This window comes from Pseudorasbora parva, chromosome 1, assembly GCF_024679245.1.
Source record: "Pseudorasbora parva isolate DD20220531a chromosome 1, ASM2467924v1, whole genome shotgun sequence".
NCBI classification, from domain to species: domain Eukaryota; kingdom Metazoa; phylum Chordata; class Actinopteri; order Cypriniformes; family Gobionidae; genus Pseudorasbora; species Pseudorasbora parva.
Window position 1 is genome coordinate 6,637,540 of NC_090172.1, and position 288,358 is coordinate 6,925,897.

At 39.7% G+C, this 288,358-nt stretch overlaps 3 protein-coding genes and 1 non-coding gene across 4 annotated transcripts in view; 2 read left to right on the forward strand and 2 right to left on the reverse strand.

The window, feature by feature from the left end:
• Positions 1-2,907: 2,907 nt before the first annotated feature.
• Positions 2,908-173,029, reverse strand: galnt18b (UDP-N-acetyl-alpha-D-galactosamine:polypeptide N-acetylgalactosaminyltransferase 18b). The gene is made up of 11 exons (XM_067412995.1): positions 172,563-173,029; positions 94,493-94,688; positions 89,718-89,884; positions 77,222-77,405; positions 75,155-75,352; positions 74,794-74,908; positions 43,940-44,125; positions 34,850-34,987; positions 33,460-33,555; positions 14,734-14,898; positions 2,908-3,560 (listed from the first exon to the last, which is right to left on the reverse strand). The coding sequence occupies exons 1-11, from the start codon at positions 172,798-172,800 to the stop codon at positions 3,414-3,416; spliced, it is 1,830 nt and encodes a 609-aa protein (XP_067269096.1). The 5' UTR covers positions 172,801-173,029; the 3' UTR covers positions 2,908-3,413.
• trnat-agu (transfer RNA threonine (anticodon AGU)) lies at positions 105,322-105,396 on the reverse strand. The gene has a single exon. It is a non-coding gene; the product is annotated as a tRNA-Thr (tRNA).
• On the forward strand, positions 127,435-134,056 carry LOC137081922 (uncharacterized). Its single transcript, XM_067447684.1, has 3 exons — positions 127,435-133,410; positions 133,800-133,899; positions 133,983-134,056. Exons 1-3 carry the CDS (start codon positions 127,435-127,437, stop codon positions 134,054-134,056), a joined length of 6,150 nt encoding a protein of 2,049 aa, XP_067303785.1.
• Positions 173,030-286,257: 113,228 nt separating the features above from the next.
• LOC137082931 (membrane-spanning 4-domains subfamily A member 4D-like) overlaps positions 286,258-288,358 on the forward strand; it is a 9,647-nt gene continuing 7,546 nt past the window's right edge. The window contains exons 1-2 of the mRNA XM_067448519.1: positions 286,258-286,384; positions 286,776-286,958. Of these exons, the coding sequence (XP_067304620.1) occupies positions 286,785-286,958 (174 nt within the window). The 5' untranslated portion in view covers positions 286,258-286,384; positions 286,776-286,784. The remainder of the gene's footprint in view (positions 286,385-286,775; positions 286,959-288,358) is intronic.

Below are 288,358 nucleotides of genomic sequence, written 5' to 3' on the forward strand. Positions count from 1 at the left end.
AAAGCAGTTTGGAAAATGGATGGATGATTCAGCTGGACGCACCATCTTCTGGGGAGACGCAGGAATTCACAGTGCATTGTGGGTATTCTTTAGCTGTTAAGCGTACATCAGTTGTGCACTCATTATTGTGGTGTATTATGGCATTAAATGAGTGCACTCAATATCGTCCACTATGGTTTTGGCCACCACTACAAATGGCTTTCCCCTTTAAATAGTGCCTTTTTAAGGGTATTGGGTGGGACGATTCCAGACACGGCCTTGGTTGCTGCAGGAAGATGTGTTAGTGAGGCCAGCAGGAGGTTCTCTCCCTGTGGTCTGTGTGGGTCCTAATGCCCCAGTATAGTGGCAGGAGGATTATACTTTACCAAGCACTGCCCTTCAGATAAGATATTAAACCGAGGTCCTTACCCCATGGCCTGACCTAAAGAGTAGGGGTGTAACCCCGGTGTCCTGTCCAGATTTCCTTCATTGGCTTCCAAATAATCCCCATCCATTGAAGTGTCTCTATCCCTTTCTCTTCTCTTCATCTGTATCTGGTGTGGGATAAGCGCTCTGGTGCCGCTGTTCTGAGGCTGTAGTCGAATCAGCGAAGTGGTACGGAGAGACCCCTGATATGACTGTAAAGTGCTTAAGGTGTACAGTAGTACAGCGCTATATAAATGCTTCAATCATTCATTCAAGTTAGAAAAATTTGCACCCAAATATCATCGAATTTGATTGGGTGCACTATTCTGACATCAACTGTAAAAACTGAGAGAACCATTTATTTAGCCATTGTTACTATGCAGAACTATATGTTTATTATTATAATTATTGCATTCACTAGTTCCTCAAGTTAAAGGGTTAGTTCACCCAAATTTAAATTCTGTCATCAATTATTCACCCTTGAGTTGTTCCAAACCCATAAGACCTTTGTTTATATTCGGAACACAAATTAAGATATTTTTGATGTAATCTATGAGCTCTCTGTAATCCCCCCCTCCCCCCCAAGACAGCAACGTTATTACCACTTTCAAGTCCCAGAAAGATAGTAAAGACATTGTTAAAAGAGTCCATTGTGACTCCAGCGGTTCAACCTTAATGTTATGAAGTGACGAGAATACTTTGTGTGCTTTAAACATGTAGTAAACTGTGCAGCACTTCCAGGTTTTAAGTCAGAATACCAGCTCAGTATTGGCCACTGATTGGCCGGCTCATGCATCAGCATCACATGCATGCGTCGTTGTGCTCATGTAAACATCGTCAGCCAAAGGTGAGCCGGATGGTCTGTATTTACTACGGAAACAGCATAGGAGACATGGTAGAGAAGAAATATGAATAAAGTCGCCCCCCCCCCCCCCCCCCCACAAAAAGTATTGACATTGCTTCATAACATTAATTTCATTTCCCCCAAAAATGAAAAATCTGTCATTAATTCCTCACCCTCATGTCGTTCCGAGCCCTTCATTCATCTTCGAAACACAAATGAAGATATTTCTGATGTAATCTGAGAGCTCTGACCCCCCTATAAACAGCAATTTGATTAACACCTTCAAGGTCCATGTGACTACAGTGGTTCAACCTTGTGAAAAAAACAAACAAAAATAAGGATTTTTTCATTCTGTCCTGTTCCAGTCTCCTACTCTGTTGACGCTGCAGCTCCCGCACATTGATCGTGGTGCTCACGTAGCTCTCGAGAGCACTATATTATAAACAACATAAACTGCGTAAGAGAATGGCACAGACTAGAGCGGATTTGTTGAATAAAGTCCTTATTTTTATTTGTTTTTGCGCACAAAAAGTATTCTCATTGCTTCATTAAAGCCACACTGTGTAGCTTTTTTTAGTTTATTCTTAGCTAAAAACACTTAGTTCTTTCACAGATATATGTGCTAATTAATGTATATTGACTTCTTTCACGTAATAAAGTATTCTCGTACGTTTATAATATGCCATTGAAAATACATACGGGTGAGGGGTTCGAATGCCGTTCGCTATGTTGGCCCTCCATCTTGAAAGTACATTAGCCAAAGAGGGACATACCCGTAAATTCAAGCTTCGCCTTTCACGTTTTAACACTCGATGGCACTGTATCGAATGTGAAGAGGGGGATTGCCATGTTAATCTTGGACTAAATCGGCCACCGTAGGAGTTAAAACGAAATCAGAATTGAGAGGAACAGAAACTATTATTCACTGGATGGTCATATACCTTTACACCGCTAGAAGGGGGAAAATATCACACAGTGTAGCTTTAAATTAAGGTTGAACCGATGGAGTCACATGGACTATTTTAATGAGGTTTTTACCTTTCTGGGCCTTGAAAATGTTAAATAAATAATAAATATCTTAATTTGTGTTCCGAAGATGAGGTTTGGAACGACATGAGGGTGAGTAATTAATGACAGGATTATCATTTTTGGGTGAACTAACCCTTTAAGGTTGAACCACTGTACTCACATGGACTATTTGAACAATGTCTTTACTACCTTTCTGGGCCTTGGAAGTTATAATAACATTAAAGGTAGTAAAGACATTGTTAAAATAGTAAGATTTAGTAAGAAGAGAGCCAAGAGAGCTCTCTTCATAAAAAAATTATAACTTAATTGGTGTTCCGAAGATGAACGAAGGTCATGCGGATTTGGAACGACAATGATAACTAATGACAGAATTTTCATTTTTTTGGTGAACGAACCAATGCAATAAAATACTGTGTGATCTCGAAGGAATGTACCGGTGAACGCAACAAGCGTATGCCATATAGCTGAAGGAACAAACAGTGAGAACTCTAGAGAGAGCACATCTGCTGAACCAAACACTGACACTGCGAGGAATTACCTAACCTGTCATGACAACTACAGCTGTGTCTCCGCTTGCAGGAAGGATGGTACAAGGTCTTGTGTAGATAAACTTAGAGCAACACAACTCGCAATTTGTCATAGCATTTGTTCTTTTTACTGCCATTCTTTATAAATACTGAGGATATTTACTGTACATGTAGATATAAAACAGTTGATTGAATCTAAATATGTTCCAACATATTGGCATGTCCCAAAAATGTACAGAGTTATTTCAAAATAATCTCAACCTACAAACCTGAGACACTAGAAAGAAATACAGCAAGAACGTTGCCAAAGCTTTGCTACATAGTAGCAATTATGGCTTCAATGTTTGCATTGGAGCCAATACAACCTTCAAGTCAAGACAAAACCAAGTATACCTTGCACAAAATAAATCCCAGTACAGTGTAGAACCTCATTATGCACAATGCAATATCGGCCAAATGTGGCTTATCAATATGCACAAGTACAGTAGCTAAGAAAAATGTTTAACATTTATCATATGATGTCAAAGTCACATAGAGACATCAGGTGCTTAAGCTTTTTCATAATTTCTTGATGCAGTTCCACATATTCTTCAGTCTCGACAGTACCATCATAAAGTGCTACCAGGCAACATATTGGTGATGGTCCAGTTCTGGCCAGTGCATTTTTGGAGGGTCAGCTGATATCCAAACTCATTGTCATTGTTCTCCACGAGTTCAAGACATCGCTTTGACTTTGTATTCTGGATGGAGCCTCCCTGAAGAAAGGAGAAAGAAAACAGATAAATTTCATTACAGACTCCCTCGGCTGTGCCCAGGCATGTTCCTGTATAAATGGAGCTGTCAGGGCTTCATCTGTCTTCCCTCAAAATTCCCCTTCACACTTCATGATCAGAAAAAATCTCATCTGCTATTACAGTGTGATCTCATAATAAAATGTAGTCATTCATACATAACATGTACACAACATACATCTTTGCATGTTTGGGGAGATGCTGAAACGTAACATTTGGACAGTGATATCATTTACAGACCTACCTTTAGCATAAATGTATTTCTATAGGCAAGTTTTACAATTATGTCGATATTTTTGAGCCCTTAATCTACGGCCTAAACCAAACCAATTCTCAGATGTACAAAAACAGATACATTTACAACTTGCAGAACAGATTTTTAAGAGAAATTAAAGTTGAATATCGTCCCTTGAGCTTGCATCATCGTAGTCACATCTCAATTATAGGCCCATAGCTCCTGGTATTCAGATGTGTTTGATCAGATCATAAGTAGATGAGGGAGACACATTCCCATTCCATGTTCTACCACTTCTTTCCTGATTTCTTCAGGGAGGGTCTATGGGCGGGTAAATGCATGGGCTCTTTCACATATTTCAATCTAATGAACAAACTAATGCTCACGCATTTTACATATGAATGTGACAGAGACCACAGAAAATAAAAAAAACATACAGTGAGAATCAGCTTTTAGTTCTGTTCTGGCAGCTGCAAGACCGCAGCGAACACTGTGAGTGTGTGCTAGAAATCAGGAATGGTCAGAGAACATTGTGCTTGGTACGTTTTTCAACTTCAAACCAAACTTGGGTCTCCAGCAAACAAAGTTTAAATCCCGTCTGGCTAGGGCGCTTCACTTGATGTTTATGCATTAGGTCAGTAGATGGAGAGAAGACGGTCTATTGTGGCTGTTCGAACACATTCGACCACATGAGCGACTACACCATGAAAGCAATCCAGTTGAATGTGTTCTCTACTTTCGCCTGAAGTAATGAACCTCTGTCTGAAAAAGTGAACAAGCTCAACAGTTTTAGACCCATTTACAACTGTATTTAGCGCTGTCTACCTGTGATCAGATCAACCAAAATGCATCTTAATACTAGGTGTAAACAGCAGCAAAATTATTTGAATGTCACTTTGTCAAAAGTTGGATCCTTGCATTTGGTCACACAAGACACGCATGAGCCAATGCATGTGATATCATTTATATCAAGCCTGTGGTGTAATGACTGAGGCTGGCTTTTGACAATTTAAATGAATGTCCAGTGGATATTGATGATTCAATTACAGGCTTTGGTCACACTTTATTTTACAGTATAATTATTAATTTAAAGGTGCACTATGCAACTTTTCGTCCACTGGAGGGCGCCTATTCTTAACGGCTCGCGAGTACTGGGACTTTTATTGTGACGGGACTGAACACAGTCGCTGGGTGCCCGCACTTCCGCTTTTTCCGGTCAGGTAAAAACAGCTATTTTTATCATATCAGATACATTTAAGGGGCCAAGGGCTTCGGCCATCCGTCCACTCTCTTCCCTGAACTGAAATGAAGTAGTGGGCTGTACTTTCCACACGATTGACATCAGGTTCAGGTACGCCAGGTTGGCTGGTGGTTATGTTGCCCGCATACCGCCTCCCATGGCCGAGACTGGTATTACGACACCTGACGGGCCGGGGCTAGTAATGCTACTGCTAATTAAGTTTGATATCTCTGCAGCACTATAACTTGACTTTTTTTTATGACATCATCGCCTTTATTTCTTCTCATTCTTTTGATGTGTGGTCATTTTTTGGACCTCAATTTTTACACATGGCACCTTTAAGTACCAAGTAATATTAAGTAACATGCACTTACTATGGGGTTATGGTGGGATTAGGGTTTGGGGTTGAACTCTTTTACACTACCTAAGAAAGTACTGGTTAATATAAGGCAAATATAGGTTAAGGTTAGGTTTAGGTGTAGGTTCAGCATCAGTTCCAAGTTAATATCTAGTAACTGTAATTACTATAATGTAATGGACAGTGTGAAAGAAAGTGTTACCCAGGATATTTAGGTAAATGCATTAAATACATTTGATGACATTGAACATATTTGCCAATGATTAGATACAAAAAAATCAACCTATTAATTCAATGACTTACATTTTTTAGGTTCCCAAAGGATTCATAACATTTGCACATCTCTTAACTTCCAGTTGATCTTTAAAATTCCATTTTAGATTCTGCTGATATTATACATTATTAATACATAATGTAAGTATAGTAGTTAGTAGTTACTATAACTACCCTATAGTAAGTACACGTAGCTAATTATTATTAGCCAGTACTTAAATATATAAGTACACTGTAACACTGACACCTTAAAATAACGTGTAACCCTAATAATAACTTTGATTTTGTGATGAAATTCAGCATGTCACAATCTTGACAGGTTTTGTGAAATTGGCTCATGAAGAGAACAACACGAGTAGGTTGAAAGTTTGGGTCAAACTTCAGAAATACCAGGCACATCAAATTCATATTCATCTTTCATCTTCTCTTCTGAAAAGGGCTAGATAGTGTCACAGCTGGTGTATCTGTGAGGGAACAGCAGCGCTGCAGGCTTAGACATGAGAGAGCAGGCTAAGAGCTAAAGGGAAGCGTCCGCACTGATCTCAAGCCGGGGAGGATTGGACTGCAGGACTGAGATAGGGTGGCTGATTTTTTTTCCTCGGCCAGCCTTCATTTTAACCCGCTTTTCACAGAAAAGAACGCCTGTGGCCTTCAGACCCGGGTTTATGCGGTCTCAGTACCACAGACTCCCTCTAGCTCTTTGAGAAGGGCTCAAGGAGTTTGACACGACTGTGGTCAGGAGGTCTTCAGGTAGAGGCTTACATTCACTAACACTTTCTTTAAGAAGGGTTATCTGAAGCATATCATGTGCTGTCTCTTTATGAGAACAACAAGACATAAAGCTACAAGTATTACAGTTTAATAGGTCAATAGTGTCTGCTATTTTATCCCTGTGAAACACTCCCAAAAAACTTGTGGTGGTGTAGGTGCAGTTTGATGGGTTTTGTTTTAGACTTTCTGACCCCAAGATTTAACAATTTTCTGCAATTCTCAAGCTGTGATCCTTGGAGAGCTGTTGACCACTCAAACAAGCTCCTCGCCATGCATTAAAGGATTAGTTCACTTCAAAATGAAAATGTTCTGTTCAATTACTCACCTCCATCTCATCCAAGATGTTCATGTGTTTCTTTCTACAGTTGAAGAAATAATAACTTCCACCTAAAGTGTATCCAGAAAGTATTCACAGCACTTCACTTTTTCCACATTTTGATATGTTACTGCCTTATTCAATTTTTTTCCTCCTAAATTTTACAAACAATAGCCCATAATGACAACATGAAAGAAATTTGTTTGAAATCTTTGCAAATGTATAAAAAAACACATGTACATAAGTATTCACAGCCTTTGTGCGATACTTTGTTGAAGCATCTTTGGCCCCAGTTACAGCCTTGAGTCTTTTTGAGAATGACACTAGACCTTATTTTGTATGGCACACCTATTTAAGGGAAGTTTTTCCCATTCTTCTTTGCAGGAACTCTCAAGCTCCATCAGGTTGGATGGGGAGCATCGTGCCCGGCCATTTTCTGATTTCTTCAGAGATATTCAATCGGTTCAAGTCTGGGCTCTAGCTGGGCCTCAAGGACTTTCTTTCGTTGTCCTGTTGGATGATAAATCTTTACCCCAGTCTGAGGTCCAGAGTGCTCTGGAGCAGATTTTTATCAATGATGTATCTGTACATTGCTGCACAAATCCCTTTATCCTGACTAGTTTCCCAGTTCCTGCAGCTGAAAAACATCCCCACACCATGATGCTGCCACCATCATGCTTTAATGTAGGGATGGTCTAGGAAGGTGGTTTCAAACTTCGTCCATGTACAGATCACGGAGGCCACACTGGGTGCTCATTGGGACCTTCAATGCTGCAGAAATGTTTCTGTACCCTTTCCCAGATCTGTGCCTCGAAACAATCCTGTCTGGAAGTACATCTTGGTTTGTGCTCTGACAAGCACTAGTAACTGTGGGACCTTATTAAGAAAGGTGTGTGACTTTCCAACTCATGTCCAATCAACTGAATTTACCTCAGATTGACTCCAATCAAGATGTAGAAACATCTCAAGGATGATTAGTTGAAGCAGAATGAATCGGAGCTCCATTTTGAGGGACATGGCAAAGGATACTAATGTACATGTGGTTTTTACCTTTTTTATTTTTTTTTAATACATTTGCAAAGATTTTAAACAAACTTCCTTCACATTGTCATTATGGGGCACTGTTTGCATTTTATCAATTTTGGAATAAGGCTGTAACATAACAAAATGTGCAAAAAGTGAAGTGCTGTCAATACTTTCCGGATGCACTGTTTTGTCACTTTCCAGTGGTATATACAGTATATATATATATATATATATATATATATATATATATATATATATATATATATATATATATATATATATATATATATATATATTGCTGCTCACCAACTGTCATCAGAATCAATAAACTGACAACGAGTGACGCTACTTATTATGTCCGAGGCGTCTTGATAAGTTTTATTAATTATTCTGAGTCTTGCAATGTTTTAATCAAACTTTAAAGACTGCAATGTAAGAAGACAGCTTCATGAGTTACACTGAAGTGTTGAGCTTCACAAAATAGAAAGTGGCTGTAATAATCTTCGGCGCAATAATTCCGATCTTTCATGTATTCATACTCTTGTGTAATTGACGCCCCATCCTAAATAAATCTGTCTCTTCCGTGATACCCTGAAAATTTTGAATAATCCGATCTAATATGATTTCCGACCTGTAAGGTTGCCAGAATAATAATCTTACACGGTGTGTTAATAGGCCAGAGGAGAACTGGCACCCCGACTGAGTCTGGTTTCTCCCAAGGTTTATTTTTCTCCATCATGCCCCGATGGAGTTTTGGTTCCTTGCCACTGTCGCCTTTGGCTTGGCTTGCTCAGTTGGGGACACTAAAAATATGATTAAAGTTATTCAACTTATTATACAAATAAAATATATGAATTAGGTCTTATTTAATTCTATAAACTATAATACTGATCTGCCAACATTGTCGCTATATGATAAATTAAAATAAGCTGATAACATCACTGTTTTCTCCAGTACGACTGTACAGCCAAATCTAATTTTGTCGCAATATTATCCTGTTTGACACTGTGAAGCTGCTTTGACACAATCGTGATTGTAAAAGCGCTATATAAATAAAGTTTATTGATTGAGTTGATTGATTGTAAGAAAATTCCACCATAAGGGCAATACTTTAAAAAGTTCCAATCAATGTTAGTAAAACTGTATTACACACTTCAAATAGAAAATTTCCTGTTAATTTACGAATTATAGGGTGTTATCTAGCTAAATCATATGATTTAGCTAGATAACACCCTATTCCTCGTCTAGGATCGTGCCGAGCCTCTGAAGCCCTTCGAAGCCTTTTGAAACTGCATTGATATGGATCTTCAACCTGTTGGTTGACATTGTCCATTATTTTTCCTCCAAAAACTTAATTTCTTTTCGACTGAAAAAAGAAACAGATTAACATCGTGGATGAGATGGAGGTGAGTAAATTAACAGGAAATTTTCTATTTGAAGTGTGTAATACAGCTTCGTAACATTGATTGGAACTTTTTAAAGTATTGCCCTTATGGTAGAATTTTCTTACAGCCACTTTCTATTTTGTGAAGCTCAACACTTCAGTGTAACTCATGAGGCTGTCTTCTTACATTGCAGTCTTTAAAGTTTGATTAAAACATTGAAAGACTCAGAATAATTCATAAAACTTATCAAGAAGCCTCGGACATAATAAGTAGCGTCACTCGTTGTCAGTTTATTGATTCTGATGACAGTTGTTGAGCAGCTGAAAGTTTCGAAAGTCATTGATTTCAAAGAACCATCCTCAACTTTAAGCTTGAATCATCAAACTTTTTGAGGAAATGAGGGTTATTTCATCATTAAGGATTATTTCTGACGGTTATTTCACCATCTAAGGGTTACATCATTGTTTTTAAAAAGTAAACGTTCACATTTTTTGACAAATGCAATGAGCCTAAATAACAGTCTTAGCCAAAGTGTTCTTTGAAACTGATGAAATAAGAACAAAGCAAGTTAATTTATGTATTGTTTTTGCTCATTGAAAATACTCCCTTGTTTGTTCTCTAGAAAGAGTTCATAATTTCATCTCAATTTCACACAAATTTGTCACAGGCATGTGGCGAGTGTCTTTGTACATCTGCTAAAGCTGCCTGAGGCACAAATGGCTCACTCATAATGGTGCATTAGAAGTGTGTTAAAGGTTACAGGTTTCCAAAGTCTTTAAAGCGATTCATCCAAGCATGGGAAATCTAACGTGGCGCTGTGCATCCAGCTGTGGGCACAGGGTAAATATGAAGGGCAATGCTAAATCAAACCATCGCTTGAACTGTTGCGCATCACTGGCTGATGTCGACATGAATGATCTCTCACAATCCCAGAACCTGGCCTGTTTCCAGACCTACTAATCAATTCACTATAAAGAATTGGTCAGTTGGCTGTAATGCGAATGGCCTTGTACTTTACATCTGGAATAATAAGTCAACCAACTTTGGAATTTTATACTGATCTCGTCTATATCAGTGATAATGTGTGCACGAGCGTGAGGCTGAGATTAGACTGGAGCGTTGCCTTCAGCCATAGCTAATGTGAGATACATACATAAGCACAAAAGGCAGCTGAGATATTTCATAATTGGAGAAAGAAGTCACATACGGCAAGCGATAAGACTAAAAACTAATTAACGAGAGTAACTGACACACATTTCAATGAGTAATATCATCATCTGTCCTATAAAGAACAAACACAATTCCAATAAAAAGACACTCATGCACTTATGCATCTCATATACAAGCTAGTAAAATCAGTATTATTAAAAGTAATCCATCTCATGTTTAATTTCTAGTCCCCCCCCCTTTGTTATTAAAGAAAATGGCTTTTTAAAAGTTATATTAAAACTGTAAAACACAGAGACTTTTTGTAAAAAGTGTAAATGGCACTAGCCACAACATACATTACTGTGGACCCAGACAGTTGAGCCACTAATATTGAAAGCTTCAGTTTAACTGCTTAAACTTACAATGCATTGCTGCATCTCTGTGTTGTCAGACTGAATAAACAGACAGCATCCGTATGAAAGTACCTCTTAAGTAAACAGCACTCAGACAGGCTTCCAATGCACCATAACAACACGTCTAATGATCTAGAACAAACTCAGATGAGCTTTAGAGATAACGGAGCAAATATTTATCGACTAGAACACTTTTTTTTTTCTTGTTGATTTTTATCTTTTGGTAGCTTCAGATTCAGATGTGCCTTGTTGCCTTCTTAGCAGCGTTATTTTAGTCTTATTTATGTACTATTACAGCTTGTATTAATAAGTTGGTTTAATTTGTTATCATTCTTTTAGCTTAATTTTTAATCATGTCATGTGCATCATTTTAATGTGTACTATTTACGTTTTTTCCCCCCAATTTTTTCCACAGGTTTTTATATCCAGATTTCAGTTAGTTCCCTTTCAGTCGGTCACGTTCGACGTACGTCTCAGTTCTCTTCGTCAGGGAACGAGGTTTACATACGTAACTGAGACGTTTTCTAACTTTTTCAAAAAAATTCAATTTTATTGCAGTTAGTTTTCTAGGCAACATTTCAAATTTTCATTTAATATTTATCTTTGATTTTATTTCAGATTTATTTCAAATAACAAAATAATAACCCTGCTTCTATCTCTGTATAATGCATGCAAATGTAGCATTTTTCAGTTTTTACAAAGAATGGAGATGTCAATAAAATATAATAAAAATAATAGAATATACTGTATTATTATCTTAAGTCCGCATCACTGGATTATAGTCAGTTACTAGTCTATTTACACATGCAGATCTTTGACAATTGCAACACAACTCATAGTTTTTTTTAGCATCTCATGCCATAAGTGTTGTGTTTTTGAATATTTACATACAGGACAGGGGGTGATTAATTAGCAATTCTTTTTTATAATTAATCACAAAATTGACACATTAAAGTGCCATAGTTCTTAGAGAATTCCTAGAGAATTACATTTAGTTGTGAAACTAGCATCTGCCATATTATAAAATATGAAAGCATTTTGTCTCTGGATCTCAGAAGAGCCCTTTAGCTTGATGTGCAGTTTGTATGGGAGAGTTTGAAAACACAACTATGTCCTCATCCAGCAACCAAAGAGCAAATCAGATGCAATAGCAAATGTCTACTATTACCGTCACGGCTTATTTACATCATATGAACGTGAACTGCCATGAAATCATAGGATTTAGGAAAATAATAGAGTTGATATTGCACTCGAGCTTTACACTTGAAAGGAGTTGAGGAATGTACAGGTTGTGATGCAAAGGACATCAAAATATTATTTTAAAAGTTGAATTCAGCAATATTAATTTGTTTCCAGTGGTTAATATTTTAATCCGCTGTCTTCCAAAGAGGCTCTGCTCGACTGAAGTGTTGTTTTGTTAGCATTTTCTTTTTTTGGCTGGATGACTAAAACATGAACCATATCAACATCAGCTTTCATCATGGCAGTCACTTTCCACTTCACAAACAAGCACTGCAATGTCCCTGACAAAACATGACATATCAGTGGAGCAGAAGTACAGAAACAACAGCCTCAAACAGCAACATTAAAACTGGAATGTTGGACAGTTAAAAAGAAAATATCTTCGATGAACCCATAGTGTATTTAGTTCAGATGTTCATTGTAAATTAAAATGTATTGAGGAAATCAGCCAAATTTATTGCTCAGTTTTTCTGTCTTTAAAGCACGCAGCCATAAAAACTCCATTCAATCACCTAAATTGCATCTAGTGTTAATGAAAATGGTCCAAACGCACAAGCTTATTTTTTTAACAGTCTTTTTATGTATTTATTTTTTATGGAGAAAACATTTAGCCTAGAAATCTAGTCGCACCCTTGCGGCAGCAAATGTAATCTAGCAACCTGTAATCGTATGTGTGCGAGCTGGTAAAACCAAACTCTGGTCAGGCCAATCACACCGTGTATAGAGTCGGTGGGCGGGCATAATATAATGACGGCAGAGTGGCAACAGTTCCCCGTAAATTTCCTGCTACTTCCCTGCTAACAAAGAACGACACTTCTTAAAAAAGGTTTGAAGATGTGTTTGGACCGTAACAAATCTATAAGAGTAAAAGAAAAACATGCTTAGACAACATGCACAAAAACCCTGCTGCTCGTGACGACACATTGATGTCTTAAGACACGAACCGATCAGTTTCTGTGAGAAACCCAACAGAAGATAGATATATATTATTTAGATTCCTCATTAGGCCGATCCGCGCAGGCACTAATGAGGAATATATATATATATATATATATATATATATATATATATATATATATATATATATATATATATATATATATATATATATATATATATATATATATATATATATATATATATATATATATGTGTGTGTGTGATCACACCAGTTTGACCTTCTCCAGCGGAAGTCTAGACGAATACTAGATAAGATTTGTCTGGATATGAGGTAATTTTTTTTTTACATAAATACGGTTGGGTTTCTCACAGAAACCGATCGGTTCGTGTCATAAGACATCAATGTGTTGTCAGGAGCAGCAGGGTTTTAGTGCATGTTGTTTTCTTTTACTCTCATAGATTTGTTACCCATTCACATGCATTATGACTGGCAGACAGCAACGGTTGAAGTTACAAATCTTCATTTGTGTCCTACTGAAGAAACAGACACACCTACATGTTGGATGCACTGGGGGTAAGCAGATAAACATAACCTTTTCATTTTTGGGTGAACTATCCCTTTAACAGAACACCTGACTCATTAACGACAGAAGCACTAATTTAACTCCGTATCTGAATTACTCTTTGAAAACAGCTGCCTATCAGCGTATACTGAATTGAGTGAAAAAAGTTTGGGCTATTGGACCAACAGTCCACCCGCACCTATTGATTCTCGACCCGTGCCGCAAACAACTAGCCTGAATGCCAGCCGAACTTAGCCCCGCCCACAACATTTTTAGGTCGGTCAGTTCAGTCTGGCCTCGATCCATAGATGAGCAATTATCTCCGAACAGAAACTGTTCGGACCAATGAAATCATCAGGGCGGGCTTTAGACGATGACGGACAGATGATCAACAGTAACGTAATCATGCACGCCATCAAAGGGGCTTGGATTATATTTACTCGAATCCTAAACGGAGAGCTTGTTCATATATGCATTCACCTTCACTATTTCTCTCAGAAATGATGATCATGTTGGGTAAGTACTCTGTGTATCATTAAATTTTTAATTTTTTTTTACAACACCGGCAAACATTGTTTATTCCAGTGTGTGTGCAGACAGGGTTTCTAAGTTTTTACAACAAAACCCGCCAACTATTAGCCCTAAACAATAGCTTCTCTGGGAAAAAATGGTGTTTGTGGGGTAAAATGTGTGTTATTTTGGCATGGTTACCTGCTAAAATTCGTACTCATGGGTCTATATATCACATATTAAACCCGCAGACAGAAAACAACCCGCAGAAAAAAACACGGACTTGGCAACACAGTGTAGTTGAGCTCTGTTGACATTTGACAATACGTCGCTCCGTTGCTCTGATTGGTTGTAGGTCTATCCAATTGATGTCTTTCCTGGTTTAGTTTAAACACGCCCCATAATCACAGCCCAATGGAGCAGTTTCAGACTCATATTCTGACTAGAATTGAGTATGACCACGTCAGGCTAGCAAATGACAACATAAATATCATTCCAGCCGCTACATCAAATATTAGCGGTGGGTACCCACCCATGTGCAGGATTCTGGCTTGACAGACAAAATACTGAATGGAAACTTTTCTCCACACAGCGATATAATTGACTATTTGGCGTGTCACTCATTCATCTTTCGTAAGGTCAATTATAAGCAGGTGGTTGTTTCCTGATATCAAAATTGAATACAGTTTTGAAGTTTTTATCCCAGGAGTGAGAACCTGTTGTGAGAACACAGATGGTGCAGCAGGTTTGTATTACCTGAGTAAAATGCCAGTGGAGCTTCATGCGTTTAGCCACAGCGTAGCTGCACTCAATGAGCCGTGGCCGGCCGTTCACATCCACCAGGCACTTGTTGTCATCATCGTCAATGGTGGGGCTCAAGGTGCCCACGGATAACTGCTGAGTGCTGGTGTAGTATACATTCTGCAAAGACAGACCGCACTTATGAATAAAACCATCCTACAGATTTAGCTTGTGAGAGCAGCAAATACTCACTTTACATTTGTAATCTACTGTGGAAGGTTACAAGGACAGGCAATTGAAACTTTCAGTAAGATAAACGTCTATATCTCATGTCACGAGACACTATCTCCATGCAGCAGACCATGAAAATACACTTTGTTTCAAAACAAGAGAAGACAGAGGGCACAGTTTAATGCTTCTAAACTTATTTATAAAGCAATAGGGTGTTGTGCACTTTGAAAATAAAGGGAAAAAGACACATAAATAATAGAGCACATAAAGAATGACTCAGCCGTGCAACTCGTGTATATATAAAGTGTAATATTTATAATAATAATAATCAGATGTTTTCTGAATAAATGTGATTGGTCCTTGCCGAGGCAAAACATGCCACTATGTGGTTGTAAGACAGTTGCTAGGGTGTTGCTAGGCAATTGTTAGAGTTTTCTGGGTAGTTGCTAAGATGTTAACAGTGGATGCAAGAGTATTCTGAGGGGTTGCTAGGGCTGTGCTATGAGGCTGCTAATAATAATAATAATGGTAACACTTTACTATAGGGTATAATTCTTGCTATTAACTAGTTGCTTATTAGCATGAATATTACTAGGACATTTGCTGTTTATTAGTACTTATAAAGCACATATTAATGCCTTATTCTGCGTAAGCATATTCTACATTTCTTAATCCTACCCAATACCTAAACTTTACAACTACCGCAATAACCATTAATAAGTAGAAATTAGGAGTTTATTGAGGCAAAACTCATAGTTAATAGTGAATGCGTAGGACACTCTTTTAAATAACTGTATGCTGCATTTTACACATTTAGATTTCCTCACTTCACACACACAGACACAAAACATTTATTTGAAACATTAAAGTTTTGATATGAATCACATCTGGAAGCTCTACATACTGCTCATTAATCATTGAATAAGGTTTGAGGATATGCTAACAAACTTCTTCCACAGTTTGAGTGCCAGGGCGCCTTTGAGGTTGTTTTTTTTAAAAATATATTTTCTTCTGATTTTTGCCATGCTAGTATAGTTCTGTTTGTTGAATAAACAATGCATTATTCATGGTATACAAGTGAGAGCTAGCATTACGCATTAGACACACTCGAACAGAACCTTGGTGCATTAACACTTTAGAACAGATGGTCACATTTACCCTCTGCTAAGTGCCTAAACTTTTGCAGAGTATAACGCACCTTTATTAGTGTGGTATTGAGAGGGTCATGTCATATAAATATTCATCAGTGCATTTTTTTCCCATGTGGTCCACTTGCAAGTTTTAAATCCAGTTCCATGTGGAAAAAAAACTTCCACCATCTCTCTGGCCATTTGTATTGAACAGTGTGTTTTCTGTAACCCAGGATCACTGGAAATATGTGAATGCAAAAAACTACACAATTTTCTTTTCACACAGCTCATGATTTCAGGGGAATATTATCAATAAACACTTTTGAGTGATTAGTAAGCTTTGCACAATATAATGTTATGACTTTAAAACACGTTTACCCTAGTGCATAGTGATGCTATTAGTGAAACTAATACCTTATGTTTTCTTCACATAACCAGCTTTGTATAGCTTTTCTGACGTAGTAAACTTGCTCTATAGCTCACCTGAGTGCTCCAACACGTGTAACGTCACTCCACAAAATAGCTCAAAGCCTCATAGAAGAAGGCTAAAACGACATGATTGCTTCAGCAAATGTGTTTTATCTCACCTTTTGTTAACGCTAGTGTTTTGTTTAGTGTAGGGGTATGCTCATTTAAATGCAATTGAGCAGGGATAGTTCACCCAAAAATGAAAATTATGTCGTTAACTTTAAATGTTTTCACTGTATATACTGTTATGCTAATACACATCTTACGAAAGACTACTGAATCTCCTGACCAAAACACATGAGAAGAAGATGCAGAAACAAGCAATATCAAATGTAATGTAATATCATATGCATGTGTAAAATAACGCAATCATCAACATTAAACATTATGTAAATTAAAACTGCCTAATATTATTGAATGAAATGTTGACCCAGGACGAGCTGCATAACTGTGGAGCTTTGAGGTGTTCACAAAATGTTATGATCAGACTGAAACTATCAAGGAGAGCTAGGATTCTTCAGACGACATCAAGAGGAGTAGAAGCTAATGAACAAACTGACAAATTATTCAACTAATCGGATTTGATTTGACAGGAAAGGACCATTGTATCACGAAGGCCGTGCCAAATCTGTCCAAGATTCAAAAGGAAGCACTGCTAATTGTGTGGTTGATGTAATGTCCTTTGATCGGAGGGGTGTCAATGTGTGAGCCAGAAACACCAGTGGCATCTGTCCGAAGAATCACCCACCGGCAATCACACCAGATGGCCTGCAGGAACTTAACCCTTCAATAACATGTATGATGAAGAGATCTGGAAGCCGTTAGCATGTTGTGCATGTTTCTGTGTGTGACTGAACGTGTGTAGAGAGAAGGTGAGCAGAAGGAGAGCCGCCAAGGGGCTGAGGAACATCTGGCAGACATGTCAGGCTAGTCTCTTCAGAGCCACTCTGGCTGAGGCAAATCTGTTTAAGTCATAAACTTAACATGCCTCATGCATAAAAAAAGAGTTCACCCATGAATGAATTCTTCAAATGCATCATTTTAATGAAAGCTCTGAAGCAAAAATGGAGTAGAAAAATGTGGAGCGCTCCATTTATTGCTCCTTGAGTTTGCAGAGAACAGTGAGCAGCGGATCGTGAGGCAGGTGCGTTTTTCTCCTGAAGGATTTCCACTTGTTTAAAGTTCAAAGAATCCTCTGGCCCACTTTAAAAAGATGATATTACCAATGTGTTGAAATGTAAAACTTTTTTTTTTTGAGGATATTTGGTTTGAGCACAGCAATCGGGGATTTTATATAACAGTCCAAGGCTGGTAAGCATTATTCTTCACATAAAAAGGTAAAAATAGTTGGATATAAAAGAAATAGGTTAATGATATGCTATTTAAAACACACCTAGTTATAAAGGTTTTTTTTTTTACTTTTGGTAAACATTCCTGGAATTATTTTGCACCCTTTTATTGCAATTAATGATTTTCTTGCAAGAGACCCTTTCCTAAAATAGGCTAATGGCTGCTATATTATATCAATATTCAAAGGCCACATATTCAAGGATTCTTAAGAAAAATATATTAATACTTTAAAATAAGGTTCCACTTGGTAACATTAGTTAACTACATTAGTTAACATGAACTAACAGTGAAAAATACTTCTAAAACATGTATTAATCTTTGTTAACATTTACTGAACTAACAATGAACATATGCATTTTGTTAATATTTTGTTCATTTAAATGACAAAGGGATTTTAGTGGCCTAAAAATGCAAGCTTTTGATAATAGGTTTCAAATAAAATAAAAAAAATGAAAACAATACTGTTATTGCCTTCGTGTAAACTACAAAAAAAAGTGAATTTGTGAAACCGATGACATCATGTGCATGCATGTTACATGTTCAGTGACATTGCCACATACTTTCTAAACATGCATAATGCAGGCTTTTAGATATTTTCGCAGATCTGTGTGAACAGGGATAATTTGAGAGCATTGCTATCTGTATGTGGAAAATTTTGTCATGTAAATGTACAGTAAGATTAATAATGTATTTCTCCTTGATAATATTAGTTAATACTTTAACCAATGTTAAAGAGTTAGTTCACCCAAAAATCTAAATTTCTCAAGCCATCCTAGAAAATATGACATTCTTCTTTCAGCCAACCACAATCAAAGTTATATTAAATAACATCCAAGCTCTTCCCAGCTTTGTAATAGTATTGAATAGTGCCTGTGTAACCATTCCTGTTCCAAGTGGGACTCGATCCTGGCTCTGCCGGCATGAGAGTCGGATGCTCTAAGAAGGAGGCTAAAGGCTGCAACCTCCAGCATCAGTCGCAAAAGTGTCTCGAGTTTATTTCAGTGAGGTTTACTTGCGCGCAGCAACTACTAGCTGGCCTCCGTAACACTTTTTGAAGTTCCAAAAATTGCATCCATCCATCAACTCCAGTGGGTTGATAAATGCCTTCTGAAACGAAGTGATGGGTTTTTGTAAGACAAATATCCATATGTGTAACTTAATAAACTATAATCACTGGCTTCCGGCAAAGGTTGTGTGTGTGTTCATGTACAAGAGTCTGAAGTTACACCGCAGGACACAGTCATCTCACTGCTGGTGCATTTTTGGCAGCAAACACTCTCATCTTCTGTTTGCCTCACATTTCCTGCATGAGCACCATCACGTGTCCCGAGTTCCTGGTCGGACTACTCTCAAAAAACTTGAACTCACGCTCTCTTATACTAAAATCCTCCGACATTTATTTCTAAAACTTCTCATTTTAGACTAAATTAATGACCAGAATTTATTTTTGCTCTATCCTCTGTGCTTCCATGTTTGTCAATTCTTACCTTATGTTACATCTACGTCATACGTCGGGTCAGAGGTCACCCTTCCGCCAGAACTCGACTCTCTCCTGAGCACACATACGCTATATCCGGAAGCCAGTGATTATAGTTCATAAAGCTTTAAAAACAAAAATCCATTAGTTTGCTTCAGAAGGCCTTTATTTACCTACTGGAGTCATATGGATTACTTTTAAAATGGATGGATGCACTTTGCTGGAGTTTCAAAAACTGTACTTCTCACTATTTAATGTCATTACAAAGCTGAGAAGAGCCAGAATGTTATTTAATATAACTCCAATTGTGAAGTAAGTCATATACACCATGGTTTTTTTTTAGACTAGAGTAAATTATTTAATTTATAATATGTTTTCATTTTTGGGTAAACTATTTTTTTAATGTAAATGTTTCCATGGAATGAGTGTTAGACTTAAAAAAAAAAAAAAAACGTTTTCCTTTTTATTTATTATAATGATCAATAGAGAAAAAGACCTGTACAGACAGGTAAATCTGAAAGTCAAACAGCAAATATCATTAAGATTAATGAGCCGTTCATGTAAAATCCCTGCCTTGATCTACAACACTGGAAAACAAGGACAGCAAGTCATTGGAATTTCATAGCAATTATCATGTTGGTTGGACCTGCTAATAGAACAGCACCTCAAGGAGAAACCCTGCTGACCACCTCATGTCCTGATGAATCATATTCTCAATCCACCAAGCAGATGTAAGGCCTACATTATTACAGTAAAAATCATAATTGGTAACACTTTCTACAAACCCGATTCCAAAAAAGTTGGGACAAATTGTGAATAAAAAAGGAATGCAATAATTTACAAATCTCATAAATTTATATTTTATTCACAATAGAATACAGATAACATATCAAATGTTGAAAGTGAGACATTTTGAAATGTCATGCCAAATATTGGCTCATTTTGGATTTCATGAGAGCTACACATTCCAAAACAGTTGGGACCGGTAGCAATAAGAGGCCAGAAAAGTTAAATATATAAGGAAGAGCAGGAGGACCAATTTGCAGCTTACTGTATTAGGTCAATTTGCTGTTCATTCCCATTATAATCAGAAAATCTGTCGCAGCAAGTGTCACGCAACAGATCTAGAGTCTTGTGGTCTTTGTCTTAAGACCTCTAATGATGAGACAACAGGCGGAGAACACAGAAGCAGGAATTTAATTGCAGAAATGGATTACAAACGAGGTAAGTATAGCAAGATACGTTTTCAGGTAGCTGAACGGGCAGTCAGAACCATCTTTGAAAATAGGAACATAGACTTCTGATGATTCACCAGGAAAATACACTTTATTTTCCTCCGTGTAACCAGTCCTACTCTACCCGCTCCAAGCTGGATTTAAACCAGGGTCCCCAGCGTGGGAGGCGGGCGTGCTAACAAGGTCGCTAAAGACCGCATCCTCTAGCTTAAGTCATTAGTGCACCTCTTGAGGGCAGGGGAGGGTTTACACGCACAGCTCTAACTGACCTACATCCGTTACACTCAACCTCCTAAACACCTCACGCCCATCCAGGTCAATGGCACCAAATGTGCTCGGAGTGGGATTTAAACTGTGGTCATCGGCATTGGAGGCGGGTGCCTTTTGTGGCCAGGAGCTCTTATAGCTCTTTCTGGCCTATGTTCATTAAATCAGGCAGGTAAAAATTATCAAATCACAGGATGCCTTCTTCAGCAGTCATTTATACAACAAAAAGGATAGCATTCATGCCAAACAAAACCAGGCTTCAGGTGAGCAGTCCAGGTAATAACGAAAAGCCTTTGTCAGTCACTTATCTTGCAGGAAACGTAAAGCATCCAAGAAAATAATGCATCAGTAAGTCCTTTAGGGCGATCAACAACAAGAAGGTGAGTCAGAGAAAATTTAGACAAGAGTCATCAGTGTCCAAATGTGTAGTGAGCCAGAGTCCTTTCTGTCCTTCCCAGAGTCCAAACTCATGTACACGATATACTGAGTCACACGTTTGGGAGCTAGTAGGGTTGGGTATACTTTTAAGGGCACCAACCGAATTATGTCTGTACTACCGATTACCAATTCACATTAAATCAATCTGTGCCAAATTTTGGTACCTGAGAACACATCTGGTAAAATAGACCAGTGTCTGTAAATATTAAACTGCAAAAAGACTATTTAAATATGAATCCTGCATATCTCTGTGTGAATTAATGGCACAGATGCACAGTTTAACTTACCTCACCCCCACACACACTGAATCGACAGTCGTGTGTTTCCATCTCAGCTGTCTCATATGAGGACATAAATGCATGAGGTTCAACTCCAGAGCCGCTCTGAGAGTCACTTCATAAAATATTTCACCATTTTATTTGAGAAAAAGTATCGTCGTATCATAAACACACCTTCACATCAACTCGTCAGAGTAAAAGTTCAGTTTAACTTAACTATGGAGCTGATTGAGACATACCCCTGGAGATTTCCTAAAGTTTAAATACTGTAAGTATGTAAAATGGAAAACTTGTTATGCTTTTTGGCTGTTCATTTACATGACAACAGCATTTTGGTTTCAAAGTGCAACTTTTTTTAAAATAACATGAAATGTTTATACTGTTATCATCTCAGTGTAAATAAAAATGCGAAATTGTGAAATCGGTGACGTCATGTGCATACGTATTACGTGCATAGTTGCAGAATGTGTCTTTACAAAGTGACATCTACTGGCTTGGCAGCAGAAAACAAGGCTTTTAGCCATTTTCACTGAACTGTGTGAACGGGAATAATTATGACAATGTTGTTGTCTGTACGTGAAAAACACAAAGCAATTTATTTCCATTTTAGGTTTTTAGTACACTGCTGTCTTGTAAACGTACCCCACGAGTAAGGGAGAGTCCAGTTTTTAACCATTCATTGCAAATAAAGAAGTATAGTCAATTAGTTACTTATAGACAAAGTTAAATTCCTCTTAAGCGGTAAATAGCGGCTTAATCTCTGAAAAATCAACACAAAATTAAAAATTATATAAATTATTGAGTCAACAGGAGCAGAACAAATGTAATTGTGTACATATATTACATTCAATTAATCGCAGAAGCCATATTCATAATCTAAAATATAACTGCATATCCAGCAGGTTGGGTAATACTTTATTTTACAGTGTCGTTCTTACACGTTGCTACTTAATCGTGTAAATGCATCTTGATTTAAGAATTTTTTGATATTTAGACTAGAAACAAGACAAAAAATATTAAGAAGGTAATTATTTTTCAGTTTACAATTTTTTTTTAAAGGTGCCCTAGAATGATTTGAAACAATATGTTAAATTGTTCTCTGATATCTACATAGAGGGTATGTGACTTATTTAAGGTCAAAAATTGTCCAGATACAGAGTCATGAATATTAATGTTGAGCTATGCTCTGATTGGCTTATTTCAGCAGCTCACAGCAGTTCAGCTGTTCAGCGAAGCAGCTCATGAGTCCTGACCGTCCTGACAGAACACAGACCGACTGAATGACACTTTAAGCAGAACATCTCAAATGGAGATTGATAAAAGAGAGAGCTCTCGGTCATGCGGTGGCCAGATTTCAGTAATTAAACCCCCCAAATAGTGCTTTTCTGTGAAAAAAACCTGTATACACTCCGGTGTTTTACCTAAACATGTCCAATCTGGCAACCATATGCATACGAGCTCTCTCTCTCTCGGCGGTGAACTGAAAACACCCATAAACCATTAAGCTTCATTTTATCAAACTCCATTTGAGATGTTCTGCTTAAAGTGTGTCATTCAGCCTACATTTTAGACTTCGTCAACGATATTGCATGTTTATATAACGTTAGTCACAATGTAGGCTAACGTTACGCAGTGACTGTGATGTAGCTTAATCTGAAATACAAATAGGCAAAAACATCATAGGAAACACCATACTTCAGTTCTCAAAAATATAAATATGTATATAACTTATATTTTTACAAAATAAATAGCCTTGTCAAATGACTATCGTTTTAACTTATATGGTGGAAAAGGTGACGTTTGCTAGAATGATCGAGTGAACGATCTAAGCAAAGTATCTACGGTTGTATTTTGTAATACAAAATAATATTACCCTTTGTCATTCGACACACTATTTAGTTTGATATGGTACTTGGTGTTTCCTATTGTTACTGTACTAGCATCTTGCATTATCTAGACAATGCGGTCTCTCTAAGAAACTTTCAATTTAATCAGAAATTGTTTAAAAAGTCAATAAGTGGATAAATCGCTACTTACTGCTTGCAGGAATACAGTTGTAATTGCCCCTTTCTTCAGTTTAAGACGCTGAGCGAAGCTGGCTTGAAATGGGCCGAACAAACAAACGATCTTGAATTAAATTGTTGTGGTATCAGATTATAAACATCAACCATGACAGTTGACATCTTTTATCTGTGGGAAGGGTAGACAAGTCTCTTGAACAGCCTGGAACATGAAGTGTGTCCATGCGAGCAGCTTGTTTTGATGATTCGGTCATTTCCGCCTGACAATGCACATGTTTGGACAGATGCAAATGTTGGGGGCATCCATATAAATGATCCCCAATGTTTGCGTCACAGTTGGGTTTATGTTGAGAAGCCCTTTTTTTCCGTTGCATTATGGATTCACAAGATTTACATATGAAGTAGGAGGCAATGGTGTTTGAGACTCAAAGTATGTGATGTCCATGTACTGAACTCTTATTATTTCACTATGGCTAGGTTAATAAAAATGTTCATCCCAGGGCACCTTTAATGTGAGATATAAGCATTTAAAGTGGCCGTACATTGTTCGTACATCATGTTGGAATGACATAGGGGGCATGCATACACACAGGGATATATCATATACATTCCAGAATAGTTGAATTAAAGGCTACATAAAGAAAATGTTTTTGTATGTGTATTGGGCAGTCTCAAGCCACTCTCTGTCTGACTGAAAGGGGAGGGTGTGTGGGTTTGTGTCTGTGTGTGTGTGTGTGTGCGTGTGTAGAGGGGGGGAGGGGGGGGGGGGGGGGTTTGAGGCATGGAACAAGATTAGAATCTGATTGAAGTTGTCACAGAACTCTAACGGTGTTGTCTGTGCTACCTCGGCCAAGTCACAAAACTGTCGAGGGTGCCATCTCCCTCAGACTCATCGGCACCGGGACCTTAATTTATATGCGGCTAAAAGCTTTCTGACGTTTATGGTGGAATCGACTCATCTTTAAGCCTGATGAGAGAAAGCCTTTCTGCAAATGCCGGTGTAAGCATGGCATGACAGAATCGTGCCCTCTGTCAGCGCAGATGACAGCCTTAAAGGATTAGTTCACCCAAAAATGAAATTTATGTCAATAATGACTCAACCTAATGTCGTTCCACACCCGTAAGACCTCCGTTCATCTTCACACATTTTTTATATTTAGACCACGAGCTTTCTGTTCCTTCATTGAATGTATGTACGGTATACTGTCCATGTCCAGACAGGGAATAAAAACATCATCAAAGTAGTCCATATGAGACATCAGTTAGTTTATTAGAATCTCTTGAAGCATCGAAAATACATTTTGGTCCAAAAATAACAAAAACTACGACTTTATTCTGCATTGTCTTCTCTTCTGGGTTTGTTTTCAATCCTCAAATAAAGATTTGAACGATTATGAATCAGTGAATCGATTCAGAATTCGGAATGCCAATGTCACGTGATTTCAGCAGTTTGACATGCGATCCGAATCATGAATCGATATGCTTTTAAAGAATTTTTATTTATGGGTGAAGTAACCCTTTAAAGCAGACCTTGGGTTGGCCACGAGGGCATTGTCCCACAGCTAACTCCCCATGAAAGTTAAGGGGGCAAAGGAGCGAGATGCCTCGGTAGTCGTTGCAGTCCTGCCTGTTACCCTTGTTTTTGTAAAGAGTGATAATGTTGGCATTCTTGCGTATGCAAAGGATGCATTTGTTCTGCCAGCAGCGTCGAAACAAGCAGGGACCAGCCTGACCAGCACTGCCCTGCCACACTTTAGCAGCTCCGCTGGAATTCCATCGCTGCCTGGTGATTTGTTATTCTTCATAGCTGTAATTGCATGCTCGATTTACATTGTTGAGCTCTCTGCATCCAGCTTGTTAAGGACAGGCAGTTGTGGTACAGCAACAGAAACTGCATTCAATTTGGCATCCACATGAGTGCCATACGGCAAGCTGTAATGCTCATAAAGCCCATATATATAGTTGCTTGTTATTACTCAGTACTTAAGTGTATAATTGCACTGTAACACCTTAGAGTGTAAGTGCAGTTTGCACTAGCTGTCACCTAGCACTGCTGTTTAAAACAAATCTTTTCTGAACAGTGTGCTATTCTCCGAAAGGAGGGAGCGAAAGGTCTGAACTTATCTCCTTGGGAACAGCTCTGTCTCACCATGTTCTACATGTTCAGTAGTGTGTTCATGTGTGCATAGATTTGAGACCTTTGCCAAGAACCTATTTTTGCATGGACTTTGCAAAAAACCTCCCCGCTGCTCTAAAGAAAAGAACAAAAAAAAGTCTACCTGCACTTACTTATGCTCATATTTCAGATGTTAAGGCAACGCTTTTGATTCTTCAAAGGCGTTGCCTTAACATCTGAAATATGAGCATTTAACCATGCTTTTTTGGAGTGTATACATTCACTAAAACTTGGAAATAAGCTGTTGTTGTTGAAGTTCCACCTGTCATTAGCATCACATTTCTGATTAGCTTTAACTCAAAAGTATGCCAGCCAGCGGCAGCCTTTTTGATCATATTCACAAAACTTTCATAGCTCCAAGAATATTTCGTTGTATGAATATATAAACAGTCAATAGAACAATATCAAAAGAAGGAACATAGCCTCTGCTTTAAAACAAACCAAAAAAAAAAAAAATAATGTTTACAAATTCATGTTCAATTTTTCAACACTTGTGGGTAAATTTCATTAAAAAAAAAAAAAAACATTTCAAACAAAAAGCTGAGAAAATACATAAAAAATAAAATAAAAAATGATGACTCAGAATGATGATCAAAACAAAGATTGAGTAGATTGTGTCCATCAACAGCTTTTAGCTCTTCATGGGGAAGATTTGATTCATATGCTGTTGAATGTTTGATGATCAGGTTAGCTTAGTTGTGCCTAAGCAATCCGCTCCTTCTGGTTTACACAGTTCATGCTGTACTCTTTTAAGAATATGCATAACAGAGGTCCATACTGAAAACACAGATTTCTCTCCGGTTCTACTCGCACCGCTCCAAGTGAGATTTGATCCAGTGTTTCCAGGATGGGAGGCATGCACGCTAACACTCGCTACTACGCCTCTTGCCATAAACTAGAGAATCTTGTCAATTAAATGGAAATGGAAAGAGTTATAAAATGCTGCTGGTTTGGATGTGTACTCAGTTTTTATAAAATCCCCCTCAAAAGCACTCCCACGAGTCCTGATTATAAAATCTAGAGAGACTGTCTAAGACAAAGCCACTCTGTATGTGACAAAAGCAGAACAGAGGGAGAGAAACAAATATGACTATCATTGCCTTTAACAGAACAGAAGAAATGGCTGACTGCACACTGAATCCAAAAAGACCTAAGTCTAGGAAACTATAACATTTATTTTTATCAATTGCAAAGTTCAATAAAGTGCGAAGTGCAAGTGAGTTAAAAACAGAGAAGCATGAGCAGACGTTTCAGCAGATTGCTGTCCTCAGTGCTCAAAAGGCAACAAACAATCACCCCTTTTTTTAGAAAGACAAGCAGTTAAAAGCCATCAGGTTAATCCAGTGATCGCAATCATCAATTAACACCAATCACAATCGGTTATCACAAGTTTCACAGTAAGATAGTCTGAATGAACAACACAAACTACATAAAATAGATTCAAAGACATAAAAACAACAGTACAAGTAGTAGAAGTAGAAGAAACAAGAAAGTTAAAGTTTTTCATTCATGCCACCAGGAAACAGATTTAAGTTCAAAATCCAAAATGCCTCCCTTTGCAGCAATTTCTTGTCTCTATCTCCTCCACTTCTATGAGTTAAATCCTCTCGATGCCCAGGAACTTAATGTCAGACAAAGAATGTTTAGCAAGATTAAAGTGACGAAAGATGGGAGATGTATCATCCGTCTACAAATTGCACTGTATGTTCAATCATCCTAGTGCGTAAAGCACATGTGGTTTTACCAACATATAACAGAGAACATGGACAAATGATAATGTCAATCACATGTACACTTGCATGTTTTATGTGTACACGGATGTACAAATGATTGATATTTTACATATTCTGTGCACGAAGTACACCTGTAGCATGGGAAATTACCCTGGGCATCAACTAGGGTGGTCGGAGAAGAGACATGTGTCTGCATGAACAAGCTTATCCCTCAGACTAGAACTCCCATCATTAAATACATTCAATAACGGAGGATCATTTTGAATGATGTGCCAGTGACTCTTAATAATCCTACTGATATCATCAATTAATGGACTGAATGTGGATTTAAAAACGCATGAATAGCTTTTTCTTGCTTTTTAATTGCGACCAAGTTACCTTCTTCACATTCTCGTAAACTGCGCACCTTCTCAAGTGCACTGTCAATCCACTTATTGGGATATTCACGTAATTTAAAATCTGTATGTAGATTAAGGGCTTAACATCAAAATCTTCCTTCCTAGAACAGATTCGATGAAGTTTTAAAAATATCATTGCCTTTAACAAATCTTCCACCTTAGCACACAGATAAAGGCATATCCCACACATCCGCAATATGCAATACGCAATATTGTATTAGATGAATATCTAATACAATGTCCGGTCAGCAATTAAGGCTTCTAACAACTTTAATTTAAATGTAGAATTGTATTTATTTAATTATTTATTTATTGTTCCTGGTTGGTGGAACGATCTTCCGTCCTCCATACGCACAACAGAATCACTCGCTTCATTCAAAAGACAGGTAAAAACTCATCTCTTCCATGAGCGCTTAATCTTATCATAAAAAAAAACTCTTCCTCCGCAATTTCTCTTTTCTTCTTCCCTTTTTCGGTTTTTTTGCTACTCTGAGTAGTATACAAAACTTGGAATTTGGGGCACTTTTTACGTTTCTTTGCCTCTTCTTGACGGATCGCTCCCTGTTCTCCTGAGTTGTAAGTCTCTTTGGATAAAAGCGTCTGCTAAATGCATAAATGTAAATGTAAATGTATTTATTTTCACAAATCCCTTGAAATCACTATATCATTTTCAAAGCCAATGGATTTTGCTTCTCAAAAATATTTTTTTTTGCTTGGTCAAAAATGTATATAGCTGCTTACACAGTTTGCAGAGTTCTTGTTTTTTCAGTCTAAATAAATAAATAAAATAAATAAATAAATAAATAAATAAATAAATAAATAAATAAATAAATAAATAAATAAATAAATAAATAAATAAATAAATAAATAAATAAATAAATAAATAAATAAATAGTATTAGTAACACCATACTAATATTGTGTTTGACCCCCTTTTGCCTTCAGAACTGCCTTAATTCTACGTGGCATTGATTCAACAAGGTGCTGAAAGCATTCTTTAGAGATGTTGGCCTATATTGATAGGATAGTATCTTGCAGTTAATGGAGATTTGTGGGATGCACATCCCGGGCACGAAGCTCCCGTTCCACCACATCCCAAATATGCTCTATTGGGTTGAGATCTGGTGACTGTGGGGGCCATTTTAGTACAGTCAACTCATAGTCATGTTCAAAAAATGTTTGAAATGATTTGAGCTTTGTGACATGGTGCATTATCCTCCTGGAAGTAGCCATCAGAGGATAGGTACATGGTGGTCATAAAGGGATGGACATGGTCAGAAACAATGCTCAGGTAGGCCGTGGCATTTAAACAATGCCCAATTGGCACTAAGGGGCCAACAGTGTGCCAAGAAAACATCCCCCACACCATTACACCACCACCACCAGCCTGCACAGGTGAACAAGGCATGATGAATCCATGTTCTCATTCTGTTTATGCCAAATTCTGACTCTACCATCTGAATGTCTCAACATAAATCGAGACTCATCTGACCTGGCAACATTTTTCCAGTCTTCAACTGTCCAATTTTGGTGAGCCCATGAAAATTGTATCCTCTTTTTCCTATTTGTAGTGGAGATGAGTGGTTCCCGGTGGGGTCTTCTGCTGCTGTAGCCCATAACATGGTTGTGCATGTTGTGGCTTCACATTTGCTTTGCTGCATACCTCGGTTGTAAGGTTATTTGAGTGGATATTTCAGTCAAAGTTGCTCTTTTATCAGCTTGAATGAGTCGTCCCATTCTCCTCTGACCTCTAGCATCAACAAGGCTTTTTTGCCCACAGGACTGCCACATACTGGATGTTTTTTCCTTTTCACACCATTCTTTGTAAACCCTAGAAATGATTGTGCGTGAAAATCCCAGTAACTGAGCAGTTTGTGAAATACTCAGACCGGTCCGTCTGGCACCAACAACCATACCACGCTCAAAATTGCTTAAATCACCTTTCCCATTCTGACATTCAGGCTGCGCCCGAAACCTGCAAAATGCTGCCTTCGGAGGATACATTTCAAGGCAGGAAGTCATCGAGCCACGTCCGAATATATTGTTTGCTCCACTTCCTGTCTCCTGAGATACCTTCATCTGATCGATTTTTGAAGGCAGCACACATGTATCCTTCGCTGCCTTTTATATGCCACAATCCTGTGCTTTCCATTCAGTGACAGTTGAGCTGGGAAAAAAGAAGGCGTCCAGAAGTTGCATTTGTGGGTCAGTTTGTGTGTAAATGTACGTTTTTTTCCCCCAACATATTCCACTTCTGATATCATTTCTAGCGAGAAATCACTATTGTAGTAATTAAATATGTGTTTAGTTATCACCAGAGCTCTCTCTATTTAGCTGTAGATCATTAAACTGTTACACTGCCTTAGAAGTCTGTCCAAAATTAGTTTCGTTAGGTGCCTTCATGCACAAAACGCTGCCTGCAGAGTCATTGGCTAATGAGGCAGCGAGGCAACGAGTCAGCTGCCTAGGTTTTCGGACGCAGCCTCAGTTTGGAGTTCAGGAGATTGTCTTGACCAGGACCACACCCATAAATGCATTGAAGCAACTGCCATGTGATTGGTTGATTAGATAATGGCAATAATTAAAAATAAACCAGGTGTTCCTAATAATTCTTTAGGTGAGTGCATATTATATATATATATATATATATATATATATATATATATATATATATATATATATATATATATATATATATATATATATATATATATATATATATATATATATATATATATATATATATATATATATATATACACACACACACACATAAGTGCAAAGAGGTCAAAACAAGACCAGGAATGCCTTTGTTACATACAAATTATGATCTGCTGCACAGCATACTATATACAGTTCATCAGTTAACATCACCACCATGCATCAACAAAATATTCTGTATCACACTGTAACTCAGACATTAATAAACACCATTGTTATATGTTCATATTTTGCTGTGATGTTTGGGCAGCCTCCAACTACCTCCAGAGACTCAAAAATATTGGCAGAAAACTCTGGAAAATCAAACAGCCTCCTCTGCACAAAAACACTTATGACTGTCATCCCAGCCCACTCTTTCTGCAATATTGTGCCTGACTGTGTGCTTCTCATATAAAGGCAATGTGCAGATTTACTAGTTTAATACTCATAGTACAGACAACATAAAGCAATAACCACCCAGAGGAACATTTTTATTTCTGAGGTTGGTCCATTATAGCTCAAGAGACATAATGGAGTTCTCAGTTATTTCTCATTTAATCTCAGATATTTCAAAAAACGTACAAAAAGAAACAAACAAATAAACACACACACACACACACACACACACACACACGAACCTGAGAAGCAGGAGATAATTTGCTCTTCATTTAATCTCTAATTTTAACTTCAATCATAACAACTCTCAAAATAGTTTTAGCATGTTAATGAATATGTTAATGTATTTGATCTTGGTGGACAAAGTTGCTAGGAGATATGTTACTGCTGCATGAATAGATATAAATTCACAAGCTCACACTTACATAGAATTAAATAGAGTAAAGGTTATGCGTATTTGCCGTTCTGGCCGTGAGGAGATGGAATGGTGGAGGGTCACTAGAAAACTCTCATGGAACAGAGGTAAGTCTGCTGTATACAGTATATACCTCTTATTAATTGAGTTGATTAACTAAATTTGGTACTCCTATGTTAATTAGGTTAATTATCTGAACGTGCTCCTCCCAAACTGTGTTAATAAAACATCATTAATTCCCATAGCAGATCAGGCAGGTGGAGTTGGGGGACGTGGAGGGTTTCAGAGGAACTCTAATATTGCTGCAGGACTTGCCTTCAGCGAACACTGAACCAGACTAATTAAATGTTGAGCAAGAAATCTCATTGGCTGTAGAAGCTTGTGCCATGTAGTAAATGATGTGATTGGATCTAAAGGACCTATCAGGTTGCACCATCTAGAGTTTTATGACTTATAGGCCATGTTCAAACTGTATTTGAGTTCTTAATACGGTTACATTGGCACACAGTTCAGTTATTTACAGAAGTGACAACTGTATTCTATAACTGAACACACACCAATACATTTCAGAACATCATTCTCAGAAAACTTTTGCTGTATGGACAGAACCGGAATGGACAACTAGTGGCGAAAGATCCTATGGTTACTGGTCTTTCTTAGATAGGTCACCTATATCTTGGATGCCCTGGGAGTAAGAAGATAAACATCAAATTTTCATTTTTGGGTGAAATATCCATTTGATTGCATAATATTTTTTTCTTGGCTCATAATATTTAATCACTCATAGTCTTCAGAGTTATTTGGTCCGAATATTTCCTGAAAGAAACTACAATAAAGGAGATTTGCCAGGGATTGTTTAAACAAGTTGGCCATGTCAAGATAACCCGTACTGAACACATTAAAGAACACAGCCTCCCTCAGCAGGTGGATGAGAGAGAGCATAACCAGTACAACGAGCTATTTTACAAAAGTGAAACAAATCTGTAATCTGTCATGCACTGCCTGACAATGAAGTTTTTTGCATTTTCTTCCGTCAAGGAACTTAAAGTTTTAGCTTTTAACTCTTTTCCCACCAGCGTTTAAAAAAAGTTACCATCAGCATTTTTTTCTAATCATTTTTACAAAAGTTTCATGTCACCCAGAATATTTTTTTACATTTTATAGTACCAGGAAATTAGATTATATCTGAAAATGCAATATGTCAAAAGAAAGAGGATGTTCTTCAGGACAACTCTTGTAAGTGGGTAAGCTTCATTAAAAAAAATCAACATTTTGAGCAAAAAGGGCAGAAATTTCACATTTTTGTCAAAGACTTCATCCAAATCGGATTATTACGGTGATCAAACACAGATGAAGTAGATGGAGTCCATCAGCACCCCTAATACTTCACACGTAGCTCGCTCTGGGTCAACATTTCATTCAGTACGATTAGGTAGTTTTGATTTATATGATGTTTAATGTTGATGATCGCTCACTCGTTTCTGCTTCTTCTTCTCATGTGTTTGGCGATTCTGTACTCTTTCAGACGATGAATAACAGCCCTCCCCCACCGTATAACAGTGAAAACACAGAAAGCATGACATTTCCGTCAACATTTTAAATATATTCATCAGTGCCTGTGTTTATTTTCAATTCTCAACACATTTGCACTTTTATATTTTTGTCCCAAACACAAATGCAGCCATGTCATGATTAAAGTGAGTAAAGGCATGCATGTGAGCGTTTAGCGCAAACACCAGTTAACTGACTACCGCAAACCTTAGTGAATCATGTTCTGTGATGTATTTAAATATTCTCCTCCCATACATTTTGTGTTTGAAAGGGAAACTCCTACAAATGCGTATGCAAAAATAACTATTCATTGCTAACCTTTTTTACGTTAGTAAATCCTGACAGTAGTTATTTAACGGCACTGGTGCGAGCTGTTAAATCTGGCCCTAAATGCATTCAACTGGCAGCCCACAGAGAAGAAAACCAATGTCTAGCCACTCCACTGATGCATGTGAACAGAGCGAGGAAGGCCACTCACCTGAGGTGTCATCCCGTGACAGAGGTAAAGGATGGGAATGTTGTCAGTGTCTGGCCCTTGGTCGAGACACAAGTCAGTCTTCAGAGAGTTTCTCAGCTAAGAGAAAAAATGATACCATCAGGAGAATTAAGTACACAATCTTTCTTTTGTTGTCGTCCCTCTCTCTCTCCATGTCTTTTCTCATAGAGTAGGTAAAACTCAAGGCTGTTGCTCACTTACATCGTAATTCTTCTCCTAATTACAGGTTGTAATTATAAAATTCATTTTCATAAGTGTATGCACACTCATGAATCATCTAAATTATATTCCAGTCGAAGTCCTTGGCAAAGTAAAAGAGGTGTACTGTCACGCCTTCCACAAATAACTTGAACTCGCTGTGCTTCTGTTTACCTGATTTTCCCTCCAGAGTATAAAGAACCTATTAGGAAAATCATTTCATGCAGAGCCTCAAAAACAATTTTTCTCCATAGGCCTCGAAGTGTATTGTAACTGCTAGGTCTAATGAAAATAATGTTTAAACACATGGCTGTATCAGTGACAACGGAATTCCTAGCGGAGGACTTCAGTGGATCGTATCTCTGTTTTGGCATTTTCCGCTGGATTCAGCTGAATACTGCTGTGCCTTTTATCACTGTGTGCTGAATTTCAAGCCAACATGATTGACAGGCTCATCAAATGCAGTCACTCAGAGTAAAGTAATGAGGGCGAGAGCTATTTCGGAGCCCTTTACTCCCAGAATTCATTTCAATAAGGCTGACCTATTTTCCACAGTTTCTTCCTTTTAAATTGCGCCTGTGAAAACACATATGATGAAATCAAGCACAGAAAGAACACCTCACCCAGCCTGCTTCTGCATCAGTACTGACTCAAGTGCATTATTATTTTGTCTAGTATAGGAAATAAAAAAAGTCAATGAATTGTTTGGACTTGACATGCATGGCTAATATAAACAGTATGTGTGTGCCGCGCTCCAGTGTGTTTCGCAGACATCATTTTGTCAAGCAAATTGGAAAATCCTCTTCAGACGCCTCGGACGGAACGGAGAGTGGGTGTCGCACGTGGCAGGCGCTGCTCTCAAATCCAGCCTCAATGGTAAAATATCTGGGCATTCACAATGAGCTGTGGCTTATTCAGCACTCGCAGGAGCCGCGGTTCAAGCTTTAGCCGTGCGGAGAGAAACTGCCTTACGACCGCCACTGCTCTGACTGGACTAATCTTTTCACTTGCAGGGTTTTATTACAACACGATTTGATTCCAGATAACACTGCACTGCTGGGAAATGAATCAATCGGACAGAACATACACTGTATTTGAACTCTCTGTTTGCTCTTTTCATGTGCTGAGCGTTTACTCTTGCTTCCTCTTCACTGGACTTAATACAAATACTCACCACTCCATATGCGATGGTGTCTGTGTACATTCTCATCTCAGGGTAAATGTTCACTAGATACCAGCGGAAGGTCTTGCACTGCAGTTTTTTCCTCAGTGCTTTCCTTTCCTTGATGTCACCGATGTCTATCCCTGAGTCCTGATGACACACGAACACAAACAAATATAAAAAAGTTGATTGTTGGTTCGGTTTCATTAGCTAGTCCTACTATGCAGTCCGTTTTGCATCATCCCCATCATATATACATTTATTTCTAAAAACTGATTGGAACCCTCAGAGCTGATTGGAACTGATTGCGGCACACACGTGGAGTCAATTATAAAATTAATTAATAAATCAAACCCAAACTAAAGAAAACCCATTTGTTCATTTACAACAGATACAATTTAATCAACATCAAAGCTTAAGAACTGAAATGTCATCATTCATATTTGAACAACATACGCAGACCATACCACTGACAAAAACACCTTTAAGATTGTACTGTAAGATTAAGTCTACAAAGTGTGGGAATCAGTGCCGTTTCTAGGCATAGGCAAACTAGGCGGTCGCCTAGGGCGCCAACAGCTGGGGGGCGCCAATGAGCCCCCGCCCCAACAAGATTTTTTAGTTATTTCATATATATTTTATTATTAATATTTCGTACTTTTGCTATTTCAAGGCATTATGATTAGTTGCGATTATTGGAGTGAAGTCGCCATGGTGATAGTGGCGCTGCTGTAATGAAATGAGATCATGTAGAGGGCGGCAGAGAACGTCGTCATCCGTGGCGTTGTAACGCTTGTGTCCGAGTGAAAAATGCGGATCACTTAATGTTACTGGAGTGGATGCAAACACGGAGGCGATTAACATCAAACAGATCGCACTTTATTCCCCGCTGAACTCTCATCACAAACTCCCTTTCTGTCCACAGCATTACTTAATAAAACAAAATAACTGACTGTTAGCAACAGAAAACAAAAAATAATCCCCACACATGGGAGCTCAAGACTCAGTGCGCACATACACAAAATGCAGACTTCGTTTGCAGGGAGCGCGCGCAACTTTTAAAGGGGCCACACTATATTTCTACTCGTTACAGCGTGCTTTAGTTTCATCATCATGTAAAGGTCAAAGCCATCAGGGGCTCAATATCGTAAAAAGAAAAAAGAGGAAATATAAAAAAAAGAAAGCGAAATATACAGGTATGTTAGCCTATTTATTGGTCTCTACTAAGCTGGTCGCTCTATCATAACGTTGAGTGAAACATTACACTGAGTATTAGTACTGGACGGACCACACGCCATGCTCATTTCAGGTGCAGAACATCATAGCAGTTCATTTGAATATTTATTTATTTTACATTAGAGATAGCTGTTTAGTGTAAATTGATCAAGTAGGCTAATACTGTCATAACCATGGGCGTCACTAGGCCCTTTTTTATGAACTTGTGCATCAGCCCCCCCTAAAAAAATATGTGATTAACCTTTAAAACATATGAAACTGGCGCAAGGCTTCAGCTACTGCTTCGTCCCGTCTTTTAGTCTTTGTGTCACTCACTGTGTTCTTCAATCCGCAGCGGCGCCGAGTGACATGGTTTTCAAGCTATTGTTATCAAAGTTTTTGGCCTTCAGAACATCTTAAAATACACATATGTAGATCATAGAAATCAAAATTTTCTCGGGGGAGCATGCCCCGAACCCCACAACATCTGTGATCTCAGTGATAATAAACCTAGCTAAATTATTCGATTAATGCATGTACAATATGCCCATGAAATAAGGAAGTCATATTTACTTAATAAGTTTAAGTTTTAAAAAAAAAGGGGGGGGGGGGGGGGGGTGCAACATATGAATCTCGCCTAGGGTGCCAGAAAGGCTAGAAACAGCCCTGGTGGGAATAACTGTTTTATTATTGAATTCCTGCTACTTCCCATTGTTTTTCAGTGTAAACACACTCTGGACGTACATCTTTAACCATTGCTTTCGCATCTCACTTCCTTTGCAGCACAGTTAACACTTCTGGACCCACTTTATATTAGGTGGCCTTAACTACTAGTACTAACATTGTAATTAATCATTTGATACAATGGACTTATTGTGTACATACATGTTTTAACATTGTACTTACATTTTCAAAATGACCCGCATGTAATTACTTTTGTAATTAATTTCTGTAGTCACATTTGTAATTATACTTTTGGCACTTCGCTTACAGCTAACCCTACCCTTAAACTGACCCACACCACCACACCTGTCCCTAACTTTACCCTTAAACTGACCAACACCACCAAACCTGTCCCTAACTCCACCCTTAAAATGACCCACACCACCACACCTGTCCCTAACTCTACCCTTAAACTGACCAACACCACCACACCTGTCCTAACCCTACCCTTAAACTGACCCACACCACCACACCTGTCCCTAACTCTACCCTTAAACTGACCCACACCACCACACCTGTCTCTAACTCTACCCTTAAACTGACCCACACCACCACACCTGTCTCTAACTCTACCCTTAAACTGACCCACACCACCACACCTGTCCCTAACTCTACCCTTAAACTGACCCACACCACCACACCTGTCTCTAACTCTACCCTTAAACTGACCCATATCACCACACCCGTCCCTAACTCTACCCTTAAACTGACCCACACCACCACACCTGTCCCTAACTCTACCCTTAAACTGACCCACACCACCACACCTGTCCCTAACTCTACCCTTAAACTGACCCACACCACCACACCTGTCCCTAACTCTACCCTTAAACTGACCCACACCACCACACCTGTCCCTAACTCTACCCTTAAACTGACCCACACCACCACACCTGTCCCTAACTCTACCCTTAAACTGACCCACACCACCACACCTGTCCCTAACTCTACCCTTAAACTGACCCACACCACCACACCTGTCCCTAACTCTACCCTTAAACTGACCCATATCACCACACCTGTCCCTAACTCTACCCTTAAACTGACCCACACCACCACACCTGTCCCTAACTCTACCCTTAAACTGACCCACACCACCACACCTGACCCTAACTCTACACTTAAACTGACCCACACCACCACACCTGTCCCTAACTCTACCCTTAAACTGACCCACACCACCACACCTGTCCCTAACTCTACCCTTAAACTGACCCACACCACCACATCTGTCCCTAACTCTTCCCATATTTAACTCAATATCAGCAAAAGTGTTTTGCAATACAATCTGAACACAATAAGTACATTGTACTTACTTTTTGATGTAAGTACATAGTAGTTAAGGCCACCTAATATAATGTGGGACCAAACTTCTTTTTAAAAAGAGTCTCTAGACCTTGCACTTTTTTAACTCGCACTTTTCAACAGCAAAAACATGTTCTGTGTGAACCAGTCCATAATGTGACAGAAAAAATGGGGGTTATGGTTTTTTAATATATTTTTTTTATTGCCAGCTACTGCTAGCGTATTTGATAATTTTCACAAAAATGTCATGGCCCCCATTAATATTTTATTTTTATATTGTTTATCTGAACGGACCGTCTTCTTTTATTCTAGCTTCATGCATTCTTTTTCATCAACACTTGCATGTGGGTATAAAAAGCTAAAATGTGAGCCAAAGGCTGAGAAAATCTAATTTTATCTTATAATTCTAGCCTCTTTTCGCTGGATTCCTGTCTTTTTTAGAACTCGATTCAACATTTTGCAGATTGTTTTTAAAGCTCTTAACGGACAAGCCCCATCCTACATATCTGATCTTATTCATTTAAACTCAGCTCCTAAATCCCTCAGATCTGCCAATAAAGCTCTCTGATATGCCCCACAGTCACGTCTTAAATTGAAAGGTGACAGAGCCTTTTCAGATGCCGTTTCCACCTGACATTAAGAGGGCTCTTTCTGTTTCTGATTTTAAATCTAGACTTAAGACACACCTTCACTCTTGTCTTTAGCATTTCCTGATTATTAAATTGGATTAGTAAATGTTATCTTTGATTTACTCTCTTTTATTTGATATTTTATTGTATTGTATGATTGTTTCATATGGTCCGTGTAAGCTGATTGTTTCTGCTTCTTCTTCTCCTGTGTTTTGATCAGGAGATTCGGTTTTCTTTTTTAGAAGATGCATAATAGCGTTCCCCTGAAAAGACGGAAAGCTGGAAAAAGCTAGGGCTTTTCCAGTGTCCTCAATATTCTTTTGTCATTTAACCTAAGCCATATATTTAAATGGATAGTCCACCCCAAAATGATGTACAACATATATTATTTTGTGTTCAGCTGAAGACAGAAATGCATTGAAGAAATCATGAAGAAATGAGGGTGAGCAAATGATGACAGCATTTTCATTTTTTAGCTGGACTATCACTTTAATGACATTACTCTGCAGGAAGTTACATTAGTTTTGGCTGAAAGAGGCTGAAAGTCATATAGAAATTCTCTCTTAAATTACAACATACACTATTAGAAGAAAAGGTTACAGTCTTAAAAGGTTCTGACAATTGATTTATATATAGAACCTTTTAGGGGTTTCAATAATAAGATAATTTATGGATTTAATAAATAAATGCATAAATCCATCAATAAATTCATTTTCAACTTTGATTCATTTTTATGAATTAAAAGTCTTGTAAACATAATGTATTACTTAAAAATATTATGCAACCATTTCAGACATTTCTCAATATAGAGCCTTCTTGGCATAAAGCGTTCTGTAAAATTGACTCAAGAGCCTTAGGCTACTTTTTACCCCGAGGGTACGCTTACATGACAATGATCTACTAAAAAAAAGGTAAAGAAAACACTATTGTCAAAATGTTTCCATTCACACGGACCCACGGAAACAAATAAAAGCGCTGTGTTCTGCTGCCAGGCCAGTAGATGGCGATGGCACTTTGTAAAGAAACACTACACAGCTATAGACTCGTAACACACATACAGTCTTGTTCAAAATAATTGCAGTACAATGTGACTAACCAGAATAATCAAGGTTTTTCGTATATTTTTTTATTGCTACGTGGCAAACAAGTTACCAGTAGGTTCAGTAGATTCTCAGAAAACAAATGAGACCCAGCATTCATGATATGCACGCTCTTAAGGCTGTGCAATTGGGCAATTAGTTGAATTAGTTGAAAGGGGTGTGTTCAAAAAAATTGCAGTGAGGCATTCAATCACTGAGGTCATCAATTTTGTGAAGAAACAGGTGTGAATCAGGTGGCCCCTATTTAAGGATGAAGCTAACACTTGTTGAACATGCATTTGAAAGCTGATGAAAATGGGTCGTTCAAGACATTGTTCAGAAGAACAGCGTACTTTGATTAAAAAGTTGATTAGAGAGGGGAAAACCTATAAAGAGGTGCAAAAAATGATAGGCTGTTCAGCTAAAATGATCTCCAATGCCTTAAAATGGAGAGCAAAACCAGAGAGACGTGGAAGAAAACGGAAGACAACCATCAAAATGGATAGAAGAATAACCAGAATGGCAAAGGCTCAGCCAATGATCACCTCCAGGATGATCAAAGACAAGTACTGTAAGTACTGTTACAGTTAGAAGACGTCTGTGTAAAGCTAATCTATTTTCAAGAATCCCCCGCAAAGTCCCTCTGTTAAAAAAAAGGCATGTGCAGAAGAGGTTACAATTTGCCAAAGAACACATCAACTGGCCTAAAGAGAAATGGAGGAACATTTTGTGGACTGATGAGAGTAAAATTGTTCTTTTTGGGTCCAAGGGCCACAGGCAGTTTGTGAGACGACCCCCAAACTCTGAATTCAAGCCACAGTACACAGTGAAGACAGTGAAGCATGGAGGTGCAAGCATCATGATATGGGCATGTTTCTCCTACTATGGTGTTGGGCCTATTTATCGCTTACCAGGGATCATGGATCAGTTTGCATATGTTAAAATACTTGAAGAGGTCATGTTGCCCTATGCTGAAGAGGACATGCCCTTGAAATGGTTGTTTCAACAAGACAATGACCCAAAACACACTAGTAAACGGGCAAAGTCTTGGTTCCAAACCAACAAAATTAATGTTATGGAGTGGCCAGCCCAATCTCCAGACCTTAATCCAATTGAGAACTTGTGGGGTGATATCAAAAATGCTGTTTCTGAAGCAAAACCAAGAAATGTGAATGAATTGTGGAATGTTGTTAAAGAATCATGGAGTGGAATAACAGCTGAGAGGTGCCACAAGTTGGTTGACTCCATGCCACACAGATGTCAAGCAGTTTTAAAAAACTGTGGTCATACAACTAAATATTAGTTTAGTGATTCACAGGATTGCTAAATCCCAGAAAGAAAAAAAAAATGTTTGTACAAAATAGTTTTGAGTTTGTACAGTCAAAGGTAGACACTGCTATTTTTTTGAACACACCCCTTTCAACTAATTGCCCAATTGCACAGCCTTAAGAGCGTTCATATCATGAATGCTGGGTCTCATTTGTTTTCTGAGAATCTACTGAACCTACTGGTAACTTGTTTGCCACGTAGCAATAAAAAAAATACTAAAAACCTTGATTATTCTGGTTAGTCACATTGTACTGCTATTATTTTGAACAAGACTGTATGCTTAATGTCACCGCTTTCACAACTTTGCATAGTTTACACAGAGACAATAACAGTATCATTTTCAAGAACTTGCAATTTGAATTTGTAGAAAATAGTGCTTTGTCGTTTAACGTAGAAGGAGATTATTGGACTGCAGATTTGCCACATAGTATTGCAGTGATTTATGAAAATAGAGCATTGAACCTCGTATACCGCTGGAACTGAAATAGAAATGAACATCTCAGTTCATGTTGCTCAGCACACTAGAGTCATGTCTTTGTTCCTACATCAACAGTCACTTCCCTTTCTCCCTTTCCCTCCTCTCAACATTCAGCTTGGGTCTGGGAATCTGCTGCAATCTCACGACGCCTTCCGCTTTCACCAGATCTTAATTGCTGTCTTGCTGATAAATGCACGAGCAGGGCCAAAGCTCCCTAAATAAACAGAGCACTGTAACATATGGCTGGAAGCATAGCTGAGGGCTGGAGAACGATAAATGAGGTAATGGTTGTTTAATAGACAATAACATCCTTATTTCTCTATGCAGTCTATTTACTTTTCTACGGCTTTATAATCAGATCTACATTGTATTTATTCAAGTTATGTATGACTGTACAGTATTGACTAGGGGTATAATATTTATTTCCAACATTGGAAACAAAATGTTCTGTTCTGCAGCACATTTTAAACGCTGTAGCTTAAAAGAAAATGTATCTACTTGTTAATTAATAAAAGTATTTTTATCAGCTCAGTCAAGCTCAGTGTTAAGTTTGAGATCAGTTTTGGCTGTTCATTTACATGACAATGCATTGTATGGGCCTGGAAACACAAACTTTTAGAAACGGGATTCAAATATCATGTTTAATAGGCTCTACAAAGACGTGAAGTTGTGGAAATAGTGCGCATGAGTATTACGTGTTCAATATAACCTATTTTAACGATCCTTTGGGGTATATCCGAACAGTTGTTGTATCAGCCGCAGGGTCTAAAAAGGTTGGCTCTTAATTTTGAGTCATGGGTGTGTTTTAGGCATAACATGCGATAAAACCAAACAGAGTATCATCACCCATTCGCTTTAAAAGCCAGTTGTGCTTGGACCATAGCGGATTCGCTATTTACATGGTGTAATTTGCAAGCGGAAGGACTGAATTCTTCTCCAGAAAGGAGTCCTTTTATTTTCTTATTTAAAAAAAAAAAAAAGTATGTTTGTGTGCTGCTGCAACGTCCGTGTGTGTGTAATACACAGAGTGTAACAGTGTTGTGCCTATAGGCGCATATTACTAAACGTGCCCTTTAAATAACACAACAAATACTGCACTACTGACTCATTTTTATGCAGCAGTTGTTTCCAGTTCCTCAAAATAGCAACGTGCCCAAAATGCACCTGAACACAGCGAGTTTTCAGACCCGCACACTCATGCGCGAGTCCATTTGCTATTTATTTATTTGTTTCTTCATCAGTGCATTGTGACTGGTCGACCACTTTGAGCATGTTTCAGAGTTGCCAAGTCCCTTTTCCAGATGAAAACATAAGACCAAAATCGAGGCATTTCCTGAAAAAAATCCCTTAAGAGTGGATTTTTTTTACTTTGCAGACCTTTTTTCATGCTCAAACAGCAAAATTACATACTAAAAAAAGGCATAATCATTACATATCAGTCTCTTATTGATCAAACGTCTTCACGTGATACAAATTCACAGTTTACCAAATTTGAACTTTGGAACACAGTGAATAATTATAGATAATATTGAATTAATTAATTAAAAACCTGTTGAATTACAAATTGTGGCAGATACTATTTTCACATCAGTGTTGTTGTTTAAACATTATGCAATAATAACAGAGTGTAAATTATTATATATTTTTTAAATTATTAAATAAATGGCGCCTTATTGGGCTTATATAAAGCCCTCCCTAAACCTACCCTTAACCGATAAACTCACGTTAGACACTTTTTTTTCCACTTTTCGAATATTTTCTTAATTTTTATTGAAAATAAATGCCTTTCTGATCTAGTATGTGATGGGACAAGGGATTAGAGCAAGTTCGGCAAAAGGCGGATTCAATCCTTGAGTTGATTTGTGTCAACTGTCTGCCATGCACTCTAAGAAATGAGTTGGGTTGAAAATGGACAAACCCATAAATTGGGTTGTTTGAACCCTAGTAAATTGACCCATTCAAATAACCTAATTTCTGGGTTTGTTTATTTTCAACCCAGCTTGGGTTGTTTTTAACCCAGCATTTTTTAAAATGTGTGCTTTACTCCTATATCACTGCTGCTGTGTCTTCTAAACCAATGTGTTCCGTCCTTTTGTCTGGCCCAAGCGGACATCAGTGGGATGAGATCATGCAAATAGCATTTGCCAACAAGGCAATCTATTTGCACTTAGTGTAAATAGACACTTTACATATAAACACCTTAAATCTTTTGTAAGTTTTGGAACTTGTATTGCTTTTCTTGTGTTACTGTCTCATTTGGGTGAGTTTTATCATTATTCATTTATAAGACGTGTTGGATACAAGCAGAATATCTAACGGTGTGTATAGCTGACATAGTGCTCACCTCTTGTGGAATGTTCCAGGCCATGTAGACGTGGCTTTTAAACTCATCCATCCACACTTCAGCCACTCTCAGAGCATTTCTGCGCACGTGGGCAGTAAGATCCTCTGTGTAGGGTTTGTGGGCGCGCTCGATATGGGCGATACGAGCACAGGGCAACACCTCCACACTTCCTCCACACTGCCACACCTACACAGACACAAAGAGTCTAAATAAAAATACATTTTCACGCTGAGAAATAGAACAGGCACAATTCTTGGAAAGATACATCTACTCTCTAGCTCAGACTGAAGAGCTGATAATATGCAGACGCTTTCTTGCGTAACACTATGTCATTAAGAATAAAGCTCATGTGGCCATCTTAAGGACATCCAGACCCCCATGAGACCCTGAAAGGGCATTTCATTTATGGCATGCGAGGTAAATTGGATACATTTAAAATACTGATTTGTCTCAAGGGGAAAAGATAATGCATGCGTCCTTGCAGGTAAACACTTGCTTGGTTCTTCTATGGCTGTCTCCTAACAGAGATGTAACCTCATAAGTGATTTGACACACTATACAGAGACAGCAACTCTGTGCAGAATTCAAATAGATCTCCACGTGAAGCACATAGTGAGATGTGAACCAGAGTTACCACAGAGTTTTGAGTTAGCATGTTGCTAAACTAACCATCAGCCTGGCAAATACCAGAGCATAAAAACAAATGCTGCTTAAATGGTCAATTTGTATTACAATTGAACACATTTTTCAATATTTCTTAGTACTGAATATAGATGTGTGTACACTTTGGCATAGTTTTAAAAAGGGTACTAAACTTGATTTTCATCACGGGGGGGACTTTACATTCGGTTTGTACTTGGGTACATTTCAGTAATGGCCTAACCATTACTGAAATATACCCAAGAAAATCAAGTTTTTCCATGTAGTTTATATGTCTAACCCTAACCCTAATATCTTAAGTCAACTTTGCTGAGTATTTTCTCTTTAAAAATGCAGTGAACCAAAGACAGTCTCAAAAAATGTGATGTCACAAGCTACCTTCCAATCACGTCAACGTGAGGGCGGGCTTTAGCATTTCATCAACTATTTTCTGAAGCAGTGTTCTGTTGATATGAAAATGGTATGGGTTAGGGTATATTATGAGGGTATATTATTTAGTCAGCCACCAATCGTGCCAGTTCTCCCACTTAAAAATATGAGTGAGGCCTGTAATTTTCATCATAGGTACACTTCAACTATGAGAGACAAAATGAGAAAAAAATTGCTAAAGCTGCGTTGGGCAAAAAGCGCTTTCAGCGACAATAGAATATGCCCCCTAACTATTAACAATGTGTAGAATAAAAAAATCCATTATTCTTTCAAGATTTGAACTGCATTTTAAAGTCATTGTTATGGTCAGACAATTTAAAAGAAAATATAACCTGAGGACAAATATGACAATCTGAGAGGTCAGGACTTCACTTTGAAGCAAGAGGAAATGTATCGAGATTGTGTGGAGTGTATTATGAGGCTGAGCAGAAGAAGCTATCAAGGACACTTGATATACGCTTCGCTCCAGCAGGTACACTCTGCTCTCACTATGGGGAGGAAGATGAAGCTGCCATTATATCTCAGACAGAACTCCCTATAAATGTATTGCCCACTTTTAAAGGGGTGTTCACACTGGCATCGAATCAAAGCAACAACGCCACAAGAAGTCACTCATTTTCAAAGAGAGTTGGCAATTCCCAGAAACAGTGAATGTTGGAGATTTCATTAAGGTTGACCAATGTACCCATCAAAAGTTTAGAATGATCACAATAATCACATATGATCATTTTTTCACAATGCTTTTGAAAGAAGTTTCTTATGCTCACCAATGTTGTATTTATTTAATGAAATACAATAAAAAACGTTATATTGTGAAATAAACTGACTGGCCAAAAAAGTCACTGTTTGGATTTAAGTAGGTAACCTAAGAGTCTATGACTGGATCATCATCACAGTGATTATTATTATATTTCTAGCATGTTGTATGTTAAGCAACAGTCCTTCTAACCCTAATTGGTGGAGTGTGTAGCTTGTATATTGGTATTTAACTACTATGTACTTGCATTGAAAAATAAGTACAATTGTACTTACTGTGTTCATGTTATATTGCAAAATCCTTTTGCTGCTATTGAAGTGGGATATGTGTAAAGTTAGGGACACGTTTAGTGTTATGGATAGGTTTAACGGTGGGTTAAGGTGTAAGGGAAGGGACAATAGTGTGATTATACCATAGACTGAAAAAAGATGGATGATGCAACCACTGTCTTCTGTTGACGTAAAAAAAAAAAAAACGGTTCCTGTAAAAAAAAAGTTCGCTGGAAATGGGGCTGTAGTCTCGTTACATTTCATGGTTTGTGAACTATACTGCATCCAGCCACCTGAGGGCAATCGAAACGTGTCGGCTTCAGTTTTCATGACTCGTGTGGCACACTTGGCTTATACGTGTAATTACATAAATTAATTACATGCAGGTATTTATACAATGTAAAAACAGGTACGATAGGTACAATTTAATAGCACATACACAATAATTGCATTGCATCAAATGATTCATTTAAATGTTAGCACATACCAGTAGTATTTAAGGACACCCTATAACAAGCTAGTAACATAATCACTGCAGTAATGATTTAATCATAGACTCTTAAGCATTTGTCTATTTCAAGCCAAACTTTTTCAATCAAAAAGCATTTTTTTGGGAGGTGGGGTGTGGGGGGTCAGTTTATTAGTATAATGCAAAAAAGATTTGAATATAAACTTAAAAAATAAAAATCATAATTACTCCTAACTTTTGACCAGTAGTGTACACAAATGAGCAGATGGGATATCAGGAGTTGCTGGTACAATATCAGTCGGATACAGCGATCGAGAGCGAACGCCTACTAGCCGCCAGCAGCACAAAAACTCTGTGACCTCCAGCGATGTAATCACTGTCAGTGTGAACACACAGCTAAGAGAACAGGAGAGCACAGTCAAGCACACATGCCAATCACTCTTGTCTGTGAGAGGACCTGTGTATAGAGCTTTGGTAAGTGGCTCTATGAGGTGCTTGAATGGGGCGAAAAAAGTCAGTCAGCTCAAATCTAATTTCACACCACGCTACAGTTATAAGCCGGAACACAATTAGACCTTGTTTTGAAGATGGTGAGTCAATTATGGGTAGCAATTCAATAAAATCAGCAGTTTCTATGACAATGGCACACCAATGACATGCAGGCATGGAAACAGCACACGGCACATAAAATCCACTGCCTTGGAGATGTCTGAAAGCAAAAGGTCCAAGGACAACTGGCTTGGATGGTTTCCCAGAGCAGAATGGTGCAATTAAAAGCACTTACTAGTATATACTTAAGCGGCAGTTGTTAAATTGAAAGAAAAGATTCTCTGCGTGGGAGGAATTGCTGTTGTCATGGTTTATTGTCGATGTTGACCATAGCGTGCATTAGCAGTCGCACGGCCCTGATATTTACTCCTGTATAATTTACCCTTGTCAGACTCTATGTTTGACAAGTGTGTAACATGCACACAGAACTGAATAGTGGGTGGTTTAAAAATGTCTGTGCGTGTATATGTGTGAATGTGCGACCGCCTGTTTTTATCCCTCTTTTCTGCCTGCCAATCCTCCTACGGACACTCACAGTTCCCCGAAACTAGAGCAGCCTTGCCGCTTGTCAGTGTTAACTTTTGTCTCGCTATTTTTTTGTGGGGATTTTTTTTTTGGCCTCCAATGTTCAAACATTTACTCCCAAATGATCATCCAAATGTTTGAATCGGTTCTACTGTGATGATTGTAGAGTACACAGGCTCATATGAACCCAAATGTCATTCATTTCCTGGTGCAAACATTTGTTCAAGAGTGTTACATTTCCATGGAGAGATGTCTGGGATAGCAAGAGTGGCAGAATGCTAATCAAACAATGACCATGTCTGAAATGTTAGTGTATCCCAGGTTAATCCTCGGAGGTCCAAGAACAAAATGTGTTAAATAATCATCATTGATTCATCTTGGGAAACTGATCTGTGATCTGGTTGTATACCTACTGAACATTTTGGCAAATGTACTAGGTTGTTTGAAAATGAGAAATACAGAAAAATGTGAATAGTAACTCTAAAAAAAAAGATGGTTCTTTTATAGGTTATTTACACATACTAACAAATCTGTTTAAAACCATGCATTCCTTCAAATACGTTATTTGATTTTAGTCTTTTTTATTTCCACTTTTTTTTCATTATACTCAAGAGTTTCATTATTGATTATGCTAGAGTTCAACCGTGTCAACAACACTTTCTACAGGTAGTTGATATCGTTTATCAAATATCTATAAATGTGAAGTGTTTTCTACCAATCATGTAACTGTGAGCTCTGTGGAGTTCGGGAAACATCTCTCCTGTTCTCCATTAAGTAAATAAGAGGGATATTGAATTTATGATCCATATTTTTAGAGAGCGCAATTATCACTCGGGTTGGGTTTAAGCATAAACATGTCCAGTCAAGTGTTCACATACTTTTTCATTAAGGCTTGACATTAACACCCATCAACCCGCCGAATGCGGTGTATTCAGTAGTGCTGTGTAACACAGTCAACTCCTATACTAGCCACTTTGGCGGGTTGAATTTTATATATAACATACATTTTGCAATCTTTTTAAAAAGTATCTAAAATTAGAATAGAAGTGTAATGTAGTGTTGTCAAAAATATCGATTTTCAATACATATCAATATGAAATAACTCTTGCAATACACATTTCCTACAGATTATATATACGATACCAGCTGCTCTCTCTCTCTCTCTCTCTCTCTCTCTCTCTCTCTCTCTCTCTCTCTCTCTCTCTCTCTCTCTCTCTCTCTCTCTCTCTCTCTCTCTCAGCATCACTCACTCCCTTGTTTCATTTGCTCTGGATAAATATTGTTGCTGTTACAGGGTGCACACCCAAAGCGTGTGCACATAAAGCCGCCTCCTCTTAGCACTAAACTGAGATCTTTTTCACTCCTTATTGCACTCCACCAAATAAAATACACACAAAATAACGTCAAATCATCAGCACACGTAACATCAGTTAAGGACAAAACTAGACAATAAACAATCGAAATACTAGGGTATAAATCATAGACTGCAAAAAAATATGGACATGGTGTCTATGACATCACCCGTAGGTTTCTGAAGAGCATTTTTGAATCCTAAAGTCAACCGTTGACATCTAGGCTGCATCAGTCCCAGATAACTGACATTGGTGGAGCAGAGGTACCTGCTTGCTGAAACCACACCCGCTTCGCTCGACCATAGTGGCATTCCACCAGTCACTCAAGTGGCCACACACTTAATTATGCAGAACTTAACATAAGGCTTAATATAATTTAATATTTATAAGTTATAAAAAATAAAAATAAAATCACAGTGCAAAATTAGCTCTATAGACCAAAACCACATTTTGTACCAGGATATAAACATATTTGTTTTCTGCTGTAAAGTTGGGCAGTTTAAGTTTAAATAGCAGGCTAACTTGGAACAGGTGTGGGTAATGAATCGCTATTAAAACTAATAAGCGCAACTGTTTCAGGAAGTGAACAGTTTAATAACATAGTTTGCTTTCAGGTTTTTTTTATGTAAATACAGACTACAAGGTATTACAAGACAGGTTTATATAGCACTTCCAAAGCATGGCTCTTTATGGAACCTTATTAAAAAGGTTTGATTTAGCACCAGAAGGGTTCTGATATTGGTTCAAGCTGATAAACCTAACCTGGTACTGTTCAGGGCCGGGTTTCCCAATAACGATGTATCTTAGCTATAAAGAGCACGTTCTACGAGCGAAGCAATTTCACGTGCGTTTCCCAAAAATGTACTTAACATGAACGCGCGAGAACTACTTCTAAGTGCTACTTAAGAGTCGCTGTCCATTTGTGAAGTGCTGAAATATAACCTTATATGGAATCGATTCCTCTGAACGGTTCACCTAATAATTATAAGCAACTTTTATATATATTACAAGCAAATAAGCAACTACCTACAGGCTGAGGATATGACAAAATGGCTGAACAAAAAAGAAAAGAAAAAAAAAGATACCTTTCAAAAAGACGAAATCAATATCCTTCTAGAGGAGGTGGAGCGGCAAAAGATATTATTTTCAACAGATTTAATGGGCATCGTACAAACAAAGAGAAACAAAACATCTGGGAGGACATTGCTAACAAATTAAAAGTTATAAGTTAAATTATTAGTTAAAAGATCGGGTAAAGCGGTCTGCAAGAAATTGCAGGATTTTGCAAGCCTGACAAAAAGGAAGAGGGCACTGCAGAGGAATGTCCAATAAATGGCTGGTCTTCGTGCACGTCAGCAAGTCATATAAGTTTATCTCTATTTTTCCCAGTTTTTGAAGTATATTTTCTACATTACTTATTTTATTCTTTTTTTCTGTCATTTAATTCAGATGTGTATTTTTTATTGTTTTGTTTGTTACCTGCCCTCATAAAAACAAAAACAAAACAAAAACAACAACAACAAAAAAATTATAGGCCTAGTATTATCACAACGCACTTGAATAAAGTTAAAGGTGTAATCTGCCGGTTGTCCTGTAACTCCCTCTTCTTATGATACACTTCGAGCTTTACGATTACTCCGGAGCACTCGTAGATCTACGATCATTTTCAAGCGCTACTTAAGTTACGATGCTTTTGGGAAACAGACCTTAATATTAAGATCACTCGTACGGTCGTTTTTACGATCAATGTAGGCTTACAATGCTTTTGGGAAACGCAGCCCAGGACCTTTTCTGGTCTGCTTTATATTAAGCGTAATAGAAGGGTCAGCAGTGTAATTATAGAAGCAAATATGAAAAAATTAATAATTACAGCTGTAATTACATGCAGGTTCAATTTAAATGCATTTATGTACCCAGTAAGTGCATTGTATCAAGTTGTTAATTTAAATGTTAGTACATATTATTTAAAGACACTTCATTTAAAGTGTGAGCAGACTGTACATGCCTACTAAAGAAACAGTATGTGTAATCTATTTCCTCTCGTCTGTCTTGCAGAGAAATCTGGCATCAACGCTACACATAATGCCAACATACTGTGATGCACACGCTTTGCAAAAAGTATTTTTGTATCTAATTTGCAACCCTGCAAACCTCTGATGAAAAAGACTTGCATGGATGATATGTCTATAAATACCTCCTCAGAGTTTCTGTCACCTTGTTATGTTCATATTAAACCGCGTAGCAAGTCAACAATCCACATCTGAAAATCGGAGCTATTGTTCACCAACAGGAAATGGGAATGTATGTAAAACAACATTAATTAATAATGCTCTAGCAGCCCCAGACCGTGGATGAAGACCGCAGAGTATGCTGACATGACTCTTTATTGTAGCTAACGGTAGCTATGTTCTATTCCACACTAGAAAAGCCATCTGTTTCAACTTCTGGATACAGAAGGAAAGAAGCAGCCCTCACACAATGCTGCTCAATGCCCTTCAGACCTTGGCCTACTGCAAAAATCCCTGCAACATGCTCTCATTTTCCTTCATCCTTTATCTCAATGCCCTCCCAAAGAACATGTGCTAATTATGCTACGTGTTTGCATAGCAAAGTGCAGAAATGTTCTCTGATATTGTGAACGAATCAATAGAGTTTGATTTACTTTACTGAGCAAACAGTCTGAACAGCCAAATCCAGGAGTAGAACTAAATGGGGAATAAGTATGAAAGTTACATCTATTTTACACCGCTATGAACACTGTCACGGGATGTTTGCTTACTAACAGATTAAGATAGTTCCAAGCGACAAAGTTTAATAGTAGATCCAAACGGCAGGCAGTGCAAACACATCTAAGTACAACGGTGATCTGACAAGGAGTGCAGGAGAAGGAGCAACGTATGTAGTGAATACAAATGAAGAGGATAAAAACACACAGCTGACACATATGAACTAATAAGGACGGTTACCAAGGAGACAGATGAGTGGCGAGAATCTGAACAAAGAAACTTGTGACAAAATGAAAGTCGTGAACTAAACTTAACATATGATGGTGAGGGAAACTATCAGTGAAAAACACATACTTATACTCCTACAGTTGTTTTCTTTTCTGTATGCAAATTATAATGTTCTCAATAATTGTACCAGACATCCCACCTCTCCCAGAAGATCCAGGAATCTCCTGCACATTGATAGTGGCTCCCTAACGCCTGCAATCTATATACAATATCCCAGAAATCAAACGAGCGAGAGAGAAAGCCTGTTTCCACCTGGTATTAAGATGTGCCGTCTCCCGGAAATGAGTTTTTGCAGGGTGGGATGTTATAATAAACATCAGCTGGCCCACAATAAAAGATATCAGATTTTTAAAAAATGTGACTAACCACAAACATTAAAAAATTATAATAAATAATTGAATAAAATAAAATAACAAATCACAGATTTAACCGTTTTCTTCCTGTAGTGTGTGAAGTGCTACGATGTGACTAAGACAGAACCACACACTAACAGATTCCATTCACATACGACCAGACAAACACAGGAAATCTCGCAAAAATTATTGCGAGCACAAGCCTGTTCTTCGTACGTCGCTAACTCAGTTAGCTGGATTTGATTGTTGACGATTTGGCTTGATCTCGGATTGTTTGGTTCTTCGAAGCGCATCCTGGACTTGCTGTCATAGCAACAGGTACATTATCTTAAACCTGCTTATTTCACGTAAACAGGATTAGATCGCATCTTGAGGTGAGAATTAAAATCTGTCCCAGCCACTGCTACTTTATTACAAGACTTCATTACTGAACCAGGGGCAATAATAATTTAAAATAATAATAAATATAAAAGTTTATTTGAAAATAGTATTTTAATGTTGTGTAAAATTTGTGTTTAATACTATAGACACTGTCACTTGATTGAGAAATTTATTTGTGAATCGTGATGGAATGATTACTTTATAGATGTATTGGAGGTTTACACACATTGTGCAGTTAATCTTTTTGTTTTGTTTTTTATTGCCAGAAAAAAATGTAAAATACAGCGAAGAAAATATTATATTATTATATTAATACACATATACAACAATATATATATATATATATATATATATATATATATATATATATATATATATATATATTCTTAATACTGATGATTTTGGCATACAGCTCATGAAAACCCAAAATTCATATCTCAAAAAATTAGCATATCCTGAAAAGGTTCTCTAAACGAGCTATTACCTAATCATCTGAATCAACTAATTAACTCTAAACACCTGCAAAAGATTCCTGAGGCTTTTAAAAACTCCCAGCCTGGTTCATTACTCAAAACCACAATCATGGGTAAGACTGCCGACCTGACTGCTGTCCAGAAGGCCATCATTGACACCCTCAAGCGAGAAGGTAAGACACAGAAAGAAATTTCTGAACGAATAGGCTGTTCCCAGAGTGCTGTATCAAGGCACCTCAGTGGGAAGTCTGTGGGAAGGAAAAGGTGTGGCAAAAAACGCTGCACAACGAGAAGAGGTGACCGGACCCTGAGGAAGATTGTGGAGAAGGACCGATTCCAGACCTTGGGGGACCTGCGGAAGCAGTGGACTGAGTCTGGAGTAGAAACATCCACAGCCACCGTGCACAGGCGTGAGCAGGAAATGGGCTACAGGTGCCGCATTCCCCAGGTCAAGACACTTTTGGGCTACAGAGAAGCAGCGCTGGACTGTTGCTCAGTGGTCCAAAGTACTTTTTTCGGATGAAAGCAAATTTTGCATGTCATTCGGAAATCAAGGTGTAACAGACTCAGGTCTGTTACTATGTTCACACCACCTTAAATACTACTACTACCCACCACTAGAGGCGCTAGGGTGCTTTAGAAGGTGGCATATACCCAGGTGGGTAGTAGAGTTAGGAAGATTTGTTGGACAGAGGAAGCATGGCTTACCTACTGTGTTGCCACAAACTGCTTTGAGTCCTGATTGGGAAACTTAGGTTTTATGCTCATGTAACCAACACTTGAGGTATAAATTTTATGTCGATTTTACAACTGGACCAATATGATCAGAAGACTAGGTTTGTCTGCTGAGAGAGATGGTGCAACAGGAGTGAACAAACTCAGACGATCAAGAGTTTTGGTAAGAGTAAGATTTAACTGTATTGAAAACAACAATTGATTTCATTTGAATGCAATGACATATGAGTATTTACTCTATACTAAATGTGCACATTTCCCTTCTTTCCAGGAATGATATGGATGTTTCACTCTATGGAAACCGCAAATCAACCTTAAGTCAGCATTCAATTAGGTCAATTTAAATTTGCATATGTAGTGAGACTAAATAAAACTTTGCCTCTTTCTTTTCTGAGTCCTTTTCTTGAATTAAACCCTATTTAGTTTTCACTCTCTAAACAAGCATCCAATCAGTTTAACATGAACAAATTAAAATAAAACTTGAAACAATTCAGTTATTGACTGAATACCCAATAACCACAAGGTTCATTCACATTGAATTGGAAAACCTCAAAACGAAATAAAATTAAAAAAAATAAAATAAAATCAGTCCATGAATTCAGTTCAGTTTCTCATAAAAAAATGGAAAAAATCCTTGATGTGGTGTAATTCACAGTCGGTGCAGCTGATCCAGGATTAGGACGAATACAAAAAAAATCAAGTTTGTAGTGCAATTCCTCTCCTACCGTTCAATGAAAACGCGTTCAAGTTCACAAGAAGTTCTAAGGATTCACTCTACAGGTGGCCCGCCAGTCCAACTCTACCAAGATGCATAAAGTGCAGGAAGGAGTTGAGACGATTCACGAATCAGAAGGATTCACACTTGGATCAATCCACAACAGGCAACATTCAGCTGCTGGCTCCACGAACTCAACAAACATCACAGGAAGAAAAAAAAACCCGGCCAAGGAACTCACTCATCACATGTAAATCGACCAACGGGAAATTTCCGGAGCATACGCGTTCCAAAGTGTCACTCTTCACACAATCTGCTTCTCTCTGAACCGTTACTTTTCTCTGACTTCGAGGCACTGAATCTCCCGGGATGCCGAGAAGCGTCCATTTGCATCAGCGGTTATAGAGAAAAGAGACAGATCTCGAACGTGCTGGATATAATAATCCCGCGACGGCGGAGCTTTAGTGACGTCAGACGCGATCTCATTGGATACATCGTAATGTGAAAATATCATTGGAGGATTTTAAACCTTTCAATATTTTATACATATATACTTTTATACAATTTTATGTAATTAATTGAAAATAATTACATCATTTATGGTCTCAGCCTCTTTATACTTAGTGTGTTTAACTCAAGGATTTGTTTATTTCGTTTTATTTTTTTCTCAGCCACTAACCACTAGTAACCTGGGTTACACTCAGTCAAAAAGGACTCTTTGTTGCTTCTGTCATGCCTACCACTTTCCTAGATTGCTGGGATTACCCGTTATTATCTGTACAAGTTCTCCGCTCGGTCGATCTCTTCGATCTTAAGCACAAAGGTCGGTAAGGGATTCCGGCACATCTCCCATCATCTACGAGACAATCTTTTTGGACGTGTGGACTTTGTACGTCAAGTTCATCCTGAACAATGTTGAGCCCATCTTAGGCGGGTTTGTTTCTCAACCAAAACAAAGACTGGTATTTACGTGATTACATTTACAGTTGTTCTTGCTGGTATGGTCAATGTGTATTTTGATTTCAGTAGGTGTTGAGGGTGTATTGTAAATGTAATTTGTGTGGTTTACTTATTTGGTTGTATGGATAATTGGATAAAGTGTCAAGAGCACATGTTTATTCTAATTGTTTTGAGTGATTTATACCTGGTATAAACTGCATTGATAAAAAAATAAGTTGTTGGTTCCTTCCCTAAAAATCAGACTTATAGCAGTCTTAAACTTAAAGTAGTTAAGACAGTTATAAAGGTGCCAGAGTCTGGAGGAAGACTGGGGAGAAGGAAATGCCAACATGCCTGAAGTCCAGTGTCAAGTACCCACAGTCAGTGATGGTCTGGGGTGCCATGTCAGCTGCTGGTGTTGGTCCACTGTGTTTTATCAAGGGCAGGGTCAATGCAGCTAGCTATCAGGAGATTTTGGAGCACTTCATGCTTCCATCTGCTGAAAAGCTTTATGGAGATGAAGATTTGGTTTTTCAGCACGACCTGGCACCTGCTCACAGTGCCAAAACCACTGGTAAATGGTTTACTGACCATTGTATTACTGTGCTCAATTGGCCTGCCAACTCTCCTGACCTGAACCCCATAGAGAATCTGTGGGATATTGTGAAGAGAAAGTTGAGAGACGCAAGACCCAAAACCCTGGATGAGCTTAAGGCCGCTATCAAAGCATCCTGGGCCTCCAGAACACCTCAGCAGTGCCACAGGCTGATCGCCTCCATGCCACGCCGCATTGAAGCAGTCATTTCTGCAAAAGGATTCCCGACCAAGCATTGAGTGCATAACTGAACATAATTATTTGAAGGTTTACTTTTTTTGTATTAAAAACACTTCTTTTATTGGTCGGATTAAATGTGCTAATTTTTTGAGATAGGAATTTTGGGTTCCCTTTCAGTCGGTCACGTTCGACGTACGTCGGACTTAGACCAACGAATTGGGATCTGATCTCAGAGACCTCTCTACTTCGAGTGTATAAAAACCAGCCAATCGGAGATATACCCCGCAGCGCGGGTATAAATAGGAAGTGGGATGGCAGATCAATGCTTTTTTCTGCTGAGGAGCCGACTTAGTGACTGGGCTCCTAGCGGAAGCACAGCACCTGGCGACGGGACGTACGTCTCCGTTCCCTTCTTCAGGGAATGAGGGTTACATACGTAACCGACACGTTTCATGAGCTGTATGCCAAAATCATCAGTATTAAAACAATAAAAGACCTGAAATATTTCAGTTGGTGTGCAATGAATCTAAAATATATGAAAGTTTAATTTGTATCATTACATTATGGAAAATAATGAACTTTATCACAATATGCACTTTTTTTTAGAAGGATCTGTATATATATGATTTCAGTGCAAGTTACTTTCAGTTAAAACAGCTCAAACATGCATTTTAGTCTGGGTTTATGCCTTGTCTGTGAAACTGGGGATAAATGTTACAACACAAAGTTTGTCTTTTGAGACATGTGTATGTGTATGTATGTGTACATAGTAGTGTGTATTTGTATGTGTATATGTAGTATGTGTGTGTGTGTGTGTGTGTGTGTACTCCAGTGTGGATACTGTACTTTAGAATCAGAATGTTTTGGAGTATGATCAAAATAAAATGTTTCACTGGAAAATGTCAGCTGAACAAGTAACAAACATGTCTGCCACTTTTGTTCAGACCAACTGTGAAAAAAAAAGAAAGAAGCATTGCATTAAATCACACAACCAGCGATGATTTAATCTAAACGACCACTTAGCTCCTATCATATCAAACTGTGCACATTATTATTGTTAAACTTTGTTCTAAAATTGTTAATGTTAAGAACATCAGCATTGGATGGCTGTGTGTATTGTGTGTGTTTTAGCGCTACGTGTATATTTCAGTTTCTGTACAGTCTAATCTTTTGTTTTTGACTACGGGGGAATCTCCAGTTGTCATTGATGATGTCGTTTGGATCTTTCTGGATTACAATCCACCATCAAAATGATACGTTTAATTATTCCAGCTGCTGTGAGAAAATGCTATAAATGATCCGACACCTGCAGCATCCACAAATGTCTCACTACTAGCCCGACTCCTTCTTTATGTGTACAGTCGTGATGTAATGGAGCAAAGATGAACGGAAGCTTGAATTTCCTGCAGAAACCTCCAGTACCACTGCACTCATATTATAACACACTATAACAAGTTTACTGTTGTGAATCGTGCTAAGGTAAGATTTTGAACACTGGCTGGTTATGTACGTGCTCAAAAATAGATTTTGGATCATTTTTAACTCCAAAAAAGTTAAGAACTACAGCTTTAAACAAATACTGCAATGTATGAACACTTAAAATAAAATAATATATAATTCGTTTTTTGTTTTTTACGAGTTTGTGTGCCCATATAATCTTAGTGAAAGTGGTAAACAGATCTGGCTTGCTGTCTGCTATAGAGGGGCTCGGAGAGGATATTCTACCCGAGCTCCGATTACCCCCCTTATAACAGGCAAATTGAATGAATAAAAAAATGAATGAATGAGTCATTTATATAGCGCTTTCATATGTACTACTGTACACCCAAAGCGCTTTACACTCGTGTCAGGGATCTCTCCTCAACCACCACCAATGTGGTGTACAAAACTGTACAAAAGGGAGGAGCAGGGGATGAGGAGGGATGCTTCAGGAACTAAAAAGGGGAAGAGGTAAGGTAATACCTTGGTATTAATTGAAAGATTAGATGGGCGTACTCCTCCCGAAATTACGTTTATTAACTTCACTTTTTTTTTTTGAAGAAATAAGAATTTGGGGTGATATGTGGTCAAACCTAAATTTGAAAATAAAATAAATAGGCTTCATTTCTTATTGCAAACTATAAACCTTTTTTTCTTGGAATTTTGGGGTTAAAAACGACCTGAAATATGACATTTCGTCGTACGACACATCCAGTTAATGCTTGAGGGCCACAGTAGTGGTTTTAAATGTTTTATACTGAAGCATCAAATCTCTGCATGGCCTGTTTATTTTATCTCTGGTACACTATAATTCGCTTACATGTTCCACATAACGTCCTTTATGTTTTTTCAAGTGATTCATTGTATGAGAAGACTCCATCTGCATATTGCACAAATGCGTGATGAGCTTTATCACACAGCGCTCTAATCTCCGTTTATCACCTCAGAAGGCTTCAGACATGTGATTCATTTGATTTTCACCCACTTAGAATTTAATGCTGATTGAGGACATGGTACATCTACTTCTATATAGAGCGGCAAACACACTCTCCTATTTATATGTGAAACAGTGATTTTGATTTGTGTAGATTCGAAAATTGCCTTCTCTCTTGAGACTTTAATCTGCAGACATATAACTCACCATCTCATTGTTGTCGTAGTGCTGCTTTAATATACTGCAGACAGATGAAACCTACTGGGAATTGTGGGTAAAGCAAGGTAAGAGGTAGTAGCACCTCTAATCTGACTAAAACGCCTCTGCTTTCTCTCAGCAGCGCATCTTTTCATTGCTTTTACCATAATCTGGTATAAACAGACATGAACAAATCTAGCACACTGTGTCTCGATGTGCCTTCTGGTGCAATCAGATGATTCACTTTCCATTTATCCACAAACCAGCGAGGGACAGTGAAAAAGTATGTCTCTGAGAAAATTGTGCATGCTTTCAGAGAAGAGCAATCAATGGCCCATTATCAAGCATAAAAATCTTAAAAGCATGCCATTCACTGAGGGAAAATTACCAGGGAGGGAAATGCCACCCTACTCTCTACTTTAGTGGGATTGATGATTATATTTCACTGTGTTTGGAGAGAGTGGTCATATCTTTGAAAGGCAAGCCATTTTAAGGCTGTGCTGACTGGACAGCAAGTTTGCCCTCTAGTCTCTGAATTTGATGTATTATACACAGGACGAATGTGTATTTTTATTTTGTCATCAGCAATACTCAATGTCAGTAATACATTTTTAAGTGTGGCTTAAGTGTCCATATACTTTTTGGGGTCACTGTATGCTTGAAGGTTATTATTGGCTTTCTTCAGGGATCATAATGGCTCTCTGCTCAGGTACTGTCCATTTATTAAGCCTCTGCTGGGATGGAGGAACAGATATATGCGAATAAACCGGCAAATAACTGCAGTGTAAAAGGAAAGGAAAGTAAACAGGGTGTGACGTGCGACTGTCATACACGACTGCTCAAAAGATTGGAGTAATTAATATTCTTTAATGCATTTGAAATATGTCTCTTATGTTTACCAAGGCTGCATTTCTCATCAAAAATACAGTCAAATAAAGTGATGTATCATGCATTTTAAAAGAGTGGTTTTTATTTTTAATATATTTTAAAATGTAATTTATTCTAGTGATGGCAAAGCTGAATTTTCAGCATCATTACTCCAGTCTTCAGTGTCACATGATCCTTCAGTCTTGCTGCTTTATATTTTTGTGGATGTAAATACACTACCATTTAAAAGTTTGGGTTACGTTTTTATTTATTTATTGCTTTTATTCAGCAATAAAATTGATAAAAGGTTACAGTAAAGACACATGTCACAAAGTATTTCTATTTCAAATAAAATCTGTTCTTTTAAGTATCACGTTTTGCATAAAAATATGAATCAGTAAATAAAGTAACTAATTGGTAATATCAGAGCACCAAATCAGAATTTTAGAATGATTTTTGGAGGAATATGTGACACTGAAGGATGCTGAAAATTCCGCTTTACAATAACTAAATTACATTTGAAGTATATTAAAATTGTAAACAATTATTTTGAATTGTAATAATAAATCACAATATTACTGTTTTTGCTATATCTTTGATCAAATAATTGCAACCTTGTGATATTAAAATATTTACATACTCTTAAAAATCCAACATTGACATTCCCAGCACAGCAACTGAAATAAAAAGAGATAATAACTCATGCTACAAAATACGCTTTAATAAAAAGAACTGAAATATGTATTCATCCCTACATGTCCTGCAGATTAAAACTAAATTCTCAAACGCTAGCTAGCGAATCAATTAAAAACCATCACATTTTCTAGCTAAAACCCCATAGGAAATTGGGGTTTACAGTTCATAATGAGTCATTATTCAGGCTGTGAGTTTGAAGGGCGTCTCTGAAATGAATACTAAAGAGTTATTCTGTGAAGTAAGACATAAAGTAAAACTAATGCATAAGTAAAGAAAACAATATCAGTGTTTGTTATGTCCCAGCAGGCAATGCTAGTTAAACTATAAAGAAAAGGAAGCTAAATCAAACCACCCAGACACTGCCTAGAAAAGGTTGCCCTACGAAACTCCTTGCACGAACAGCAGGAGACTCGTGGAAACAGCCACATAAAGGACAATGTTCGCTTTGAGAGTTCAGTATCTGAAAACAGAGTAAAGGTGCAGCAGTCGACCATATCAGGAAATCTGTATAACACTGGCCTGTATGAGAGGGTGGCACAGAAAAAAAGAAAATATGTGAAGCAAATGTGCTGTGTAAATCTAACACTGTTCTAATCTAACACCTCAAAAAACACCATACTTCAGTGAAAGGGGTAATTTTCATGCTGTGGGGCTACTTTTGCCTGGCTATCACCAGACCAAGCTCAATCTTTTAAGATTGAACATTAGCCTGAGGAGTCTACTCTGTATTTTTACTGCACAAGAGGTGTGTTCAACGGACATAGTTTAAATGACTCTGTACGCAATTGGATAGTCCTTCAACCAATCAGACCAACGATCCATCGCTTCTCTATCCGTTATTGTGTTAAAGGGGGGGTGAAACACTCAGTTTCAGTCAATCTCATGTCAATCTTGAGTACCTATAGAGTAGTATTGCATCCTTCATATCTCTGAAAAGTCTTTAGTTTTATCATATTTATAAAAAAAAATATGGGCTGTACCGAGTCTTTCCGGAAAAAAACGAGCGGCTGGAGGCGTATCGTGTGGGCGGAGCTAAAGAATGACGATCGCGAACAAAGCGGTGACGTCCTCAAGCGTGGAGAAACCCATTACTATCTCAGCTAATACAGATAATGATCCAGAATCAAATCTGAGGCAGAAATAAATTGAACAGGAGAAACGGCAACAGCAGGACGTCCGTCTCTGTGGTATGTACTGTATTTAGTGGCCTGTCAACATTTCTGTTTACTCGCAGTTTATGAGGACATGATTCGGTTCATGGACTATTGTATGCGACTAGACCTTAGAAGTAGCAAGCAAAACGGTTTTGCACGTCAGACTTGTGTAACAGAACAACAATGGAGTAACCGTTAGCGGATTTGAATGACGAAGCACGCGATGGTGTCGTTTACTGATGTTTACTCATGCCACGGTAGCCAATAGCAGAGACATTTGAAGCAGGTTTTCTCACCGGCTGCTTCCAAAGCAGGACCGAACCTTTATCGCTGGGACCGCTCCGTCAAAAACACACTTCTTTGGTATGATTTGGTGAAGTCCTGTGACAGCAGTGTCGTGTAAAACCACTTTGAAACGTGACTGAAGCGATGCTGTGAAGCTTCCCGTCATTTCTGCGTTCAAATCGGTTCAAATGCAGCGCGGCCTTCCCGGAATGCTGTGCTGAAGCGTTGAAGTCGCTCGACGTCACCCATAGGAATAAAGTGGAGCGCGGCACGCGACATAAGTCTTCACAGAGGACTGGATCTGCACCTGAGAGTGTTTACGGCGTGCATTTCCTCTCTCTCGCTCTAGTCAAGCGCGCGCACCCTACCGGGAGAAGAGTCCGTACGGCCCATACAAGGACCTTCCGTTCTATTAACGTCAAGTCGACCCATACTCGAAAAAAACTCTCTGAAACTTGTGAGAAACCGGAAGGAGTATTTTTGACACAGAAATACTCCATCAAAGGTCCAACATTAGTTTTTGAAACTTTGTCTATGTTTAGGATGGGAATCCAAGTCTTTAACCGTGTAAAAAGCTCAGTATGCATGAAACAGCATTTCACCCCCCCTTTAAACCCTCCAATAGCGCACCAAGTGGATTATTGTAAATATGGTCCCCGCTTGGTTAAAGTATGTACAGGTTTCCAGCCTGAGCTACAGGGTGAAATGAAATTGTTGGCAGATAGGGCTGGGTTTACCATTCTAGGGCAATTTTTCATCACCAGAGGCCCGGTTTCATATTAAAACTAAATTTATGATACAAAATATAGGGCAGTACTGCAAGAGATCCTGTTTTATTCTGCTCAGAAAATGGAAACCAAAAATATCAAGAGAATAACGTTTAAATGTTGGATTTGTATTTCAGTAAACAAAAAAAGAAAAGGTCTCAATAAAGAGATATATTTATATGATAAATATTTATAAAAATGTGGTGTTATAAAATGTGTGGAATGCGTTGATGTGTCCCAGTCTAACTGGTAGTGTTGCAGTCAAGACCACCTAATCTAAGACCAAGACCAATGTGTGTTGAGACCAAGACCAAGGCAGGGCGAGACCAAGTTAAGACCAGCACTCCTTAAATTCATAAAGATCCACATTGCTGCCTGAGAAATTACTTATTTTTAGTAAATAAATATGATTAGAATAAGACACTATATAAAGCTGTTACCAATCAAATTAAATCATTAACAAAATTGTCATCTTTGCACTACAGAGGTGATACAGAAGATGCATCTACATTAGTACATTACAAATGCATAAATAATGTTGAGAATAATGTTACAAAAATGTAATGTTTGTATAAAAGCAATATCATAACAGTTCTCTTGCTCTTTGCTAAATTACATCACATTATAATATAAAAATCCAGAGTACTTTTTTGCATCAATATCTTGAATTTTGAGAGCATTTGTATTCCTGTAACATTTTTGACACAATCCCTCATTCCTTCAAATAATATCTGAGCTGGCACAAAAGTTAAATCAAATTAGAAACAGGTTATAGATGATTGCATCTGAAGCACTAAGTTTTACATCCAATCACATTAATGATGTTCATAAAAAAAGAAGAAGACATTTTTAAATGCAATAGCAATTTAGTAATATCCCAGCAGCTGTGGTCTTGACTGGTCCAGAGTCCTCTAATTCTGAGACCGAGACAAGATCAAGACCGCCAAAAAATGGTCTTAAGACCGATCTCATGATCAAGACCGGCCGTGAGTTCTACGACACTACTGACTGGTATTCATTGCCAAGAGACTTGAGCGAGTCATGTTCAACCAAGGCTCTACCTTTCTCGCACAAAACGACCATCTGGACAAAAACCAGTCTTGCTTAAAAAGCGGCTACTCAACTGAGACTGTCCTGCTCATGGTTATTGAAGCTCTGAGACTGCAAGAGCAGCTTCCAAATCATCAGTACTCATCTTGCTGAATAATCTGGGTCTGGAACCACCAGATCTTCCTGTCAACCCTCAGGACGAAGAGCTTCTCAGGAACTGCACTCCAGTGGTTCAAGTCTTACCTCTTAGGTAGGTCCTTCAAGGTGTCTTGAAGGGGTGAGGTGTCTAAGTTGCAACATCTAACTACTGAGGTGTCTCAGGGCTCAGTGCTTGGACCACTTCTCTTATCCATCTACATGCTATCACTAGGATCTGTCATTCAGAAACACGGGTTTGCTTATCACCACTGTGCTGATGACACACAACTCTACCTCTCATTCCAACCAAATGATTTGATGGTAGCTGCTCACATCTCGGCCTGCCTGACTGACATTTCTGGCTGGATGAAGGACCACCACCTTCAACTTAACCTTGCTAAGACAGAACTGATTGTGGTCTTGGCAAACATTATCACAACTTCTCCTTTCAGACTCATTGATGATGAGTTAACCTACACTGACCACATTGCTAGAACTGCCCGGTCCTGCAGATTTGCCTTGTGTTGTATTTAAGGAAGATCAGGCCCTTCTTAACAGAGCATGCTACACAACTCCCAAGCTCTTGTTCTATCCACACTGGACTATTGTAATGCTCTCTTGGCAGGCCTTCCAGCATGTACTGTCAAACCTACTGTCAAAATGATAGTGGTCTTTAACGAGCTGAAGAGAGTGCAAGTCACACCTCTCTTCATCAATTTGCGTTGGCCGGTCGCATCAAATTTAAGGCACTGATGCTTGAAAATAACCACTGGCTTTGCACCACTGTACCTAAACTCACTACTGCAGACTTATGTGCCTTCCAGAAGCTTGCGGTCTGCAAGTTACTTGTGGTGCCAGCACATAGAGGCACAAAAACACTTTTCACAGACCTTTACCTCGACTGTTCCCTGGTGGTGGAAAGTCCTGTCTCAACCCAATTCTGAGTCTTTAACCATTTTCGAGAAACGGCTAAAGACAGATCGTTTTCGTCAACACTTGAATCGTTAATACTAACGCTTACTAGAGGTGTCCCCAACTAAAGCTTGCAACATACTCTGCAAGAACACAGAAGTTTGTTCGTTTTCTCGAGGTGGCAAGAACAAGAAAAAAGTTTGTTCTTTCCAGTGCATTCCATACTTCACGAGAAAAGCAGGTGCCGACCATCTGCGTTTCTCTGCATTAATCCCGCCCACTTTAAATGTATGACCAATCACACAATAGTTCTCGGACACCCGCAAGAAAAAAGTTCTGCTCAGGCGATGTGTCGAGAACAAACTGCAAGAACTCCCAAACCAGGGCTGCGAGAACAAAATAACGTCATATTGTTCTCGCAGCCCTGGGAGCGAGAACTTTTTTCTCTGTTCTTGCAGATGTTGCAGCCTTAAGGGTTTACACATTCAAATCAGAATTTTCGAACCTTTCTATGGTCAACTGATATTCAAATAATTGATGTGTGTGTAAATGGGTTGGGAGAGGGCATGACACTAGTCAGCAGGAGGGTAAAACTATTTCTATTTTCTTTTACACACTGCACAAAGCAACAGCTTTTAATAAAGCGACCAAAACTGCCTGCCAACTTACAGACAAACTGACAATGGCTTTCTAATTTAGGTTTAAATTAAAGTTAATGTGGTGGATAAACATTTGTAAACCGTTTTCTCATAACATTTTAAAGGCGCGGTCGAAATACAGAACATCACACAAATATATAAAAGAACATTTGGATAAATAAACCTAAAAAGAATACCTGCCTAGAGAGGAAAAGAACACTTTGAGTGCGTTTACATGCCCGTTCTTAAGCCGATTGTGCCTAAAGGGGTCTCACACTGGACTGAAGTTCAGCGCCACGCCGTGTCTCAGGTATCTCACACGGCCACCAGACGCACACATTATATACACGCAAGCTCAATTTTGAATCGACTTCTGACAGAAGAGCTGCACAATAAGTGTATCTTGTAGCACAGGGTGAAATCAGTATGTGCAATGACGATTTGAGGGAAATATAATATCAATTTAATATAAAACCTTGAAATGGAGCTCTGTGGTACGGCAGGATTTTAAACAACTTCCTGAGTCACCACAGACAGGCACCGAATGCCCCAGGCCGGTGTATGTGTAAGGCCGCCCAAATCGTCCCAATGGAGGCTAACGATCGGCGGGTGAAGTTCGCTGCGCGTTCGTCTTTTCAGCGGGGAAAAGGGGATTTTATTCCAATTCCTCTTAATCTGACTCCATTTAATGATAATTTAGAATTTGGGTTAGAATGCCAATTGGTTATTTGGTCATTCATTTTTAATAGTTTAAGTACACATTTAATTATTCCGTTTAACCCTTTGTTGAAATTATACCCAACCTGAATAATTCCAGAGCAAGTCAGAATCAATCAAAAGTGTAACAATTTATTTAACAGTCAGGTAAATGTATAAAGCCAATTACATAGTCAATTCAAAGGTAATCCATATATAACATCAAATACTCTGAAGTAAAGAATGAAATGTATACCTGACTTCTGAAAACTACATAATGCTGGCTATCTTAAGACATCCAGCATTACGGGCTGACCGGTTTAAAGTGTCAAGCCTTGAGCTCTTTGCAACATTTCCTTAAATACCCAGAAACAAATGCACAAACTCTTTCAAATGTAAACACGAGTGCACAATGGGAATTTGCATTGATCAAGACTTGTATTGATCCAAAGGCCAAATGGCTGAAAGCCACACCCACCATACACCAAGGAAAGATATCTTTAAACCCTTAAAACATTGATTATCTTTTGGTTAACTTCTGTGGAGTTGAGATATTTGTACCAGTCGCACTGAGACATTTCAAATGATATCAAACACATATAATACTGCATTGTGAGGATTGACATTGTAACAAAGAGATTTCTGGTGCATTTCAGGTGATCTCAAGTTTGTGGGAGCAGTAGTTTGGGGGAAGTTTCATGTGAAAGGAAAGGCATGTAAATTAGAGTCATTCATAGATGATTCACTCAGTGTGATGTCGTCTCGGACAGAGACTCTAACTCTATGAATAAGCTCAGATGCTAATTTCCTTTATTTTCTCAGAGAGTCCTTGTTCTTCATTCAGACATTTCGGCATATACTAGTTTTTTCAGTCTTACAGTTCCACCTCTTGATCCCAATGGGTCAAACTCTGGTGGTCCTATGGGATCACTGTTAGACGTTGGTTAGACGTTGGTTCAATCCTTGAGATGACGAAATTGTCTTAGCAGCTGCAGAGCCCTTTGGAAGGTTCTTTGTTCACCTGCAGGACACCGTCTTACCAGGTGTGTGTAGCTTGAGTTTAAGCTGGTGGGTGAATGTGTTCAGGTGTTCTACCTGTGGTTCAGCACAGCATGTTCATAGAGTCAGTCTCGGACCTTGGTGAATGTTCAGTTAACGTGTCACTTCTTCATGGGGAAGCTTCTGCTTCTGCACCTTCCCGATAATCTGACTCTCCTTGTGTAATCCTCACACCTCCAATGGTGTGGTTCACTGGGTAGATTTCAATGGGTGGAAGGCTTCTCCGTAGTTGACACCTGAAAAGAGTCTTAATGTCCACTTAACGACTGAACACTGATGAACTTAAAGCCATAGAGAAATGCATAAGAACATACAATGCAAGAAAACAAAAATAAAAAACAATGTGGGTTCACGTCAGCAGTGCGATTGGTACACCTTCTCTCAAGTGTTTTTTTAAGGTCATAATTGGTGGGGTGGTATTTAATCACCTAATTCTTCACTATCACTGTGATAAAGTGACAGCGGAATTTAAGTATTCTTGGTCTGGATTACCTAAGGAAATGTAGCAAAAAGTCAGTGCAGTTTATATATTTAAATAGATGATATGCATATAATAATAACATCATCAATAATATTCAATATTCAATCACAATTATGAAGATATACATATATATATAATAACCACTGTGTGTGTTCAGGAATCTTCCAATGCAATTAAGGCAGATCTAAATATGTTTAGTCATACAATAATGGAGATTGTGTATTCCTTGTCACAGTGTGTGTGCGTGAGTGTGTGCGTGTGAGTGTGAGTGTGAGTGTGTGTGTGTGTGTGTGTGAGAGAGAGAGACTTTGAGAGACTGTGAGAGAGTGAGTGTGTGTGTGTCTGTGTGTGTGTTTGTTTTTGGGAGATGGGTGGAGTCTTATCAATAACAATCTGTGTTGCAAAATTTAGTTCCAGTGCTACACTGGGAGGTCATTTTGTGAAGTGTGAATGGCCCCATCAAGTGTATTCGCACCCATCTCCATCATTCCAGGTTGTTCTGACAATTCCATTGTTTTGGCTCTGATGGGGGTGTTAGCCCCATCTTGGTGTCCATCCTACAAGGAATTGCAGTTGTAAACCTGAGACAAAAATAATGCAGAGAATCACAGTTAATTCTGACATTATCAACAGCTTCAGTCAGGTGTGGACTTATTTGAATGGCACTATTATGCCTGTTGCAATTTTCATCCTAGCTGTCACATGAAACAGAGTTTCATCGGCCAGGTCTGAATTGTTGCTGTTGTTTTAGTAAAGTGTGTGACACCTTAAAACTGTTCTTACAGTCGAGCCTTCACAGTCTGCTGTGAGCATTAGAGACCCCAGTTCTGCTGGAGAATTTTTCTGAATTAATCAGAGCTTTTATCGCTCATATTGTCATGAATTCTGATGGGTTGGTTCCCATGGCTTTATTTCCAGTTGCTCTCCTTACAGTCAGATCTGTGGGCAGAAATTGATTCACCTGTTTTGGTGTTGTCTGCTTTGAATTTTGTTTTACGGTGTCGCACACACATTTGATTATTTGAGGTCTCTGTGACCTGTAAAAAAATTGAGGTACTTCTGTGGTGAAGGGTGAATTGGCTTGCTATTATCAGTGCCACACATATAGCTGTGTTCTTGTAAAGGCAAAAGATAACAGCACAACCCCTCCCTTTTGGCACTGGGAATTGAACCAATGCAACACAAGATTAAAATCGAATACATTTCTTTATGCATTACCTCAATATTTTATCTGACTCAATAATGTAAACGTTTTAATTATTTCTAATACTTTATAAATATGAATAAATGTCTGATTATTCTGCTTAACTCTTTACTTTATTGAAATCATTCATTAGGTTCTTAGAGTCACAGGGTCTTCGCACTTTCCAGTATGCGGGCCCATAATCACAAATTTATCAGTCTTGGTCAAGTAGACAGAGGTTAAATCTTTTACATTGAGTTATAGTCAGTAAACCAAGATTCCGATAACATGAGTATTCACAAACTCGTCAGTCTTGGTCGTCAGTAGAGGCCATACGACTGATATCTTGGACGCCCGTGCTACACGTTGATCATTCCAAGATATTTTTGTTCAGTCCCCTTGGGTTTGAATTCTCGTAATTAATGCAAACTGCTTTCAATCAGAGGCCCATGACCATCACCACAGATTCAAGTGACCAACTTACTATCTCTAATGGTGACTTTCTATAATCATGCCGTGGTTTTCCACGTCTACGTAATTTAGAGCAATATTACAACAATCAGGAATTAGGGTTGCCCTATTTAGATTGGTCTAACAATTTGTTATTGTTCTGAACGGAAGACGTCTTTAGTCTTTCAACCCGCAGTCCAAGTCTACGTATCTGAACGCCAATGTGTTAGTCGGAGCTCTAAAACATCAGCCTGGTGTGCTTTTATGCTCCACCGAAAAACTGTGTTCTAGTCCGTGTTACTAACCTGAGCGTAGTCTTGTGGTGTCATGGATGTACATGATCCACTGAGTCATTAACACAACATACGTTATAGCATTTTCATGGTTAATGCAATTGAATAACACTGTAGCCACATGGCAATCCTATGCTCCACCTGGGAGACAAACAAATTCAACAAAGAACCACATTTATTCAGTTTTTCTCAAGATACATGGTCTAGAATGCATATAGCATCTACAACCTTTATCCTAAGTGTTTCATACACTTACAGTAAAGCAATCTTGTGTTTTAAAGAATAAACTTAAATAGCCTAGGTGTTTTTATTAACACAAACAACTATCGTGTGTTCAATGCGCACGTGTTTAGTACAATTACAAATTTGAAAATGCATACGAACTAATACCAAGCGTTAGGCGGAACTCTAAAATCTCAGTCGGCGTGCCTCAAAGCTCCAACCAAAAACTGAACTCCAGTCCGTTACTAACCTGACAGATTTGCGGTAACAATACATCCTAATGCACTAAAATCAATAATTTCAGAGTAAATCAAAATTAAATCGAACGCAACAACATATTTGTCAAAGTGTCTTAAAGATAATGATTTTGATTCGGCCCTGCAGTCACAACTGGCTGGCATGTACATTGATTGCACGACAACAGTCAGGCTTAAGTTCAATGAGCGACTCTGTTGCTGTGAACATCCAATGAACTAGCAGCACATGCTGAGTGCAGTCAAATTCCTGCTCGAATTCTGTTTTGAGTGAGGTTTCGGATTTTATTTTCATGCCAATACATTTGAATATGAAAGACTGGTTCAAGACTGATGCAAGCACATTCGTTGTATCTCTTTTTAGATTACAAATGCCTATTTGCTTGATTTAGTCTATTTACAGACTAATCTGCTTGGCAGCACAGTGGCAATTTTAACTGAATTTACAAAATGTGATAGATTTAGGTGTTACTTATTTGGCTAAACGCTCCCATTGAACATAGAGAGAAAGTCATTGTTCTCCGAGTGGGCGTGGTACGCCCCGTGGGCTCGCTGAGCCACTCAGAAACATCATGAGGTTTCTTAACAAAAATACAGTAACAACATCACTATCATTCTGTGTATCAATCTTAGATTTGAATCGTACCACCTCTTAATCATTTGTAGCCACGAGTAATTTAGCTGTGTAGCAATAATATTTATAGCCAATTCTGATCAAACAAAAAGTTCTTAACTTTTAAATGTTACATCAGCCTGTTTTCCTACTTTGCTTTTCATAAACAAATATAAACTTTGCTATTTATCAAATCACAAATGTATTCCAGTTGTTTACATACTTAGAGTTCTCATTCTATTGTTTGCTCGTTCTCACCGTGCGTTCCTAGTTTGTTGCAACTAATAAAACAATGGAGAAAGCATTTAGCTAATTTTAAAAACGCTCTAATTTACAAATGTTTATCGAGTCTCAGGAAATAGTTTGGAAGATGTTTTTCCAATTTAGGTTTAGTTGTTGTAGGTCTACGCTGACAAAGAAATATTTTAAAATCCATAACACGAGTTTTAATTCCTCTACTGCGCTGTCACTATCATGTCCCTGGTATGTGATTGTATCTAAATTCTTAAACCCCACCGGATTGCGGTTCCGGTCTAACATTGGGTATTCCGACCCATTCTATTCATGTGTCTATATGGGATGCGTCTGTTTTTCCCTAAACATTTCTAAGAAAAAGGCAAAAAGAATTTTACTTACCAGAACAGCTGAAGAAAGAGAAGTTCAAACCTCTTGTTGATTTTAAAATCGAATACTTCGCTGAAAAGACGTTGCTCGTAAGAGAGTTGCAACATCACGGAGGCTGGTCACCATTTTGTAAGGCCGCCCAAATCGTCCCAATGGAGGCTAACGATCGGCGGGTGAAGTTCGCTGCGCGTTCGTCTTTTCAGCGGGGAAAAGGGGATTTTATTCCAATTCCTCTTAATCTGACTCCATTTAATGATAATTTAGAATTTGGGTTAGAATGCCAATTGGTTATTTGGTCATTCATTTTTAATAGTTTAAGTACACATTTAATTATTCCGTTTAACCCTTTGTTGAAATTATACCCAACCTGAATAATTCCAGAGCAAGTCAGAATCAATCAAAAGTGTAACAATTTATTTAACAGTCAGGTAAATGTATAAAGCCAATTACATAGTCAATTCAAAGGTAATCCATATATAACATCAAATACTCTGAAGTAAAGAATGAAATGTATACCTGACTTCTGAAAACTACATAATGCTGGCTATCTTAAGACATCCAGCATTACGGGCTGACCGGTTTAAAGTGTCAAGCCTTGAGCTCTTTGCAACATTTCCTTAAATACCCAGAAACAAATGCACAAACTCTTTCAAATGTAAACACGAGTGCACAATGGGAATTTGCATTGATCAAGACTTGTATTGATCCAAAGGCCAAATGGCTGAAAGCCACACCCACCATACACCAAGGAAAGATATCTTTAAACCCTTAAAACATTGATTATCTTTTGGTTAACTTCTGTGGAGTTGAGATATTTGTACCAGTCGCACTGAGACATTTCAAATGATATCAAACACATATAATACTGCATTGTGAGGATTGACATTGTAACAAAGAGATTTCTGGTGCATTTCAGGTGATCTCAAGTTTGTGGGAGCAGTAGTTTGGGGGAAGTTTCATGTGAAAGGAAAGGCATGTAAATTAGAGTCATTCATAGATGATTCACTCAGTGTGATGTCGTCTCGGACAGAGACTCTAACTCTATGAATAAGCTCAGATGCTAATTTCCTTTATTTTCTCAGAGAGTCCTTGTTCTTCATTCAGACATTTCGGCATATACTAGTTTTTTCAGTCTTACATATGTGTACACTCACTGAAAATGTGTTCGAATTTTAAAGGCGCGGCGCCCTTAAAGGGGTCGCATACCGGACGTAATCAAAACACCCACAAATATTCGACTGTGAGGTCGGTGGTCGAATCCTGCTCTGCATATCGATGCATCGATTCTTCGACTATTCGGGATCACCCCTAGGCTTACTATTCTATTTCCAGAGGTGGACAAAGTACACAACTCTATTACTTGAGTAAAAGTAAAAGTACTACGGGTCAAATATTACTCCGTTACAAATGAAAGCTGTAAAAACAGATTTTTACTCAAGTAAAACTTAAGTATAAAAGTACATTTCCTTTTTAATGCCAATGCATTATTTTATTATTGTTGTATAAATACACACTGTCATCATGGTTTAAGCCATTCAGTGATGCTCCATCTGACATACTACCATACGACTAACTTAAACTAATTTAAATACTTGTATATAAGTTACAAAGCTCTTTACAAAGCTGCTGTCACTTTAAGGCCGAATGCACGGATCCAATACACTGAACAATACCATTCCCAACTTTACCATCGTCTTTCTCGTAGACATTTATATTTTTAATATTTTATAAGACATGCACCAAGTGTATGCCAACTAAACTAATCTTGATTTTTTTTAAAAACGGAAACATACTTTCAAAGTATGGCTATGGGTCCACACACTTGAGCCTAAGAACCGTCTTCTTCCATTGTGCTATGAACAGGTCAGTGTTCAAAAAAAGTTTTATATTTTTTTATAAAAAATGTATATGACCCTATAAGGGATTCCCGATAGACTGTCTGCAACAACAAGAACAAAAAACCTTTTAAAGAAGGAAAAAATCATCCACTGACTTTCAAAGCTGCAACAGAAACGACTTCCGACCTAGATAGAAATGTAGTGGAGTAAAAAGTACGATATTTGTCTTTCAAATGTAGTGAAGTAAAAGTCACAAGTTTCCAGAAAAAATAATACTCCAGTAAAGTACAGATACTCAAAAAGTGTACTTAAGTACAGTACTCAAGTAAATGTACTTAGTTACTGTCCACCTCTGATGGAAAAAGTTATGTTTATTATTTGTTGGTTAGTTAACGAAAATCAGGGGACATAGCGAATACGCTGTCTGTTAATCTTCTGTCTGTGTGGGAGCGTCTCCATCAGAACCCTAGTTCAGTAGTCAGGGCACATTCCTGTATCCAATATCAGACTGTTTCAAAACCTAGGAAGCTAGGAGCTGATTGAGACGCATCCTTACACACACACACACACACACACACACACACACACACACACACACACACACACACACAGCTCGTCAGTCTCGTGCACACAAAAAGTGCAGAATTGTTCTCTTTTGCGCTTGAACAAACAATAACACACATTTTTGCCAACATGCCAGTTTTGACGAGTATTCTCACAAGAGCATTCTTAAAGAGTTAAATAATAATGTCTTGAACTTTTGAGAATGAAGATCCGCATCATGTTCAGCAGCGGCAGGTCTTAAAAGTCACAGCAGCGCTAATTATGTCCGTCATTAATGTTAATCAAAGAACAAAGGTAACAGGGAAAATTGTATCTTTAATGATGATTCATCTACATTTAATTTATTATTTATGCAGTTAAGAAAGGTGTTTGGTAACTTTATTTATTTTCTGTATGTCTAACAGTTAGGAAGGCCATGGGTAATTACATTTGTTATAATGAGATTGGCATTTATTATAATCAGTTTATGTAAAGATTTTAAGTTCACCTAAATTAAAAGTTGTATTATTTTAAAGCCTAATAAATGTTGAAATTGGTAGCTTTTTAGTTATACTGTAATGTTGAATTATCAATGTTTAAAAAATAAATTTCACAGAGAAAACAGTAGCAGGATTAGTATTAGTGATACTGGCCTCCAATTAAAAAAAAAAAGACTATTACAACAAATATTTAAAATTTGACATTAAACCTGTAAAACAATTACAATATAAACATATTTTAAAAAATGCCAATGTTTTTAATCATGATTAATTACAGAAAAATATTTTTCTTTTAATAAATCGATTGACAACACAAAAAATAAAACAATAAAAAATTAGTTAGTAGCAGCCCTGAAATCATGCTGTATCTTGTCTCGCTAAACTTCATCTAAAACTATTTTAAGCACTTTATGCATAACAATTACAACCCAATCAAAAGAATGTGTTTTGACAAGGGATACAGTAAATGGTGCCAAATTGAACTCTCCTGCCAAAATGAAGGCCCATTAGAGTCATTAATCCTTCAAGAGTGAATCCATTATCCTCATTACCCTGTAGCCTGTAGAGAATGATATAGTTTCTTACCCTCACACCCAGCTCCACATTCTCTCCTCCGTAAATCTCCATGCCTTCATCCAGCAGGCCGATCTCTGCAAAGTACTGCCTGTCCACCACAAAGCAGCCAATCAGGGCAGGACTCCTAGAAATTTGCATGACATAATTACATCCATTGAATATATATTTATATCAGCCAAATTAGAGATTTAAATATACTGACAGAGAACACATGTCCTCAGAGAGATGTATTAAATGGATGGATGAATGGATGGATGGATGGATGGATGGATGGATGGATGGATGGATGGATGGATGGATGGATGGATGGATGGGGTTAAGGAGGGGTAGATGGATGAATGTGCATTCCAAAATGTATTGAACAGAATACCTGATTGGAGCAGTGCTGTTGTTCAAGTTCCACCAGGATTTCGGTGGGTTCAGATATCGGCACCACAGTTCCCAGTCAAAGCCCTGAGCGGAGAGCGGGTACTCCTCAATCTCAAACGTGTCGTATTTGATATTGTCAAAAGATGGGGATATAATTCTGGTTCTATCTTCTTTGATCCTTTGGAGAATAGGCTCTGCCCTGTAGACATAACAATAAAATCATTTACCGCACAGTGAACATGTCTGGTTCCAAAAAAAGAGAGATTTTTTAAAACGTGAGCATGAACAGGCAGTGTGTTCTCAACATGATTAAATAACAAACAAACAGAGCCCATTCAGTCAGTGCATCCGCAGTACTATTTTAGGACGATTTTAGATTCTTCTAGACAGATGCAAATCGAGCAGTACAGTACAGCTTTAAAATCACATCAAAGCTGATTAAAGGAAGAGGAATTCTGGGTGTTATTCAAATTGCACTGACATATCTGGGTCAGATTGTTGTGAGCAAAACCAGGGTGTGCCAACTGTAAGATGAAGAAATTCTTTTGATGATGAAGGGCATCTATATGATCTATTTTCTTAAAGAACCAAGGCTGCATTTCTCAAAAGCATTGTGAGCTAAATTGATCATAGAGACTATTGGTGGCAATGGTTCTTTGATCTACTTAGGCTTACGCTGCTTTTGGGAAACGCAGCTCAAGATAGTTAATAGAATCGTTCATCCAAGGATGAATATGATGTGTCGTTAAGTTTGAAAATGAAGCGTGAATTAAATTCTATGGGCCCTATTTTAACAATCTGAGCACATGGTCTAAAGCGCACGAGTGCCAGTTCAAATCCCCTTTTGCTAGTTTAACAGAAAAATTAGAAAAATGATCGGCGCGCCCGGCGCATGGTCCAAAAGTGTTGTCACCTATTCCCTTAACCTGCGCCCCTATTTTTAAGAATTTTCTGAAAACAACATACCCAAATAAAAATGCCTTTTTAGTTTAGTTTATTTAGTCATAATAACTCACCGGAACGGAGTAAACAAAGGGAAATATACAAATATACAATGTTTGCCAACATTGTCGCTATATGATAAATTAAAATAAGCTGATAACATCACTGTTTTCTCCAGTACGACTGTACAGCCAAATCTAATTTTGTCGCAATATTATCCTGTTTGACACTGTGAAGCTGCTTTGACACAATCGTGATTGTAAAAGCGCTATATAAATAAAGTTGATTGATTGATTGATGTAAGTGACCCATGTTTTTTTTTTTTTTTTTTTTTTTTATTCACTTGGGAAAAAATGGATGTGACTTTAATGTTAAAGTCCTGAAAATAATCCAAATATAAAACCGGATGTCTGATCATGTTTTTAATTCAAATTTGAGGATGATGCACACAGAAATGTAGCTTCTGTAAGCTTATATGTCAAGAGAAGTCTAGGTGTCCTTTCAAAAAGCCCATTTATTTCAGAACATTTGTGATTGTAAGTAGATTTTCATTCAAACATATCTGCAATAAACTGCTAATTATAATGGATATACAGTTACTGACACATTAAAGCAACTATTTACAGAATTTACAAAACTATTTGATGAGAATATTTTAATATAATGCATTACCTACACTAACCGATAGTGTTAAAAAAAGCTAATTTGAGAAAAAAAAAAGTGCATTGGCTGAAGCAATGGCTACAAGTCTTTGTGTTCACATCACAATGTTGTACCAGGTCAGCTTGCTTGATTGATAGATAGATAGATAGATAGATAGATAGATAGATAGATAGATAGATAGATAGATAGATAGATAGATAGATAGATAGATAGATAGATAGATAGATAGATAGATAGATAGATAGATGGATGGATGGATGGATGGATGGATGGATGGATGGATGGATGGATGGATGGATGGATGGATGGATGGATGGATGGATGGATGGATGGATGGATGGATGGATGGATGGATGGATGGATATATAGATTGAAAGAATTGAAATTCTTTCAATTGAAAGAAGCAGTAATTACAGTCTGTCCATGAAGCACTAGGAATAGCCAGAACTCTCATATCACCCACCAGCCAGTGTTGAACTCTACGTGGGCGTCAAACAGGGCCACCACAGGGGCAGAGGCAGCTCTCCAGCCACTCACACGTGAGCGGATCAGCCCCTCCTGCTTACTGTGCCGCACCATTTTAATGAAACCGGGCTGCTTGCCGTTGGTCTCCTTCACAAAGTCCTGTAATTTCTCCTTTAACTCATCTGGGAGAAAGAAAGAGAGAAAGGGAGAGAGGAAGAGCTGTAACATTACAATGCCTCCTGGAGGACTGTCCTCATTATCCCTGGTCACAGGGAAGTGTGTGTGTGTGTGTGTGTGTGTGTGTGTGTGTGTGTGTGTGTGTGTGTGTGTGTGTGTGTGTGTGTGTGTGTGTGTGTGTGTGTGTGTGTGTGTGTGTGTGTGTGTGTGTGTGTGTGTGTGTGTGTGTGTGTGTGTGTGCGTGCGTACGTGTGTGTGTGCGTGTGTCTGTTTGTGTGTGTGTGTGTGTGTGTGTGTGTGTGTGTGTGTGTGTGTGTGTGTGTGTGTGTGTGTGTGTGTGTGTGTGTGTGTGTGTGTTCATATGGACTCTTGGGTCTGCCAATCTTGTTCACTTTAACAGAGAAACAGTTCTGAAGCAGGATGTGGAACTGAATGTGATGCTTGAGTGAAAAGCAGTGCTCTCGCACCAGACAATACAACATACAAAGTTCATGACACCTATACTACATGTACTATATGTTCACTATATGTACATTACAAATTATTTTACTGTGACTTCTAATCAATCTAATGCATTATTGCTGAAAAAAAGTATACATTTCTGGGTAATACTGTAGGCTCAAAATAGACTCACACTAACACAGTAGCATAATGAGGGTCCCAACATGCAAACCGAAGCATTGAGAACTTAGTAAGTGTAAAAACAGTTTAATAAGAAGATACTTTATAAAGACAGTGCATAACGCGTTCACGGACAGGCGCCATCTTGGAAAACAGTCTCGACTCGTCGAGCGACGAGAGCTCTGCTAAGTGATGAACTGTGACTTGGAATCTCATATGGTCCGTTGTTTCCGGAAGAAAACACTGAAAGCGACAGAGAAAATAAAAAAATAAAAATAAAAATGTCCATGTTATTACATTTCACAAACTTAATTCCTATCGACCAGCTCACTTAGAACAGCGCTCGTGAATCGATTAGTCGAGACTGTTTTCCAAGATGGCGCCTGTCCGTGAACGCGTAATGCGCTATGTTTATAAAGTATCTTGTTATTAAACTGTTTGTACTCTTACAAAGTTCTCAATGCTTCAGTTTGCATGTAGGGACCCTCATTATGCTGCAGAGTTAGTGTGAGGATATTTTGAGCCTTGTTAGTGGTATTAACTAGCGATTTAATTTCACTACCCTGTGCCCCATAGTCAAGCATTATAAGCTAATCTATTTTTAGAGATAAAACTCTTTACATTCGATTTTCATGAAAACGCATCCCAGAGAACGATCTACTCGCTAACCATATGTTAATTACCCCTAGGGTCATTTCTCACCGGAGTTGTCCTTTAAGAAATCATACACCTGCAGTACCAGTTTTGGCCACAATCTTACATACACTTCCTTTTAATACACTCCCAAAAAAAATCTTATGTTGGATTTACTTATCTTTTTTTTATATCAACTGGTTCCATGTAATTAGGTTATGTTGAATTTAATTAACATTGTTTATTTTAGTAACTTTTTATTTTATTTTTTATGTAAGGTTATTTCAATGCCATTTAAATGAATCAGGTTAACCTTCTTAATTTTGTACAAAGCTATTAAGTTCAATTATTCTAAAATGAATATCCAACAAAAACCATAACAAGTAATCCAGTGTAATTTCAAATTTACAAATGTTATCTAACAAGAAAACCTTTTACAAAATCTTATTGGCTAGCCAGAAGATGGTTTTGTTAGATCCGTGGCATGCCCAAAGTAGTTGGTTTTTATTATTCAAACAACATTAATTGTTATGAGCAGGTCCTGACCCTGAGCACATGCTCTACACTTCACCACAGTCGTAACCTCCAAACATAACACAAACCTTTAAATACCAACATTAAACATTAAAAAGTCTCTCCATTTTCTCATCTTGTTAAAAAAGCAAAAAATAGCACTGTATTTAAACATTTACTCTCCAAATTCAGCCCCTTTGCAAAGCATGATGGGAAGTGAAAGTCCTGTTTGTTGGGGTTACTTGATTGAATCATGTTATTTGAAAATAAACACATCAAGTTATATCAAAGAGTAACGGTTTTATGTCAATATAACATGAAGCAGTTACATTTGAACCAGAAACCTGATATAATGGTGTTAAATCAAGATGAGTTACTTAAATAAAGTGAACAACATCATGCAATCATTTTTTTTGAGTTTGATTGTCAACGACACTAACATCTACAATATTGATAACATTTTAACAATCTGGCAAAAAGTCAAAATGAAGGTGCCTCACATAAATATATAATGCAAACCAAGACGTAGTGTCATTAAGTTTTCATTTGGGCCCTCTCATGTGTTACGCTTCACTGTTAAATTGAATTCCTATGATTTATTTTTAATTTCACCTTTTTCTCCCTGTCAGAGAAGAAACTGGTGGAAGAGAAGGTGAGATCTTGACGAGAAGCGATGCTGATGTGAAAAGGATAAAGATTCTCAATTCATGAAATGTATTCATTATTGTGTGTCATAAATTGCTGGTGACCAGACTGCAATGAATCTACTTTCAGATGTATTCCTCTACAACAAGGCATTCAGTTCAAGTTCTAACAGGTCAGGTCTCCATATTTCCTTCCCAGCGGAGGTCTGGTTAATACTAGCATCTATTGTTATTATACTTATTTAGAACAGTTGAAACATTCTTGAGAATTTAAACCACGTCAGAAACTTCCAGTGACAATGGATTTCTTTGTTTTATGAAGATGTGTCTTGGCAATACCAAGTATCTGAATAAATCATTTAGTAAAAAAAAACAAAAGCAAACAAACAACAACAAAAAAAAAACAATATGCAATACACCTGAAAGCAACACCGAATCATAGTACCACCAAGTAAGTTTTTGGTAAGGGTTTGTGTAGTTTACTCAGTAGACTGCCTAATCTTCTCATTCCCTGTTTGCTGAGGCTAAATTGACTTTCTATTAAGTTTGCATGACAAACATGTTTGATGATTTTGCAGATGGTATATCCACAGGACAGGGAGAAAATTAATTACACCAACTCAATTATCTGTTGCTGTTTAAACAAATAAATGATCACAAAGACTTCAAAAACTAAAACTCATCCAGACGAGGCCCAGTGGTACACAAAGGTTTTTAAAAACATTTAAACAGCGTAATATAGTGAAATGGCTCATCAACTCTTTGAGTAGAAAATTATTTTCTGCACATAGCAGGATTTAGTGTTTTTTCCCCCCTTGGCACAGTCCTCTGAACCGATGTGTACTGTGAAAAGTGCTATACAAATAAATGTGAATTGAATTGAACCCTTCACTAGTTTGTATAACTATAAACTTGTAATGTCAATCCTGCTATGCCAATTTACCATCTGAGTTTCAAATCAGGTATGACTATAACTAATATTATGTGTCCTTTCCACTTTCAGATCTGTCCCGAAGCCCTAAAAAAAAAAAAAAAAAAAAAAAAGAATATATATATATATATATATATATATATATATATATATATATATATATATATATATATATATATATACTAAATGCTAAATGCTACAGTAAGTAACTGTAAGTGTAAATTTGCTGATACGTCATGGTGTTAAAGGGGTACTTTACTGCTGGAAAGATAAATGTGTATTTAAATTGGGTCATTTATGTAGTAGAAACGTGGAATTATTTTAGAAGTTAGTACTTTCTAGACTGAGAAAAGCCAGAAAATGTGTGATTGGCTCATATGGATGAAAGACAACAACTCCCAGAATGCACTTGCTTCGCTGCCCTACAAGGCCGCCCCCAAGTCACGCCTACCGGTTATAGCACTTGCCCACCGCGGCACCACCCCACAGCGTTTAGATTTTTACAGTAATCAAATAATTTAGTTCAGTTGAACAATACAAAACTGAACATGTCTGCTCAATACAGCATGAGCAGAACGAGAGTCGCAGCACACACCAGCAGCAGGAGTCAGATTTCATACATCACGAGACAGACAAGATGATTGTGGATGATTGAGTTTCAAAACGAAATGTAAAAGTGCCCATTTAAGTGATTTTGTCATTGTAACGTTTTGTTAATTGGCATCAGTGGGTGCGTTTACATGCACGTTCTTAAGCCGATTATGCCTAATAAGCCGACAATGAACATGGTCATGTAAACCGGTAACCCGCTTTCTTTTATCGGAGTAATGTCATAAACGGCGTAAGAATAAACCGGTTGGAACAGGTAGTTTTTTTGCCACTTACCTCGATTTCGTGCTGCATGTAAACGCATTAACCTGCTTTCTGTCGGCTTATTGAAGTGCGCATGTGTGATAGGTGACAAAAACGCAAACTTAGAGCAGATTTAAACGCATCCAGAAAGAGCGAGCTAGCGTTTTGCATGAAATAAGAACATATATCACAAACGCAGACTCTTTTAAGACCCAGAAAATTGTAAAGAGGTGTTCTCTTCTCATGCAGTAGAAGTAGAAGAGGTTCAGTCAAAACACTACATCTGTAACTTCATTAGGGATAATATGAGGCGTAAATCTCGCGCTGACGTGGTGCACGCTTTATTTAACATCACAACTGACGTAACATCTGAAAAACTCAACTCTAGTCAGATATATAGATATTATTATTTTTGACGGCACTACAAGGAAATAACCCGGTTTATAAATAGTCATGACAACGCTGATTACTTGCGTTATCTGTATACTGGTTTGCATGTAAACGGGGAAAACTATGAATTACCCTATAGTTTATGGGGGAAATTATTTCAGATTTTTGTTAGTTCAAGTAGATTAGTATATTAGCTTTAAAATTAATTATACAGGCACCAGCATGCTCTCTCATAATACCTAAAATTATTTTTTTTTAGAATTTCTTCCAACCAGAATATTTCTGGATATGTTTAGGGGCATGTATGTGAAGAATGAAATCCCTGATAGAAAGAGATGGTGGTGTAAATAAGTATGTTCTTCAGAGAGAACGATTCTAGTGTAGGCGATGATTGACTGAACTTGTAATATCAACCAATCCCAGTGATTGTTATCTGACAATGTTGTTTTTCTCTATTTTCTTGCCCTTAATGATCAGGACACTGGCCACAGGTATGACAGAAGCTAAAGGTCACTTACTTTTGCCACAATTCAATTCAATTGAGTGGGATGTTCTGTTCAACCAAGCTCATGCCTATAGAGTTTATCCTTGAGCTAACGGTGTCCCTCATCGATCACCGAGATAGTGGAATTACACAAGTGAACGTGAAGAAAATGTCTCTTTCAACAGCCAGAGAACATTGGATATGAACAGCTTGTGGCTCGACAAATTGCTCTAATGCTTTACCCCCGCCTGCAAATATGAGTTTTATGATTGAACCGGGAGACACTAAACGAAATCTGTCTTCTGATTTTATTTGACAGCAAAAATTCTCCCTTTATCTTCAACCTCACCAAAAACTTTCCTCAAAGCTTATTAGAACAGAACTTCCATCTCTGTCAAAAATGACTGATTAACAAACTGAACAAATAGCAATTGATTGGGGAAAAAATGGTGAAGACTTGTAATGGTTTATGGAGATACTATCATAATAAAACAAAGCATAACAGGTCCATTATCTGAGAGCTGTTCATGACTGAAAGCATCAATCTTTCATCACCATTATCTCAAGTGCACTTCTTGTTTCAATCGATACAAAATGCTGCGCTTGTCTGAATCCACAACTAGCTATTGTAATATGAAGGAAGACTGACAAGTTGAAGGTCTGTAAGCAGTCTTATTGGGTATCAGAGCTTTTGAGGAGACATTTTAATTAAGCCCCTGGTGTTAAAACGACTTAAACTAATCTCTGTCTTTCTCTCTGATGAGATAAGCAAATTGTTTTTGTAGGGTTGGGTGAAACCTAAGAATTAACTCTCTTTCAATTGATAAGTCGGAATTTGAATTGTATCGGCCAATTTGAATTGTTCATCCATTCGTTCATCCGTCCATCCGTCCATCCATCCATCCATCCATCCATCCATCCATCCATCCATCCATCCATCCATCCATCCATCCATCCATTTAATACATCTCTCGGAGGTCTTCTCTGTCAATCTTACAGAGACCCATTGGTAAATAAACGTTTGCTCTGCTTCTCTGAGGAAACCTAGGTTGCCTCCTGGATGATGTCCTCATTTTCCCTGCTTTTAGAAACAGAATAATCCAATCTTTCTACACATCAATATGGGCTCCAGGAGCTGGGACAGCTAAGCTGTATTGAACTGAATGTGAAGCTCTCAACCAATATAATACAACATTCATGAAATCAATCCATCACTCCTTCTAACAGCTCAAAACCTGCAATGCCCAGACAGGACGGCCTTACAAAAGTACCATGGCAGTTCCTTTGGCTGCATGTACAAATGGTTAACAACCATCTCAGGGACAGCAATAAACTACGCATATAAGGTCTGTATTTTCTTTGATATGATTGCTCAAATGCTATTTTGATATCATTAAAACTTTTTGCCTTTTTTCGCACTTTTGAAACATACAGTGATGAAATCTGTGACTATCATGCTACATAAACTAACTACATCAAACGGCTCTGGGGAATACTTGATTCTGATTGGTCAACCACGCTATCAAACGGTATGTAATTCCCTAATAACAACCGGTAAACACCGATGACACAGGCTCATCTGGGTAACTGAAGTCAGCACTATTGCTATGAATGGTTTTTCCTTTTTAAAAGCCAAGATGTTAAAACTCAAATCATTTTTTTTTTTTTTTTTTGTACAATTATTTGATTATGCCATATGGGTATTGTGGACTCTTTTTCCATGCAAACACAGCTGCAGCCATTTTGCGATGACTTTTACACTGTAATGCTAGCCTGACAAGCCAGACCCACATCAAGATGTTTGGTCTGGGAACACACCATTGACAGGACTCAATCTGAGGGGCGGGATAAACGGTTGTCTTTCAAACTCCCTCTGCACGCGATAGGATAGCGCTACAACCAACCAGAGCAATGTCAAGCAGAGCTCGTTGATAGATTAAACTTTTACCATATCCGGTCAGCAAATCTCAAAACACATCTTCCTTTTTAAAGAATGATTTCAGTGCCATTCTTTGTTCTTTACTCAAAGAAAAGCTTAACTCCAAGTTTTCCAGAGTCACAGATTTGAAAGGACGCTGTTCGTCAGCTTCTTTGTTTTCAAGTAGCACGTGGAACTGTCACAATCCTGCTGTCATTATGTTAAGCCCGCCTACCAACTCTATACACGATGTGATTGGCCTGACCAGAGTTCAGTTTTTCCAGCTCGCAAGCCAATGGATAGTTGGTAGATGTCCTGGCTGCAAATTATATTTGCTGCTGCTAAGGTTAGTCTAGATTTCTAGGCTACTGTAATGGATTTTAAAACAGTTATCTCAAATCAATATCTCTTATCCCCATAATTATGTGGCGAAATGCCATTAATAAGTGGTATTTGCCGCTTGCTAGCAACTGTTTTCTTCGCTGAAGCTTTACATTTAAAGAGCTAATAAAATATTTAAACTCAAGTCAATATATATATATATATATATATATTTTGATATATATATTCAGTAACAACCGGCTGGACGTGCATTATTCCTTATTTAATTCAATATACAGTATTTTTCTTCTGAATCATCTTTGTAAGCAGCTCTATTTATCTTAAATTTTTGTCTTAATTTTTGAATTCACAGCTATCTACAATAATAAATATACTTAATTAAAGACATTTTTACTAAACATAAAATGTCTTAAAGGGCCAGATTTACTAAACATGGCACATTAGCGTGAGAGCACAATTCCAAAAAAGTGCCATCATTAATGAACACAGACACAGCCGGATCATTTCCATAATAATCAACACAATCTACCAAGAGCAGCAAATTAGCGTCTGGTTTAAGATGTACTTTATTTGGGGCTGTAAATAATGCCACAAATACCAGTAAATTGACGAGCACAAACCTCAGCAAATCAGCTCACGTGATTCATTTAAATACTCTCCTCACATAAATTTTACGTCTGAAAGGGAAACTCCTATAAATGCATATGCAATAAGGTCAGCCGCAAAAATAACCCTGTCCTTGCCTTTTTCCCTGTGTGTCTTTAGTACATCCTGACAGTAGTTTTTAACAGCAAAATAGGGTTTGCGTTAGTGCAAGCTGTTAGTAAATCTGGTCTGAGATGTCTGAAAATACATCTAAATGAATTATGCAATTTTGCTTTAAGAAAAAAAGAAATATTTGTATGCAGTCATCTCTCTCTCTCTCTCTCTCTCTCTCTCTCTCTCTCTCTCTCTCTCTCTCTCTCTCTCTCTCTCTCTCTCTCTGATAAGGTGGTTATTCATCATCAGTTGTCTGCTGAAGAGGCAAAGACATTTTGTCAGCTCATTCTCAGGTTTTGAAGACAGCGAGATTACATTTTCTTTGTCCTTTGTCTTTGGTTGACAGATTCTCTGTTGGTCCCTCTGTTGACATAAAGTATCATGCTGAGTGGCCGCTTTCACGACCCTCATCTATGAATGTAAAGATAAAGCTGTCAGAATTCACAAGATTATTTCAGCTGAAAGAGTGGGCCACTGGCTCTCAAAATGGTACAATTAGTGAGGCGTCACCTGGGTCACTTTACCCTCTTTCTCTTCATGTCGGTCATTGTGTCTGCAGGACTGTAATATAGTGTAAGCTGAACACAGAAGTGGCTCTCACATTAGGAAGTGATTTCGAGAGATACTCACAACTGAAAAGACCTGGCAGCTTCTGCAGAGCCGTGGGGCTGACGACAGTTAGAGGCGATAAGACTACCAATTCTAGCCGTAATGACAAAAGTAAATCAGTTTCAGCTAACACACAGGATGGAATGACACCAACAAAATATCCAAGACAGCATTTATTTATTTTATTTTTGTTGGAAGAAGATGTTCAAGGATATACTGGGTAAACCGGCGATTTGATTTTGCCCAGCAACTGGTTCTGTTACACTTTTGCAGGAACCAATCACAGACTGGCTTATCCACCTGGCGTGCCATTGCCGTGTTTAACACGATGACAAATAGAGAAGCAATGGGTCGTTGCCTGTTGATCACGCCTCTTGTGGTCGGATTGGTTGAAGGACTATCCAATTGCGTACATTGTCATTTGAATAATGCTCGCTGATCACGCCTCTTGTGCAGGGATAATGTTCTTGCCGATAATATAATATTAATGAAATAAATTAAATAAATAAAAGTATTGACTATACTGGAGCAGTTTTATGATGGATATAGATGCACTTTTATGGACTTCACTGCCATTATAAAGCTTGGAACATTTCATTTGTCTGAAAGAAGAATGTTATATACTCCTAGGATGGCTTAAGGGTGAGTAAATCATGGGCTAATGTTCATTTTTGGGTGAACTAACCCTTTAACTGTACTTAAAGAGACTTTCATGATCATGTTTCTTAACACACTTAAACTTTTAATAAGTGCACTTTGTAACAGTCAAATTCTGAGATTTACTTTAAAGTACATTTTAAATCATTGTTTTAATAATCTTTTGTTGTTCTTTAAAGTAGTACACCAATTTTGATGTGTTAACTAATACTAAAGCACATAAAGTACTTGATTTTAACTGTAGTGTTATTTGAAATTAAAGTTAAAGTATATTTTAGTTAACCTTAAAGGCTATATGGTAACACATTACAATACGGGTGCACTAATATGCTAGCCTAGAAATCTAGACGCACCCTAGTGGCAGCACATTTAATCTGCCCGCAAGTGTCGTCTAGGAACTCTCAATACCCTTCTGAGCTGTATTCCTCACAATCTGGACGGGCCAATCACGTCGTGTATAGAGTCGGTGGGCGGGGCCATAATGACGACGGCCGAGTTGCGTTTGCGTGCTGCTAGTAAACACAGAAACTGGCGAACGGCGGTCTTTCGAATCAGTTTTGACCGCGACTCTGGAAGACTTGGAGTTAAGCATTTCTCTGAGAAAAGAACAAAGAACGGCACTGAAGTCATTCTTAAAAAGGGAAGATGTGTTCAGAGTTTAGCCGACCGGATACGGTGAATGTTTAATCAGTCAGCGAGCTCTGCTTCACCTTCGTTGCTCTGGTTGGTGTAGCGCTATCCTATCGCGTGCAGAGTGAGTTTGAAAGACAACCGTTTATCCCGCCCCTCGGATTGAGCCCTGTCTATGGTGAGTTTCCAGACCAAACATCTTGATGTGGGTCTGGCTTGTCAGGCTACTAATATGCATTAATTCATGCTTAACTAATGCACAGATAATCATGACTTAATGTATTACTATAGGTGAACTAACCCATTAATTAAAGGGTCATGAAACCCCCCTGCTGCAGCGGTGTTTTTTCACACCTTCGATTTGAAAAAGCTTGTTAAAAGGGGAGTGGTCGAGTGTGAAAAGGTGGGATGGTATTGTGTGGAAAGAGGGAATGGTTTGCATAAATAGGGGAGTGTCAGTAGGTGCATTAAGATTAGCGATACCAACAGCAGTAGTTACAGCGGTTCTGAGACATGTTCTTGGTTCCCGTTGGCATTGTTTACCACAGAGAGATTAAATGAGGGATGAGTACAGCGAATGAGAGAGCTATGAGTGGCGTGCAGCAGAGATCGCAAATCATTCAGCTCTTCAAAGTTCAAACCAGCATAATTCAGTGAGAAATGAAAATAAATGTTATTCTGCATGACGAAATATTTTGCAAACGTGATAAAACTATATTTGTCCAAATATGCACGCTGTTTGGCAAGATGAACAACGCGCCGACGTGATAAGAGAACGTGAACCACCCAACATGCGATGTGACAGAGATGTGTAATTCTAGATCTCAAAAAAAGTGTTTTGGGGTTTCATGACCCTTTAATGACTACTGTAAATATAAAATAATTTTCTTATGTAGAGTTTGTATAATGTGTAAAGGAGTCAGAACAGTGTCAGGAATCCCTCCGTCACACACAAACAAAGATCTGCTGTGAGGAGACGCGGTTCTGACGCCTGTACCGAACTGTGACGGGCAACATCATGACTATGACGAGAAGGAACAGGTTTTCTTGAGGATTCAGTCCTTTTAAGAGTCGCATCTTGTGACATTACGTCCTGTCTTCAGTCCGTGTTGCGTTCATATTTCATTCGAACTGCACCAGAGTTGGTTTAAAAGCGGACCGAGACTCATCTTTTCAGCGGTCTCGGTCCTCTTGTTTGGTGTGCACCAGGGTTCAGATGGCAGCGTTCACACTTATTCAAATGAACCACACTAACAGAGCAATCGCAGCAGGGCAACATGCCAAGTGTGAACAAACCATTAGTTACTTTTTTCAGGGAGTAATGCAATATTGTAACACATCACTTTTAAAAGTAACTTTCCCTAACACTGCTTCTTTTTTCAGGAGGCATAATATCTGAAGGTAGTCAAAGCTTGTTACGGTCCTGCCAAACAAGAATAAAGCATCCAGGGAGCAACAGTTTGGGGCGTATGGATAAACGTCACCTGTGTATGTATAAGGTCTTTTGAGTAGTTGTCAACCAAATTTTTCACCACCGAAAGTGGAAGACGGCCGATTTAAATTAAATATATTACACATTTTATATAATTGAATGTAATAATAAATTACCATTTATTTAAAATAAATATATATATATATATATATATATATATATATATATATATATATATATATATATATATATATATATATATATATATATATATATATATATATATATATATATATATATATATATATTATTATTATTATTATTATTATTAAATATATTATTATATATATATATATATATTAATTACCATTTATTTTCCACAATATACACATATATAAACATAAAAAGATTGCTGGAAAAAAAGCAATAATGAGCAAGTAGCCTATGTTTGCTAGTCTCTAATAGGAAGCATTCCTATTAAAGACTAGCAGACGAATCCACTAAATGCGTCATTAGTCCAGAGCATGAGGCACATGGTGTCGGGGAAATCACGTTTCTTAGGTTTAATCTTTCTGGGGTAAATATTTCTCAGTTTTCATCTGATTAGTATTCTTTCACCAATCACTTTAATCCAATGAGCAGAGCAGCTAATTAAGCAGACGGAAGGCTTAGCTTAAAGACAGAACATTGAGAAGCCAAACAGCGGTAATTATTAAGACTATAAGCCCCACATTGAGAACTAGCTAGTCCAACATAAGAGAAAACTAAAAGGAAATGCATGTGGTTGCTGCAGCTTTGTTCCAGTCTCGCAGGAAGTATAGTTACACCGATGTTTCTCATTAAGGGCAAGCATAATACAATCAACGGACATGCTAAGTGATCTGTGCTGTGTGTAAACCTACCGTTATTGCTGTTGTCATCTACCAGAATGATCTCTTTGAGCAGGTGGTGGGGGGTTCGGTTCATGGCCGAATGGATGGAGCGCAGAAGGACTGAAAGCGCCTCATTCACAAAGATGAAGACTATACTGACCTGTGGAAGGTTGGATGGGTAAGACATGTTTTTGCACCTGCAGGAACAAATAAAACACAAACGTTAATATGTGGAGGTGTTCTGTTCACAAATCCCATGAACAAGTTATTAAATAAAGTATTAATAAAATTAGCCAACCTACATCAAATGTATTTATACTATGGCTGGAAACTTTCCATGGGAATTAACATGAAATGTAAATTGACAGGAATTAATGGGAATAGGGTTTTGCTGGTTACATTGCAGGTTAGCCTATAAAAGGGAACTTCAATGTACTTAGAAAGAAATGTATTTCAATTAATCATAAAATGACCCTGATATGTCACTAGACATTAAGAAATCATGTTAATTTCAAATATTTGTATCACTGACAACAGTAGTCCGGCCAGGATATTGTCATTTTAAAGTTGTTCTTCAGCCCTCAAATGATATTGATATTGACATGTTGTGTTTTGGCCTGAAGCTCCGCCCTCCACCTATCTACCAATCACAAAGTCAGCATCTGGGTTGCCAGCTCTGCTCTAGTCACCACAGCTGTAGCTACAAACGTTCCTCCTGGATCCTGCAGCCAATCTGGCAACCTTAAGTCAGGGGGAGGCGGAGAGCTCTACAGTAATATGAAAGTGACTGCAGTACCAGTTTTGGCCACAACCTTACATGCACTTCCTTTAAATTGATAAAAAGTGATAGTAAATACATATTGTTATTTAGAAAAGATTTCTATTTTAAATAAATGCATTTAATCCTGAAGAAGGCTGTGTTTGGTTTGTGTTTTAAATTTTCTACTATGAAAAAGCCAGTTAAATAAAGGCTTTTTAATAATTTGAAGAAGAGTGCCTTGGGTTGGCATCGTTGTTAAATATGTATTTAGACATGTTCCAAATTTTAGTAACAGAGTTGCAAAACTGCAATCCTCATAATCCTCATAAATATAATATTTAGTCTGACCTCCTGAGAACATTTTCTGAAGGTTAGGAAACTTTGCTGACTATTTTTTTGTTTTAGACTTTCGTTTACGTGGAAAACACCAGGAGTTACAAACAAAAGGCAAAAGGCAATTCGAAAAACAAGATCTTTTTAATAAATATGGAGGTATTTTACAACGACAGGTAATGTTTTGATGTTCTCTGCAGACTGGAGTTTATAACAAGTGGGTTTTCAACGTTTTCAGACCCAGGTACTCAATAGCAATCTGGCTCCACGGAGAGAAAAGAACAGATGCGATCAGATGTGAAGGAGTTCTTTATGTTGCTGCCAGCAAGACACATCCAGTAATTACAGGGTATGGAGTAATTATGTTTTTCCACACACACCTCTTTCAAAGCCTGTCAAAACAGAGTCGATTGGCGTAAACTGTATGCTGCCATGCTTTCAACCCATAACAGACTGAACATTTTTTGATGAATATGTATTTTATACATACATACATTTTATATATATATATATATATATATATATATATATATATATATATATATATATATATATATATATATATATATATATATATATATATATATATATATATATATATATATAAACTTTTGTGAAAAAAAGAAATGTCTCAGTTCAAACAGGTTAGTTTATTAGTGAAGCAGCAGGAACACAGTCTGAAAACAGGTAAGATGATCGATATAGAGAGAAGTGCAGTACCGGCAGTCTTGATAGTAATGTAAATTGTGCCTTACAGGTTTATTGATCAAACACACACACTAGCGAGGAGACAAGGAATGACTGGATGGTGACCTGGACAGGATTGAGGGAACAACAGTGGTATCAAAGGAAGCAGGTAAGTGGCAAGGTAAGTAAGTGTCAGACTACAACCTTGTGTTCTCGTCATCCTCAACCGTCAAGGTTCAATTTCAATATTCAAGAACGCAATGAAAGTCCCCGGATGTTCTTGATATTGAGCAACAAGATCGCAGCACATCTCAATTCTACATTCAAGGATGTGTTCTGTGTCCTTGTGTTCCGCGTTCGTTCTTTCAAATTCTCCATGAGAACGCATGTCCATTCTTTGCATTTTTGTAACTGAGAAACAGCCAAAGACTGAGGTTGTGTGTGTGCGACTATTGATTTGTGACATTTGGGCAGTTGTGGCTGCTCATTGATCTGAGTGTGTGTTCAGGTTGGTTGTGTGTTCAGTACTCACTGTTGTGTGTGTGCACTTAGATGCATGAAATGCAGAGCACCAATTCTGAGTATGGGACACCATACTTGGCGTCATGTCTCTTTTACTTTCACATTGGTTAGCACAAACAGAATCAGGCCAAAATTAAGTTTGTTTGCTTCAGGAGTTTGAAACAGCTTGCTAAAGTGTGCTTTATAGCAATAAAGTACACTTTACTACTATAAAGCACACTTTAGAAAGCCGAAGCAACTCCTGAAGCAAACAAACTTAATTTTGGCCTGATTCTGTTTGTGCTAACAGGGTCCAGAATGACATCGTCATATATATATACTTTAAATTTTAAATGTCTGCGGAGGAGCTATGACGTCATATGTGGTACCATTTGAAAGCTTAGAGTCTCTACTGTCTGGAGATATGCATCACTTTGGCATTTGTTTTAGACGAAGTAATGTATTTACACTAAATTGCTCTGGTACCATTTCCGCCTGGATTTGGGGGGTCCTCCCTTCAGATCCATTTGAGTAGATCTTGCATACAACATGACACAGACAAACTTCTTTTTTCCACTATTTTCTAGAATTTAGTGGAAACTGCCCAAACTGTCTGCAGGGTCCTACATCACACAGGGCCTGAGTTAAACACTTTCAAAAATGAATGTATGCACAAAAAATAATCAAAAAGCGCCTATTTTTTGGGAGGTTATTATAGCTTAGAAAACATATATTTACATTTGTATCACTTTTAACAGTGTCTTATGTAACTTCAAAGGGTTTCCTGGAAAATGACACCAAAATTTTGTATTTAGCCCACTGTATGCATGTATGGGAAGCTTTTCAATTTGTGTAGGCCAAATCCAGGTGGAAAGGTACCAGATGTTAAGTTGTTAAAGTAGTAAAGTGAGCTTTATAGTAGTAAAGTGTACTTTATAGTAGAAATTGAAGTGTAATTCTAGACACTGAGGCAATACCATAAAGCTGTTTGATTTAAACCAATCTATAGTATAAAGTGCTATATAAATAAACGTGACATGACTTAACCCTTAAATGCATATTCACTACCCTCCTCCTCATTCATTTAAAAAAAGTTTGAATTTCTTAGTATCCTCAATCAATCAATTTTAAACAATATAACAAGAACAAAATTATAATTGAATGCCTTTTTTTTCCACTAGTTTTTTGTCAAAATTGTGTACGGTTGCTCAAGACCAGAGGTGTGCAAGACTACATTTTTTTTTCTGCACAATAATAAATTAATCTATAATAAGGAAATAAGTGCAATTCATCTTTATTCCACAAGATGGCAATGTCTGATATGCAATGATGAAGTGATGTTTCACTCATAGTTACCTCAGACAGAAAACCAAACATTAATAATTATAATCTGCAAAACTTGAAATGGCTCAGTGATTTACAGCAGAGCAAGTACTGAACACAATCAAATATTAGTGTCACTGTCACCTGATGCTGGATCTGGTGAAGTAGCTGTCAGCGATCAAAATATGGATTTTGAAGAAGTTAAAAAATGATCTCGGTTGATGGTTTTGAGAATATGCGTGAGATCGCGAGTGTGAGCCAGATGCTGAATGTACAGGGAAATGAGCTCTGATGAGGACATATGATGATGGTATAAAACATCTGCTCAATCTGAACCCTTCCAGGCTCCAAAAGATAACAGAATATGCTTTATTTTATTCTACTGTTATTGTTACTCTAATACCAGGAGATTTATATATTATCGTGACAGGTAGAGATCTATCCATGTCAGATATAGATCCGGGTCACTAAAGACCCAAAGATGTAAGATTGCTTGGCAAATCCCTCATGCATTTAAAGCGTTAAACATATTTATATATCAAATGCTTTCTTAACTGCTGTTTTCTCACTGTTGTTATTTTTTAATTTTTTAATTTTATAATAGGACATATTTGGGATGTTTGCTAACAGAATATCACTGCAAAGGTATTTCAAACTTCGCTGTGAGTTTCTCTAGCAGCCATATCACCTGGTATCCCACTGAAGCTAAGCAGGGCTGAGCCTGGTCAGTACCTGGACTGCAGACCAACTGGGAAAAAACAGGATGCTGCTGGTTGTTAGTGAGGCCAGCAGGGGGTGCTCACCCTGTGGTCTGTGTGGGTCCTAACACCCCAGTACAGTGATGGGGACATTATACTGTCAAAGAGCACTGTCCTTTGGATGAGACATTAAACCGAGGTCCTGACTCTCTGTGGTCATAAAAAAATCCCTGGCCAAATTAGCCCACTGGTCTCCTCTCCACCAATCAGCTGGTGTGTGTTGAGCATTCTGGCACAAAATGGCTGCCATCGCATCATCTGGGTGTTGATGCACATTGGTGGTGGTTGAGGAGATTCCCCCTTCTATATCGAAGCACTTTGAGTACCCAGAAAAGCATGTTATAAATGTAACTAATTATTATTATATCATCTGTCAGTAATATTATAGTGTCTGCGTTAAAGGACAGACAGGCAGTCTTTAGGCTTGACTGCTAGACACTCACCCATTAGGTCTGTAGTCTGGGATGGGTCTGTCCATGGAGAGGCGGTCGCTGAGGTAACCATTGTAGCCGTAATACTGAAACATCTTGAGGGCCACTCGGCGGCTCTCTGGCCCCAGATCCTGGCCCCAGTGGTTGAACAAGGACGAGTCAGCAAAAGATCGATCTACTTGATTGTCATCTCCTTTCAGCGGGGACTCTGTGAGGGTCAGACAGACACATGGTTGGCATTCCCCTGATAATGAAACGTGTCAGAGCCTATAAAAGAAAAATAACACTGATGCCATTTACAAGCACAATCTTGCACCGATTGTGCTTTCGTCTGCTGAAAACAAAAGAATATATTTAGAAGAATTTGGGTAACTAAACAGTTGATCGGCCCTATTGACTTCTATAGAAAGGGGGACAAATACTATGGAAGTCAATGGGGTCCATGTTTGCTAACAGGGTATTTCAAACTTCGCTGTGAGTTTCTCCAGCAGCCATATCACCTGGTATCCCACTGAATCTAAGCAGGGCTGAGCCTGGTCAGTACCTGGATGGGAGACCAACTGGGAAAAACAGGATGCTGCTGGGTGTTAGTGAGGCCAGCAGGGGGCGCTCACCCTGTGGTCTGTGTGGGTCCTAACGGCCCAGTACAGTGATGGGGACACTATACTGTCAAAGAGCACCGTCCTTCGGATGAGACATTAAGCCTAGGTCCTGACTCTCTGTGGTCATAAAAAAAAATCCCTGCAAATTAGCCCACTGGTCTCCTCTCCACCAATCAGCTGGTGTGTGGTGAGCGTTCTGGCACAAAATGGCTGCTATCGCATCATCTGGGTGTTGATGCACATTGGTGGTGGTTGAGGAGATCCCCCCTTCTATATGTAAGCACTTTGAGTACCCAGAATTATGCGTTATAAATGTGATTGTGCTTTCTTCTGCTGAAAACAAAAGAAGATATTTAGAAGAATTTGGGTAACTAAACAGTTGATCGGCCCTATTGACTATTATAGTAAGGGGAAATACTATGGAAGTCAATGGGGTCCATTAAAAGTTTGTTACCGACATTCTTCAAAATACCTTCTTTTGTGTTCAGCAGAAGAGAGGCATTCATACGGGTTTGGAACAGCAGAATATGACAGAATTACATGTTTTGGGTGAGCTATGTTAAGTTATATATGCTAATTATATTTATTATAGTTCAAATTATAATACAATTTTCATTTACAGTTTTTTTGGATTGCTTAAGCACAATTTTCAAAACACTACACACAATTAGCACAACCACACACTCAATTAGCAAAACACTACAGATCCTTTGCATAATTAAACACTCGTAAAAACGATACACTTCTGTTTAAAAACCACACTTTGTTACCATATGAAACACACACGTTTCACATTACTATAGTCTCTTTGCACGAGTTACACTCTGCTGTGATAAACCTAAAACACTTTTAGCACTTTTACTTTCCTATAATTAGAGTAGACTATCATCAACAAAGTGCAGATATAATCTAGTTTGGTAAATCCCCCAAACACTACACAAGACCAATGTGGCAACTTATTTATTTCTCAACATGCCCAAAATGCTTTAATGGACATTGATAATACTGTAACAAAATGTCTCTTTATTTATTGTACTGCAAGTTTACTGTTTTGCAAATCACTGTGTGTCGAGTTTTGCAACACGTGTGAGGTTGACAGTGTGCTTATAGTTGTGCAAATATGGGCTGATGTTTTGCTTCTTGTAAGGTTTTGCTAATAGTGTACTACTTTTAATTTTAGTGTAAGCTATCCAAAAAAACTGTAATTGCAAATAAGTACGTTTTGCACTTAAGTATATTCTTTTAAGAATGCTATTTCCATAATATGTCTTTTTTAAAGTCTAAAGTGCACCTCTTTTTCACAAAGGAATGTCATTAACAGTTAAAGCAAACTCCAATCAGCGACCATACATTTTTGCCCATTACTGTTTTCACTGTGATGTAAACACAAGTGCTGGGGGATTCTTTCATTCTGTCTTTCTAACCTGGAGGTTTAAATAGTCTCAAACCAGTGAATTAGTGTTCTAAGTATAGCATATTTTTATTTGACCCAGCATGTTTCTTGTGTCTTTTCCCCCTTATAGCCCTATGCAACTAGGTCATGACATTGTTAGTGGTCATTTCAAGGCAAGATTTGTGTTTCTAAATTGGACTAATCTGGATTTTGCAGTTTTATATACCTGTAAATTCCAAAATAAAAAATAAAAATCTTATACCATCTGTTTTTAAATAAATAAAACAGATTTTCAGTGTCCTCTCAAACTTGTGTATAACACTGTACATTTATAGATTCATTGACACATCGTAGGTAATATTTATAAAGCGTATATTTATAAAATCCCGTGCAGAATAAACCATCCCTAGAGTATAAGAGAATAACTGCTGCACTGGAACAATGATTTGCAAACCTGAAAGACAAAATAATCTACACGATAATGAAAACAAAATCTCATGAGAACATGATATCGAGGGAAAACAGTGTTCCATAGACACAATATGCTTACATAACGCTCCCATTGTGAATGACACACCGTTTTGTTTGCGTTTCAATGTCAGTTTGATTGACCTTTGTGTTTGACTGTCATTTGTGACCTTTTCATATCTAGCAGCAATAACCACATGCTAACATTTATCAGCCTGTAGATATAAAATGGAAATCAGACCTGCATTACCAATATCTCATTAACATTAACTTTAATCAAAGCCAATGATAACACATTAAATGTGCCATTATAATTCTATTTTAAAGGTTCTTAATTTGTTTCGGAGGTCTCCTACAATAGATTTGTACGCATCCACGGTCAAAAAACACCAATTACTATATCTCAATTTCGGCTCCAGATCTTCCTCAGCACCTCTACAGTGATATAAAGAGTAAAGGTGCCATTGGTTTTTCCATATCAATTCCAGTGTGCTTTGGAAGTATAATCAAAGTGGATTCACATTGCAGAAAACAATGTATTCTTGACATGTCAACAACACAAACCAAACTCTTCCAGGCCCAAACTATAACTACAGTGTTTGAGGGTGGGTCAAATCAATTGTTCACGGGCAGCCAATGAAGACCACAGGCTGCCATTATGCAAATTCGATATTTTTTTTAAGTAGGTTTTTTTATTTTAGAGGACAATAGAGATCGCTAATGTGTCGTCATCATGACGTATTCTCAGTGGTAAACGCAAAGCATTTTGGGAATCCGCAGCACAAACGGGTGCCAGACTTCTGTTTGCATGGAGGGAAGAATGCAGTGTTCAAGATGTCATCTACCTGCTGTGTTATAAACTGCAATAGTCATTTTCACGATAGAAGTGGCATAAAGCTTAAGAACGGGATATCGTTTTATCGTTTTCCAGCGTGGAAATCGTAAAACTGAGCCGTGTTTCAGAGGTGACAAAAAGGCGGCGAATGGCATGGATAGCAGCAGTAAGGAGGCCCAAGATTACCTCCGTAATAAAGTAATACAAACAAATGATTTTCTTTTTTTCATCTAAGTGAAACTTAAAAATAAACAGATTAGAGCGTTTGAGGACAAGAAAAGAAAACCAATGCAATATGATGTCCAAAAGATGGCATTGACAGTACATTGTACATTAAATGGAGTTGGATACATTTTATTGATATAGATGTTTAATTCTTGCATCTAAACACAATATAGCATTAGTGCCAAGATTTTTCACGTGAATAAAGGCATAGATTCGCAAACAAATTTGGTCCTTTGTTAAGCTTGTCAGAAGTTCTGATCTGCCCTTGTATTTTTTTCCTCATCAAAACTGAATATCATCACGTTGTTCATCGAGCAGGGACAGTTTTTGTGCATTTTGTTTCCTGATTTCACCAGAACAAATAGAAAATCTCAGCAACGGCGATAAGCGATAGATTAAAGCACGAGAAATCCATGTCACTGATAACAGCGGCAACGAGCGCCAGATCGCCTCATATTTAACAAACAAATTAAATCATGGTCTTCTAGTAAACTAGAGATGTTTTGTAGCTGCATTTTGTATTATTATATTCAGTTTTTCTCTCTAGTTTTTAATTATTGTCATGCCAGAACACTAGCCTACTATGCCAGGCCATGTAAATGGGCCAAACATACCCATAATTCTTTGCATTTTGATGACGTTGCCGCCCAGTTGGTCACATGCCTTGGCGATCTCTATAAGGTTATTATTTGTGGTGTAGCATTCACAACAAGAACGGTAACTATATTAAGGTCTCCATCAATGCACTATAAGGTTCTGTTTATGATGAGCGTACTGCAGGTTTGTCACCTGCCGCTTTAAATGCTCAAGCTCTCGAAGCAGGATGGATTTTAATTGGCTGTCAATGTTTTTATTGTTTATCAGCTCGAAAAAGAAACACAATCTGAAAGTAATTCCAGCAATATTGTTTCTCTGTGCCAGTATAATTATACTTGTGGTGTGGAATCTGCTATTCTTTTACATTTAGAATGTTTTTTAAAACTATATCTTTATCGGTATCATTATAGTTATCTTCCGTCTTATGAATGCCATTTATTCTCACGCATGCTCGAATTACAACTCAAGTCCCTATCTCAAATTATTTTCTTACTCCTCCTTAAAAACAGCTCTTCTATTTCAGGCTGTGGGAACTGATGGCAAGATACGGGATAGGGAAGTGGCGTTGTTGGAAGCAACAGCACTGCAACCTGGACCTGTGTGAAAACATGACTACAGAGTCCCCAGTCAGAAAACTGATACTGAGGGGGTCAGTCTGGATCACTGACGGAATCAAATACGGCTCTGTTGGATACTGGCTACCAAGAGGGAGAACACCCACCCAAACGGCAGCTCTGAATAAACACTGGAGCCGTGCTGCTAACACCGCTCCAGACTGCAGCGCGCTGTAAGCACTGGTGCAGGAATGGGATTTATTGGACCCTGTGCACAAACACAATATCTGACTGCTGAGATGAAATATCAATATGCTGTATTTCTACTTGCTGTTAGAAAATTAATTCTGTTTTATGTATTTCACTTTTACCAATTTTCCATATTAAGTCCTTTTGATAAAACTCTCTTAAGACATTAAGGGATCTCAAAATCATATGACCTGAGGCTGCTATGGAGTGCGTGTTTGCAACAAATATAAAAGTGGTTTTACAGTTATGATTTTAACTATATAGACTATTGGTGGAGTTAGTTTTTGATGCTTGGACAGGCCTTAGTCAAAACAAAACAAATGCAGAAAAAGAAAAAACTAAATTGGTGGCTGGCTAGAAGCAGAAACACAACTGTTCCACGATTGGCCGGATTCATCACATGTTCATGTGTGTTTCGTGTTTATTCAAAAACCTTCAGTTCCACTAATGCTAACAAATTTGTTTTTTATTTTTTATAGTCACAATGTTATATTGTGTCATGTTTATCAAAATAAAACTAATAAAAAAACTAATTTAAATAGTATAGGCTTATGTAACTTTAATCTTGTACAAATAGACACTGTATTAAAGCAGCACTTGGCAACTTTTGCTCTCGGGGTCCCCCTACAGTTGGGAAAAAATAATGTCCTCAACTACTGTCGTAAGCTCTGTCATCCTACAACAGGGGATGCCATCGCGTGTGCATTTGTTGACATGACAACCCTGATAGCCCTGAACTAGTGATGCGCGGGTCGTCTCATAACCCGCGGACCCCGTATGTCTATTTAATGGTCGCGGGTGCGGGGCGGGTTGTTAAAATATATACAGTGGTGCGCGGCGGGCCAAATAACTTCATAAAAGCGGCCCCGCGGGTTGGTGCAGCACTAACAGTTCCCTTGAACACTGCAGGAGGAGTTCACATGCAGGTGTTCTTCTGGCGGCGCGTGTGAAATGTCTTCATCCCAGGTACAGTCAGTGGCATATGTTTCAGCATGTCATATGAATATAATTTCATGGGTTTTATTTTTTTCAAACGCCAAATAATCGCGATGCTCACGTTTACAAGCCAGCGTCATTATAGTAGTCTATTGGTTACCGTTTTACAGAATCTATATGATACTTCAATTCAATGTTTGCGTGGTAGCTCACCATAACAAGCAGGACAGCATCGGTCGGGCACGCCTCCTTCAGCTCACGCCAACGAGCAAACGCTGGTCCAATGCTGATCCTCGTCCTGCCTTTAATCCCATCACTTTTTCGTTTCCTCTTATTGCTTTCCTCCAACAAAACCTTTTCTTTCTTATTTGTCTCTGCTGCTTCGGACATGACTATATTATCTGACGAACAAAGTTGGGCTCGCACGTCCGAATTTAAGGAAATGTGGGTGTTGGTGGAAGTGACGTATATGCCGTAAAGCAGTCGAATTTTGTAGTTCTTTTTGTTCTCGGGTTACTACCCGAAACCCGAAGTTTAAAAATACGATTAAAAACGATACAGACCCCATCAAGCTATGACAGATGCGTCATTCAACCTATTGTAAGTCAATTTATCATCACAAGAGTCTTAAAAAATATATTATGAAGGTTGAAAAGGTACCTAGTGCTGCATTAAGCAGTACATAAAGTACACCGGTAAATGAAAACGCCTCTGAAACATCTGTGTATTTGACAAATATTGCCAATTTAATTTCAGCTGTGATAAAGTATGCAAACACCACATGAGCATCACTACAGGAAGCAGAAAGTTCATGTATTTCTTCATGTGACTTCATGTACTCGTTCGCAGCTCCTCCACACCTGCACATGGCACTGCTCGCCAATCTAGCCACAGCCGATGTAGAACACACCTACTCTCTCCACACCCATCATGAGTGGACACGCCCCCTACCGCTGATTGGCTTACTCTCTCTCCACACCCATCATGAGTGGACACTCCCCCTACTGCTGATTGGCTAAAGCTTGGGGCATACTCTGCAAGAGCATATAAATGTGTTCATTTTCTCGAGGTGGAAAGAACAAGAATAAAGTTCATTCTTGCCAGTACATCCAATACTTCACGAGAAAAGCAGTTGCCGATCACCTGCGTTTCTCTGCATTAGCCAGACCTACTTTAAATGTACGACCAATCACACAATAGCTCTCGGACACACGCAAGAAAAAAGTTCTGCTCAGATGATGTCCCAAACCAGGGCTGCGAGAACAAAATGACACCATTATGTTCTTGCAGCCCTGGGAGCGAGAACTTTTTTCTCTGTTCTTGCGGAGTAAGTTGCAGCGTTCACTTCATGAGTGGACACGCCCCCCACTGCTGATTAGCTCACTCTCTCTCTTCACCAATCATGAGTGGACACGCCCACAACTGGTGATTGGCTCACTCTCTCTCCTCACCCATCATGAGTGGACACGCCCCCTACTGCTGATTAGCTCACTCTCTCTCTCTTCACCCATCATGAGTGGACACGCCCCCAACTGGTGATTGGCTCACTCTCTCTCCTCACCCATCATGAGTGGACACGCCCCCAACTGGTGATTGGCTCACTCTCTCTCCTCACCCATCATGAGTGGACACGCCCCCAACTGGTGATTGGCTCACTCTCTCTCCTCACCCATCATGAATGGACACGCCCCCTACTGTACTCAATATACAGTCACTGCCCTTGCTGTCCAGAATAAAAGAGAACATCCCAATCGAATGAAGGGATTTGTGGAAACTGTGGTTCCTAATTATTGTTATCCAACACTTACCTTATATTTCAGGATGGGAAAAAAAAAACATTTCAGGTGAAGGATAATCCATTTTTGAGAGTGTTATAATCTATATGACCTTGTCATTATTTACTGATTACTGTTTGATATTGTAATATTTGCCATTATATAATCAGAGGAGTATACAAACGTTTGTGAAAGTGTCACTCCACAATACAATAGCAAAATATATAAGTAAGTATAGTATTTTTGTTACATTAACCAGTGCCTAGCACACCTTCCTAAGGAAAGGATATGGGCCAGAAGACATTGCAATTACTAAATGATATTTAAACAGACTAAAAAAACTATAAACTATAAAATTCTAACGGCAATCATGTCTTCTAATATCTTCAATTGTTGCATAAACCGAGTGGTAGCGGACACATTTATACTTGTGCAGCTGTCTCTTTAACACTACGTGGTTTATTTACATGTTGCTGCTGATTGGGCTGACATATTTGACACACCCACTAATCGAGAGAAAACACATCTCAAACCCGTTTCACACTTTTTCCAAGAAACATCACTTTCAACTGGAAACGGTAGCAAAACGTTACTTCACATTTAGTATTATGCTTTAGTATATTAGTCAACATAAGTGCAAAGTGTATACATCTTCAAAGCATGACAAGATCATTGAAATTTAATATTTAAAATGTACTTCATTTAAAAAAAAAAAAAAAAACTCTAAGAAACGATCTAGAAACTGTATTCCTTTAAATGAATTAAGTGGCCAGTTCTTTTATTAATATTATATTATCAGCAAGTTGTCCAAGTGTGGTTGTAGAAAATGATAAAAAAGCAGAATCTATGCACAGCAGACATGTTGTAAATAATCTTTCAAGATCTGAAGTACACAGTGTTCATTCAATACAATTAAGCTCAATCTTTTTCACAAAAAATAACTACTTTGTAAGTCATGGTGTGCATACAGTTCATGGCTGTGCTTCCCAAAAGCATTGTAAGCCTAAATAGTCTCTATGATCATCTTGGTTCACAATGCTTTTGGGAAATGCAGCCCAGTTTGGCAAATCAATTAAGGAATAATAAAGAAGTAAAATATACTCCTCAATAAATGGCTTGTATTTAGGTGACACATAGCTAATTTATCTGAGCTCTCAAACTGGATGGTAACCTCTGTCGCTATAATGTGCTGGCTAATAAAACGGGCAACTGTCATTTGGCAAATGTATGATTTTATGGCTATTGCATTATTCTCTCAGCAGAGTAATTGCTTTGACAACCAAAATAATAGATGACTGGGCTTGTTCTGAGAGATTTGCTACGTGCCATGAAACCAGAAGCAGCTTCATACCTGGATTGTAAAAAAATTTTTGGCAGGGATTGTTGTACAAAATGGACTAAATGGAGCAATGCTACTTTTAAAAGCAGTGACTAAAGAAGTCATTCTTAAATTGACATGGTCCTTGTGTGGGAGTGTGAAACAAAAAGCATTTTAATTAGGCAGCTTTAATGATACAAACACATTTAATTCCCTCTACAGGTCATTTGCATAAATAATTTTGCATTCAAATTTTTTAGAGCATGTTTAGCCAATGCCTCATTCTTTCTGAAAGCTCCTAAAAAGCACAACATGAACTATTTATCTCTGCCTTTCATGTTTTCAAATTTCCGGCTTTCTGTGTTTTCACTACAGTAGGGGTGCTATTACACACCTTCTGAAGGAATACTGAATCTCCTGATCAAACACATGCACTGAAGAAGCAGAAACAAGCTAAAGCAAGCAGTAAATAATGTGACCATAAACATAAAACAGCATATCAATTATAATGTTACTGAATGAAATGTTGACCCAGGACAAGCTACAGGACCGTGAAGCTTTGGAGGTGCTGATGAACTCGATCCACTCCATCTGCTTTGATCATTGTTCTGAATCCGATCTTGATGTAGTCTATGACAAAAACGTGATTTTCTTTTTGCCACATCTTTATTTGCGTTCCAAAGATCATAACGTATTATGGGTTGATGGTAGCCTGACGTGGTCATACTCAATTCTAGTCAGAATATGAGTCTGAAACTGCTACATGGGCTGTGATTATGAGGCGTGTTTCAACCGAACCAGGAAAGACATCAATTGGATAGACCTACAACCAATCAGAGCAATGAAGCGACTGCACTGTGTTGCCAAGTCCGCGTTTTTTTTCCCGCGGTTTGTTTTCAATGTCCGCAGGTTAAAGCGACTATTATGTGGTATATAGGTGCATGAATGTGAATTTTAGAAGGAAACCTTGCCAAAATAACACACATTTTACCCCCCAAACCTGGCAACCCTGTCTGCACGCACGCTGAAATAAACGATCTTTGCCGGTGTTGTAAAAATAGAAAAGAATTTAAGAAAACAGTTACTTACCAACATGATCATCATTTCAGAGAGAAATAGTGAAGGTGAATGCATATACAAACAAGCTCTCCGTTTAGGATTAAAAAAGCCCGCCCTGATGATTTCATTGGTCTGGACGGTTTCAGGCATAATCACTCCTCTATGGATCGAGTCCAGACCGAACTGCCCAGCCTCAAATGTTGTGTACGGGGCTGAGTTTGGCTGGCATCCAGGCTAGGTTGATGGCAAATGACAGAATTTTCATTTTTGAGTGAAAAAAAAACTTTAATGGGGTCCAGTAATGTATGTGAAGTTGTAGCTCAAAATACTCCACAGATAATTCTTTATAGCATGTTAAAATTGGCACTTTTTGAGGGTAAGCAAAAACACACTGTTTTTGTGTGTGTCCCTTTATATGCAAATGAGCAGCTGCTCCCGGACCCATTTCAGGAAGAGGGCAGAGCGTCAATAGCTGGTGTTAGCATCTCCGATTACATCATGCAGACACGCACTGAAAATGTCAGAAACTGTTCAGAATTTTATGTTCAAAACGGAGTTGGACAATGATGGAGAGACTAAAGAAGAAGAGACAACATGTAGAATGAGACAGGATGTTTCTGATGGGTAAGTTGATGAATTTATGTAGCTGATGTGGAGTTAATATCTTCATTGATGTGCATATTCTGGTATGATTATCTGTAAATCGCTTGTGTGAGAACTGTTGTAAGATAGGTTGTCATCTTGCTGAAATTTATGCATTTGGCAGACGTTTTTATCCAAAGCGACTTGCATTGCATTCAAGGTACACATTTTACATTATTGTCAGTTCTTGCTTTCCCTGGGAATCGAACCCATGACCATGGCGTTACTAGCGCCACGCTCTACTGGTTGAGCTATAGGAAAGCCGAAATGCTATTGCATTTGCATAGCGTACTGTAAATGTGAAAAGATGGATGCGACGGATGCAACGGATGTTGAGCACACTCACAAATGTCCTCGACTACAACAACTCTTCCTCTTCCTAACATGGCCTCAGCCCCTTTGTTGTGTGTTCCTGGGTGCAGGGTTTATGTACATTTTAGGGTTTGTGATGTCACTAACCTGTGAATAAGCTGGTTGTAGTCCCTACCAGCCATTTATTGTAGTTCTTTAAAAGCAATAAAAAAAAAAAAACCTTCCTATGCTTTCAACTTCGTAACTTTGCAGATGTTGTTTTTGCTCAAACAGCAACAATACACACTAACTAAAGTTTAAAAGGTGAAATCATAATCAAAGACCCATTTTAAAGCCTCACTGAAGTGTCTTGAAATGTGCAGCATTATTCAATGTAGTGACGTATTTTCCACTGAAACAGGAAGACACAGATCAGGACATATCGAACAGCTCCTCCCCTTTAAAAAAATAGGCAATAGCATTTAGTTTTATCTAGAGGTCGACCGATTCATCGGATTTGCCGATTAACCGGCACCGATAGCTGATTGGTGGAACAATCGTTATTGTCAATCGGTATACCGATAGTTTTTCCGGTTTGTGTCCATTGCGGGAGAGGCTGAGAAAGGTGCTGTCATTACACAGTAGCCTACGAGAGCTCTGAGAAGGGTCTGCTGGTATTATATAGCGCGAGAGCGGCCTCTAGAGGCCAAATAAAAACTATCACTGTTTACATTAACACGTGAGCAGAGGTGGGTAGAGTAGCCAAAATCTTTACTCAAGTAAAAGTACAAGTACTTACGGAAATATTTACTCAAGTAAAAGTAAAAGTAACAATCGTAATAGTTACTTGAGTAAGAGTAAAAAAGTATTAGATGAAAAAACTACTCAAGTACTTAGTTACTAGTTACTTTCGATCTGATTGATAAGATCCAAAAACCCTGAATTTCAGACTACTTAGAGAGCTATATATATATATATATAGAGCTATACACACACACACACACATACATATATATATATATATATATATATATATATATATATATATATATATATATATATATATATATATATATATATATATATATATATATATATATATATATATATATATATATATATATATATATATATATATATATATATATATATATATATATATATGTATATATATGTATGTGTGTGTGTGTGTGTGTGTGTGTGTAATGGTTAAACAGTGTAAATTAATGGTGTGCTGGGCTAACCACAGCTCTTTTTAAAACATACTTTGCTCTTATATTTTTATAAGTATATGCTTTCTTAAAAATACAGTCCCATTTTTAAATGTATATATACACTGCAGACTGTTGTCTGTCCGGATATGTGTATAAATGCAAGATGTTACATTAGGCTATTCAATTTGTTTAGTTTTTAGCCTGATCTCATCAGTACCTATGGCAACGTTTTTGCAAACCACAAAATATGAACCAATACGTACATATTGCGACAGTTTCAAAGTGAAATGTCCACTGGGTGGCGCTAAAAGCTCATTTTTTTCCAGAACAGATTTGCGTGAATCTGACATGTTTTGTTACGTTGTGTTTTTAACGTACACCCACACTAAACCTACCCGAAAGTGTTAACAAAAGCAAATGTGACAAAAATAAAATTGTGTCCATGTATTTTTAGCTTGTGTTTAGAACTCGTCTTTGAGCTCTTATCATGACTCGTTCTTCATGGGGTTCGTTCTCAAGCTTTTCGCATTGCAAATACAGATCTGTATCAGCTGAGCTATCGAGCAAATCTGGTGAATCAGAAAAGCAGAACATGGAGCTGTGACGGAAAATTCAAAATGTTTTAGTTTACAAACCATATAGACTAAAAAATGCAGTTTTTCTGATAGTGTTCATTTCTGTTGGAAACTGCAGTGTATTGGTACGTATTTTGTGGTTTGCAAAAACATTGTCACAGGTACATTTTGCCAATGAGGTTGCTCGTTTTATGAGAAAAAAAAGATATGTAAATGTGCAGATGTGAACGTTTGTTTGTGGACGTGTGTTCGGAGGATTCAAATGATTTGTCAATGCTTGCACAAGAGCGCATATGAGGAAAACACTCGGACAGTGTGTGAAATAGTATTACAATAAAGGAAAAGTGCCCATAGTTACCAATTTACCATTAATAGTGTTCAAATATAGGCATCATTGTTACACTTACCGTTGTTTTCTCAGGTTGGAGCTGGAATTATTGTATGCTGAGATGGCAGTTCATATTGGTGCACACAGCATGCATTACATTATGAAACTGTTCTTTTTGACATCTTTGACTGAAAACAGGCTGAGCTTGAAGCCACGTACGGGTGATCTGCCGTAGCTCACACACATCTCCCTCTGCTTCGGCCATCATCTTCTGACTTAAACGCGCGCTAATTTTATGCGGGTGATGCGTATCCCCCTCTCGCGAAGCAGCCTCTCCAACGTTTCGCAAGACTTGCGAACAATTCATAACTTATTTTAAAATATATAATTAACTATCACCATTGACAGTAGCGGAGGAACGCCACCGAATGTAACGAAGTAAAAGTACAGTTTTTTCACAAGAAATGTACTTGAGTAAAAGTAAAAGTACCCATTTTTAAATATACTCTAAAAGTACAAGTTACCCAAAAAATGTACTCAAGTAAATGTAACGAAGTAAATGTAATTCGTTACTACCCACCTCTGCACGTGAGGACACCCGAGGCTCCGCGCTTCACCGAACGCTGCACAGAGCGCGCTGACACGTCTGACGTGCGTTTAAAACACCGAAAGGGAAATGGTATGAATACAGAACACTTCAGTAAATGTTGCCAAACCATTATAAAGTTTTTTTTTTTTTTTTTGGTGACTAGAGGCTTTAGCAGCGAAAGAACAGCAGTATGTAGGTACTTTACTTTGTCGTCGAGGGTGAGAGAACGCTAACATTAGCAGTAACATTTACCTCAAGCAGTTAAAGCGACGTAACAACTAGTGAAGTAAGAAACCAAACTGTATGGTCATGCATCCGACAGAAATATAAACACATCAGAAACGCTTTCAATTTCAATGCATATTTTATTTTGATCAGAAAACCGTTAAGTGTTCTACAAAAGCAAACTGTTTGGATTTATATGAAATAACACTTAACATAATACAATAATCCATTATAATACTTTATATCCAATATTACATTTGTAACATTAAGTAAGGTTAATAAATGCTATAGAAGTATTATTCATTGTTAGTTTTATCTGTTAACCTTTTTTATGCACTATGAACTAACATGAATGATTAAGATACAATTGTATTGCTCAATTATTACATGGTGTAAAATGTATATTGCATATCATTCATGTAAGCTAGCTAAATAAGCTAAAAAATCCTTGTTAACAAATGGGACTGGCAGTCTGTTACCTGACATTCACTTACATGCTTCTAGGTTATAGCTAAATAAATATTTATTTGTAATATTTTAATGTTTTAGTTATTTTCTGTAGATTTTTTTTCTGTTAGAACTTGTCATTTTAATATATTCATATTTACATATGCAATTTAGAACATTTTCATGGTTCAGTACTGTTTTTTTATTTCTTGTAATAAAGTTCAGCACTGTTTTGTGTGTTTTTTTTATTTGTTATTATTATTATTATTATTATTATTATTATTAGTTTTTTCTGAATGCTTAAGCGCTAACAGTGATTCTTGTAGCACAATTTCTAAAACTATTAAAACGTATAGCAAAACCACTCACTGAGTTTGCAAAACTAAAAGCACAAACACTGCTTTGCACTCAGTTTGCAATTTTGTAACACACACTTTGCAAAACTGTAGGCACAATTCACCGCACAACACTCTTTTTGCAGAACTTTAAACACAACTCACTGCTTACACTCAATTACCATATTTCCAACACACTCATAGCAAAATTATACACATGTAGGGCTATTATTAACACTATTTTGCCAACTATCTGGCACACTTTCACATGTGAAAACTGTTTTAGATAATTAGTTCACTTTGCAATCAGCCTAAGCACTATAAATAAGCCACAGGTAAGCTGTCTGTGTGGAGTACAATGAAAGGAGCAGTAAGAGTGAGAAGAGTGAGAATCAGAGGAGGCAGAGGGAGAGGACGTGGAGGTGAAGAAAGAGGAAGAGGAGGAGGAAGAGGACGTGGAGGTGAAGAAAGAAGAGGAAGAGGAGGAGGAAGAGGACGTGGAGGTGAAGAAAGAAGAGGAAGAGAAGGAAGAAAACACAGAGATGAAGAAGTAGGAGGAAGAGGACGTGGAGTTGAAGAAGCGAGAGGGTTAGAGGAAGAGGACAAGGAGGAGCAAGAAGAGGACGAGGAGGCGAAAGAGGAAGGGTAAGAAGAGTAAGAAATAGAATAACTGATGACATCAGAGCTACAATAGTGGACCATGTCATCAACCATGGGATGACCCTGAGGGAAGCTGGCCAACGGTTTCAGCCTAATTTGAGCCGCTACACTGTGGCAAGCATCATTAGGACATTTCGAAATGAGAATCGGTAAGTACTTTGTAGCACTGCCATACTCTAATGAGAAACACAACAGTACCATACATGCAAAAAATACTGAAACTGTTACTTTACAGAATTGCTAGACGTCCAGATGCTGGGGGCAGAGGAAGAATGTTCACTCCAGAGCAAGAGACCCATATAGTGAACATGGTGATTGCCAATAATGCAATAAGACTGCACGAAATACAGCAGCGCATAATTGATAATGACACTATCTTTCAAAATATACACAGTGTAAGCATTTCTGCACTAAGTTGTGTACTTGTGCGCCACAGAATAAGAATGAAGCAAATTTACAGAGTTCCTTTCGAGAGGAACACAGAACGTGTAAAGCAACTGCGATATGACTATGTGCAGGTAAGCTGTAGTGTCATTGGTTCTGAATATGGAAGTGCATACTGTAGTGCTGTGCATGGGCCTGATGTGTTGCATTTGTTTCGTCTTGTCCAGAGAGTGATGGAACTAGAAGCAGATGCCATGGGACATGAGCGTCTTTTTGTAGATGAGGCCGGTTTTAACCTCTGTAAAACCAGGAGACGTGGCAGGAACATTATTGGACACCTTGCCATCATCAATGTCTGAGGACAACGTGGTGGTAACAACCATCTGTGCAGCTACAAGCCAAAATGGTTTTGTTCACCATCATGCAACCATAGGCCCATAGAACACTGCACACATTATTGCAAACCTGGACACCTTACATGACATGCTCACTGTTCAGAGACCAGAGCATACCCGATATGTCATCATATGGGACAATGTTAGTTTCCATAGGGCTGCTTTGGTCTGCAACTGGTTTACAGACCACACAAATCTTAATGGGACTCAACCTCCGTCCATACTCTCCATTCTTAAATCCCATCGAGGAGATCTTCTCTGCCTGGCGCTGGAAAGTGTTCGACCGTCATCCTCATCAACAGGTAGCGCTTTTACAGGTAATGGAGGCGGCATGTGGAGATACTGACAAGGCATCATGTCAGGCCTGGATACGCCATTTAAGGACATATTTTCCCCGGTGCCTTGGACTGGAGGATATAGAATGCGATGTGGATGAAATTTTGTGGCCGGACCCAGAAAGACGACATGATCTAGGCTGATTGTTGTTGTTGTTGTTTTTTTTGGTGAAATTACTATATTGTGTTCTGACTTTGTCTTGGTTTTGATGAGAGTGAATAAACACCAATACTTGAAGTTTGGATCCTTGTATGTTTACATGACACTATGACAAAAGTATGACCTCAAATTGACATCTGTACACAGAAAAAGCAAAAGCCAGATGTGTTTTGTATTAATACCATCAGTGTGTAGTTGGCAGATTGTGAGCTTAGTAGATGATGGCTTGTGTTTACTGTTTGATACAAAAACACAATTTTTATGAAGGCGTGAAGAGTTTATCTAGCTCTGTTCACTTTTGCAAGAGAACTACAATGTTTAGATAATTGGGTGAAAAGTTTTCTTATTTGTGTGTAGAGTTTTGCAAAAATAGCCAATAGTTACAAAAAATGTGCTTAAGCAATCCGAAAAAACTGCTATTTTAATCTAGTATATTTTCAAAAACTATCGGTTGATTAATCGGTTATCGGCAAGCGTGGTCCAACCAACTATCGGTATCGGTAAAATCCACTATCGGTCGACCTCTAGTTTTATCACAGTTCATCATTGAGCTTGCTAAAGCCACAGTTTCCTCCTAATCTCTTACTAATTCTCCTCCTAATCTCCATCATATAGCTGTAAAATTCTAGCCTGGATGCCAGCCGAACTTAGCCCCGCCCACAACATTTTTAGGTCGGCGGTTCGGTCTGCACTCGATCCATAGAGGAGTAATAATGCCCGAACAAAAACTGTTCGGACTATTGAAATCATCAGGGCGGGCTTTAGACGATGACGGACAGATGATAAACAGTAACGTGATCATGCACGTCATCAAAGGCGCTTGGATTATATTTGTTCAAATCCTAAACGGAGAGCTTGTTTGTATATGCATTCACCGTCACTATTTCTCTCTGAAATGATGATCATGTTGGTAAGTACTCTGTGTATGCTTAAATTCTTTTTTTTTTTTTTACAACACCGGCAAAGATAATTTATTCCAGCGTGCGTGCAGACAGGGTTGCCAAATTTTTACAACAAAACCCGCCAACTACTACCCCCTAAACCAGTGTTTCTCAACCAGTGGGTCGCGACCCACTAGTCACTAGTGGGTCGTGAATCATTTTATAGGGGGTCGTGAGGCTTTCTATGCGTTCTCCTTTTTTATAATTTCGTATGTTGAATCATTATTGCCGTAACTTTCTAACGCTGATTCTAAACTGTCCAATCACAATAATGTATCACTGCCGCTTATTGGACAAGGTCCTACTCTCTTTACGCAAGTGTTTTACCCCGTTGCTTGGTAATGACAGCGCGCTCGAGATGCCAGACCTATACTGTACGCAGTCACGGCCTGTTAGCTTGAGACCTGAATTCCTTCTGGATTCAAACCAGACGCGAATATCCAGAACTTGCAGATCGTGCAACGTAGTTTCTCTTGCCATTCAGCACCACCATGGATCTTTGTGAGTCAGGATTTTCAACAGTGACTGTAATGAAAACAAAAAGCAGGAATAGACTGACAACAGCTAACGTTAGTTTGAGTGCAACACTACGAGTGGCCCTTTCCCCAATTCCACCGCGTCTGGATATCATCGTTTCAGAGCGGCAGTCTCAAATGTCACATTAATGTGAGTAAAAATAAATATATCAGTTTTGGCCTCATAGTCTGTCTAATTATTGAAAAAAATGTGTTTACATGAATTAATGGTAAAACTTTACAATATGGTTCATTGGTTAACATGAACTAATAATGAACTGCACTTTAAATATTTACTAATGCATTATTAAAATCTTGTTAAGATAAGTTTATGCACTCTGAACTAACATGAACAAACCACGAACAGCTGTACTTTTATAAACTAGTCTAGGTCTAAAATTTATGTTATTTATTTCTAGCCATAGTGGGTCGTATGACTGGCATACAAAAAAAAGTAGGTCGCAGTAGGCAAAAGGTTGAGAAACCCTGCCCTAAACAATAGCCTCTCAAAAAATGGTGTTTAATAAAATGTGTGTTATTTTGGCAAGGTTGCCTGCTAAAATTCGCATTCATGGGTCTATATATCACATAATGGTCGATTCAACAAGCGGACATGGAAAACACAGTGCAGTTGAGTCTTTCCTGGTTCAGTTGAAACACGCCCCATAATCACAGCCCAATGGAGCAGTTTCAGACTCATATTCTGACTAGAATTGAGTATGACCACATCAGGCTAGTAAAATACAACATTGTGTACAGAATTCATATGTTCTGATGTGTTTTGTGTTCATATTTACACTGTCAGATTCAGATTATAGAGAGCATTTGATTGGACAGAAATCTGATGAGAAGCTGAAGTGCAGTTGTCTAGCTATGACCAGACCAAGCTCATTTTTAAATTGAACATTGGTCTGGGGAGTCTGCTCTGTATTTTCTACTGCACAAGAGGCGTGATCAGCGAGCATTATTCAAAAGACTCTGTATACAGTGTACAAGACTCTGTATACACAATTGGATATTCCTTCAACCAATCAGACCACAAGAGGCGTGATCAATGGGCAACGACCCATCCTTCTCTATCCGTCATCATGTTAAGCCCGCCAATAGTGCGCCAGGTGGATAAGCCAGTCTGTGATTGGTTCCTGCAAAAGTGTGACAGAAGCAGTAGAAATGAATGTACAGGTTTCCAGACTGAGCTGCCGGGTGAAATCAAACCACCAGCAGATCAGGCTGGGTTTACCCAGTCTAGAAGTCAAGAGTGATATCTTTCAAATCATTGATCCATATTGGTGGAAGTGAGAGACTAAGATTTAAATGCTTATATCTTCTAAATGTGAATTTTGTCATTGTTTTGGAATACAGTAGCTTATAGATAACAGTCAGGCTAACATATTCATACAAATAGAAAAAAAAAAAAAACTTCAGCTTTGTTTTCATGGGGACTTGAGAATGAGAATGTTTTAATTATGACATGATCATAAGCATACACGTCCCCATTATATGTGCCTGTGGGTCAGTGATGTGACAGTATGTCCAGCTATTAATTAGTCTACTCCCTCAGGAGAGATAAGAAACCACGCTGGTGCGGTCAGGGGTGGCTTTTGTAGACTTCGTAACCTAGGCAACATCTAGTGGCTCAGTCTGCTCAGCATGTTGTCCCAAAGGCTCTTTGTTGATAGAGGAATTCAGTCCGCGAGCATGTAGGCCAGCTATCAGAGCCTTTCAACTCAACAAAAGAGACATAGGGCTTCAAGTAATGGAAGTCCTTTCACAGATATTAAACACAGCTTTGAGAAATGGCAGAATTTCATAAGCAGTCTGTGAATGACCCTACATCAGTGTGTGCTGAGCGCATCACAGCGAGTACACATAAAAAGGTCAGGAGTTCTGCCACAGCCAATATGCTGCATGACAGCGATGAATTCTTGAGGATAAAATCAACATTAAATGGCTTTCACAACCAATTTAACTTCATAATATAATGTGTGTCGGACTGAAAATAGATCATGGCTGTGGAAAAAAAAGTGTAGGACAGGCTGTAGGTCAAGTTATATGCTTGTTATTTGCTTTTAATGCTGCTACATTGATTGCATTAATGTTAACTGCCGTTAAATGGCTGCATTCACTACTGGCATCAATTCTAGAGGCAGAAATAAACCTACACTACCAGTCAAAAGTTTGGAATAATTAAGACATGGTAATGTTTTTGAAACAAGATGCTTAGCTTACCAAGGCTGCATTTATTTGTTCCCCAAAAAATCTGAAATATTATTACATTTTCAAATTACTTTTTATATTTTTTAAAATGTATGTGATCAAAGTTGAATTTTCAGGACAGACTTCAGTGTCACATGATCATTCAGAAATCATTGTGCTGATTTGCTGTTAAATTATTATTTTAACCAAATTATTAATAATGGTACTTATTATTATCAATGTTGAAAAAACTTTTGTCAAACCTTTTTCTGTGCACGTTATAAACTTTTCATGAATAGAAAGTCATTATAAATGTCGGTAGACTTTTAAAAGTATTACATTTTTCTGTTTTAAAAGTATCACGTTCAACAAAAATAACACGCTGCAATGTTTTTGTTTTTTGTTTTTTGTATATTTTAAAATAATGATTAATTTAGAAAATAAGAATGATGTGGTTTATGAGAGCAACTCATAAACTGATTCAATGATTTGATTACAGCGGTTCTTAAGTTTATTAAAACATTTATATTTGGTCATCATTAAAGGTGAACTATGTAGTATTTTTGCAGTAAAATATCCAAAAACCACTAGGCCAGTGTTATATATTTTGTTCAGTTGAGTACCTACAATATCCCAGATGTTTCCAACTATTTGTAAATTGTGAGAAAATTGCTATTTTAACTAAGGACAGGGACGTTGCAGCATTGCATTTGAGAGAGTCGCCTGTCAATTGCGTCATATCTGCGTTACCCTCGGTTTCGGCTTTTATTTGGCAGGAGCGCTTTATTCTTAGCAGTGTGAACAACTGAACGCACGGAGTAACGTCATAACATCGTTTTGAACACACTTAAATGTATCTAATATGATAAACAGAGCTCCATTACCTCAAAATCATAACCGGAAGAGCGGATCTGTGCAGGCGCCCGGCAAATGAGTCCCGTCCCGTCATAATAAAAGTCCCGGTATGCGCAAGGCGGGTATTTGTTTAACAATCGCTCCAGCAGCTTTGCTCAGGTCCATAACACTCGGTCCTGCTCTGCTTTAGACTACAGTAACGTTAATAACCGCATGCATGAAAGTGATTTCTGCCCGAGTCCTATTTTTCACCGGCTGTGATGAGAAGACCACATCTCCCAAGATGCTGCGCTCACACTTTGCGTCATCAAACTACGCATTTGTTTTGCATAGGCGCCCTTCAGTGGACAAAAGCTGCATAGTGCACCTTTAACTCACCCTCATGTCCCAAACCCAAAAGAAGGTCCACTCATCATAGAAGCACATATGAAGATATTTTTAAATTAAACCTGCGTCTCTCCCACAATTGAAAGTTCATTCAAACTAAACTGTGATGCTACAACAAGTTCATAAAGAAATTTTAAAACTAATCCATGTCCACATGCATAGAGCACATCAAATATTGTATGGTAACATAAATATGGTAAATAATAGCCGAAATGTTGGTGGAAAAGTAAATTAAATTATAAGCATTCTGTGCATAATTAAAGAGGGTCTGATACATTTTGGCTTCTGCGCCAACTCGTGCATATGTGCGAGTTTCCGCTCTGTGCTATTGTGTCTCTGAACCAGAGCTGTGGTGGTTTATGTGAAACCAAACTTCATTCACCACAATGGAAAGCATAATTAAATAGTCTTAATCGTTCCCTATCCCCTATCTACTGCACTATGTGCCATTCACTATGTAGAGAACAGTAAATATGTGAACAAGTGACCAATTTCAGCCAAAGCTTCAGCATTCTTTTATAATGTAAGAGGCGGGGCTTCAGATTCTAGAAAGCATTTGATTGGACAGAAAATCTGATGAGAAGTGCAGAGTGATGTCATCAAAATCATTGGTCTGAGAGAAAAGGTTCTGAATGCTTTATCTTCTAAATTTAAATGCTGTAATTTTTTTGGAGCACACTAGCTTTTGATTTCATCAGGACTTAAAGTACCTATCATCCTGCACCATCTAGAGTTTCACCCCCGCCCAACCCCAAAAAACCCCAAAACAACAATATCTTGACATAATTAGCACTCTGATGTAAACGGTCCCACAACACACATACTTGCCCTCACATGAACAAAGGCCAGCCCTTCCTGAAGAAGGTGGGCCGGACAGACAAAAGCATTGAAAGAGGCCCAGAGGAAGCCAATGAAACCAATGTAATTTCCTGAATCAGAGTATGGAAACAATAAGAACAGCTACACAGAAAGAAGAAGAAAGTGTGAGACATAAACAAAAGAGCACCAAGAGAAAATTACAAAATAAACTGGATTTATAGAGGCTGTAGATTAAAGATAATTGCTGCAGGATGAAATTACACCACATGGAACGACGAGTGGCTGTGACTCCTCTATGGTGTCAATCAGATTTCCACGCTGATGACTTCTCTTGTTCTAGCGGGTTGTTAAGCCCCGGCGGCTCTAATCACATGCTTTCTGTGAGGTACATTATCAAACACAGTCAGGTGGGCTGAAACAGGATGGACTTCTACAAAAGGCCACCTGCATAAAGAGACATGTCTGATGAATGGGGTGCCACGATTGATTTGGCCACACAAAACTAATGCGCTCACAAAAGAAAAATGTACATCCATTATTTTAAAACAAAATCACTTCCACACCTAAATATGATAAATCATATGAATTATATTGAACAATGGAGGGTGGTTGGTTTTTTTAAGTTTTTTTTTTTTAGGGTTTTTTACTTCACAGAAATTCACTCAGCTTTTATTTTTGTTTAGCTGGCCACATTTATTCTTACATTTTTCATTGCTTTACCTTAAAGCAAATGTTTTTTTGTTTTTTTTTTCAACATCCACAACTTATTTTGTTTGTATTATGACTTCAATGAATCTGTTTTAAAAATAGTATAAATATGTTGGATATGACTTGATATTAACCAGTAGAAGTTTTATACATTCTTATCACTCTGAAATATAGGATTTTGATATTCCATGTTGATAGGATAGCCTCTTGCTGTTGATGGCGATTTGTGGGATGCACATCCAGGGCACATCACAAAAGATGCTCTATTGTGTTGAGATCTGGTGACTGTGGGGGCCATTTTATTACAGTGAACTCATTGTAATGTTCAAGAAACATTTTATATGATTCAAGCTTTGTGACATGGTGCATTATCCTGCTGGAAATAGCCATCAGAGGATGGGTACATGGTGGTCATAAAGGGATGGACATGGTCAGAAACAATAATCAGGTAGGCCGTGGCATTTAAACAATGCCCAATTGGCACTAAGGGGCCAACAGTGTGCAGAGAAAACATCCCCCACACCATTACACCACCACCACCAGGTTCTCATTCTGTTTATGCCAAATTCTGACTCTACCATCTGAATGTCTCAACAGAAATCGAGACTCATAAGACCAGGCAATATATTTCCAGTCTTCAACTGTCCAATTCTGGTGAGCTTGTGCAAATTGTATCCTCTTTTTCCTATTTGTAGTGGAGATGAGTGGTTCCCGGTGAGGTCTTCTGCTGTTGCAGCCCATTCACCTCAAGGTTGTGTGTGTTGTGGCTTCACAAATGCTTGCTGCATACCTTGTTTGTAACGAGTGGTTATATCAGTCAAAGTTGCTCTTCTATCAGCTTAAATCAGTCGGCCCATTCTCCTCTGACCTCTAGCATCGACAAGGCATTTTCGCCCACAGGACTGCCGCATACTGGATATTTTTCCCTTTTTACACCATTCTTTGTAAACCCTAGAAATGCTTATGCGTGAAAATCCCAGTAATTGAGCAGATTGTGAAATACTCAGACCGGCCCGTCTGGCACCAACAACCATGGCATGCTCAAAATTGCGTGTGTGTACTATATTGCTAAAACTTAAATGACATCCCATTCTTAATATAAAGTTGGCCCACCCTTTGCAGATATAACAGCTTCAACTCTTCTGAGAAGGATTCCCACAAGTTTTATCTGTATTTATGGGAATTCTGGACCATTCTTCTAGAAGAACATTTGTGAGGTCAGGCCAGTCAAGTTCCTCCACACCAAACTCACTCATCCATGTCTTTATGGATCTTGTTTTGTGCACTGGTGTGCAGTCATGTTGGAACAGGAAGGGGCCATTCCCAAACTGTTCCCACAAACTTGGGAGCATGAAATTGTCCAAAATGTCTAGGTATGCTGAAGCATTACGAGTTCCTTTCACTGGAACTAAGGGGTAGGGATGGCTTGATACCACAATTTTGGCTTCGGTACAGTACCACAATCTACTACCGAAGTACCAATATTAAATCGATACCACACGATCTGATATTAGCGTGGGTATATTGCACGCGAATGAGTACAATTATGCAAGTTTTGAGTTTATAAAGTAGGAAATTATCAAATATGTTTATTAGTAAATTAATCAGCAAAGCTTATCACATCAAATCAGTCATTTGAAAACTTTCTTGTGAGAAATAATTTCAGTAAAATATCTCTCAAAATGAGCAAATTGCTTCTGGTTTCAAAAGACATTGCACTACACTAAAGCAATCTGCATAATCCGATTCAACATTTCACGTTCGTCTCGGGATGGATAACGGAAATCATTTAAGAGATTTTATAGCATTTCGTTATAACTGTTACAGGAGTTTTGAGCTCATAACGACACACACACACACACATGCCTGTAACTTAGAGCTCGCACATTACACATTAAGTTTCCTTAAACAGTCAAATACACAGAATTATGTACAAATGTCCGTCTTTAGTGAGTATTCACATAAACACAGGCGGTTGTGTCTAACGCGAATGTAAATAGTGCAATAGTACGCATGCAAATATTATGAGATCTAAATGTCATTGGTTGAAACGAAAGCTGGAGATTTTGTGATATTCGATCTTATGTTAGGCTATGTGTGTGCGTTGATCAGTGTTAAAAGAAAATAAATGTCTAAATGAGATGGTTTGAATGATCACTGACCTGTCGATCTCTTCAGAAGTCTTAAAGTCAGAATAGTGACAGATGCTTCTTGGCTAGGTTTGATGGCTCTTCATCAGTTTTATAAGCAAAGTAATTACAAATTTCACTTCTACACCTCTCTTTATTAATTCGTTTTGGGCATCTTGAGTGAGAATCAACTGCTTTATCCATTTTGTTCGTCTGTTGTTGTCACATTTGCCGGTTGTTTCGGGTCAGTTTGGGTAGCGCGCTGCCATCTAGCGGTGAACTTCGGAACAGCATCATATACCGAAATGTGCAGAATCGTGATATCGTACCGTTTTAAATAAAATATATTTTTCCAGTACCGGTATACCGCGCATCCCTACTAAGGGGCCAAGCCTAACCCCTGAAAAACAACCCCACACCCTAATCCCCCTCCACAAAATGTCAAAATTAATATCCACTTTTTACATTCTATATTATAATGTTGTAAGGCCTAAATTCACTTTTAATATTTGCCCTTTTCTGAATGATCAGATTATTTGCTTATCGTATGGCTCAGAATGTTCATATCAGTGCACTCAATTATACTTTTCCCTCTCAAATGCATCCGTGGATAGTGTAAATATATCACTCTGAGGAATTAAATGAACAGTGGGAAAGAATATTATATGCTAGCTAGAGAATAAACATTTGTGCCAGTGCATGGAAAGTACATGGCCTCTTACTGCAAGTGTCTTCCGCTGGAAACACAGAAGCAGACAGCTCTGGACAAGCAGTTTAATAGATGGTATGTTATAGACAGGTGCAGGCCAGTTTACATGCTGAAAGATGTGGCAGGGTGAGCGCAGCATCGTACTGTAGCGTGTGCACTGCAGGAACATGTGACCAGCTTCATGTAGCCTAACCAATAATAAGCACACACAAAACATGCTGCCAGATCACTTCCCACACAGGCATATTAATAACATCTGGTGTGCAGTGAGCATTTTGTACTGCGCTGTAAAAACAAAGGCAATCGTCAGTGTTGCAACAAGTTCCATCACCTGTTCACAAACGAGAATGAGAAGAATGCAAGCCCACCCCTATTCACCTTTCCAAATGTCCTTCCCCCACTCTTCCCCCTCTCATGGCCGATCTGAAATCAAGTACTCTCAACATACACATTGCTGATATTGATACTATATTAACACCTCTATTAAACAGAGCAGTTTTTTTGTGTGTGTGTGTGTGATTTTTGCAGATAAAATGCATAATTACAGCCTTTTAGTATAATTTTGGGGCAATATTTCAAAGAATTGCCATGTTTTAATTGCCCATGTGTGAATAGTTTGTAATGAAACTTAAAGGGGTACTTCAGCGCTGAGAAGATGAATCTGTATTTAAACTGGGTCATCAATGTAGTAGAAATGTGAAATTATTTTTTAATTTGGTGCTTTCTAGACTGAGAAAAGACAGAAATTTTTTATTAGAAGTATTTTTGTCTCATTGCGATAAAAGACTACAATTCCCAGAATGCTTCGCTGCCCTGTGAGGCCACTCCCAAAGCCACCGCTACTGGAGTACTGTGACTGAGTTGGAGAAGACACTACAATTAAAAACTGAAAGTGTCTGTTCAATATAATGAGTGAGTCACCGCGCGAGTATCACAGCGCTGAGCACTAACTGCAGGAGTCAGATAAATGAGCTGATGAGCTCGTGATGAGAGCTGAGGTAATCACGACTACACTCGCAGCATACATTCACAACGCGAGTTCAGTCTGGCGCGTTTCAGTTCATGCCTTTGCAAGCTTAACTTTCATAGAAATTAATTTGAGAAGTTAAAAGACTTACATTGCTCACCATAGCTCAGTTTAAATGAGTGCCTGTTGGAGCTGAGCTGAGTGTAATCTCCCATCCCTCATGCTCGGGTTCAAAACATGCGGAAATAGCTCCCTCTGCTGGCTGTAGTCTTTAGCCTTTGGCCAAACATTCCTCCTATGATGCAAATATCGTCAATATGCATCATAGGAGGAATTTTTCCAGAAATAAAATGCATACATTTCTTGTCTCAGGGGGATATGAGGGGGGAAAGCACAATCATTCGAATATACTCCAGGGTTTCTACTGATACAAAGCCATATGCTAATCGCTGAAGTAACCCTTTAAAGGATTATAGATGAGATTTAAACGAGTTTTATGCATTTTATTTCTGGAAAAATTCCTCCCATCGGAGGAATTTTTGGCCAGAGGCTAAAGACTACAGCCAGCAGAGGGAGCCATTTCCGCATGTTTTCAACTCGCGCAAGGGGGATGGAGATCACACTCACAGCACTCAGTATGTATATATATTGTATGTGTGTGTTTCTTGAGTAAAGAAAATGCTTTAATTATTTAAAGAACCAGATCTTTAATTACCATTACATTGCAAACAAGCAGAGACGGCCCAAACTGTGTGTTTCATTTCATTCACGATAGAGTCAGGGTGGAGTTGTAAGGTTTAACCAACAGTTTAAGGATCCAATGGAGTAACAAGTTCTATTTTTAGTACTTTTCATTGATTAAATATTTGCAAGATTTCTGCCCAACAGTGACTGATATGGCTTATAATAGTGATAATCACAATTAATCTCATGAAATTTTGAAGTTCACACCCTTCAGGACATGAGGGATGCTGGAGAAAAAACAGCTTCATAACTTATAATACATATATTTAGTGTGAAATAACTCCAGATTTTTCTTAATGAGTGCTGTTTGTGAATGCTGTGTTTCGTTTGTGTGCATGTTAAAACAAGCAGAAATAAATATGTTTACTCTATTTATTTATTTATAATATGTTTTTTAATGAACTTATGAGTTTTTTTTTTTACTTTGAAACTTATGATGCATATAATTATAAACTGTTACAATCATCAATGTAATAAGACACTTAGTTTGACTAAATCTGTGATGGCAACAAAAAACAGGTAAAAACAAACTCCTGTGTCAGTTTTGCTATAAATGGATTTATTCCTCTCATTTAATGCCAAATAAATAACTGACTGCACTTGATACACTCTTTAACAAGGCCGCTGTAAGCAAAACCACAAATTCAGGCAAATTGTGAGTTGCAGCATGTAAATAGGGTTTCACAATAACAAGAGCAGTAACAATCCTCAACAGAGCAGCCAGTAGACTAATACAGTAAGACTCCACTCAGGATCATTACTTATCATTTCTAAATAAGGGTTTGCTGCGTGCCTGCACACATATGCATGACAGCACACGCTATGTAACAGTTAAAAGGCAATTAGCATGTTGCAAGGACTGAGGGTGTGCATTAATTTACTCAGAGGCCAAGCACTGAGAGAGAGTGTACTAGGGTAATCTTTAAAGGAACATTTCATCCAAAATGTAATTCTGTTACTTAATCACCCTTGTGTTATTGAAACGTGCAAGCTTTGATAAAACACAAAAGGAGACACGTGTTTCTGCCTCAGAACAAAACTCACAATCTCGCTTCTTATCGCAATAGAATTGTGACACTATATCTTATAATATAACTAAATCAAGTTGAAGACTTAAATTCATAATTGACCGTTTGCAAAGACCCGCCCCCTTCAGTTACTGTTGCTATGTCCGAAAAGCTGCACTCTTACACCACACGTTCTCACATAGAGAAAATACATCACGGACCAAAGAGGACACACAAATTAACGTGAATTAACACTAAAATAAACGTTGTTTCAAACCCGGAAAGACATCAGTACACAACGAAGTACAAAGTTCAAGTCCACCAATGTGGCAAAAATCTACTTACTCTCCTGACTGCTTTGTTGGACAAAATGGCAGATTCTGTGATGTGATTGGTCAAACTGCCTGTCAATCAAACTTGCAGTGAAGGGTGAATTGCAACTTCATAACAAAATTCTCTGTCTTACAGTTGAGAATGTCAAAATTTGTCTTTCCCTCTTATAATGTGTCTTATTTTATTTATTTATTTTAAACTGAAGCAAAGATGAGCTTCCATATTACACAGATATTTTCTATTGAAACACTGTTTACTGTGACCACAAGCTCCAAAAAATAAATAAAAAAGGAACCATAAAAGCAGCATGTGCAAGTCCTCTGAAACCCTATGATAGCTTTGTGTGAGGAACAGAAGGAAAATGAAAAAAACTAATTCAACAAAAAAACTGCTAATTCTAAATGCAATGTGCCAATTAGAAAATGCATAATGAAGAGTGGCATTTCAGATCTGAAACAATCCCATTTTTTCAGAAATAAATTAGCTAATTTTGACTGGGTTCCTCATAAGGCTTTCCAAATATATTCGACTATTTATAATGTTTATTTGTCCTCTTCGGAGCTTGACAAGCCGTGGTCACCATGAACTATGAATGTCATTATACTGAAAAGAGCATGAAGATTTTTCAAAAATGTCCTTTTGTGTTCCACAGACAAAACTACCAGCATTTGGAGAAATGTAAAGGTGAGTAAATAATGACATAAATTTCTAATCTTTTGCAGACGACATCTCTCTCATTAGAAGCGAGAAAAAATGGTTTCCAAACAGGGATGGAAATCTTAAAGGGTTAATTCACCCAAAAATAAAATGTATGTCAATAATGACTTCCCCTAATGTCGTTCCACACCCGTAAGACCTCCGTTCATCTTCAGAACACAGTTTAAGATATTTCATATTTAGTCCGAGAGCGTATCTAAGTGTATGCACACTATACTGTCCATGTCCAGAAAGGGAATAAAAACATCATCACAGTAGTCCATATGAGACATCAGTTAGTTAATTAGAATCTCTTGAAGCATCAAAAATACATTTTGGTCCAAAAATAACAAAAACTATGACTTTATTCAGCATTGTCTTCAATTCCGTGTTTGTTTTCAATCCTAAACTAAAGATTTGAACGGTTATGAATCAGCGTATTGATTCATGTTTCGGAATGCCAATGTCCCGTGATTTCAGCAGTTTGACACGCAATCCAAATCATGAATCAATATGTTACACTTTACACTTGCATGCGCTCTCGGACTAAATATAAAATATCTTAAACTGTGTTCAAAAGATGAACAGAGGTCTTACGGGTGTGGAATGACATTAGGTTGAGTCCATAATGACATAAATTTCATTTTTGGGTGAACTAACCCATTAAGCGTGGTGGTTGGAGATTGTGTCATCTGTATGCATTCCAGAAAAAGAAAATCAGAAAGAATTTAGGTGTAGAGCTGAATTTTTCTAGCCTAGAAATCTAGACACACCTAGATGCTAGACATCTGGCAACGTGTGGTTCGACGCCTTCATCTTCGGAACACAAATAAAGATATTTTTGCTGAAATCTGATGGCTCAGAAAGGCCTTCAATGTTTCCTCTCTCATGTTTCCTCAAATCTATTCTGGTCACTTCATAAAATGATTGTAGAGTCACTGTAGTGAGAAGGGCTTTGCAACGACATCTTTAGTGCCTTTTATGGGTCCTGAGAGAGAAAATGACATTGTTGCCAATGGAGACCTTTCTGATCCATCGGATTTCAACAAAAATATCTAATAAAGAAAAAAATGAATGCCTTTAAAGTAGAGGCTGGAACAATCGGTTATTTGCAAAAATCCATATTGGTTTTTTTTGCATGTTGCATCTGCTGCTGGAGTAGCTGAGAATGGTCAACTGTCATTACACGGAGTGGCCTCTAGAGGTGAAATAAAAGGTGAAATAAAAACTATCACTGATGTCTTGTGAAGTGTGTTTTGACAAGCAAAAACACAAGTGCTCCACAAAGCGGGACACTTCAGATACGGATTTAGAACAGACCATGAAACGGTATACTGTAAACCCAAATAAGATGGAAAAACTCAAAAAGATTTGAGGCAATCAGTTCCATCAAATGTTTTAAGTTAAGAATGTAAAGTTTAAGTAAGCAGAACTTGCGTATTTTTATTTTCTACTCATACATTTATAATTGCTCCTAACTTCAAATATTTGAGTAAGCTAATTCAACAGAAACTCTTCTAAACTAGCATAACAAGTGTAAAAATCTACACTAAATTTCCCACTTAAAATTAATCTTGCACAAAAATCATTATATAACACTTAAAGGTAGGGTAGGTAAGAATGACCTAAAACACTTATGTCCAAATTTATTTAAACTTTCTTTATATGTCAATACATAATTAAAATGTAAGTACCCTGAAAAAGAGAGTATAAGTGTAACCCAGGTGGGTTATTGATATTCCGTATAGGTTTATTAATATCTTATTTCTGAGAATATTACAGAAATAGTTAATTCTAAGTGAGAGGAATTATTATTGATTAAACTATATTCTTATTTATTCAGAGAGTTCAATTGTAGGATTTATAAGTAATATAGTGTGTTGAATGTGAAGAAGAATATAACTGGGTTATGTTGCTTTAAGAATAATGAGGGAGATTAAAGTTTGTCTGTAATGTACTTTGGTGAAAACGTGCTTTTGCCTAGCAAGCTTCTACTTCTTTATTTTCATTGGCTGTTGCTCTGTGTTTATCCCGCCGCCTTAGACAGAGGGGATTCTGATTGGACGAGAGCAGGTTAGAGGGGGAGAGGGAGGTTATTCTGGAGGAGAAAAAGAACGGGAGCTACGCGGATCGCGGCTGACGAGTGTGTTCTGATCGCTGAAGTGGAAAATGTAATATTATATAAGTGCTGCATAAGTGTTTAATCTGTGCATTTATTCATCTCAGACTTTCAAACAAGCGATTGTGAAGTGTTTACCAGTTACTCCGTACAGGAGTTCGTGCAGGTGTTCATTTCGTAGTGATGACCGTAGCGTTATGCAAATGCGTCGGACTCGCTGTCAGTTTTATGTGATGGTACTGCACGTTTAGTTGTATCTGACCAGAGTGAAGAGGACACTGATTTCGCTGGACTGTGTGTGAGCGTTCTAGATCGGCTGAGATCTGGATTTCATCTGCTGCTGTCAAAGGAAAACAATGGTGAGCTGATGCGTCATGTAGGAGCCAGTGTGTTCATGTGTGCTCGCGCGAGGAGGAAGAGCTGCTAATCTGTGGAGTTCGCTGACTGAGGAATTCAGGTGATCTTATTTTATTTTATTTGCTCTGTAATAGAGTGAAGAGGCCATTTGTTGTTTCTAGGCCACAGCGCACTCAAGCAACGGTACAGGCCTGCAACGAGGGGTTGGGTGGTGACTAGAACATTGTGTGTGTGTGTGTGTGTGTGTGTGTGGGTAAGTGCGCGCGCGCGTGTATACAAGTGTTCACTAAAAATGTAGCTTACAGTGTGTTATTTCTACCAAAAAGTTAAAATGAGTATTGAGAAGTGTTATTTCTGATTTAAGTGAGGTAACTAAAAAACGTTATTCTGTTATTTTATCTATTTCATTCTATTTGAATAATAAAGAGTGATTTAATTCACTTAAAGTTACAGAGTAAAAGTGAATGGGATTTTGGTGTTTTGTCTGAAAGAGAAAATAAGTACTAAACGACCAGAGGTGATTTACCACTAAAGTTTATTAATCGTTGAAGATTCAATACCAGTGATTTCCTTTATTTAACATTTCTTTTATTGTGTGTGAATAAATATTATTGTTTTGATTATACTTAAACAATTTGTGTTGCTTGAAGTCATTAGGAGAGACACAGTCTTAGACTAAAGGGAAAGAATAACATTATTGCATAGTTGCACGTCGAGAGACACATTTAAAGGATCCGGAGCGTCGCTTGGGTTACACTCAGAGCATAGGGGGCGCTACACATTTTGGGGGCTCGTCCGGGATAGATTATTCTTTTCCTGAGATCCTGTTGAAGATTTTAGAGGACTAAAGAAGTTGTTACTTACTTTTTTCAAGCTTGAAGATGGATTTCAAGGATGATGCACTTTTGGCTGCTGAACTTACAGAGTGGTGTAAGGAAGTTTTGATTGATGAGAATCATGCTATCATTTTAATGGGAGTACCAGCAACAACGGATGTGGCATGCATTGAAACCGCAGTCCAAACCATAAAAGCTGTTGGCAGAGTTAGAGTAAGAGATTCCAAAAAGGGGAAAACTCCAGGTACTGTGATGGTATTATGTGAATGCCGTGAAGTAATTGATTCATCTCGCATACCAGCTGAGTTGCTGAGACCTGATGGTGAAGATCCATGGAGAGTTGTTGTAGCATCGGCTGATGTTCATGCTTCTGATTTCGCAGAGAAGTTGGAAAAATTTCTTCGTGAGGAAGGAAAATCCATGAGTGATTTGGGATCATTGTTCCGTTCGTCTGGGTCGAATGCTTCGTCGCCTGAGTCTATCATTCGTGCTGTTGGTGATCTGCTGGAGAAGACTAAACCTTCTGGAGATTCAAATGCTTACAGAAGATTGAGGATGTTCTCTGGTATCATTCCTATTCCAAATGGAGAAGAGAGTTTTGAGAATTGGTTGGAACAGGCCAGAATGATGACATCTGAATGTGAGTGTTCAGAGAAAGAAAAGAGAAGAAGAATTCTGGAGAGTCTGAAAGGTCCTGCTTTTGATATTGTGAAAGTGGTGAGGTTTTCAAGTCCTGAGGCTAGTGCTGAAGAGTTCTTGGAGGCACTGGAGAATACTTTTGGATCATCTGAATCAGGTGAAGACCTTTACTTTGCATTCAGATTGCTGAGACAATTCCCTAAAGAAATGCTGTCTGATTTCCTGACACGATTGGAGAAGTCGTTGACGAAAGTTGTGCAGAAAGGAGGATTGATGTCACAGTCAATGGATAAAGTGAGACTTGAACAACTTATTAGAGGGGCTTCTACTGATTCTGACCTGATGTTGTTACAACTGCGCCTAAGAGAAAGGAAAGCTAGACCTCCTGGTTTCTTGGAGTTGTTGAATGAGATAAAGACAGCTGAAGAGAATGAGTTTGCAAGACGTAGGATTGGAATGCCAGTGAAATCATTGAATCTGAAAACTGATTGTGAGGTGGATTCAGAAGTGGTGAAGAAGTTAAGAGCTGAACTTCAAGATCTGAAATCGAAAATGAGAAAAGATTCTTCTAAAGGGCCTGCTGATTCCATGAGGACTGATTCTGTTGCAGAGAAGCAGGAGAAGAAAAGAGAGAATACTCATGAAGACACTGAGGTGGAAGAGTTGAAGATGCAGATTCAAAAGTTGAACAAACGTCTGGAAGTAATGAGCATAAACACAACTGCTGAGCAGATGCAGACAAAGAGGCTGAATTATAGAGAAGTGCCTTTGCGAAGAAATACTGAGAAAAGGTTGCAGCCTAAGGAGGATTTCTTCTGTTACCGTTGTGGTGAAGACGGCCATATTGCCACTAAGTGCAGAGCACCAGAGAATACTGGAAAAGTGATTCAAAAGCTGGTGAGATCACTCCATAGAGCTAAAGCTGAAGTGAGCAACACAAAGGATGATTCCACTGTTTCCAGGGGCCCAGATTGTTTCTCAAAGAAGGGAACTACTGAAGGCAGTGAGAAGTATGGTGTGCCGAGAGGTCTTGTGGGTCCAGTTTCCACAATTTCAGTTGAAGTGAATGGATGTTCATGCAGAGCCCTGCTTGACAGTGGGTCGCAAGTTACCATTGTCTTTGAGTATTTTCATGAGAAACATTTGTCAAATGTTCCAATTCAACCATTGAGTGGATTGTCGATTTGGGGATTGAGTGCTAGTACTTATCCATACAAGGGATATATTCTGTTGGATGTGTCATTTCCTGAGTCGTTCACAGGAGTGAAGGAAACCGTGCCTGTATTAGCGCTGGTGTGTCCAGAACCTAAGGGTCCGAAACAGGTTCCTGTTATCATCGGAACTAATGCAAGTTTCTTCCAAAGACTAATTTCATTGGGACAGGATTCAGAAGTTTCTGATACTGTACAGTCCTTGAGGATACAGTCAAAAGTTTCCATACCTTGTATTGAAAAGCTGCCGAGGAAGGAAGAAGTGACTGACTGTGTGGAAGGGAGTGTAACGTGGATGGGTCCTGGAGAGCTGAAGATACCTCAGAATGGTGAAAAGTATGCTGAGTGTAAAGTGGAACTGAAGAAACAGACTAGAGAAGACATTCTGATTGTGGAAGCCACTGAGGAGAACCAGTTACCTGCTGGAGTGTTTGTTCCTTCGTCTGTCTTGCATTCATCTGATGTGGATGTGGATAGTTTCAAGTTGCTGGTGTGTAATGAGACTGGGAAAGATATAGCTATTTCTGAAGGAACAGTGATGGCGAATGTGTTTCATACGGATACTGTAACTGTGATGCAAAGAGAACAGAACTCTGTGACAAAGTTGGATCCAAATATCTTTAACTTTGGTGATTCTCCAATACCAAGTAACTGGGAAGGAAGATTGAGAAAGAAGTTGTCTGAGCGTGGGAATGTGTTTTCCATATCTGAGTGGGACGTGGGGAAAGCGAAGGATGTTACTCATACTATCAGACTGAAAGATAGTACCCCTTTCCGAGAGAGGTCGAGGCGGATTGCTACAGCTGACATAGATGATGTGCGTCGTCATCTGAAGGATCTGTTGGCTGCAGGAGTTATTAAGGAGTCAAGGAGTCCTTATGCCTCGCCCATAGTCATAGCGCGAAAGAAGAATGGAGCTATCAGAATGTGCATTGACTATAGAACTCTGAACTCCAGAACTGTACCTGACCAGTACACAACGCCGAGGATAGAAGATGCTTTGGATTGTCTGACAGGAAGTAGGTGGTTTTCAGTGTTGGATTTGAGAAGTGGATACTATCAAATTGAAATGGCTTCTGAGGATAAGGAGAAGACCGCATTTATTTGTCCTCTTGGATTCTACCAATTTGAACGTATGCCTCAGGGGATATCTGGAGCTCCTGCGACGTTTCAGAGATTGATGGAGAGAGCAGTTGGAGACATGAACTTACTACAAGTGATTGTGTACTTGGATGATCTGATTGTTTTCGGAAGAACATTGGAGGAACATGAAGAGAGACTGATGAAAGTGCTTGATAGATTGGAGGAGTTTGGGCTAAAATTATCAGTTGATAAGTGTCAATTCTGTCAACCGTCTGTCAAGTATGTGGGACATATTGTGAGTGCGGAAGGTGTAACACCAGATCCAGAGAAGGTGAAGGCTGTGAAGGAGTGGAAGATACCTCATGATCTGAAGTCCTTGAGATCATTTCTTGGATTTTGCGGATTTTATCGCAGATTTGTCAAGAATTACTCCAAGATCGTAAGGCCTTTAACAGAATTAACCAAAGGGTATGCACCTGTGAGGGGTAAAAAGAAGGTGGAGAAGAAAGGGAAATACTTCCAAGAGAAGGAATCTTTTGGAGAGAGGTGGACTGATGAATGCACGGAAGCATTTCATTCTATTATCAAGTGTTTGACTCATGCACCTGTACTGGCATATGCTGATCCATCTAAGCCGTATATACTGCATGTGGATGCTAGCCTAAAAGGGCTGGGAGCAGTCTTGAATCAAGAGTACCCAGAGGGGTTGAGACCAATTGCATTCGCAAGTAGGAAGCTGAGTGAGACAGAACAACGATATCCCATTCATCAGTTGGAGTTCCTGGCGCTGAAATGGTCGATTGTTGACAAATTCCACGACTACTTGTATGGAATGAAATTCACCGTAAGGACTGACAACAATCCCCTTACATATGTTCTAACAAGTGCAAAACTTAATGCAACTGGACATAGATGGTTGAGTGCATTAGCCACGTATGATTTTAACCTACAGTATAAGGCTGGAAGTCAGAACGTGGATGCAGATGTACTGTCGCGTTATCCTGTGGATAAATGTGGAACTGCCAACTGGATGGATATTCCTAGATCAGGGGTTAAAGCTATTTGTGGACGTGTGAAGAGTACTTACTGGTCTGAAGAAGGGGATGACAGACTGGTAGATCAGTTGGGTGTTGGAGTTGAAAGTGTTCCAGAACTGTATGTTTGCCCAATTCGTTTGAACACTAATGAGGGAGATTCTTTGACTAACCAGGAGTTGAGATTGGCACAGGTGGAAGATCCGGTCATTAGTCCAGTGATGGAAGATGTGGAGTGTGGAAAGTGTCTGAAAACAACAAAGAGTGCAGACGTGTTGGAGACTTTGTTGAGGAAACAAGGGAAGAAGTTGGTTATTCGTAATCATCTGTTGTGCAGAGTGACACAGAATTCTCTTGGAGGAGAGAAAGTACAGTTGGTGTTGCCTGGAAAGTACAGACAGGAAGTCTTGAATTCTTTACATGATGAGTCGGGTCATCTGGGTATTGAGAGAACGACGGAGCTGTGCAAGGACAGATTCTACTGGCCGCATATGTCCGTGGAAGTGGAAAGATATGTGAAGAATTGTGGGAGGTGTATTGTGAGGAAGACATTGCCGCAAAGATCTGCATACTTGAATCATATTTCAAGCAGTGGACCGATGGATCTTGTTTGCATTGATTTCCTATCAATTGAGCCAGATGTGAGAGGAGTATCAAATGTTCTTGTAGTAACTGATCACTTTTCACGTTATGCCCAAGCGTATCCTGCAAGAGATCAGAAGGCACTGACAGTTGCAAAGATTCTAGTGGAGAAGTTTTTCGTTCATTACGGATTACCTGCTAGGATACACTCAGACCAGGGTCGAGACTTTGAGAGCCGACTGATCAAAGAGTTGCTTGGAATTCTGGGGATAAGAAAGTCTCGTACATCACCATATCATCCTCAGGGAGATCCGCAACCGGAACGTTTTAATAGAACGTTGTTATCCATGCTGGGGACCCTTGATGCTTTTAAGAAGGAGAGATGGAGTCAGAGTGTGAGTCAGATGGTGCATGCGTATAACTGCACGAAGAGTGAAGTTACTGGATTTTCTCCTTACTATCTCATGTTTGGGAGGGAGGCTCGTCTTCCAATTGATGTACGCTTTGGGAATGCTGGAGATGGAACGAGAGGAGAAAAGCATGTGAAGTATGTAGAGAGAATGAAAGAGGATTTGAGAAATGCCTTTGATTTATCATTGCAGAATGCACAGAAAACGGAGCAGAGGAACAAAAGACTCTATGATCAGAGAGTGAAGTTCCGTGAGCTTGACGAAGGAGACTGTGTGCTGGTGAAGAATCTTGCTACAACTGGGAAGCAAAAGTTGAGAGATAAGTGGGGTTCAGTACCTTACCTTGTTCTGGAGAAGCTGGAGAACTTGCCTGTGTACAGGGTGAAGCCGAAGACTGGAACAGGAGGGGTGAGAACTTTGCACAGAGATCATTTGTTGCCGATTGGTGAGGGAGTGAGAATTAACTTACCTTCTGAGAGGGAGGACAGTTCACGCCGTGTGGTGACCAGATCTAAAACTGTGGAAAGAAGACAGAAGAAAGTAGTGAATCATGAAAGAGAGAATCGTGAATCAGTGGACTTGAATTCTGAGAGTGATGACAGTAGTGATTGTGTGTATTATCCAGTGGGAAGGACTGTGAACCTTGAAAGACTGTCTTTTCCATCAACTGAGAGGGAAAACATACAGAGTCCTACTAGGTCTCGAGAGGATGCTGATCAGGTGGACGTGATTGGAGGAGAGGAGTCTGAGGCTCAAATGGAGGAGAACATTGAGGATTCAGTTTCTGAAGAGGAAAGAATGGAAACTGTGAATGCTGCGAGGGGAGAAGAGGAACTTGAAAGAGTGAGGAATTATCCGAAGAGGATGATTAAACCAGTTCAGAAGTTGAGTTATGATGAACTTGGAAAGTCTTCTGACAGGCCTTTGACTATCGTGTATAGAGGGATGGTTGTGAGGATTCAAGAGCCTTCTAAGAAGAAGAGTGCTTGCAGAACATTGTGGTGTCATCCAATGGCCGCATGTGAACGCTGTGTTCAGCAGAAGATGTATCCAAAGTCTGAAGTATTACTACATTTTTAGTAAAAGACTCATGAGGACATGAGTAATTTAGTAGGGGGAGAGTGTAACCCAGGTGGGTTATTGATATTCCGTATAGGTTTATTAATATCTTATTTCTGAGAATATTACAGAAATAGTTAATTCTAAGTGAGAGGAATTATTATTGATTAAACTATATTCTTATTTATTCAGAGAGTTCAATTGTAGGATTTATAAGTAATATAGTGTGTTGAATGTGAAGAAGAATATAACTGGGTTATGTTGCTTTAAGAATAATGAGGGAGATTAAAGTTTGTCTGTAATGTACTTTGGTGAAAACGTGCTTTTGCCTAGCAAGCTTCTACTTCTTTATTTTCATTGGCTGTTGCTCTGTGTTTATCCCGCCGCCTTAGACAGAGGGGATTCTGATTGGACGAGAGCAGGTTAGAGGGGGAGAGGGAGGTTATTCTGGAGGAGAAAAAGAACGGGAGCTACGCGGATCGCGGCTGACGAGTGTGTTCTGATCGCTGAAGTGGAAAATGTAATATTATATAAGTGCTGCATAAGTGTTTAATCTGTGCATTTATTCATCTCAGACTTTCAAACAAGCGATTGTGAAGTGTTTACCAGTTACTCCGTACAGGAGTTCGTGCAGGTGTTCATTTCGTAGTGATGACCGTAGCGTTATGCAAATGCGTCGGACTCGCTGTCAGTTTTATGTGATGGTACTGCACGTTTAGTTGTATCTGACCAGAGTGAAGAGGACACTGATTTCGCTGGACTGTGTGTGAGCGTTCTAGATCGGCTGAGATCTGGATTTCATCTGCTGCTGTCAAAGGAAAACAATGGTGAGCTGATGCGTCATGTAGGAGCCAGTGTGTTCATGTGTGCTCGCGCGAGGAGGAAGAGCTGCTAATCTGTGGAGTTCGCTGACTGAGGAATTCAGGTGATCTTATTTTATTTTATTTGCTCTGTAATAGAGTGAAGAGGCCATTTGTTGTTTCTAGGCCACAGCGCACTCAAGCAACGGTACAGGCCTGCAACGAGGGGTTGGGTGGTGACTAGAACATTGTGTGTGTGTGTGTGTGTGTGTGTGTGGGTAAGTGCGCGCGCGCGTGTATACAAGTGTTCACTAAAAATGTAGCTTACAGTGTGTTATTTCTACCAAAAAGTTAAAATGAGTATTGAGAAGTGTTATTTCTGATTTAAGTGAGGTAACTAAAAAACGTTATTCTGTTATTTTATCTATTTCATTCTATTTGAATAATAAAGAGTGATTTAATTCACTTAAAGTTACAGAGTAAAAGTGAATGGGATTTTGGTGTTTTGTCTGAAAGAGAAAATAAGTACTAAACGACCAGAGGTGATTTACCACTAAAGTTTATTAATCGTTGAAGATTCAATACCAGTGATTTCCTTTATTTAACATTTCTTTTATTGTGTGTGAATAAATATTATTGTTTTGATTATACTTAAACAATTTGTGTTGCTTGAAGTCATTAGGAGAGACACAGTCTTAGACTAAAGGGAAAGAATAACATTATTGCATAGTTGCACGTCGAGAGACACATTTAAAGGATCCGGAGCGTCGCTTGGGTTACACTCAGAGCATAGGGGGCGCTACATAAAAATCAAGTGACTCTAGACTTTTTAATCTGCAATAAACACCGCTCATTATTTTTGTTAGGGACGAAACAAGTGATTGGCTTGGGCGACTGTCACTCTCTCTCGCTACCATGGCGACCAGCGCTACAGGATCTGCCCACATGCGCGCACCCTTAGGAAGAGCAAAAGCAATCAAAATTCACAGTGCCGGGCTTTGCAGTCAGCGAAGGGAAACAATGCAAAAAAAGGAAGACAGTACAAGAAAAGGCAATGCACAAAAAGTCTGTAAGTCTGTAAAATGTATTGATATATAAAGAAAGTTTAAACAAATTTGGGGAAAAAAATTCTTATATACCCTACCTTTAATTTTAGCATTTACTCTCCCTTTTGATTGTCTTGGCAAAGCATACTCGGAAATCAGACTGATCTCATGAAATGGCGTATATATGACACCTGTTCATTTGCCATTTTGGCGTTCTATCAAGACGCAATCACTTTTTAGTGTGTTTATCAACACCATTTCATTCTATCCCCATACACTTGCCCCTACCCCTAAACCTACCCATCAGACACACACACACACACACACACACACCCACACACACACAATGCCCCTGCCCATGCCCCTAAATAGTAAATGGACTGCATTTATATAGCGCTTTTAAAAGACCCTATGGCCATCCAAAGCGCTTTACATTTTTGCCTCACATTCACCCATTCATACACCAACGGCAATGTCAGCCATGTAAGGCTCCATCCAGCTCATCGGTAGCAGCTGGGGTTAGGTGTCTTGCTCATGGACACTTCGACACTTGGTCAGGTGGAACCTGGGCTGGAACCACCAACCTTTTGGTTTGTGGACAACCTACATGAACCACTGCCGCCCCTGAACCACTGAACCACTAAAATAGAAGCAAATAATGTGTGGGACTATATACATACAATATACATATGTGTCTAATTTCAATGCTATGCTATTTTATTAATATTTAAAGATGATCTTTAAGCATGACTGTTTGAAATTGTAACACTTTATAATAAGAGTGCATTTACTAAGGTTATTAAACGTAATGTTCATTTGTTGATTTCAACATTTCCTAATAAATGTTTACATTTTAAAGTTGTGTCTCTTAACATTAGTTAATGCATTATGAACTATCATGAATGTTCAAGGTATCCACTATTGGTTGACCTCTACTTTAAATGTAAGATCTCGTAATGTATTACCTTTGCTTTCTAAATTTGGGCCAGATCATTCTCTCCAGCCCAGAACACAAGGAGCAAAGCACAGGGCGGACGTGGGAGGTCTTTAAGGTCTATTTTCCCTCTGTCCAGAGGCAAACCACCCACTTTAAATCAGGTTTTGTTCTAGTACTCAGTGTTACAGTTTTTCTTCACCATGGACAATTGTTTTTCAAAGATCCTTTAAAGCCGAGTTCCCTTTGAATGCTGTAATCGCCTACAGCTCATGCGAAGGGCAAACTCTCTGGGAGATGCTTTAAAAGGATGCCGCTTTTAGTATTTTTTCTTTCTTTCCAGTGTATGCATTTTCCTTCAAGGCTTCTGATATCTTTGTAAGTAGGGCCAAAAATATGGTCAGTTTATGAGGGAGAGACCATAAGAAACAAATCAAAACATCGCAGCAGTGCCTTGGAGGGAAACTTCCTTCTTTTCCCTCAAAGTTTCGCTGACAAGACGTCACATTGACACCGGCTCACCTCATTAGCTCAGAGAGAAACTTTTCAGAGAGAAAATCTCTCATCTCATCTGCATGGTCAAAACCTGACAAACATGATTATAATGCTATTAAACCCATTCATTAAAACAGATCAAATGAGAGAAATGAGGCAGATCAAAGGAATGATATAAAACGGCATATTTTACTGCACTTGCCTTGTGTGATACTTTTCAAATAATTTCATATTTATGAGATGTAATGAAATTACATTCCTGGATTCATAAACAGCCAGATCAACCGTAACACAACATCTTAAAGGGTTAGTTTACCCAAAAATGAAAATGATCCCATAATCTACTCTTAGGTGTATATGACTTTCTTCTTTCAGTCAAACACAATCAGAGTTATATTAGAAAATGTCCTGGCTCTTCCAAGCTTTATAACGGGAGCGAATCGTACCTTCAATTTTGGAGGCCAAAAATGTGCATCCATCCATCATAAAAGTAATCCATACAACTCCAGGGAGTTAATGGAGGTCTTCTGAAGTGAAGCGATGCGTTTGTGTAAGAAAAATATCCATATTTATAACTTTATAAAATGAAAGCAGCATGAGTTCTGCCAGGAAGATTCAATGTTATGTCACTTATTACATTCAGACCTAACCAGTCATGTCCTAGCTGTCAAAAAATGGCTTTTCTGTGTTGTGTTGTGGTCGAAGCGGTAAGTAATTTGATTGGCTGTTGTCACTATGACGATCGCGTCAGCACCAAGCTTCAGCCACGCCCTCCGTCAAGCGTTAACGCCTACGCCCCGTGTGAATGCGGCGTAATACTTGGAGTATAAAAGATCGGTACTTACACATGTCTGAGGCTGCATTTACACTGCAGGTCTTGATGCATCCATATCCGATATTAGCATTTAAACGGTACACTGGCGAAATTTAAAAAAAACATTTTTTTTTATTACTATTTAATTAAAAAAAATATATATATTTTTTTATTTTTTTATTTATTTATTTTTTTGTCATTTCAAACTTCAATTTTAATTGGGTACAAGTTAAAACGTCTTCAACTTATTAACTAACAAACCTTGTATGCCATTGAAAATTCAGTGTAAATTGGATGCACAAATTTTCACCTTTGTCCTACATGCAAAGGAAAGTGTGAAAATACAAAAATAAAATCAAAAACAGCTGAAAACTAAGATCAGATTTTCTGATAGTAGCTGATCTCCCAGCCAAGTCTGTTTTGCTGGTTTTAAAGAGAACTTGTCAGCTGATAAAAACTGAGAGACCAGCTTGGCTACACTGTAAAACAATTTTCTATAAATAACAGTAAAACACTGGCAGCAGAGTCACCAGAAATCTACTGTAATTCTTTGGTGAATACTGCGAGATTGCTTAACAGCTTAATACCTTAAAACAAATTACAGTATTTCAATTTTACAGTAAAATACTGCCAGTACAGTAATTCTACAGCATTAATACTGTGAAAATAATTTACAGCCATTTACTGTAAAAAAAAAAAAAAACATTTTAAATATAGTATAAAAAATGGTGAGGTAAAAACAACCCATTTGGGGTAATTTTGGCAAATTGAAGGCTGGAAATTAAAACCACACAGGATATTAGTACAGTGTGTAGCTTTGATGTTTTGATGCTTTCATTGGCATGCACACAGTGAGCACAGCTTTAAATGTTAGACAGTTTGCATGGTAAAACCATCTCAGAAAAGTTTCATCTTCAGATTCATCGCCTTTAAAGCATATTTGGCTGTTGCCTCTCTCGTTTTTTAAGCGTCCTGGCACGAGTTCTGCATAAAAATGTCAAGCTGAACAAAGCTGATTCAAATCCATTTCATCTAGCTGTTTACCGACGGCAAGAACACGTAAACGGCCCCAGAAACTCACAAAGACCAATCGCCAGCCTAATAAGACGGTGCTTCCTGAAGACTGCAAACCACAGACTATAGTCGATTTTGAATATATTTGTTTTTTTGTTCATCTGTTGTACTGTATGTGGACATGCAGCGTCCTTCAAAACTGAAAATCTTGATGGATGTGAAGAGTAGGGGCCCAGAATGGGAACGCTCATCACAGAGCAGTTATTTCAACTTGTACTGCCTCCCATAAATAATTCACGAGCAGTTTCGACCTTTATGAGAGAGAGAGCTGGTGAGATTCTCAGGTCAGTCGGAGCTCAAGATGCAAGCGTCACATTTATGAAATAAGCCTCTCACTGTGCAATGCACCCTTGGCCATGAATCACCTCAAATGCATTAAATGAGACAGAGGAGATGGCGAGACGTCCTTTTGAACCTGCTCCTGCAGAAGGATGCAGCAGCCATTTCTTTCTTTGTCTACAGATGGGTTTTACCTCATTTAGTCCTTAGAATCGAGCACTTATCAGACCCGATGCCACTTTGAAAGCCGTTTTATATGGATGAATTGCGCTGATTAGCCTCATTTACCACAAGAATGAAAGATCCACTCAGATTTAATCTTTGAGTTTTCTTCTCCCCAAGTACAGGAACAAGGAGGCCCTCCAAAATAACCTTGAACAGGTATGAAGTTTGCAATCGTGTAAATCTAATTCCTCGGCTTGAGCCCTGAAAGGCTGTCTAAGTCTACCAAATGGATCTTGAAGTGAGTAGGAAATCTTAGCCCTCTAAATGAGCTTTCCACCCTCCCAATGTCACATTGAGCTGGAAGGAAACGCTCTGGTGGCTGTGGATACTCCCCTGGGAGGGCCCATGAGCACTTCCATTTTCCCAGATGAAGCCTCCCGCTTTCTCATTGAGTCCGCTATCTGCACTATGAGAGGCCATTAACTCGGTGGCCGGTGACGGTGGGCTGAGGAGTTGTTAAGGATGGGCATTACCAAAGCTTAATGCAGAGCTCACTGAGCATGCTCGATGTGGCAGAACCTCATATGCTTTTCCTCGCTTGAGCAGTCTGGAGATGTCCGCACACACCAAACCTCTACCATTACACGGCCCACAGATTCGGCATCAGCAAACTGCAGCGTTCATCTTAGCAAAAAAAAAAGTGTGAGATGATAAAAATTGTTGAGGCTCCGGCACAGAATTAAATGTTCTTTTTACAAAAGGTAATTGCAACTTTTTTTCTCCGAATTGTGGATTTATATCCCGCAGACTCGATTTTATAACAGGCAATTGACGGTTTGGATATAAACGCAGAGTTGTGATCTATAAACTCGCAGTTGTGAGAGAAAGAAAGTCAGAGTTGTGAGTTATAACCTTTCACTCTCAGAAAAAAAGGTATAGTGCTATCACTGGTGCGGTACCCTAACGTACAAAAGTAAAAAAGGTACATCTATTAGTACCTTAATCAGTACTTTAAGTGTATATTAGTATCTTAAAGGTAAATAGTAGTACCTTTTCGGTTTTGTACCTTAGGGTACACCCCATTGACAGCAAAGTACCTCTTTTCTGACAATGTTGAACTGCAGGAAATGACATCCGATCTGTGAAATATAAACTCGCAATTACAAGTTATGAAGTCTGCAATTCGAGGCAATAGAAACGGCAATTGCAAGTTTAGATATAAATCTATAATTGTGCTAAATAAACTCAAAATAATATTTAAAAAAAAAACCTCAGAAATGGGGGTTTATATCTTGGAGTGCTGACTTTTTTTCTGGTAAAGTTCTGGTAAAGTATGGAGAATGCAATCGTGGCACATTTCAGCGTTCGATAAGTAAGCCTCCTATCAATCTGCCAAGCACTTTTGACTTATTTAAAATGTTCTTACAGTGCTTTTTGACAGTTTCACAGACATATGTAGTTTTTCTTCCAGCACATCATAAATGCTGATAGTGCTGATTGCATATCAGACAAGATGTCTATCAGCACTATAGAGCACAGTTTGAGTGAAAGATGAATGAAAACATTGAATTATGCTATAGGATGACAGCAATATTCTACTAATATTCTTTTCTTCTTGGCACAGAAATGGAAGTCAATGTCTAAGGTTAGTGAAGTGAAAAAAAATGCTGGATTCTGCAGAAAAAACTTAAGTGGCTTAGATTCGACGAATTGAAATCGACATATTAAGAGAGAGGATTGGAAGTGCAGATTTCCATTGGCTAAGTGGATGGGAGTAAATACATTTAAAGGAGTACTCAGTAATTAAATGCTTATTAAAACATTTTACTTTTCAAATATTATTATTTTTTTATTGTGCTCGACAATGAGTTTGTTGGTATTTAGACATTAAAGCCCCACTTGGCTACTTTTGCTCTCGGGGTCCCCCTACAGTTTGGAAAAAATAATGTCCTCAACTACTGTCGTAAGCTCTGTAATCCTACAACAGGGGATGCCATCGCGCGTGCATTTGTTGACATGACAACCCTGATAGCCCTGAACTAGTGATGCGCGGGTCGTCTCATAACCCGCGGACCCCGTATGTCTATTTAATGGTCGCAGGTGCGCGGCGTGTTGTAAAAATATATACAGTGGTGCGGTGCGGGCCAAATAACTTAATAAAAGCGTCCCGCGGGTCGGTGCAGCAATAACAGTTCCCCTGAAAACTGCAAGAGGAGTTCTTCTGGCGTCGCGTGTGAAATGTCTTCATCCCAGGTAACGTTACAGTCAGTGGCATATGTTTCAGCATGTCATATGAATATAATTTCATGGGTTTTGTTTTTTTCAAACGCCAAATAATCACGATACTCACGTTTACAAGCCAGCGTCATTATAGTAGTCTATTGGTTACCGTTTTACAGTATCTATATGATACTTCAGTTCAATGTTTGAGTGGTAGCTCACCGTAACAAGCAGGACAGCATCGGTCGGGCGCGCCTCCTTCAGCTCACGCCGACGAGCAAACGCTGGTCACATGCTGATTCTCGTCCTGCTTTTAATCCCAGCACTTTTTCGTTTCCTCTTATTGCTTTCCTCCAACAAAACCTTTTCTTTCTTATTTGTCTCTGCTGCTTCGGACATGACTATATTATCCGATGAACAAAGTTGGGCTCGCACGTCCGAATGTAAGGAAGTGTGTGTGTTGGTGGAAGTGACGTATATGCCGTAAAGCAGTCGAATTTTGTAGTTCTTTTTGTTCTCGGGTTACTACCCGAAACCCGAAGTTTAAAAGTACGATTAAAAACGATACAGACCCCATCAGGCTATGGCAGACGTGTCATTCAACCTATTGTAAGTCGATTTATCATCACAAGAGTCTTAAAAAATATATTATGAAGGTTGAAAAGTTACCTAGTGCTGCTTTAAATACAGATTAAATATTTAATTTTATAAAGTGGATCTTGGGATATATTAGGGCTTAAAGCGCATTACGATTATAATTGTTAGAAAAGGATCAGAATTCTCCCCCAAAAGTGATCAGGCAGACCAAACCATAAGTGGTAAAGACTTGAAACTTTGAGGGATGGCAGTACTCAACCCGTCTAAACCATCACCAAAGCTCGCCCCAATCAGCCTGATGGACGCGCTACAGCAATCAAAGTATGTAATGGCCCATAACTCCTAAACTGTTCATCCCAGGTTTGACTCCTTGGCTCAATGTGTCATTTTCAGGTATTTTGGATTGCGAACTAGTCAAACTAGTCTTAGGGTTTTTAGCCCGGTCTGAACCAAACCAGTGCATAAAGATTCTCTGAAGTCTGATTGTGAAAAAAAAAGTCTAAATTGATTGACGTTGGTGAAAGGACACCAAAACGTTCAAAATGAGTATGGCTATTTTTGCTGGCCACATGATGGCACTATAAAATAAAAAAATAAAAAATAAAAACATGAAATTGTATACAGCTATGAAACAGTCAGCCTGATTGACTTGAAATTTGGCACGTAGTGTCGTTTTCCAAGGTGCCGCGATAGTCTAGGAAGACATTTGTGTATCTCAGAAAAAAAGCTGGCCATCGGCCAATAAAGATAAAGCAAACAAGATTTGACGGCGGGCGATCGGAACAAAACTCACTTGCCTAGTTTGACTTTTGGCCCTGCCTTCCTGCTTTTCACATCGGTAGAGAATTGTATATCACACAATTTTTCACACATCCATGCCATTTATACCACAAGTAACTCCTTATTCTGAACAAATTTACCTCTAGGAGCACTGCTTTCAATTGAATCGTGTGTTAAATATTGGAGATTAATTCAAAAACGTACTTTCGCTAACTAATCTTAGGTATTTGCCTCAACCTCGATAACAGTTAAGAAGCTTTGAAACATAAGACTGACAAGCCAGACCCACATCAAGATGAACCCTGTTAATTGGTGCTTGCCACTATTCTTGTTTTTATTTATTTTTTATTTACTTTTTTTTCTTCTTCAAAATGACACATTTCCCAATTGGATATTAATGAAGCGGGATTGCATAAGTGCAGTCCCTTCACTAGCATGTATTTAATTTAAAGAACAGAAAACAACAACAAACTACTTTTTTACAAGTTTAGAGGACAATGGAGAACTGACAGGAAACATTTACACTGTAGTCAGAGCAGCTTTATCCACCAGTGTGGAATCACCAAACCATGTAACACAGCCATGATCACGGCTTTGCAAACCGCACTGGCAGGTAAAAAAAAAAAAAAAAAAAACACAGCTTGGAGGCTGCACACCTACAAAGCTCTGTTCTCTCACGCTCTTGCCTCACAGACCCAATACATTATGTTTCAATGAAAGAAATCCAGAGAGAATCCTTTTAGTACTTTGAAAAATAATGTGCTGCACACCCTAGAGCTATTCATTTAAGCAAGTCCTTCCCTTAACATTATTACCAGCTTGTTTTCACTCTGCTATGAAACTTGCTATGTGCACAATCTGATTAGCCAAGTAGGACATGTTCCTGTATTAATATCATTTGTTTTTCCTGCGACAATAATCACATTGAATAATCATAGCACACCTGCTATTCCCAACCCTAATCTGCAGCCCTAAATGTTCACAATAATCCTTATTCTAAAAATATGGTCAACTGATATATTGGTGATGCTAATGAATTGGCCAATATGTGGAATTTTTAAAAATATATATTTTTTAATTCGGCCCAATAAAGTTTCACAAGTCAAACATTTATTGGCTTGATAAACCATGTGGGTGTGAACGTGTGTAACCAACATACACACAAATAAAACCCCGTAATACTTTATTCCACAGTGCCCTTGTTAAATGTAACTGTAACAGTTCATGGTGCTTGGACTTGGTTTTCTGTTTTCACCCTACCCGAGTTGGCTCGTTTATTTGTTACCATGGTTTCTGATTGGATTCGTCATTGTTTTCAGCTGTTGCCTAATTAGTTCTCTTTGTTTTCTCCCAGTATATATCTACCTGTGTTTCAGTCTTCTGTGGTCGGTTCTTATTAATGTTATTTCTGAGTTTGATCTAGGTTTTCTTTGTATTAATAAAGTTTATTTGAATTGATCTTCTTCTCCTTGCCTTCTGCCTCTACCATGTTGAGAAAACTAGCCTAGAAATCTAGACGCACCCTAGCGGCAGCCAATTTAATCTGCCCGCAAGTGTCGTCTAGGAACTCTCAATACCCTTCTGTATTCCCCTAACTCTTGCCGGGCCAATCACATTGTGTATAGAGTCGGTGGGCGGGGCCATAATGACGACGGCCGAGTTGCGTTTGTGTGCTTCTAGTAAACACAGAAACTGGCGAACGGCGGTCTTTCGAATCAGCTTTGACCGCGACTCTGGAAAACTTGGAGTTAAGCTTTTCTCTGAGAAAAGAACAAAGAACGGCACTGAAGTCATTCTTAAAAAGGGAAGATGTGTTCACAGTTTTGCTGACCGGATACGGCGAATGTTTAATCTGTCAGCGAGCTCTGCTTCACCTTAGTTGCTCCGGTTGGTGTACCGCTATCCTATCGCGTGCAGAGGGAGTTTGAAAGACAACCGTTTATCCCACCCCTCGGATTGAGCCCTGTCTATGGTGAGTTTCCAGACCAAACATCTTGATGTGGGTCTGGCTTGTCAGGCTACAAGAAAACGTGACAGGAACACTATAGTCCTAATTATAAACTAACCCCAAACCCTAATCCTACCATAGCCCTACACTCTAAACAATGCTGGGCTAAATTCAACCCAAGTTGAGTTGAATTTGGACTAACCTAGAAATTGGGTTGTTTTGAAGTGAAATATCAGGTGAGTGGCAGAAACTGCTAACCAAAGCAAATGTGACATAACACATTGCTGAAGCAACTATGCCATTTTAGCTTGTTTCTGCAATAGTTTGAGCTCATTTGTCATGGACTCGGAACCGTATGCTTCACATCACAATCAAGTCTGTACCAGCTAAGCTACCGAGCCAGTTTACTATGTCAGAAAAGCTATAATATGGCGCTGGTTATGTGATGCAAAAAACAATCAAACAAAAACAAAAAAGTATACAAACTGAGACAAAATGTATTTGTTTACAAATCACTTATTTTGAAGTCATAATGTAATATTGTGCAAGGACCCAAATGAAAATACCTGTTTATGCTTAAGCCGTTTATGACCTTACTCCGATAAAGAAAACGGGTTACCGCGTTTACATGACCATGTTCATTGTCGGCTTATTAGGCATACCTGGCTTATGAACGTGTATGTAAATGCACTCAAAAGTGTTCTTATAGGCAGGTATTTTTTTAGGTTTATTTATCCAAATGTTCTTTTATATATTTGTGTGATGTTCTGTATTTCAATTATGGCTTTAAAATGTTATGAGAAAACGGTTTGGTCGCTTTATTAAAAGTTGTTGCTGTGTGCAGTGTGTAAAGGAAAATAAAAATAGTTTTACCCTCCTGCTGAGTAGTGTGGTGCCCCTCCCAACCCATTCACACACACAAAGATGATTCGACTATCAGTCAACTATAGAAAGATTTGACAATTCTTATTCGAAAGAGTAAATCATTAGTCAGGGAAACCCCTATAATTTATAACAAAAAGTCTAGCATGAATTCGATCTCAAAATGATTAATTAAACACAGTTATTACTATGCCACCTGTATGACATCATTAACCAATTTGGTTAAATGACAGATTTGCAACAATACAGTTTTGGGAAACAGTCGTGACTAGCTAGTTGATTTCTTCAATGATGCATCATACTATTTGTCTAGCTATCACCAGACCAAGTCCAATTTAAAATTGAACATTGGTCTAGGGAGTCTGCTCTGCATTTTCTACTGCTCAAGAGGCGTGATCAACTGGCATTATTCAAATGACTCTGTATGCAATTGGATAGTCCTTCAACCAATCAGACCCCAAGAGGCGTGATCAACTGGCATTATTCAAATGACTCTGTATGCAATTGGATAGTCCTTCAACCAATCAGACCCCAAGAGGCGTGATCAACAGGCAATAACCCATCACTTATCTATCCATCATCGTGTTAAACCTGCCAATAGAGTGCCAGGTGGAAATGCCAGTCTGTGATTGGTTCCTGCAAAAGTTTAACAGAAGCAGTAGAAATTAATGTACAGGTTTCCAGACTGAGTTGCCCGGCAAAATCAAAATCGTAGTTAGGCAGTGAGTTAGAGCGTTGTACAGGAATACACACCCCTGAACGATGACATCACAGTCTTCCTTTCCAGAGCTGCTGCATAGATAAATGAACTACAGATTTTTATAACCAAAATGAATAAATGCTGAACTTACTTAAGCTTGACAATGACATTATTTTCTTCTAGAGCTGCTGTACAGCTGAAACAAACTTTGTTGTTATATATTATTATGTTTTATGCTGTAGTTTATATTTAAGAATCCTGGGAAATATATTTGAGGCGGAGTTTTGTGAGAGGTAAGTTGGTGATTCATGGATTTGTTAAAGAAAATAGGTGGCAGCTTCTGAGTTCAGATGTAATTAAGCATGAAAGATGCATCACAGATGTCAGTTCTCTCTGCAAATATATGTCAGCTGTTCCTCCAAATTTGCTAGCACGAAAATGAGGCCAATTTCCTGAACAGAAACACAAGCACTGATAGTATCCCCAATGCTAAAACTGTTTATTTTAGAGGTCTCTGTGTTTCAGCGGAGAGGCTGCGGTGCAAAAACAAACAGCGTTTGAGCATCTTTTTGGTGAATTCCTAATGTACTCCACTCCCAGCATCAGAAACATTAAATGATGTCTGTTTTTATGTTTATATTTGCATTCTAAGGGCAGAGAGGGTTGTTGGAAGCGTTGATTCCACATGGACCCGCTGCCTGCCTTGACTTCTACTGCAGTGACCTTTCTGACTCAAGCATGAGCTTAAAGTAGAGCTACCGGCTATATGTAAAAGCAAAGTAAAGAGAAAGAAGGATAAAAAAAGAAGGCCTTGTAAGTAAAGTTAAAGATTGTGATGTTGTGGGTGTATCAGTTTGCCTACAAGATGTTGTTGCATAAAAATATATGTGCTGTATTACAAAACCATTGAAAAAATAAGCTTCTGTCTATAGGCAACTTCCTACCAAAGCAGCATTAAGAAGAAATATAACCTCATTAGATACTGATGCTTTCCACGACACACTCACATGAAATTCATAAGAAAATCAACTCGTACAGCTGATTCTAAGAGTTTGCCGTTAGCACACGTTGCTAAGCTAACAATGCCATGCAAGCAAAATACACAGATATAGTACACCGGATGATATTTGTGCAGTTTAATGGTAAATGGACTGCATTTATATAGCACTTTTATCCAAAGCGCTTTACATTTTTGCCTCACATTCACACACTGACGGCGATGTCAGCCATGTAAGGCGTCATCCAGCTCGTCGGGAGCAGCTGGGGTTAGGTGTCTTGCTCATGGACACTTCGACACTTGGTCAGGTGGAACCGGGGATCGAACCACCAACCTTCTAGTTTGTAGACAACCTACATGAACCAATTTGGCATTCTGGTATTTTTTTACGAGGTAGGCTAATGCGACACTGCATTTAGACAGATTATTAGAAAAGAGCTTGTTTCAACCTCATCCCTTATTCAATGTAAATGCTCTGTGTCAGTCAAGGAGGCTTAGGGGAATTGACGGATCACCTGGAGATGTTACGTGTGGAGACAAATCCGGGGTATTCTGAGGTGTAGGACAACTGGTTGCTAGTCACAGATTGGCAGCTACATTTTTCTTTCATTCATTTCTAGAGAGCATCAGAAAGGGACATTTTATACTGACCATGCACTCACTTTCATGTACATCCATAATAACAGAAAACGGATCATACAACATGAATCTGTTCAAATGAAAATATATGAGTTGTATTTTCTGCTGCTCTCAGAAAACATCTCCAGAAAATCTCAGTAACAGTCGTGCAATATTTCACACTTATAAATGTGATTATGCGAACACGCTCGCACTCCAAGTGGAACTGATGCAACTAAAGTGAAACGTTGTGGCTTCAAAAGGCTGTTTATCAGCTCCTCGCTTAATAGTTTGGCACTTATAAATGTATTAAATAATTGTCTCTTTGATAAAATTTCATGCCAAGCCAAAATCTGTCACTAAACTATGAATGTGTCCAGGATGGACAGATGCTCTGCAGTGCTGAATACCATTGTGTTCATATGAAAATCACTTCAAAATCTGAAGAACAAAAATTATATTTGGAAACAGATTAAAATGGATAATAAAACAGGCATTCTAAGATCTTAAAAGTACTGTTTTTTAGAAACTGCCATCAATGTAACAATTACCTGTGTTGATTAGTTTTAATACAGTTTCTGTGTAAATGAAACCCAAAAATATATGCAAATTGTTCATTTTTATGGTCTTAGGTTGTTCAGTATTTCATCGGCTTCATTTCTGTGCCTGCTGCGACGAGAAAGAATGGGACTGGAGCACAAAACCTATTTTTACAGTGCAGGCCACGGTGCCCAAATGTTTTGTACTTAATTGTAAATTTGTCAGTGTTCCTAGATATACTCTGGTTGAATTCAGATTAGCGTACTAGCATACTACTCTTGCTATTCCTGCCATATAGTTATATGAAATATGAGTAGTATGTTAATATGCGTTTTCAAATTCAGCCCCTAATTTCATCGCTGTCACTAACGTTTAGTTTTCACTTATAAATAACTGAAGTATTTGTCAAAATTGTTATAGTATCATCTCAATAAAAAATTGTTAATCTTGAACAAATTATGACCAGACTGTTAGTAAATGATCAGTATAAGCTGGTATGAGTTACAAAAGCTCAAACATGCAGGATGCTAAAACCGTGTTTTTAAGAAGAGGAATAATATTTTTGTTTTCAAGGGGATAATACATTTATAAATTACTTATGACTATATGATCAAAACATTCATAACATGTTAGCATATTACTTATTAATCAATTAATCATTTATGAATGTATAATCATGTTTTGTAAATGATTAGTTCATCATTAACTAATAATTTGCATTTTTCAGCATTTTTTTTCTTTTATTCATAAAGCAATGCTATTGGTCACCTTTTACGTTTGGATTTTACAATTACTTCACAACCAATGAAAATAATTAAAACTGTATTTCTTAATTTGTGTAGATGTGTGATAGCAGGTGTCAGGACGTGTGTGCAAAGCTCTGCTTCCACCCTTCACTAAACATTGGAAGTGGAAGAGTTAAATATATACGTGCAGCGCATGACAAAGAAAGCAACAGAAATATGCGCGCATGAGAAAATAAAACACGACGCGGAACGTGCTCGCGCTGCCAGACTTTGACCTGAAGCGCACACACGCCTTTCAGACAGCATGCGATCGTAACTCAGTTCTTTCGCGGATTATTGTTTGGGTTAGAAAACATGTAAAAGTGCACCGTCTGGCGAGTTTCAGGGAAACACAGTCGGATATGTCTTTAGTGAACGTATACAGTTAAGGTAATTAGATCTGTGCAGGTCTTAAGCCAGACCTTTCTGTGAGATGTTATTCAGACAACAATAAAAAATAGAAAACCACCACATGCTTGGCTAAATAACTAAAAAATATTTATTAAGAATCAGTGTATAGTTAAATTATAGAGTGAATAGTAGACTAAGCAGTTTTATATTTGATTAGCCTATTTCATTTGATTAGCCTATTTATTATAGCAATAAGAGGAGAGAATAGGCAAAAACCAGGGCAGGAACATGCTGGCCAAGTGAATTTTGGAGAAAATAAAATAAAACAATGAATAATAAGTTCTGTTGTGATATTTTTCTATTACTTTTACTGTTTTTTTGTTTTTGTTTTTTGACCGTGGTATCAATTTAGTATTGGTATCGAGGTATTTTAGTCTGGTATCGTATCGAAGTCATAATTTTGGTATCGTGACAACACAAAGCTATGTGTGCCAAGACATTTTTGAAATCCTGACCAGATGATGTTTTACAGACATAGGTAACATAGGTAATCCTACATGCACACAGTAAAGATGATATTAACTCTTTCCCCGCCAAACAGGGAATTTTCCATTTTTGTGAGAAAATTCTCCCAGGCCAAAAACGTAATTTTCCGTGTTTTCACTGTTAGATGCTAGGTGGCGCTATTACGTATCTTCCGAATTAGAACTGAATCTGCTGATCAAAAGACACGCGAGCAAGACGGAGTAAAACAAGTGATCGCATTTAATCATATGCATATGAAAAATAACATGATCATCAACATTAAACATCACATAAATCAAAACTGCCTAATGTTACTGAATGAAATGTGGACCCAGGATGAGCTACAGGACTGTGAAGCATTAGGAGTGCTGATGGACTCAATCTACTCCATCTGTGTTTGATCATCGCTCTGAATCTAATCTGGAAACAATCTGATCAAAACTTCAGCACTGCCACTCTGAGCTCGATTGCTATGTCTGAGGTCAAACACACCCCCTCATTAGCATACAGACAAAAACTATTTAGAAATAAATAATTGTAGAAATAAAAGTATACATACTCATTTATTTTTTACATTTCTTTGTATATTTATTTATGTATGCATTTATTTATAATTATGTCAGCTTTGGAGTTCCATACGGGCGTGTGCACTCAGAAAACCATATATCAGAAGTTTAGACTGACATGGCTTTAGACTGACATGACATGGCTTTTTCATGATGATGTTGTGAGCGTAACCGTGATAGAGATGATAATCAAACCAGATGTTTTTTTTTTGTTTTTTTTTTTGGCAGTATCCAAAGCACAAGCTGAACAGGCTCCGCCCCTTCTGGAAAGTGGGGTGGGGAGCAGAAGCTCATTTGCATTTAAAAATGAAAAATTGGTATTTACAGCATGGTATAATAAATGATCTGTGGGGTATTTTGAGCTGAAACTTTACAGACATCTCTAGGGACATCTGAGACTTTATCTGAGATTAAAGGTCCCTTTAAGAAAAATCAGAGGATAAGTATCAGATTTTATTTAAAACACAAATATTATTCAAGCCAAAATTACTAAAGCACATTCATCCCTGAAGTACCAAGAGCATCCTAGATATCTCACAAACAGCTGTAATGAGGTTGGAAAATGTTCTATGAAGCAATTCCCACTTGGACTCAAAACAGAGATGCTCAGAGAGATTGACATCATCCTGTTTGGTGAATACACCTAGTGGAAAACCCGATAAAGATCTCAAGCGGTTTAGATTGTATTCTCTGTAGATAAACGTCCCCATGTCTAAAATGTTTATTTGTCTTTTTAGGCGCTTTACTGAACACTTCAAGACATTAAGAGGTACTTATGTTTAACTATGAAACTGTCATCATTCATAAATATCATTCAAAAGATTCTGAATGAGAACAAATAAGAAGTAGATGAGAAACACAAAAAAAAGCCCCTTTACCTGCTATTACATCATATTCTACACTACAATGTAGCCCATCTATCATATATTTAGAAGATAGACAGACAGACAGATTGACATACAGACAGACATGCACTTGAACCCTTCTATTGTTTCATGAACTAAATCAAACAGGACAGAAAACATCCTGAAATCATGTAATGTGGGTTTTTGGAAATTACTACTTGAGTATATTTCATGCTTCAGGATGTTCAACGCCTTCACTGTAATTTCGAAACAGGCAGTTCAATTGTCATCAAACACTGTAAACCTGTGGGTGATAATCACACCTATTTACAGCTTTCATAGTCTTTCCTGTTGAGTCACAAGACAAACCTTATCTTCACTTTCATTTAAAGGCATAAGCTGCCAAAACAGTCATAAAGTCACATGCCTCTGAGGAAAATGTGTGATAAAGCACAATAGTTTTAAATGTTAAGGCACAAAAACTTCAAACGAAGGACAGGTTGAAAGAATTTCAGTAAATAACAACTTAAATGTCCTTCTGCTCCACACACAAAATTGCCATATGGTACATAGAGAAGACATGGTGCATTTTTGTCATCTCTGAATTTGGTGGCCCAGATCCCCATTCAGTTTCATTAAATGGAAAAAGGTGTTTTTTTTTTGTTTTGTTTTTTCCTAAATTGATGTAATGTTTTACACAAAGAAAGTCATACAAGTGGAATAGAGAGTATATTATGACCATTCCTTAAATACTGTCATCTGAACATCGCTACTAAATGTTTGTGTGCATACTGTGTGCCACTCACATCTGTGCTTTTCTGGAATTTGCCTTATTTAGTAAATCTGACCCTATGTTTCAAAGGCAAATAGATTTGGGTGTCATCATCTGCATAAAAATGAAAACACACTTCATGCTTCCTAATAATTAAACCTAATGGACAGTTGTGCAGAGAAAACAAGGTAGGACCCAAAATGGAGCCTTGAGGAACACCCAGGCTACGGATGAAACAGAGCATGTAATTCATACTGAAAAGGTTCTGTTACTCAGATACTGTAGGAACCAGCTAAGGGCACTTCCTTGGAACTCCAAACACTGTTCAGGGTGCAAAATAACAATGCAATGGACAACAGTGTCAAATGCTGCACTCAAATCTAAAAGCACTAAGCATACTGAATCCCCAGAGTTGACAAATAGCAAGATGTAATTTAATACTCTTAGTAGAGTAGACTCAGTATGTTTACAATGAGCTGGAACAGACTCAGGAAGAAGGCTCTTGTTTACAATCGATAGGATCCATGTCCCAACACTATTGGATATCTGTTTAAAAAGTGGGTAAGAACAATATCAAGAGAAGATGTGGCTTTAACTTAGCAACTACATACAAGGTATTGTAATCGGCTAAATAGAAAGGAGTTGGTGGAAATCAGATGGAAGGAAGGATCATCAGTTGAGGGTGCAATGGACTGTCTAATATCTACTATGTAAAAGATGGATGGATGGATGGATGGATGGATGGATGGATGGATGGATGGATGGATGGATGGATGGATGGATGGATGGATGGATGGATGGATGGATGGATAGATAGATAGATAGATAGATAGATAGATAGATAGATAGATAGATAGATAGATAGATAGATAGATAGATAGATAGATAGATAGATAGATAGATAGATAGATAGATAGACAGATAGATAGATAGACTTTTTATGCGAGTTTGTGGTTCCTTAAAATGTTCTTTGGCAGGGTGTATGGTTCTATGAAGAACCTTTAATATTCAAAGAACCTTTCCATTGGACAAAATGTTCTTTATAGTGCAAAAATGTTCTTTAGACTATAAAATGGTTAGAAAAAAAATGTTTTTTTTAAAGAACCTTTCAAAAAATGGTTCTTCGGGAAACCAAAAATGGTTCACTGTGAAAACCCATTTTTGGTTCTTCCTGGCACTGTAGTTTTTATCATAATGAAAAATGTTTGACTAAACTCATCACTGACTAAAACTGGTTATTTGTTGTTAATAGATACTATTCACCACCAATTCCAACTTCCTTACCACAGATCAGACATTCTAAATTTAGATGGATGGATGGATGGATGGATGGATGGATGGATGGATGGATGGATGGATGGATGGATGGATGGATGGATGGATGGATGGATGGATGGATGGATGGATGGATGGATGGATGGATGGATGGATGGATGGAAGGATGGATGGATGGATGGATGGATGCTTTAAGAGTTAAAAAATGCAGTTGGGTGGCATACAGATTAGTGATGATGATCAGTTATTACACCTAAATCACTAGCTAAAAATAAAAAAGAGACAAGCTGATAATCAAGCATATCTGTACCGAGTGCATTTCTTCCCTTCCAGCTGCACAGCGGTGAATAGCGCTGCATGAGCCTGTGTAACAGACAGTGAGCTCATTCCATGCGTATGTCTCTTAAGTTCAAAGAGTGACTGACTTCCTTTAGCTGTGCTTACTCAGAGATACTGCGCTCCGCTTGGCTCTGTCTTAATTAATGACTAATTACATCCCATTGCTTCTAATTAGAATCACAAATTCAAGAGTGCCGAGGACAGAAAGCGACTCTGAATCACAGGCATCATCTACCGCTTCTCTTTTTCTTTCTCATACTAAAATAAGACACGGGCAGAAAAACGTGTTCCATGCTAATCTCCTTTTTGTTTGTTTTGACAATGCCAGAAGATACATTCAGGACAAAAAATGTATTAAAGACGAAATTATAAAAAGGTAATTGAATAAAAAAAAAAATAATTACATTATAAAATAACAAAAAATAAGCCACTCAAGGCCACATGTTACCATCATTTTTTTAGGCTGAGGTGGTTTCAGGCACTTTGTGTCATGCTTAACATCACCCCTAAGCTGTAGTAAAGTCACGGTTACAAACAGTTCCTAATATCTATCATAAAACAGCAACAAGAGTGTCGATTAGGGGTGTCCCAGACTAAGGATTTACACATTCGAACCAGAATTTTCTAATCTTTCTATAGTCGACTGATAGTCGAATCATCTTTGTGTGTGTGAATGGGTTGGGAGGGGCATGACACTAGTCAGCAGAAGGGTAAAACTATTTTTACTTTCCTTTACACACTGCACACAGCAACAACTTTTAATAAAGCGACCAAAACTGCCTGCAAACTGACAATGGCTTTCTTATTTAGGTTTAAATAAAAGGTAATGTGGTGGATAAACATTCATAAACCATTTTCTCATAACATTTCAAACCGTGATTGAAATACAGAACATCACACAAATATATAAAATAACATTTGGATAAATAAAACAAAAAATATATATACCTGCCTAGAGAGGAAAAGAACACTTTGAGTGCGTTTACATGGACGCTCTTAAGCCGATTTTGCCTAAAGGGGGTCTCACACCGGACTGAAGTTCAGCGCCACGCCGTGTCTCAGGTATCTCACACCGCCACCAGACGCACACATTATATACACGCAAGCTCAATTTTGAATCGAATTTTGACAGAAGAGCTGCACGATGGGTGTATCTTGTAGGACAGGGTGAAATCAGTATGTACAATGACTATTTGAGGGAAATATAATATCAATTTAATATAAAACCTTGAAATGGCGCTCTGTGGCACGGCAGTGCCGGTGTGTGTGTGTACACTCATCGAATGTGTTCGAAATTTAAATGTGTCATGAACTGGATTTTTTTATTTTTTTATACTGTTCTCTGAGGACATCTAATGATGTTCGTGTGGTTCATGTAACCAACCCTCTGCAAGTCCACCATCGAAGATGGTGAGGAAGAAGGATCCACTTGGCTGGCTTTAAGCAGTAAAAGGTGCCGTCCACGATCTAGTGAGCTCCTTGTGCATCCCTGGGAAGAAAGGAACTTGGGTGGAAGGCTGAAAACCAGCACAGGCCACATATTATTACTCATTATTACATTATTACTTTGGCCAATTTAACCAAGGACCAATTGCTCCAGGTAGTTTTGGTGGTAATGTGGCTTTTGACATCACAGGAAAAAGTCATTTTAAATTCTAATAATATTTTATACATATAGGGCCTGTTTTACTAACAGCTTGCTCCAACCCTCTTTTGGCATTAAAAAACTACTGTCAGGATTTACTAAAGACACACAGGGAAAATTCACGTTGGCAAGGCATTAACAAGGTTATTTTTGCGGCTGATCTTATTGCATATGCATTCGTAGGAGTTTCCCTTTCAGATGCAAATTTTATGGGAGTAGAGTTTTTAAGTGAATCACGTGAGCTGATTTACTAAGGTTTGTGCTTGTCAATTTACTGGTGTTTGTGCCATTATTTACCACCCCCCAAAAAAGCATGTCTTGGTAGATTGTGTTGGTCATTATGGAAATGATCCGGCTGCGTCTGTGTGCTTTAATTTGCACGTCATCAGTAGATCATGCACTGATCTGCGCTTTTTTTGAATTGCGGTCTCACACAATCTGGCCCATAAACAGAGAAATGTTCCGTCACTGTTCCATTGAGATGTTCACATCTCTTTATTTATTTGCAGTGACCCTTTCCTTTTTAGGGACAATTTTAGATCCAGACTAATGCTGATAAAAACAACTTCAGTCATCTGTCTCGGTACCATGACAAGCGAAATATTTATAGTTATGATGTCTTTCCTCAAAGCGCTCTCAAAGGCAGGCAGGCGGTGACTGTGCTATATAGTGAAACATGACCTCAATTTGCACCAGCGTGCCAACTGTTCCTCCTGCTCCTTTCAGAGTTCAGATACAAATTCCTAAATAGGAAAATTTGCACATGTGCATTTTTCGCAGTGTGGTGGACCCTGATATCAGCAGGTTACATTCTCTATTAGAGATTCAGTCGACATTGCAAAATAAGGTTGACTACTGTGATACCGTGTTTTGACTCCCTTTAAGCTTTCCAAGCATAACCTCAATGAAGGTTTTGCACATGGATTAATATTTAATGAGCTGGATTTTTTTTTTTTTGCCCACACAACTGTGTTAATTCTGGGTTGAACAGACATGCAAATCCACTTACTCTAGAGCGCTATAATTAATGCAAATTTTAATTTTGTTTACATCAAGGTATATTTACCCTGTCCTGTTTTTTGTAGCTAGGTCAAAGTGCTTATTCCATGAAAATCAGATGCGTGGTACAAAACAAGCAGTCATTTGTATTGTGCTGCTTTAATTCTAACCTATTCAAATCATCTCAGCATGAAAGCTTTTGAGATTCTGTAGCATAACCTTCCATTGTGCATGAGTGTGCACTCAGCATGAAGAGCAGGAATACAGTGTGTCTAGTGTCTTTACAGAACTGAATCAAGAAGACAAGCAGGCTAAAAGCATTTGTCTTAAACAATACAATCAAAACCAAACAGCATTACTGCTGTAGTTATGGCTGCAGATACAAAAACCCATTTAAGTCGTATACCCCTGAATGACCTGTTTTAAAAGGGTAACAGATAAGCCGGATAAAATGGTTGGTATTAGGTTTTTGGGGTTTTTTACTGCAAAATTCAAGGCAGCCAACACAGACAAAAGGAAATGAAGCGAGTAAATTATATTCATGAAGTCTTAATGTGTCAGTCTAACACCACATTATAGCCAAGAGTGGCTTCTGATTATATTAGATATACAGTACTGGCTATTTATTATTTTTTTCATTTTTTTATTCATTATTTTTAAGTTTCAAACAAACAATGCAAAATGCAAGCAGAGTTTATACACATTTACAGCTAACAAAAGTAAATATTAAGTCAACACACTACAGGTACAATAAACATTTTAACTAATAGATATAACCATATTCTCCCACTTCATTAATCACAATAAACTGAGACAATTATTTTCAATTACATGATTTCTGAAATGCTATGTTTAAATATGCAAATGATGCATTATCTAATTAAATATGCCCTAATTTGCATACATTTCCAGAACAGTTGATAAAGCCAAGCTAAAAAATTATTGTTTATTTTGTTGGCATATCACAGTTAGATGTTTTTACTGGGGGCATTTTGGATATCTCTTTTTATCACTCCTTAATTCAGAAAATACTATAAATAATAAAAAATAAATAATAATTATTTAATATAAATCTGGTGAATGATATAAGAGCAAAGCCCTTTGTAAAAAAAAAAAAAAAAAAAAAAAAACCTTCAGAAAATAAGCAATAATAAAAAGGGAATGTTTTGTATGGTTTATTGCCTTAAGATGCTATTTATCAGAAATGCACTGATATAAAATATCAGCCCCTATATTGTGCTATTTTAAAGGTTGTTTTAGAGGTCTCCGACTTAAGGTTTACATGCATATGGTTAAAAAAAAAAAAACTCACATTTTCTCATAATATACATTGCACATCACCTCTTTTCTTACAGTGACTGAAACGGCTGGATAAGAAAACGTTCTCTGCTCTGATTGGTCAGATGGCCCAGTCTGTTGTGATTGGTCTGCTGCTTACAGCACCCATTGTAAAGGAAATGGCAATTACCATATATGAATTTCAGCTCCGGATCTTCCTCAGAACGTCTATACACAGTGATATGAATAAACGGTAACGTTGGCGTTGGTTTTACTGCATCAACTTCAGCGTGAGTCCTCATCATTTGGAAATGTGTGTAAAGTGCATTCGCAGCACTGAAAACAGTGTCTTCTCGACATGTCAACAACACAAATAAAGGCTACATCTACAGTGTTTGAGGGCGGGTCAAAGTAGACATTGTTCATGAGCAGCCAATGAAGACCAAAGGCGAGCATAATGCTTTTTTTTTTTTTTTTTTTTTACAAACCTATACGTAAATATGTTATGGAATTGAGACTGGAATGACTGACGACTCGTTTATGGCAGTTCACAAACAGAATTGATACTTTCTTTTAGGAGACTTAACTTTATTTGTCGTGTATTTTGATCTTAAAAAACGTTGCAGAACTTTTACATACACATTTGGGTGTGAGCACAAATGCTCCATTTTTTGGGTGTGTCCTTTTAAATGCAAATGAGCTGCTGCTCCCGGCCTTCCTTACCATGTGTTTCGGATACTCTGTTAAACGAACACTTCACCATTTTTAGAAATAGAGCTTATTCAACTTCTTTCCTACATTTAGATATGTGGGCAAATGCATTTTTGGGCCGTCGCTACCTTAGCTTAGCATAATGAATGGAATCCCATGTTGCCAGCTAGCATGTCCTGAGTAAATGTGATCCAAAAAAATAAGCACCTAATTACTTCTTGTGGCCTGCGTATTCACAACGAGTACAAATAGCGATGCAGATTAAGACTAGGCGATTTCCTAGGCAGATATTGACTTATTGAGCCCCATGTTAAAATGGCCAACTTTACAGCAGAAAAAAACATGTTTACAGCCTGGTACAAATTGTGGTTTTTGCCTATACGTCTAATTTTGACCTTCATGACAACTGAAAGGGGAGTGAATTTTTTTATAACCCATTCGTTTACATCATATAAAGTTCTGCATAATTAAGGGCATGGTTGCCGGTGGATAGCCATTTATCCACCATCTAGTCATTGCGTCACTTAAGCTCCGCCCACATCCCGCCTTTTTGCCCATTTTCTGTTATCCCGGAGTGACACGCGATGACTCGCTCACAAGATGGCAACGCCCAGCTCGCCCCTAAGCTTCAGAGCGGCTTATGGGAATCCTATGGGTGACGTCACGGATCCATATTTTTTTTACAGTCTATGGTTGCAACTTTTTAGACTGCACCTGGATGTTTCTGAATGGTAGTGGATACATTAATGTAACATTAGTTGTTTAACTCAGGGGTCCCCAATCTCGGTCCTGGAGGGCCGCTGTCCTGCAGAGTTTAGCTCCAACCCCAATCAAACACACCTGAAACAGCTAATCAATGCATTTATAGGCATTGATTAGCTGTTTCAGGTGTGTTTGATTGGGGTTGGAGCTAAACTCTGCAGGACAGCGGCCCTCCAGGACCGAGATTGGGGACCCCTGGTTTAACTCATCGACTAGCATGTCCTTACTTATATGTTTTTTAGAGCACAAAGCATTAGTATTGATCCCTCCTTCAGAAACAACTTTTTTGCAAATCCAGCATTGTACTGACCCTCGTTGGTGAAGCAATCATGCGTGTAATGATTTGCTGAAATATATAACATTTTACCGACAATTTTTGGCAAATTTCCTTCAAAAATTAAATTCCACCATGGTGTCCTCAGTGGCTCGGATGCCAGGAGAGTCGTGTGTGTGTGTGTGTGTGTGTGTGTGTGTGTGTGTGTGTGTGCGTGCGTGCGTGCGTGCGTGCGTGCGTGCGTGCGTGCGTGCGTGCATGCGTGCGTGCGTGCGTGCGTGCGTGCATGTGTGTGTGCGTGTGTGTGCTTGTGTGTGTGCGTGTGTAGTACAACAGAACATTAGCAATGTTTTTTTTTTTTTTTTGGGCATCGACATTGTAATACTCTAGCGCTGATACAGCGAGAAAACAGAGATGGCGGTCTCTATGCCTCTCACTCTGGGGTGTGTCTATGCTAAAATAAAGCCAGATTTACCAAAAATGGGACATTTGGACTTGCGTCTAGGGGCACTACAACCAGCAGGGCACCATACGGGGTCGAATAAATATTTTCAAATAGCATAGATGGGCCACAATGCCTGCTGAGTCCACCAAACCAACACTGCACAGGGACCAGTGTCCAGAGGAACAGTGACACTTTATTATGCTGAATAAGCCTGTGGTACTTCATCATGCTAAGTTACTGAACAGTGACTTACACTAAACAAATTGAGACACCACAGTATAGAACTTATTTACTACCTAACTAGTTTTTCCAAGTGCCAAGTGAGTTACAGTACTAAATTCCTGTTGTATGTGAGCTGTACTGATTAATAGCTTGTCTTTCTGGATCAGAGGCTTTGCCGTGTCTTTGTTTAACAGAGCTCATTGTTATTATCACAGGATAAAACCTCTAGCAAGGCCTCTAAATCAGCCCTGCCGAGCTCCTCACGCGCACAGCCATCTGTCAGTCAAAAGGGCAGTTGAGGGCAACCAGAAAAATTCTGAGTCTCTTCCGAGGTGTGCCAAGTACAACTATGTTTCCATGCCTTTCTGCTGAGGTAATTAACCCCAACCCGCTGCTTATTAGAGGATACTCATAGGGAGCGGAGGATGAGAGGAAATGAGAAATCACAGCTTCTTGAAAAAGCAAACGCAGTCCTTGGAGACGGTGTCATCCGTTTGACTCTTCACAGATCACGCCGCGTTTCAAACCAAATATTCCATAACATGTATTCCTTCTGACTACACAGCGGTTAGATAACGTTCAGAAATAGGTCATACACCTTGGCATTTCTCATCTAAAGTTTCGAGTCATTTGTACATATTGTCAACATACTTTTACATTAACCTCAATAATAATACTGACTGCATAAATATTCATATTTTAAATGTTAATAAAGTCTAGCACTAGGCTGCTTGTCATTACCATCACATCACAACTTCTCAAATGAGTTCCAATGAGACCTGCAGCCTTTCTGCTGGCGCTCATATCTGTTATATTTCTGTTCTTACAGGGCTTTTTTTAATGAGCAAAATGTAAAAAAAAAACACTCTCCGAAAAAAAGGTATAGTGCTGTCACTAGGGTGATACCCTAAAGTACAAAAGTGAAAAGATACATCTTTGTACCTTACTCACCCCTAAATGGTACATATTAGTACCTTAAAAGGTACATATCAGTTTTTTAAGAGTGCAAAGTAGTACCTTAAAGGTACATAGTAGTACTTAAAAGGTACATATTAGTACCTTTTCGGTTTTGTACCTTAGGGTACCACCCCAGTGACAGCAATGTACCTTTTTGTCTGACAGTGAATAATAGTATGTGTTTCTTTGGGTTCTTTAAAAAAGTTATGTTTTAAAAATATGTTTCTGATACCCAAACAAACAAACCTAGCTGACAAACTTGTTCAAAGTCTAAGCAAGACTTGAATTGAAGGGATAGTTCACTCAAAAAGGACAGTGGACAAAACCCATTGACTTCCATAGTGTGTGTGTGTGTGTGGGGGGGGGGGGGGGGTACATTACAACAATGTAATGTACATTTCAATGTAAATGTAAATAATTTTGTGTGACCTGTCCCTTTAATAATAGTTTTTTTTCTTTCATTAGCTTACTATTTACTGATTTGATGGTGCTAATACCATAACTAACTTCTAGACTAATTCTATCCATTGTGTTCATACATTATGTGCACTTGAAATCAGAACAGAAGAACCGGAAATATGAAACAATGAATGAAGAATAAACAATGGTGGGAATTCATCATCTAGCCAACAAACTGGCTGAACAAGTGGACTAAAGTTCAGTCGCCAAGTACAAATATGCAAGGAATTTTTCTTGCTGTAGGGGTTATATAATTACTAATGAGGGCAGTCAAACGATTACTCACAATTAATCACGAGTACTAATAAAAAAAAAAATTTTTCTGTGATCTCTAGAGAACGGAGCTAGGTAGATGCTTACAAAATTACTTTGTACTTACAAATTGTAATCAGTTACTGATTACAGAATACATTAAAAAATTGTAGTTAGTAATGTAATCCATTACATATTTAAGGTAATATAATCGGACTACTTTTGGATTACTTTTAGATTATTTTTTACCTAACTTGTTTATCACATTGATTTAAGTAGAATAATTTTGTTCCATATTAAAAAGCTATATTACATTCTTTGTTATTAACCACATGAAGTGCATTACATATAACATTACATTAACAGACCGGGGTTTGTGAGTTTAATACAAATCTAAAAAATCTGTAAATATCTATTTTTTATTTACATTTTAAAACAATAAAAACAAAACACTGCTAAAAAGATTTTAAAATATTTAATTTGTTTGCCTTCATGTCATGTGACCAATACTCGACATCAGAGAACCATTCAATTAATTGTATTTGTATTATAATTATTTTTATTGACTTAATTGTATTATTGACCAAACCTGCAAATTAAAATCGCAGAGAGAACTTCAAATAAATATAATAATAATAATAATAATAATAATAATAATAATAATAATAATAATAATAATAATAATAATAATAATAATAACTTTAATTTATATAGCGCCTTTCACAAAACCCAAGGACCCTTAAAAACAACAAGGGAAAGGATGGACAAATGGGGCGGGGGGGGAGAGAGAGAGAGAGAGAGAGAGAGAGAGAGAGAGAGAGAGAGAGAGAGAGAGAGAGAGAGAGAGAGAGAGAGAGAGAGAGAGAGAGAGAGAGAGAGAGAGAGAGAGAGAGAGAGAGAGAGAGAGTTGCTGTGTTTTGATGTTTTCAGTGATAGTCACATGACTAGTGGCTGGTCTGTGTGTGCAATTTCACAAACCTGGAAGACCTTCTGTACGTATTTAAGCAGCATATGTTTTTAAGGAAAATTTAAAAGATAAAATATAAGTAGTAGGGAGAATCAATGAATTATGAATATTTGACTGCAACTGTGAGAATAAAATGTAATCATTTAATCAATAAAAAAGTAACTGTACTCTTCATACAAGTATTTTAAAACATTTAAAAATATAATCTAATTACAAGTTGCTATTTTTTTTAATCTGATTACATAATCCAGATTACATGTAATCAGTGACTACCCAGCTCTAGAGACAATATAATTAATTCCCGATGGATAAAACACGCAATCCAATTTTCACAATTCATGTCACATATGGAATTTCATGATGACTCCAATCACAGAAAAAAGTGGAAAATAAGTGAAAAAGTGAATACTTTTCTGTTCTATTTCAAAGATTGCTTGTTGCAATCTATAGCGGGATCTAGAAAGATGTCAAATCCTATTCCACAGCAGCACATCCTATTCCTGCTTCTTCTTCTTCCTATGCAGAATTTTATCCTTCAGCTCTCATGAAATGCTGTTTTCTTGATTTGTTTTTGAACGTGGCGCAGTACTTTGCATAAAAGCTAAATGCAAATGGTGTGAGAGCAGATAAACAGAATGTTATGAGCTGAGAATCTGTTCGCTTCACTTCGCTCCTCTACACAATGTAACTACACAATTGAAAGAGGGACTAAGTGATTCTGTTGTTCTTTCTCTTTGGCTTTCAGCAGAAAATCCACTGCAGCGCTAAAGAGCTGCCGTGCTGAAGCGTGCTGCATTTTCATCAACTTGAGGATGACAGGGAGATCAGGCAGGCCATCCTCCAGGCTGTTTGTACCAGGTGGTAGAGCCACAGCTGGCATGTACCTCTTCCACATAAATCATTCATTCTGGAAAACACTTGTATGCTACAGAGAGAGAGAAGCCATGTAGAGTCTGGGCCCATGAAGTTTAGAGCAACCTTGGTCAGCACTGTTTTGTAAGACAGTGTTTCTCAACCGGTGGGTCGCGACCCAAGAGTGGGTTTTAAGACCGTTTTGAGTGTGCAGACGAAAAGCAACAACAAAGCTAATTCTATGTTTTTCTAATGTCAGGTCAAGTCAAGTCAACTTTATTTATATAGCGCTTTTTACAATGCCGATTGTTTCAGAAAAGTTTCACAGTGTTAAGAGGAAAATAATGCAATGGAATTTGATTCGGCTGTGCAGCCGCTCTGGAGAAAACGCTTAGGTGATGTTATCAGCTCTTTTCAATTATCATATAGCGACAATGTGGACAGATCAGTAATTTACTTGATATAGTTAAAGGAACTGTATGTAAGAAATGTATTTCAATTAATCATAAAATAAACTCTGATATGTCAGAAATCATGTTCATTTCAAATACTTATATTACTGACAACAGTAGTCCGGCCAGGATATTGTCATTTAAAAGTTGTTGTTCAGCCCTCAACTGATGTTGATGTTGACATGTTGTGTTTTGGACTGAAGCTCCGCCCTCCACCAATCGACCAATCACAAAGTCAGTAGTGTTTCGGCATCTGGGTTGCCAGATCTGCTCTAGTTACCACAGCTGTCGCTACAAACGTTCCTGCTGATCCTGCAGCCAATCTGGCAACCTTGAGTCAGGGGGAGGGGGATAGGGGATACACCTGCAGTACCAGTTTTGGCCACAATCTTACATACACTTCCTTTAATTTAGTTTAGTAGTTTGGATATTTAGTTGAAATTTTAGTGTCCCCAACTGCAATGCAATATGTTTTATTTTAAAAGAAGTGTGGCTAAAACAACAGAAAAACGTGCTGTCATATTTCAGTATCTGCTCTGTCAGATGAGATGTTGTCAGGCTGTATGTCAGTGTCATTATTCTAACATTATTTTCGTAACTTGACCTCAGAAAACGTTCCTGCCCTGCCAGCCTTAAAGCCGTTAAACTGCTCGCGGCACGCACTCTTCAAAATGTGGGTCCTGTGACCAAACCATTTGGGAGCCAGAGTTACAGATACAGAAATATGAAATGTATGATTTTCTACTTTATTTCACCTAAACTAAAGGTGTCATGACATGTTTTTTTTTTTTTTTGTTTGTTTGTTTTTATGTTCCTTGATATGTTCCTAGGTTCCCTAATAATGTTAATACAAAATAAAACACACACACACACACACACACACACACACACACACACACACACACACACACACACACACATACACACACACACACACCGATATGTGTATATAGTGTAGTGTACTGCTAATACCTGTCTGATTCTCTGTTATTAAAACACGTTTTGGAACTGTACTCGCCTTTCTTAGTGCTGTCAAAATGAACTTAAAATGTTTTAAGTTAATTCAAGACGTTATTTAACTCAAGGTACACTGTGTGAATTTTAGCGGCATCTAGTGGTGAGGTTGTGAATTGCAACCCCCAACCGCTCGCCCCTCCCTTTCAAAGCACATAGAGAAGCTACGGTGAACGACACAGGACAAAAATGTAGTCGGATAGAGCAGAGAGTAGCTAGTGCTCTGTAGAGCAGTTTGTCTATTTAGGGCAGGGGTGTCCAAACTCGGTCCTGGAGGGCACTGTCCTGCAGAGTTCGCTCCAACTTGCCTCAACACACCTGCCTAGAAGTTTCTAGTATCCCTTATAAGACCTTGATTAACTGGTTCCGATGTGTTTAAGTGGGGTTAGAGCTAAACTTTGCAGAACAGTGGCCCTCCAGGATCAGGATTGAACACCCCTCTTTTAGGGCTACGGTTGAATCATGGTGCGCAAAATGCTGACATTACTGTAATAGAAGGAAGATAGAAATGGATCATTCTAAGGTAATAAAAACATAGCAGTTCATTATGTAAGGTCTTTATACACCACTAAAAATGATATTGCATTTCTGTCAATTGTTCCTTATAAATACTACACACTGCACCTTTAATGCTGCTCTGGACATTTTGGCATAATTCTGTGTTATTGTTTGTTTCTGTGTGTTACTGTTGTGTGTGTGTGTGTGTCACAAAGACAGGACATTCACAAACACAGCGCATTTTGACTCTTTTGACTTGTCGCACTTGAATGGTGTAAAAGCATTTGCATGAATAATAGAGTGCTTATATATTTTAATGAAGAAAAGGGGATGCTGTGTTAACTTCATTAAATATTTTAGCATGTTAAACTTAAAAAATGAATCACACGTTTAAATAGTTGTGAGAATGAGATGCGTATGACAGTGTGTCAGATCCACGTCATGCTTGGCAGCGGCAGATCTTAAAGGGACAGCAGCCTAATAAACCAGTAACTGATGTCAGTCATTAAAGTTAATCAGAGAAGAAAAGTAACACAGAAAATTTTAATATTCTTTAATATTCATGCTGTTGAAAAAAGTGTGTTTGATAACTTAACTTAATTTAATATGACATTAATCATAATGAGTTTATGTGAAGAAGTTATTTTTTTAAAGCCTAATAAATGTATCAAAGCCTAATAATGTATTTTAATTATGCTGTAATGTTGAATGTCTATCACTAATGTTTAAAAAAAAATCTATTTTATAGAGACATCAGTAGCAGTATTAGTATGCAAGTATGTAATATGCTTCATTCTGTCCCTTTATCTGAAATGATCAGTTTTTAAGGGGTGGCTCCTTTAAGGCTTGATATGATGGGTTAATGTCATTGCATAGGAAAAGGTATCAAAGCCCACTCGCTATTGCATGTGAGTAAGTGTTTTGAAAACATTTGCATATAAAACTCATTTACTGACAAAGCATTATAAAATCATTTATTTATGGTTTGTGATGCAGCTGCTGTCAGATCCAATATAACTGACTGCTTCATCTGTTAACACAAGTTTCTTTGCAAACTCGTCCATTTGTCCAAGCGTGTGGCATATTTCAAAAACTGTTCGGCAAACATCAGCTGTTAAACGACTGTCTGTCAGTGGGCGGGGCCTATGGTGCGACGAAGTAAAACTATTTATCGGTGTCTTTCTCTGAAGACTGACATATGTAAATGTATTTACCTGTGTGATGTCACAAATACTACAATATCAAAACAAGCCATTTTTGGAGCTTGATTAAATGCTTTGTTTATAATGAGGAGGCCTTTTTAAGCTCTGAATCTTGCAGGATGTTTTAATGGTACAAAGACCTCTTATATGTGACAAGATCAAGGCAAATGTAATAATTTTCTGAAATGTGTGCATTGTTTGATCTGTAAAGTTGCTCTTGACATGTTTAGTCTAGGCATGTTGAGGCATTCTGTTGCCATAGCAAATTAGTTGTAAAAGTGGATATTACTTTACATAGAAAACATCAGTAACTGATTTCTCTGTTAAAGTAGCTCCAATAGTAGATCAATGTGCTAGCAACGGCAAGGTCATATAAAGGTTTGATTACCAGGAAATATATATATATTTTTTTTTAAATAAAAAACTGATAAAATGTCTGGTAAAACCATGAGTGTAAATGATTTGTTTACGTAAGAGAAAACTATTGAACAAGTGAGGATTTGAAAAAAAAAAAGTTGAGAAGTTGCAATAGTCTTTTCTTCCCTATATCACTTATATTTGAGTGAAAATGCTTTTCGAACACAAAATGAATGCAGGGCAGGAATTGATTTTGTCTATGGGGAATAGAGTCCTGCAGGGATGACGTCAAAACTCTGAAGATTAATACACCAGTGGTTCCCTCGAGGTTTTCATATGGGCTTTTATAATGGGGTTTTTCAGTTTATGGTCCTGTTTACACCTGGTATTAAAATGCATTTGAGTCGATTTGATCACAAGTGGTCAATGTGTAAAAGGGGTCAACATTTTTAAGCTTGTCCACTTTCGGCCACTTCCAGAGGTAGCCGCACTGGACCGGATTGCTTTCGTAGTGTAGACGCTCATGTGGTCGAATGTGTTCAAACGGCCACAAAAGACCGTCTTCTCTCCGTCTACTGAAATGCTAAACATCATGTGAAGCACGCTAGCCAGACGGGATTTAAACTTTCCTGGCTGGAGACCCAAGTTTGGTTTGAAGACGAAAAACTTACCAAGCAGCAAGCACAATGTTCTCTCACCATATCTAACACACACATATGGTCAGGTGGTCTTCTGGCTGTCAGAGCAGAAATGAAAGCTACTCTTTGTGTGTTTTTCTGTTTTCTCCAGTCGTGTTCATATGTAAATTGCGTGAGCTTATTTTTATTCTTTAGGCCGTGTCCACCAAAGCGTTTTTTCACACTGCTGGCTGGCGTTTTCAATTGTTTTCAATGAGATCGCCACGTTTTTAGAACGTCTGGAGCGCAACGAGGCACTGAGCGAGTATTTCACGCTCACGCGCTGAGCGCTCAGCGTTCTTTACTGGTCGCTGAGAGTTGAAGAATGTTCAACTTTGAGTAAAACGCAGCGCTCACCACTGTCACTCCTCACCCAGCCGTCCAATCACAGTGGAGGAGGGGCGGGACAAACACTACACAGACCAACTGCCACATTCTGCGTGTCGTCATCAGATGACAACAAGCAAATAATGACGGAATAAAATTATTTAAAACAAAAGCCAGAGTAAATACTTTACATTAGCCGCGTTTCCACTGCCGGAACTTTACCCTGGAACCAGGAACTTTGCGTGGTACTCGGTGTGTTTAGACCGCAGGAACCAGGGTCTAAATGAAGTTCCGGGTAAATATTTCCCCCTCCAAACGGCCCTGCTCGCGAGGTAGTACTTTTTCAAAGTTCAGGAACTTTCGAGGGCAGGACTTGGGCGCTGAACATGCTGATTGGTTTAGCATTTTATTTCAACCGGCATATTTAAAAGTCTTTTGCGAGGCTCGGTCTACGTTCAGTAAATATCAGTCTTGCTCTCTGTCTGATGGCGCACGTTCGTCTTAACCATCTCACCTTCAATGTCCGTAATAGCTGATAATAATATACACTGTCATTTTAAATCTAGCTTTACAAGCTTTACAAGATACCGTATTAGTCCTAGTGGCCGTAAAGAGTTGCTATGGCTACAGTTAACACATTCCAGCTGCTGGAGAAAACAGCGTTGACATTTTTGATGCGGCAGACAAACTGCATGTCACAAAATGATTGCGATTGAAAGTCATCACATGTAAACACCGGATCGGTTTAGATAACGTCTCATGTAAACATTCCACTAAATCTTTCAATCGGTACAAAAAATGTAATCATTTTTTGTTCATTTTTGCGGTCGCGCAAAAATGATTACTGTCCGTCACTTGGAGGAGCAGTCGCGCGCAGTCCTATATCACCGAACTAATCTGCCTAATCTTCACGGAACTTTAGATCGCGGTGGAAACGCAGACAGTTGCAGGTCTAGGGGGAGAAAAGTTCCTGTAAAAAAGTTCCTGGTACAAATTGTTCCGGGTAATTTTGGTGGAAACAGGGCTATTGTATCTGCAATTTTATATAGAATCAATACAGCAACAAACTACCTGTGAAATTAGAAAGACCTCCGCGGATTTTCTGTATCATTACAACAAGCAGAGTCTCAACTGAGGAGAAAAACCGCTGCCTGCCAAAATGCTCTCAAACGCTCACAGCGAGGCATTTTTTAACTGGCTAAAAACGCACTGGACACAGGGCCTTAGACTGAAAGATCTGAAAAACCCCATATATTTACCCACCCATAGACCCTCCCCTCGAAGAAATCAGGACAGAAGTGGTGGAAAGTGGACAAAAGAGATGGATTAAAACACCAGGTGTAAATGAGAAAATGTCTCCCTCATCAACTCGATCGACTAAAGAGCATCTTAATACCAGGAGTAAACACACCCAAGGCTAATTTGTGTGTGTGTCTGTTTGTGTGTGTGTACTCATTTTTTTTGTTACATATCAGGACACAGATGTGTATAATGACATGGGTATAACATAGGTATTACAGAAGAGGGTGACTTATGAGGAGAAAAAACGAATTATGATGGATATTTATAATAAATATTGCAATATTACATAAAAGTAAGAATTTTTATTTCACGGTAACCCATTCACTTCCATTATGAAAAATCATTGCTAAACTGCAAAGATCAAGGTGTCTCAGATAAACCTTAACAATCCATGCCATGTATTAAAAAAAAAAAAAAAAAAATCAAGTGTTGAAAAGAAGTCTTTTCTCCAAGCCCGTTCCTGAAGCCCACAGCCGTTGCCAAACAGCACAACGTGTCTGCGGCTGTAGCTCGGGAATGTTTGCTCAAGTAATCGTCTGTAGCTGGCTCTCAGCTCAGCGAGGTTTGTTTGCACCCTTGATTCAGTTTGAGCGCTACACTGGCCGTCTGCAACCCATATCAACAGTTAGCACGACTGAATCATCTCTCTAACAATAAAGTAACGAAGCACAAAAGAAGGACATTAATAAAATTATATTACAGACTTTCTTGAACAACACAATATTTCCATTCCTAAGATATTCAGTGAAGCAGACAAATCATGCTGTGCATGTTGTAGACTAATAAGCCAGAAACAGAACAGCAAATTGCTTGTGTTCTCTCAGATCTGCAACAAATTAGTGTTTTCCGAAGTAGCTGAAAACGAATCCGGGATAAAGCTTGCGTAACAGTGAGAAACTACAAACGCTGTATTGTTTATTCGGCAGATGCTTTACGGGGAAGGTGGGTTAGGCTGGACTTATTGCAAAGGGAAAGAATCCACCATCTGCTTTTGCATGAATATGATAAAGATCCAGCAATATATTCATAAACGTCCAAATTTGTATCTCAAATATGTAGTTGAAGTATCCTACACTCTTAAAAATAAAGGGTAGGATTCCAAAAAGAACATTTCGGTGAAAAAGCATTTTTTTCTTAGTGTGAAAATTATTTAACCCTGCTTGCGTGTCAGTCAAAAATTACCGTTTTAAAATTATTATTATTTCAATGGAGTTATTGTACAATATTTTAGTTTGATAATGTTTTTTATTTCATATTTTGTATTTTTAGGGTCTCTTTTTAAAGAACGTTTTAAAAAGTTAACTTGAAAAAAAGTTTTAAAATTGCATATTAATTGTTAAGAAAAATTCACCAAAATACCATTTTCAATTAGTATATGAAAAAGATATATATTTTCCAAAACACGCTTTCCTCTAAGAAAATCAAAGCCATCTAAACAAGTTCTGTTCTAAATTTGAGGATATATTTCAAAATACATATTTGATATTTCCATTAATTTCCAATGCGCTCATTTTTGACCACGAACAGTACGAGTTAACCTTTTCATTTGAACCTTTTTCAAATCATGTCCATGATTTTTTTATGTGTATTTACACAGCAAGTGCTAAAACCTTAACCAAGTTTCGTACCATTCCGATGAAGAAAATAAATGAATAAATAATTATAACACCAGATTGTTAAATAATCTTTTTCCTCATAGAACATATAGTGCAATGGATGAGATTAAAGGGTCTTCATTGCACCCTAAATGCTAATTAAGAACTATTATTTGCAACAAATAATAACAACTAAACAAATGCATTGAAGATGATGAATAAAAAACTGAAATTTTGTGTGCTGAGAAATGCTGCAAGATCTAAACTACCTGTACAGACAGAAGCAATCAGTGACTTTTCATAATTAATGTTCAGCCAGTGCCAAGTTCATTAAACAAGAGTCTCTGAAGAGAGAAGGAGAGGAGTTCGCAATCATCTGTGGTCTTTGTGAAGCTGCCAGATCACAAGTGGAGGTCACACCTGCATAAAAGTGCCATTAACAATGAGGCAAGGTGCAATCAACCTGATTTGAACAGGACAGGACAAATGTTTGATTGGTATTCAGGTCATGATTCTACAGATTCCTCTGTTTATCACCTGAGAGGAAGATACTCTCCACAATGGACTGCTATTTCAGAGCAACCCTCTCTCCAGGTCATGTCTGTCCACACTACAGACAAACATACTATGGTAACCACAGTGACTAAATACTGAAGTTACTATAGTTACAGGTACAACAAAACAAACTACCACTATATAGTATGTTTACAAGATCTCATATATATATAGTATATTTGTCATTGTATAGAATTTATTTTTGTTGTGAGCATGTCTGCTAATATAGCGTTACTAAAGAATTTTGATGAAATTGAGGCTACTAACTTGTTTCAAAGAGCAAATGTTGCTTAAAGACTTCCTGACAGTACGGAAGCGATCCTGAAAGTAATTATTTAAAGTGAAAGGTTTATCTATCTATCTATCTATCTATCTATCTATCTATCTATCTATCTATCTATCTATCTATCTATCTATCATTAGTTACATAATGTATTTTTTATTTGTCCTCTATGTTCTTGGAAAATAATTCACAAAAGGGAGATAATATATTGTTTAATAGTGTGGAAATAAATGTTAGTCTATGAGCATTTTGGCCAGTCTCACCTTAGAAGCCTTTGATTATTGATTATTAACGCCAGTTCTACAGCTTGGGCGAAAGACAAATAACATAAAATGTTCTCAGTTTTTACATATATTGTAATGTTGACTGCATTAATCGAGCTCAACTTACTCCTATTATCCTGGTTATTGTAAAGAGGGGGGAAAAAACTGTTATTTTATCTATTTAGTCCAAAACTAGCTGATGGCCCCTGAGACAGATTAATTTAGTTAGCATATGCATTGCATTTCATACATTTTATATAGTGTATTATAATGTTTATCTAAACACCCCTTCCGATCATCATTTGCTTCAAAAAAAAAAAAAAAGACAGATCCTCTATTCGTGGAATGTGGCATATGACTTATTTATGGAACATTTTTTCGCTGAATTTGTGTTTGTCAGCTTCTCATAGTTAGAGTGAAGATTTGAGATGCACATTTATTAAACAGACATCCGTCTTACCTTGTATGTGCTGATTAACTACATTCTCCAGTCGATCCAGTCGCTCTATAATCCGCAGAGTTTCTCCTTTCCTGTCGCCTTCCAACTTTTTGGCTGGGACAGGCTTCGGCACTTTGATGTACACATTAGCGATGTAATTAGTCACCCATCCGACGTACAAAAGACACACTATGTTGGTCATGCCACTTAGTATCACACACGTAGACACCAAAGTTTTGGTTCTCCTGGTGCAAGCCATTCCGACATCCCTCCATATAGAGTCCGAGACACAGCGGACAAGTGCGCCTGTCCTCAACTCTGTGTGCGCTCCGGTGGAGAATCACGCGCCTGACGCAAACACTACAGCCCGCGTTTCATTCTGCCACAGATTCCAACGACTTGAAATGTGCAACTATCGTCTTGTTCCAACACGACTCGCCGCGTCCTCCATCGGCAGCGCTATAGAATGGAGAGTGAAGGTGCGCGAGTGTGTGTGTGTGTGTGTGTGTGTGTGCGATTTGATCCTGAGCCCGTTGACCAATGAGATGAGCTGTAATCTATGGGACCAATTGCACAATGATCCACTAACAGTAAGGAGGTGCTTTATGAAGACAGAAACTCCCAATGTTTCATAAAAAAATATTTACAGTATGGTACCCCTTCATATTTACTATGCTAGCTACTACTAACATTTCAATTAATAATTCCACACGCTGCACTTATTGTGCAGCTACATGCATGTTTTTACATTATATATATATATATATATATATATATATATATATATATATATATATATATATATATATATATATATGTTTACCTGTAATTAATTTCTGTAATAACATCTATTACGCTGCTGACCCTTTCCAATTTCCCATAAACTGTAAACATGCCAACAAACCTCCCAACCTGTATCCCAGCTGAATATGCAAGTGTTTCGCAATATGAACACAGGTAGCCTACATTGTGCATAATTTTATTTACATAGTTGTCAAAGATACTTATTATAAGCTGTCATTTAAGTCACATTCAGTGGATGCAGGAAGGCAGACACAGACAAAGATGAACAGGTTTAATGGTACTCCCAGCACACAGACAATCAGGCAGCAACACACTAACAAAGACTGTGAATGGACAAAGAGTGACTGAAAATGAAGAACTTATAAAGGAACACAAACATGAGGAAACACAGCTGAACAGAATGAATTAATAAGGAAGGTATGGTAACAAATGAGTGGCAGGACACTGAACAAAGAAGCACATGAACCAATCAGAATATATTATTATGAGTTGTAGAAGCTAGTAGTAGTTCTTATGCTGCATTCCAGGCAGGTTTTTGAACCCGCAAGTTACAACTTCAAACCACGACTCACGACTTTGAAGCATTCCAGGCAAAGTCACGCCAAGCTGCCTGAACGCAAGGAATTGTGGTAGAGATAAACAACGCATGGCGGACAGTGCAGGGCTTTTGATTATTTACAATAATTTATATCCCCAAAAGTGCGTTCTCCTTGTTTATTTGAGGGAAACAGAGGAGAAAAAAAATGGTGCATGAGGCAAGAGAAGCTGTTATCTTATGTTATTTGTATATATTTGGAAATGTATTAATTTATTCTCGCAGTCATTGGACTGAACACTAGCTAACGCTAGAAAAGCTGCTGATAATGCATAACATTTGCAGATAAATAACGTTAAAGCAATACCTTATTTTAATAAACGATTTGGTTTTTAATGTATGACTTCCTTAAACACAGACATCAGGCATCAGAACTCGTAACTGAGTACATCTAGTACGATTTTACAGGTGGGAAGTCACAGGTTAGATTACCGTTGCACTTTCACGGTTATAAAGTTGGAAAAACCCGGGTTACAGGTTGCCTGAAATGCGGCATACACAGTATACACAGGCCTACCGCTAAATGATAATCAGTGTTAAATACCAACACTGTTTAAATGTTGTAAAATAAAAAAAAATAAAAAAAAATATCAGTATGACATTGAGATTGCGTGTGTGTGTGTGTGTGTGTGTGTGTGTGTGTGTGTGTGTGTGTGTGTGTGTGTGTGTGTGTGTGTGTGTGTGTGTGTGTGTGTGTGTGTGTGTGTGTGTGTGTGTGTGTGTGTGTGTGTGTGTGTGTGTGTGTGTGTGTGTGTGTGTGTGGCCAATAACAGCACAGAGCGCAAGTTAGGCAAACATTTCTTCAAGCATGAATGTAGGATACATCAGAGGGCTTGTTGAAATATACAGTACAACTTACAATCATAAGTGGCTATGAAACGTCTACACAGCCCTGATAAAACTGTTTGATTTTTTTAGGTAAAAAATGAAGAAAGAAAGAAACATTTGCATAGATCAAATAAATAATTATTTATCAAATAAATAAAATAATTTTACACCTTTAACATACTACTAGTAGTAGTATCAGTAATCCGGTGGATTTTGTAGGCAGGTGAGGACTGGATTAAAAACATGTTTTATTGTACTGTAGAGGAATACAAATGCTTTATATTTAAATATATTTGTATTTATAATAATTATAATAATAATAATAATAATAATAATAATAAAAATAATACTTAAAATACTTAAAATAATACTTGCATGAATATTTACAGGTACCCTGAGTACCTTAAGTCTCTGGATGTTGTGGGGCTGTCTTGGCTGACGCGCCTCTGCAGCATCGCGTGGCGGTTGGGGACAGTGCCTATGGACTGGCAGACCGGGGTGGTGGTCCCTCTTTTCAAGAAGGGGGACCGGAGAGTGTGTTCCAACTACAGGGGGATCACACTCCTCAGCCTCCCTGGGAAAGTCTATGCCAGGGTACTGGAGAGGAGAATTTGGCCGATAGTGGAACCTCGGATTCAGGAGGAGCAGTGTGGTTTTCGTCCCGGGCGTGGAACGCTGGACCAGCTCTATATCCTTCACAGTGTGCTGGAGGGTTCATGGGAGTTTGCCCAACCGGTCCACATGTGCTTTGTGGATTTGGAGAAGGCATTCGACTGTGTTCCCCGTGGCACCCTGTGGGGGGTGCTCTGGGAGTATGGGGTCCGGGGCCCCTTGCTTAGGGCAGTACGGTCCCTTTACAACCAGAGCAGGAGCTTGGTTTGCATTGCCGGCAGTAGGTCAAATTTGTTCCCGGTGCATTTCTAGACGCAGCCAAGGGCCGGAGAGTGTCCGGTTTGGGGACCACGCGATTTCATCGCTGCTCTTTGCAGATGATGTTGTCGTGTTGGCAACCTCAGACCGGGACCTTCAACATGCACTGGGACGGTTTGCAGCCGAGTGTGAAGCGGCGGGGATGAGAATCAGCACCTCCAAGTCTGAGGCCATGGTTCTCAGTCGGAAAAGGGTAGCTTGCTCACTTCAGGTTGGTGGAGAGTTCTTGCCTCAAGTGGAGGAGTTTAAGTATCTTGGGGTCTTGTTCACGAGTGAGGGAAGGATGGAACGGGAGATTGACAGACGGATCGGTGCATCATCTGCAGTAATGCGGGCGATGTACCGGTCTGTTGTGGTGAAGAAGGAGCTGAGCCGTAAGGCAAAGCTCTCGATTTACTGGTCAATCTACGTTCCTACTCTCACCTATGGTCATGAGCTGTGGGTCATGACCGAAAGGACAAGATCCCGGATATAGGCGGCTGAAATGAGCTTTCTCCGCAGGGTGGCTGGGCGCTCCCTTAGAGATAGGGTGAGAAGCTCGGTCACTCGGGAGGAGCTCAGAGTAGAGCCGTTGCTCGTTCACATCGAGAGGAGCCAGCTGAGGTGGCTCGGGCATCTATTTCGGATGCCTCCTGGACGCCTTCCCAGGGAGGTGTTCCGGGCACATCCCACCGGGAGGAGGCCCCGGGGAAGACCCAGGACACACTGGAGGGATTATGTCTCCAGGCTGGCCTGGGAACGCCTCGGGGTACCCCCGGAGGAGCTGGAGGAAGTGGCCAGAGAGAAGGAAGTCTGGGCGTCTCTGCTTAGACTGTTGCCCCCGCGACCCGGCCCCGGATAAGCGGAAGATGATGGATGGATGGATGGATGAATATTTACATTTTTTCCCTTTCACCAGTAATTTAAGACTGGATTTAGATTTTTAAAAATGTACTCTATAGGAATACTATTTTTATGCTTTAAAAGCTATTATTATTATTATAATTATCACAATAGTTTATTGAAGAGTGGCCCATTTCTTAGGATGTGGTCTAAAACAACTAATGTCATTACGGCTTGGCTGAAGGAGCTTTTAATGCTTAGCATTTAACATGTGTGCTATTGCTAGCTAAAAGTTTGTCAGCTATCTAGTGCAGTATTATAATTCAGTTGTGTAACATTAAAGTATATGAAATTGAAGTGGATGAATGCATATATGAAATTGAATGTCTGAATCATGACAGGGAGTCAAATTCACTTTGAAACTACTTAATTGACTCACTTAAAATATATTCATTCCATGATGTTGAATTTACATGAACAAATAAGGTTTGTTTAAAGCAATTGATTCATGTGGGACCGATGTACACAATTAAATAATATAAATCCAACACACTTTTTTTACAGTGTACAATAACTACATGTAATGTGTTACAAGGTCACTGTAAAATGTTACCAAACGGCCTTGTTTGTTTGTTTTTTTTAGTCTTTATTTTTTAGTGTTCGTCGTTAATGGTAACTGTGCTTCTGTGTTCTGTTCTGTGCTTTTCCTTGATCATTTATTCTGCTGCTTCTGTCTTCTTCAGATTTAAACTACACTGCATTGTTATTTTGTGCAGGAGTGGCTGGGATAGTGACTGTCTCTTCTCTGCAGGTTACATCCTTACTCCAGCAGATGGCCATATCTGTCATCATTCACTCCTCATTGGTTCATTAAAATCTGTGAATTTTTCAGGAACAAAACAAAGCTGAGGATGACATAATCATTTAATTACGACAATGAATTCCAAAATTTTAAAGGTGTCATGAACTGCCTTTTTTTATTTTTTTTATACTGAGGTCTGAGGTCAACTAATGATGTCCGTGTGGTTTTTACATTCAAAAACATCACCACCAATAAGTAATAGGCTATTTTCTACACTGGTTCTGAGGCTCTCTCCAAAACGCTAGGTTTTGATGGGCGTGACGCACTGGAGACTTGGAAATAAACGCCCACGGCTAGGATTGGATAAGATTTGCATATTTAATGAGCTTCAGCTCCCCTGTCAGTTCAGGGAGAGGAGAGAGGAGAGAATGAGGGAGAAGCGGCAACCAGAATGATTATCTTGATCACAGGGCTCGTGAATGTCTTTATCAAACAAACACAATGTTTTATTTCTCATCGACCCGCGATTGATTGGACTGTTATTTTTATATTACCCATAGCCCACACGATCGGATGATATAAGCGCGAACCGCACGCACACACATACACGTCCGGCACGCGCCGCCCTTCAGATGTCAACTTGAGAGAGAGAATAGCAGAACAAAAATGGAATACTAAGAGGTTGATCGGCCTGCCGGGCTTTGCGAGCCCTGGCCCATACGTGTCTGAGTCCAGCGTGCTAAAGGTATGTTTCTGTTAGACACATAAATATAAGCATAACAATCCATAACAATGCAGTACTATTACATATAAAACCAAGTTATACTCACATGTGTGTTGCACCATTCCTGTCGGATCCAAATCCAGCATCGACCGGAGATTTGAAGTGAACATGTCTTCCCCACGTGAGCTGGAACTTGATTAAAAATAAAGTTCAACCACTCATTCCTAATATTAGGATCTGAAGGAAGCTTATGCAGCGACTGTGTTCTTCCACAACCAGGAATAGCGCGATATCTTAATCTTCCTTGGCATATTTATTGTTGTTGACCAGCTTGCACGAGCCCTCCATGAGTCCGTGGGCGGGGCTACTGGATTAGACGCTCTGTAGAGGCGGTGTTTAGTCGCGCACTGACGTCAGTATGAAGCACAGGATCGTTTGCTGTGCCTGGTGTCTTTAAAAGCTTTTCTTTGACTAACAAGCATGTTTTCAGCTCCGAAACTTATTCTTAAGAGGATATTCTTACATTACCATGACCTTTTATATATCAAAAGCTCAAGGGAAAGTTGATTCCTCAATTCATCACCCCTTTAATAAACAATAAATGTTGTAGACTTTGTTGTAGCTGATACATATTTGAATATTATATAAACGCTTAAAACACATATCACAAAATAATACCGAGTTCAAATACAAAACACAAGTGTTATTTTGCACAAAAGAGGGAACATTATCATATAACAAACAGGATTCTGGCACTTAGGAAGTGTTGGGATAGAGGAAATCATTATTTGTACAAGAAGCCAAGCTCATGTTCATACAGTTCAAACACTTGTGTAAGCAACAATATACTTTTTTTTAATCTTTTTTTTTTTTATTTATCTTGAGGAATCACTTTAGTTTAGAGTCCAATTCTCACTATTAACTAGTTGTTCATTAGCATGCATGTTACTAGGATATTGGCTTTTTATGAATCATATAGTAATACCTTTTTCTGCATGATCATAATTTCAACCCTTAATCCTACACATTACCTAAACGTAACAACTACCTTGCTAACTATTAATTATCATTACTGCCATGGCCTTCGTGGCCTCAATGTCCGACCCTCAGAGGACTCAGCAGAAGATGGGTAGCTTCATTTTTTTCATCTCCTTTCAACTACCTGCAAATTGCAAAGTATGTGAGCTTTAATTACATCCGTCAGCAGGGGGCTGACGTGAGGGACTTTGTCTGCAGTCTCCTCATTAAAATAAATCACATGACTTACACTGAGGCAGAGATTAAGGAGCTTCAGCCAGAGCATCTACGGTTAACAGAATCCCAGACCACTGACGGTTCTCTTCCATCTAATGTCATTGGAGGCCTCAGCCCTCCGATGACCCAGAAACGGAGAAGGAGGAGGAAGAGCAGGCCAACTTTATCGGACACCTTCACTGGAGAGGATCCGACTTCGGAAGTAGGAGAGCTGGTGGTCCCATTTCTGGTGGACCCAGTTCCGGTGGTCCCTGCTCAAGTGGTCCCTGCTCCGGTGGTCCGCGCTCCGGTTGTCCATGCACAGTTCCGGTGGACCCAGTTCCGATGGTCCCTGTTCCGGTGGACTCTGTTCGGTGGTCTGTGTTCTTGTAGATCATGTTACGGTGGGTCGTGTTCTGGTGGATCTTGTTCCAGTGGACCCAGTTCCGGTAGTCCCTGCTCAAATGGTCCCTGCTCCAGTGGTCCACGCTCCGGTTGTCCGTGCTCTGGTGGTCCCTGTTCCGGTGGACCCAGTTCCAGTGGTCCCGGTTCCGGTGGACTCTGTTTCGGTGGTCTGTATTCTCGTGTTCTGGTGGATCGTGTTCTGTTGGATCTTGTTCCGGTGAACCGAGTTCTGATGGTCCATGTTCCGGTGCTCCGTGTTCCAGTGGATCATGTTCCGGTGGACCGAGTTCTGATAGCCCATGATCCGGTGGTCCATGTTCCGGTGGATCGTGTTCCGGTGGACCCAGTTCCAGTGGCTCGTGTTCCGATGGTCCGTGTTCTGGTGGATCGTGTTCCGGTGGACCCAGTTCCAGTGGATCGTGTTCCGGTGGACCGAGTTCTGATGGCTCATGTTCCGGTGGTCCATGTTCCGGTGGATCGTGTTCCGGTGGACCCAGTTCCAGTGGCTCGTGTTCCGATGGTCCGTGTTCTGGTGGATCGTGTTCCGGTGGACCCAGTTCCAGTGGATCGTGTTCCGGTGGTCCGTGTTCTGGTGGATCGTGTTCCGGTGGACCCAGTTCTAGTGGCTTGTGTTCCGGTGGTCCGTGTTCCGGTGGATCGTGTTCCGGTTGATCGTGTTCCAGTAGACCCAGTTCCAGTGGATCGTGTTCCGGTGGTCCGTGTTCTGGTGGATCGTGTTCTGATGGACCCAGTTCTGGTGGATCATGTTCCAGTGGTCCGTGTGCCGTGTGCCGGATTACTCTGTTCCAGTGGTCCGACTTCCGGTGTTCCAGTGAATCGTGTTCCAGTGGACCCAGTTTTGGTGGACCCATGCCATCCAGGTCTGTCTGTCCCTCCTGTCCTTCCCTGGTCTTGTGGAGCGTCTGGTAGCCGCTCCGTAGGGAGGGGGTAATGTCACATGTCCTGTCTTTTGTAGCACTTGTGGTGTTTTGCTATTTTGGGCATGTGCTCGTGTCATTGGCTGCGTCCGAAAACCTAGGCAGCTGACTCATTGCCTCGCTGCCTTATCAGACAATGACTTGTAAGGCAGCGTTTTGTGTATGAAGGCACCTCACAAAACTAATTTCGGACAGACTTCTAAGGCACTGTAACGGCTTAATGGTCTACAGCAAAATAGAGAGAGCTTTGGTAAGAACTAAACACATTTAATTACTACATTAGTAATTTATTGCTAGAAATGACACCAGAAGTGGAACATATTGGTAAAAAACATACATTTATACACAAACTGACCAGCAAACACAGCTTTTGGACGCCATCTTTTAACCCCAGCTCAACTTTCACTGAATTGAAAGCACAGGATTGTGGGATATCAAAGACAGTGAAGGATACATGTATGCTGCCTTCAAAATCGATCAGATGAAGGTGTCTTAGGAGACAGGAAGTGGAGCTAATATTAGATTCGGACTTCCTGCCTTCAAATGTGTCCTCTGAAGGCAGCATTTCACCAGTTTCAGACGCAGCCATTGTCCGATCCCTCCCCCTTGTTATCTTATTAGTGTTTGATTTTACCCACCTGTTTCCCTCTTGATTTCTTCCCTTTATTGGCTCCTAATAGTTAGTCTATGTCGGATCATTGTTTTGTACTGTCTATGTCTCCCGTTTCAATGTGTTGGTATGTTTTGAGTTTGTTCATGTTTTTGATTATGAATTTTGCCCCCTTGTGGGTTTTGTTTTGAGTGTATGTTTTGTTTTTTTAATTCATTATTCTTTCTTTTTTGCACATGAGTCCTCACACTAGTTTTCCTTTGTTTCAAACGTGACATTAATAAGCTGTAATTAGGAGTTTATTGATGCAAAAGTCATAGTTAGTAGTTATTTAGTAAGAATTGGACCATAAAATAAAGGGTGACCATTTATGGATACAATTTTGTCATATTATTTAGATTTGACAATTACATTTTTCATGCTCCCATTCTTGTTTTGACGGAATAATCCAGGTGGCTAAAGCTCCCAGCGGAAGCAAAAAATGCGCAGAAGACAGAAAGTAATAAAGACCCCTCATAAACCTGTATTTTATGTTCACCCCATGGGTACAATCTCAGGAAGCTCACAAAGAAACAATATGGATGTTATCTTATTTTATAAATCCCATACACACATGTGAGCAAAAAATGTTTGGTTCAGCTGGGACATGAAAGTAGTGCCTGTGCCACAAATAGCTTCAAATGAATGAAATCAAAGGCAATTCAACATTTACAATATCACTGTAAGCAACTAAAAAAGTCTAACTTGATATCTAAATAGCAACAACAAGAAATGTATGAAGAATTGATTTACATCTATATATATATATATATATATATATATATATATATATATATATATATATATATATATATATATATATATATATATATATATATATATATAAGCCATAAGTTTAGTTGCATAGTAGACTTCCACTTTTACACAAATCCACTTTTGTGGTGAGGCCTAAGCTTCACAGCACTAAACCGAATGTTGCTTTTACGATCAATGTTTTAATCAGCAGACAACAGATGGAGTGTTTCACAGAGGGCCTACTGTGGCCCAGGAACTCTACTCTATAAATCAATCAGTAAAATGTTAGTCCTTCTTTTAAAAAACTGACATATACTGAAAGTATATTGGAAGAGCCATGCAAATAGTCTGACTTTTTTGTTTAAAAACTGCTCGGAAAAAGTTTTCAACTTCAGGTGAATTTTGTTTAAAAGTATATATTAGATTTTCATAATTATTTTCTTGTAAAGCTTTTTCTTAAAATGTTATGAGTTTAATAGTAAGTTTTAAATTGACTTAATTATTAAACTAATTAAGAGTTTAATATTGAATCCAAAATGTTAAGGCATAGGAACATGAAAATAAACTGCATTCAATAAATTAAATCTGTTCATCATATAAAGTGATCCATCTTTAGAAAATTTGGACTAAACAGTTAAATTAATTTAGATTACTTTTACGATCTCCTTACAATTTATTTTTTAAATATTTTTTTAAACAACAGAGCATTATTTGCATTAAAAATGTGTTATTTAGTTATATATTATAATCATTATAGTAGATATAATGGTAATAACGGTGAACTACATTTTTATATTTTCTGAAGAAAAGTGAGTGGTGCCACAACAGTTTTTTTTAAGTGTGGTTACTAGGGTGTTCATGTGGTTGCTATGCTGATAAATGTGAGAATATGCACTTATTATACATAAAGGAAGTATTTATATCTTATATGAACCTTACTTTTGTTTGTGTAACCAATCGTTTCAGGTTGATTTAGTCATATAAAGAACATTTCTAACCTGAATAAAAACCAGTTTAAATGTTATCACATATACATTTTAGTTTACCTGACTACACATTTAGTGTAGGTGTTTGCAAAGGGGTTCGGGTGGGTGTCAGGTGAATGTTCCTAGCAAATCAATAGAGTCCGGCCCCAAGTCTATGTAAAACTCTTTTCTCTAGATCTGGATCAGGTTCCTCTTGCAATGTAAGCAGGATTTGCCTGTTTATTATCAGCCAGGTGAAATTTGCCTGATCACCTATAAAAACGGTATCTGTAGAACAAACTGTACAGGTGTAATGGATGAAGGCCAGTAAGAGCTGTGCATGTAAACCTTACTCCTCTGCCCTCAAGAGATGCGCTAGCGACTGCTGCTAATGGCTACGGTCTTTAGCATCCTTGTTAACACACTCGCCTTCCACAATGCAGTAACCCCGGTTCAAAGCCCAATCTGAGTGGGTTGAGTTGTACCAGTTACATTTGGTGCCAGATGGGAGTGAGGTTTAGGGGGGTGAGTGTTACGTATATAGGCCATTAAGAGCAGTGTGTGTAAACTTCACTCCCCTGACCTCAAGAGGCGCTAGTGGCTGTGGTCTTTAGAGTCCTTGTTAGCACGTCCGCCTCCCACAATGGAGCCCCTGGTTCCAATCCAGTTTGGAGCGGGTTAAGTAGAACTAGTTACATTTGAAGCCATGACCCAGGTGGGAGTGAGGTTTAGGGGGTGAGTGTAATGGATGTAGGCCAGTAAGAGGAGTGTGTGTAAACCTCACTCCTCTTCCCTCAAGAGTCGCGTTAGCGGCTGCGGCCTTTAATGTCCTTGTTAGCACGCTTGTATTCCACAATGCAGTAACCCCGGTTCAAAGCCCAATCTGAGAGGGTTGAGTAGTACCAGTTACATTTGGTGCAAGATGGGAGTGAGGTTTAGGGGGGTGAGTGTTACGTATGTAGGCCATTAAGAGCAGTGTGTGTAAACTTCACTCCCCTGACCTCAAGAGGCGCTAGTGGCTGTGGTCTTTAGAGTTCTTGTTAGCACGTCCGCCTCCCACAATGGAGCCCCTGGTTCCAATCCAGTTTGGAGCGGGTTAAGTAGAACTAGTTACATTTGAAGCCATGACCCAGGTGGGAGTGAGGTTTAGGGGGTGAGTGTAATGGATGTAGGCCAGTAAGAGGAGTGTGTGTAAACCTCACTCCTCTTCCCTCAAGAGACACGTTAGCAGCTGCGGCCTTTAGTGTCCTTGTTAGCACGCTCGCCTTCCAAGCCGCAGTAACCCTGGTTCGAATTCCACGTGGAGTGGGTTGAGTAGTATCAGTTACATTTGGTGCCAGATGGGAGTGAGGATTAGGGGGGTGAGTGTAACATATGTAGGCCAGTAGAAGCAGTGTGTGTAAACATAACTCCCCTGATCTCAAGAACTGCGCTATTGACTGAAGTTAGCGGCTATGGTCTTTAGCGTCCTTGTTGCACTGCCTTCCACACCACAGCAACCCAAGTTTGAATGTAACGGACATAGGCCAGTAAGCATGTAAACCTAGCTCCGCTGGCCAGAAGAGGCGTTCTGGCTGCGGTCTATACCGTCCTTGTTAATGCACCCACCTCCCACGATGGAGACCCTGGTTCATATCCCATTTAGAGTGGGTTGAGTAGGATTAATTACATTTGGTGCCGTGACCCAGATGGGAGTTTGGTTTGGGGGGTGAATGTAACAGATGTAGGCCAGTAGCAGTGTTTGTAAACCTCACTGCATTGTCATCAAGAGGCTCATTATTGACTGACACTAGCGGCTGCTTTCTTTAGTGTCCATGTTAAAGCCCCGACTCCAATGCCACAGCAAACCCAGTTCAAATTCCGCTCGGAGCGGGTGAAGTAGGACCGGTTACACAGGGCAAGTAACACATTGAGCAAGAGCAATACTAGTGACACCTAGCACCCGTAAACATTATGAAAAGTACATTTTTATAAAGCCAGAGAGAACAATGTTTTCATAAAAGCTCTTTATGACTTTGACTGTGGCAGAAATGTTGTAGTCTGATTCAGAATGACACTGATCTCCCCCTTCTTTGTGTTGTAGCTGATATGTGACACTCTGCAGCAGTAAATGCATGTTGGCGTTTTCCCCACCGCAGGGGAACAAACATCAGGCCTTGTCTACAGCCTTGAAGTGGGTGGCGCAAAAGATTGATGCCAGTAAATGTGCTGTGATGTACAGAATACTACTGAAATATAAGTACCAAGACCTAAAGGGGGTCGGAGACTCGCCAGTAACTTCAATATTTATACCATTTAACTGCACATTTCAGTTCTGTGCTCTTTCATGCACGTGAATGAAAAATATGTGTGTGAAAATGAAGAAAGCTAGATAGTATACATTCATTTTGGTCGTGTTCAGCTACTGTTTTTACAGTTAGGAACATGCATCTGCCACTTAGTTGTGAGCCAAAAACATTCATATGAATTTGTAAAATACTCTAATGTACTTTTCTCAGACAGGTGATGATAAGAGTTTTGTATACTGTTACTGAAGAGCATGCCTTTGGCTAATTTCTGTATTATTCATTCCCTTCAAAAAAAAAAAAAAAGTCCTGAGGATGTGGTTTCATCATTTACTCACTGTCATATTGTCCCAAACTCTTCTGCGCATGTTAATGGGGATATCGGCTTCCAAAAGAACGACATAATCCATACAACTTTTCAGTGTTTTAGCAACCTAATCATTTTGTATAGTGGAATTGAAATTCTCAAAAGAAATACTACTCATGTATAGTCATGCCCAAAACAAATATGGCATGACACGCTAAAACCAAGGATGTTTGACGTCATTAACGTGCCACTATTTTGCACTCAACGTGTCACTCATTTTTTTAAGTCAGTTTAATGTCATTTTAGATTAAATGACATAAACATGTGGCACATGTGGCACAAACAAAGTGGATTGCACTTTTTTCACAGTGTGTGAAACTTTATTTTCACACCAGTACAGTAGACTTTCTTTGTAAATGCATTGCATACACATTAAACCCAGAACATTCCCTTTATCCAATTTATCTAGTAGGAGATCCAAAGAGCAGCTTTTCTAAATGCTTGTAATTGGTTATTCCTTATCGACAAAAGCCTGAAACTTGAGGATCCCATTTATGCAAACATTGCACCACAGCCTTATTTAAAGTTGGACAGGATCACTTGTCATTACTGTATTTCCTTTTGTTTAATTGAACTCCAAGCATAAAATCTGTTTTCAAAGTGCCAGCTTCCTGTCACCGCAAGCTCCTCCTGTAAGGCAGAAATTGAAACTCGAGCACTATGTGCAGCGGAGGGTTCCCCTGTGAGCCGAGCCATTCTAATCTCATTTGAGATACACTGGGTGGTTTATGGGCCCTTCTTCATCATAACCCTCACACAAAGGTAACAGCACTGAGGCCAGAAAGATGATGAATGCCAGAGTAAAATGAAAAATGTGGAGCTACAGAGGAGAGAAGAAGAGACGTAAAAAGAAAGAGTTGCCCCAGCAGGCTGGTTAAGTTCTCTGTGCGAATTAAATTAAGCCTAATTATGACAAATCTTTCCTCTGCCACTGTGCTTAAGAATTATGAGCATATGTATTTATAGCATGACTGTCCTCTTACCATCTTTCTCTCGAGGGTGCCCACAATCCCTCCTTCTACCAACCTAACTGAATTAAAGGGATAGTCCACCTATTTACATTATTTACTCATTGTCATGTTGTTCCAAATCCGCATGAGTTTCTTTATACATAAAAGTTATTTTAGACCCATTACTATTTAATCTGCGTCCATTGCAAAAAAAAAAATGTTACTTCTTTTTCGGCTTATGCATTTCCGTGTCAGTGTCTTTCCTGGGTTGTTTCCCGAAGATTAAATGCAGATATCGGATATGGGTCACATTTAAAAGAAGATGTAAGCTGTAAGTTGAAAAAAATAATAAAAATAAAATAAAACAAAAATTATATATATATATATATATATATATATATATATATATATATATATATATATATATATATATATATATATATATATATATATATATATATATATATATATATACACACATGGAATATTGGCAACCTGTCTGTGTACGTTTTTACGAAACATGAAATATGTTACTGCAGGTACAAAATTAAAAAAAATGATCACTAAAGGCCCATTTATTCCCATAGAGATCAAAACTACGGGGGTTTTCAGTCAATAGTGACTTACATTTTGTCTTTTCCTGACATAAAGCTATGGCTTAGGAGTACTTAAAATATGGTTTACATAAGTTTTATGGAGTGTAATGACAGGTTTATAACTATACTGTATCATAAAACAAGCATGTTATAGATATAAAGGTTTTCTTGTAGATCTACTGGTGGAGCATGCACTGGAAAAATTCTAGTTAACCAAGAAAAAGTGTGATTTATTTATTAATGAACATCTACATTAATTTATGTTATTTTATTTTATTAAGGTGAAAATATGAATTAACATCTCTGAATCAACATAAATACATCAAGGTACACCAAAAACATCAGGTAGAAACAGCTCCTTAAGTTACTTCTTTTTACAGTGTAACTAGCAGTGGCAAGGACATGGATTCAACAGAAATGTTCCTTCACATTCAATATCAGTGCATTTAATGCATCATGAAATATTGTAGTCCAGTGAATCCCAACTTTTTGACTCAAAGGTCCTTCACTGTTCAACACAACATAAGCTGTGTCTCATTTTAAAGGGTCCTCTGAAAGTTGCATTTGTCTGCGGCATACGTCATACGCCTTCAAGGATGCCTTATTTCAGAATAGCAACTTTGGAATGTAATGGTTACTTTACTGAAATGAGGTCTCAATGGGGCATGTGGCCGACAAATGAGACCTTCGGAGAACGCAGCCTTTAAAATGAGGCTCACATAAACCCTATTCGGATGGTAATTGTTTTGGTAATTGGTGGACATCCATAAAAAAAATATATTTGCATGCACCTCAGTGATAACACTTGTGCGTTCGGATGGCGATTTATTCACGGTGGAGGAGTGAGTTTTGTGATCCTACAAACCTGGGAACATTTAACATTCACATTGGCATTTATATTGACACCAAACTTAAAGGCTCTGTTTACTCCTGGTATTAAGATGCGTTTTGGTCGATCAGATCACAAGTTGATGAGGGAGACACATTCCCGTTTACACCTGGTGTTTTAATCTGTCTCTTTGGCCACTTTCAACCTTTTCTCTCCAGATTTCTATAGGATCTATAGGCGAGTAAATATATTGGGCTTTTTTTTTTAGATCTTTCGATCTAATGGGTGAAAGCTTACGCAACTTACATATGAACGGAGACGACTAAAAACACTGAGAGCTTCAGCTTTCGTTTCTGCTCTGATAGACCAGCCGAATGCTGTGAGTGTGTGTTAGAAATTAGGAACGGAGAGAGAACACTGGTATGTTTTTGTCTTCAAAGCAAACCTGGGTCTCCAGCCGACGAAGTTTGAATCCCGTCTGGCTAGCATGCTTCCCGTAATGTTTATGCATTAGGTCAGTAGGCGGAGAGAAGGCGGTGTTGTGTGGCTGTTTGAACACATTCGACCACATGAGCGTCTCCACTACGAAAGCAATCCAGTGGAATATGTTTCTGACAACCTCTGGAAGTGGTCGAATGTCGACAAGTTCAGGATGTACACCTGTATTTAGCATCTTAATAACAGGTCTAAACCGTGCCTTTGGAAGACGGATACATTTTACATATACGGATACATTTGTAGCTGGACCAGCGTTCGGTTTAATGGAACCAAACATGCCAAGTGTGAACGCATCCTAATACTAATTTATTAATTTAAATATTTTTAAGTCATCCTGAATCCCCCTTGGGAGCTTTGAGAACCACTGCTATAGTCTCTTTTGATGTTGATTTTTTTATGTAAAAGTACAAAAAGGGACCGGCTTAGGGGTTATGCTAATGCATGGCTGGCTTTTTATCCTATTAAGTCTCACCTGTATTTGAGGAAATCAAAGTCTGCATTGGAAACTTCACCTTGAAACTGCAGTAGTATGTACCAGCATGTTTTTTTTTAATGCTATGCTATTTATGCTAGCTTTTTTATTATCATTATTTTTTAACCCTTGTTATTGACTATAACTCACAGACATCAACTACCTTAGATATAACAAATCACTACAGTAATGAAACTTTATATATGAACTAGTGGTCCTTGGAGTGATGAGAAAATCTATGGCCATGCTTGTCTGAAGAGAAATAAAGTGTCCGTCCCGCTCTCCAGCCCCCCTCTCAATGCGACCTCCACTTTCAGGAAGACAAATGTCCACCGGCCTTATCAGTCCATCCATCTCGGTTTCTCTCTCAGCAGCGTGTGGGAGAATGACTCAGACTAGTTGATCGATGCAAGCCAGGTCAGTCCATTCCTCGAGGCAAGATGGCTCACCCGCCGCACCGGATCACTGATTTACACTGCGGGGGAGGCAACTCGGCACGGTAGGGATGTGATGCCAAACCGCATTTTATTTTAAGTAAAATGACTGATGCGCTATATAATGACAAATGCCTAACAGTTATTGCGAATATGGGTATTAGCAGATTGGATTGAATTAATGCATTTATTTAATGAGGTCTGAAGCTGTTCTGGTTAATTTTGTGCAACCTCAGGATGAGACTTAAATCTCTTGGGGTTATTTTCTGATGCAGATATCTGAGGGGGCTTGCCAGTCATGACGGAATTTAATAATTTAGAGAGATTATTGCTACAAGTGGCTGCCGAATGATTCATGTCCAGAGATTGATTTAAAAATAATCTGGTTTTTGCTCAAGTGCACTTCAGTGAATATGTGAATGTCAAATTTTTACACCACAGGGGGAAAAAAAAGAAAGAAATAACTGGTATCTGTCGGCTTATGATTTTCCATGGGGAATTAAGGCGCATAGTAATGCGTCCAAATCTTTTGAAAAACTTTATTTGGAAACTTTGTTCAAAATATACTGCTTTATGAAATCCAGAGTCTTAAATAAAATATATCGCTCAAGTTAGCTAATTCTTTCTCAAAGAAAAAATGCAATGTATTTATTTTTAATTCACTGCTTTATCAGCGAGACATAACACAGGCTCAAAGAAAGAAAGAAAAAACAGATGGCAAAACTTCACAAGCCCCTGCCAATCACTTTGTGGACTGAAAATGAAATTGTGTCCTGTGTCTTTCTCTTTCTCTCTGTCTTGTCTGGAAATGCTAAGCCAGATGGCCATTACTTTCTAATGCCTCATGGGTGTGTGACAGTCAGAAACCCCCGTGTGCCACATGATCTTTGCAATTTGATAGGCCCCAGTGCAATATTTTAGATGACTGTGGTGTGTGTTTTGAACGCTGTTTAGTCTTTTTTTATATTAGCTTATAATGTACTCTGCAGTTTTTCACAAAGGGTCACTGTATGTCAATTATGATGGATGTGGCAATCATGGTTTGGATCTGTCTGGATTTAATACATCATAAATCACACAAAATAAACTTTGATAAAACCAACATCAAAAAGAGTTTTATTTAGCCTACTGTCAGTTTCAAACTCATTTTCAATCAATATTACAGATACATCATTTGCAGGACTTTGCTTTACTAACAAAAATGACTAAAGAATCATGGCTGAATAATGTTTTGTATATAAATAAGACGTTCTGACACTTTGAGAAAAAGTAATGGATCAATACTGGTTTTTATAAATGATAAAGAACAGACAGTTCAAAGGAAATTATCTGTGGAAGGTCAAGCACCTGGGGATGCAGACGCTTCTACAAACATTTGTGAAAGAATGGGTCGCTCTCAGGAGCTCAGTGAATTCAAGCATGGTACCGTGATAGGTTGCCACCTGTGTAATAAGTGCATTCATTTCCTCACTACTAAATATTTCACTGTCAACTGTTAGTGGTATTATAACAAAGTGGAAGCAATTGGGAACAACAGCAATTCAGCCACGAAGTGGTAGGCCACGGAAAATCACACATTGGGGTCAGCGCATGCTGAGGGTCCCAGTGCACAGAAGTCTTCAACTTTCTGCAGAGTCAATAGCTACAGACCTGCAAACTTTGTGTGGCCTTCAGATAAGCTCCATAACAGTGTGTAGAGAGCTTCATTGAATGGATTTCCATGGCTGTGCAGCTCACCCCTTACATCACTAAGTGCAATGCAAAGTGTTGGGTGCAGTGATGGAAAACTTCGGACAATTTCATGCTCCCATATTTGTGGGAACAGTTTGGGATGGCCCCTTCCTGTTCCAACATGGTTTTTGTAAGAAAAAATATCCATATTTAAACCTTTATAAATTAAAATATCTAGCTTCCAGTAGACAGCCTTTCAGTATTCAACTTACAAAAGGGTGAATAAATGCTTGAGGGTGAGTAAATTATTGGATAATTTTCATTTTTTGGTGAACTATCCGATTAAGTTGCAAATTTAAGAAACTTGCCACTTACAATCTGACATGCAGCTAAATGAATTGCAGACTTTTATGAGGGATAGGAGGAAGTATTTTATTGCCTTCAGTGTTAATCTAAAAGCAAAAATAAACAAACAAACAAATAAAAACACTTCAGCTTTAAATGCATGACCTTCACAAGGCTAAATATTATTTATATATTACTTAAACACACACTTAGTTACAATTTAATGAAAGAACTATGAAAATAGGGCTTCATTTTTATTTATTTATGAGTTGATAAACATTACACAGAATGCATGTCCGCTCTTGTCTAGTGAGCTAATGGCTTTTTGATCTGGCCGCTGTCTCTCTCTCAGCTGGGACATACTAAGTATGTCTGTAACACTGATATTTGTATGGCTGTGCACCAAGTTTCTGTGGGCCCATCAGAATAAACATGGAGATGGGATGGGCCATAGCACAGTGAAGGGTGTATTACAGGAAACAGTTTGCTTTTCCTTCCCCCTCATTGAAATTGCCTGATGCTTAAATATTCACTGAGATGGAAGAGAGAGGGCAGACAGATTAATGCATAGCCTATCTCATCCATCACAGTGATCTCATTTGTGTTCTGAGTTATGTAAAGTGTACATGTACGATATTATATGTTTGGACAGATACTGAAATGTATATATCAATGTATTGAGGAGCATGTGTAACAGGAATGTAAATATAACTTGTGAAACATTCAGCTACTTTAATTTTTTATTTTTTATTTTTATCATAAATAGAATAATTTTGACATACGGTACATCATATTTCATCTCAAACATGCTCTTCATTGCCACTATTGGTAAATGAGTACACTAACTTAAACTACTAAATTGTCTATTGTGGTGGAAATTATGGAAGCTTGTAAGTTTATAGCCCACAATAAAAATAAAAAAAATCAGAATTGAGAGATAATTGTATTTTTATCTTTTAATTCCGTGGTGGAAACAAGTTTCCAAATGAACCCATAATTATACACCGATCAGGCATAATATTGTGACCACCTTCCTAATATTCCTAAACCCTTTTTTCTTTGAGGAAGTGCGCATTATCCTGTTGAAAGAGACCACAGCCACCAGGGAACACCGTTTCCATGAAAGGGTGTAGATGGTCTGCAACAATGCTTGGGTAGGTGGTGTGTGTCAAAGTAACATCCACAAAGATGGCAGGACCCAAGGATTACACTGCCTCTGTCGGCTTGTCTTCTTCCCAAAGTGCAGTTTCGCTCCCCATGTGCATCAATGAGCCTTGGCCAACCCCCTTTCGCCAGTTCTCCACTGTTCCTTCCTTGAAACACTTTTGAAAGATACTGACCACTGAAGACCGGAACACCCCACATCATTTTTATTTTATTTTATATGAAACAATTATACAAATATTTGTAAAATTATGGATCTGGGTTGATTTTTTTTTTCATTATATATATATATATATATATATATATATATATATATATATATATATATATATATATATATATATATATATATATATATATATATATATATATATATATATATATATATATATATATATAATAGATTTTATTTATAATGCACTTTTCATTACGAAGAATCTCAAAGTGCAACAAAGGGGGGGGGGATAATGATAAACAAGTAATAAAATAAAAAAAATGAATAACAAGTAAAAATATAGAATACTACAAACAATCAACCAACACAGAAAACAGAACAGAAACAGAGCTGATGGTGAACAGAAACAGAGCTGATGGTGGAGGTCTCTGTTAGCTCCGCAGCACACTGTGGTCCACTCCATGTTTTAAATTTCTCCCAGCGGCAGTGTGTCCTGATGACATCGCCGAGGCACGACAGCTGAAGACCAGATGATGGGTCTTCATGACGATTCAAACGATGGGGATCGCCGCAGCACCATACAGGAGGCAGAACATTTTTCCGGGCACTTCTGTGGACACACCGGGGTCGGCGCAGAAGTCCAAGCCGCTCCACGGCCGCAATGCAGGACGGAACAGCGGCGCAGCCGAGAAGCGGAACATCCCAACATCATGCCGGACGCCGATTACGATGGCCCAGATGACGCTAGCCCGGTGCAAACTTCAGCCACCATGCAGCTTAAGCCCAAGGGAGACCACCAGTGAGCAGTCGCGGCGAGAAACATCAAATGTCCTCCAAACAAGAACCAACCGCAGCAATTCAAACATAAACATCAGAGAAGCGGTTGAAAACGGCGAAAATGACGAACAACGTCCTCTCAGTGGCTGCCAGCAATCAGCAACAGTCCCAATTGTAGCTCTGACTGTTAGACTAGTCACAAACATAAGGAAATAAAATAAAATCTAAATCTAATAGTACATTAACATGATTTGTGGGTGGAGAAGCGGCGAACAGACAACGCCAGCGTCCTCTCCCCCACGTTGCCTAGCATACATATATATATAGGTTTCAAATCTGATAAAGGCCCCACTTTATATGCACAGATGCAAGACACTTAGGCAGATGGAAATTAGCCTAAGGCTATAATCTGGCATATTTACATTTGTTTTAATGTTCATTAATATGTCTTTGTTCCCCCTTTCTTAAATAAAAATAGAAATAAATTATATTAGTTGGCCTTAAGTACTTTCATCAAAAAATTAAGTACAATGTACTTGCTGTGTTCAAATTGTATTGCAAAACACCTTTGCTGATATTGAGCTGGGATACGGGTAGAGTTAGGGACAGGTGTGGTGATATGGGTCAGTTTAAGGGTAGAGTTAGGGACAGGTGTGGTGGTATGGGTCAGTTTAAGGGTAGAGTTAGGGACAGGTGTGGTGGTGTGGGTCAGTTTAAGGGTAGAGTTAGGGACAGGTGTGGTGGTATGGGTCAGTTTAAGGGTATAGTTAGGGACAGGTGTGGTGGTGTGGGTCAGTTTAAGGGTAAAGTTAGGGACAGGTGTGGTGGTGTGGGTCAGTTTAAGGGTGAAGTTAGGGACAGGTGTGGTGGTGTGGGTCAGTTTAAGGGTAAAGTTAGGGACAGGTGTGGTGGGATGGGTCAGTTTAAGGGTAGAGTTAGGGACAGGTGTGGTAGTTTGGGTCAGTTTAAGGGTAAAGTTAAGGACAGGTGTGGTGGGATGGGTCAGTTTAAGGGTTGGGTTAGGTGTAAGGGAAGTGCCAACTGTGTAATTACAAATGTAACTACAGAAATTAATTACAGACATTAATGTCATTAATTATTGCATGCAGGTATTTTTTTTTTAAATGTAAGTACAATGTAAAACATGTATGTACACAACAAATGCATTGTATTAAATGATTAATTACAATGTTAGTAGATAGTAGTTAAGGCCACCTAATATAGAGTGGGTCTGGTTACAGTCAACACAATTATATTGTGCGTATCACTTTCTATACAAAAATGTACACATTTTAGAACATTGCTTTCATGTCTTTTTGCATTGTGTTGTAAACAATTCTGAGATGTCACACCTAGGAGGTATACAGACGTGACAAGATCAATCCTTAAATGAGCCTTGTGCGCATTATAGAAAATCCTCACGGGAGCCATCAGAGGTCGTGCTAAACATTTAATGCTAATGGCATCATGGAGGATCACTGTCTGGAGGATCTAAGCAGAGCAGAAACAGATGCTGACTCTATGTTGTGGGATTACAGAACAGGCATGAGGCAGACTTTACTAATTCATTTCAATCCTACCTAACACCTTTAAAGAGATTTGTGAGGCAGCCGTAAGGGCTAAGAAGGTCCATGTGTGTGTTGGTTTTTGAGAACACACAGATACACAGTAAAAAGCTGGAACTGTGAAGCTGTGTTGACTGATCAAACAGGGAATGTTCTCAAAACAGATAACATTCTGGCAAAGTTATGAACCAACGTTTGTTTTTTCAATTACGTTAACAGAAAGTTCTTTCAAAGTTATGTAGTATTTTCTCAAAACATTAGCACAAAAGCATTATTTATACACTGTGCATGGAATGTTTTTTCCTGAAACATTTTGGTTGGACATTCATCTAATGTTTTTTAAATGTTACTTGTTACTTTTGAATGTTCTCTGAACATTCTGAAACATTTCCATACTTTTTGCAACATAAAAGCATGGAAAGTTCCTGTAACATTTGCATAACCACCAGCTGTGCAAGTAAACCTCACTTGCCTGGCCTCAAGAGGCATGCTAGTGACTGACTATAAAGATTGCCGTCTTCACCAATATAAACCTCCAGTTCAACTCCTCCCACTCTGAGCAGAATTCACGCCAATGTTTTGTGCATGCCCACCTCCCATGCCAGAAACATTGGCTTGAATCCTGCTCAGAGCGGGGAGAGTTGAACTAGAAGGATTACACTGGTGCCGTGACCCAGATGGGAGTGAGGTTTAGGGGGGTGAGTGTAAAGGAGGCCAGCTAGAAAGAGCTGTGCGGGTAAACTCTTTTTCCCTTGGCCTCAAGAGTCGTACTAGAATCTGAGGCTAGAGGTTGCATCCTTGTTAGAACGCCTGTTTTGTATCCCGCTCAGAGCAGAGCTAGCAGAACTGGAAGGTTTATTTTGGTGCCGTGACCCGGATGGGATTGAGGTTTGGGGGGTGAATGTAATGGAAGCCAGCTAGTAAGAGCTGTGAGGGTAAACTCTACTTCCTTGGCCTCAAGAGACGTGCTAGCATCTGATGTTAAAGGCTGTATCTTTGGTAGTGTGGCCACCTCACATTCTAGAAACACTGGTTCAAATTCTGCTTGGAGCTAAGTCATTAGATCTGGAGGGTTTACATTAGTGACATGACCTGGATGGAGTGAGGTTTATTTTATTTATTTTATTTTGTGTGTGTGTGTGTGTGTGTGTGTGTGTGTGTGTGTGTGTGTGTGTGTGTGTGTGTGTGTGTGTGTGTGTGTGTGTGTGTGTGTGTGTGTGTGTGTGTGTGTGTGTGTATGTGTGTGTGTGTGTGTGTGTGTGTTGGGGGGTAGTGAAGGTCAGCTAGTAAGAGCTGTGCATGTAAACTCTCAAAAAAAGATGTGCTAGAGGCTGTGGAAGCATTGATTCAAATCCGTTCACAACAGTGCAACTTTTTTTTTGTTAGTTGAGGAAACTGTGCAGCAGGAGCTGTTTCTGTGTGTTCTGTCCATGAAAGGGTGTTTTTGGAGTGCAGTATAACATGTCTTAATACTTCTTTTTTTTACGCCTTATTTTTCTTATATTTGACCTTTATTCCACACCGTTGTCTCCACTGTCTTTTGAACGGCTCATTTGCTTCCTGTTTCTATGAAGCCCATACCTCCGAAAAATGCAGTGGTCTTAGATTGGTTAGATGACCAAATTTCCTGTATTTTTATTGGCTGAAGTGCCAAGCACAGGTTGTCTGGAGACGCCACGCCCTTGACCACGCAGTGTTTATGTTAAAAGCCGGAGTTTATGATCACCAACCTGGGAAGAAACTCATTGTAGTCCACTGATGTTCTTAAAAAAAAGTGGCTTTGTGTTATATTTTTATATAATATTAGATGCAACATTTGTCGTGTGCGCTAGGAGAAAGAACAGAGGATCCAATTGCAAATAAGATAAAAGTTTATTCTCTCAAGACATCAGGTAATTGATAAGAAAGTCACAAGGTTGATGTCCGTGAAGCCAGGACTGGCGGATTTATGCAGGACTGAAAAAAAGCTTGTTACTTACGGAACACACAGGAATGTTCTTAGTAGAAAGCCACACTTTTTGACCCACAACTTAAACAGGAGGCTTAGACCGGTGGCAAACGGCTTGGGCCTTGGTGTGTTTACCTACATGGAGCAGATACTCACAGGCTCTATTCCATGTGTGACGACACCTCTGGACGAAGGTGTGGGTGGAGGGGACCGTGACTTGGGATTCCAGACTGGGAAAGATAGGTGGCTGGTACCCTAAATTACACTTGAACGGAGAGAGGCCCGTGGCCGACACTGGTAACGAATTGTGAGCGTACTCAACCCAAGAAATCAGTTGGTTCCAAGAGGAAGGGTTCTTGGCAGCAATACATCGTAACACTCTCTCAAGATCCTGATTGGCTCGTTCAGTTTGACCATGGCTCTGGGGATGGAAACCCGAAGACAGACTAACTGTCGCCCCCAGTAATTTACAAAATTCATGCCAAAATTTGGATACAAATTGGGGCCCCTTGTCGGAAACCACGTCCGTCGGAAGGCCATGTAAGCGAAAGACGTGGTCTACGACAGCCACTGCTGTCTCCTTGGCGGAGGGTAATTTAGGCAAGGGAATAAAGTGAACCATTTTCGAGAACCGGGCCACAACAGTCAAAACGACCTTCTTGCCAATACAAATTCCCAGATGTCACAAGCCATACCAGGCCACCAGAACCTTTGCTCTACCAAAAATGTTGTTCTATTAACTCCTGGATGGCAAGCTACATTGGAGCTATGACCCCATCAAATTATGTCGGACCGAACTCCCTCAGGCACAAATAAACGATTCGGTGGGCCACCGGGCAGAGGCGTTACTTCTTCTAAGGCCGATTTGACCTTCGATTTGACCTCTCATGTGAGTGCTGAGACGATGAGTCTCACCGGAAAAATCCACTCGGGAGTAGAGAGAATGGGAGCCGAAACAAAGCGGCTCTTGAGGTTGGTAAATGCAATTTCGGCTGCACCAGACCACCTTATGGTCACTTTGGGGGAGGTCAACGCTTTCAGAGGCGCGGCTAGTTGGCTGAAGTTACGAATAAAATGTCGATAAAAATTGGCGAACCTCTGCAGGGCCCTGTGGGAATCTGGGGTTGGCCAATCTATCACAGCCTTAACCTTGTCGGGATCCATGCGCATTCCCTCGGACGAGACGATGTGTCCTAGGAACGGAACAGTCTGTGCATGGAAAGCGCATTTCTCCGCATTTACAAAAAGCCTATTCGCTAGCAACCTCTGGAGCACTAGTCGAACATGCTGGACATGTTCCTGGAGAGGCGAAGAAAATATCAAAATGTCATCCAGGTAGACATACAGTAAATGAACTGATCTACCATGTCTCCCAGCACGTCATTGACTAGTGCTTGGAAGACTGCTGGGGAGTTGGACAGCCCAAAGGGCATGACCATAAATTTAAAGTGCCACCTGGGGGTATTAAAAGCAGTCTTCCACTCATCCCCCTCTCTTATGCGGACCAAATGATAAGCATTACGTAAATCCAGTTTTGTGAATATGGATGGTCCCTGCAACCTCTCAAAGGCTGAAGACATCAACGGCAAAGGATAGGTATTCTTTACCGTGATGTTGTTCAACCCCCGGTAATCAATACAAGGTCGCAGGGACCCATCCTTCTTACCCACAAAAAAGAGCCCCGCCCCCGCCGGAGAAGAAGAGGGGTGGATGAACTTGGAGACTAGCGAATCAGAAATGTATTTCTCCATGGCCTCCCTTTCTGGAATAGAAAGTGAGTATAACTTGCTCTTAGGCGGAGACGTACCTGGTATAAGATCTTTAGCACAGTCATAGGGATGATGAGGAGGAAGAGAAGCAGCCCTGGACTTACTGTTCAGGAACACTTCCTTCAGGTCGATGTACTCCTTGGGCACGTTTGACAAATTCACCGCCTCCTCCTGTAACACAGAACTAGCCACAGACGTACGAGCAGACACAAGACAAGAGGTATAACACTGATTACTCCAAGCAGAAACCGAACTGCGTCCCCAGTCAACCCTGGGATTATGCTTGACCAACCAGGGATGACCGAGGACGACGGGCATAAGGGGTGTGTCAGTGATGAGGAGGGTAATGGTTTCTGTGTGATTGCCCGTGATGGTGAGTGTGACAGAGTCCGTGGTGTGTGTGATCATAGGAAGGGTTTGTCCGTTGAGTGCGTGCACAGCGATGGGGGTACTGAGGGGCTGCACGGGAATCTGGAGCTGGGTGGCCAGTGAACGGTCCATAAAATTACCCTCCGCTCCTGAGTCAATGAAGACTTGGCACTTATGTGACCAGTCTGCCCATTGCACTCTTCCCGGCAAGAGACTTGCGGACGAGGATTTCCTCAATGACGCTCCACCCAACAGTAGCCTCCTCCCTACTGCCGGGTTAGATCTCTTTAACTGGCAGTCATTGAGGAAATGCCCCGCCGCACCACAGTACATACACCGTTCTTCAGCTCTATGGCGTTCTCTCTCCTGTCGGGTAAGCTGAGCTCGACTCACCTGCTTCACGAGTGCCTGTATGGCCCATGCATTGGCGGTGAAATGCTCCTCCTGCCGCTCCATAAGTTGACTGTTGGCAGTCAGATATCCTTGTAGCTCTATCGTCTTCGCTGGATCCATGATTGGTCAGATCGTTCTGTCGTGTGCGCTAGGAGAAAGAACAGAGGATCCAATTGCGAATAAGATAAAAGTTTATCCTCTCAAGACATCAGGTAATTGAGCAGAAAGTCCCAAGGCTGATAACAGCAGAGTCAAAAGGAGAATCTCTGGGCACTGAGATGAAGCAGGGAGGCAATCGGGCAGACACGGTCGGCTGGAACCGGAACCGGAACCGGAGCGAAGCAATCCCAACGAAGAACACGACACATAGGAACACCAGGACACACTGTAACGATCTGACACAAGACTGAGTGAGACACAGGTATATATGGGCCCGGTAATGAGGTGCAGCAGGTGAGAGTGATCGGTGATGAGTTATCAGTGACCATGCCTCCAACAACACCACACAACACAGACAGAATGAGACGATGAATTCATGAACCGTGACAACATTATATATATTTTTATAAAAAAATAGTAGGTATTGTGAGTAGGTAGCATAGGAAATATAAAGGCAGCTCATCTCACTCCTGTGACAATTCCTCTGGCCTCCTATTATATATTATTAACTTTATTAATTAAATAGTCTAGGGGGGATTTAAAGCTCAAGCTGTATCTCATGCTGAAGCTCTCCATCACGGAGAGCAACCCAAATCTGTTTACCTTAATCTCACTGAGGGATTATATGAATATATGAACTCGGCAAGTGCATAATAAAACATAATATTAAACATAATTAACAGTTGAAAACCTTTGAGAGCAAGCCAATTATATATGCATTTATATTCTGCTGCCCATAAAGGATTTCATTTGAATCTTAAATAATGCATAAATTACAACAAGTAAAATAAAAAAATATAATAATAAAATAAGATGTATGAAATTCATATTAACCACACAACAAAATGTGACAAAGTCGAATCTGTCTAACCATATAAAATGGTAGATATCATTAAAAAAGAGCTAAGTTTACAACAGTTGCCATGCATATTAAATGCCTCCAGTCTAAAAACGTGCCTGTTTTCTGGCATTTAAGTAGGCATTTACATATTATGATGGATAAGAAGGATTTTGCTGTGAGCCCCCTTAATAATCAGCACACCTGTCATACTGCTCAGTAACCTCTGTTTCTGTGGAAACCCAGACATTATCTTATGAGAAAACCAGTGAGTCGTACATTAACATCCTCTTGTTACACTTCTTGGGAGATCACAAACAGATGTGTTGATTGCAAGGATTTACAATAAATCCAGATCTGTGTAAAATAAATTCATGGTTTTGATGTTATATTCGACATGAATATATGAGCAGAATGATCTGTGATGTCACGGGAAATGTACTATGTAACAGGATTAATGAGATTCCGGTAGAGGTGTTGCCCTCTATTGCAACCCATTCTAACTCCTAAGGCGTCAAAATCTGAAGCATGGTCAAGTGCCTTCCACGTCACAATGAAGACGCTAAAGGTACCCCTAGGCATATTTTTTTTTTTCTATGCGCAGGTGCTCCATTGATTTCAATAAGAAACCTTTTGCGTCATAAACAGACGCATTGGGCATGGAAACGTCTCGTATCGTCATGATGAAATTATATTAGGTTATGATTTTGCCATTGTGACATGTTAAATACATGTTTAAACATGTAACCCAACCCCATCCCTTCTCTAAACCTACCCATTTGTGTATTTTATGATATTAAATATAGGATATATCAGGCAGATATGACTGCATGAACAATTAATTCAAAATGTACAAATATCCCAAGTGTTCCGAGCCCAAACGATTGATTTATGTGAAGAAAATCCCCAAAAGCGATCTAGTGTCTCCATCTGCCGAAGATCATGCACACATTCAAATTTCAAAAAGTGCTGCCCGAAGAAACGTTACATCAGATTTCATAGTGAAATTTTTACAACACAGAAGGGACGGAGACAAGAGATACAGGTACAGGAGTGCAGGTGAGTGAGCTTGCAATAAGCGAGTTTCTGATGAGGAATACTGAGTGATGCTGTCTTTGTATTTGCAGGTGAAGCAGGCTGGAGACAGACTGGAACGAAGGAGACTTTTTTTGTAATGCACTTTATATTAAACAAAATCTCAAAGTGCTACAGATTTAAAACAATCAACAACACAAAAAAAAACTGAAACAAAAATAATTAAACAACAAATCAACCAAAAGCTCTGCTAAAAATGTGAGTTTTAAGACCGTGTTTAAAAGCATCTATACTGTCTGTGGGATCCACTAATGGTCAGGGAGAGCATTCCACAGACTAGGGGCTGCTGAAGCAGATCTCCCACGGTACGGAGATTAGTCCTGGGAGTCCTGAGAAGACAAGTCGAAACAGAGCGGGGGTTACGTGTGGATGTTTGTGTGGTGAGGAGTTCCTTGAGGTAGGTGGGTGCGTCACCACGGATGCAGTGGTAAGTAAGGAGGGAGATCTTTTACTCAATCCTGAGCGAGAAAGGAAGCCAGTGGAGTGATTTGAGAATGGGGATGATATGGTCATATTTGCGCACCCTCATCACGATCCTAGCAGCGCTGTTCTGAAAATACTGCAAATTCTGGAGATTTTTGCCAGGGATGCCGATAAGGAGCGCATTTCAGTAGTCCAGCCTGGAGGAGACAAAGGTGTGGACAAGCTTCTCCCCATCTGCCAGTGTTAGTATGAGACAAAGTTTGGCAATGTTTCTGAGGTGGAAGAAGGAGGTCTTACACAGGTGTTTGATGTGAGCTTCAAAAGTAAGTTGCGATTCCATTCTGACCCCCAGGTTGGTGACTGATGTGGAAAGTGGAATCTCCTGATCAGAAAAAGCAATGCTGGTGACAATGGATTTCCAGACCTGAAGTGGAGTGCAGACTGTAACATAAATCCACTGGGAGGCGAGGTGATGAACCCAAGTGCAGTCCTTATTAAATATTAACTTAAATCAAAATTCCAAAACATAAAACAAAGACTTGGTAAAAACAAAACAAAAGACTTGACTTGACTTGACTTGACTTGACCAGACACTCACCAACACTGGGGTTACAATATTCAATATCAGACAAAGACTATGGCAACACAAGGGCTAAAATACACAAGGACTAATGACAAGACAAGGGAAACCTGTGAAAAATGATCAACCCATAAAGCAATGACAACATGACACAGGAACATGTGGCAGGAACACATGAGGGCATGGAGTTACATGACAATGGAACACATGACAAAACCAGGAAGTGCATGACAAAACATGACAGTGAACACGTGAAACACGAACCTAAACCAAAACACCCTGTGACAGCAACTAGTATTGCTTCAGTCTTGGAGCTGTTTAGCTACAGAAAGTTTTGCTTCATCCATGCCTTTATCTAATCCAGGCAAGTGATCAAAGTGGATGGTGTGAGGTCAGCAGACGGAGATGAACTTGTCCTAAGGTAAAGTTGAGTATCATAAGCATAGCAGTGAAAAGAAATCCCATGCCGGCTGATGCCATGGCCAAGAAGGAGCATGTAGAGGATCAACAGCATGGGGCCGAGCACTGAGCCTTGAGGCACACCGCAGGTGACGTTGTGTGACAGGGATGAAGCTTCTCCCAATGCAACATATTCATATGTTCAAATAAGGACAGAGTCAGAGAGACTGATGGTGGAATGTAAATGGTAAACGAGGATGTTATGATCAACAGTATCGAAAGCTGCAGTTAAGTCAAGGAGGATGAGAAGGGATGAGAACCAGCATCTGCCACCAAGGTAATTTGTGACCTTGACCAAAGTTGATTCTGTGCTGTGTCCTGAGCGGAAACCAGACTAAAATTTCTCATATAAATTGTTTTGTTTTAAATGGACCTGAAGCTGTGCAGCAACAATTTTTCCCAGCACCTTGAAGAGAGGTATGAAAGGTTGGAGATGGGTCTGCAGTTGTCAATAACATCTGGGTCTAAAGTGTTTTTTTTTTTAAGAAGTGGTCTGATGATAGCAGTTTTTAGAGATGAAGGAACATGGCCAATCTGGAGGGAATGATTAATGATCTTGGTTATAAGGGGACTTAAAACACAGAGGTTGGATTTACCAAGGCTGTGGGAAAGGGATCCAGTGCACAGGTGGATGATTTTATCTTTCTGATGATATCCTCAACCTTGTGCTGTGTGATAATGGAGAAGCAGCAGAGATTTTGAAAAGTCCCAGGCTGTGGATTAACAATTGGGATAGGCAGAGCGGAGGTGCTAGATAGGTGAAAGTGGATGGTGTCAACTTTTTCTCAAAAAAAGGTCATGAACTTGTTGCACCTCTCAACTGTGGCTTCTGATAGAGAGTGAGTTTGCAGTTTGAGGATGTGATTTATAGTGGAGAAAAGCTTATTGGAATTGCCAGGGTTATTGTTAATGATGCAAGAGTAGAACTGTGACTCAGCATCTCTTAAGGACCTTGCGTAGACCTTCTGATGCTCTCTATAGGCTTGCTTATGAACATTAAGTCCTGAGAGCTTGAGGTGCCTCTCAAGTACAGGGTTAGTTGATTAGCGATTAGTATTAAGCTTTGTATCAGTAGAATCCCCCATATCCCCCTGACATGATTAATGAATTTTATGTCTGGAAAAAGCCCTCAGATGACACAAATATCATCATTTTGCGTCATCTGAGGCTTTTTTGTCCAGAGGCTAGAGACTACTATGCAGTAGTAGGAATTAGTTCCACATGTTTTCAACCCACCCAGAGAGGTGGGATCGCACTCACAGAATGTAAATGTGCGGAGAAAAGCGAGTATTCTCAATGAAAGTTAAGCTTCCATAGGCATGAACTGAAAACGTGCTAGACTGGACATCCACTGTGAATCACTGTGCAGCCGTTAATGAATGCCGGGCGGGCGGCTTTCATTTGCTCTCATGATGAATGAAATCTGACTCTCGTTCGGCTCACTCACATTTTATTGAGCAGACACGTTCAGTTTTTAATCATAGTGTCTGTTCAACTGAACTAGGCTAAATGATTTTATTTCTATAAAAATGGGGGGGGGGCGTGGTGGGCCAGTGATGTAACCGGTAGGCGTGGCTTGGGAGTGGCCTCGTAGGGCAGCAAAGTAAGGGCATTCAGGAAATTGTTGTCTTTCATCCATACGAGCCAAAAACACATTTTCTGGCTTTTCACAGTCTAGAAGGCACCAACTAATAAAATAATTTCTTATTTCTACTACACAAATAATCCAATTTAAATACGCATTCATCTCTCCCACAATAAGGTACTCCTTTAAGATCAACTTTGTTCTTTACATGAAGATATCGTATGACTTCAGAAGACTTCGAATTATCTAATGCTTCAGATTTTGATGCCTTGTGATCTAAGAGCTCTAGAGTCAGACAATGGTATTCAAGTATTCTCAAGGGAAATTCTAATAATAATAATAATAATTTGTTACATTTATATAGTGCTTTTCTAGGCGCTCAAAGCGCTTTACTTAGAAGGGGGAATCTCCTCAACCACCACCAATGTGCAGCATCCACCTGGATGATGCGACGGCAGCCATATTGCACCAGAACGCTCACCACACACCAGCTGATTGGTGGAAAGGAGACCGAGTGATTAATCCAATCAGGAGAGGGGGGTTATTAGGAGGCCAAGATGGACAGGGTCCAATGGGCAAATTTGGCTTGGGATTTTTAACGACCACAGAGAGTCAAGACCTCGGTTTAACGTCTCATCCGAAAGACGCATTATTATTTATTCTGGTTTCTTTTTCATGCAGTCTTCGATGTTGCCACTTATTCATAAGACTAAATGCAATTGTGACTGATTACTAAATTATATTTCACTATGTAAATGCTTCTCCTGAAGCATGTTGAGTAACCATTATAATATCTGCAATTGTGTTATGTGTTTTAATGCATTATACCTTCTAAAGGTATAACAATGAATAGATAAGTACTATTATAACTAAGGTATACATTACAAAGCATAATTAATGCATTAAAATACTTTTATAATGCATTATATATCGGCTTTAAGTTAAGTTTTACATAAAATGTCCTTAAATCACCATCATCCATAATTACACCTATGAAGATAAGGATGTGAAAAGGTTGTATATTTCAGCCATGACATAAAATGAAAAAGTATGAATATGTATAGTGAATGAAATTCAATTGCATTTTCCAGAAATAGTCTTTGAATAGTTATAATGCTTATCAACTTTAAGACCGTCAAAAAGAGGTGAGTTATGCAGCTTCATTAAATTCCCTTCAGATTGAAAGCTCATCACAAACTTAAATATGAAAGGCTTAGTCAGTGGTCTTGGCTATTCCTTCAGGATGAGTTAATAAACTGACTGCGCTGCTGAGTCACTGAGCTCAGTTCACCTTTTAAAGACTCAAATATTTTATGAGACAACAACCTACTAAATCAATATTGAAACATTATGCAAACTCAGAGGACGAGGGAGAGTAGAATCCATATGCAGGAAGTTTATTAATCAAAAGCAGAAAAATATGCACAAAACACTAGGGAAACGAGTAACAAGAAATATAAGGAGAAGAACCGCAGGAACTTTCTTCAGGAACTAGGGACTTTGGGGTGGTACACCATTTGCAAACAATATTTGTGACAAATATATTATTACTTTTCGCATTAGTGAATAAATACATAGATCTGCTGTTATCATTTGAATTTCATAATGGTCAAGTGGTAAAAAATATTTGGAAACGCAGATAGCAACAGGTCTATGGGGATAAAAAGTTCCTAGGACAAATTATTCTGGGTAATTTTGATGGAAAAGTGGCTATACACTTTCAGTGAAACACATTAAAGACCTGGGGCCTATTCCACAAAACTAGGATAAGGGATTAAACCGGGATATCTTGGTGATCCTGGCTCAATTTATCGTTATTGTCATCGTTCTTGGCATGAGTGTGCCTTCAGGGTACGTTTACAAGACAGAGGTGTACTAAATTCTGCATACAGATGACAAGATCACCAAGATTTCCTGGCTTAATCCCTTATCCTAGTATTGTGCAATAGGTCCCTGACAATGAACGCTGGAAACAGAGGGGTTTACTCACAGCTTAATGAGACTAACAAGGAACATCTGAAAACAATCAGGGAACAAATCAACAGGAAAACTAACTGGACTATTGTTTGGACTTGTCAAAACAATCCCTGTTCACACGGATCCACGAAGATGACACTTTGTAAAGAAAAAGGTTTTTGGATCAATTTGGAATTTTATCACAAGGCTGATGTCATGTAAATGAACATCCAAAAACCTGTTTTTAGGTGTCATGTAAACACACCCTCAAAATCCAACTTCAAAAGGCATATAGGGAACACAAATAAAACTAAGAACCTTTGACAAATACTGCTTAGGTGAAGACCCAAGGCTGCCTCTCTAATGTTAAGTTATGAATGTGTTTTGATTGTCACAATGTAAACAGTCCAGAGTAAATGTGTTCAAGTATCCATCTGTCTTCAGGTTATGGCTTTCTGTAAGAACTGGTCTCAAGAGCACAATAGATTCCACTGTGACATGGGGAATGTGAAAATGTGTCAAAAGTCATTCAGTCACCATTTACTATGTAGGCATGCATCAGGGGTTCCCAATCCTACCTCCTGCCTGGAGATAAACCTACTTGAGGAGTTCAACTGAGCTCCAGTTGTGTTTGATCAGGGTTGTAGGAAGGCAGATCTCCTGGGACAGAATTGAGCACCCCTGCACTGGATGGATGTGCTTGACCGTTGCACTCACATCTTGTGTTTTTCTCAATATCTCATACGATATAGCATTTCAAAAATGCAGTCATCAAGCTAAGGTCACCATGAAATCAAAACCAACCAAGATCATTCCAACCATGTGCCCTTGTAATTTTTATTCAAAATAACCTCCCCTCCCTCTTGCATCTCTTCTCTTTTCTGATGATGTGTTTACTGGTGCGAAGGCGGGGAAACCTGCCACTCTCATGAGTTGACCAATAGCCAACCACAGCCATCCAATCAATACCCCATGGACAAAATCAAGTCATGCCCTACATTTTTTTCTTATTCCAGAAGCCGCTTCACTAGGATATAATGCCTCCTTCACGTGCTATCGGAAATTTGATAATTCCCACTTCTGAAGTCGAGCTCATCCCATTCATATTGTGAAATGGGAGGCTGTTCATTTGCAATTTTTATCTAGGAAACTCGAATTTACGATAATTCCAAGAGCATGTGAATGCAGCCTAAATCACATTATCTGCTAGCTCCGCCCAATTCATGCCTACACAAGTCTTATAAATATAATAAAAATAAAGACTCTTCAGAGATATGAAGGATGCAATATTACTCTATAGGTATTCAAGATTAACATGAAATTGGCAGAAACGTTGTGTGATATGCACCCATTAAGAACATTGTTGCTCAAAATAAGTCTGTCTTTAAAGGTTAATAAGTTGTCATTCAAAATTAATTTCTCTATGGAGAAAATGAATGGGATTTTTTCTTCTAGAAGACTGTTACACTCTATGGCCCAAAATGAGCCATTTTTAAGAACGCTGACACAGTTGCATTTCATATAATGAACCATACAGTCACCACCAGCTGACAGAGAGACAGTTATACAAGTTTTGGAGGATGATTAAATAATGGCATAACTTTTGTGTAAACTGCTTTGATGAATTTCAGAAAATTCCTGACAAGTCCAGAGTCTCTCCGTTCCAGATACTGTACCTCATGCTATAAATTTGACCTGTAAATGATCCTTCTGTTCATGCTGACTAAGGCTTCTATGTAACTGGATCCTTCCCCAACCCAATAAAAAGGCACAAAAAGACAGAACCCTGATCCCTCGATAACCAGATCTCTATTTAGCTTTAACAGACTAAGGTGAATCCAATTAAAGCCAAAGGCTATCAAATAATGACTTAATGACTTAATAATGACTTCCTTAAGTTGGATGGAACAGTACACCATGATGCACAAAGATAATTTAATAGGATCTGAGTAGCAAAGCCCAGGAGTAGCAGTGGTAGGTTACAGAAAAGAAAATCAAGTGGCAGGTACCAGAGTTTTGCCTCTCTGTACTTTAATAATGCAGTCCTACTCTTGGACAGCCTGAATTATTAAGACTTGAAGAATGACCTTCCAAAGGCTTGAATATTGTTTTTACTTTGCTATGTGAGCAAAAGTATTGCAATCGCTAGCTTTAGTTTAAATATTAGGTTCTCATATGCACCAGGAATATTTGCACATGATACTACATTTGTAAATCGTGGGTGGTTGCTTCAATTTTTGGTAGCACTTTATTTTTGATGGTCGATATTAGGTTAGAAAAGTAAAAAGAAGCAAAAGTGCAACCAGACAAGAATAAATGAATTCATTTCAAGTCAAACAATGTACAATAGGGTACAATTGGGCCAAAGGTAAACCAGAGTAAAAGGCTCCTTTGATTTTATTCTCCTCTAAACCACCAGATGTCACAAAAACATCCACTTTTCAAGATGCATGTAGAAATTTGGCTGATCATTGACCCAATTGCAGGCAGCAGTGGAAAGTTTATTCTGCAACAATTTGATCTTTTTTATGCTGTAGATTTAAGTAACAAATGAGAATCAGTAAAATGATTGTCTATATTTTGAGACACATGTCTTGTTAATTAAGTCAATTTGTTCAAAGTAAATAAAGAAACTTTTTTTCAATAATGGAAAAATATGTAAAATTATGGTATTTGGGATAAAAGGCGCATCTGCTTTTGGGATGAAAAGCACAATAATTAACATGATCATAAACATCTTGCTGACTTTTCCAGTTGATGGCATGACATGGTTAGATTTAGATTGGAAATATCATATATTAAGGGTGAAATTTACTAGCAGCTTGTGCCTGTTACATTCCATGAAAGGAGGCCACCGCAAAGCCTTTGTCTCCGGTCAAGATGGCTGTGACCTCGCCAGAGCCAAAGGAGAGATGGATAATAGACTTGTGGAGCAATCCAGCCCACTCCAAATCTCCTCATGGACACCCACAGCTCCTGATCCACCAGGGTCTCCTGGTCTGCCATGGACTCCCACAGCTCCTGATCCACCAGGGTCTCCCACGACTCCTGATCCGCCTGGGCCGCCCAAGGTTCCTGACCCACCATGATCACACACAGCTCCTGATCCACCAGGGTCTCCCACGACTCCTGACCCGCCTGGGCCGCCCAAGGTTCCTGACCCACCATGATCACACACAACTCCTGATCCACCAGGGTCTCCTGGTCTGCCATGGACTCTCACAGCTCCTGATCCACCAGGGTCTCCCACGACTCCTGATCCGCCTGGGCCGCCCAAGGTTCCTGACCCACCATGATCACACACAGCTCCTGATCCACCAGGGTCTCCCACGACTCCTGATCCGCCTGGGCCGCCGAAGGTTCCTGACCCACCATGATCACACACAGCTCCTGATCCGCCAGGGTCTCGTGGTCTGCCATGGACTCCCACAACACCTGATAGGCTAGGGTCTCCCATGGCTCCTGATCTGCCAGGGTCTCCCCGGCTCGTGATCCGCCAGGGTCTTCTGGTCTGCCATGGACTCCCACAGCTCCTGATCCACCAGGGTCTCCCACGACTCCTGATCCGCCTGGGCCGCCCAAGGTTCCTAACCCACCATGGACTTCCACAGCTCCTGATCCGCCAGGGTCTCCCACGACTCCTGATCCACCTGGGCCGCCTAAGGTTCCTGACCCACCATGATCACACACAGCTCCTGATCCACCAGGGTCTCCCACGACTCCTGATCCGCCTGGGCCGCCCAAGGTTCCTGACCCACTATGATCACACAAAGCTCCTGATCCACCAGGGTCTCCCATGACTCCACACCACCTCACCTGTCCCTAACTTTACCTTTAAACTTACCCACACCACCACACCTGTCCCTAACTTTCCCCGTATCCCACCTCAATACCAGCAAAAGTGTTTTGCATTTCAAAATGAACACAATGTTGTACTTAATTGTTGATGTAAGTACATAGTAGTTAAGACCACATAATATATAGTGGGACCCAAAAATCTTACATATTGTGACTTTAAATAAAGATTCAAAATTTTACAAAATAAACCAACAACACAAACTGCTAACCAGAAATATGTTCAGCTGCAAATAAAACCAACAAAAACTCCACAGCATAATCCAATTATGCCGCACTGCATGATGGGTACATTCATAGTACACATGCAGTGTAGAAATACAGTATGATATTTAGATTTTACAAGAAATTTCCAAGAGTGGAGTGTAGATACAAGATAGGCCTACTTATACTGTGGAATTACTGTGAAAGTAAATATTAACCTGGAATATAATTTAATTTCACACTAAAAATGTTTAAGAGTATGCCTTTTGCCTGCTGGTGAGGTTAAAATATTTTTTATTCACTGTTTTTTAGATTTTTTTTATTCGCTCCATTATTTTTCAATAAAAACATACATATTTTTTTCTGCAATCATACATTATGTGTGTAGTGAAAAGCAATTTTTTTTCTTAAGGTGTGCCTTTAGACCCTGATCAGTTAGACAGAAATCATCATTTCATAGATGTACAAGCAAACAGATTGCCTCGCATTGTTCAATTTAATTTGGGATTCAAGTCAAAAACCTGCAGCGGTGATGAAAGGATGAGAACACTTCTGATATTAACAGTGCAAACGGAGGTCACCAAACAATATAGCTCAGAAGAAAGTCATGATCCTCCTGGGGGATAGGAAATTGATTCCTAAATAGGGAAGACGTCTTTATGGCACTTGTGGTGTCACAAAGAGATGTTAAAGACGCAGATAGTGAGATGGATGAACAGAGCCACTTTAATGGAGTAATTCAAAATTGATTTGAATCCAGACATCCACACAATAAATAAATTTGGTATTATGTTGTAGTCACTACTTTTGGGTCCTGGAACAAAATCACTATGTAAAATTTAGATAAATTCACTTGGTGAATTATTTAAAAAGGATAAAAAATATTAAGAACAAATTGCAACTTTATGTCAGTGAATGTATTTAAATGAATTAAGGGTAATTCGTTTTTTTTAGAGATTTCACTGACCTGACTAATTCTGACTTCACACTGCATGATTTTAGAAACGATTTTGACTCGCAGGTTTTGTGAAATCGGTGACAAATTCCCAAAATTATAGGCAAATCGTTGCTCATTCACATGAGTAACAATCACCAAGAATGAATTATCAAAGACGCGATCAGAGGGAATTGCTGACGATTCGCCGACACCTGTGAGATATTTAGCATGCCAAATATCTGGACCTGTCAGCATGCTTCTTGGGGGGGGTTAATTTTTTTCCAATTACAATTCTAGTCTCGAGCATGCATTATTTCCTTCTCACTTCTCACGTGTGTTTTGTTGTGAAATGTAGTTCGGGGACCAGACAAAAATGTTGCAGAGTAAAGTCATGCAATGTGTAACCAAACTTTCAGAATGACAGCAGAAGGTCTGGACTCTTTCACAGCTTTCAATGGTCAAGCACTGCCCAGGAGGTTGTTTGACCAATTACAGTTTGTTTTGTAACATGTCATGTTTAGGGGCGATGTGTAAAGTCGATGTCCCTACAATATCGTGCACTGATGACATGACCGTCTCCAAGACCATCACCACACGACCCAACTAGAAGCCGTGGATGACTGCAGAGGTGCATGCTTTGCTAAAGTCCAGAGACTCTGCCTTCAGAGCAGTGGACAAGATGGCCCTAGACAGCGAGACCCAAACTGCTACTACAAACTACAATTTGCACACAGTCACCAACATTGGACAGTTGAAGACTGGAAAAATGTTGCCTGGTCTTATTAGTCTCAATTTCTGTTGAGACATTCAAATGGTAGAGTCAGAATTTGGCGTAAACAGAATGATAACATGGATCCATCATGCCTTGTTATCACTGTGCAAGCTGGTGGTGGTGGTGTAATGGTGTGGGGGATGTTTTCTTGGCACACTTTAGGCCCCTTAGTGCCAATTGGGCATCATTTAAATGTCACGGCCTACCTGAGCATTGTTTCTGACCATGTCCATCCCTTTATGACCACCATGTACCCATCCTCTTATGACTACTTCCAGCAGGATAATGCACCATGTCACAAAGCTCGAATCATTTTTAAAAAAAAAAAAATTTTTGAACATTCAAATGAGAATGAGTTCACTGTTCAAAAATGGCCCCCACAGTCACAGATCTCAACCCATTAAAGCATCTTTGGGATGTGGTAGAACGCGAGCTTCGTGCCCTTGATGTGCATTCCACATATCTCCATCAACTGCAAGATGCTATCCTATCAATATAGGCCAACATTTCAAAAGAATGTTTTTAGCACCTTGTTGAATCAGTGCCATGTATAATAAAGGCAGTTCTGAAGGCAAAAGGGGGTCAAACACAGTAATTATATGGTGTTAGTATGGTGCTCCTAACAATCCTTTAGGTGAGTGTGTGTGTGTGTGTGTGTGTACAGTATATATATATATATATATATATATATATATATATATATATATATATATATATATATATATATATATATATATATATATATATAAATACTTGCCATTTTAAGTTCTCAAAACTGTTGCTGTTTAAAAATTATATTATTTTTGTTGCTATTATTATCTAGCACAAAGTTACACATTACACTACAGTCAGCACTAGTATGTTCTATGTTTATGTTTTATGTTTCAGTCCTGTGCCGAATTGTATCGAAATGCTTGATTTATTTCAAAAAGTTCCACTTTTGTTTTGCACTTAGGTCATAGAGTAACGTTGTTTCGTTTCACTGTACATTGCAACTGCTATGTATGGTGGAATGACAATAAAGCATCTTGAATCTTGAATCAAAGGTCAACTCTGAGATCATTTAAGTATAAAAACGATCATAAATTAACAGCGATTACTCTGACAGAAATCACTAATCAATCACTCATGAAAAGCTGTCCTGAATAAGTTTGGCAATCATTTGACAAAATAGTTTTCTTTCTTTCTTTCTTTTTATATTGCATAAACAAAATTGGAGCACCCGAGTTTGATATTTTTGTTCTTATTGGGTTCTGAAAATCATCGGTGTTTTTGTGGCTAGAATAGACTAGCTAGCTAACTTTATAGTGAGTGATGGAAAGCAGCAGGAGTGTGTTTTATTGGAAATTGTTATGACATTTTAAGAGTACTAGCATGTCATCCTAAAAAAGTGAATAAAAGCATCCTCCCTGCATGCTTGATGTTTGACTGATTTGTGACATTGAAATCTTCATGTTTCTGCTGTCAATCAAACAGTGAGATCTGCCAATCAAAGCATGAATGCATCTGTCTTTAGAAAAGGTTAAGTGATCATGAATTATTAATGTGTTTCAGTCAGCCCAAATGTGCTGGAGATCCGAGGTGAAGTCCATCTTAAATGCTTTTAGAGTATGATCTGCTTTGTCACTGTCCATTAGCAATACAAATGAGATTTCAGTTTATGCACTACTCTGGGAGTGAAGCTGTAAACTATACTGTCCTTTTGCGTTAAAAACACTGGATTAAATTTCAAGGCGACCTCTTGAAGGCCACAAGGCTAAGATGCCATTTGTTTTAGCCAGAAATGTTTCAAACCCTTGTGGAGGCTGCTTCAAAAAAGAAGATCCTTTTTGTTTTTACACAACTACTTTTAAATGGCCTTCAGTGGAGAAACATGTTTTGTTTTATGTTTTTGAAAGAAGTATCTTATGCTCACAAAGGCTGCATTTACATTTGCTGCATTAAAAATATAATAAAAACAGAAGTATTATTACAATTTAGAATACATGTGATTTATTCCTGTGATGCAAAGCTGAATTTTCAGCATCATTACTTCAGTCTTCAGTGTCACATATTGCTTCATAAATTATGCCAATATATCGCTATATTTTATTAATATTTTGAAATTAATATTTTTATTAGGCAAGGATTCATTAAATTGATCAAAAGTAGAGTAGATACATTTAAGATGTTACAAACAATTTATTTTTCAAATTAATGCTGTTCTTTTGAACTTCAAAGAATCCTGAAAAAACGAATGATGTTTTTCAACACATAATTTAACACATAACATGCTTTTTTCAATTTTAAAATGTAATTTATTCCTGTGATGCAAAACCTGTGATTTTCAGCACCATTACTCCAGTCTTCAGTGGCACATTATCCTTCAGAAATCATTCTAATATGCTGTTTTGCTGCTTAATTTTTATAAATTATTATTGGTCCTAAATTATTTTTAATTTAGCTAAATTATGTGTTGAAATATTATTCTTTTTTCAGGATTCTTTGAAGTTCAAAAGAACAGGATTTATTTTAAAAAGAAATAATTTGTAACATTATAAATGTCTCTACTGTCCTTTTGATCAATTTAATGAATCCTTGCCTGATAAAAAAAAAATGTTAATTTCTAAAAAAAAAAAAAAGTTTTGAATGCAGTGTATCATGCTTACCCTAAACAATAATAATTAGTAACATATTGGATTGGAATGATTTCTGAAGGAATATGTGACACTGAAAATCGCATTTATTCTAAATTGTAATAATATTTCCTAATATTACTGTTTTTTATATGTTTTATGCATTAAATGCAAATGCAGCCTTTGTGAGCATGAGATACATATACATTCATACATATATATATTATGTGGATATATATATATATATATATATATATATATATATATATATATATATATATATATATATATATATATATATATATATATATATATATATATATATATATATATATATATATATATATATATATATATATATATATATATATATATCCACATACAAAAAAAAGCACTTGTGTAAATGAAATATGTTTATGGTAAATATAAAATTAACATTAACTATCTGCTGTCAATTTCATCTGGCCTTATTTTGGTCCTTCAGACCACAGAGTTAAATAAAATACAGCACCAGCTGACTTCACCAACCTTGTGAGTGCCCTTTGTGCTTTAAAGGTCTCCTAAGCCTTATCTGAGAGATTCTCTTCTACATCACTAAGATGTGATTTGCACTTCAAAGCACCAGGGAAAGAAATTGAGAGAAGGAGTCAGAGAACCTCCTAGACTAGGATCTTATTTAATTAAATCAGAAGAAAAGGGAAATCAATTGGAATGAAAGGCCTCTTTCCATGCAATCACAGCCCCGTTGGGCACAGAGGCATATGTGGTTTGGCGTCTTGTGCTTCACTCATTAAGGATTGCAGTGATAATTTAATGAGCTTGTGCATCTCTCTGCGCAGTTCGATGCAGCAATATACACTCATAAAGACAACTATTCTCCCAGTAACATCTACTAGTAGAAGCTCTTTCCAATAGATTTTGACCAGATTTCCTGAATCGTCTCAGGTCCCGAATGTAACCATTGTTTCCTGAGAAGGGAACAAGCCGCTGTGTAGCATAACAACACTTTGGGGAACACCTCTAGAATGACAGCGTCTGAATCATGTGTGAATATAATCCAATTCTGATCGGCGCACCACAGAAGCTACAAAGGGAATCCGCCAAACAATGGCATCAGCTTCTAATTGTCTCAGGGAACAATGGTTCCCTATATCGAGGGAACTTCGCACTGTGACGAAACAACGAATTTGGGGATGCTCCCTAAGCATCAACGCATCTGAAGTATGAATGAAACTAGTCCAATCCTGATTGGTGTTACACCATGACGTAGATGTGATATATATATCATGGCGACCAAAAGTAGCAAGTTCAGACAATGCCTCCGTGCCCCCGTTTCATGTCAGGTGCAGACACACATTCGTTGTGTTTGCTTTGCCTGGGTGTTCAGCATGCCACAGCGGCTCTCGAGGGAGCCGCTTGTGAGCATTGTGAGAAGCTGATGCTTAAAGTGCTTCGCTCGCGGCTGGCCGTTTACAGTGACAACGGTAAGCCCCGTGAAACCCGTGGTTCTGGACCCGTGGCCGCCGAGGTGGCTCGGCGTCGCAGATCATGAGGTTCACAGCTGGATTTGTCAGCGGAGATTGAGACCGCCGAGGCACTTTCTCAATCATCCGCTGACAGTTCAGATGATCACCCTCCCCGTGTGGAAGCCCGCGCTGATGCTCATTCTCTCTGGTTCTGAGGAGCTAGAAGAGTTTGACATTGAGACGGGTGGTGAAGATATTGTGCCGCCACTTCATCCACCCGTTAATGAGGAGCTTGTTAAGGTGCTGACCCGTGCAGTGGCTAAATTAAACGATTCGATTGGCCACAAGAAACGCAGGAGATCCAGCCACCCAGTAGGCTGGATGATCGCTTTCTTTCATGCCAGGCTCCAGCACCAATGAGTTAGCATACATTAATGTAGTTCCCTGCATACATCATCTATCTTGCAGGCGTACCAGGCCAACCTCCTTAAGGAACTAGACGAGGGAGAGGGTCCCTCTCCGGAGGATATTTTAGAGCTCCGGAAAGCTGCCGATTTGTCTCTCCGCATCACCAAGGAGACGGCCCGTGCCATCGGCCCCTCCATGGCTTCTATGGTGACTGTGGAGAGACATCTCTGGCTCAATCTTTTGGGATGATAGAGAAGGACAAAACCTTTCTCTTAGATTCCCCGATTTCGCCTTCGGGTCTGTTCGGCGACACCGTTAAAACCGTCGTCGACAGATTTCAGGAGGCGAAAAAACAATTGGCAGCTTTCCAACAATTCCTCCCTCGGGGTTCTAAGGGGAAGGCCAAGTCGGCAGCCTCAGTCGGCAGTCTGCCAAGTCGGAAGCCTCAGCCGTCAACTAGCTCCTCGCACCGGCAGGTGCAAAAAGAGAGCATCGCTTTTAGAGCCCTTCCTCCAGGAGCCTGGCAACAAAGGCGGCGCTCTCAGCAGCGGTCTTCGAGGCCGAAGGGCGATCTGAGGAACGTCCTTCTCGCTAAGAAGGCTGCTGGGAAGAAGTCCTAGACGCGGCAGGGCTTCCAAAAGCGGGCCCTCCCGCGCAGGGGCAACCGAGGTTTCCGTGCGCATCTCTTGGGAAAACGATGTGGTAATCCCGCCGTCACTGACGCTTCGGGACACATGGTTTTCCCATGGGCAAGTGCTGTCCCTGTCGCCTTGAAAAAGACCTGCAATGGGACGGCACTTGTCCCCACAAACCGAAAATCCGCTTCAGGGGGCTGGGAACGAGGATCGAATAACACCCGAGGTCGGCCTCGAGAGGCTTATTCCCTTAGTAGATTATCTCGGCACATGGAAATGCATTCCAAATATATCAACATGGGTCCTGCGTACAGTAGAAATAGGGTACAGACTGCAGTTCGATCACCCCCCTCCAAAGTTCAATGGGGTGACATGGACTGCAGTGGTGCCGCAGTGGGTTCGGGTAATGGAACAAGAAGTAAAATCCCTGCTGGCGAAGGAAGCCATAGAAAAGGTTCCGATGTCGGAGAGGGAGGCCGGGTTCTACAGCCGGTACTTTATAGTTCCAAAAAAGGATGGAGGGCTTCGGCCGATTTTAGATCTAAGGTATCTGAACCGGTCTCTGAGGAGATTCAGGTTCAAGATGTTAACTATCCCTACCATCGTGAGTCAGATCCAGCCCGAGGACTGGTTTGTCACGATAGATTTAAAAGACGCCTATTTCCATATATCCATCCTTCCAGCCACAGGAAGTTCCTGAGGTTCACTTTCAGGGGTGAAACGTACCAATATCGTGTACTTTAGTTCGGTCTGGCTCTTTCCCCTCACACGTTCCCGAAGTGCATGGATGCTGCTCTGGCTCCATTGAGATTTCAGGGCATCCGTGTACTGAATTATATCGACGACTGGCTAATCCTGGCACAGTCGTACTAGATAGCAGTTCGACATCGAGATGTAGTTCTGTCACACATCCAGTGCTTGGGGCTGAGACTCAACACAAAAAAGAGTGCGTTGGAGCCGGCCCAGAAGACAAGTTTTCTGGGGGTTTTATGGGACTCGATTTCGATGCGGGCACAATTATCCCCTCGCGCGAGTCGAGACCACTCTGGCGATAGTCTCAGGAATAAAGCTAGGCCAGAATATCACTGTGAAACACTTTCAGAGAGTGTAAGGGCAACTATAGCGGCAGCGTCCAATGTTATTCCCTTAGGCCTGTTGCACATGAGGGCCCTGCATTGGTAAAAACCCTTGTAGAGAGAACGTTTTTTGTCACAACACTTTATATGTTTTAGATGTTGTGCATCAATAGTGCATCAAGCTAAGGACTGCAGAGATGTAGTGCACTGAGAGGAATGTAATAGTGATCGACACATCTCAGCTCTTCATGCTGCGCCTTTGTTTATGGTAGATTCTTCTACCCCAGTGGATGAGCATGGTGGGGAGCAAAGTGAACGTGCATCAGCTGGAACTACCTCTATGTGTACTGAGGTGTATGGAGGACTTAATGGTAAATCGTGCTCTAAAATCTGTTTAGTAAATATCTATCCAAAGGGGCATCTTGAAAGGAAAGTGAGACTGTATGTGCCTTCTTTGATACTTTCAAAATCCAAGGTGTTGCTTGTCCATATACACTTAAGAAATGCTTTGGAACGACGGATTTTGAAGGGAGGAGAGGAAGTGGTTTCATTGTTGAGTCAACAGATGGAGATGTCTGCTTATCACTACTAACTCTCACTGAATGTGACTTAATTCCTAATAATAGGGACAAAATCCCAACTCCGCAAACTGCACACAATCATATGCATCTTAAAGCTGTAGCTGACGAGATTGCGCCTCTAAACCATAATGCAGAGATTCCCCTGTTGCTTGGCAGAAATATAATTCGTGTGCAGAAGGCACGAGACCAGTGCAATGGTCATCACAATGAACCCTTTGCTCAACATTTGGACTTAGGATGGGTCAAAATTGGTAACGTCTGTCTTAATGGTGTTGTTTGTTTTTATAAAACCAACCTTCACTAGAATAGACGTCCCAGTTACCTGACACCTGTGAGAATAACATCTACATGAAAGTACGGTTGTCAGGTAAGCAAAACAAGTCTCCTGTTAGACAAATATGCAATGATGTGGGCAAATCTATTTTTAGTCAGTCAGAGAATGACTATAAGCTTGCTGTTTCATTTAAGGATGAATTATTCTTAGAGATAATCAATCAGGAGTTCTGCAAATATGATACAAGCAGTTGGGTAGCATCTCTACCATTTCACAAACCAAGACACCACCTACCCAACAAAGGACAACATGCTTTGAATCGACTCATGTCTCTCAGTCACACTCTGAAAAAGAACGCAGAGATGAAGGATCATTTTATAGAGTTCATGGAGAAGATATTTGAAAACAATCATGCAGAAGTACCACCTCCTATTGACAGAGATAAGAAATATTGGTATTTGCCAAGTTTTAGAGTCTACCACCCTAAAAAACCTAGAAAATTAGAATTCTTCGATTCAAGTGATTGGTTTAATGGTGTGTCACTGAATGATGTTCTCCTTCGAGGTACAGACCTTAATAATAGCTTGCTTGGGGTCCTCATGCGCTTCAGAACTGAGCCAGTTGTGTTGATGACAGATATCAAGCAGATGTTTCATAGTTTCCTTGTGAAAGAGGATCATCGCGACTACCTCCGTTTCTTGTGGTTCCAACTTGAGGGCGAGATTGTGGAGTATAGTGTGAGAGTTCATGTGCTTGGTAACTGCCCTCACCTGCTGTGGCCATTGTAGCAGCTTCTAGCCAGGGGACTAAAGTTTTCACGTATGAAATAGTGCACATACACTAGCTAAATGACTCCACGGACGGCGCCGTCTTTGATTTAGCACAACTATTCGCTGTCTCGCTGCCATAGTTTGACCAAACTCCTCCAGAATCATGCCCTTTAAATAGGCTCTTAAGCCTTTACTGTCTAATGGTTTGCCAGCTAATGTTCCTTCGGATAATATCATTAAAAAGCTAACAACCATTAATGTAATGGCAGTTTTAATCCTTGCATTAAAAAAAACAAAAACATATGAAGGTAAATGAATGCCTTAAAGAATCGCAAGTGTAGGGTAAGATTTGTGAAAGTGTACATAAGATTGCAAGCATAAATTAAATTTGCATGTGCAAGATAAGTTTTGTAAAGGTGTAAATTGCCTTTCAAGTGTAAGAAAAAAATATTTGCAGCCTTTTACTGTTAAGTGTAAATCATGTATTGTGAAACTGCAGCTTCATGTTAACGCAAAATAAATATGATCTGTATTCTTCCCAGGGCCGGCGTTTGCTATAGGCGAGCTAGGCGGTTGCCTAAGGCGACAATTGTGTTGGGGGGGCGAGCGCGCTCTAGTGCCACCCATTACTTCCCATTAAGCATAGAATCGGAACAAGCGAAATACAACATGATGTTTATTAAACATGATCATCGTAGGGCGCCCCCTCAGCCACACATTTAATTACTTATCAACCTGATTATTAGATTGAATTGATGGTGATTATTGATTATTAGTTCAGGCGTTAGGTCAGGCAAGAGCTCATCTTGCGCGTTCATCAAAAATGAGGCGTCTAAACCACGCACAGGGATGGAAGAAAGAAAGAAAGAAAGAAAGAAAGAAAGAAAGAAAGAAAGAAAGAAAGAAAGAAAGAAAGAAAGAAAGAAAGAAAGAAAGAAAGAAAGAAAGAAAGAAAGAAAGAAAGAAAGAAAGAAAGAAAGGAAGAAAATCGAAAGAAAGTATTATCAGTATTATTATCTTAGTATTATCAACTAATATTTATTTTATAAATATTATTAATATTGTCACTAAGCTATCACTTGCTAGTTTTCTACGTATTACTACATATTGCAAACATAACTTCACTGACAATAATCTACAATAACCTACATGGATGTAATTTAAATATCAAAAGTCCAGTTCGTTATAAATATGGATAAAGTATGCACGTTAGTTATGAAAAGTATGCAGTCTACATGGGCGTCGGAAGCAAAAACTGGGGCCTCTCTTTTTTTCTTTTTTTCTTTTTTTTACTGGAGTAACGATAGATGCCATATTATTTACATTAAACACAAATATGATGTGTTTTAGGCTACTTAAAGATTGATTGGGATAGACAAAATTACGGAAATCATCTTCTCTATAGTGGCTGTAGTGTAGGGGTAAGGCGTAAATCATCAAGTTTTGACGCATATCGATCAGAGGTTCGAATCCGCCTTTTGCCACACTCGCTCTATTCCCTTTTCCCGTCACATATCAGATCGGAAAGGCATTTATTTTCAATAAAAAGTGAGAAAATATTAGAAAAGTGGAAATAAAGTGTCTAACGTGTTTAATAATAAGTGCTTCATGGTTAGGGGTAGGCCTAGGTAAACAGACGTGCTGAATTAGAGAAGATAAAAGTGAGTGTGTGTGTGGGGGGGGCGCAAAACTCCATCTCGCCTAGGGCAACCAAAGAGCCCTGATTCTTCTGACCTCCATTTTTCTGAGCTTACCCTTTTGACACGTTTCTTTCGCCAAAATACGGCCAAAAGCATTGCACGCCTGTGAACATCGATTTGCAAGTGAAAACAACAGAGTCTAAATAGATTGACCGTGTAAAACCAACCTATGAGTAAAAAAAAAAAAAAATGTTGCAAATGTCTAAATGACTCCACCTTCTTCTGAGGCTAATCAAATATGCTGCTCAATTTACTCTTATCTGATTGGTTCAAGAAAAACCTCAGACACTAGAACACATCTTTGTGTGAAACGCATATTAACGTTAAGGTACACCTTAAGGTATAACTTAAGAATGACGTAGTGTTAAGAAGGTTTTGGGAAATCCAGCCCAGGTGTCTCATTTGTAAAACTTTGCGTAGATTTCATCCTAAAAGTGTACGTACGTACAAAAGCTAGATTCATGCAGTTTTGCTGATAATGTCCCTGAATGAAAACTCGTTCTCTCCTTAGTCTGCCATTGGCATAATTCTCCAACAGTGCCAGCAGTGCCATCATGAAGCGTTACATACCCGGCTCACTGGAGGATTTATATGTTTCTAACAAATAGACTGATCGTTAACACCTTGACAAAATCACAGAATTAATTTGTAGGCGAAAATTTAAGACGAAAATGTTATAGTGAACACATGCTTCATAACAGTTTTGTAATGAACGCAGTAATAGAGCGATTATGCTTTATGACTGTATTTGCAGACTTTGACATTTTATGATATATACTTTGACATTTTATGATGTATGTACATTAAGGTAAATATTTTGTTTTTACACTGTGTTGTGCAGTTCTCTAATAAAAGGGTGTTTCATGCTATTCCGTATCACATGTAGTCGCGCCATCTCCTCCTGCGCTCCCATTGTGAACAATGTGACTGTAAGGCAGCGCTGATGATTATTATTAGTATTATTTAATACATTTTGATTTCTGTTTGGATTTTAATAGATATACAGTCTTGTTCAAAATAATAGCAGTACAATGTGACTAACCAGAATAATCAAGGTTTTTAGTATATTTTTTATTGCTACGTGGCAAACAAGTTACCAGTAGGTTCAGTAGATTCTCAGAAAACAAACAAGACCCCGTATTCATGATATGCACGCTCTTAAGGCTGTGCAATTGGGCAATTAGTTGAAAGGGGTGTGTTCAAAAAAATAGCAGTGTCTACCTTTGACTGTACAAACTCAAAACTATTTCGTACAAACATTTTTTTTTTTCTGGGATTTAGCAATCCTGTGAATCACTAAACTAATATTTAGTTGTATGACCACAGTTTTTTAAGACATCTGTGTGGCATGGAGTCAACCAACTTGTGGCACCTCTCAGCTGTTATTCCACTCCATGATTCTTTAACAACATTCCACAATTCATTCACATTTCTTGGTTTTGCTTCAGAAACAGCATTTTTGATATCACCCCACAAGTTCTCAATTGGATTAAGGTCTGGAGATTGGGCTGGCCACTCCATAACATTAATTTTGTTGGTTTGGAACCAAGACTTTGCCCGTTTACTAGTGTGTTTTGGGTCATTGTCTTGTTGAAGCATTGTCCTCTTCAGCATAGGGCAACATGACCTCTTCAAGTATTTTAACATATGCAAACTGATCCATGATCCCTGGTATGCGATAAATAGGCCCAACACCATAGTAGGAGAAACATGCCCATATCATGATGCTTGCACCTCCATGCTTCACTGTCTTCACTGTGTACTGTGGCTTGAATTCAGAGTTTGGGGGTCGTCTCACAAACTGCCTGTGGCCCTTGGACCCAAAAAGAACAATTTTACTCTCATCAGTCCACAAAATGTTCCTCCATTTCTCTTTAGGCCAGTTGATGTGTTCTTTGGCAAATTGTAACCTCTTCTGCACATGACTTTTTTTTAACAGAGGGACTTTGCGGGGGATTCTTGAAAATAGATAAGCTTCACACAGACGTCTTCTAACTGTCACAGTACTTACAGGTAACTCCAGACTGTCTTTGATCATCCTGGAGGTGATCATTGGCTGAGCCTTTGCCATTCTGGTTATTCTTCTATCCATTTTGATGGTTGTCTTCCGTTTTCTTCCACGTCTCTCTGGTTTTGCTCTCCCTTTTAAGGCATTGGAGATCATTTTAGCTGAACAGCCTATCATTTTTTGCACCTCTTTATAGGTTTTCCCCTCTCTAATCAACTTTTTAATCAAAGTACACTGTTCTTCTGAACAATGTCTTGAACGACCCATTTTCCTCAGTTTTCAAATGCATGTTCAACAAGTGTTGGCTTCATCCTTAAATAGGGGCCACCTGATTCACACCTGTTTCTTCACAAAATTGATGACCTCAGTGATTAAATGCCACACTGCTATTTTTTTGAACACACCCCTTTCAACTAATTCAACTAATTGCCCAATTGCACAGCCTTAAGAGCGTGCATATCATGAATGCTGGGTCTCATTTGTTTTCTGAGAATCTACTGAACCTACTGGTAACTTGTTTGCCACGTAGCAATAAAAAATATTCCAAAAAACTTGATTATTCTGATTAGTCACATTGTACTGCTATTATTTTGAACAAGACTGTATATCACCTAAAACAATTGGCACAAATAACACTGTTGGATTTAATCTTCATGATAATGTGGTTATAATGTATGAAATGGAGTGAAAATTATTAATTCTTAGTCGTTCTTCTCACATTTATTTTCTACAGTTCTAACTTCAGTTCACGACTTCACCATCTGTGTCGCCAATTCACTTTGTCTCCAGAATCTGTGTAAGCATAGGTCAAAGTTAGCTTAAAGGTCCCATTCTTCGCGTGTTTTCGAAGCTTTGATTAAGTTTACAGTGTACAATAAAACATGAGTTCATGTTTCGCGTGTAAAAACACAGTATTTTTCACACAATTTACTTATCTATATACCGCTGTTTCCTCTGTCCTAAAAACGGCCTGATGATTTCCTTGTTCTATGAAGTCCCTCCTTCAGAAATACGTAACGAGTTCTGATTAGGCCAGCGCTTCCAGCACTGTGATTGGACAGCAGCTTAGCACACTTTGCCCGGAAAGGTCCCGCCTCTTACCATAACGTTCTCAATGTTATTGCAAAAATGTCTATATTGCCTTATCAATTTGAGCCGGAATCAGACCCGGAGAATATCGAAGAGGATCGATTACAGCCTGCTCAGGAAAGACTTTTGCAGGATGTTTCAGAATGGTAAGCTGTCTATTCAGGAGTTTAAACTGATCATTACAAACACCAACAATCGATGGTGTCCGAATGAATTACAACACTTTCATATGCTACGTTTTTCGGATTAGATTCAATTACCATCTAACGTTAGTTAACAAAGCTAAACAGCGTTGCACTTTGTGTCATGAGTTACATAAACTGTTAAACGGACTAACTTAAATAATAAAATACACTTACCGGTTTTGGCTCATAAACAACAAAGAGGGAACTGCGTCATCTTTTAAGAATAATCTTTCTGCGAATCCGGCATTAAACTGATTGAGATTGAGGAAGCAGTCCTCAGCAAAATGTGCTGCACATAGTTTCATTGATCTCTACGTACATCGTCCGTGGGAAGGCCAAACAAAGGTGATTTGACTCCGGGATGAAAATAACAGCGTTTCAATGGCATGGCGACAAACACACATATTCTCGACCTGCGAGAGCAAAAGGACAACGCCCCCGAATTTGCGTGTTCTTGTGGGCGGAGGGTTCGTCAACAAACGGTTTTAGTTGCGTCATTAAAGCAGGAAGTGCAGGGGTGTAGTCCAAACCGGCCGTTCGCTGTAGGCTTTGAAAGGGAACTTCTGTTAAATAAAATATCTCGCTTGGCATTGAACTTTGAGCTTTATAATTTTACAGGTATTATTTATGCTCTAACAGCAACATTACACACTAACTAAAGTTTGAAAGATGGAATCGCAAAGAATGGGACATTTAAAGGTGCGCACATTCTCCTGTTGACCTTTTTGTGGGAACTGGCGTACTTTCCAGCCCCGTTTTGTGCATACGCACGCTTTATAAATGAGACCCCAGGACTGTACAAGTTTCACACACTTCAGACTCTGTCATGCTGCCATGCCTACAGTGTCATCATACTGCACAGTACAAGTTTCCTCAAATGGGAACACACTTTTAAAATCACCATAAAATCTAAATGGAGTATGCTTGATTTGTTTTTTTAAAATATTGCAGGATTTATTATAAATTATTTATGTGTTCACATCATTAGCTTTTTAAAAATCATGTGCCCTATTTTACTGGCCCGAGGCCAAGACAAACTGTCAACAGTTGAGTTCTAGAAGTAATAACTCGTTATTAAGGGAAATTATTTATGATATTAGATTTTAGATTTTTAACAGTAACTAAAAGTTTGTAATGTTCTGAATAACCTCATAGCTGGATGACTTGGTTCATGGAATGGAAATGCATGGGGGGAAATACTTCTGGAACCACTCAATACCACAACAATCCAAACAATTATCCACAATTAAGTCCACCAAACAAATGCATTTAATTTGCATGTATTGAACTTACATATTCAATCTCTTATTCATTTATGAATATATTTTTTGAAGCTTAGTCCCCTTGAATGGAAAGGAATGTTCAGAACCATCCTTCAGAAATTCACTATTGTGTTCCACCTGAAGAAAGTAAGGCATGCAGGTTTGGAGCAACATGAAGACACGTAAAAAATGACAGACTATTCTTGTTTTGGTGAACTATCCCTTTACAAAAATAATTACTCCCTTATGTGAAAGTGTCTCACACGGAGAAGAGAATTATGAGCATTTGGAAATTCTGACAGGTGCATTACAAATATTTTCCTTTTCTTTCAGAATCAATCAGGTGTGCTTGCTGTATAATACTGTTGTATCTTCAGGGATGAGGATGCACAACCACCACTCTGTTGTTGTTCACTGAATCAGATGTCTTCATTCATCAAAATAATATCATGAGTTCTAAGCCATTAAAGGTCTGGATCAATGTAGCACATGTTGTTTTGGGGATTGTCACAGAATGAATGGTGTTCAGACAGGTTAATAACTCTCTTTCCGGAAGCCACGCTTCATCAAGGAACATAATGTTAACAGAATACCAAATGAAGTCACTGCTTTCCAGCATTACGAGCCATGTTCGTCATTCGTGCTTCTTGGCTGGACCTAAAGAAAACACCATTAGCCAATGAATCAGCAAGCAGTCAGTCTCATCTGTCAGCTGCAGCTTAAGCCCTCAAGCCAAGAGCAGATCTGTCTTTTCCATTTTCCTGTGACATTTGCAGGCTTGGTAAAACAACTTAGACACCTCATTTAAACCCCCATCCCCTCAAGACCAAGATCAGACAAGCAACCAAGTCGAAAAATAGCGCCCAGGGGGATTATCACAGGTACAACCATGTGAACACATTCAAGATGCACAAAGACCAAAGAAATTATGCGAGGCTCAAGATGGATATTTGTGTCTTCAATGGTCTAGCGTAATTTGGCTCCAGCAGTGAAATTATTTCCTCAACATGACTTCAAGTGGCATTAAAGGGGAGCTATTATACCCTTTTTTACACGGTGTCCTTAGAATGCAACTGTAAAGTTGCAGCTCAAAATACCCCATAGATCATTTATTATACCATGTTGTAAATGCCCATTTTAACTGGAATGAAAAACATGCTGCTTTTTGTGCATGTATCTTTAAATGCAAATTAGCTGCTTCTCCCCATCCCTATGGCAAGCCATTTAGATTTTTATTCATTCCCAAGATATGAATTCTTGATATCAATAATAAAAATGTAATAGTTAAAATACTAATTCTTGAATAAGTAAAAAGTAAAAACTTGAATTCTTGATATCAACTGTTAAATTCTTGATATCAGAAATCTAATTATTGCAGGAATATCAATAATGCAAATCTTGATATCAGCAATTGAATTTGAATGGCAGTCATGGTGATATTTCACTAGTGAAAATACAATTACTGATTGTACTGATTTTTGCTAAATTAAATTGTTAATATCAAGACTAGTGAACTAGTGAACTACTAGTGAAAACTAGTGAAAACTATTGAACATTGAATTGTTGATATCAAAAATTCATATCCTGTGAATGAATACAAGTTAAAAAGTCTTGCCATACGCCCCGCTTTCCAGAAGAGGGCGGAGACTGTACAGCTTGTGCCTCAGATAATCTGCCAAAAACGAATACATCTGTTTGATTTTGATTATCATCTCTATCATGTCACGATCACATGACATTGCAAATCTTCATCTTCTATGAATGTTTATTATCTGCATGCGTTTTAAAGCCTAATCAGTCTAAACTTCTGATATGTGGTTTTCTGAGCGCACACACACAAAAAAGCTGCATGTCAGACGGAGCATCCTGAGTATTAAACTAAGATCTGTCAGAAAGACTCGGGAGAATAAATACCGTGACAATTATCCATGTATTAACAACCAAGCAAGCAATAAAGTACTTTGGCATAGGCCCCATCCGTAGCTCGCAATCTGAGGGTCCGGACTCTGCATATCCTGCCTGAAGATGAAGGCAGAGGCGCAGCGAGGTATGGAAGGGACCATGCTGGTGGTGGTGGGGTGGATGTAGGGAAGGATTTCACTTGGAGGTGGTGGGGAGGATGGCGGTGAATTAGAATGTCAGCAAACATGAATAAGTACCGATCTTTTATACCCAAGTATTAGAATGTGATTGGATAGATAAAAAAAGTTAAAGTGACGTAACAATTAAGTTTTCCCGGCAGAGCTTATGCTAAAGCTTTCACTTCTCTTTCACGTCTTATTGCGCTTAAATTGTCAAATACACACAAGGTTATGCCAAAAACACACACATTGTCTGTAAATGTAAACTACAAGTATAGAAATGGCATGTGTATATTATATCTGTGTACAGCTGCGTAATATACTGTACCTACTGTTGTATATATTGGTAATGTTAATTACACAACAAAATGAAAAAATCACAAAATCACTCACTGCTCTTGACTGAATGAACTTAGCTTTATTAAGAACACATTTCTTACTTGAATGCTGCTGTTAAATGCTCTGGCGAGGAGATAAACATGGCGGACTCGGTTTATGCTAATGGAGCAGAATCTGTCAACAGTTGTGGGCGGGGTCTAAGCATATGTCACACTGCTAGAATCTGCAAATGGCTTATTCAGAGACCCTGCTTATGATTTATTAGGATAAAAAATGTTACCATTATAAGGTGTTTGTGTACACACTGTCGACACACATTTATGTTCAAACACCATGTAAAAGTGAATATTGCATAATAGGTCCCTTTTAAGTTAAAGGGGGGGTGAAATGCTGTTTCATGCTGTGATAAAGTTCGTTTGTGTAAGGAAGGAAGAGGACAAGGGGGTCGGTTTGACTGCTGACGCTCTCTTTATTTGAACAAAAACTCAGTCTCTTCACACTGCTTTTGCCAGTGTGTATTTCTCTCAGTCACTTCCGGGTTCCGGTCAAACGTTCCGCTTCTGGGTCAACGTGTCTCACAACTCAATGTCCGTGGGTGTGTGTGTGTGTCGCGTCAGCAGTCCCTCTCTCTCTCCTCGGTCTCCGGTTCCACCGAGGTTTTATCCCCTCTCCGCGCTCATTACTGGAACGAGAGACAGGTGTTATTAATCTGCTTCCAACCCACTCACTTACCGCTCGTCCCGCGGCTCTCTCTCCCGCTGCAGACCTCGCTGAACCACGCCCCCCTTGCCACACATGCATACTGAGCTTTTTACACTGTTAAAGACTTGGATTCCCATCCAAAACATAGATAAAGTTTAAAAAACTAATGTTGGTCATTTGATGGAGTATTTCTGTGTTAAAAATACTCCTTCCGGTTTCTCACAAGTTTCGGAGAGTTTTTTTCGAGTATGGGTCGGCTTGACGTTAATAGAGTGGAAGGTCCTTGTATGGGCCGTACGGGCTCTTCTCCCGGTAGGGCGCGTGCGCGTGACTAGAGCGAGAGAGGAAATGCACGCCCGTAAACACTCCGCGCCGCGCTCCACTTTATTCCTATGGGTGACGTCGAGCGACTTTAACGCTTCAGCACAGCATTCCGGGAAGGCAGCAAAGTTGAAATTGAACAAAGACATTTGTTTTACTGTCCCCCCCCCCCCCCCCCCCCCCCTTTAATCAGCAGGGCCGTTTGGGATTCCTAAAAACAAAGAGATGTTGAGGGCCTGTAGGCCAAATGGTGCCACACCTGTAGTACAGTGGGGGAAGTTTGGTCTGATGAATGTCTCACATTAGACTTTCAGTCACATGGTCAAAGGGATAGATAAAAGAAGATTGGAACTGTTGCTCTGGGCTTCTTTTTCTCTGGCTGTCTCTTCTAGGGGTCTTCTCTTTGGCTCGTCTCTTTGCTCTCTTCTTCTATTTCTCTCTCTCTCTATCTCTCACTTTCTATCTCTCAGGTAACATTCTATACATGCTGGGTACGATTAATGGTATATGTTTTTATCATATTATTCATCTATGTTGTAACTTTTTTAAGTGTAAACATAACCAGATTTTGTCATTCAAGTCTTGCAATTATAAACGATTTGCTAACTACTTTTGATTTGGTATTGACTTCAAAGTGTTACATATTGCAATACAATATAGTCACATTGAAGCAACGCTCTCCCACATATTTTGCTATTGTAACTGCGCTTATTTCCGTCGTTGGTATAAGTTAGAGTGGGTGGTTATAGACTAGAAATGTACAGTTTTCTACCATCTTGCTGATAATGTTTCTTTAGTCGTTCGGCAACCCTGCAGTCTGAATCACTGTAGGCAATCCACCCTTACAAATGTTATAATTAAATCAATTAAATGATTGATTATTCAGTTCTAAATGACTGTCTCTTTTGAAGCCACATGATTTACAGAAAGGCAGTGTTTATTTTTAAGGGGGTTAGTGTTTCAGGATGCACTGGACATGAAAACTTCTAAAGCCTTTTCATCTGGACTGAGCCCTGATTTTTATCATTTTAGTCCAGCTACTAATCCAGAGCCTCATTTTTCTCAGTTATGAAAAGGTTTGAAAGTGCAGCACTGTTCAATATCTTGCACTATTCCTCTGCTCATGTAATAGACCAATTAAAACTCCAAGTGCTCTCTGCAATTTAGTCTTTTTACTGCTAAAATTGGGGTCAGGCTGTTACCGTGTGACCATTTCATGGTCATTGGCTCTGCTGCTGGCTGCAGACACCTCTGTAAAGCGGATGGACTGCATAAGATTTAATTCCCTTCTGGAACCGTAATGGCAACAGGGTTTTACGTGACTAATTTGAAATCACGACGCACATGGAGACAATAACACGGAAAACTTGTTTTGTTTTGTTTTTCCTTCGAATGCAATTAGCCATTTATGTAATGAAGAAATGTTTTTCTTTCTCTTTTACACGTTTTGTTTATTTTTATTTTTTTATATGTGGATCATTAAATTTGTTTCGTTTTTTTGCAGAGTTCAGGAAAATTACAAATAATAAACATCCAAAAAAATGAGGAAAATATGAAAATGCTTCTTTAAGTTGCATAAAATTCATAAATTAATTAAAACATCTGTTAAAAAACGATAGCCAACCCATTCTCACTCTCCATGCGTCAAAATCTGAAGCATGGTCAAGTGCCTTCCGCGCCACAATAAAATTATTTGCATTTGTAAAAGCAGACATGATTTTAAGATTATTTAGGCTACTTTTATATTTTGGAGCAACTAACCCCACTCCTACCCTAAATCTACCCACTTCTCAACAATATAAAACATTTAGCAGGCAAATAAAAGTACAATTACAGGTATTTATTGCAAAAACCAGACCAAAAACAGTATTAAAGTATTAACTCATGTTGCATTCCAAGTTTTCTGAAGTCATACGATTTCTTCATGTAAAAAACAGTGTTGATCTTTTAATTATGTTTTAATCACTGAAATCTGTGAACACAGATGATGCGTCCCAATTCGCCTACTTATACTACATCCTACAAGTATGTGCTCTTTTTGCGAAGAAAAAGTGCATACTTTTGCATGTGTAGTAGAAAAGTATACAAGCTTTGGGACATACTACTTAACGGACTCTGCGTCCATCACATCACCGTTGAAACTGCCCTGTCAATCATCGTCAGATTCGTCACAGTTCAAATCCTCCACATTCAGTTTAATTTCCTATCATATTGGAGAGAAATGTAGTAGCACGCCGATTTGCCATTTTTAGGTCTTTAATGCAGAGACTCTCCTCATGTGTTTGCAGTTTAAATATAATGATGTGTTTAAAGGTAAATGGCCAACCGTGTCATTACAGAAGTCCACAATGCTGCTGCAGGTTTAATATAATGTGGATAACATTGAATAAATATATATTTTTAGTCGGTTTAAATATAGATAGCTTGAGGGTGAGTAAATCATTGTGTAATGTACATTTTTGGGTGAACTATCCCTTTAATTATCCTTTTAATGTATTTTTTTTTCTACTGGAAGTCAATGGCTCCAGTTAACTGTTTGGTTACTGACATTCTTCAAAATATCTTCCCTTGTGTTTAGCTGAAGAAAGAAATGCATATAGGTTTGAAACAACTTGAGGGTGAGTAAAGGATTACAGAATTTTCATTTTAAAGTGAACTATCCCTTTAAGTCAGTGGATAAATTGTGCAAAATCGCTGTAAATGATATGCTGGTTTGACCTGTCACAAAGCAGCCCTCTGGTGAAGATGAAAGGTCAATACAGCCATCTATTCAGACCAGCTGAGAGCAGTGTGACATGCCTCATGTTGCTGTCAGAGTCCACACCTGCTGAGAGACACTGAGCTTCAGGCTAAACTGGACTCTGGAAGAGTTTTACAGGGCAGATCTCTGATTGAGCTGACATAACCGATCAGCTGAAGTGTCCAGTGAGCTTCAGAGTAGAGGTCAGTCCAGGGTCAGGGCACTGTCAGAACAGGAACTGGATCTTATGATCTGCAAAGGACCTTAGGGTAGATGGCATATTCAGTTTGACATGAATGAAAACAAGGCTGTGAGTCTGTTCAGTGAGTTGCAGCATACTGCCATATCTGTCAACCACTGGAAACTGCATCTAAAACACATTCGAGTTTATTTACACAATGTTTTTAATTTCTTGGTTATAATATGATTTGATCTGCTGTTTTGAATTAATATGTACCATTTGACATTAAATTGGGGTAAAATGTTTTAATGTAAATGTGTGCATAACTGAATTTAAACTAGACTTCTTTTAAATCTAATTAAGGAGATAGTTCTGCCAGAAATAATTTACTCACTTCCATGCCTTTCTAAAGACTTTCTTTCTTCTGTGGAACACACACACACACACACACACACGTTAAACTGCTTTTATAAAACAAAACTCACTTTTCAATGTGTTTTCTTATCTGTTGCAGGAGATTTTTCTGTCTGCAGCTTAGTTTTTAGAGCTTTTTAACCACTGGGCTATACAAGACAGCTTGAGGAAGGCATCCTTAGCCTGAGCTCGCACTGCCAATGGTCAATGACTGATTATACTAGAGGTAGCAGCCAGAATCAATATTCAGAACCCGAATGTAAAATCAGCACTTGTGTTAAAATAGGCCTTCTCTGTCCATGTCTATGGCTTTGTAACACCCCAATGGCCTATGGTCTTCTGAAATGAGGAGGAGAAGCAAGTATTTTATCTATGAACCTTCAAGAGATACAATCATTCGATGACCGGAAATGATTTAATAATTGAAAGAATGAAATAAAACTTTAGGACTTTCTATACATTTTGGGAGTGTTGTGTATGTAATGCAATGACATTCACTCAATTTAAAGCTGCACTCATGTAAATCTTCCATCCGCTAAAGGGCGCCTATTCAAAACAAAGGCGCAGTTTGATGACACCAGGTTTGAGTGCAGAATCTTGTGGTCTTCCTCACAGCCGGTGGAAAAGAATCGGAATAGGACTCTGGTAGAAATCCAGTTCATGGATGCGGTTATTAACATTACTGTAGTGTGAAGCAGAGCAGGACCGAGTGTTGAGGAGCTGGGCAAGGCCACTGGAGCGATTGTTACGCAAACACACGGCTCACGAGCAGCGGGACTTTTATTATGACGGGACACAGTCACCGGCGGCATTTCCGCTTTTCCTGTCATGAATATGAGGTAACGCGGCTCTGTTTTTCATATTATATACATTTAAGTGTGTTTAAAATGATGTTATGATGTTACTCTGTGCGTTTGCTCGGCGGCTGCTGTAACACTTGTTCACACTGCTAAGAGTAAAACGTTTCTGCAGAATAAAAAAAACGGAAACCGAGGGTAACGCAGATATGATGCAATTGACAGGCAACTCTCTAGATGTCCCGGTTCATTAGTTAAAATAGCTATTTTCTCACAATTTACAAATAGTTGGAAACATTTGGGATATTGTAAGAACTCAAATAAACAAAATATATAAAACTGGCCTATAGTGTTTTTTGGATATTTTACTGCAAAAATACTACATAGTGCACCTTTAAGAGTGGTATATATCTCTATTATTATAAATATGCTTTGGACACCAGAACTGACATACCACGTCATTGACCCAAGCACACTCTTAAATGTAAAGTTTCTTTATTGGCATCTGTTACGGGTGTGTGGTGCAGCAGAGAAGAGGAGATCCAGGACATCCACAAAGGCAGGCTTTATTCAAATAAACTTCAGACAGAATGCCAAACATTAATAACATAACTTGAGACTGGACAACCAGAGAGTGAACAAGGGAGAACTTAAATGCAAACACAGATGACTGAATAAACGAAGGGCACAGGTGATACAGATGATAATGAACTACACACAGCTGAACAGAAATAGACTAATGAGGGTAACCAAGGAAACAGAGAAAGTTGTGGGAAAAAGAACAAAGGAACATGACAACGACTGAAGACACAACCAAAACAGACTGGACATCAGACTGACCGGCTTCAATGGTTCCATGAATTTTTTACATTCATGGAACATAAAAGGTTCCTTATAGTGGAATTGTTTTTAATTTAGATTATGTAAATGTTCTTCACTAAAAAAAGAGTTTTGATGAAAAAGATGCTATTTATTATAAATAATTGCATTTTCCTTTTACAGATAATGGGTCATAGTTCTTGGTAAACACTGCAGGTATCGGGATGGTCTCGGCATGAATGTGTGCTTTATCAAGCTTAGTGCTTACTAAAAACTGCCTCAATCATCATTTCCAGTTCATTTATATTCGGATGCATCAAAAAGTGGTGATATCTGAGTGGGTGAGTTTATACTTTGTAAGTATTTTATTGATTTCCACCAGTTTGTCCAATCACATGACTATTACCTAATTCAAAAACAATTAAAAACCCATAAACACAATTACATATTACTTAATCAATTAGTTAATAGTCGTGTGCCCCAACAAGTACATTCATAACATAATGATACCTTTATAAATCATTAGCTAATGATTATTTAAAGCACACAACTGGAAGTTAAAATCATGGCTTTGACCCATTGTGGTAATTAACACATTAATTTAAATTATTAGTTAATATAATATGTTATTAAGGAATTAATACATTATGACATATTTAACTAATAACAATGTAATGATTACTTAATCTATTAATCATGTAGAATCTTCATTAGTTGCTGATGCAGTAATCATGAATAAGGGTTAGTTCACCATTAGTAATACATTAACTCATGATTATCTGTGCATTAATATGAAATAATGCATATTAGTGCACCTATATTGTAAAGGGTTACCGATAATTTTTTATAGCATGTTAAAATTATCACTTTGAAAGTGAGCAAAAACGAGATGTGTGTGTCATTTTAAATGCAAATGAGCTGCTGGTCCTTGCCCCCTTTCTGGAAGAGGGCGGAGCATCAAGCGCTAATGTTAGCAGCTCTGATTACCTTTTATGACATGCTATTGCATTTGTATTTGTACTGCATTGCAATAAATGTGAAAAGACGGATGCGACAGCTTGAGCGGACACACACGTGCTCGACTACAACAACTGTTCCTCTTATCAACATGGCCTTTGTTGTATGTTCCAGGGGGCGGGGTTTATGTCAGTTTCTGGGTTTGTGATGTCACCAACCCGTGAATAAGCTTGTTGTAGTCCCTACCAGCCATTTGTTGTTTTCTTTTAAAAGCGAATTCTTTAAAAGAAAATATCTCGCTTTGCATTGAACTTTTGATATATTGGTTTACGCTCAAACAGCAACATTACAGTAGCCTAGAAATCTAGACACACCCTAGCGGCAGCAAATTTAATCTGCCCGCAAGTGTCGTCTAGGAACTCTCAATACCCTTCTGAGCTGTATTCCCCTAACTCTTGCCGGACCAATCACATTGTGTATAGAGTCGGTGGGCGGAGCCATAATGACGAAGGCTGAGTTGCGTTTGCGTGCTTCTAGTAAACACAGAAACTGGCGAAATCAGCTTTGACTGCGATTCTTGAAGACTTGGAGTTAAGCTTTTCTCTGAGAAAAGAACTAAGAGCGGCACTGAAGTCATTCTTAAAAAGGGAAGATGTGTTCGGAGTTTTGCCGACCGGATACGGCGAATGTTTAATCTATCAACAAGCTCTGTTTAACCTTCGTTGCTCTGGTTGGTTGTAGCGCTATCCTATCGCCTGCAGAGGGAGTTTGAAAGACAACCGTTTATCCCGCCCCTCGGATTGAGCTGTCAATGGTGAGTTTCCAGACCAAACATCTTGATGTGGGTCTGACTTGTCAGGCTAACATTACACATTAACTAAAGTTAAAAAGTGAAATCATAATTAACCATACCTTTAGAATGATACTTCTGTCTTCAGTGGAAAGGATTTTTCAGCGACTTTTTCTGCAGGCTGCACCATTACGCCGGTCTTTTGTGAGTCAATCATGGAATCATTCATTCATACGATTCGTTCAGAAACACTGATTGAATCAAGAATGAAACACCTCTACTCTGTGTTGCTCTGAGACTCTCAACGGTTGATTTTGCTTTGACTTTTTTGAAGCCAAGGGAGCTTGTGTCTAAAGACTTAAGTTACTCTTGTCTGTTGAAGTCAATACCACACTCATATTTGCATATTTGTATGTTCTGAATTACAGCTGTGATTACCTGCAGTAGATGTTGATGCTACTAAAACTACATCAAAATCAGGTCCACTATTTGCAAAAAACATTTAAAGATTGTTTTGTGTTGTGCAAGCAGACGGACATATTGTGCTTACGGATACAAAAGGTTCCAACTACTGCAGAGCATTTCACTCTGTTCCGTATGTTCAGTAAAGACTTGACTGTCAATCTCAGCCCTCTTTCCAGCTCAATATGTGGTCTGATTACAGAGTTAATGGCATGCCAAAGTGGAGACTCAAGACTCATTACACAAGACGGGATGTTACATCTGGGAAAATGGAGGTGCCGAATTGTACTCCACAGCTCTCAGAGCTTTATGGGTCCAAGATTACTTTTACATTAGAATGAAAGGAGCGGTAATAAAGTCAGTAAAATTTAACTTAAGTATTTATGACTTAATGAAACTAATTTGCAGGTTATTTATCAAAATTATGTGAGCTGATGAATTGGCACTGATTGTGCCACAATTAGAAATAAAGAACAAAAAGTGTAATACATGGTTGTTGCAACCTTATTTACTAATGTGCTTCTTGGCAGACATATTCACTGTTGCCTGTTGTATAACCACTGTTTAGCTATCATCATGGATCTATTTGGCATAATAGATCTTCCATTAGGCAGGCTGGTGACATCAAGCCAGTGTTGAGTCATTCTCAAAGCCATGAAGTAGAGCACTGAGCAGAGAAAGGAAAATTATCCATGTTTTAAATGACATGGGGATGAGAAAATAATGACTGTTTATTTTGTGATTAACTATTCCTTTAAAAAGGTATGTTTTTTTTCCAGATTTACTTGTCTTACTCATATAAAGCCTATGTACTTTCATTTATGTTTGGATATGGGAATATAAAAAATAAAACTAATGTTTACATCCAAAAAACTAACAAACAAAAGAACATGATTCATCAGACCAGGCCCCCTTCTTCCGTTGCTCCGTGGTCCAGTTCTGATGCTCACGTGCCCACTGTTGGTGCTTTCGGTGGTGGACAGGGGTCAGCATGCATGGGCACCCTGACTGGTCTGCAGCTATGCAGCCTCCTACTCAATAAACTGTGATGCACTGTGTATTCTGACACCTTTCTATCAGAACCAGCATTAACTTCTTGAGCAATTTCCTTTGCTCCCCACGTGCATCAATGAGCCTTGGCCACCCATGACCCTGTGGCCGGTTCTCCACTATTCCTTCTTTGGAGCACTTTTGATAGATACTGACCACTGCAGACCAGGAACACCCCACAAGAGCAGCAGTTTTGGAGATGCTCTGACCCAGTTAACCAGCCATCAGTGTTATTTAGTTCACCTGTCACCTGTCATAATGTTATGTCTGATCGGTGTATATATCACGGGAGTAGAACCAATACCAGTATTCTTTTTAACACCCCACCCAAAAAAATAATTTCTTCTTTCAAACCATGTAACATCTGGTTATAAATGCCTCTTTCTCCACGGACAAACATTAAATGTAGCTATATATTCTGACAAAACGTACAATTTTGCAAGCAAAGATTTCATTATATTTCAATATATGCTGTACCAGATTCATTTACAAGCATAGAGACTCTTCAATCCAGTCAATTCCCAATAGGTTAAATCCTTTTTTGCCCTAAATTGCATGAATATTGGATCTACGTCATTGGTAAAAATGATTGCAAACAGCATTTCAGGTTGATTTTTTATAGCTAGGCTCATGAATTCTGAACCAGAATATCTGAGGAATATTAATCGAGTGCTGCCTTGCAAGCACTAAAATTTCATATTTTAACTAAGAACAATATGTTTTACTGCTGACATAAAGCTATTTAAACAAGTCATAAAATATAACACCCAAGTATTAAATGAGTTTGTGAGCAGTTTATGATCTTATTAGAGTTCAGAAAGGACAGCGGAGCTGATATTGCTCAGGGTGCCACCAGTGTCAGGATCAATTACTGTTCCATGTGACAGGCCGTAAGAGAGCTTGACTGTTTTAATGTTTGAGCCTATATATCTTCATATTAAAAAACAGTCTGTGTAATTCTGAGTCTTGAATTTTAAACTCTTAGCATTGGCTTTCTAGATATGTGTTTCTTATGTGTCTACTCATAAAGACTTGCGAGCACCAGCCCTTTTATTTGGGTATGTCAAAATGAACCACTTGGCAAAATGGGGGGTGACAGGCAAGTGGTTAAGAATATATGATATAAATATATATGAAAGATACTGTGATCTTTAAATTTATTGTGGTTGTTATTCTCAAATATTTATTTTAAGACTTAGATCATAAAATAACTCCTGCATTCCTTACATCTTATACCAATTCAATGCAAATGCACAAGGGGTGTTCATATATTGTGTCAGTTACACTGACAGTGATTAGTTTTTTATTTTCCTATTTTTGACAACTATAAACCCTAAAAGCAATTACACTGAAAGAACAATAGCTTGAATTATTAAGCCCCAATTTTGTCTGATTTAGTATTTTATATAAAGGCATCTGAAATGGCAAATGTGGTATCAAGAAATGGAGACCCTTATATTTTGTCACTTATTTTTCTCTTTTAAAGTTGGCAACCCAATGCAAGGAGATATAAGAGCAATTTCAGGGTTACGCACGTGACATTTAAAGAGAAAGCATGAAATGTTCCACCTCAGAGAAAGTACTCAATACCAGTATATTGAACCATTTGTGTGTATAATCCTAAACCCCTGAAGGTAGAGTCCAGACATTAAAAAACATGACTTTTTTGTTTTGTTTCAGCTATTCTTTGAAGGGAACTGCACAATTCTGAAAACATAATAGCCAGGTAAAAATGGGGTGAAATAGGGTGAAATTGCAAGCACAATAGATCTCACAAGAATCAGAAATGGGTTAATTTCCCATAGACTGGAGACCACAGACATATTTCGAGCTGTCGCGATCAAACATCTTTGGTGTGGCACATCAAGCCTTTTGGCCAATCAGAATAAAGATAACGGCATTTTTTTTTTTTTTTTCATGGATTTTGCAGTACTACAACAATTCTGATGTGCGGTCAACAATGTAATCCTTTTTTAACGAACGTAAACTTAGGTTGCTTTAGTAACGTTAACTTCCCAAATCAAGTTACTTAAATAAGTCAATTAAATGTGTTGTGATACATTTTCCTACAGTGACCAGGAGGGGACATGTTCAGTTCAGTTCACTTTGTTTTGTCGTCACCAGGGCATATTAACTTGTAGGAACGTGATTTTGTCAAGGTAACGATATTCTTATATTGTGGCCAGATGCTGAAATCATGGCCTTGAGATCCTGAGGGAACAACGTGTTGTTGTTGTTTTGTTTTTGTTTTTGTTTTTTTTCTGGCCACAACTAATTATGTTGAGGGAATGACATCTATTTCTCTTGGCCATGATATTCAACAATTGCTGAAAGAATTAATTCAACCAAAGTCAAGGGCCAAGTGCTCAGCTAAAGCGAACACTAATCCCCATAATGGTGAGATATCATTCATTTTATTTGCATTTGATTTCATCTAAGGCTGTGTGGCTGTAAGTCAGTTGTAGTTGTGTTTCTACTCAACTCCTCTTTTTCTGTTCTTGTTCCTTTTATATTCAGTGATTAACCGCAGGTGTCATCACTAATGGCCATCATCAATTGTATATTGAATCTACTTTATTTCAATAACTGCAACACTGCTTCAGTGTTACTTTTGCTCTCTATGGATTGGGACCATATGAAAACTGAGCAGTGCTCTTCTAAAAAGGAGGATTTTACGAATTTAGGATTTTTTATGAATTTAAAAAATTGTCTTTGTCTTTATTTAAAGGCCCCCTGAAAGCAATGTTGTTGTTTTTTTTTTTTTAGCTTTTAGTATGACTATGCTAGCCTTAAAGTTATAAATAAGCTGGTGTGTTCCCAAACAATGACAAATTTCGCATTTAGGATATATAAGCATTCAAAACTTACAGTCTCTCACTTCCGTTAAAATAAATCACAGATTTTGATGACATCATCGCAGACTTCATCTTCTCATAGCATCTTCTGTCCAATCAAATGCTTTCTAGAATCTGAAGCATCCCGCCCCCTACACTGCTGAAGCTGCAGCTGAAATCGCTCAACTGTTCATACATGTACTATTTCCTACATGGTGAATGGCACATTGCCCACTATATATGCTATAGGAAATTATTCAGACAGTGTAAATATGCTTTCTGTTGAACCAAACGAATTCTGGTTTCACGCACATTGCCGCAGCGCACGCACTTAAAGCCAATATCTTGAAGTAAAACACAGAAGTAACTTAAACTGAAGTTCATCGACTGGACACTAGGGACAGGCTAGAGAAGGGAGCAGAATCTCATTGAGCCCTGTGTTAAAATGCCCAACTTTACAGCAGAAAAACATGTTTGTATCCTGCATGGTACAAATTCTAGTTTGGGTCTAAACGGCTAATTTTGTCCTTCATGACAAATGTGAGGGGGATGATTTGTTTACATTATATAAAGCCTTAATGCTCTGCATAATTAAGGGGCGTGGACACTTTGAGTGACAGGTGGGTAGCCATTTATTTGCTGTCTGTTAGTCATTGCGTCACCTAAGCTCCGCCCACACCCCACCTCTCTGCCCATTTTCTGTTATCCGGGCGTGACAGGCGGCCAGCTCGACCCTACTTTACGCTTCAAAACTGCTCTTCAGAATCTTATGGGTGGCGTCACGGACACTACGTCCACATTTTTTAATAGTTTATGCTAGAGACATGAGAGTGCAGTGCGGATCATATGCGTGAGTCGGCAGAGACAACAAAACATATCGGACCCATTTAAATTCTGCACAGAATGCTGTATTTCAAAGCGATATAGAGAAGATTATGAAAATAAACTGTTAGAGATGAGGAGAAAACGCTTTACCAAACAGAAAGGCTCTAGTCAAACTGTGATATTAACTAAATTAAATTGGCTGTTACAAAAAAGGGGAGGAGCTGCTAACAGCTGGAGCCGTTTCAGGGGAAATCACGTCAATACATTGAATAATACTTTGCATTTAAAGGCACTTCAGTGGGCCTTTAACTATAAGCACACACTAAGAGATGTAATATGTAACAAATCGTAATCAAATTTGATCAAATTTGTATCAAATTTTATATGAAAAGATGTCACCCTTTTCTCATCTTGTGAGTTTGCAGGTCTGGACACGGATGTCATATCTCTCCATTGCAAAAAATAACATTACATTGGATGGGAAATTATATAAAATGCTTTATAACAGAGAGTTCCTGTCCTTTAATTTGATTGGCTGAACAGGGTTATACATGTACAGGTCAGTAATCCTTTTAATAATAGAGCCATTTACATTTTCAAGGTCTGTACATGTATTGAACAAGGCCAGTTTCTCTTTGGATGGTCGGAATGACGACAGCAGCTTTGCCAGGCTCAAATGCAAAAGATATTGTCCAGAAGAATGTCTTTCAACCTTCTGCGCATTTAGATTTTTATCTTAAGAAAGTGCATTCAACCACTGCATGACTGAATGGCAGTGCTAACAGTAAAAGAGCAGAATTGACCATTATAATTAACATTAAAAAAATGTTTTACTTTGGTCCAGAACTCCAGAACAAGGCTGAACAATAAGGAATTAAATTTCTGCTTGCCTAGTCAGGCAAGTGTTTACGATTTACAATTCCAATTTCAACTACTTCTGTGGCCATTCTTACTGTTGAGCCATGCAGGGCTCTCTACTGTTGATCAAGCTTTCCAAAGTCTTCTGTGTATATGTGATGCTAGCAGATTTTTTATTTATTTTTCCTACTAGAGCAACAGTGTGGGAAGAGAATATAGTTACTGCATACTGGTGGGAAGACGCTCGTTATTTGCCTAACAAATTCAAGCAAGGTTTGACATTCTCTGCAGCTGATACAGGGAGATTTGCATCTCTAGCTAGAACTGGATGCCATAGGTGGCCATGTCAAAGTCATTAATCTGTGGCAATCACTGCTATGGGTTGATTTTTTTCCAATCTTTGTAATTGGCTCAGTTCATGGAAAAGCTTGCATGGGATCGGTCTTTCCATCTTGTTTACTCTATTTGCCACTTGAACAATGGGCCGCAGCTTGATTGGTTCTGAGTATATCTGAAATAGGATCTCTGCACTGTAGTTTCGATCCTTATCCCTAAGCTGGAAGTGTAATCTCATCTCTTCATATTAGTCAAGCACACCATTGAGACACACACTGACAGCTAACCATCTGATGTCTGAAAGTTGGAGGGTTTTAATGGTGCTTCTCCGGCATTAATCACTGCATTAGTTGCTGACGTATGGTACTGTGTGAAAACCAAACAAATGTTTGCTAGATGTTTTCGCATCAGTTCTATATTTAATTCTGTATATCCTTTAGTTTTTCGTGTTGAATGTGTGGCCCAATTCCTTCCCTAATGAGGGCCGAACACTGAGTCTGGCGCAGTCATATATCCTTCTCAGCTATTTTACTGACAAGTTCTCCTAAATAATCCAGGGTCAAAACAGTTGAATAGCAAGCAATGTGTGCTATTTTGGCTTGACTATCCTTATAGGATATGTGTTAATATGTGATATGTGAAATATGTGAAATATGTATTCCACTGATTATAACAAGCTGCATTTTTTAAATAAAACATTTTTAAAAAAAAATATCTCAGGTACTACGAGTAAATATGTTCGTTCGACTAAAGCTTTCAAATCCCTACTTTAGGCCCTATTTTGACCTCTTATACAAGGACTTATGGTGACTAATGCTAGCCTAGAAATCTAGACGCACCCTAGCGGCAGCAAATTTAATTTGCCCGCAAGTGTGGTCTAGCAACTCTCAATTCTTATCTGAGCTGTATTCCTCAGAATCTGGACGGCCCAATCACATCGTGTAGGTAGGCTATAGAGTCGGCGGGCGGGGCCATAATGACGACGGCCGAGTTGCGTTTGCGTGCTTCTAGTAACACAGAAACTGGCGAACGGCGGCGGTCTTTCGAATCAGCTCTGCCCGCGCCTCCGGAAGACTTGGAGTTAAGCTTTCCTCTGAGAAAAGAACAAAGAGCGGCACTGAAGTCATTCTTAAAAAGGGAAGATGTGTTCGGAGTTTAGCCGACCGGATACGGCGAATGTTTAATCAGTCAGCGAGCTCCCCTTCACCGTTGTTGCTCCAGTTGGTGTACCGCTATCCTATCGCGTGCAGAGGGAGTTTGAAAGACAACCGTTTATCCTGTCCCTCGGACTGAGCCCTGTCTATGGTGAGTTTCCAGACCAAACATCTTGATGTGGGTCTGGCTTGTCAGGCTAGACTAATGCCAAGCACGCTCTACAAAACTGAAGCTTGTCAGTTTGTGCATATTTAAAGACTCTTGAGACCTATTAGATATGTCACTTCATCCATTTAGATAGCTATCTGATTTGTTAAAGCTGTTCTATTTACATTTGGCCACATAAATGTATGTCCGCAAGCCGAATATAAATGTTCAGCTCTTGTCAACCAAAGCAACAGATATGCACTTAATTTGATTTATTATCAGAGCAAAGACTGTAATAGTACAGAGAGCAGCATAGTTCTTGTTAGAGAATTTAGCATTCACCACTTTTAATGAAGAGGACAATGTTTAGAGCCCCAGGATACAGTACTGAATGTTATTTCTGCTTGCTGAAGAAAGACGCTCATCTCCGGTGGGCCCTATCTGTGGAGATGCTTGTTGTAATAGCTCTACGGTATCTGGCTACTGGAAGTCATAACACTCACATCTGTATTTATTTTTTATCCTTTTTTAGAGAAGTAAAATTTACATATGTGGCTTTGAAATACCATATGCATTTGCACTAGTCCAGTTGTATCTGAAATGCCTCCTATACTGTATATACCTCCTCCTGAAGTGTTTTTGTGTATTAGAGACGTCATGAACTGGCGTCATTAGTTGACCTCAGACAACAGTATGTATATTCAAAAAAATGACATTCAAAAAAATCATAACTAATAATTAATAGGCTATTTTCTACACCGGTTTTGAACCTCTCTACAAAACTTTCGGCACACTTACAAATAATCAGATATTATAAAGGAGTATGTGTATTTAGTGTGCTGTCAGAGGAGAGGGCTATAATATACTATAAATCTCTTTATATATACAGTATATTGGAAAAAGTATTGTAACACCCCTCCTTATAATTGAATTCAGGTGTTTAAATTTCATGCTCCGAACTTTGTGGGAACAAATTGGGAATTCCTGTTCCAACTTGGCTGCACACCAGTGCACAAAGCAAGGTCCATAAAGACATGGATGAGAGAGTGTGGTGTGGAGGATCTTGACTGGCCAGCACCAGCTGAAGCTGTTATAGCTTAAAAGGGTGGGCCAACTCCATAATAAACCCTATGGATTAAGAATGGGATGTCATTAAAGCTCATTTGCATGTAAAGGCAGATGTCCCACAACTTTTGGCAATGCTGGAACGACGTGTTAATTGATGATTGGAATGACGTGGTGATTGGATGGATCATTTGAATTTGAGTTGAATTTGAGTTTCTTCCCAACGTCATATATATTGTAGGCATGGTTTCTGTACAATAATAATATATGTATATTATTATTATTATTAATATTATTATTATTTTTCCCCAGAAACTTATTCATTGAAATTAATTAATTTCAGCGAAGTTAAAATGTTACTCATTTGTGCATGCTGTGATTATCTATTTTAATAAATTAATTAATTAATTATGTACTATTTTACATTCAAAGCACTTTACACTCATCAGTCACCAGATACAGGTATAGCGGAGAGAGAGTGATAGAACCAATTAAATGGAATGGGGATTATTAGGTGGCCAGTGGAGTGAATCTGGACAGGACACTGGGGTTACACCCCTACTCTTCAGGAGAAACAGAGTCAGGACCTTGGTTTAGCGTCTCATCCGAAGAGTGGTGCTTGTTACAGTATAGTGTCCCTCCACTGAGGCATTAGGTCCCTTACAGACCACAAGCACCAACCTTTCCCAAGAGGTCTCCTATCCAGGTACTGACCAGGCACAACCCTAATTAGTTTCAGTGGGAAAAAAAACTCTGTAGTCTTGGGCTACAGAGTGATGCGGCTATTTATCTTACACTTTAATAAACAATGTTAAATAGATTGAACTACTGTCATATTTAGAGCCAAAAGGTTTTATCATATGCTCTTCAGTTGATGTATGCATAAGAACATTTCCACGTCTCTGCCTTCACGATTTGTTTCCTCACTTTTGATGAGGTATTTAGGATCAAATCCGATTGTAAGTGGCCCCAGGTGTAATTGCCCTCCAAAACATAATCAAGGTGGATTGCATTTAAAGTGGTGATGAATTGAGAAATCAGCTTTCCCTTGAGCCTTTGACAGGGGTCGATATTAACACTTGTCCGCTTGTCCGGGACAAGTGGATTTCTTGAATGGACAAGTGAAAGAGAATTTTACTTGCCCTACGGACAAGTGCCTGATTAAAACTCCAATAACAAAAAAAAAATTACTTTAAAAAATAACGAATCACCGAAATGCAAGAATGATTCTGCATTAATTTAGTGTAAGTGGTGATTGATAGTGGATATGTATAATATATAATGTAATGAACTGACAGCTGTTGACGCTCAGGAGTGTCAAAACAAATAAGCGCCACTCAAACAGAAAAATTGCGGTAACATTCAAAATGTTCAGTTTTTATATTTATTTAGTTTAGTTTATTAGTTTATTTTAACATGGACAGTCCCTTTTTAAAAAAAAGAGCAGCTTTAGCCTCTACGGTTAATTTCCAATTATAACATCAAACATGATAGTTAAACAACAAAGTCCAAAACAGCAGAACTATAACGCTTCTCTCAGCGACAGTGTGTTACTTATTTTAATTTAATGCACAGATAAAATTTAAGATTCTAATATGGAACCTAAAGCATAGCCTATATTTAATAAGATTAGGGGAAAAAATGCCCTTTATAAAAGGTAAAAATACCACATATGCAGATTTAAAACATGTCAAAGCTGATTGAACACTGGTCAGAATATTGCTTAAGAACATAAGGTATATTTACACACACACACACACACACACACACACACACACACACACACAGACACACGCATGCACGCACACACACACAAATCTAACTTTTTTCCGGACAAGCACATTTTTTACTCTGACCAGTGAATGACCGATTTACTTGTCCGAAGGACAAGCACATGAACATGCATAATGTTGAGCCCTTTGATATGTAAAAGGTCACGCTAATATAAGAATATCCTGTAAGAAGACCAAAGAGGAGGTTTATGGATGTAGTGAAGGAGGACATGAAGGTAGTCGGTCTGCGAGAAGAGGATTCAGAGGATAGAAGAAGAAGAAATATAAGACTATCCTGTAAGTTTCAGAGCTGAAAACGTCCATGTTAGTAAAAGAAATGCTTTTATAAACACCAGGCCCAGAAAACGAGGCTCTCAAATCAATGACGTATTAGAAGGGTGAAACGCCGCCTCTATGTGTACGCTTCTGTAGCTCCGCCTTTTTCGTTATTTCATTGATGGATCTTAAGAGGAATCCCATGTCTTTTGAAATTTTGTATTAGCCTATTATTTATTAAACTAAAAAGTAGTACAGCAAAAGTACTGTTTCTAATTGCTATTATCATATATTATGCTATTTTTTGTTGTGAGAACTAAAAAAAACAAAAAAAAAAACAACAGCATCTGACATCCACGTCACGCTTCAAGTTACGTCAAGCGTGAAATTAACCCTCGCATGCACATGCAGTCAGATAACTGCTGGTCAGAAGTGATTTAGTATACGGTTTAAAAAAGGTTAAATATTGTTATTTTTCTTATAAACACTTATCGTTTTACTTCAGAAGACATTGATTTATCCATTGGGATTGTATGGATTACTGTAGTTCCCTTTCGGGGAACTCGAGCTGCGTCGAAACGCTGTGAGAACGCCTCTGCGTTAATGCGTCGTGAAGCGCCTGTAGAACCATTCCATCGGAAAAAAGATCGATCGTCGGCGTGATGACGTCATCGACCGGAAGCTATAAAACGTCCGTGCAAACAAACAGGAACTAGCTTCTGAGCCTTCAGCAAGCGATCTGTGTGAACCTGTCTGTCTATTTGGTGTTTTTGTCTGTCTATTGAAGAGTTTTTCCACCCTTTTTGTTAAATATTTCATATATATTAACAAAACAAAGAGAAAATAAAATAGATAGAGAATTATGGCGAGTGAAAGCAGTTTTAAGAGGTGTGTTCATCCCTGCCCACGTTACATCACGAGTGGGGATACACACTCTCTTTGTGTAGCCTGCTTGGGAGCGCAGCATGCCCAGGCAGCCCTCGAGGGGGCTGCTTGCGAGCATTGTGAAAAGTTACCGCTGAGAACGCTGCGCTCCCGCCGGGCACTCTTTGAGGAGGGTGCCTCGGCTCGTGTTCCCCGCGGCTCTGGTCCCGCTGCCGCCGAGGCGGAGCGGAGGCTGCAGTCGTGGGGATCACAATTGGATGTTGCAGAGGGGTTAGAGACGGGCGCTGCCTTATCTCTGCCCTCACCTGCACCATCCAGCGGCTCTTCTCGGGGCATGGAAGCACGCATGGCGGTTTCTTCCCCCCCGAGAGAGTCGCCGGTGCTTCATCTGTCCAGCTCTGAGGAGGTGGACGTTGAAAGCATCGAGACTGAAGACTCGCCACTTCAGTCCCCTGCATGCGAGGAGCTCGTTGAGGTTCTGACGCGAGCGGTGGCCAGGCTTAACATCGACTGGCCAACCGAGAGATACGAGGTAGGAAGAAAACGTGCAAGTAAATTAGACGAGAGATTCCTGCCTTCTCGCGCTTCAGAGCCTCAGCGGCGGGGCTTGCCGTTCTTTCACGACTTGCACACTGAGGTGGCAAGATCGTGGAAGAGACCGGCATCATACCGTGTTTTCAGCCCACAGACTTCGGTCTATAGTAACATCGCTGGGCTGAAACAGTATGGGTATGGGGCGATGCCAAAGGTTGAAGAGACGCTCGCGAGCCATCTCTCGCCTTCCTCGGCATCGTCCCTTAAAGCCCTGTCTTTGCCCACCAGACCTCTAAAAACAACGTCGGCGTTGGTGGGCAAAGCGTACTCGGCAGCGGGTCAGGCGGCTGCATGCCTGCACACTATGGCAATCGTGCAGGCATACCAGGCTGACCTGCTGAGGGATCTGGACAGTAGCGATGCAGTGGGGGGAGATATTATCACGGAACTTCGTTCTTCTGCCGATTTAGCTCTCCGGGCCACCAAAGAGACGGCCAGATGTGTGGGCCGCTCTATGGCAGACCTGGTGGCCACGGAGAGGCACTTATGGTTGAACCCCACTGACATCAAAGAGAGGGAGAAAGCTTTTCTGCTGGATGCGCCGCTTTCTCCTGGAGGCCTCTTCGGTGACGCAGTCCATACTGTCACCGAGAGGTTCCAGGAGTCCAAAAAGCAAGCTGCGGCGCTCAAGCAGTTTCTCCCTCTCAGGGTCCAGGTCCCTGGGGCTGCTGCTGACATCAAGCAGCCCAAGCCGAGTACGAGTGCCTCGCACAGGGCAAAACAAAAACAGAGCGTCGCCACCCGAACTCCCCCTCAGCGCGGGGACGAGGGGCGGCGCTCTCAGACGAGGCCTTCGAGGGGCAGGGCTGATCTGAGGACAGTCCTGGTCGCCAAGAAGGCCTCGTCGAAGCGTTCCTGACGCTAGAAGCGCCAGGACGCTGAGGGTGGTTCCCCCCGTAGGGAAACGGTGTTTACCCCTGCCTACGGTACCCGTTTTCCCTGCGGCACCCTTTGGGGGCCGCGCTGCCAACCCCGCCGCAATGCCGGGGCGCAGTCGGTCTCCGCGGGCCACCTGAGGGTGGTCCGCCCCCTCCTCGGAGGGCAGGAGAAACAAAAGGACGCTGAGGGTAGTCCCCTCCGAAGGGAAACGGTGTTTACCTCTGCCTACGGTACCCGTTGTCCTACAGCGCCCTCTGGGGGCCGCGCTGCCAACCCCGCCGCAATGACGGGGCGCAGACGGTCCCCGCGGGCCACTCGAGGGTGGTCCGCTCCCCCTTCGGGGGGCTCCCGAGCAGTCAAGTCAGTCGTTCCCTGCCGGTCCGCCGCTTCAGGGCACTGTGCTTGTTGCTCAAAGTACACCAGAGGCCAGCCTCGAGAGGCTGGTTCCCTTAGTAGATTTTCTAGACGAGTGGAAACGTCAATCAAATATATCTCATTGGGTCCTGCAGATAATCGAAAGGGGGTACGGCATTCAATTCAAAAGTCGGCCACCTCCTTTCAGCGGTGTCCTACCTACAGAGGTGGGCCCGGAGCAGGCTCTGGTAATGGTACAGGAAGTACAGACACTCCTGCAAAAAGGGGCTATAGAGAGGGTTTCCCCTCCCAGCAGGGAGTCTGGGTTTTACAGCCGTTACTTCATCGTGCTGAAGAAGGATGGGGCGTACGCCCGACATTAGCTTCCTTTCGGTCTAGCACTGTCACCCCGCACATTTACCAAGTGTGTGGATGCAGAACTGGCGCCGTTGCGTCTGCAGGGCATCCGCATACTGAGGTATATCGACGACTGGCTGATTCTAGCGAATACAGAGCAGATGGCGGTTCAGCATCGAGATGCTGTTCTCGCGCATATGTCGAAGTTGGGGTTGAGGCTGAACGCCAAGAAGAGTGTGCTTTCTCCGGCTTAGAGAACCACTTTTCTAGGTGTGAACTAGGACTCGGTAATAATGCGGGCGCAATTATCGCCAACACGCATAGCATCGATCCTGGCAGCAGTCAAAGAACAGAAGCTAGGCCGGGCCGTCACTGTGAAACAGTTCCAGAAACTGTTAGGTCTCATGGCAGCAGCGTCCAATGTAATACCTCTTGGCCTACTGTACATGAGGCCACTGCAGTGGTGGCTCAAAACAAAGGGATTCTCCCCGAGGGGAAATCCGCTCCGCACGATCACAGTCACGCGGCGATGCCTACGTGCTCTGGTCATGTGGAAAAACCCGGGGTTTCTATCTCAGGGTCCCGTGTTAGGGGCTCATGTTCGTCGCGTAACGCTAACGACAGATGCCTCTCTCACGGGCTGGGGGGGCGACCATGAGTGGTCGCTCATCCCAGGGTCTATGGCAGGAACATCAGCGGCACTGGCACGTAAATCGGCTAGAGATGCGCGCAGTGTTTCTTGCATTGAAACAGTTCCTGCCCGACCTCAGGGGCCACCATGTGCTAGTCAGGTCAGACAACACATCGGTGGTCGCCTATATAAATCACCAGGGGGGTCTGAGGTCCCGTCCGTTGGACAAACTGGCACATCGGATCCTCCTGTGGGCCCAAGGGAAATTGCTGTCAGTCAGAGCAGTATATATCCCGGGGGTCCTGAATCAGGAAGCAGACAGCCTGTCGAGGCAGGGGCCGAGGCCCGGGGAATGGAGACTCCACCCAGAAGTGGTGGAGCTCCTATGGAAGGTATATGGGAGCTATTTGCTCCGGCGGAGAGTTCTCACTGCCCGCAGTGGTTTTCTCTGACCCATCCAGCCCCGCTGGGGTTGGATGCCATGGTACAGGAGTGGCCGAGGCTACCTCTGTACGCCTTCCCCCCGATTGTCTTGCTTCCAGGAGTTCTGGAGAGGGTACGCCGGGACGGGGCCCAGGTACTTCTAGTGGCTCCGTACTGGCCGACCCGAGTATGGTTTCGGACCTGATATCTCTCCTGGAAGGCTCTCCGATGGAGATTCCGACCAGGAGGGATCTACTCTCTCAGGCGGGCGGGAGATTCCTGCACCCACGCCTAGAGATGTGGAAACTGTGGGCCTGGCCTCTGAGGGGGCTAGGCTCATAGAGGAAGGTCTCTCGGCCGAGGTCGTAGAGACCATCCTTCACTCCAGAGCTCCGTCCACGAGGAAACTGTACGCTCTGAAATGGAAACTTTTCTCAGCATGGTGCAGAGAACGCCAGTGGGACCCAGTTAACTGCCCGGTTGGTACAGTGCTGGAGTTTCTGCAGGCAAGGTTCTCGGCAGGGTTGACCCCCTCCACAATCAAGGTGTACATGGCGGCCTTGGGTGCCTTCCACGTCCCTTTGGGTGGAGTGTCTTTGGGAAGACACCCTCTGATTACACGTTTCCTCTGTGGCACTTTAAGGTTGAGGCCTGTTATGCACTCGAGGGTCCCAGCATGGGACTTAGCCATTGTTTTGCGGGGCTTGTCCGAGCCTCCGTTTGAACCCTTGGAGGAGGTGTCGGATAAGTTCCTCACCCTCAAGACTATATTCCTTTTGGCTATTTCATCTCTCAAAAGAATAGGAGATATTCAGTCCCTGTCTGTAGGGCCCTCATGTCTAGAGTTTGCGCCGGGGATGGTGAAAGCATTTCTACATCCCAGGCCGGGTTATGTCCCCAAGGTTCCTACGAGCCCACGGGGCCCCATTACTCTTCAAGCATTTTGTCCTCCTCCTTTCACGACGTCAGACCAGGAAAGATTAAATCTGCTATCTAGTGCTCCCTGTTAGAGCACTAGATACTTATGTCCACAGAGCTGCCCTGTGGAGGAAAACTGATCAGCTGTTTGTCTGTTTCGGGCCCCCAAAGAAAGGGGCCCCAGTATCTAAGCAGAGAATGAGCAAGTGGGTGGTCGAGGCCATCTCACTTGCTTATGAGGCGGTCGGGCAGCCGTCTCCACTGGCTGCCCGGGCGCATTCTACCAGGGGTATGGCTGCTTCTAAAGCACTGTTGTCGGGGGCTTCCCTCCTTGACATCTGTAACGCGGCCGGTTGGTCGTCTTCATTAACTTTTGTCAGGTTCTACGAACTAGACCTGGCATCTACTGTTGGGGCACAGGTACTCTCGTAACCGTGTGCGCTTCGGCTTCACACATACGAGACACTTGGTCCTATGGCGTTGTGGGTATATGCGTTCTCACAGCGTTTCGACGCAGCTCGAGTTCCCCGAAAGGGAACGTCTCAGGTTACGTATGTAACCCTAGTTCCCTGAGGGAACGAGACGCTGCGTCGCTTTGCCATACTCCCGGCGTGTCCGTGATCACTTACTTCAGGCTTTATCAGAAGTTAGTTCCTGTTTGTTTGCACGGACGTTTTATAGCTTCCGGTCGATGACGTCATCACGCCGACGATCGATCTTTTTTCCGATGGAATGGTTCTACAGGCGCTTCACAACGCATTAACGCAGAGGCGTTCTCACAGCGTTTCGACGCAGCGTCTCGTTCCCTCAGGGAACTAGGGTTACATACGTAACCTGAGACGTTATTGCTGTATATGCTGTTTGATGCTTTAACTCTGAAACCCAAATGAGTTTTCATTAGCAGAGATGATTTATTTATGTATAGGCCCTACAACTTTATTCTTTATTTACAATAAAGTAGTAGGCTATACCTCTCGGATGGCATGAGGGTAAAAGACGAGTAAACGGTGAGGACATTTCTACGCACACTGTATTTACAGTGTAAGAGTTACAGAATACTAGCGAGAGACGTGGGATTCTTTCTTAAGATTAATCTGTAGCAAGGACGAAAAAGAAGAAGAACATGAGGAGGATGAAGCCAAGAAACTAAAAACATAAATAAAGGTTTCTGAGTGATAATCTGATGTTTGTGGTTTTGTGTTTTTTATACTTACCATGTAGAATACTAGCTACATGAAACAAGACGGGAACAAGAGCCACTTTAATTTACACCCCTCAGATTCATAGCTACTTACCCTGTAACTACTTGGATAATTAAATAATTAAAAAATACTTACAGTATAAATAATTTGTTATAATTTACTTATAGTTACCCCTTTATTCCCCAAATATTACATGTTGTTCCCATATACCTAAAAGTACTTACTTTATTCACACTATAATTACCGAAAGTTATGCTGTAAATTCACTTTGAATTTGATATTTGAAGAGCATGCGCTCGCTTATATGTGTGCGGTTCGCACTTATAACAATCGGATGGGCCAAGCTATAAAAAAATAAAAGTAAATTGCAGGTGGTTGACAGATAAATCATTGTGTTTCCTTGATAAATGCCTTTTGAGAGCCCTGTCAGATAATTATTTTGGTTGCCGCATTTAAAAAAATTCCTCCCGTGAACTGACAAAGAAGTTGAAGCTCATTAAAAATGTAAATCTTATCCAATCATGAAATATATTTTACAAGAGTGAACTTGAATGTTCCTTTCCTAATGATGATGAGTGCCGTACTTCTTCTGAACCACAAGGAACCTTTTATCAGTGTTTTAAAAATTCATAGTATTATTTCAAAAACTTGTACATTCAAATTTAGGATTGGTATATACATGTCTTTAAAATAAGCCCCTTGGTCTTTTGATGATCGGCTAGCTAAATAGATCCATAGTTCTTTGTTTTCCATCATGTGGTGCACAGCTGTTCCATTCTACCTGCAACAATAATACATTATCTGTAATTTAACAGTTTTGCCGGCCACTTGGTTGGCAGTGCCCTTCTGGCAATGTGACATAGGCCCTGTCCCATATGGAACCCAAAAGTTCTTCATTTGTGTTCCAAAGGTATACAAATCCCTTACGGGTTTGGACTGACATGAGTGGGAGTAATTAATGACAGAATAAAAATTTGTGGGTGAACTAACCCTTTAAGTGTGCCATTTGGGATAGGGCCATTGGCCCTGATCCCATTTCTTCCTCTATTTCATTTCCTGTCTCCTCTCTGACTGATTGTCCTTGCTGGAGCATTCAAGCCGATCTACTGTTGACCTCACTGAAGACGTAATTGACGTCCTGGTGGATTAAGTATAGTGTTATGAATAAATAAGTGCAAGATAATAAAGAACAGAGAGCTGCTCTTTTCTCACAACCAGACTGAAGTTTCAGTTTAGGCCACCGTGGGTCACTAGCTGTTTCCATCCCAAGTTGTGAATTTATCTTATGCACAAAATTGCTGTTTGTGAAATGTGCTATTTCGGATCCTATGCAAAAAGATCGTCTGACTGATTATATGCTGTTCCATCATGAAAAATCTGATTTTTACTATTTATTTTTTTTGATACATGTTTCTATAATAGTTTATGTACGTTTCTTATTGGATAAAAAATTTGGTGTCTCCACCCAGCAGTTTTTTATGCAATATCCTAAAATGTGCATACAAATAGGTGGATGGAAACACTGTTCATCAAAATGTTATTTCAATGCATGACCTCTTGAAAAGACATTTGATGAGTTGAAATGATTTGAAAAAATCTCAAAGCGCTACAAAAGAGGTAAAATAAAATAAAGCAGTTAGAGCTATTAAGAATTAGGTTAAAATCAGCTACCAACTAAAACTAGCAGAAAAATGTAAACACTAAAAGCAATTTAAACATTGAATGAGAACGACTTAAGGTAAGTTCCCTTTATCGAGGGAACTCGCACTGCATCGCCGAGTGACGACACTCTGGGAACGCCCCCAGCATTACGCGACTGAAGCATGAATGAAATCTATCCAACTGTGATTGGTGCTGCGTCATGACGTAGTAGATGACGGCATAACCGGAAGATACAAAGCGACGCTGACACACACACACACACACACACACACATTCTGAGGAATTAGACATGCACAGTATCGAGACGGTTGATGTTAAAGCACCCAACATTTCATTCATAAAATAAGGGCACTCGGCAGTTCTCGAGGGGGCTGCCTGTATAGTGACCCAGTGTTTTCTGTCCCCGTGCAGAAGCCCGCATTGGGGCTTCTTCCCCCGGGTGAATAACCAGATGCTTGAGTAATTTGATTCAGAGGAATCAGACGTGCACAGCATCGAGGGAGTGAAGTAGCAACGAGAGCTCGCCACTTCATAATGCATACGATCTCGCGTTGCTGAGGCAGCGCGTAAATTAAATGCAATAAAATAATAGCAAATACACGCGTCGGTGTATGTGATACTGTTTAGTGCAAGGCATGCAGTCAGCTCCTGAGGGTGCTGGCTGTGTTCGTTGAGAAATATCTCGGAGCGTACAGCCGCGCAATTTTCGAGTGTTTCAGCCTAGCGCCTGTGGTCTTTCATCTCGAGGGATGAAAGCCAAATATGTTGTAAACGAATCGAATCTCACGTTTACTGAGTTGGCGTTTGGATGATGATTCGTTAAATACATATTTAAACAGTATCGTCTGGTGATTAAGGCTGCATTTAATTCTGAGGAATTAAAATGAAACATTATCTGACTTTGAGAAGTTAGATGTTTATTCAGCCTATCATTCAGACCATGTTCACTTGAGGGGTGATATGGGGCATTTAATTCTGAGGAATTAAATGGGATTTATCTAACTTTGAGGAGTTAGATTATCAGCCTATCATCCAAATTATGTTCACTTGGCTTGTTCATCTAAGGATTCACAGTGGCTGCCCTAAGCTGTTGCAGCCCTGTCCCAGGGGAAATTGTCATCCCTCAGGGCGATGTACATTCCCGGGGACCAAAACCAAGGAGCAGGCATCCTGTCGAGGTAGGGGCTGAGGCCCGTGGAGTGGCGTCTCCCTCCAGAGGTGGTGGAGGCCATGTGCAAGAGTTTCAGCCCTGTGGAAGTGGATCTGTTTGCGTCCCACTGCCCACTGTGGTTCTCCCTCAGGCATCTGGCCCCATTGGGCCTGGAGGCCATGACACAGACGTGGCCGAGTCTACGTCTGTATGCATTTCCCCTGATCACTCTGCTCCCGGGAGTTCTGGAGCAGGTCCACCAGGAGGGCGTCAGCCTGCTCTTAGTAGCACCCTGGTGGCCGTCCAGAGTAGGGTTCTTCGACATCATAGCAACCTGTTAGACAGCCTTCCAGGAGGGCAATTTATTCCACCCTCGGCCAGAGTTGTGGAACCTATGGGTCTGGCCCTGAGGGGGCACAGTTCATAGAGGAGGGTCTGTCAACAGGTGTTGTGGAGACCTTGCTCAGCTCCAGAGCTCCTTCCACCAGGAGACTGTACAATCTAAAGTGGAATGTGTTACTCCACTTGGTGTAGAGGGCGTGAGGTGAACCCAGTTAACTGCCCAGTGGCTTCAGTGGTGGAGTTTCTCCAAGATTGCTTCTCTGCTGTGGTTATCCCATTCACATGTAAGGTGTACGTGGCTGCCATTGGAGCTTTCCACTTACCTATAGGTGATTAACCGCTGGGGAGGCGTCATCTTGTTGTACGGCTCCTCCGTGGGGCTTGGAGGATGAGGTCTGCGGCTCATTCCAGAGCCCCAACCTGGGACCTGGCAGTGGTGCTCGAAGGGCTGGCTGAGGCCCCATTTGAGCCTCTGGAGTCGGCCGAGGCAAGGAACCTGACCCTCAAGGTGGCTTTTCTCCTTGCGATCCCCTTTCTGAGGAAAGTGGGGGATCTCAAGGTCTTGACTATCACGCTAACCTGCCTGGAGTTTCCCCCTGGTGGAGTTCATCTAATGCCATCTTAGGAAAAAAATCGGGCTATGTGCCCAAGGTGCCATCTAATGTGGCAATGTCAGTGGTTCTTCAGGCCTTCCATCCTCCACCTCACGTGATGGCAGAAGAGGGAAGACTTCACCTGCTCTGCTAGTCAGAGCTCTAAGAGTTTATTGGAGAGGTCTTCTCAGTGGAGGAAGTCAGAAGTTTCAAAACTCCCGGCGGTGCCTGGCAACTGAGTGCTACCCTCTCAGTGAACAAGGGTTATAGTCATAACCCGAGACGTTTTTAAGTCCCTTTTTAAAAGCATTATTAATTTGTGGAGCCCTCAGCTGTTCAGGGAAGGCATTCCTCAGGCGTGGAGCGGCGGAACAGAAGGCTCTGTCCCCAGTGGTGCGGGTCTTAATTTTAGGGGGATGAAGCCAATGAGTGTTTGTGGAGTGTGCTGAGATCTGTGGAATAAGGAGTTCTTTAAGATAGGTGGGAGCATTGCCATGAATGCACTGATTTGTGAGGAGGGAAACTTTATACTCAATTGGAGCGGAAATAGGAAGCCAATGTAGAGACTGAAGAATTAGTGTGATGTGTTCATATTTACACACTCTCATCAGGATCCTATCAGCACTGTTCTGTATATGTTGGAGTTTCTGGATGCTCTTGCTAGGAATCCCAAAGAGAAGAGCTTTACAATAATCCAGTCTCGAGGAGAAAAAGGCATGAATGAGTTTCACAGCATCATGAAGGGTGAGTGAGAAATGGAGTCTGATTATATTTCTGAAGTGACAAAAAGATGTTTTGCAAATATATTTAATGTGGCTCTCAAAGGTCACGTGTGGATCAAACCTAACACTAAGATTGGTGACTGGATGATAGAGGAATGTCCTGACCAGAAAATGTAATACAGCTTATGGTGGACAATCTAATCTGATAAGGGGAACCAATGAAGGCTTCTATCTTAGAGCTGTTAAACTGGAGAAAGTTTTAGTTCATCCATGTCCTTATCTCTTCCAGACCGGCAGAAAGAGTTGATAATGATGATGATGAGGATGAGGATGTCAATAAGTAATTTTCCATCCATATTTGTAGATGACTTTGATGATGGGTGTCTTAATGACTCAAGCTGGGGCATGAGAGGACATTTCACTGAGAAAAAAGAGAAATAAAGAAGGTATTCTTTTGTTTATTATTACCTAAAATTACCCTGAAAGTGTCTAAATGAAGAATAGCTCCAGCATCTTTTCACCTACTCTCTTCTTATTTCTGCTTTCCACAGTCTAGAATGCAGACAAGTTTCCTAATGAGGGTGTTTGCTGACTTAGTACCATGTGTGAGTCTTTACTTTTTATCTATTCAGATACCCCATTTTTATTATGAAACCATACTGTGTTGATGACCTCAAAATGAACCGAAGAGGGAAAAAATTGTGTCCTCTAGATCTATCAAAAAACGGTCACATCCTACAAACTCAAAAGACTGCTTTCCCTTTTAAAATGTTTCAGTAGAATCGGCCTTTACCCAGCAACCAATTTTGCGTTTAAAAGATGTCTAATAGCTGTCCCAGCACAACCCTGACGTCCAGGATAAAACAAGACAAAATTGGGCTGTCAGTGAAAATGTAATTGACTTCTTACCACAGCCCAAGAATAGATCAAGACATAGAACATGTCAAAGAAACCAAACACCTTGTAATCACTGTTGACTTTGCTTAAATGATGGAATATCATACATTCACAAGTTATTTTGGCAAAAACATATAAATAAATTCAAGGTTATTTTGCACTATATCAGGTCTATAGTTAACCAAAACGGTGAAATGATGCTGTTTGCTGTGTAGTTAATGCCCAACAAATGCATACTTTCAGTCATAAAACAAATAATTTTCTTGCCAAGAATAATACTTAAACAATATTTAAATATGCCGAGCCTAAAGTAGTATTTTTTTAGTTTTGATTATACCTTAATCAAAAATCCCGTAGGACCCTTAACTCAAAAATCCGTGGTAGTTTCACGGAATCGCCGAAAATTCTGTGATAGGTTCATCTGATAGGTTATTTTCTTTTTATTCAGACATGTTTTGAACACTTAACTCAATCCCTTCCCTAAACCTACCCATTTGTGTAATATAAAAAAGAGGATATAACAGGCAGATACGACTGCAGGCACAATTTATTCAGAAACTACAAATATTCCAAGTGTTCTGAGGCCAAACGATTGATTTCTGTGAAGAAAATCCCCAAAAACGATCAGTCCATCTGCCGAGTCCATCTGCCGAATATTAATACATTTCAACTATTGCCGCCGGAAGAAATGTCATGTCAGCTTTGACAGCATTGGCTGTTATATGTCGCGTGACCAATTGCGTCAGTACGTCAGCTTTGATTGTAAAATGCCATTGGCTCTCGTGTGTCTCGTGACCGATCGCGTCATGCTGAAGAGTCAGTCTCTCTCATCTGTATTATTTGAATCATGAGAAATATTAACGAGTGCGTGTGTGGAGTGCGATCATCATTTCAATGATTAAAACATTGAGATCAACTACATGAAGATATCGTATGACTTCAGAAGACTTGGAATGCAACATGAGTTAATACTTCTAAACTGTTTCTGGTCCGTTTTTGCAATAAATAACTGTGACTGTACATTTATTTGCCTGTTATGTGTTTTATATTGTTGAGTGGGTAGGTTTAGGGTAGGAGTGGAGTTAGTTGCTCCGAAATATAAAAGAAGGCTATAAATATTCATAAAATCATGTCTACTTTTACAAATGCAAATAATTGAATGTGTGTTGGGAATTGAATGCGTGTGTGGACCACGGATGCTGCGTAGCTTACATAGGCATCACTTCCGTGAACCCATCACAGAATTTTGGGCAATTCCGTGAAACTGCCACGGATTTTTGAGTTAAGGGTCCGTGTTGATTTCACGGAATTCTGTGACACCAGGTTGTCCAAAAGAGTTGTACAAAGTATCTTAATGATGCATGTGTTTTTGGTGTAATGTGCAAAAAATATTGTGTCGTTTTCAGTTCCTAAAAATAGCAACACACCAACAATGCACCAGAACACGCCTCGTTTTCATACGTTCACACCCATGCCTGACCAGATAGGTGCGAGAGCATTTGCTGTTTATACAACATGGCGCCAAACGTGGAAATGATAACAGCGTCAGGCTGAAACTAGCAAAAAAGCACTTGCGTCATGTCTGGCATCGCATTGTGCCGCGTGTATGATAGGGCTCTTGATGTTGTATCATGTGTTTTTTGGCTGGTTGTCTTATGCTATTGTTAGCTATTGTCTAGCCCTGTCTTTCTGTTCTGAGCATGTTTACATTCTATTGAGAAGCATCTGTGACCATCCTAGCTAACTTGGAAAGTTCTTAGAACTTTGGCTTATGTTCAAAAGTTATTTCAGTAACAATTATAGAACGTTCTTCCAGAGTTATCTGGTCTTTAATAATGTTTTCAAAATGATAGCACAAAAATGTTAGTTATACATCATTCATGGAATTTTAATGAAACATCTGCAAACTTTTTAAAATGTTATACTTCTGTCATAAGTATCAGAGAACATTCAAATGTTTTCAGAATTATAAAAAGGAACATTCAACTTGTGTGGTGTATTATATGTATTTCATGCTCCTGATCGCATTGGAGCCCGCATGAGCCCAAATCTTAAATGGAATTTCACTAAATGCTCCCTCGGCAATACTTGTGTCTCTTCAGCAAATGTGGACTAAACCGGATTAGTTTTACGATCTCTCTATGAACTTTTTAAAGTGTTAAAGTGGTAGTTGCGTAGCTATTAATGGAAGTTCCCTTTCGAAAGGGAACTCGAGCTGCGTCAGCTGACGCTATGGGGAACGCCTCCAGCGTGACCGGTGTCTGAGCTACTATCAAACCACAGCAATCCTATTGACCGGCGACGGCCTATGATGTCATCAAGGTGCGACCAGGAAGTATATAAGGACGCCTTGCAAACATGACACCAGCATCTTCGTCTTCAGGGACTGTTTTTGTCTGAATGCTTCAAATCAAAGGTAATCCAGATTCATTTATTTTCTGCCTGGGATTAAGAGCATGCACAGTCAAGCTCTTGTGGAGTCATTTGTTCGATTGTGTGTAATGTGAGCTAAGTTTTCAATCCGAGATCGCTCCGTTCTCGTCTAGCGCTCTTCCTGAGGGAAGAGCGTTTTTGCATCTGAGATTAGTGATGTGATCCCCGCTCACGCTGAGGCTGAGCGCGGATGCACGTCACATTCCCTCGGATGGGGTCGCCGATCGCCGCGAGGGGATGTTTCCCTCCGGCGATCTAGCGACTGACGAGACTAATCACGAATGCTCGTAGGGATGGCTGGTGAGAAGGGAAATTAATTTCTCAGCCATCCTGACTGTGTATGCTGAGCCGATGGCTGTTATGAGCGCGCTGCATGCAGGCTGCGGCCGTCATGTGGGCGCATTAAAGGAGAGATCGCTCGTTTAAACGGAACGATCGATTTCTCCCCGGCCATAAAACCGTCGGCTCAGTTGAGCTTTTCCATTCCTTCCTGATCTCCTGACTGAGATCGTGAGGGTATGGAAGAACCCATATTCAGTGTATTCACGGACATCAGCGGGTGTTAAATGCTGATGTTTGGAGGATGGGTGTTCTAGCTCCAACCCTGCCATCTGAGCTTCTTTCAACCATGTTTCAAGAAGTTTAGATGGCGGGGGAATACACAGCAGCGGGTCAGCCTGGTGCTACTTTTACGCCATGTCGGTGTTGCAAGTATACTGGGAAGACCTGCTGAGGGATCTCAATCAGGGAAAATACCCTGACCCGCGGCGCAGCTGTGCACCATATCAGCGATAGCAGGGCCTGAGGGCCAGTGTCACAGAAGCGCGGGTGGTGGTGTCCGAGGACCCGCACACCGCTGAGATCCGGGTCCCAGGCAGGCGGGAGGCGTCACGGTATACGGACCAGTGACGGGGCCTGAGTGCCAACATCGCCTCTCATGCTCCCCGCGGTTAAGGGCGGGGCGCAAAGAGGCGGACTCCCACATAAGAGGAATAGTATCACAACGCTGTTGGCGTGAATGAAATATCCCTCCCTTAGGTGGGTGAGTTAAGAATTACATCTCATTTACTGCTCTTCTTCATTTTCTCCCCAGGCGCTTCTTACATCCGGCCCTGAGGGGGGCCATGACGATGATACTCTAGACCCCGCCTGGCTGGGCTGTGAGAAGCGCACCCTCAGGCGGTTGCGCTCCCAAACATGCATACTGTGAGTAAAACTTATGTGTGGATATCGTCGCGCAGGAGGCGAGCTGGTAAGTCCCCCTTGCGAGGGAAACATTTATTATTTATGTTGTGTGAGACTTCATGCTCCCCGCCAAGGGTTTGGGGATCATGGTATCGATGGAGGACACCATAGGGCCCTGTAGTTCCCCTGTCCGGTGGCTAGAACGATTTTTTAGATGCCGTTATGTGGTATGTCTAGAGCTAGCTTTGCTAGGAGAGAATAGCCGCCATTGTATGTACAGCTGTGCGAACAGTTTTTTTGCCTTCTCTCTGTGTGATGAAGCAGTATTGAGGCAACCGCTCATTCTTGTAGGAATGTGCTGTTGTTTTAGGCGAGTGTGCTCTCCTAGTCAAACAGGAAGCTCTTAGCCACCCCAGGGTAAAGCGGTCAACGATGCCCCTCGTGGAATTTCATAGACGGGAGGGTGAGTTTAGGCTTACGCACGAACTACAGATTTATGTCTAGCCTCGCAGGGCTTAGACGGAGTATTATTGAGGTTTTTTCGCTTCCCCGAGCCGCGTATAATACTCTTATGTAGGCTGGCCCTCTCCGGGCCACTGCATCGGTTGGCCTAGGCTTTTGCGGGATGGGGGGCATTTCTTTCCAAAGAAGGAAAGTAATTATCGCCCGAGGCCCTCGGTTTGAATATTGCAGGGCATTTTCTTTCGCATCCCTAGTCAGCCTCCTCTTACATTAGAGTCGTCCGGCCAAGGCCCGCCCCCTTCTCTGCGTTTTGGGGTTTTTAGTAATGCAGGTTGGTGTGAAGCAGAATGAACAGCGACTTAGCCAGTGGTCGTGGGGCGGGGTTTGGCGTCCCACGCTTGTACGCAGGTGGGCTATTTTTGCGAAAACCCCGCTTTCCAGAGCTTGTTGTGGCTGCCACCTTCTGGCGGCCCCTGGCCCCATCCTGGAGGATGTTGGGCCGGTGGGTAGCATATTTGTGAATATTTTTTTGCCCTCTGCTCTGTGTCTTCTGCTCCACCTTTTAGGGCTCGGGTTGAGCTGCACTCGCAACCTGCGTGCTTCGTAATGGTTCGGTCGGATGCTCCCCTGGAAGCCGAAGCATTGCCATGGCTGACGCCCTAGCGTGAACGGTAGGCCGCTGCATGAAGGAAGAGCGGCCGCCCTGACGCAGGTGACGTAAGTTGTACTCCCCTCGCTTTGAGGGTCTAGGTACTTTCTGCTGAGTACACTGCTTTTGGCAATGTGTTTAGGCTATGTCTGTAGGCACTGCCGGATGGGACTGCGTCATCGCATGGAGGACCCCGTGAGCCTCCGGGATGAAGCCAGCCCCGGGAGAGGCATGGGCTACCAGCTGGCTGTGAGCAGCCAGCTTGGGCAGTCCTGGCAGTGGACTCTGAGCAGGAGGCCTCAGCAGGCCTCCTTGCGGGTGAGTCGCGACATCGGGCCAATGTGCGCCTGGGAGGAATATCCCCGACGATGTCGGCTTCAGCAGTACCTCGTCGACAAGCAGGACCATCATGGCCTCCCTGGGGTGATTCCCCAGGTGGTAACTGGATGTCTAGGTCTTCGTCAGCCAAGCAGACAGCCACTGTCAGCCCGACTTGGAGCGGCCAGCATTCATCCGACCTGCCAGCGAGCATTCGTCGCTGGCATGGCTACAAGCCCAGTTAGTAGGCCTCCCTAGGCCTCCCTGAGGGCCTCCTGGGGTGCAGCAGGCCTTGCCGGGCTTCCCTTGAGGGGGTATTCCCGTGCTTCAGGTGTTAGACGGCAGGTAGTAGGCCTCACCAGGCCTCCCTGAGGGCCTGCTGTGGTAGCAGTAAGCCTCGTCTGGCTTCCCCCAAGGGGTCGTTCCTGGGCTTCAGTCACTGGATGATAGGTAGTAGGCCTCGCGGGGCCTCCCTGAGGGCCTGCTGGGATGCAGCAGGCCTCATCTGGCTTCCCCTGAGGGGGTACTCCAGGGAACTAGCGCTGGATAACAGTTCCTGGGCTCCAGTCACCAGATGGCAGGTAGCAGGCCTCACCAGGCCTCCCGGAGGGCCTGCTGGGTTGCAGCAGGCCTCATCTGGCTTCCCCTGAGGGGGTGGTCCAGGGCCTCGGCCACTGGGTGACAGGGATTAGGCCTCGCTAGGCCTCCCGGAGGGTGAGCCCCGGTTCCCGGTTCCTATGACAGTGAGCATGGTTGCTAGCCAGGGCGGCTAGCATGATCTGCTATCAGGTAGCAGGCCTCACCAGGCCTCCCTGAGGTCGTTCCCTGGTCTCAGTGCCAGCTACGAGTAGCCTGGCAAGTAGTAGGCCCTGCGGGGCCTCCCAGGGGGAATGAGTTCCTTGGACGGAGACACATAACTGGCTCAAGCTGACAGCTAGTGGTTCCTGCCATCAGGCTTCGGTCCTAGCCGGCAGCACCTGATGGCGGGCGCATACTCTAGCACGACGAGTTTACACTGCTGCTATGCGGTCCTTACAGGACAGGGACTTGCATAGGTTGCCTACAGCATGGTACCTACCAGGCAGGCTTAAGAGCTCCCCTCTTAGGAGGGTTGTCTGTGAGCTTACGGCCGCCTGGGCCTGGTCAGTTGGTCGTAGGCCCCTCGGGGCCTCCCTGTGAGATCAGCCTGTAGGCCTTCTCAGGCCTCCTGAGCACCCCTGTAATGTATGTGCTCGGTAGATCCTAGGATCGAGCAGCTGACTCCCCTCGCTAGCAAGGGTGGGAAAGCACTACGCTGAGCGCTGTTCTCCAGGATAGCCCGTCTCTGAGTTCCGGCCTGAGGCGGACACTGCCAGTTCGCAGTCCCTCAGCTTGATGCCTCTCCAGAGGCGAGTTTCCAGAGGCTCTGTTGTTAACAGACTGGGCTGGCAGACGGAAGCGTCCCGCATAGTGACGCCAGGTCAAGCCTCCCTGGTGGCATTCGGTGAAGTTCTTCCCGAATAGTGACTGGCTGGGGCGCCCTCGGGTCCCCTAGCCACATTCCCTTAAAGGAACCCCTTCTGTCGAACAGGTTGGTTCCAGGCCTTTGAGCGGCCGGGGTAGGGTACATGAAGGTGCCCCAAGGCCACAGCTCGGGCTATGACCGTAGGGAATGCTGTCACTGACAGCCTAATGTGACCAGAGGGGGAGTGGTTCAGGCATTTCAGTTGAATTTGCTTGTCCTGACAGTTGTCACTGCCAGTAGGCATGCACTCCCCTCGGCATGGCGGCGTGGGTATATCGTTCCCCATAGCGTCAGCTGACGCAGCTCGAGTTCCCTTTCGAAAGGGAACGTCCCCGGTTACGAATGTAACCTTAGTTCCCTGAGAACAGGGAACGAGACGCTGCGTCACTTTTGCCATGCCTCGGGGCCTGCCTGCGAACAGTCCCTTCAGACGAAGAAGCTGGTGTCATGTTTGCAAGGCGCCCTTATATACTTCCTGGTCGCACCTTGATGACATCATAGGCCGTCGCCGGTCAATAGGATTGCTGTGGTTTGATAGTAGCTCAGACACCGGTCACGCTGGAGGCGTTCCCCATAGCGTCAGCTGACGCAGCGTCTCGTTCCCTGTTCTCAGGGAACTAAGGTTACATTCGTAACCGGGGACGATCTTCATTCGTGTTCTGAAGATGAGCAAAAGTCTTACAGGTTGGAAACATGAGGGTGAGTAATTAATGACTTTTGTGTGAACTATCAATTTATTTATATTTTCCAGAATTTAATGAACCTCTAACATAATTCAAAACATCATATTTATTAATGAACTTATTTATGAAATGTTATCTAAGTAAATGCTATCTAAGTTATGTTTTTAAGTAGTCTGATCAACTTCTAGTGATAATATTATGTTTCTGCTCTATTGCTGAAATATAATCATTTAAATACTTCAGTGCATAAAGCTTAAAATGTGTTTCTAGGTCATAGTGACACAAAATAATTGAGCAGGTCACATTTCTTTCGTCTATCAACATTTTTTTTGTATCTTTGAATGAAACATTGTGTAGCAAGCCAGGCCAATGCCTTTTTTACAAAAAAATGTCCACCTTTATTCTATGCTGGTTTCCATGGTGATGTTTTTATGGTGCTTTAGCGTAATGACAGACAATTACTATTCAAGAAGGGAACTGACATATCAAGCAAAAGCTTAATATGGGTGTTGCATAACTCTTGATTTGTACTCTCTTTAAAATTGGTTTCCTTTAATGAAGTAAAAGAACAGATAAAGGTCTTTACACACTGTAGTATGAATACACACTTTTGACTGCTTATCTCATTTTAGGGAATTTCTCAAACATTTTTGTACAAAATGTAGCCAATAAGAAAAATATTTAATTGGGCAGGGTTTTAGAGAGAATGCATAAATTTGAAGGAATAGTGTGTCTAATTTATTGACTATTGGCAGAAAAACGTAGGAAATTGCATAATGTTTATTTTACCTATTATTGTAGAACACATGTTAAAGGGGTGATGAATTGAGGAATCAACTTTCCCTTGAGATTTTGATATATAAAAGGTCATGGTAATATAAGAATATTCTGTAAATTTCGGAGCTGAAAACTTCCTTGTTAGTCAAAGAAAAGCTTTTATTGACACCAGGACCAGCATATGCTCAATCTCAGAATATGCCACACCTTGACGTCATCGTGTGGTGAAACAACGCCTGATTCTGTAGCTCCGCCCACCGACTCGTGCCTGCATGACATCGGCCTACATAGAGCTTCGCTTCATTCAGATTCCAATATTATGAATGCATAGATGTACTTTATTTTTAATTAATATCCAGCTCACGTGGGCAAGACTTTGCACGTGTTCCTTCATTTCACCTCGGATTCGTTTGTGAACAAGAGAGGGCCAGGGCTTGGAAATGTGTTTTCTCGGAGTGCCAAAAATATTTTAAATAGTGAAATAACATTCCTTGCTTGATGTGTGTTGTTCACTCTTGATTATTTGAAGGAAAAATACAATCATGGACGTTTTATCATGCTGTATGCAATGCACTTGGTGTGTGTGTGTGTGTGTGTGTGTGTGTGTGTGTGTGTGTGTGTGTGTGTGTGTGTGTGTGTGTGTGTGTGTGTGTGTGTGTGTGTGTGTGTGTGTGTGTGTGTTTCTAATATTCACCGATTGAGTGAGCCAAGTAATAAAAAAATAACATTCCAATCAATTGCGGGTGGATAAGTGATAAATTGTGTTTGCTTGATAAAGACGTTTTGCGAGCCCTGTGGGTAGTTCATTCCAGTTGCCGTTTCTCCACATGCTTTCAAAACAAGCCCCCACGTGAACTGACAGGGGAGCTGAAGCTCATTAAATAAGCAAATCTTATTCAATCCTATCCGTAGGCATTTACTTTTAAGTCTTCAGTGCGGCACGTGCATAAAAACCGAGTGTTGCATGAGAGAGTCTTAAAAACAGGGTAGAAAATAGCCTATTACTTATTCATTATGATGTTTTTGAATGTAAAAACCACACAGACGTCATAAGTTAACCTCAGATAACAGTATAAAAAAATGTAAAAGCCAGTTCATGACACCTTTAACCCTTTCTCCCGCCATTGATGAAATTTTCATACTTTATGAAAGTAATCATACATCATCTGAAGCACACAGGCATAAAAGGAGCAGAAACAAGCAATACAACAATTACTTACGTACATTTTAGTCTTACATCTTTAGGCTCAGCTTTTTGTTAAAAATAATAAGAAAAGAGTTCATATCTACTGACCTAAATATTTAGGTTCTTAGCAGAGGTTTTTCGTCCAAAGCCACTTGTAGTACTTTTACTGCGTTGACAATCCTGCTAGGTCTTTCGCTTTAGGTGGTAAAGAGGAAACTCAGCTCTGATTTAGAGTTGCAGGCTCTTACTGGGCCTCTTACTTACTGTATGATCGTTGGGCCCTAGATCAGATCATACACATGTCCCCTACTGATATAAAAATTGTCATAAAAAGATCTCAGAACTGTTGTAACAATGTTCGTAGATGGGAAGGAAGGAGGCGGGAACCGGCGAACGTTTAACAACATTTATTAACTCAAAATAAATAAACAAAACGAAAGTAAAACCGCGGGCAGCCCCTCACGGACGACTGCCCGCGAACACACAAAGTAAAACCGCGGGCAGCCCCTCACGGACGACTGCCCGCGAACACACAAAGTAAAACCGCGGGCAGCCCCTCACGGACGACTGCCCGGGAACACACAAAATAAAACGTGGGCAGCCCCTCACGGACGACTGCCCACAAACACATAAACAAAACTAAACATAAATTCCAGGCCTGGTCCTCTCTCGTCTTCCGCAGCTCTTGCTCCTCCTTATATGCTCCCGTCACATGGCCGCGAGACGAGACCGGTGTGCCACGCAGCTGGCACTCGTGAACATTAATCACCGGCCCGCTCTCGCGGTCCCTCGCCCCGCTGCCTGTCACACCACAACTGTATTTAATGATCTACTCATTTACACTCTTAGAAGAAAATGTTCTATATAGTGTCACAAGCTTGCCAGGATCCACCCATTCCCAACCGCCATGCCCTGCTTCACCAGAGTTCTGATCACCCACAACTGCAGCTCATCATCACCTCATCACTGCCTGCACTTAAACCACACACACTCACATTCGCTGTCCGGTCACGTTAGTATTACCACCAGTATACTCACCTCAAGGACTCTCCTGATTTACCTACCGGCCATCCCGTTCTCCAGTGTGTCTCCTAGTCTTTGTGTCCATCATCTCCCTGGCTCCAGCGTTCCGTCCTCCTGTTTTTTCCTGCACAGACATTGAGTATTACCCATTGGTTATCTGCATTACCCTGCCATTCCGCTACTTCACTGCTCAACAGGTACACATACCATAATACAATGTAAGACATACAATACCAGACAAGGAGTGACAGAACTGGTAGAACTTAAATAGAGAACACAAATTAGGCTGACAACACACAGCTGAGACATAATGAACTAAGGGTGACGGTGACCATGACAACAGACGAGTGGCGGGAAAACTACAAGAAAGGAACATGTGACATGGAAGAGGATGACAACAAAACAAACAAGCATGTGACATTAAGTCCCTTCCTGAAAGATGTGACAGTAGGCGGCGTTCTCAATGGACCCGTGACAGGAGGCGAAGTCCACACTGGACTGTTGACAGGAGGTGGCGTTCTCACTGGACTGGAGACAGGAGGCGGACTCCACACTGGACTGGAGACAGGAGGCGGGGTCGACACTGGACTGGAGACTGGAGGCAGAGTGCTCATTGGACTGGAAACAGGACCCCTGTCTGGACTTTCATCACGACTGGAGCTTTCGTTGGATTTTTGTCACAGGCTGAAGCCTTCTCTAGACTTTCAACGGAGACAGGGAATGTCTCTGGGCTCTGGATGGAGACAGGAGATGGAGCTCTCACTAGGCTGAAGGTAACACTGGGTTTGGGTGCTGAGGACCAGCGAAGGGAAGCTGATGTTAATGCTGCCCGGATGTATGTACATGCTGGATCCCTTACCTTTGCCCCCAGGTCCTTGCTGTTCGATATATATTTTTGGGCCCAAAGCATCACACTGCCTCTGTGGCTTGCCTTCTTCCCATAGTGCATCCTGGTGCGATGTATCCCCCAGGTAGGCGACGCACACGTGCCATGTGATGGATAGGAAAAAAGGATTCATAAGACCAGGCCACCTTCCATTACTGTGTGCTCCAGTTCTGATACTCATGTGCCCAATGTTGGAGCTTTCGGTGGTGGCTAGGGGTCAGCATGGGCACCCTGACTGGTCTGCAGCTAGGCAGGCCCATGCGCAATAAACTGTGATGCACTGTGTATTCTGACACCTTTCTATCAGAACCAGCATTAACTTCTCGAGCAATTTGAGCTACAGTATTTTGTCTGTTTGATCGGACCACATGGGTCAGCCTTCGCCCTCCACATGCATCAATGAGCCTTGGCCGTCCATGACCCTGTCGTCAGTTCTCCACTGTTCCTTCCTTGGACCACATTAATAGATACTGTAGACCACGGTAGACCTAGACCATCCCACAAGAGCTGCAGTTTTGGAAATGCTCTGACCCAGTCGTCTAGCCATCACAATTTAGCCCTTGTCAAATCTTATGCTCGCATATTTGTCCTGCTTCTAACACATCAACTTCAAGGACAAAACATTAACTTGCTGCCTAATATATACCACCAACAGTTGCCATGATAAAGAGATAATCAGTGTTATTCACTTCACCTGTCAGTGGTCATAATGTTATGCCTGACCAGTGTACATCAATTTAATAAATAATTAGATCACAATACAGTCTTATATCTGTAGACACTTCTGTAAAGTCCATTTCAGTCAAAATCTTTGTCAAAGAAAGGTAAAACCAGAAAAGAAGAAAAAACTGTTGAAAATTCTCTGATGTAATAAGTGCTCCACCTCTTTGTGAATCCTAATGAATAATTTCTTCTCTATTGTCTGTAATTCTCTCTTTCCTTAATTTACATCCTGGTAATAACAGAGAGCACGTCTCTTTTTGAGACTCTCAGGTCTTATTATTAAAAGACCACCAAAGATTTTTAGCCTATGTTAGGGTTTTGTCCCTTGTACAGAGAAAATGAACAGACCCTGTGAGGCATAACATTTTCATTTCCACCTTACATTCTAATTCTTTATCCTAATTGCAGCAGATGATTCATCTGTTAAAATGCTGTGCTTTTTCATTTGCTGCTGGTTCACTCGTTATATGAACCATCACTATCCCAATATTCCAGCATACTGAGCGCATGAAAGGGCAAAGACGGCTATTTTTAAATAACTGCTTATATGCAGTTAATTATGATGGAGTGGCTGTGTGTTTTCAGCCTTATCTATATGTGCCTCCTCAATGTATTTCTAAGGGCACTTAAAGCCTTGTGCAAGTCTGTCGATTGCCAGATCAAACTTGTGTAGAGAGACAGCCTGAGAGGAAGGTTAACATGAGAACATATTGTGGTGAGAAGGAAGAGTGAGTCACTGCAGAGAAGATAGTAAGTTTTTTTTATTTCATGACTAAGCAGAAGTATCAAAGAAATGTTCTTCCAATCTGATACTCCACACAGCAGATGGCACTTTATGTGCAGTTGCTGGGGAAAGATGACATTGGCAGATTTGCATCATCTAGTATTAGAACTGGGACCAACACTCCAACTGAAAGGCTACCATCATCCGCAGAGGTCAGAGATTAATTACTTCCTAAAGAACTTTGATAATAAATCATCTTAACTGGATATACTGGCAAAAGACATTTATTGAATATCTTTTGAACAGTGAAAAAGGTTTGTCCAGGGAACAATTAAATTAGGAAAACCTTTTGCAATTAGTTTATACAATAAGACAAAAATGAGTTCATTTAAACATATATGCTCATTTTGACCTGAAATAAATTGTTAAGACCTCAGGAGACCTTTTGTCGCACTTGAACTTGGGATAAAGACACACACACTAACACACACACACACACGTCGTGTTTCCATGTTTTATGGGGACTTTCCATAGGCGTAAAGGATTTCATACTGTACAAACTGTACATCCTATCCCCTTACACTGCCCCTACCCCTAAACCTACCCATCACAGGAAACATTCTGCATTTTTACTTTCTCAAAAAAACTCCTTCTGGGCGATTTATAAGATGTTTTCCTCATGGGGACCTAAAAATGTCCCCACAAGGATAAGGATTTCGGATATTGCCATCTTTGTGGGGACATTTTGTCCCCATAACGTAGGGATTACCAGGCCACACACACACACACACACCCCCCCACACACACACACACACCCACACACACACACACACACACACACACAAATGGTTTCACTTTATTTTAATGGTCCCTTTTATACATTGTTGAATACAAGTAACTTTGCACCTACATGTCTACTAACTCTCATTAGAGTGTTAGTATTAATAGACTGGGTTAGCATAAGATGTATTTACAAAAATACTTATAGTCAATAGAATGTTGGAGGAGCAGCACAATAAAGAGTTAACAGATATTAAGCAGACAGTCTACTAATACTCTAATGAGAGTTAATTGACGTGTAGTTGCAAAGTTACTTACAGTCGACACTGTTCAAAGGGGACTATCAAAACAAAGTGTTACCAAAAATTTTAACTGGTTTCAGTGAGTTTATATGGTTGTTATTAATTGTAATTATGGTTGTCAGGTTGATCCTATTAGAATTAAATTATTACCTACAATGATGAAATTATAACAAAACACTAAAGAGCACAAAAATGTCTGTCATTCTCTGTCTGACGATTTCGCAATGATTTCTATGCCATGCAGAGGACTGCCTCCTAAGGTTGAATTGCACTGCTTTTTTTAGAGTTTCAGATGGCCAGCATGATTTTATGATCTTTCACACATCAGGACAATTACATCCTGCTGAAGTCAAAATGCCCAAAGATGGGTGTCAAAAACCCACACATAAAGTTCATAAATTTTCACATAATCTGTCAAACCCTATTACTCTCAATAAATAGAGATACCTCGGGCCGGTTAATACTTCCTGATTTCACAGAGAGGAAAAAACGCAGTCAAGTCAGCTCGCCAGGCTTATTACATAAGGCCAAATCTGTTGTGTGTATTTGTTCCACTAAAATGACAATGTGATTCGTCAAGCCAAATTTGAATGTCACAAGAAAGACATATTCATCATAAATGTAGAATAGGAAGGAACTAAATAACACTTAAATGTCATGCAGCACCAATGCTGATGCAATGCGATGTTAATTCCATTAATTGCTGTCTTTAGCAATCTCAGAATTATTATTAGTTTAATTTTTTTGGTCATTACATAGTATTCTGTTACATAAAGATGCAATTTAACAGAATACATGGATAATTATGCATTTTCCATAACCTAAATGATATATTAGACTCAGCAAAAACAGAGAACTTATACGAAAAGGAAGTGAAAGTGACAGCTGCATAGAAAGACATCAGGATAACTGGGCATATTAGTATGTAGTTAGAGGTCCGTCTTCAACACTTACTCATTTTCGAGTCAATTGGCCTACAGTGAGCTGATCTTGACACACATCTTCAGGGCTGCAGGGTCAGAGGCGTGAGAATGACCGAGGGTCCAGGGAGACACTGATCTCAAGTGGAGCAACAAGGTTAACGATGTTGAGGGGATGTTTACCAGAAACTTGATCAGTTCTGCGAAATGAAAGATGTCAAATGATGCCACTGATTCTTTTTCTTTTTATTCACAGTACCGGTCCAAAGTATATAATAATAAAAAAATGCATGTGCTCCTGTCATTGTCTGATCCAATGGAAGGTGGCCTGGTCGCCACCTGAATCGCGTTTTCTTTTACATCATGTGGATGTTCAGGTGCGTGTGCGCTGCTTACCTGAGGAACACATGGATGGCACTAGGATGCACTTTGGGAAGAAGGCAAGCTGGAAGCAGTGTGATGCTTTGGGCAATGTTCTGCTGGGAAACCTTGTGCCCAGCCATCCATGTGGATGTTACTTTGACATGTAAGCATTGTTGCAGACCATGTACACCCCTTTATGGAAACTGTATTCCCTGGAGGTTCTGCCTGCCACAAAGCAAAAACGGTTCAGGAATGATTTGAGGAGCAAAATGAGTTTGAGGTGTTACTTGGCCTCCAAATTCCCCAGATATCAATCCAATTGAGCATCTGTGGGATGTGCTGAAAAAAAACCTCAAATTCATGGAGATCCCACCTCGCAACTTACAGGACTTAAAAGTTCACCCAAAAATGAAAATTCTGTCATGAATTACTTACCTTCATGTCATTCAATATCGTTACAAAGCTACAAATCTGCCTACAGTGGTTCTACAATAATTTTATGAAGCGACGAGAATAGTTTTTGTGCGCAAAAAAATTTATAAAAAAAAAAAAACGACTTATATGATGGCCGATTTCAAAACACAGCTTCGTAAAGCCTCGGAGCTTAATGAACCAGTGTATCGAATCAGCGGTTCAGATCGCCAAAGTCATGTGATTTCAGCGGTTTGACACGTGATCTGAATCATGAATCAATACACTGATTCATAATGCTTCGAATCTTTGGGAAGCGGTGTTTTGAAATCAGACCATCACCAGTGCCAGACACCACAGCACACCTTGTGGAGTCCATGTCTCGATGGGTCAGGGCTGATTGGGCAGCAAAAGGGGGACCATAATATTAGGAATATTAGGTCATAATTATATCCCTGATTTGTGTAGCCTGACAAGCCAGACCCACATCAAGATGTTTGGTCTGGAAACTCACCATAGACAATCTCAATCCGAGGGGCGGATAAACGGTTGTCTTTCAAACTCCCTCTGCATGCGATAGGATAACGCTACCACCAACCAGAGCAACGAAGGTTAAACAGAGCTCGCTGATAGATTAAACATTCGCCGTATCCGGTCGGCTAAACTCCGAACACATCTTCCCTTTTTAAGAATGACTTCAGTGCCATTCTTTGTTCTTTTCTCAGAGAAAAGCTTAACTCCAAGTCTTCCAGAGTCGCGGTCAGAGCTAATTCGAACGCCGTTCGCCAGTTTCTGTGTTAACTAGAAGCACGGAAACGCAACTCGGCCGTCGTCATTATGGCCCCGCCCGCCGACTCTATACATGATGTGATTGGGCCGTCCAGATTATGAGGAACACAGCTCAGAATGGTATTGAGAGTGCCTAGACGACACTTGCGGGCAAATTAAATTTGCTGCCGCTAGGGTGCATCTAGATTTCTAGGCTATGATTTGTGTATATCTTAAGTCAAAACTTTATGACCAAGGGTAAAGGGTGTGGGAGCACTAAATGACACTTCCAATATCTTTAGTTGTTGATAACTTTGCGATTGGTCAATGTAGAGGTTTGTGTGTGGGAAGGAAGAGGACACAGGGGTCGGTTGGACTACTTATGTGTTTATTCTCTTAACTCAAAGGTATTTTCTCAAGGCACCACAGTGCAATCTCAAAACTCAAGGATTCGTTGTAAACACTTCCGGGTTACTGGCATCCGGGAACTCAGGGTGTCACGTCAGTAGTCCTTCTCTCTCTCCCTAGCTGTGTCTCATTTCGTTAAATTTCGAAGGCTGCATCCTCCGGAGGACACGTCCTGTGTAGGATGCAGTATACGAAGTGTCCTCAAACAGAATTAAACGAGACATCCTTTGTAGGACACACAGGCAGGAAGTATCACGTTGCTATCCAACACATTCAGCCTCGTTGCGCACTCACAAGTTTATATGAATGAAAATTATTTATAACTTGAAAATTACTATGAAATGTTTCTTGTCTTGACAGCAATGCACTGTTCTAAATGTTTAAAAAGCACTAAAGCATTGTAATCCTGTTAACCACAACTATCTGTTTGAGGTAATAGAGCTTAAAAAAACTAAAACAAGCTTGAACTTACATTTTAAACACCACACCTAGGCTCGCATGTATATCTGGCAGTGGTGCAGATTTTTCATATAATATAAAAAAATATATATGACGGTTGTTAATAGTGATGGGACATCTGAAGCGAGGCTCCGGAGCTTGTGTCGAGCAAAAAGGGGCGTTCCAGATGAAGCCCCGATTCGAGGCTTGTATCGTTTCCGTGAAAATCACGTGATGATGACAAACGAGGCCTCGTTTTCTGGTGAATACGTCATTGCTTCATTCTGAGTATCGCTTTCGGATAAAAGTGGTTCGAAACCTCGCGGCTCTTGTGGGGTTTGCAGTAGGCATTTGCATTGGTGTTGAGGTGTTGGTCGTATGTAGTAGTGATATCATTATATATCATAGCTTGTATTATATATTATATTACATTATACTTAGTTTAGTAGATTATTAGAGTAAATTAGCCTATATCTAGTTGTAATACCTATACTACGTAATTATTATTATTATTATATATATTATATATATATATATATATATATATATATATATATATATATATATATATATATATATATATATATATATATATATATATATATTAGGGCCGGGACTTTAACGCGTTAATTAAGATTAATTAATTACGTGACTTTAACGCGTTAATTAATTACGCAAAAAAAAAAAAAAAAAAAAAAAAAAAATTAACAACACTTAGGTTGCGTCCGAAATCGCGTACTTCCATACTATATAGTATGCGAAAAACAGTACGCGAGCAGAGTAGTATGTCCGAATTCATAGAATTCGAAAAACAGTATGCGAAAAGTACCCGGATGGCATACTACTTCCGGCGAGATTATGAAGTGCGCATACGATGGACACTTTACTATCCCATGATGCCACGGGAGAGAGGAGCTGGCGTTATATTTGAAAATGGCGGAAAACGGAGATGCAGCTGTTTTCAAGTGTAAGTACTTTATAAACAATTTTTTGTTTATTTGTGGTTAAATTGTATTTGTTTAACATCATATAAGTAAACGACTGTTTTGTTAGAAGTTTATATGATGTAAAGGGTGTCCTTTTTCAGCCAATTCAGAAAAATTATAGTTTTATCATTATTAGTAGACTAATGTAAATCAGCTACCGATAGCACTGTTTTCACAAAACAAAGACGTTCGTTGTTTAGCAGTTTAATGAGATAATTACACAACTTCAGTAAATTAAAACGATGTATTTCTCCTTTACCAGTGTTGATATTATCAAAATGTTGTTGGTTACACAGCAAACTGCTGTTAACAAGTTTAAATTACCTCAGCTTGTCCATGTACCGTTAGCATTAATAAACTGACCATGGTTCATCACATGTTAATCTCTGTGTTGATTTTGCAGGGGCTGATGAACACCCACCCGTGTTTTAACCAAGAAGTGAGAGAAAGAAAAGATTCCTTCGGCTACTAGAAATAATTGCTAAACAATGATGATAATAAAGAAATCAAATGATACAGTGTCTCCTTTCATTTGTTTGTAAATTCACCGTCATGCTGTTTAGCAAGTTATATTACAAAACACTTAATTCCTAGGGATTTACAGTAGCTATATTGTCAGTGGTAAATTGCTAATATATGGCCTTGAGTATTTTTTTAAAGCGTTCTGTATGTGTTGCTGGTTTTTGAAACGAGCTAATTGCACGTCTATCTGAAAAATATGCTGTCTTACTCTGAATACGAGTGCTGCACTATAGAGAAAAAAACACTCCAGACACCATTAAAATGTATTTGCTTTATTTTTGTGTATTTAACTTTCAAATGGATTCGTAGGATACAAAGCTTAAAATAAAATCACATAATTTTGCCGTACATGCGTTAAACACCACCAAAAGGAAAGGTATTAAAATGTTTTTTTTATTATAGTGTCATCACGAGGAAAGAAGTTTAGCTTAAGCAGCTTCGGTAAGGTAACTTTCACAGGTTTCAAAAAGATCTAAAAGGACTTTGATAACTAGTATCTCATTTATAGGGCATCACTTTAAAATAGTTCAATAACGTTAAAGTTATATGTTTCTTTTAAAGTGTGTACAAGATGAAGACTACGATCTCGGTAATTTTTGGATTTACTCTTGAAGTAAATAATTTGTAAAACATGAAGCTCAAATATGTGATATGTAACTATAATTTCAAATGTTTGGCACACAAATTCACACTCAGCCTAAGCCGTTGTGCCAGTGGTTGGTGGGTGTCGCCTCTAGGGACCACTGTAGCTCCATTAATAGAGACACGCACACACATTTGTTTCTGAGGTAATATTTAAAAGCTAAATACATTATAATACTTGCATTATTTGAGAAATTCCGCACAAGCTCTCGACGTAGGCGTGACCTGCGAGGAGCTGACCGACGCCTCCTCTGGATTGTAAGCTCGAACGATGTAAAAACGCAGATAAAAGCGAAGCAGATCTAAAAACATCGCTGGCGAATGTGTGCAGTCGGTGGAATGGGCTCTTTAAATCTCCGCGCTGTCATGACGGCGTCTATCACGTGACAATTCCATCATGGCGCATGTAGTACGTCCGACTCCATTCATACTACCCGTATTCATACTATATAGAACGTACTTTTTTAACGGTCGCGAAGTACGTTCTAATTCAAATGTAGTACCTACTCACATAGTACGCGATTTCGGACGCACCCTTATTTTTGCACCGCGGAACGTTTTTCAATGAATGAGTTTCGACGGACCGATTATACTGGAACACCAACCAGCGCTCCGGAGCCACGACAACCACAACAACAAACCATGAACGAAGAAGCTGACGAGACCGCTTTGCTTGACCCTGTGGATGGGACGTTTTGTTTTAAAAAACGAAAGAATGGAAGCGTCGACAAGAGCGTGGTTGTGAGCAAGCTATACAACAAGGAATCTGCGTATCACCGCAGCACATCGAGCCTCAAATATCACAAATATGCTTCTGCTACACTTAATGGCAAACATTGCGCTGGTCTGCTGGACTGAAATAAATAAACAATATTTTGTTGATTAAGCTTATGTATTCAGTCATTATTCAATGGTATACTAAAAATACATGTGAAAAATTACTTCTCATTGTTCTCAGGTCAAATATTTATATGCAATTAAAATGCGATTAATTACGATTAATTAATTACAAAGCCTCTAATTAATTAGATTATTTTTTTTAATCGAGTCCCAGTATATATAGTATATATATATATATAAAATTGCTATTATTATTATTAATAATATTATTATAAGACTAGACTGTATTAGGGAAGGCTTTTCCCATCCCTGCAGTTTGCTGTTCCACAATTCCAGCCCCATAAGCACTGCACTATTGCACTCCCAATCAGCAGTGCACTCACAATAATTTATTTACAATCATTCTTGGCATTCACTGTCATCACTAACCCAAAGAACTACTGAATAGTTGAACACAAAGATGTGTGTGTGTTTGTGTGAGTTGTGTGTACATAGGTTAATACAAGAAGAGTAAAATACTTTATTAATACACAGCAAATAGAAAAAGGGTGTTCCCACATTATGACAATTTGGTTGCTCAGGATGAATAGATTTGTGTGCGATGCATTGCTTTGCACAGCAGGTGTCACTAGGAAGCACACTTTCATGAGGCTTCAGGTAAATGAACCTTTTTGTGAACCAATGGGCTGGAAAGCCTCAGTGGTTCAAGAAGCCTCATTTGGCCATCACTAGCCCTGCGTCCCAATTCGCATACTATCCATCCTAAATAGTATTCGAAAATATAATTAGTATGTCCCAAATCGTAGTAGGCTATGTTGAAAAGAGTATTCCAAAGATTCCCCGATGGTTTACTATTTCCGGTCCGAATTCACGGCGACGCAAAGAATTATGGGTTATCTCCAGCCGCGAAGGCTACACCTCATGCACACTCCGAAATCCCGTGAAAGAAGGACGCATTCGAAGGTCGCATTTGGAGTGTCCTACTCACTTTTTTGAAATGAGACAGCCTTGTGACGTATGCACCCTTCAAATGCGACCTCCGGAGGACGCAGCCTTCTGAAATGAGACACAGCTCCTGTCTTCCGTCCCTTCGGGTCTTTTGTACTCTCCCCGCGCCACTTACTAGAACGAGAAACAGGTGTTGGTTGTTTGTGTCCAACCGCTCCTCTCCCGCCTCTCTTTCCCGCTGCAGACCTCGCTGAACCACGCCCCCTCTGCCACAGTCAAATTCTACAGTAGTTTGATGCAAATTTATCTGAAAATACGTCCAAGAGTACATTAAATACAAATTACAATTCTGTAAAAAGAAATCTGAGTTGGGCTGACCATGTGTCTTGCGTTGTCAATTATTGGCTAATCATGACAAGGAAACAAGTCTCAAAGACCTTTATAGGCTAAGCCAAAATTTAACACTATAAAGACAAGCCTGTCGAATGTTGTTTGAATTTTTTCTTAGTAATATTCCTAAAAAAAAACATGAATTGATATATTAGCAAACTTTAACAGTTGATTTTAAAGATAGGCCTACTTTGTGTATTTGTGTAGCCTACAGTATAAAATCTTGGTCCTGTCGCAACTTGATGTTCAACGCAAAACCTGCTCAACCAGCTAAACCAGCTGAGACTTTTTGCCTTATTTTTGCATGCTCTCTTTCTCTTTCTCTCTTTATAATATATATATATATATATATATATATATATATATATATATATATATATATATATATATATATATATATATATATATATATATATATATATATATATATATATATATATATATATATATATATATATATATATATATTGTTTTAATTACTAAACATCATCTGTTTCATCTATTTTCTCCTCAAAGTGAACAGCTTAATTTATATAAAAACACCAATATTTCCTATAATGGGGGAATCTCCACAAAGCCCTAGACCAGGGCTATTCAACTCTTGCCCTGGAGGGCCAGAGAACCCTGATCAAACACACCTACCTGTGATTTTTTAATGATCCTGGAGACATTGATTAAAATGTTCAGATGTGTTTGATCAGGGTTGGAGCTAAACTCTGCAGTGCATTTGTCACGGTTCATGAATTCATTGTCTCCTTCTTTGTGTCTTGTGAGGTTGTGTGGGAGGCGTGGCCACTGATTATGGGACTCATCACTTTCACCTGCTGCACTCATCAGTCTCACTATATATACCGCTCTCTCACTGGCACCCATTGTCAGATTGTTACAGGCGTTTCTGGCGTGGCTGGCTTCGGCTTCTGTTCCCCTGGGGGATTATCTCTGTTCCTGGTCCAGGATTCGGCCTCTGGTTGTCCGCTGCGTCCCTGCTCTGCCATATCGCCTGCCTGACCGCCTGCACCTGACCTTCGCCGCAGCTCGCCTGCCTGTACCCTGGAGCCTGTCTCTTTATCACTTTACCTGTTATCTGAGCTTGGTTTATTGTTGACGCTTGCCGTCCTGTGGAACAATAAACTTGTTTTTGATTCGCTATTGGATCCTCTCTGTCTCTCATTACAGCCGTGACAGAACAATCTGACCATTATGGATCCAGCGAAGATGAACGAATTACAAGAGTATCTCAACGCGAACAGTCTGCGGATGGATCGCCAGGAGCAACAGGCGACTGCTACCACCCAGGCATTACAGGCGATGGCGGAGCAGGTGTCCGAGCTCTCCAACCAACTTCAACAGCTACGGATTCCCACTGCGCCCCCACCACCGCCGCCGTTTCCCCAGCCACCAGCTAACATCAACCCGCACGAGCCCCGGATTCCGACGCCCGAACGCTACGCTGGTGAGCCCGATCTTTGTAGATCATTTCTAACAAGATGTTCATTGTTCTTTTCTCTGCAATCCACCACGTTCGCTTCAGAGACTTCCAAGGTGGCGTTGGTAATCAACCTGCTCACGGGCCGTGCGGCACGCTGGGGAACGGCGGTTTGGGAGAATCGCCATCCGTGTTGTTCCTCGTTCCTCGCACTCACGGAGGAGATGAAACGGGTCTTTGACCGAGCCGCCGTGGGACGCGAGGCGGCCCGCAAGCTTTCCGATCTGCAACAAGGCAGCAGACCCGTTTCTGATTACATCATCGACTTTCGTACCCTGGCCGCTGAGTGCGGTTGGAACAAGGAAGCGCAGTGGGACCGTTTCCTGCATGGGCTGGCTGACCGTGTACAGCGAGAGGTGTACGCCTTGGATTTACCTACGGATATCGATGGACTGATGACGTTAGCACTTCGAGTTGACTCACGCCTGGAATCCCGCTCTCATATGCGGAGGACATCTGAGTTTCGTGAGCCCAGTGGCACCTACACGGTCAGCCCCACCAACGATCCCGAGCCCATGCAGGTGGGTAGAGCTCGGCTTTCCCGGGAAGAGAGAGAGCGTCGCAGAGCGGGGGGTCTCTGTCTCTACTGTGGTGCGGCGGGGCATTTCCTCAACCAGTGTCCAGTAAAAGATCGAGCCCGGCAGTAGAAAGGAGGTTACTGTCGGGTGGAGCTGCGTTAGAGAAAGCCTCGTCCGCGACTCTCCTTCCGGGAAGATTGCAGTGGGCAGCCAGTTTTCACATCTGCCAAGCCCTCGTGGATTCGGGAGCAGAGGGTAATTTTATCGATCAGACTCTGGCACATCGACTCAGGATTCCCGTCACCCCCCTTTCCAGTACCATCTCTGTTCACGCCCTCAATGGCCAGACTTTACCCACCATCACCCACATCACTGAAAACATTACACTCACCATTTCTGGGAACCACACAGAAACTATCACATTCCTCCTCACTGACACTCCTCACGCACCTGTTGTCCTCGGTCATCCCTGGTTACAGAAACACAATCCCAGGGTTGACTGGGGACATAATACTATCACATCCTGGAGTAATCAGTGTTATGCCTCTTGTCTTGTGTCTGCTCGTTCGTGTACGTCTAGTTCTGTGTTGCAGGAGGAGACGGTGGATTTATCTAACGTGCCCAAGGAGTACCTCGACCTGAAGGAGGTGTTCAGTAAGTCCCGGGCTGCTTCTCTTCCTCCTCATCGTCCCTATGACTGTGCTATAGATCTACTTCCAGGCAAGTCTCCGCCTAAGGGCAAGTTATATTCACTTTCTACTCCTGAAAGGGAGGCCATGGAGAAATACATTTCTGATTCTCTAGCTTCCAAGTTCATCCGTCCTTCCTCTTCTCCAGCGGGGGCGGGGTTCTTTTTCGTGGGTAAAAAGGATGGTTCTCTGCGACCTTGCATTGACTACCGGGGGCTGAATAACATCACGGTAAAGAATACCTATCCTTTGCCGTTGATGTCTTCAGCTTTCGAGAGGTTACAGGGAGCATCCATATTCACGAAATTGGATTTACGCAATGCCTATCATTTGGTGCGCATCAGGAAGGGGGATGAATGGAAGACTGCATTTAACACCCCCAGGGGGCACTTTGAATATTTGGTCATGCCCTTCGGGCTGTCCAACTGTCCCGCAGTCTTCCAGACACTGGTCAATGACGTGCTGGGAGACATGGTAGATCAGTTTCTTTATGTTTACCTGGATGACATACTGATTTTTTCTTCTTCTCTCCAGGAACATGTCCAGCACGTCAGACTAGTGTTACAGAGGTTGCTAGAGAATGGGCTTTTTGTCAAGGCGGAGAAATGCGCGTTTCATGCACAGTCGGTACCATTTTTAGGTTACATCATCTCGTCCGAGGGAATGCGCATGGATCCCGATAAGGTTAGGGCTGTGATAGATTGGCCAAGTCCGGATTCCCATAAGGCCCTACAGAGGTTTCTGGGGTTCGCCAATTTTTATCGGTGTTTTATTCGCAACTTCAGCCAGCTAGCCGCGCCTCTGACTGCCTTGACCTCCACCCGAACGGCGTTCAGGTGGTCGGTTGCAGCCGAGACTGCATTTACCAACCTGAAGAGCCGCTTTGTTTCGGCTCCCATTTTAGTGACCCCTGATCCATCACGCCAGTTTGTGGTGGAGGTTGACGCGTCAGAGGTGGGGGTAGGAGCGGTTCTATCCCAACGCTCTTCCTCGGATGATAAGATGCACCCTTGCGCGTTTTTTTCTCATCGCTTGTCGCCAGCCGAACGCAATTATGACATTGGTAATAGAGAGCTGTTGGCAGTCAAACTGGCATTGGAGGAGTGGCGTCATTGGCTAGAGGGTTCGGGGGTTCCTTTTATCGTTTGGACCGACCATAAGAATCTGGAATACATCAGATCTGCTAAGAGACTCAACTCCAGGCAGGCTCGGTGGTCCCTTTTTTTCGGACGTTTTGACTTTTCTCTTTCGTACCGCCCGGGTTCCAAAAACATCAAACCCGATGCTTTGTCGCGCGTTTTTGACCGCTCCGAACGCCCGTCTACTCCCGAGTGCATTTTACCTGAGAGACTTAGAGTCTCCACACTCGTATGGGAGGTCGAATCGAAGGTCAGGACGGCCTTAGAAGGGGTAACGCCTCCGCACGGTGGACCACCGAACCGATTATTCGTTCCGGAGGGAGTTCGGTCCGACGTTGTTCGATGGGGACACTGCTCCAATGTCGCTTGTCATCCAGGAGTTAATAGAACCAAATTTTTGGTTAAGCAACGATTCTGGTGGCCCGGTATGGCTCGTGACATCCGAGATTTTGTTTTGGCCTGTTCAGTCTGTGCCATGGGGAAGACATCGAACCGCCCTCCCGATGGGCTCCTTCAACCGCTGTCTGTCCCTTCGAGACCCTGGTCCCATATCGCTCTAGATTTTATCACCGCCCTCCCGCCCTCCCAGGGCAAGACGGTTGTTTTAACCGTCGTGGACCGATTCTCGAAGATGGTACATTTTGTTCCCTTGCCCAAATTACCCTCAGCCAAGGAGACAGCGGTAGCTGTCGTCGATCACGTCTTTCGTTTACATGGCCTTCCGATGGACGTGGTTTCCGACAGGGGACCCCAGTTCGTGTCCAAATTTTGGCGAGAATTTTGTAAATTATTAGGGGCGACGGTTAGTTTGTCTTCGGGGTTTCATCCTCAGAGCAATGGCCAGACTGAGCGGGCCAACCAGGACCTTGAGAGAGGGTTACGATGTTTGGCCTCCAGAAATCCTTCCTCCTGGAGTCAACTCATCTCATGGATTGAGTACGCACATAATTCATTACCAGTGTCAGGTACGGGCCTTTCGCCTTTTGAATGTAGTTTAGGGTACCAGCCACCTATCTTTCCCAGTCTGGAATCCGAGGTCGCGGTCCCCTCCACGCACGCCTTCGTCCAGAGGTGTCGAGACACTTGGAGTAGAGCCCGTGAGACTCTGCTCCGGGTGGGTAGACGCACCAAGGCCCAAGCCGATCGCCACCGGTCTAAGCCTCCCGTCTACGTCGTGGGTCAAAAAGTGTGGCTTTCTTCTAAGAACATTCCTCTCCGCTCCGTGAGTAATAAGTTAGCTCCTAAATTCATTGGCCCGTTTACTGTCACCAAGATTCTTAGCCCGGTGACAGTCCGCCTCAAACTACCTCCCGCGTACGGGAGAATTCACCCCGTGTTTCATGTTTCCAAATTAAAACCTGTTTTTCATGCTCCTATTAATCCGCCTACCCCGGTTCCCCCCCCGCCGCGACTCGTAGATGGGGAACCAACTTATACGGTCAATCGTATTCTGGACGCTAGACGGAGGGGACGCGGATTCCAGTACTTGGTGGACTGGGAAGGTTACGGTCCGGAGGAGAGAAGTTGGGTTCCTGCTAGGGACATACTGGATCACTCCCTTATCGATGATTACAATCGACAGGTAGGTCCTCCTGGGAGCTCCAGGAGGCGCTCCTAGGGGGAGGGGTACTGTCACGGTTCATGAATTCATTGTCTCCTTCTTTGTGTCTTGTGAGGTTGTGTGGGAGGCGTGGCCACTGATTATGGGACTCATCACTTTCACCTGCTGCACTCATCAGTCTCACTATATATACCGCTCTCTCACTGGCACCCATTGTCAGATTGTTACAGGCGTTTCTGGCATGGCTGGCTTCGGCTTCTGTTCCCCTGGGGGATTATCTCTGTTCCTGGTCCAGGATTCGGCCTTTTGGTTGTCCGCTGCGTCCCTGCTCTGCCATATCGCCTGCCTGACCGCCTGCACCTGACCTTCGCCGCAGCTCGCCTGCCTGTACCCTGGAGCCTGTCTCTTTATCACTTTACCTGTTATCTGAGCTTGGTTTATTGTTGACGCTTGCCGTCCTGTGGAACAATAAACTTGTTTTTGATTCGCTATTGGATCCTCTCTGTCTCTCATTACAGCCGTGACAGCATTGGCCCTCCAGGGTAAAAGCTGAGTAGCCCTGCCCTAGACACTTGAGAGTATCACTGCCGGGAAAGAAAAAACAAGTTCTGTATATAACAGAGCCAAAACTTTGCTGGATTGAAACTGACACGTACAGGGTGAGTTTACCATTTTTTCCTCAAACAATCTGTATGTAAATGTAGGTAAAGAATAATTGTGTGCGAATAATAGTGAAATCAGGTGAAATCAAGGTTTGATCTTAATTTTTTTTTCTTTCATGCAGTTAACATGGAAACCAGTCAGCAATATTACTTGTGGAGAAACTAAATGTTACAAATATGTTTTGTTTTGGTGCCTTACTTGTTTCTTCTTCTGCAGTTATATATATATATATATATATATATATATATATATTTAAACCAGTGATGAGTTATCATTTTAAATGATAATACTTTGATTGTCCTTAAGATTTCAAGCAGTAAACACACAAGAGGACTTGCGATTATCACCTGTGAGAAACGTTAAACTCTCTCTTTTCTATCTACTCAGATTTGCAAGATGTCTGTGACAGTGTCTCAGGGTGAAGGAGTGACAGTGATCACCATAACATCAAACCCCAACAGCAAATGGCCGATACTGTGTCAGATCCTGGGCACTTTGTGTTACAGTCCAGTGTGTGCCGTATCACAGCATGTGAAAGCAAAGATGGGGAGTGTCTATGCACGGCTTGCGGTGAGACTCTGAAACAGAAATTACAATAAAGGCTGAAACACACTGCACTGTGGGGTATGGATAAGTTTAAGGGTAAAGTTAGGGACAGCTGTGGTGATATTTCTTTCTAAAGAAATTAGAAACACTGAATCAAAATTAAGCCATGAATATCTAGAAATCTAGCTTTGGCTTTAAAAAAACTGTGAGTAAGTTTTAAAGAAATCAGTTTCAAAATGATTCTGGTACATGGTATACTGACTTTTAATGACTTCTGTTTCTTCTTGTGAGGGCACACACTTTTGCAATGAAGGGGATATAATGTGGTTAAACTATTGTCCGATGTAATGCAATGAAATGTACAGTAATGTTGTACATTTTGAGATTCATAATGTAGCAACTCTCAGGTGGATTTTTAAATAAATTTATACACGCACTACGCCACCCTGGGAATTTCTCCCAAGGAAAATAATGTCAAAGGACACAAGTTCGTTCCCCCAATCAGACGCTCCGAAACATGGGTAATAGTACAAAATAATTCAGTTTATTCAATCATAATCATATAAAAGCAGTCATTCTAAAACACAGCCAGACATAAGGGTTGGCTCTTGAAGTCAATCACACGTGGGTCAATAATTTGGGGCTTACCAGCAGGGTCAGGCTAACGGGAATTGAATCTGCCTACAGCAGAAACATTTCTTTCACCAGTGCACAGTCACAGACACTCCACACCACTCTCTACTAATAGACACGGCACACAGTGAATAAAGCACCACCACCGTTAGAAAGAAAGAGCCGGCCTCCCTGCCTTTGGCACCCAGACCCTGTAACACAAAACAAACTGGATAAAAATGTCACAAGTATACATAGAAATATTAGAGAGGAGAGACTGTATTGCTGGATTGACAAAAAAAATCAAGTTAAATGAAAATAGAGAGAAAAGAATGATGTAAGAAAAACAATATTACCACTATAATCTTTCAATAGCAACTAAATCAAAATGAAAACAAATGGCAAAAACAGAAACAAATCCAACACAAAAAGTTGACAAATTGAAATCAACAAAACAAAATACCAAAAATTATATAAAATAGAAAACCAAAAAAAGAAACCAGGGATAATACACCTGGCCAAATGTAAACAAAGAAAATAGAAATCAACTGAATAGTTGAAAATACAAATTCAAACAAAACAAAATACCACCCCAAGCCAAATATAAATGAAATAAGTTCAGCAAAGCAAAAGAAACAACCTAATAATTAAATCAAACAAAAAAAGAATATAAAAAAGGGGAAAATCCGCACAAACAAAACAGCAATGCTATCCGTGGACAGGACGTGAGACACGCCCAACCTAGCGGTCAATACTCCCGGTGTTTTGGGGGAGAACACCTGAAACACAAAGAGTGTTACAATTATATGTGA

Bases quoted from the DNA above. Each gene is read 5' to 3' on its own strand.
- LOC137081922 (XM_067447684.1), top strand. From the start codon at position 127,435: ATGGATTTCAAGGATGATGCACTTTTGGCTGCTGAACTTACAGAGTGG. The intron at 133,411-133,799 runs GTATTACTACAT...CCGCCGCCTTAG, and splicing joins AGATGTATCCAAAGTCTGAA to ACAGAGGGGATTCTGATTGG. The intron at 133,900-133,982 runs GTGTGTTCTGAT...TATTCATCTCAG, and splicing joins ACGCGGATCGCGGCTGACGA to ACTTTCAAACAAGCGATTGT.
- galnt18b (XM_067412995.1), bottom strand. From the start codon at position 172,800: ATGGCTTGCACCAGGAGAACCAAAACTTTGGTGTCTACGTGTGTGATA. The intron at 89,885-94,492 runs GTGAGTGTCTAG...TTGTTCCTGCAG, and splicing joins CCAGACTACAGACCTAATGG to GTGCAAAAACATGTCTTACC. The intron at 33,556-34,849 runs GTGAGTATTTGT...TTTTTCTCTTAG, and splicing joins ACACCATCGCATATGGAGTG to CTGAGAAACTCTCTGAAGAC.